At 40.4% G+C, this 210,850-nt stretch overlaps 3 protein-coding genes, 3 long non-coding RNA genes and 2 pseudogenes across 17 annotated transcripts; 5 read left to right on the forward strand and 3 right to left on the reverse strand.

The window, feature by feature from the left end:
* The first annotated feature begins 23,169 nt into the window (after positions 1-23,169).
* On the forward strand, positions 23,170-98,898 carry RALY (RALY heterogeneous nuclear ribonucleoprotein). Of its 9 annotated transcripts, none has more exons than XM_079128349.1 (11): positions 23,170-23,298; positions 53,187-53,269; positions 56,207-56,261; positions 90,649-90,913; positions 92,334-92,406; positions 92,584-92,631; positions 94,592-94,758; positions 95,435-95,548; positions 95,759-95,973; positions 97,202-97,250; positions 98,539-98,898. In XM_079128349.1, the coding sequence occupies exons 4-10, from the start codon at positions 90,658-90,660 to the stop codon at positions 97,244-97,246; spliced, it is 918 nt and encodes a 305-aa protein (XP_078984475.1). In that variant the 5' UTR covers positions 23,170-23,298; positions 53,187-53,269; positions 56,207-56,261; positions 90,649-90,657; the 3' UTR covers positions 97,247-97,250; positions 98,539-98,898. The 9 variants fall into 9 exon arrangements, with proteins under 9 accessions (XP_078984475.1, XP_078984471.1, XP_078984470.1 ...); XM_079128347.1 differs by lacking the exon at positions 23,170-23,298 and adding an exon at positions 23,759-23,880; XM_079128345.1 differs by lacking the exon at positions 56,207-56,261 and having other exon boundaries at positions 23,173-23,298.
* On the reverse strand, positions 34,612-52,176 carry LOC306648583. Its single transcript, XR_013760391.1, has 2 exons — positions 38,974-52,176; positions 34,612-38,920 (listed from the first exon to the last, which is right to left on the reverse strand). It is a non-coding gene; the product is annotated as an uncharacterized lncRNA (long non-coding RNA).
* Positions 98,899-102,065: 3,167 nt separating the features above from the next.
* LOC306654617 lies at positions 102,066-110,456 on the forward strand. Its single transcript, XR_013761998.1, has 2 exons — positions 102,066-107,429; positions 108,619-110,456. It is a non-coding gene; the product is annotated as an uncharacterized lncRNA (long non-coding RNA).
* An 814-nt stretch (positions 110,457-111,270) lies between these two features.
* On the reverse strand, positions 111,271-129,956 carry EIF2S2 (eukaryotic translation initiation factor 2 subunit beta). Of its 2 annotated transcripts, XR_013761984.1 has the most exons (10): positions 129,795-129,956; positions 124,101-124,278; positions 122,381-122,484; positions 118,511-118,646; positions 117,926-118,026; positions 116,614-116,762; positions 114,437-114,493; positions 113,895-113,980; positions 112,391-112,476; positions 111,687-111,750 (listed from the first exon to the last, which is right to left on the reverse strand). XR_013761984.1 is itself a non-coding variant. In XM_079128330.1 (9 exons), the coding sequence occupies exons 1-9, from the start codon at positions 129,807-129,809 to the stop codon at positions 111,575-111,577; spliced, it is 1,002 nt and encodes a 333-aa protein (XP_078984456.1). In that variant the 5' UTR covers positions 129,810-129,956; the 3' UTR covers positions 111,271-111,574. The 2 variants fall into 2 exon arrangements, 1 of the variants encoding a protein (XP_078984456.1); XM_079128330.1 differs by lacking the exon at positions 113,895-113,980 and having other exon boundaries at positions 111,271-111,750.
* Positions 129,957-130,009: 53 nt separating this feature from the next.
* Positions 130,010-192,026, forward strand: LOC306654612. Its single transcript, XR_013761989.1, has 4 exons — positions 130,010-130,985; positions 132,342-132,418; positions 132,657-132,779; positions 190,549-192,026. It is a non-coding gene; the product is annotated as an uncharacterized lncRNA (long non-coding RNA).
* Positions 152,591-154,220, reverse strand: LOC306653248 (dnaJ homolog subfamily C member 2-like; annotated as a pseudogene). Its single transcript has one exon. The product of its transcript is annotated as a dnaJ homolog subfamily C member 2-like (transcript).
* Positions 181,458-182,124, forward strand: LOC306653735 (large ribosomal subunit protein eL15-like; annotated as a pseudogene). The gene has a single exon. The product of its transcript is annotated as a large ribosomal subunit protein eL15-like (transcript).
* Positions 185,485-187,117, forward strand: LOC306654866 (growth arrest-specific protein 7-like). The gene is given in 2 exon segments (XM_079128821.1): positions 185,485-186,274; positions 186,277-187,117. Coding segments are annotated over 2 exon segments (1,194 nt in total). The 5' UTR covers positions 185,485-185,631; the 3' UTR covers positions 186,828-187,117.
* Positions 192,027-210,850: the final 18,824 nt, after the last annotated feature.

A 210,850-nucleotide genomic window follows, 5' to 3' on the forward strand; every position in this document is an offset into this window, starting at 1 on the left:
TTTTTGTTGTGAAGTATAATGTTAGCAGTCGGTATTTTTGTAGATGCTCTTTACAAAGTTGAAGAAGGCTGGGGTCGTGGCTCCAGCACATGTGAGGCACTGGGTTCGATCCTCAGCACCACATAAAAATAAATAAATAAAATAAAGGTATATTGTCCACTTACAAATAAAAAAAAATTTCCTTAAAAAAATTTAAAAAATGAAGTTGAAGAAGTTCCCCTATCTCACTAGTTTCCTGAGAGTTTTATCATGATCATATCAATTGATACATGGATTATATTTTCAAATGTTCAACCATCCTTTACATATCCCACTTGATTATGGGATACATCCCACTTGATTATGGTGTATGTATTATCAACGTATAATTCTTTTGATACATTCCTGGATTTGATTTGCTAGTGTAAGTTTATAAGAGTTATTTTTTTTCAGTACTGGGGATTGAACCCAAGACCTCACATTTGTTAGGCAAACATTCCACTGAGCTACATTGAGCTACATCCCCAGTCTACCAGCTATGGATTTACAGTAAGCCTGTTCCTTTCTACCCTTCAGAGTCTTCTATGCTTGTATTATGTTCAGGGTTTTTTATTTGCAAGAAAGAGGACCTAAGAGAAATAGAGCTATTGCATCTTGATGGAACTAGAAGTCCCACTTGTTCTTTTTTATGCCTGTGTACTGTTATGTGATGTATTGCAATGTATTTAATCAATTTCCTTGTGAACACTTAGATTCTAATCATTTGCCAGTATGAACAATGCCACAGTGAATAACTTTTTGCATTCCTCATTTCACATTGAATGGTATATATTGCCGTTGTAAATCCTCAGAAATAAAATTATTCTGTTAAAGAGCATATATATTTAAATTTTTTATATTTCCATATTCCTCATTCTTTTCACGTGAGAGACATGAGACTGATTTGACCTCCCCAGCATAGAGTAACATTAAGGTTTTTGTCAATTCGATAGCAAAAAGCGGTAGTTCAGCTTGTGTTTTTCTTGCTATAAATCAAATTGAGCGTTTCTTCATGTATTTTATTTTCTGTGAATCATTTGTTCTTATTCCTTGTCCGTTTTAGTATTTTTGTTTTGTTTTGTTTTGTTTTAATTCTGGGGGCTCTCTACATATTAGACTAGCCTCTTGTCTGTGATGTGAATTTCAAGAAAAATTTCCCCCAGTTTACTGTTTGTTTTTTAAATTTGCTTCTGGGTATTTTTACTATGCAGAAGGTTTTTGTTGTTTTGTTGTCATTTTTAGTCAAATATCTTTGGATTTTTGAGCCATAACTTGGTCTTTTTCACTCCCTGAAAAGATTTCTCCCTGTTTTCTTGTAATATTTTTACTTTTAAAAACATTTAATTCTTGGATCCATGTAGAAATTACAGATCTAATTTTTCTCTCATATGGCTACCCAGTTGTCCCATCGACTCTCTTCAAATAGTCTATCTTAATTCCTCTGATGTGAAATATCACCATTAACAGATAGTTATATCCCATAAATATTTTGAGTGTATTCTGTGCTTTCCAGCATGTTCAGTTGGTCATCCATCTATTCATACATCATCACAACACTATTTAAATTGTCATGGTCATGTAAATTTGAATGTTTGATAGGGTTAGTCCTTTCTCACTTTTTTTCTTTTCAGAGTTTCCCCTGTCTTTCTCCCCACTCCCCAATCTATACTGGGAATAGAACCCAGGGCCTCACATATGTTCTACCGCTGAGCTACACCCCAAGGCCTCTCTGTCCTTCTTTTGCTTGTTTGTCTCTCTTTGTAGTGCGAGGGATTGAACACAGGGTTCTGCTAGGCAACTAGCCTCAGTCACATCCCTAACCCTCCCCATTATTCTTGACTATGTATTTTTCTTATGAAATTTAAAATCAACTGGGCATGATGATGAACACTTACAATCCCAGCGACTCTGAAAGCTGAGACAGGAGAACTGCAAGTTCCAGACTAGCCTCAGGACCTTACAACCCTGAATCAAAATTAAAAAAAAAAAAAAAATCAGAAAAGGACTGGGCTCAACGGTAGAGCACCCCAGGTTCAATCAACTACCAACAAGAAAAGTTTGTTTGCCGAGCAAGATGGTGCATACCTGTAATCTCAGCAGCCGGGGAGGCTGAGGCAGGAGGATTGTGAGTTTGAAGCCAGCCTCAGTAACTTAGCAAGGCCCTAAGCAACTTAGCAAGACTGTCTCAAAATAAAAAATAAAAAAGGTCTGGGGATGTGGCTTAGTGGTAGAGCACCCTGGCTTCAATTCCCAGTACCAAAAAAAAAAAAAAAAAATCTTGTTTAATTAAAAACTATAACTCTGTTGGATTCTTAAAGGCATAAATTTTAAATATATATTAAAAAGCAACCTCAATGCTGGAGTTGTGGCTCAGTGGTAGAGCACTTGCCTAGCATGCACAAGGCACTGGGTTTGATACTCAGCACCATGTAAAAGTAAATAAAACATAAAGGCCCATTGACAACTTAAAATATATTAAAAAAAAAAAAAAAAAGAGCAACCTCAATTCTCTCTCTACTCTTTTACCTTTGTATCCTTATCTGGGATGTGTGTGTATGTGTGTGTGTGGTTTGTGTGTATCTGGTATATGTGTGTGTGTGTGTGTATATATATATATATACACACACACACTCACAAACATATATTAATATATTTATATGTGAAAATGACATCTTTGAATTATTTAGTCCTCTTATCCAGGAGCATGATATGTTTTCCTATTTGTTTAAATCGTTTATGTCCATTTAAATTTCTTTACAACTTGAATCTCTGTGTATTTTTCTGATGCTGTTATAAACAGGGCATTTTCTTCCATTATATTTTCTAGTTGGTTGCTGTTTGCACATATGAAAGCAATTGTTGTTTACTAATCCTTTACCATGTTATTCTATGGGAGTCTTATTAATTGACTTTTTTGGTATTTCCAGTTACATAATCCTTTTCTCCAAGTAGTAATAGATTTGTCTTTGCAAACTTATGCCTAATAAGACGACCTATTAAGAAGATGCCTGGCAGCCAGGTACAGTGGCCCATACCTGTAATCCCAGCAACTTGGGAGGCTGAGGTAGGAGGAGCACAAGTTTAAGACCAGTCTCTGCAAATTATGCCCTGCCTCAAAAAACGCAAACAAATAAACAAACAAACAAAAAACACAGGAAGACCATAAAAGGGTCTGCAGTTTGCAGTTCAATGGTAGAACACCCCTGATTTCAATTCCTAGTACCACAGAAAAAATTAAAAAGTGACCTCAAAACAAAACAAAACAAAAAAACGCCCAGCTCTACACAACATGAAAAAGTCACATGATACACCAGAGCCAAGAGGGGAAAAAAAAAAAAGTGACCTCAATTCCCTCCTTTTTTTTTTTTTTTTTTGGTACCAGGGATTGAACCCAGGGGTGCTTAACCACTGAGCAACATCCCCAGTCCTTTTTTTATATTTTATTTAGAGACAGGGTCTTGCTGAGTTGCTCAGGGCCCCGCTAAATTGCTGAGGCTGGCTTTGAACTCCTCCTGTCTCAGTCTCCCGTGCCGCTGGGATTACACACAGGCGCAACTTGGTCGACTTCAGTTCCCTCTCTGGTACCCTTGCTAGCTATCTGGAAAAGAGCTATTTTAATAAATTAACCATAATAAAGATACAAAGGTCAGAGACCAGCCTAAGAGGCTTGGGTGTACAGAATCCCAGTCCAAGTTTCTTTGCAGGTACGGGGCAGCCTGCTCCCTGAAGGGCCTGCAGCAGACCTCAGCAACTTCCTAGTGAATTTGCAGAGTGAAATCCACAGGCCAGAGTAAGTGAGCGGAACAGTAGGATGTAATGAAACGTAGAAACAGGGGTAGAACTCTTGCAGTACAAGAGGGGACCACACAGCTGATTTTCTACATCTGAGTATGCTGGTGCTTATATAGCACTTGATTCAGTCTTCTTGGTCCAAACTTATGCTAATTAAGACTTGGAGACTAACACTATTGGTCAATTTTTGAGTTGCAACTTTCATTCAAGTCTGTCCCACATCCATTTTCCCTGTGGCAGGTCAGGAAGTGGGAGGTTGGGGTCTTGGGATGGGGCTGTAGTGCTACACAGAGTGCGCTTCTGCAGCTGACATCCCTACTACGTGCAGGCCCCCGCTACTGCGGGGTGATCGATCAGCTTGCCCTGGCTCTGCGGGCTGCAGTGCCTCAGGCCAGCCACGCCTGCAGGTCAGGCCCCACGTGGCCATGGGCTGTGCTTGCCACCACACTCCAATCCACCCTGGCTGCCACTTCACTATTCCACTGCCGCTTCTTGACCCAGAGCAGTAGGCTCACCGTGTGGCTTGACAGCTGAGGAGCCATGTCAAAACCAGCTCTGAACTCCTGTCAAAACCCAACCATAGGGCCTGGGTGGTAGTTCAGTGGTAGAACCTTGCCTAGCATGTGTGAGGCACTGGGTTTGATTCTCAGCAACGCATAAAAATAAATAAATAAACTAAATGTCCATTGACAATGAAACAAACAAACAAAAAACTCCATAACTTGTCCTGATTGAGCTGAACCAATTTAACTAGAAATCTAATCAACACAGGAGGGGAGGAGAGGGAGGGTGGAAATACTGACTTGCCTGAAGTTTACACAGAGGTTTCTGGCTAAAGTCTTTATATGGGAACTTGCAGTATCTTTCCAATCTCAGAAGTTGGAAGAATCTACCAGAAAGAAACAAAACCTTTGCTGCAAACGTCCAAGATACGTTGCTAAATAAAATATTCCTGTAGCAAATAAATGCACCAAATGGCCTGTTTTATTTTGGAAAGCATTAATATATGCTAGTCCATGCAGGGAAAGAGAGCTCTAGAGGGATATTCATTAAGATTATGTTAATAGCAGTTATCTCGAGAGGTTGTGGTATAGGGAATATTTATTTTCTATGTTTGTGTCTAAAATATTGTTTCTTTATAATAATCAGGTATTTGCTTTTATCATCTAAAAGGGAGAGAGAGAAAGAGAACTCTAATAATACTAAAATGTTTATGAGTGAAATGATATGAGTCTGAGAGTCACTTCAAAATAATATAGGAGGAAAGGAAATGGCTGTGAGATGAAACTAGACTGGCCAAAAGTTGATAATCACTCAAGTTGAGTGATGGGCCATGGGTCTTGGTTACATGATTTCCTCTACTTTAGTGTATATTTGGAATCTTCCATAATGAAAATATTTTTTAAAAAAAGATAATTTTATAGACACAGGGTTTTTTTTTTTTTTTTTTTTTTTTTTTTTTTTTGGTAATGGGGGTGGAATCAGGAATGCTTTACCACTGAACCACATCCCCAGCCTCTTTCTTACTTTTTATATTGAGATAGGGCCTCACTAAGTTGCTGAGGCTGGTCTTGAACTTGCAATCCTCCTGTCTTAGCCTTTAAATTGCTAAGATTATAGGCCTCTGCCACCATGCCCAGCACCACATTATAGTTTTTTTAAAGTTACAGAATTTTATAATATCTCATCTGTGTGCAGTGATACTTGAATACCTATATATATTACAATACATGTGGGAAAAAATCTGGAAGGATCGAGTAATCATAACAAGCAATTTTCTGAGTATTTTAGAGTTAGTGTCAGGCAGCATCTCAAGTACAGAAATCTCTAGTCTCTTTTTTCAAAATGATATATTTAAACCTACCAGCTGCAGGTCTTTTGGAAATTTAAGTCTTCGCTAGCCCTGAAAAATTATTTGGTATACAGTTGACCTTCCATTTTCGTGGGTTCCACACTCATGGATTCAACCAACATGGATGAAAAGTATTTGGGGAAGAAAACTGCCGGTTTGAATGTGTACAGCCTTTTTTCTTTTCATTATTCTTTAAGCAATACAACAACTCTACACAGCACTTACCCTGCATTAGGTATTATAAGTAAGTTAGAGATGAGGCTTATATGGAAATATTATGGCATTTTATGTAAGGGACTTGAGCATCTGAAGATTTTGGAGTCCTGGAACCAATCCCTCATGGATACCAAGGAATGCCTGCACTTGCCATCCAAAAATGCTGTCTGGGTCTCCTCCTTTTAGACATGGGTGGGCTTTGGACTGCTTTGAGCGATAGAGTACAAGAGCAGTGATACAGCCTGAGGTCAGAGACTGGATCACAAAAGACCATGTGGCTCCTGTCCTGCTCACTGGCATTCTTGCTCATAGAGTCCTGAGCCACTGTGTAAGAATTTTGACTCCACGTGGCTGCCATGCTAGGAGGATATCCAAGCCACCTGGAGAAGCTGTCAACAGGCCTCACTGAGCCGGTCCTTTAAGTCACCCCAGGCTCCAGACATGTGAGGAAAAAAATCTCCAGATGATTCCCGCCTTCAGTCTGTCAAGTCGCCTTTGATGAGGCCCTTAAATATCTTGGAACACAAAGAAGTTATCCCTACTATGCCCTGCCTGAATTCCTGATCCTCAGAACCTGTGAGCAGAATGAAATTATCTGTGTTTTACATAACTTAAGTGGAATGATTTGTTATTTAGAAATAGATAACTGGAACTTCTGTTTTTTTTGGGTATATGAGATTATTGCATTTGGGTCTTGTGGTTTAAGTTGTTGTAAAGATCATTATTTCCCCTCTAACTTGCAGTTAATCACAGTTTAACATATAAATATTTGTAGTCTTACTTATTTATATCTTTAAATTAACCTACTCTTTTCATTTAAATATGCCTTTAAAGGGGAAAATCTCCGACTGGGCATAGTGGTGTGCGTTTGTAGTCCTAGCTATTTGGGAGGCTTAGGCAGGAGGATCCCTTCAGCCACTGAGTTCAAGGCCAACCTGGATAACATAGTTGGACTCTGTCTCAATACATAAATAAATAAGAGAACATCTTTAAATAGTTTTCTAACATATTAGAAACAATTGCTACTAAAATTTAAAATCGTCCTTTTCTACATGTCAACTAAAATTATCTTGTGGTCCACCCCTTCTAGGAATTATTGCATAAACCTTTTCTTCTGTTCACAGAGTTCTCTTACAATTTTTACATTTGAGGATACATGAGATTCCCTTTTCCATTTTATCTCTGTGGGTTACCCCAGAAATCCCACTTCTTTGAAGAAGAACTTCTTCACAACTTCCATTCCTGTGCAATGCACGCGACAGTTAGGTAACCCACGTCAGGAACTGTGAAGGGTCTGAGACTTCACTCTATTTGCAAGTTCATCAGCTAGGCTGTTCCAGGAATGCTGGCAAAAGACACAGACTCCTTGGTCAGAGACAACAAAGTACATTCCTCACAGAGAACATGTAGACAGAGCTTCAGGTTCTGGCCAATTCCCTAGGACGCGGTACAGGGGACCTTCACACACCATGAGCTGTGTCATGGGAGAAGAATACTGAGCTTGGGGAAGCTACAACTTTTACAGTAAGTCGTGCAAGCCTGATCTTTGTGTGGGGCAAGACATGACTTCATTCTTCAAGGTCACTTGCTGCAAGTATAACCCTGAGAAATGACCTGAGAAAAGGGCAGTCAGAGACTTTTTTTCCTGGCACACCCAGCAAGAACATGCAGGGAGAGCTGGGGCTGGTAGAGTGCTTGCCCAGCACGTGTGAGGCACTGGGCTCCATCCTCAGCACCACATAAAAATAAATAAATAAGATAAATGTATTGTGTCCATCTACAACTAAAAACAGTAGAATAAAATAAAAAAGAAAAAGAACATTCAGGGAGGCTCTGGGCCCATGCATATCCCTGTCAAGTCCCATAGTCCAAGCTGAAACAGTGCCTTTCCCTCCCCAGCCCCTGACAGCATAGGCTAAGATCAACTTTTATTGGTAAAATAACCCAAATGTTGCTGGGCTTCTCTAATTTGCACTTTGAGGGAAATCACACTCTTGGCTTGTGTCAATGAGTTATTGCTATTGTAATGCCACATAACAATCAAATTCAAACTCTCAGTGGCATATGACAGTAAGCATTTAGTTGAGGGCTCTGAGTTTCCAGGTTAGCTGGGTGATTCTTTTTTACTCCACAAACAGGCTGGGGTGGGTTTGCTGTATGTATCTCCTATCCTCTGCCTGGAACCAGAACACACGTACCTCTTGGAAAGGATAGAATTGCAAGAGAGCATGCCCAACTGTGCAAGCCTAGTTCAGGCCCATTGGCTTTGTGTCTGGTGAGATTTCATTGGCCAAAGCAAGTTTCATGGTCAAGTCCAAAGTTATGGGGTGAGGAAATATGCTCCATTCATGGAAGTAGAGGGCAAGAGAGGAAATTGCTCTGTCGTCAAGCTAATCTATCAAAAGCCCGCGGTTTGTCTTATCCTTTTTATTCATATGGGATCTCAATCTCTCTTTGTAAAATCTTCCCTGTATTCTCCCTTTAACCCCAAAGTTCCAAAGTAGAGCCGGGCATGGTGGTGTACACCTGTAATCCCAACAACTCATGTGGCTGAGGCAGGTGGATCATAAGTTCAAGGCCAGCCTCGACAACTTAGTGAGGTTCTCAGCAACTTAGCAAGCATTTCAAAATTAAAAAAAAGAAAGAAAGAAAGAAAAGGTCTGGTGATATGGCTCAGTGGTGAAGTACCCCTGGGTTCAATCCCCAGTATGAAAAAAGAAAAAAAGAAAGTACTAGCATAGAATTAACTCCCAAATAATGAATATTCACATGATGGGTGCCTCCCCCACCTCCCAGAATAGGGCTTTAGCACAATTTATACTCCTTTTTTCTTAATTAACCAAAAGTTTTCCCCAATAATAAAGAAGAAATAAATAATTGCCTTAGAGTTTATGTTTCTGAGCTCATCCTCTGCCCATCAGGCTGGGTCCTGCTCCTGAAGGACTTGACAATAACCCCAGTGCTTTATGCCCGGGCTTTCGCAGGCTCAGGAGACCTTCTATTTGAGAGGAGATGTGTATTGAGCAATTCCTCATAAGGAATGGCTTTGTTCTAGTTTTTATGGTTATATAAGGTTATAAAAGGTAATAAATTAATTTAGAAATGATTCAGAAAGGAGAGAGAGAGAATATGAGCCAGAACAATAGCTAAAACATCTATTTTCTTTGTTGCCTTATATAGCTAAAGAGAACAAACTTGAGGAATGAGCTTTACAAAGAGGTTATACGATAGAGCGCCTGCCTCAGGCTGTTGTGTTATGGTGATACCTTTTCCCTCTATCCCTGGACTGTGTGTGTGTGTGTGTGTGTGTGTGTGTGTGTGTGTAAAGAAGAATCAAACAATAGATATGTGTATTCCTAAGAGTCCCTGCAAGATATTCCTTACGCTCAAAGACCAGTTATTGATAACCATCTCTATATAGCCACCCTGTTCTTGTCACAGCCCCTGAAGCCTTCTCCTCTTTAGTGACCAGGGATATCTGTATTGGTCAAGGGTCTTTTGTTGGAAGTGATATAAATACAATGGCAACTAGTTAGAGCAAGAGAAGGAATTTTTTGGTTTACATAACCAAACTATTGACAATGTAAGGTGAACCGATTCCAGGGATGCCTGGATTCAAATATCCACATTCCATCAAGGTTTTTCTTTTTTCTGTAGTGCTCTTTGTTTGTTGTGACAATTCATGCCTATCACAGATGAACTTTCTTCTCAGGGAGAGGAGTATGGACTGTGGCAACTTGAGAATCACAGTCTTCTGGCTTTAGCAACTCCTGGAACATAGAGAACATTTTCCCCTTTGCTTTGGTGTAAAGAGCTACAGGGGCTATCTCTCACTGGCTTGGTTTGAGTCACATGTGCATGGGTTGTACCAACAATGTTCAAAGGTGGCAATCACTGACATGGTCACTGGGGAAATCACTGGGAACCACGAAACCACTGAATTTTTAGGAACTATAGTGCTCCTTAGGAGAATACCAGGAGGGTAGCAAGTCCTCTCCCCAGTCTTCACCTCAGGAGGCCCATTGGTACACTGGGGCGGGAGGGGTGATGTGGAAGTTCCTCCCACAATGACAATCCGTGACCTTGCTATAAAATAGCACACTATTCTGGGAGGCAGCTCCCTCTCCCACTGTCTTTGATGGCTCTCTGAGTTCAGTCCCTATGGGTCAGTGACTGGGGAAGGTTAAATGCTACCAGGGTAGCTGGCATCAGGTGTGCTCTCTGGGGCAGCATAACAGGAAACATGGTTGCCCACTGCCCCTGAACCCCTGGGATGGCTGGTTCCTGATCAGCTTTGCTGTAATTGTGACTCTCAGGCTTGGAGCATTTTGACCTTGACATGAGGGTTGGGACTCACCAGCCTGAGTTCTAGAGCTGGCTCTGCCATGCCACTAATCAACTCCCTTCTATCATTCCCTTGCTTCTTCTTCAAGCTGCCCCCAATTGCCCAGAAGCCTAGGGAGCAATGTGTTTTCTGAAGACTGGCCCTCTGTCAAAAGATAGTCACCTAACAATATGTTTATTCATTTTAAAGTAAGCTAAAATATTTAAGATATATATGTATCATATGTTATGATTAATTCACATTTGAATTAATAATTTTCATTGACCAACTAATTATGTGTGTGTGTGTGTGTGTGTGTGTGTGTGTGTGTGTGTGTGTGTGTTATGGGGAATTGAACTCAAGGCCTGGCGCTTGCTAGGGAAGCACTCTACCACTGAGCCACATCCACAGCCCTAAAAGTCTGTCTTGATTACATGGAATGAAGGGATTTCTACCATATGTGTGTATTGCATATCACCCTCTAATAGAATATATAATGGATGCAACATTTAAAAAATAGTAAATAAGTGATGTCTCAGGGTTTCCTCAGATTCACATCTTGAGACAAGAATTTTAGACCAAGTAGTTTACTTGGGGGATGAGCTGAGGCAACAGTTTGAGTGGAGAGGGAGACAGGGCTGCCAATAAATCGTGTGTGTCAAATTAATTTACCACTGTGGGTAACAGGGGCTTAATTCTCCTGGAACTCTGGAAGACAATCAGACACACTCCTGGGAGTTATCCTATACGATGGGAAAGAACACCAGTGTCAGTGTCAGCTCTTCATCTGTCATTGACTGAAGGACCTTTCTGCAGTTTAACATCTCGTCTTTCTACTTTGTCCAGTGAGTGGCCAGGTTTGTTCCTTTGGCCAGGAACAAGCCCTCAGCAGGGTCATTGCTGCGGTAAGTATCTTTAGAGTGCTGAGGAGATACAGGTGGGATATTGGTTGTCAGGGACAGAATTTTTATTCCTCTAAACCATGATTTCCTGGGGTCTCTCCAACCCCAATGCTGAATCGGGGGAGGGGAAGGTAGTTCATGTGTGGGTCCGTGTATTATCTCTGTCCTCCAGGTAGCTCTTCCAGATGATGGCATGACCTATGTGGGGACTGGCCAATACCCAGATACCAACTTGAGTGAAGAGAGGGCAGGGACACCAAAAGATAAACCTTTGGCTCAAAAGGGCCAGAGGTGGCTCAGAAGCCTGGCACATGCTCAGCAAATTCCAGCAACCCAAATAGAAAAGAAAGGAAAAGAAGAATTGCCTACATGAGTGGCACCACCTCAGACTGGAAGAGATTAAGTCATAGTCAGTCATCAGTTTTATGTTTTTCTTCGTCAGTAAAAGAAAAAAGAGGAATGAGAAAAAAATTTAGTCACTTATAGAAAATAAAGAATCTTTACTTTTTGCGTGTGTGCTTATGAGTTATAGAAGGTAAAGTTCAGTGTCCCAACAAATACGATCTCCATGAGGACAGGTGTCTTTATCTTTTTGCCATATTTGTGGCATGTAGCACTGCGCCGGGCACATAAAAGATGTGGAATAAATATATATTGAGTGAAAACATGCTTTAGGTTTCCTACCAGTGGCTCTTTCCCTCCAAGGATCCAAGTCATCTAATTTCAATTAGTTTATTACAGCTTCATCCAGAGCTGGACAGGAGGGCCAGTATTTTCTTTCAATTAAGTGCTTTTAGTGGAGAGCCAGAGGGTAAGCGGCCACTCTCTGAGCCCCACACAAGCCCAGCTGGCCTTTGCAGAAAATGGTGAGGCTGTCAGAGCACCGGCTGGTGACCGAAGGACTGGTGTGTGTCCCTTTCACTTAATGCCCTCTTAATTAGTGTAAATAACAGCTGCGCCATTCCTCACTGCTGCCACGGCGGCTGTATCTGTCTTGAAGGTTCACTGTGATCAGAATGAACAGTGCACCTCCATCCCTTATGCCTGTCTCTAGTCAGGTGACCTCGGGCAAGTCACTTTCTCTCTCTGAGTCTTGGATTCTTCATCTGGAAGGGGCAGCAGTCAATTTGAGCATGGCTTTAGCACTGCAGGGTCACACAGCTCTTCACCCACAAGGATGCCCTTGATGATGTGGCTCTGGAGTCAGCTGAATCTGGGTTCAAATCCAGACTGGTTGTGTGGCTTTAAATAATTCATGTAACCATTGGGATATGCATTCTTCTCTTTATAATTAACACACACACACACACACACACACACACACACCTCTCATACTGTACTAAGGTAGAAATCCTGAAGCCAGGATCTGTAACTTGTTAGTTGTATGACCTTGGGCAACTTAACTTCTGTTTCCTCATCTAAGAGGGAGTAATAATAGCATTTTGCTCCTGGTTTGCTGTGAGGAATAAGCAAGTTAATATATAGGAAGTATTTAGAACTGTGCCAGGTCTGGATAAGCCATGGCTACCCATCTCAGTGAATCGTTAAAACCCACCCTGGAAAGAAGTCCAACTTTCTTCTAAACACACACAGCACGGGTGGTTATGATCATGAAAGGTAACGGAGGCAAAGTAACAATAGCTGATATTTCTCAAGCACTACAGTGAACCAGATATTGTGCTGCGTGTCAGAAATGTGCTTGACAGAAAGAAGAAAAATCAAAGTAACAGCAGCACCAACACAGGAGGCTTTATTTATCTCATTTAACAAAAAGTCTGAAAGATCCAGGCTTTTTCTGTTTTGCCATTCTCATCAAGTCAGGCTTTGTTCTTGAGTTTTCAAGATGTACATCTCTTCTGTGCTCCAGGTAGAACACCGAGATGAGGGGCAGAGAATGGAGGGTAGGGGAAGAGGGAATGCAAAAGGCTGAAGAATGCCAGTCAAGTCTCCTTCTTTCTTCCTTCCCTTCCCTTCTCTTCCCTTTTTCCCTCTCCTCCTCTGCCTTCCCCTCCCTCCCTCCTTTCTTCTTTCTTTCTTTCTTTCTTTCTTTCTTTCTTTCTTTCTTTCTTTCTTTCTTTCTTTCTTTCTTTCTTTCTTTTTTGCTTTCTCTCATTCTGGGAATTGAACACAGGGATGCTTTGCCATTGAGCTACATCCCTAGCCCTTTTTATTTTGAGACAGAATTTCACTAAGTTATTGAGAGTCTCACTAAATTGCTAAGGCTGGCCTCAAACTTGTGATCCTCCTGTCTCAGTCTCCTGAGTTGATGGGATTACAGGTGTGTGCCATCGTGTCCAACTATGTTCCTTTAAACAAACAAACAAAAAACCAAAATCAAACAAACAAAAAACCTTTTCAGGTACACCAAGCAACTTCCACTTACATATCATTGGCCAGAACTATGTCACATGGCCAACCCTACCTGCTAGAGCAACTAAGAAATCAAGCCAGGGGAATGGCAAGGGAGACTGGGTACAATATGGAGGCAGCCAATTTATAGTATTTGCCCCATAATGCATTCTCCTATCTAATCCCCACTAAAGCCATGAGAGACCAGAAACATGATTTCTGTTACAGATGAGTACTCTGAGGCTGGAGAGGCAAGGAAGTAGCCTAGGGATATTCAGTTCACAGGTGGCAGAGCCAGGATTAGAACCCAGGTGTGTTTGACTGGATGGTCTGGGCCCTTCTCTATTACAAGATGAAGCAAAGATCCTACCATATGTCTGGCCCATAGTAGGTGCTTAATGGATGTTAATTCCTTTCCATTGCTGGACCTCTTATGAGGCTCCACCTGCTTTACGGGGTTGAGCCTGGGTCTCTGTACCTTTTCCCTGCAAACAGAGGGACGGGAGGGCTGAAGGTGGAATCTGAGGAAGGAATGACGATAGTCACACCCAAGCCTTCCCTGATGTTCAGGCCCTGTGATGGGGGTGGGACAGACAGAAAGAACCATGCTGTGTGTAGGACAGAGGTGGGATGGGTAGGCATCCTTTGATGCTGGCATAACCTTTGGCAGGACATTATGAAATAATGTAGTCAAAGGGTTTCAGATTAGCAACTTGAAGGCTAATGGATACACACACACACACACACACACACACACAGAGACACACGCACACACATCTATATGTATATATATTTTGTCTCACACAGTATGTTTTTAAATGCAGAAGAGTATTTTAATGTTGAAAAATTTCACTTCATAACATCCATTTCTTGCCTCACTAAGGAAAAACAAATTTGTTAATCTGGCCACACTGGGTCCAGATTCCACATGGTCATCCTTAGCTGGAGTTGGGTCATGACTCCTCCACCTTCAACAGGTGTGTGTTCACCCACCAGAGTCCTACCTGGCCTGCTTCCCTGGTCTATGCTCTCTGCCTGGTCCCTGTGACCATCTGAGCTTGTCTCCCTGGTCACTGAACAAGGGAAAGATTGGGGCTCAGTGGAGGAGGTGATTAGAGTGGTCTCAGCTCAGACAGCCACTGAAAGAGTGGCTTCAAACTAGGCCATGTGACTCCTAGCCCTGAGCTCCCACACCACTACTATTTCTGTTTCTTCGTCTGGGTGGGAGCTCCTGCAGTGTGAGACAGCAGAGGGAGCTGGCTCAGATGTGTGTGTTTGGCAGCTCTGCCTCTGCTTGGCTGGGACTCTGCTGCCTCCCTTCTTTGGGCCTCAGCTTCTAGCCCCTGTAAAATGGGGGTAATAACAATTCCATTCTCTTAGGAGTGAAAGGGCTTGAGGATTCTATGGAGCTAGGAAATATAGTTGAACTTGATTGTTGCTTGGGTTGTTTGTTGCTATGTAACACCCTGAGATTTAGCCGTTTAAAATAATAACCATTTGATTTGCTTTCAATTATTCAGGCTAGGCTGGGCTCAGGTGGACAGTGATCACTCTTGTGGCTTCATTTGGCTGGCAGGTTGATTGATGGCTAGGCTCCTGACTCCATGTAGTTTTAGGGCCTCTTCCCCCTACATGGTCTCTCCAGCAGGGTAGCTAGACTTCTTAAATAGTTGTACAGGGTTCCCAAGAATGAGCATTCCAAGAAGATAAGACCCCAGCGTGGGAGCATTTATCAAGCTCCTGCCTGCCTCCTGCCTGCTGACGGCCCACTGGCCAGTGTACGGCACACAGCCATGTCTCAAGTTCATGTGGGAGGGGACTACATAAGGAGTGTGAATGTCCAGGAGCTTGGTTCATTGAAGACCACCAAAATAACAGTTTTCTGCAATAATTTTCCTGGAGTCTGATGGTTTAAGTGGAGAGATGGGCCTTTGCCTGAAGTGTAGCATTTGATAGCTCCTGAGCCTTCCCACTTAGAACTCTCTCTCCTGATGAACCAGCCCAGACTTGATGTTTACCTTTACTTTGCAGCTTTGCTGGGCAAGACCCAGCTTTCAGAGACCAGGTTTGGATGTAGTTATTCAATTGGTATGATCGTCCATGTGTCGAGAAGGACTCGATAGAGGGCAGAGTCGTGCAGTGCCCCGATTGGTCAGACCTGGCTCAGGTGCTATCAGGATCCCTGATGGATCCAAAACCAAAAAGTTTTCAGGCTACTGGGTCAAGAAGTCCTGAGGTACAACAAATAAGAACATCTGGGTCAAACATCTGGCCATGAACTCTTAAAATAATATGAAGATGCTAGGCGTGTTAGCCCAAATCTATAATCCCAGTGACTCCAGAGACTGAGGCAGGAGGATGACAGGTCTGAGGCAGCCTTAGTGACTTAGCAAGACCCTGTCTCAAAAAATTTTAAAAAGGAGCTGGGGGTGTAGCTTCATGGTAGGGTGCCCCTAGGTTCAACACCCAGCACACACAAATGAACACAGTAAAATAGAATAAAAATAAATGTATATAAGAGAGAAGTTGACTTGGAGAGGTAGAGAATAAAAGACAGAGGGTGGTAGGTGTCACCTGAAGAAATGCACCTGGGAGACCAGGACCAAAGCAGAGTGGATTGGGAAGCCTCTGGAAATGTGTGTGTGTGTGTGTGTGTGTGTGTGTGTGAGTGGCTCTTCTGAATACTGGGAATGGGGTGGGGGTTGAAGGCTGTATGTATCTGTCATTTCCTGGACATTCAATCCTTTTTGAATAAGATACTTCAGAAATGTTTTTTCTCATTAAAACAAATGCCAAAGATGCAATCCCTTCCTCATTTATATTTCTTCTAATATGCTTCTGCTTGAGCAAGTGAACCCTTAATGTCAATTTCAATTAACGCCGCTGCATCTGATCTCTGCAGTGTGGCTCATGGATGCAATGGGGTGGGGCAGGGTGGAGGAAGGTCAGTGGGAAGTGGGAGGGGGTGCCCCTTTTGTGAGGAGGCTTGAAGGCACTGGTGAGGGAGGCACTGGGCGGGCGGGAAGATATGGAATGATTTGCTCCCTACTTAATGGAGACCATACTTTAAAGATGCGAGGCTGTCCTTTGTTTTATTTAAAAGCAAAAACAAAACAAAACAACTAATATGGAGATGCAGCAGTGAGGCAGAGAGCAAGGACTCTGAGCTGTGGAAAATGAATGAGAGATACACCTTGATTGACCTATGAGAGCTTCCCCCATAACTTCAAGCCCCCCAGCCACTAGTCACAGGGTTAGAGACAGTATGCTCCACGCCTGCTATCTGCTGTCCTGGGAGGTTCTCTGATTCTGCCATATGCATGTTCTTCCCTCCCAATCAAGATGGCTCAAAGCTGGCAGTCTCCTGTCAACACATCTGTGAATGGCCTGAGCTCAACATGGAAATGGGATGGGCCAGAGTTTGGGGTGGGGCTAGCAAAGCAAGGCTCAGGAAGGGCTAGAGATAGTCAATCTGCCAACCCTTCCTTCCTGTCATCTTCCTTTTTTCCTTTCTTCTTTTCCCTTTCCCTCTTTTCCTTTAATTCTTCCTAACTAGGGAATTTGTTCAGGAAAAAGACACAGATTTATGTCATCCGAGAGATGAGCCTCAGGAATGATTCTCTCCCCACTGAGAAGTCAGAGCTCTTGCTTTTTATCCTCTTCATCAATAACCATCATTCTAAGAGCTTACTATTTCCTAATCACCTTCTTTGTGTCAGGGGATACTGCGAACATTATTTCTAGACTTCACAATAACTTTCAAGGTAAATGTAATTTATGCCCACTTTACAGAGGACAAAACTGGGGCATACAAAGCTCGAGGAGCTTGTCCTGTGAGTAGCAGGACTGGGGTTTGAACTGAGGCCTATTCATCTGCTTTTGGACTCAGGTGTCATCAATGACTGAATACAAGGAAGGGTCAGGCTCCTGGTTAAGACTTGCGAATGGATGCACCTGAACTGAGAAACGTTTTCTACTCAGGTCCTAGACATCCACATTGATGAGGATTAAATAGAGTTTAACCTGCCCTACATCAGGAGTCAAGATGCGAGGGCCTCACCTGTTCTGCAGTTCTTTTGACGGGCAGCTTTCAGTGTAGCTGATGTGTGAGTTTCCCTCTGTAAGCTTCAGTTCTTCATCTATTGAATGGGCAAATTGCACTCTGTATCTCTAAGGCTTAGTTCAGCTCAATATAAACTGACAGCATTTATGGGGACAAGGGTACAAAAAATGGACAAGACAGGTTTCAGTCCTAGGTGAGCTGGTTATATGCTCTAATAGTTGTAAGTAAAGGACAAGCTTGGAGGGCAGAGCATCTCATTTAGACTTACTTAGCCAGACTTAGTGTGTTGGTGGGGGAGATGAGGTGGGCTTCTTGGGGGAGGCACCAATGACACATGGGCTTGAAAAAGAAATATTGGAAAATGTGGAGGTAGAGATGGGACGAGGCTTTTCCCAGCCAACATCACAGTGGGCAGAAGAATCACCTGGTTAACCCATAAATATATAAGAAGTAACAAATAATTGTTTTACACCAGTAAGTTTTAGGGTGGTTCGTTATAGAGCAATAGATAACCTCAAAGGTGTCTTATTATAGACTTTATCCTAATGGCCAGAGAATGCTGATTTTCAGAGCACAGTCTATCACAATTAGCTTGCAGACAAAATTTATTTGGCTTGTGTGGGGCGATTTGAAAATGTTTGAGCCAATATTTAAAAATTGGGAAATTTTACATGAAGATCCAGATTTGAGGGGCTGTCTTGAAAAATCCTGCATCTCACCACCTAGGTCCTATCAACAGCTGGCTAATTGCGCCTCATCTGCGAGGTGTGCACTCTCTAGTTTGCTACAGTGCTCTCCATGCCTGATTGTCCTGCTCCTAAACTGCTCTCGGACCCCCTGTGGGCATCTGAATTTTTGATCCATGTTGTTGGCATGGCAATAGGAAGCCATTAAAGGATTCTGAGTGGAGGAGGAAGGATGAGAGCTGGGCAGTAAGGAATGTATTGGTGGGGGTGACTCTGGGTAGGTAAAATAAGAATCTATTATTTAATCCAACTGGACCCACACATCCCATCTTATGGCAAATTCTCCTTCCTCTTCTCTGATTGTATGGTTCCAACTGGGCTGCTAAGGTCTGTTTATATGTCCCACCTCCCATTCACAATGATTGGTTAAAGAGTTGTAGTTGGCTTAAGCTCGTCCAATCACAGAGCCTAGCCCTCCAGTCATAGATGACTTGGTCCAGGGATGGTTACCAAAGTCCTTCCCTAAAATTTTGTACTTAGGACCAGAAGCAGAAAGCCTTGGTTGCTCTGATGAGGAGATGAGAGCCGTGAGTGGTGACAACTACTGCAGCTGAGTATCCAGTCTTGAGGAGAAAAGCTCACATGCAGAGACAAAAGACAAGAATTGGGACAAAGAGTTCTAGCAACATTCAAGTATTTGCTCCCGTCACTTTGGCTCATTTTCTGAGTCTGGTTCTCCAGTCATCTCATCAATTCTGGGAATTCTTCATATACTCCTGATAAATTTCTCTTACACTTCTGCTAGCCTGACTTCTTTTGCATGTGCAATGGAGAACCCTGGCTATACCCCAGGCTTTGAGGCAATGCTGTGGGGGCTACTCCTTACCCCAATCAGGAAGGAGCAAAAGGAGGGTTTATTCCCAAACCTCAGAGCAGGAAAGAGGAGGTGCTGTCCCCACTAGAAAGTACATTATTGGTCTGGGGAGTTATGGTTTTTATCTGGGATTTCTCCCCCTCCCCTTCCATGCCCCAAGGCTCATGTTAGGCAAAATGATAACATTGTGAGAGTCATAAACTTATCAGTTGATTAATACATCTGATGGATTAATGATTTAAATGGATTACAGGGTGGGGCATAAAGCAGGAGGGACATGGCTGGAGGAAGTAGGTCACTGGAGGCACGCATGGCCTAGGGAGCTGTATCTCTCCCCATAGGCCTTCCTGGCTCTTTCTGCTTTCTGGCTGCCATGAGTTGGTCAAAGGCAGATGAGGAAGGGATAGTGACTTTGCAAGTAATAAGCCTCTGTCTTCTTCCTTTTAACATTCTTCATCTCCACATGCTGATTCTCCTCTCCCCTTCTCCTTCATCTGTTCCTTCCTTATCTGCCTTTGTAGGACTCAGCTTGACCTGACTGATACCATCTCTGTATTTTTGTTTTTGTATTGGTGACAAGCAGAATTAATTCTAATGGTGGGGAGAGAAAGTGGTTGAATGCCTGCCTGGGGCTCAGATAGTTCTGGGTTCAAATCCTGGTTGCTATGTGTGTTGAGACACTGGCTATATTACATTTCTTCATCTGTGAAATCGGGACAAAACTGAAAATAACTTTGTGGGATTGTTGGGAGGGCTAACAATGCGGTTGAACCAGATTACTTTGAAATGTCTTTCAACCTTTATACTTTATTAAAGTACCTTCTGTGCAAACCTCTCAATGATTCCCATCTTCTATCAAGTTGAGTGTAAAAACCAGTTCCTAGTTCTAGTCTTTTACATTTAGTTTAAAAAAAAATTTTTTTTTCGTTGTAGTTGACATGATGCCTTTATATTATTTATTTATTTATTTGTATGTGGTACTGAGAATTGAACCCAGGGCCTCACATGTGCTAGGCAAGCACTTTGCCACTGAGCCACAATCCCAGCCCTCACATTTAGTTTTCTCAACTCATACCTTATTCTGCAGACACTTCTAGTTTATAGTCCTGTCTTTTTGTGCTTACTGTTCCTTCTGTCTAGAATATTCCACAGCATTCTGTAAACACAACTCCCATAAAAATGTGAGGCACTAATATTTCTACATGTTGAACCCTACCCATATGTTTTATTGGAACTGCAATTCAGGGCTCTTGTGTGTGTGTGTGTGTGCGTGCGTGTATGTGTGTTGCTAGGGATCAAATCCAGGGCCTCATGTGTGCTAGGTAAGCACTCTACCACTGAGTCACATCCCCAAACTCATCTGTTTTTTACTTAGGAAATTACAGCTCCAAATTACAAAAGCCACAAATAAACTATAAAGATGTGTTGGTTCCCGTTAAGGTTCAGAGGTGGGTCAAGCTTCAGAAACGGCTTCATTGACTCTGACTCAATTTTTCTGTAACATTTTCTTAGTCCTGTCCTCCTCCAAAACCTCCATCAGGTTTTGTCCTCTGACTGGCTTCCCTCGTGATGTATCACACTATTCAGAAAACAAATGAGTATTCTTTATTGATCAACAGCCCTGGGTCCTCAATAATTAGGTGGCAAGATAGTATAGAGATTTAGCATGCAGGTTCTAAAGTTGGACTTTATTATCTTTTAACTATATGACCTTGGGAAAGTTAACCTGTGACACAGTTTCCTTAACCCAGAGCGATTATAACAGCATCTTCTTCAAGGAGTTGTAGGAATTAAATAAGCTTGAAAAGCAGTTAGCAGACTTCCTGGCAACTAGTAAATGCCCTATACATGTTAGCTTGTGTTGCCAGTGTATTTCCTTAGAAACGTCTCCCTTCATACTGTAATCTTTAGAAATTCTTCTGGAAACACTCAGAGTCTTCCTGACATTTCTCTGTTGAATTTGTAGTTACTTATTCCACAAATACTAAAAGAGGGCCAATTGTTTTGGGCTCTGAGGAATGAGCAAAACTGACAATATCCTGTCCTTGTGGAGATCACATCATAGTTGAAGGCAGAGGTGGGAGAGAGACAATAAAGAAACACATATACAACATTTCAGGTGATAATAGTATTATGGAGAAAAATTCAGCAGGAAAGGGTAGGAGGAAGTATGGCACGGAGTACTGCTATTTATTTTTGTGATACTGGGGATTGAATCAAAGGCCTTGCACATGCCCTAGGCAAGCATTCTACCACTGAGATACACCCCAGCCCTTTTAAAATTTTGAGAATTGCCCCCGGCTGGTCTTGAATTTGTGATTCTCCTGGGTTAGTTGGGATTATAGTTGTGCACCGGTATGTCCCAGTGGGGTACTGCTATTTTAAATGTGGGCCAGAGAAAGCCTCTTAAGGTGAGTGAACCATACAAATGTCTTGGAAGAGAGAATTTGAGGCAGATACAGTAGCAAGTGCCCTTGGGCAACAGAATGCCTACATTGTTAGAAAAACAGGAAAGAGACCAAAGGGTGGCTGGAGCAGAGTAGGAGAGGGTGAGAGTAATAGGAGATAAAGTCAGAAGAGTAGCAGGTCACACAGGATCTTGTAGAACATCAACATAATCTTCAGTGCCAGTAAGTAACAGGACATCACCTGCACAGGCAAATTTTTGTAATCATGGCTGTAAACAGAGTAAAGTGACAGCCTGAGGCTGCCTGGTAGTGGGGCTGAGGGGAGGTCAAAGAATACTTCTCAGAGGAGGTAGTTTCAGAACTGAGTTCTGAAGGATGAACTGGAGTTTCTGGGCAGAAGAGGAGGAGAAATTCAAGTAGTGAAAACGCTCTCAGCAGAGAATACTGAGAGATGTGGTGTACTTCAGCAAATATGCTAAGGCTAGTGTGCAGGGGAAGAGAAAGGGAGTGGCCAGAAAGAAGGCAGAATAAGCTGGCAGGGGACAAATTTAATTGTTTATTGAACACTAGGTATGTGCTAGACATTGCACTAGGTCTGGGAACACCGTGATGAAAATTCCTAGACTTATGGAACTTACATTCTAAAGGGGGACACAGACAAAAACACATAAATACACAAACTACATAACAAAATGCCAAACTAGAAAACACCTTTAGGAGCGGTATTTAGGAAAGACCTCTGAGGAGGAAATATTTAAGCAAAGACTTGGAGAAAGAGCATTCGAGGCCTTGATCTTCAGTACCATCGTATCTCTAATTTGATTTCTCTTCCTTTTGAAGAGACCTTTTGAAGAGATGACCTTGGAGGTCATCAAACAACGGAAGGGCAGTTACTATAGTTGGTTTGACGTAGTGAGGACTCTCACTTCAAACTGCCTTGTTTTCAGGAATCTCACATCTTAGGCAGGTTCTGGGGGAAGCGACGTGAAATGACAGATCGGAAGAGGCATGGAGAGTATGGTCCGTTTTCAGCCTTCACGGAGATCTATAGCTGACAATGGTCCTTCTGTGCTCTCAGAAGACCCCTCCGGCTGTTCTGAGGAGGCTGGCGGTGGAAGAGCCTGCAACTGTTTCAAGTGTGAGGTCCCTATTGGAGCTCTGATTAGGAGTAAGCACGATCACTCTCTCATATAAAACATTTCCACAACCTCCTAAGAGGAACACAATTTTTTTTTTTTTTTTTCCAGGTAAGTGGCACCTCTTCCCTAGACCACCCTCACGGTGATCTCTCCGCCTAGTCCCAGCCTTGGCGGCGAAGAGCAACCCTCGCCCAGTGCAGGAAACTGCTTTCTTGAAAGTGAGAGGACCTGGCTCTTCTCCCTACCTCGTCTCTTCCGGATCCCTCCCGCACCGCCGCCTGCCTACCGGTTAGGGCCTCATCTCCAGGCCTCGCCCACTTCGAGCACCACCCTCTGATCCCTCCTTTAGGGCCCGCCTCCTTCCGGCTCCTCCCCAGAGTGGCCGCCCCGGACCCCTCCTCCCTGCTGTGCTTCCGGGCCCGCCTCCTCGAGGCCCGCTTCAATCTCCCCCAGCTTCTCTTCAGCCCCGCCCACACCCCCCTCCCCTCCCGCAGGCCCCGCCCCCTCCCCTGGGCACCTTCTCTTCTTAGCTCCACCTACAGCTCCTCCTCTTGTGGGGCGCTGCCTTGGCTCCTCGCTCTCCCAGGCATACACGATCTTCCGCACCTGTCTCGTACCCCTCTTTCCAAGGCATCACCACGCTTTCGCCCGCCCCGCCTTCAGCTCCACACTGGTGTAAGCAACTCTCTTCCCCCTCTAGCCCCGCCTCCCGCCTCCGTTCCTCCTCCCGGCCAGGCCCCGCCCCAGCCCCGCCTTTCTCCTCTTCCCCGCCGAAGCTCTGGACCTTTCCAAAGCCAGACTCAGAGGGTGCGGAGAGCCCTTGCGCCTGGGGAGCTGGGGTGTTTCAGGGCGGGCCTGGGGACTCCTTGTGTTTGTGTCACCGTGTCCTTCCCGGGAAACGGAAGCTAGAGGGAGGGAGCGCCCAGGGTCAGGGTCGGAGCGGCAGGCAGGGCCGAGGGAGGGAATCCCTCTGGACGCCCCCGTCTCTGCGCGTCTGAGTGGTGCGGGCCGAGGGAAGGACTCACGGCTGCGGTGCTCGCGCCGCTGTCAGTGCGGCGGGGCGCGCGAGCGGCGCGGGCGCAGGGCGGGGAGCCGGGAAAAGCTGAGGGGGCGGTAGCGGTGGCGACTCGCGTGCGTGTGTTCAGTCTCCTCGCGCGGCGGCCGGGACCGCCACCTTCCTCCCTCCCTTCCGCCTCCGAGTGCGGCGGCACCGCCTCCTTCCGCGCCGCGCGTCTTCCTCCAGACCTCTCGGCGCGGGTGAGTGGGGGCCCGCGGGCGTCTTCTTCGGGGTGCGGGGAATTGTTCCTTGTGCCTGTTCCGTCGCCCACCTCTTTAGACTCGCCGCTGCCTATTTTTAGAAACTCTTTTTTTTCGGCCGTTCGGGGAGTCCCGGGAGCCCGAGTAACTCCAGGCCCCCTCCTTCTCCCCTTCCCCCTCCCGGGCCCGCCAACCTGGGTCGCCGACCCCGGCCCACCAGCACCGGCTCCTGGCCTCTCTGGCGCCCGCCGCCCGCTTCCTTCCCGCGGGCCGGGCCTGGGCCAGGAGTTGGCGGGGTGGGCCCGCGCCTCTCGGAAGTTGGAGTCTTTTGTGCTCGCGCCCCGCCCCGCCCGGCGAGGGGAGGAGGGAGAGGAGCGGAGGCCGCGTCGGGGAGGCCTCGGGCGGGCAAGGCCCTGGCTCTGTCCCCGGCCCCGGGCTTCTTCCGGCTTTTCCGGCGGGGCAGGGTCAGCCAGCTCCCCAAGGCGCGCAAAACTGGCCCTGCTTGGTTCTTCAAGGGCCTGAGCGTCTTGGCCCCCACTTCTGCCGGTCCTGGGCACGTTGCACACCTCGGGCTCGGAGAGGAACAACAGGCCCACGAGCTGGGGCGGTATTCGCACTTCACCTATTCCCCTTGGCTGGGGAGCCTCCGTTTGCTCCTCTGTGAAATGGGGTGAAGAGAAACTAGCCTCGCAGAGTGTTCGTGTATTCAGGGAGGGAAACTAACGTGTGAGAGAAGTGTTAAATACCAACAGGTAACGTTTAATGAGACTGACTCAGGAACTTCATAAGCCTGTATCATTTAATGCTAACAATAATCTTTCAGGGCTGTCCCCATTTACAGAAACAGGCCTCAGAGAAGTTAATTTGCTCCAACTCACGGGAGCCACATAAGTGCAAAAACAGTGGTGCTATACCTGTTATTTCCTGGTGTATGTGCAATCTCTTTAAGTATAGAGGATATTTTGACCTACCGTTAAGTCACATCATTTAGACGTATAACTGGGTTTTCCCTGACGCCTGGGCCAGTATCCACTGTTCTATGGATGAAATCCCATTCTGCTCCAAGGGAAAGGAGGTGTGGATGGTTTCTTGCTGGTATTACTTTTCTAAGTTGACAGATGTAGGAGACTCCAGATCCCAGACACAACTGAAGTTCTCCAGCATTTGGTAAACAGTAAAGTCCTTCCTTCATTTTGGTCAGGGCATTTTTTCCTCTCAAATCTCACGTGTTATCTGTTTAGATTTGTGGATCCTAGTTGTGGGGAGGAGATGGGTAGAGCTCAAGTCACCTGCTTCAACTCCTTGCTTTCAAGTAGAGTTTTTATTTCTCCTATTTTCAGATAAGGCCCAGAGGGGTTAAAGTGAACTAAAATTAGCTTTGGTAAGTGTTCCAGTTTTCCAGTGTGTTTGATCCTGGTTGTGGGGAGTGCCTGAAAATTAGGCTGAGGAGTTTTTCGGCCAGATCTTGAGGAGTCTCCTGATGTTCGCGTTAGTTCTTTGCAACTGGTAGGTCTGTTATGCTCCACCCGCCCCCCTCCCCAAGTTTTTACATTTAGGAGTGATGGTATGTAGGAGTTTCTCCAACACAAAGTAGCCACAGAAGGCCAATCAGTGGTGCTATATACCTTTTATTTTATGGTGTATATAAGTCATTTCTTAGCAGAGAAGTTATTGATTTACTGTTCGGTCATATCATTTAAAGACAACTCCTTACAGACTGGTCCAACTTTCATATCTATCTTTCTCCCTTTCTACCTATTGACTGAATCTCGGGAGGGGAAGTAAGTTGTCCAAATTCATAACCTGTCTTAGGGACAGTCAGAACTAGAATCCCTAGTGGTCTCGCTCCCAGTCCAGTAGTTTTTAAATTTCTTGCATACCTTTCCACCTCTTAAATGTAAGGCACTACTTTTTAAGGCCTGAAGACCAGAAACCTGAATATGGAAATATCAAGAAAGTTGTGCTTGCAGCTGCTTTCTGTGCCATGTGTTAAAAGACCAGGTTTTGTCCAAGTGTACCAGTTATCCTAAGTTGTCACTTTTACATTATAGTTTATAGTACTGTTACCATTATCAGATTTCTAGTTGTGAGTTTGCAAAGCATAGTTTTTATCTCCATTTTAAAATTTATTTTTAATTCTTTTAGTTATAGATGGACACAGTACCTCTATTTAATTTTTTGTGGTGCTGAGTACCTCGCACATCTAGGCAAGCTCTCTACCACTGTGCCACAACCCCAGCCCTATGTCTCCTTTTAGCTGTAACAGTGGAGACATACATAGCAAGGTTAGGGCTCTTGTCTTAGATAACAGAATTAACAAATGTCAAGGACAGGACACCTCTCATGGATAGAAGATTTGAACTGGCATCATGAACTGAGCCACTCATTGTGGTCCTTTGAGCCTCAATTTCCATAGCTGTAAATTCTCATAGTGTTGTGTGTCTATGAAAAAATGGATGTCAAAGGACTTTGTTGAATAATGATAGCTAACGTTTATTGAGTATTTAACCTGTACCATAAATCACTGGACTAAGGACTTTTTGTGAAGCATGTCATTTAATCCTCAGAGCAACTTATGAATTGGGTAGTGTTATCCCTGTTAATAAATAGGCTTACAGAGGTTACATGACTTGCTAGGACTCTGTAGTCAAGCCAGGATTCAGACTGCAGACAATGTAATTTTAAAACTGGCATTCTTTAAAAGTGTGTGTGCGCGTGTGCATGTGCATACACATTTTTTTATTTTACCATTTTTAAAATGTGCTCTTCCGTGGTATTAAGTACATTCACTTTGTACAAATCATCACCACTATCCATCTCCAGAAGTTCTTACATTCCTTAGCCGAAACACTCCACCCATTAAACACTCCTATTCCCTCTTCCCACTACACTAGCCTCTGGCAACCACCATTCTACTTTCTGTCTTCAAATTTGACTACTTTAAGAAACCACATAAATGGAATCATAAACTACTTATCCTTTTGTGACTGACAACACTGGCACTCTTAATGCCTTTTTTCATTTCAGTGTTCTATAAATGCAAAATGATTCTTTTCATCTGCAGTAGTGGCATTAAGTCCTAGAGCAGGAATCCAGGCCAGGTTGTATGTCTAACCCCGTTCCCCCATGCCCCCAAGTTGAGGTCCCTTACTGCTGAAGACCTTTCTGGACTATGCTAGCTTCTTCTGAATCTTCAGAAGAGATATACCCTCAAAACAGAATTCGGATAACTCCCCACCCTTGGCCTTATTTGCACCTGCTTTTTGACCACCCAGGATCAGAAATAGCACTATCTATGACAGCAGCTTGAATCAAAAACTACTCAGAGGTCGATTAGCGGATTACCTTTATGACATACTCCTTCTCTGTGTCCCCTTCTTTCCATAAAGGCACATAAGAGGGATTAACATTTGGGTTCTTAGAGGGTATCAGTGGATTCTTACCACTTGCAGGATTAGGGCGAAGTTAGATGCTGCTAAAATTTAACCTTTCAAAATTCCCTTTGGTTTGATTGTTTCTGTGTCTGTGTTTTGAGGTGGTAAGGGTTTGTTTACGAAAGGTGGTTGGAATTTTGTCCTGATGTAAATAGGTTTGGGGTTGTGAATGCTCAGAGATGGGGACATAAGGTAAACACATGATCATGTGCTCTCTTTAAAAAGTCTGATGGCCCACATTGCCAAACCAGTGTGACCAATACGGTCAAAGTATGTTGAATTGTTTGTTAGATAGAAGGCCTTGAAGTCATTTAGAACAGCCACCTGACCAATTTGAATTGGATATTTGTTGAGATTATATATCATTGTATACCTCATTTGTTACTGGAAAGTTTTCCATTCACCGAATAATTTTAAAGCATCTACCAGGCATGATACTAAGCTTTGGGATTTGGGTACATACAGCCTAGTGGGGAAGACAGGCAAGGAAAACAGGCATGTGAGAAGTATTGTGGAAAGGACTGGCATCATGAGAGCCTGGAGAAATGATATTTAACCCAGTACTGGGGGACCAGGAAAGTTTTCCTTAGAGAAGTTGATTAAGCCTGTACCTTGAGAAAAAAATCGAAGTAAGCCAGGAAAAGAAGAGGGGAGGCAGTGTTAAGATTGTTCTGATAAAAGGAACCACAAATCCAGAGATGGTGAAGATAATAGGTGAGATTTTTGGCTATTTACTGTATTTAATAGGTACTATTCTAAACATCTAACAGGTTAATTTATTTCTGCCCATAACCACCCTAAGGGGTAGGTACATTTATTCCTATTCATGCACAGCCCCAAAGACTGCTTACATTAAGCATGGAAAAGCTTAGATTTTCTGTAGGTAATGAATGTCCTTTAGTCCCCATGTGTAAAATAGCTTGGGGAGCTCGTTGCAGAAGGGCAGTAGATAAGGTAGCTTAGATGGAGTTGGAGAGAGGGTGGTGGGAAAGGGAAGTAGGACTGAATGGGGAGGGATCAGGGGATTCTTTATTAGAAGTAGGAGTCAGGAGACCCTGCCCTGTGCTCCAGTCTTTTTGTCAGGTGGCAGATGTCCAGGTTTATTTGAATAATGAAGGCAAATAATGACTAGATGACCCCCAAGGTTCCTTCTAGCAATAACATTTTATGATTCTAGATGATGATTTAGACAATATATCTCTAGGAGCACTGTTCCTCCCTCCTCCTTTCTTAGGCAGTATTGGTGGGTAGGGGTAGGGATGGAGATAGCAACCAGGTTTTCACGTGAATGTAAAAAGCTGGTTTTGTTCAATTTTAATTTCATGTATAATAAAATGTATAATTGGAGGGGAGAAAATGATAGCAGTAAGGTCAGTCTGCTTTCCCTTGGATACTTTTTTTGGGGGGATACTAGGGATTGAATTCAGGGATTATTCAACCACTGAGCCACATCCCCAGCCCTATTTTGTATTTTATTTAGAGATAGGGTCTCACTGAGTTGCTTGGTGCCTTGCCATTGCTGAGGCTGGCTTGAACTCGAGGTCCTCTTGTCTTAGCCTCCTAAACTGCTGGGATTATGGGTGTGCGCCTCTGAACCTGGCTCCCTTGGGTACTCTTAAGGAAAGTTTCAGACTTGTGCTCAGGGTGCAGCTCTCACAGACCCTTAGGACTTGAGAAGAGAGGGTAATGGGATAAATTGGAAGTTTTTTCAGTGACCTGAGGGATTTAGTTCCTGCTAGTAACTCAGTGCGTGGGCTTGACCTTGTCCCTTTCCTTCTCTGGCCATGCTTTCTCATAAAATAATCTAGGAGGTCCCTGAAATTCTATAAAGGCTCAAAGAGTACATGTGGGAAGTGGACACAGAAAAAGGATTAGAGCTCCCTCCCTACTCACCTCCTCGTTTTTCCCATAAGTGAGCAAATAAAAATAGGAATCTGCCCAAGTATCAATGTTAATTCTTTTCTGTTTCCATAACCCTTCCTTTTTTCTCAGTCTTAGGTGTTGTCATTTCATAATAGTAAAAAATAATGGTGCTGACCTCCTGGGAGGAAGAGAAAGGATGATGTTTTTGTCCCTGGGCTCTAGTCTCCAATTCCAGAAGAGCCATTCAAGCTGTTCACTGCCCTCTGCTCTCAAAGCTGGGGTAGGGGAGGTGGGTTGTGTCTGAATACTCTGGTTCCCCAGAGGCACATGTATTAGGAGTGCTCCACTGAAGTGCAAATTTGGCTATCCTCCCAATATACCCAGTGAGTTCCTCTTGGGGGAGGGGGTGTGCATTTAATGGGCTTTTGATGCTTGCCAAGCTCATGTTAATTGTAATTATCAAATACTCTTTGGAATGTCAGTCTTCTTGTATGTAAAACAAGGGTGCTGGACTAGATAATCTTTAAAAAATTTTTTTTTAGTTGCAGATGGACACAACATCTTTATTTTATTTATTTTTATGTGGTGCTGAGGATTGAACCCAGTGCCTCACACATGCTGGGCATGTGGCTCTGCCACTGAGCTATACGCCCAACCCTGGTCTAGATAATCTTGCATGATATTTGTCATTTAGTAGTCTGTATCTTTTGTTTTTTTTGGAAGTAGTAATAATTCATCTCTGCAAGGAGAAAGGACTTTTACTTAGGTATTGAGAGTATCTCAGGGTTAAATTCCAGGTTCATGGAAGATACCTTTTAAACAGATGGATATTGCTTTTTTACAGTAGAAAAATTGCCTATGAGATAAATTAATCATATTATCTGATGAGTTTCTTTGTAAACTTGGAGCTGTGGCCCTATTGGACAAACTTGAGAGTCTTAAAACTTATAAAGTTATATTTAAATATGTATCAAACTATTTAAAATTACATCTTAAAGGAGAAAAAACACAATCAGAGTCTTACCTGGAGCAGGTCTGGAATAGCACTAGACCAGAAACTTGAATTTCCTTACAGCTTTTTTGCCTTATGAGGTAGGTTACCTGACCCTTGAAATGCCATTTGTAGAGACTAAATAGTTCTGTTTATTTTTCAAGCTAAGAATCATTGCTTTATTCCAAATAAGCACTCTCCTTTAGAAGGCCAAGTTTAGAAGCTTAATGTTGCTGGCGAGGTTTTCTTCATTCCAGAGACATTTATCTGGTATTTAGCTATCTCCTGTTTATTTGTTTTATTAAGGATTTTAGTAAGCTTAGTTAGAGGTGCTGTTTGCGTGGTTTCTCATGGTCTGTTTGTTTAGTTTCCTTAGTAATTCTCTGTGCTAGTGAAAGCAGGCCCAGCAGTAGGTTTAAAAGGGTCATTTTGGTAACTTATCATTTCTATAGGTCTGGGTTTTCTTTGTGTAAGATATGGTCATGCTGTACTGAAAAGTCAAATGTTCCCTACCTGCTTCCACAGACCATTTTAGGGCTTTTGCATTTTGTTCTTGTAGTTAGCTCTAAGCTGGCACTGAGGAATGATGCTGTCAATATCATAATGAGGGCAGTGGTGCTGTCAATATAATAATGAGGGCTGTGTATGAATCAGCTGAATATAAGAATAACTTTTCTTTAAACCTTAAAGATTTACCCTAAATTGATTTTCACACCAGATAAAATCAGTCCTTACTACAGTCAGGGTCTTGGATAGAGTTACCATGCTGAGTAGGCTACCTAGCTAGTGTGCCATGATTACTGATGCTTGGAAATACAACAGCCTGTCATCCCTAAACTCAGCCATTCTTCCAGTAATTTGGAGCACCTACTATGTGTTCTTACTATGGTGAACATAAAAATCAAACAGGACATGACTCCTGCCCTCAAATTTGTCTCAGCATTGAGAGGGAAACAGATAAATCCTAGCCCTTTTTTATCTTTGCTGCCATGGCACAGATATTTGCGTTGTGAGTTTGGACTGGAAATAGCATAATTGATTGATTTATCTCTAGGCAAGGCAACTTGTATGATTATTTGACTTCTAGTATGTAGACTTATCTTTGGTATTCTTCCCCTTTCCTTTTCTTCTCCCTGATATGATAGCCGCTTATCTTTCATTGTTAAGGTGTCCAGTTTCCAATATGTGAAGTCAAGAAGGTTAGGGTAGGGACCAACCTTGTCTTCCAGGTTTAAATGTTCATATCTGCTTATGGCCTTTCCTATTCTTATGTCAGTTCTGTGACTGGCTTCCAGAAAGATTTGGTATTGTCTAGCTGCTTATTTGGGAATGAAGAAAATTAAGTATCATACTGAATTATTTTAAATTATATTATACAGTGTTAATACAAAATAGTTCTCTATTTTGCTTGCAAGTAGAATTTTTCGAGGTGTGGTTTTTGGCATTTGACCAATTTGCAACTTACTAATGGTGGTTAAATTTTAGTTCTCAAAGCCCATTGCTACTGCCCATGCTATCCTTTTTTTGAACACGTGGCCGCTTGAAATCTTAGGAAATGGGAGTGGAGGGAATGTTGAGGATACCCTAATATTGAAAGACTCTTCTTCCCTCCTTTGTATCCTTAAAAGAGAAGTGTTATTTGGGAAACTGTTGTGTTCGTGATATCTTCCAACAATTAAGCATTGCCTGTGGGGTCTAAGAGAGAGGAAGCATGCCTGTGTCAGTTCCTGAAGGTTGTGGTTAATGTTAAATCAGTTGATCAAACTATTAGGAGCGCACTGTGTCTTTCTTGGGGCTGGGGTGTGCGGATATAAATGAGTTAGGCACACTTTGGCCTTCAAGGACCTTACAGTGTCTTTGGGGGAGATAAGATAATAACACCATGAAGATGTAGCTGGCAAATCAGTTTGTAGAGCTTTGTTTGGGTGACTAAGGTCGACCCTGGCACTAATAAGGCCAGATAAACTGGAGAAGTCATTTTCTCTCTTCTCAACCTCCATTTTCTCATCTTTATGTCGTAATACCCTTTATCTTACCTTCCTCACAATAATGTAAGGGACAGATTAGATAATGTTATTAAAAGCATATGGGAAAGCCAAATGATGAGGCCATTTGTATACGAAGAATCCATGAATCATTTGTCAGAGGGGATGGCAGGGGTTTTCATAGGTGGGGAGATCTCTGGGCTTTAGTGATAAGGAATAGTGGTTAAATCTAGTCTATAGGATTGAGAAAAAGAATAGGAAGTGGGGCTGGAGTAGGGTAGCTCAATGGTAGAGTGCTTGCCTGGAATGTGTACAGCACTGGGTTCCATCCTCAGTACACATAAAAATGAAATAAAGGTATTGTGTCCAACTACAACTAAAAATAAAAATGAAAAGAATAAGGGAGTGATTGAGCTGGGTAGGCTTTGTAGCATAAGGATAGTGACCATATGTTGTATAGGACCATCCTAATTTCTAATATTCTGTCTGGTTGTGCTTATAGATTATGAAGTGCCAGTATTTCCATTTCTGTACTGTATCTCAGAACTGCCCAGAAGCATCTCATCTTTTCTGAATTGATGTTCTTCCTTGTCTCCTCCCCCTTTTCCAGGAATTCATAGGAAATTTAGGCTGCAGAGATAAGACATTTGTGTAATGGGCACAACTTGAGCAGAGACCTAGATTAGTAGTGACAGACAGAATAGCATCTGTATTTCTGCTAATGAGAATGGGCTAAAGAGGTGTCCTTACTTTGTGGGAGGGTGAGATGCCTTCTTATGGCCTTCCAGAACAAGCACAGAAGATCTTTTTACTGTAAGGAATCCCGTTTGTATTTAAATGATCAGTATTTATAATTACATGATCTTAGGGAAGAAATTAATCCAGCAAACAGTCATACTTGCAGTATGTGGAAAGAGTTTGTTTTCATTAAAATGGAGAAGGGAGGGAAGCACCAAAACCTAAAGAGCTGTCTCTCACAGCTCACCTCTTACTAGTATATTTTGCTCAGGGAAAAATTGCCATTTCTTTGTCAGCTTTTATCCTGCTGGTGGACCCTAGCTGGGTGTTTTATTTTCTGTAGTTTTACCAAATCACTTTGAAGGCTGGTGTGAACATTGATCATGTCTTAGAACCTTTTCTCTTTGTTCTCTCAGCAAATATTAGAAAATGTACCTTAAATTACCTGTTTGGGGAAAATAAGATGGCCCTGGATGCTCCCAGAGAGCAGCACCTTCATGTTAAATAGCTCCTGATCCTGTGCCAAGTCCTAGGGTGTTTGTTAAGAGAGACTGAGGGTGCTAGAGCTGTCACTGGAGATAGTCACCAGAGGGTGTCTAGGCCCCTTGTCATGTTGGGTACTTGATTAAAAATCTGACCTGAGTTCTAAACCATCTTTTATATTAATAATAGCTACCCTGAATTGTGTGCCAACTTTGTCAAGATACCATTCTTAGTACTTGTGTTCATGCTAATTGACCTAATATTTACTGAAGGTTACTATGTGCTAAGTTCTTTATACATGTAAAATCTTACTTAATTCTCACCTCATCCCTAAGAAGTTAGTTCTGTTGGTACTTTTAGGTGCCTTTTCTAAAAATTGTGTGTATGTGTGTGTGTGTGTGTGTGTGTGTGTGTTCATACCTCTAGCTGGGGGAACTTGGTAAATACAATTTTTTCTCCAGCAGTATACTTTCCTTCCTTGTATTGAGTTACTATTTCAAGGGCACCTAGTCTTTTTTCTCTTCTGTCTGGCAAAGTTGTTATTGCTTTTATGGAAATGATGAAGGAATCTGAAGATGAGAGAATAATGATGGAGTGAAGCATGAAATGCCATCCTGCTTTAAGGGTGAGCAAACATTAAGCGTTGGTACTATCCACTTCCAATGGCATCTTATTGTAATGGAGGCAATTTTGCTTTTTTGCAATGAAAAGAAATTTTTTAGTTGTGAAATTCAGGGGAGAAGAGTCTTAAAGGTAACCTTTTTGGTGGAGCCAAGCTGCTCATACTTTATCTCACTGGGGACTCCTAAATGCTTTCTGTTCCAGATCTGTTCAGATCGTCTTACCCACTAGATCAGATCAAGAACTGGGAGCCCTTTGGGATGTGTTAGGCCTATAGTAGTTTTGTTTTGAATTGGACCCTAGCCTGGGAAGATTGGGACTGCTTCAGTGGAGATAGCCCTGGCATGTGTGCTATGAGGTGACTGATAATCAAGTTAAAGAGAGGGTTTTTGAGGAAGTAGCAGAGGCTGGAGCCTGATGCTGATCATGAACAATTTTCCTAGTCACAGGAGTGGGAATAGGTAGCTCCTAGGTGTTCTTTCAGAGAGCTTCACTCTCAAGCCACTGGGCCTTCTTATATTATGACTCTTGGTAGACAGGCTTGCCTGTGTTTAATTAGAATTTACAACCTCACATTCATTTCTTTTTTTTTCTTTCTTTTTTTTTTTTTTCCCCCCATTTACTGCTTACTTATTGTCAGACTCCTCTAGGTAGGACGCTATTCGTTCTCAAGTTTAGTCAAAGCCACACCATTTCTTATTGTCTCTTTCATAAGCCTACCCAGCACCAGTTACCCCTACTCAGTGCCAGTCGCAGTTTATTACCAGGCGAGCACTTTTTTCTTGTAACGCTTGGGCACTTCGTTTTCTTACTTGCTTAGCCTCCAAGGACCAACCCAGCTCTAGATGGAAGGAACTCTTTAGTATTAAAAGGAGTTTACCTAGTTACAGTACAGGTAATTTCTCTGGGACTAAGGGAATGATCTTTTTTTTGGTGCCACTGTTGGCTATTTGGTCAGTGTCTGGGCCTGTTTTAGAACTTAACACGGACAGCAAACTAGCCAAGACTTAGTGGACCTTGTCTTTGTCAGATTGGCTTTTTTCTCCCACTAGAGAAAGGGTCTTGCTGTATTGCTCAGGCAAATTCTCCTGGCTCAATGTCCCAAATAACTGGAATTACAGGTGTGTGCCAGTGTACCCTACTAAGTTTTTTTTTCTTTTGCTTTTCCCCTGTCCATAATACTTGCATACTGGGTGTAGGGATGGAAATTGATATGAGGTGTTAAGAAACCACAACATCTAATTAAAATCAAAACTGTTGTTTTATGTAGGAGTTAGTTCCTGGTCTTGTTTTCCCTCCATTTGCAGTGTGCAGCAGCTATTATGTATGGAAAGTAGGTGACTTTTTGAGTAAGTGACTTTTCTTACTGCCTCTTCCCTTTGACTTCTTGTAATTACTATAACATTGTCATCCCGTGGAACTCCATGGTAATTTCCATTACAACTGATCATGATTTCCCAGATAAAGAGAAAAAGCTAGCTATTAAGTGTTGGGAACTCAAAAAGTTCTTGTGATTGTTTTGAGTTTTGGTTTAAAGAACTTTGCAGCAGCAACTGCCTAACTAAACATTTTTGGGGTGGGATGGGTGTGGGGGATTGAACTCGGGGGCACTTGACAACTGAGCCACTTCCCCAGCTCTATTTTGTAGTTTTATTTAGAGACAGGGTCTCGCTGAGTTGCTGAGCACTTCGCTTTTGCCGAGACTGACTTTGAAGTTGTGATCCTCCTGCCTTAGCCTCCAGAGCCCCTCAGATTACAGGCATGTGCCACCATCCATCCGTGGCAATATATATATTTTTTTTAAACAGGAAGAAACAGATTCAGAGAGGTTAAGCAACTTGCCTAGGTTGTTTGTGAAATAAATTGTAGATCCTGTTTAGTTTCTCTTTGTGCCTCCTACTTTGTATGACTTTCCATTATGTTTTGCTGAACTCTGAGCCCCATGAGGGTAGGAACCATGTCTGTCTTGTTTAATAAATGTTTTCCCATGCCTGCTGTAGGATTTAAGTAATTTTGAGGTGAATGAGTAAACATGTGTTGTAGTTTCTCAAGGTGGTACATACAGCTCCATATTGGACGATATACGTGAAACCACAGGATAAAACATTTCTTTTTTAAAAATTATTTTTATTTTTATTTTTATTTATTTATTTTTTTTTATGCGGTGCTGGGGATTAAACCCAAGAATTTGTGCCTGTGAGGCAAGCACTCGACCAACTGAGCTATCTCCCCAGCCCTATTTTTATTGTTGATGAACCTTTTTTATTTATTTGTATGTAGTGCTGAGACTAGAACGCAATGCCTCACACTTGCTAGGCAAGCACTCTATCTCTGAGCCACAATCCCAACCCCTAAAACATATCTTCTTAAAGTGTCACTGTACTCATTATCTCAGCCCTTGTTTACTCCTGCCTTGTTTAGCACATGAAACTAAGGTCCAGAGAGTGAACTGGAATTTTCTCCTAGGACCTAAGCAAAATGATAAGCCCTGAACAGGTTGAGCAGGACCCATTTCAAACTCCAGGCCTTTGATGTTCCTGCCTCATACATTCTTTAAGGCATGGGGCAGAAGATTTTCTGGCACACGTTGGGGATAAGTGGTAAATAAAGCTGGGTTGACACCACTTATGTGGTCTTATCTTGGGGAGGAGGGTTAAGGTGGCAGTCGGTGCTCAGCCTTTCCTTGGTGTAATGGGTCTGTTAGGTTGGGTCTGTTAGGTCGCTTGACCTTATTATTTATTTTTTGTTGTTGTTTGTTTTTTTACCTAGAAAGATACAGAAGGCAGCTCAGCAACAAGAAGCCTCAGTGCTAACGACAGTCTGTCTCCTTGTGTCATTCTTGCCTCTTCTGTTTCTTTTTCTTCATGTCCTTGCTTTTTGAGCCGTTACCTTTCCTTCTGCATCCTTTCCCTCTCCCACTCTGTCCTTTGTTTTTCTTTCACTGTTGTCCTTCTTGCTGAGAAATTTCTTGTAATGCCACTGCAATAGGCAGAGCTTGAGATTGGAGTCACTTTGTATTTTTGAGGGTGCTATGTAAAGTAGGGTTAACTAAATAGGGGACACTGAGACTTCTTTAAACTGTCTTTTCTACCTTCTTTCTCAGGTTGTAAAGGATAAAAATCTAAACTCTGGCTTTGCAAGACTGATAGAGTCTGATACCACCTCTCTTTGCTGCTTTTTGTCAGCAGTGTTGTGCTTGCCAACCAGTTTCCCTGTGCTTCTGTTCTCTGAATATGCCAGTCTCTGTCGTGATTTTGTTTTGACTCTTTCCTCTTGGTCCTCTCATCTCAGTGTTCCCTTCACCTGACAAACTACTCATCTTTTCATCTCTACTTTGGGCACCTTCTCACAAGCTTTCCTGATCACTACACAAACAGAATTAATTTTAATCCTTTATGTACTTTGCTTGTTGTTCTATAGTTGCCCTTTAGTGCTGTTATCATCCTTGAACTCTTTCATTAATGAGAGGTCAAGGAACTATGTGTTGGTTGTATCTGTTTCTCTTATGTCTCTATAGTAGGCCTGGCATAATAGTGCTTGTAGAATGAATGATAGAAATGTAGGTGTACTGATAATCCATGATATAAAGTGAATGTTAAGTGCTATAGGTGAAATACAACAAAGTGTTTTGGAAGTGACTGGAGTTCTTGAGAGTTCTTGTTTGTTTTGTTTTGTTTTTGTGGTACTGGGGATTGAACTTTACCACTGAGCTATTTCCCAGCCTTTTTAAAAATACTTTGAGACAGGCTTCTAATTTGGGATCCTCCTCCCTTTCCTCCCAAGAAACTGAGACTACAGGTGTATGCTACAGCACCTGGCAACAGATAACTTTTTTGGGGGAGTGGGGGTACCGGTGATTGAACTCAGGGACACTCAACCACTGAGCCACCTCCCCAGCCCAATTTTGTATTTTATTTAGAGACAAGGTCTCAACAAGTTGCTTAGCGCCTCACTTGTGCTGAGGCTGACTTTGAAATCGTGATCCTCTTGCCTCAGCCTCCTGAGCTGCTGGGATTACAAGGGTGCACCACCGGGGCCACAAGAAATTTAACTTTGAACTGGGAGAACTTTTGGAAGTTTCTGGAGGCTTGTAGCATTGAATATATCCTTGAAGATTCTGAAATTCAGTTGGCAAAAATGTGGAAAGAACATTTGAGAGTGAGGGCATGGTTGGAATAAAATCAGTGAGGAAGTAGAGAGGTCAGGCTGCTCCTACTAATCCATGCATTCCCTCATCCACAATTCCTGCTAGAATGTGTTCTAAATCCCTGGGCTATCGTAAAGGAAATTCTCTTTATTCTTGTCATTCCAATCATTTTTCTTCCTGTTCTTTTACCTACCTTTTATGACTCTTGTCCTTTATTTTTGGTTTCTTCCCAACTATTTCTTTCATCTTCCCAATTCTCTCTCTTTAAGTACTTTATTATTTACACTTTTTTTTTTTTTTTTTTAAACCTTCTTTTTTCTTGTCTGCTTCCTAGGAAAGCCAAGCCCATGGGTGGGGATGTGAATCAACCATACAATATTTAACTACAAATAACACCTCCCCTTGTGTTAAGTAACTGAGAAGTAATTGTGGCATAATTGCTTCTCATGTGTCTCTTGTGTTTTATTGGCATTGACTTTTTTTTAACCTTCCATGATGCTGGGGATATCGTTATTTTATTTTTCAGTGGTTGTCAAAATGTCAATTTTAATGAGAAGTTTCTGCAGACAGGTCTGCCCTTGAGTGGTACGAGCCTTCAGGCAAAGCCAGCACTGGATGAGTCAGAAATGCTCCTAGATCTGTTTTCTCATGCATATGGGTACATAGACCACACAGATACATAACAGATACATATACACTTCCCATCTGTGTAGGCTTATATTCCTGAGAGAGTGAGCAAATGGAGATATTCTCTCTCTCTCTCTCTCTCTCTCTCTCTCTCTCTCTCTCTCTCTCTCTCTCTCTCTGTCTCTCTCTCTCTCTCTCTGTCACTGGTGCATACATTTCTTCTCTTCCCTATACATCCATACTATCTATTATATTTTCAAGTCTATTATATTTTCATGTATATCTCCCTCCCATATATGCACATATTTACCCACTTACACCCCCTAATCACTCTTCTACTCAGATACATGGAATTGTGTGTGCCACAAAAATATCTGTAAGCCTGTCTCGGACTTAAGATCACACTGTTCATCTCCTTACACACATGCACACACACCCACACAAATCCTCTCCTCTGCACATGCCTACACATGCACTGATTTCTCTGCCCATGCCCCAGATCCCATATACTTCATATAGTAACATCTCCCAGATAACTGCTTCCACCCAGGTGCTACTACTACCCTCTACCTTAAGTTTGTCTTTATAATAGACATGTATAACAGGTAAGTTTCAAACAGTTTTGAAAGGAAACATCTTTGCTGACAGCCAAGCTAGTGAACTGTTAGGAAGTCTGAACCAATTATAACAAATCCTTTGAACTTGGGTCACTGTGATGTTGCATAGAGGGAGGGTTGGATCAGACATTGGTGGGTTGCTTCTAAATGGTATCATTATGACCCTTGGCAGATTTGAACACAGGTCCAAACCGAATCCATTGATTTCAGAGTTCACTTCTGTTGGAAGATGATCACATGCTTAGCAAATGAGAGCCAGAGTCACTGAATGTGTTCTAAACAGCATCTTTGGGATGTAACCTACTATTTTTAACACATTTCCTGTGTCCTTCTGCTGTGTTGAGAAATATTTAGAGGAAAGAACTAGAAGATCTGCAATATTTTTCTCTACCACCTTGGACAAGTATATTTTCTGGACCTCAGCTTTCTCAACTGTAGTGTAACAAAGCCCAAGCTCATAAAGGACCCTTTAGTTCTAAATTTTCGTGCTATTCTATGAAGAGTTTAGTCTGGGACCTTTTTTTACACCCCTGGGTAGTCTGACATCTACCTCACGGGGCAGGGCATTACAGGACATTTGGACAGAGGCCAGCATAGTCAGTCTGGGCCCTGACCTCCTATAAGAGGCATTGACATATCTCCTAGGATCAATATGTGCCTGTAGTAAGACCTGGGAAATCTGGGAGGAGGCCTAAGGAGTGCTCATAACTGGGGAGAGTCTGATTATCATGAAATGGATCTGGTTACACTTGTCAACACAGCATTTTTGCTGGCATAGCCCTCTTCTGGGAATAGCAGACAGGACTGCCCTGAGCAAGTGGGAAAATGGTTAGCTTGAATTTCCTTTAATATATTTTCCTTACTTTTTTATAGACTTATACATAATATGTTAGGTACATAGTGTAGACCCCTTCCTTATGAACAGTCACTCATATAATGCCTACTAAGCATTAAATACTGGGTTAAGCCCTTTTGTATGTTTATTTCTCCCAGCCTTATTTGGAGTAGGTGGGAAAAGGAAAGTGAAGCTGAGAGAAGGCAAATGGAAATGACTTGGCTGCCCAGTGTTACATAGAGTATTCTCTGTGGTACTATACTGCAACACCACTTCCATCTGATGAATTGTTTTGTATGAGGGGGTCTCCCTTACCTTCCTTTAGACTGAAGTGGAGGTCAGGCCCTCTTCCTGGAGCCCTGCAAACACTGGAGGAAATCTTTAAAACCAGTGGTGGGACAGGTGCTGGGGGGTAGGGAGGGAAAGGTTCTCTGTTTGCTTTTGCTTTCTCATCTCCTTTCCAAGGTCCCTAAGGAATGAGCAGGCTCTAATGGGAGAGATCAATCATCATTTGGAATCAATGGGAGGGCTTTCTCCTGTGTGGAGTGCAGAATCAGGTTTCTGAATTGGCCTTGTGCAAGGATGGGGAAGGAGCTCATGATGATATTTTTAGGTATTGGAGAACCTGAATGTTTAACATGCCCAGAGACCCAATTCCTCCTATAGTTGATGAGCATCTTGTATGTGTCAGGACTTATGCTAGTGCTAAGGTTTCTTAGATGATCTCACAATCTCCCATCAAAGTTAGACAAGGATACAACACAGTATGCTTTGTGTATCTTAATAGAAGCATGTACATGGGACTCTGGGATTAGAGCTCTGAAGGAAATGTAAGAGTTAAGGGAGGAACAGATATCCCAGACTAGGGAGTAGCAAAACAAAAACATGAAACCTTAGAACTGTCCCCAGCATGTAGCAAACCATAGCAAATCGAATTGACTGCCTAGCTCTTTGCCAGATCAGACTGTAGCCATTGGATAGCGCTAAAGCAGAAGCAGCAGGTAGGAGGAGAGGTAGATTTATTAGCAGATGTCACTTGAAACTTAGAATTCTATGGGGAAGAGGGGTGGAAAGCTGGAGAGCATCAGACCTCTGTACTCTGGGCCAAGCCTACAGAGGTGTGATGGGTTCTTGGCAGGGTTAAAGTTGTTCTGGCCTGGGCAAATGGTTTGGAGTCTCTGATGACAAAATCCTGTTTGCCCCACACAGCCTGCCCCTTCTGTGTTCCAAAAAAGAAAAAAAGAAATTAATGGAATTTGTTCAAAATACCCCTGAAACGAAATTACATTTTTAACTCTAATTACCCTAATTAAACTTGACAGCCATAATCTTGGAATGGCAGATATGCTAAATACCCCATGCCTGTGACAAGCTTGCTTACCCAGATGGAATGTTGTTCTTTTCTGGGCTTAGGAGAAAAATTCTTTTGTTTGGTTGTTTTTGTTTTTCCCATCAGCAGCTTAGTCTTTGGTCCCATAGATTCACAAAGCTAGGATAGCTATATTTGTGAGCTACAGATTTACCCAGGACCCCTAATCTTTGAAAATGTCCCTTTGTACTCCTGATGATTCTTAGCATGTACCTCCGAGTTTTCTATTCAGTTGAGGTTAGACTACAGCCTTTCTCCTTCAGTGAAATTCCCTGCCTTGGGGAACCAAGGGCGTGCACTTGTTAGAAGACTATCCTGCTGGTCTAGGGCTAACTCTGGATCTATGGTTGGTTTACAACTAGTGTTAAGAATGGGACAGGAAGTCTGAAAATAACCCTCTTCTCTTCATATATCCAGTTCCTTTAGCTCTGTATAGGATAGTATCTATACTGAGTATAACTCAGTATCTTGAGAGATACCTGATTTTGGCTCCTACTTAAGTACTTTCCTGACCAGCCTCAAGGAACCTGATAGAGTGGGAGGTGGGCCCAAGCTCATTGAAGTAGACTGAAAATCTATTGATGAATCTCCTAGAACCAAAGATCCCATGTTCTAGTAATATACTATCAGATTAGAAGCCTCTTTAAGTGGGTAGACACTGGGTGCTATGTTAGGTACCGCAAGGGATACAGTTGAATAAGATATAGTCCCTGCTTCTGAGAAACAGAATTGTGGGGAGTTGGGAGGGATAGCCATAGGAATGACAAATTATGTGAGGCAGGACAAACTTCATTCAGTGAGTAGAAAGCTTGAGCGCCTACTGTGTATCATGTCCTGAAATATTGTATAGATGTATCAGACATAGTTCCTGCTTTCAAGGGCTCATATTAGAACAGGCAGGCATGTGAAAGTTCACTCTAACAGGAACATGGAGAATGTGTTAGAAAATTTTCCTGGGAACCAACCTGGGTGTCTACCAATGGATGAATGGATAAAGAAAATGTGTATGTACACAATGGAATTTCTTTTAGCCATGAAGAAAAATGAAATTGTGTCATTTGTAGGAAAATGGATGGAACTAGAGACCATCATGTTAAGTGAAACAAGTCAAACTCTGAAGGTTATGTTTTTCTCTCATGTGGAAACTAGAGAGGAAAAAGAAAGGTGGGGTGGATCTCAAAAGAATCAAGGGGAGATCAGTAGAGGAAAGGGATCAAGTGGTGAGAGGCAGGGAGGAAGGGCTGGGAATTGATATTGACCAAATTATATTGTTATATTGTATGCATGTACCAATATGTAATAACAGATCCCATCCTTACGTACAGCTGTAATGCACTGATAAGAAAATGCGTGTGGAGGGAGAAAGTTTTACCTGGGAGGGAGGGGTGATCAGGAAGAGTGAAAAAGTATACTTCTAACTGGGGTGGAGCAGGTTTGGCATTGGGCTTGTTCTTGAATAGGGAATTTTGCCAAAGGAGTGGAGAAGATCATTGAAGGTGTTAGGGAACAGCATGGCCAAAGGTAGGAGCTGCTAGGTGACAGCTTAGTGTGATTAGAGTACAATGTGCAGGGAAGGAATATGGTAGATAGAGGATGAGGTAGGTATGAGGTAGAATTTAAACTTTATCCTGTAGGCAAGAGGGATCTATAGAGGATGCAGAGTTGTGATACATTGTGTATGGTGGATTGTTATATTAGACTGGAGACAGATTACTTAGAAAAGATGTCAGCAAACTATGAGTCATGCACTGAAGGTAACCATTGCCTTTTTGTAGTTTTTACTGGTATACAACTACAAACCCAAGGAACTTATTTGTTCATTTATGGTTGCTTTGGCACTACAGTGACAGAGTTTTACTATAGAGTCTATTATAGCGCACCTACCCTAAACTACTATCTGGCTGTATACAAAAATGTTTGTTGGACTCTGTACTAGAAGATAATTATATATGTACCGTAAGACAGCATATATGTTAGAATTAGCCCTGAAATGGATTGGAGATGTCAAATGAGACTTCAGAAGAAGGAGCAACATGATTTAGCAGAGAATACCTGATCTACCTGCCTCTCAAAACTTCGTAACAGACAAATTTGTAGGAAGTCACCATTGTCACAAAAGGATACTTAATACGCAGGCAAGTCCTAATTTGCTTTTTATTACCAGTGTTACTTTGGGCCAGTCACTTACCTGCCTGGACTTTCAGGTGAATATGGTGAGTAGAATAAAGAAAAGTCCAGTCAATTGATTCTTACTCATGGAATAGAGCTCTTAGTCTTTGTTTGCTTTACCTCATCCCCAGTTTGCAAGTCTGAGTGCTTTCTAGTGGAAAAGACAGATATTCTAGAAAACCTGGAATACAGTTTGAGTTGAAAAGTTGAGGGAGGTTGGGCAGGTTTGATTCCCAAAGGAGCTGTGGGGGAGGAGCTCGTGATACTTTGAGGATATATGTCCTGCCATAACTGCTGACATTTGTTGTGGCCAGACTGAACTTATTTCTACTCTTCAACTGCCAGGATATGTATGACCCCGGCAAAACTAAAGATTGGATTTATCTCAGTCACCTTTCCCAGCCAGACTGCTGGGAAACTTGACATCCCTGTGTGCCTCTTATACCACTTCACTGAGTCCCTGTACCTTACTGCCTTTTTTCCTATAGCATTGTACATTTGCCATGTAGGATGAAACAAAGCACCAGGTGGGAGACCACAGTGGTGAATTCCAAGGTTATTTCTGCCTTTGGCTTACTGTAATCTCAACCAATTCATTTCATATTTCTGGCCCTTGTAGGTTCCAGTACAGATGACTTTGACTGCTTTTTGGAATGTTTTCACTAAGTCCCCAACTTTAGAGCACAGCCTTTTTCCTTTTATTTCTTCTCCCACAAAGGTCCCCCATCTTTTGGATCTAGGTATTAGTGTATATCTGTACACATTTACTTGAAATTCACTGCCTTTCACTGTGAAGAGAGTAGTCATATCTCTAGTTGTTTTTATTGGTGGGTTTAGGAACTTGCAGTCAGTCTGATTGCCAGAGCTGAATAGACCCTAGGAGCCAGGTCCTGCTGACCTTAATTTCAGCAAAGCATGATGTTTCCAGAATGGGCAATCTGGTTCAATACAGGCAAACACTTGCCCCTGAGTATCCAATATATATTAGAAGAAGAACCAGATACTGATCCAGGCAATTTATAAACTTTAAATTTATACCCATCCCCCTATTACCATTTTACACACATGAGAAATTTTAAAATATTATTAAGTAAACAATGACTGTTAATGCCTGACTCATTGAGGATATAAAGGGAACAGCTAGATATTCCTTGCTTCTGGGTAAGGAATCATGGGTGTTGTAAAAAGAGTCCTATAAACAGAGTGATCAAAGCGCTAATGTTACCCAGGTTGGGTGTCAGAGCCAGGGCTCAACTGCAGGTGTGTTTGCATGCTGTTTCTACTAAACCATGCTGCCTTCTTTGCAGGAAGGTGGAAGTCCTGACTGGCAGGCAATCTCTGGAGAATGGCCATTGGTGGGAGAGGCCTGGCCTTGGAGTAGTTCTAGGAGGGGCCTGAAATCTTAGGCAGCTGACCAAATGCAGGACCTCTCACATGGACCTGGGCCTGTTTGTAGAATAAAGCACCTGTTTTTTGTGCCTTCTAGAAGTTGAAGTCAGCACTGACCATATGCTGGAGTACCACAAGAGCAGAGGAAGAGTTGGTACCCAGGCTTATATGGGTAGTGGATGGGATTTAAGGCTAAGACTGTTTTAAATTTTTTTCAGCCTGGAGTCATAATTAGTCTGAAAACAATTTGAGTTGGTGAAGCCCACCTGGAATGGTAGCACTGGGGTAGTCATTGAGAGGCAAGGCAAGGGAATGTAGGAATCTGTCTTCAGGTTGAAAAAACAAACCTTGTTAAATTTTATAAGTTATTCCAGCTTAAAAATTAACCATTTTCTTCTCAACACAGCATTTGCAAATGCTGGCTCCTTTTCCTAGAGATCATATCTTCCTTTTTCTTTGACCATAGTTAGGCAGGACATGACAAGCTCTCATTTCATTCTAGTATCTTTTAGTCTCCCTGTTTCACCTTGGGCCCTTGTATTGAATCCCCTGAGAGTGCTGGGTTCAATTTTTTTTTTTTTTTTTTTAATCTGTGTGCTGAGGTGCTAGTGTTCTGTACTCCAGAGTACATTTATCCACCAGACCTGAAGTTCATTCCTAAGGATAAGTCCAGATAAATCCCTTGTGTCTATAGTCTTTATATAATTGAGCTGAATCTCAACTAAAAATCACAGATTTTTATTTTATTTTTTGGGCATAATTGTACACTTGTGATTTTAATTTTGGGAGTAAAATTGGAATCATGTCTTAGACCCTGGCCTTCCGCCTTAGACCTGGTTTCTCAGACTAAGTCTGCATCTACAGAGCTTTGTCATTGCTTTTAAATACCTGTTCCAGAGTTGATATGTGAACTTGAAACTTGCAGTTCCAGACTGTATATTGAGAGTAATTTCAAAATCATTCTATATTGTAGGGTGATGTGGAAAATACCCTGGTTGGGAGTAGGAAATTTGTTCTGGTCCTTGCCAGTGACTTCTCTCTGTGACTTTGGAAAGATCTCCCTACCCTGGTCTAACCTCTTTTTCTGTAAATTGTAGGACCTTTTCAGCTCTGGCCTCATCAGGGACAGAATGCTATCTTCAACACAGTTTCAGTTGCACAGAGCACTGTGTGGCCCTAGCTTTGGTGTGTTGGTTACTGATTATAAAGCTTTAGATTCTCTCAGCTCAAGAGGGGGAAGGGGAACCATCCAACTGTCTCATTAGCATGGAGGAAAGAAAACAGTAATTACTTGTGCCTCCCTTGATAATTCCTGCAGGGTTGGTTCTTCTAAAGGAGGAGGAGGAGGGGAGAACTGGAGATAGCTTTAGCTGAGGAAGGAGAAATGCTGTTAGTGCTCAGAATTTGCAGAGGCAAGAATGATTGTCTTGCACATCTGTTGTATTCTTTGGATGGTCCTCCAGGCAGCGTGAAGACTGGATTGAGTTTCATTTATTTCATTTATTTATGGCATGCATTATGTTCTTATATGTGGACATAAGTTGGGGCTCAAGAGTTTTAACATCTCCTGTCATTAAGAAACCAGCTGTCCTTTTGGGCCTCCTTTTGTGATATGCTGGGTATCCTGACACCTGTCTTTGTTGGGGAGTAGGGTAGTGTTTTACTGAGCCATTTTGTGACCTCGCTGCATTTTTATTATGTTGTGAGGTCATCTTTTTAACCCCCACATCAGCCAGTTGGTATATTACTCCAGACAAAAACATCAAGGTCAGGTATCCTTATGAGTGAGAGGAGTCTGGTAGACCATAGGGTTTGGTCAATTCTGGGAAAAGCAGGCCTCATAGAAGGATTGGGACACTTTTGAGACTTTTAAGAGGTTAGGGCACTTGGAACAGTGGCAAACTTGGCTCATGGGACAAGCAAGGACTGTTTGCTGTGTGTCATCTTTTACTCTACTTCTGGGCAGTTGTGAGCCTGCAAGTGCTGATTGTAGCATAAGTGGGTAAGATGCTGTGTGCAGGTGAGCCTGCCTGTGGAGCCTGGAGCTGTTAGGTTATGATTATCTCCTGTGACTGTTCACCCTTGCCTTGGTTGCCACCCAGAATCTAAGAGCTTCCCCTTCCCTGAGGAAGATGCCACTCCAGTAACACCTCTTTCAACCAATTTTCCTGACTTATTTTTAATTTCCTTCATTCCCCCGACTCCCAAGTTTTATAAATGTAGATGATGTTTTTTCTGTCAGTCTTTCCTCTTCTGTTCCCTGAAGTTCTCCCTTTTTTCTTGTCCCTGACCTTTTGCTTGATTCCTCACCTTTTTAAGTCCAAGTCCTCCTGTCTTCCTATAATTTTCTCTTTATATTCATTTCTTGACTTTCTTCCTCTAGCCTCCAGCTATAGATTCCTGGTTTCCTTGTACCCTTGTAGCACCTGTTCCTATTATTTTTAGATGGAATGCTTGAATATAATAACATGGCCCAGATGAGAAACATTTCTCTTTAGACTAACTTGGTACTTATCTGGGCCATACTAGAGTACTTCCCAAAAATGTGGACAGAGCACATACTCAGGACACAGTACATGCTGATTCTTGGAAAGCTGTCCATATCCGTGTATAAGGCGTTTTGATCAGGTATTTTGATTCAGGACAGGCCAACTTGTTAGTAACATTTCTTTAGGTTGTCATAAAATCCCCTGTAAACACTCAGTAAGGAACACCTTAGGAGGTCTCCTTGGGAGGGCCTGTTGATGAACTTGGATTCCTTCCCCCCATCTTTGCTTCAGGCATGCAAAACCTAGTACAAAATGGGAGAATTTGATGTTTCCTAAAATTTTATTATTGGCTCCTATTTTTATATTTATTTTTGGGAATAAGAAAGTGTAAGATATATAGTGAAAGACACTTTGGAGCAGATCTGGGTACCAGTAATTTCTGCTTTCCAGCTGTGTAGTTTTAGACAAGGTACTTTTATTTCTCTGAGGCTTGGTTTCCTCTTCTGTAAGATGGGGATAATTTTTGTGACATTAAAAGGTCATTAGGAATAAATGAGAGTAATTAAGGCTTTGGGCACAAGGCATTATATATAGCAGTAGGAAGTTACATTTTTTTCCTTTTCTTAGAACTTATTGCTTCGTATTTATCCTTTTGTGTTACTTGAATGGAATAACAATATTTGCCATTGAGTAGTTATTGCAGGGCGCTCCTAAAGGGCTTTCCCATAGTATGTCATTTTTTTCTTAGTGACCCATTTACAAAGCAGGAACCAAATCAAATGTAGGGAACTGAGGCACAGAGAATAAATAACTTGCTGAAGGTTATAAAGCCAGTGAGGCAGAGCTGGGATTCAAACCCAGGTGTCTCTTAATCTAGAGCATAGGCTCTTGACCACTAAGTTGATTATTTTGCCCTTCTGTCACTTTCCCTGAATAATTTGTGACTTCTTAGTTCACAAATTATTAGGTACAAGCCAGCAAAAACTGGTTCTTGGTTTATGTCTGCTTGTACCTATTGGGATTGTGTGCATATAGTTTTTGAGCTTTTTCTAGGTTTGGTTGGTACCTGTTTTGATGGAGGTATAGACAGTGACACTGCCCTAGTGCTTCCTAATTCTTTTCACTCGGCACATTCTTTTAACTGAAAAGATTATTATAGAGACCTGTTACAGAGGTCATTCCTTCCTTTGTTAGTGCTTCATATCAAACCATAGATTTCAACAGTTAACTTATTCTTGGAAGTCTTCTTTGATCCTTTAGAAGAACAGATATGATCACCCTAATTTTATAGATCTGAAAACGAGGGTCCAAGAAGGTGAAATGATTTGTTCAGTCACACAGTGATTAGAAACAGAACTGGAGCTAGATTTTAGGGTTTCTGATTCTCAGCCCAGTATCCTCTCTACTGATTTAGCAAGGAGAGATACATGTATATAATGTATAGATCAGACCTAAAAAGAGTTGAACTGTAGGTCTAGACCCAGGATTTAGACAGTTCTGAAGGGACTTTGCCAGTTCACTTGTACATATTTGAAGGATTCAACAGAAAGAAATATCTTCCTTTTAGGATTCAACAAAGCTTTTATGACATGGAACTATGGGGAAGGCTCCAGATCATGTTAGTATCTGCGTATCCCCTAGGAAGGATAGTCTTACTAGTCTGAGGTTACCTTGGTAGAGGAGGAGGCCATGACATAGAGGAAGAACCTGCTGACCTCTCCAGTCTTCAGCCTCAACCAGACTGGGGTTGGCTGGGGCAGTTAGTGAGGGCTTGGCATGGGAACCCTGAGAAGCCTAAGTGTTTTACTTCACCTGCTGATGGAATGGTCTGGGGTTTGTCCCTTCATTTAAACTTTATAAAAAGGAATTTTCTACTACTATAAAAACAAACAAGGGCTGGGGATATAGCTCAGTTCATAGAGTGCTTGCCTGTCAAGCACAAGGCCCACAAAAAAACCAAAAAACCAAAAACAAAACAAACAAAAAAAACCCAAAAAAAAACCCAAACAGAAAACAGAACAAAACTTCTGTTTTAGAACCAGAAAGAAAAAAGAAAAAGAAACCTTGTTCAAACTCTAGGCCTCAGACATTTCAGTGCTGCCCAACATTTTCTTTCTGTTTGACTCCTTCCTTACCTTTTCTCCTTTTTGCTTCCTGTTTTCTCTACTCTTGCCCAACTTCTCTTATCCTTTTTTCTCTCACTTTCCCCCTTACTGTATTTTTTTCTTCTAAAATCACACATGGATTTTCCCGTATTTTTTATTTCCCCCCTTACTCTTGAAAATAAGAAAAGGATACCTCTAACCAACAGACTAGTAGATACTTGAGATTGATAGAGATTGAGGCTGACAGAACATGGAGCTTGAGATTTTGGACCTTTCTTTTAGTCTTCAGAACAAAGATTTGTGGGGCAGGTGTTTCTCCAAACATGTGTTCCTGAAATACTTAGTATCTCCTACCTGCCAGGCTGTCACGTGATTGATTGGACTGTGTTTTATTCAGCTTTTTTGCTGCTGTGACAAAAAGGACCCAACCAGAGCAACTGTAGAAAAGGAAAAGTTTTATTTGAGGGCTCACAGTTTCAGAGATCTTAATCTATAGACTGCAGGCTGTTTCTCAGGGCTTAAGGAGAGGCAGGACATCGAGGCAGAACAGTGTGGCAGAGGGAAGCAGCTTATATGGTGATCAGGAAATCTCCACTCAACAGATACAAATATATACCCAAAGCCACGCCCCAAATTCCACCTCTTCCAGCTACACCCTACCACTTCAGTTTACCACTCAGTGATACCTATCGGGATTAAATCACTGATCAGATTAAGACTCTCACAACCCAATCATTGCTCCTGAACCTTCTTGCACTGTCTCACATGTGAGTTTTTGCGGGACACCTCACATCCAAACCATAACAGGCTGTTATATTTAATAAGTCCCTAATCCTGCCATAAGATCACAGTCTTACAGGGAATACATAGCAGTAGGCACCCCTTACCCCAAGTCAAGTAATTTGAATTTTGAGGTAGTGGAAACTTCACAGTTTCATCTGGGCCTACTTTCATGTTGCTCTGTAATGAAGTAAGGCTGACCTATATAAAGTAAGAGGAAACACATAGGCTTTGGAAAAGCCTAAGTTCACATTCCTGTCTGTTTGATCATGAATGAAACATGTAACCTCACCTATCTTCAATACTTTGGCTATAAAATGGGCATGCTGTCATCTACTTCATATTATGAGGATTAACTGCTTAACTTCTATCCATAGTGCCTGGGGCATAATGGTGTCTTTCCCTGTATCAAGGTCTAGTTTAAATCTTCACTCCTGTGAAACTTCAGAGACCTGGTCAGACTGATTTCTTTGTCCACTTTTACAATATTTGAAGTTCTTTCAATTTTAGATCTGCCCAATATTATTAGCAGTCACTTGTGGGAAGTTGAGACAGTGGAACCATAAGAGGCATAAGAATGAGAACTAATCTCAGTCTTCCTGCATTCTCCATAAGCCCTAATTCAGAACCATCTACATAGTAAGGCTATAGAGTGGTGAGAAAGTATTCAGAATAACTTCATAGATTTGCAAACTTTGAAGATTAAGAAGGATTTGAATAGGTACAAGTGAACATTAGCATGGATAAAGGTGTGGGAGCTGGAAAGCTCAGTAGAGGTGAAGGCAGATGATGACCAGATCGTGGCATACCTAGAGAGCAAGGATGAGTTGTTTTTTGAACCTTGACTTTTTTTTTAAGCAGGTGAGAGGGTCATTAGGACCATTAATTTCACAGTGTGGATGGCAGTGGATTGGAGTAGGAGGATGGGAAATACTATGACAGCCTGTCCTTGTAATGCCAGTCATTTTTAATCTTTAAGAAATATTCTAACAGCGGAGGAGATAATGTGATCCTCTTTTTTTTTTTTTTTTTTTTTTTTGGTAGCAGGGATAGACCCCAGGGCCTCACAATGTGCCATGCACTAGGCAAGCACCTTACCTCTCAGTTACACCCCCAGCCCTAATAATTCAATCCTTAAAAAGAAGTTGAGGGCTGAACTTAGTGGTAGAGTGCTTGCCTGGCATGCATGAAGCCCTGGGGGTGATTCTCACCCAGCATTTGATAGGTAGGTATGGAGGTAGATAGATTGGTAAGAAGAAAAAGAAGTTAACACAGTAGGGAATAAAGAAAAAAACATTTTGAGTATAGAACCCTAAGAGGGAAAACCAAAGCAAAACACAAGGACTTGCAGTTGTGGAAAAGGGAAAGGAAGGATTAACAGTATGAACATTTGGAGTGTTAAGAACCTGGAGAAATAGTTATACCACTTGCTAAACCTTGGAGGCTGGGAAGTAGAAGATAGTTCACCTTGTTGACATGTGGAATTGGAGGTGCTGATAGTCAGTTCCCTTACCATCTACTCCCTAGTTTGTCCTTTGACCTGGGCCTGTAGATGCCTTCAGGTCTTTGTTTTTGTCTTTACTCATGTCTTGAAGCAGTTCTCACTCCCTCTCTGAAATAAGATAATGCATATAAAGTGCTTAGCCTAGAACCTAGACTACAGCTAGAACTAGAAAACACGTTTTTTGCCACCTTCTGTTTCTGAGAAGTGTTAGTAGTGTGTGGTTAAGAGACAAGTCCTGGAGTTGAACTTCTGGGTTCAAGTTCTAGCTTTACCATATGTTAGTTGTGGGCAACTAACTTGGGCGACTTTTCTGTGCCTCATTTTCCCCATTGGTAAAATAGAGAATAAAGTAACACACTGACCTTATAAAAAATTTGGTTATAAAGATTAAATGAGTTCATACAAACCAAAGATTTACAACAGTGTTACTCTTATTTCAGAGTTGCCTGTTATCATACATAGGGGTTGCTCTATTCTTCACCATCCTCACCTGACCAAAGGAAATAGGAGGTGTGAGTGGATAAAACTTAAGTTATTCTCAGAGTGCTTGAAAGTTTGTCCCAGCTGGGGTCACATTCTTTCCTAACTATTACTGCCTTAGGGCCTTCATACTTGCTATTTGCCCTCTTTGGAATACTTTTCCCCAGAGATTTGGGTTTCTTACAGCTTACTTTATTTAGGTTTTTGTCTGATGTCATCTTTTGGAAAGGCCTTCCCTGATTTTTTTTTTTTTTTTTTTTGGTACCAGGGATTGAATTCAGGGGCACTCAACCACTGACCCATTCCCCAGCCTTCTTTTGTATTTTTTATTTAGAGATGGGGTTTCACTGAGTTGCTTAATGCCTCACTGTTGCTGAGACTGGCTTTGAACTCGCGATCCTCCTACCTCAGCCTCCCGAGCTGCCAGCATTACAGGCACCACCATGCCCAACCCCTGACTGTTTTATGTGAAATAGATTTTTACTCTTTCTCCTTGTCATTTCTTTCTTTCCTTCCTTACCCTGCTTTAATTTTTTAATAGCACTTTTCTCTGTCTGAAATGATATTTAATTACCTATCTTTAAGATGCAAAATGTAGGAGGGCAGGAACTTCAAATGCCCATACTGTCCTAATGTCTGTTCTGAACAGGACCCCTAATGGACTTCTCTCTCTGTTATAGGTGAGGACTGTTTCCAAAAGCAGTTGCTGCTAATCCTGTAACCCAAAGGAGGAAATAGCTGGCTAAGCCCAGCCTCAGTACTGGTGAGTGAGAGTACCTGGGCAACTTTGGGCAAGCTAGGGCTAAGATACAGGGTAACAAGTTTGGGGATTATTTTTACCCTTAGTGCAGATACCTTAGGTGATTACTTTCCTGCACCATGACTAAGATTGAATATTGGCATAGGTAACCGCCTGGTCTGGGAATAGCATTGAGATCACTTTCCTGGAGATGCCATGAGAATGTCTAGTATCATTTTCATTTTCTATTAGTAAGGCAAAGCAGGCTCACTTCTTTTTTTTGCCTCTGTCATCTGCTTTCTGGTGGGTATCCTGGGACCTAGCAGCTGTACCTGTTCTTCCATAAGCTCTTTTAATATGACCTCCACAACCCTCAGAGACTTTCTTGACTTCAGTATCTACCATGACCTACCTAGCCCCTAGATGAGCTTTAGGACATCCTATAATTCTCTTAGTTCTGAAAAATGTGGTAGTCAGTGATGGTGGTGATTGAGTGATACAGTAAGGCTGTATGAATGGGAAGTCAGGGAAGAAGAAGGAAGACCCACAGATGGTGAATAAGGGAAAGGAAGTCAACATATTAACTTACTTTGTTAGATTTCCTTTAATCTAGACAAAATTCCATTTTTAAAATAAGGAAATGGAGGCTTAGGAAACTGAGTAAGTTTTCAGGTTTTATGCCTGGCACCTCATAAAAACTGATTATAGTACCCAGGTCAGTCTAACTATAAGTAATACCCTCGTTTTTCCTGACTTGATAGCTTTCCTTGTGCTGCTCACCTCTAGTATCCTGGTTAGAAAATTCAAGAAGACAGACCTCCTTAAGGATTCTGTTATTTGAGGGGTTAAGAAGGGCAGTTAGGAGTTAGTTAGTGATCCCTTCTGAGCAACAGTATTTTTAGGGGGAAAGTGGTCAAAGGCTGAAAGATAGGAAAAACTTTTATGTAGGCAGACACCCAGCTAAATAGGACTGGAAGGAGAAGAAAATGTCTAACACATGGATCCTGTGAACATTTGACTGACACGGAATGGGGAGTTGGGTTGAAGTTGGAAAACTTGGGTTTTTTTAATCTATTTTTCAGTGTGAGCCCTTGGACAATTTTCATTTCCCTATTTGTAAAATTGGAGTGCCTCCCTGCCCCCACCCTTTTGTGTGTGTGAAAACCATGCAGGGCTGTGTAGAGAATCAAATGAGAAATGCCAAGTTGTGAACCATAAAGCAGCATGAATGAAACAAAAAACTGAGGAGAAATTGAGGAGAAAGCATTATAACTATCTGCAGCATCTCAGCCCCTGGCCACTCTACTCACCAAAGTAAAAGGAAAGGTTTTCCTTTAGGAGTTTCTGTTACAGAACATCTCACATATCCTTCTCTTCCTCTCTTTCTTCTGTTGACCCTACCCACAGTTCTGTCTTTCCATAAGGAAAAGGATTCCAGGGAACAGATGACAAAGCCAGGTAGCATTTACAGCTGCAGGTTAGCATATGGGTTGCAGAATGTGGCTTTAAATGCATTCATATACCCTGGCTGCAGGCCACTGCTGGCTTAGATATTAAAACAGTTTTCAAGAGTCCATCCTAGTGTGAGTCTGCACTCACTCACTGGTTTTTCTGAGATGTTGCCTTGTTTCCCTCTTGTCATCTCAGAAGAAAGCTGTTTCTGTTTTGGTCTTTGATTTCTTGCCCCCTTCCCTTCCTCACCAAATTAGTGAAAAAGGAACATATACTGTAGTTACATATCTTATTGAAAGCTATAGTCATTCTAATTTCCTGTCATCTTGCTCTTTCCCTTGATGAGTGATAAAGGCCACTCTTATTGCAATATAAAGATGGACATTTTGTTTTTCCCTCTGTCTGCCTGAAGGGGCACAAGAAGAATCTAATCCCCAACTGGTGCTCTTGGACTTCACATAGGCAACTGCAGCCTTTCTTCCTACTCTGAATTTCCAGGCTCTTGTTGACACCTCTTTTTATTTTGTTAGAGCCAAGGACAGAAACTTCTATAGGTTCTGGCCTTTCCATGGTCTGGGTAAATCTTATTTTCCTGAAACAGTTTGACTACTATTTCAAAGTATGAATGGTTTCAAACTGAATGTAGTGGCACATAATCCCAACTACTTGGGAGGCTGAGGTGGGAGAATTGTAAGTTGGAGGCCAGCCTCAGCCATTTAGTGAGATCCTTAGCAACTTAGTGAGACCCTGTCTCAAAATAAAAAATAAAAAGAACTGGAGATGTTGCTCAGTGGTAAAGTGCCCCTGGGTTCGATCCCCTGTACCAAAAAAAAAAAAGTTCAATATAAATAAGTATGGAATGTATGAAAAATGATTCTATATAAATAAATGTATAATGTGGAGGTATCCATGTAATAGTTCCATTCCTTGTAATCCATCTAACAGCCTCATTTTTCCAGAACTCAACAAAAACACAATGGAAGCAAAGCGTTGTCATCCTTAAGCCGGTGCTAATTCTTATTTTTATGTGTTGTTTATAACAAATTTAGCAGTCTGGTTTCTATCCCCCTACCCCCATAGATTAAAAGCAGCATCTTAAAAAAAAGGGAGAGGAAGTGCTATATTAATAGCTGCTGGAGGGCTGGGTTTGTGGCTCAGTGATAGAGCACTTGCCTGGCATGTGTGAGGCACTGGGTTCGATTCTCAGCACCACATATGAATGAATGGATAAAATAAAGGTCTATCAACATCTAAAAAATTATTAAAAAAAAAAAATAGCTGCTGGAGGTGAGACCTGAAAACTGTTAGTAACGAGAGGGGTGAAAGAAAATGATAAGAAAGGGAAGTTAAAACAGCAGACTGGAGGGCAGTGGTCCTATAAATATCTGTGTGCTTCTGTAACATAGGGATAGGGCTATGTAATTTCCACTAATATTTTAAGTTCCTTTTGGAAACCAGAGTTTTCAGAAATGTTACATTAATTAATTATGGCTTCTACTATATTATCAGGTAGTATGCTGAATGCTGTACATGAATTTGTTTCATTTTCATAGCAACTCGGGAGGTAGGTGGTGATATTCTTGTTTTATAAATCACTGAGATTTAGGGACCTGTACACAGTGATTAGAAAAGCTAATCTTAGAACCCAAAAGAATTTGGCTTCAGAGAACCAAGTTTTTAATGTTATCCTACATTGACTCTTTTTCCATGACCTAAAACCCTGTCCTTCTAAACCTCTTGGGCCAGGAGTTTCCAACCCTTTTTAATTCATTCTCCAATATAAAAATTTTCTTTTTGAAGATAGGTGTTCATGATTCATTTACTGGGTATTTGTTGAATTTCTACTATGAACTGAGAACCATTTTAGGTATTTGAGATGTAGCAGTGAATAAAATAGTTTTCTCTTGTGGGTAGGGAGAGTATGCAGTTTTCATCATTAAGGGTTTTTTTGTGGGTGGTTTTTATCAAGCTAAGAAAGTTCCCTCATATTTCTAATTCATTGAGTTTATATTCTAGTGGAAAAAAGTGTATAAATGAATAAATATGAAGAACAGTAAAGCTGGATAAAGGGAATAGGGAGCAACTAGATTATCAAAGAAGGCTCCCTGAGAAAAAGTCTACCCAGAAATATGCTGGAACTAAAGTAGTGAAGTATATGTGTATCTTGGGGAATAACATTCTAGCAGTTTGGAGTTTGGCTAGTTCTGAGACCCTGAAACAGGAGCATGCTTATTGTATTTTAGGAGTAAAAGGAAGCCAGTGTGACTAGAGAGTAAATGAGCAATGGGGAGAGTGGAATATTGAAAAGAAGTCACTAAGGTAGACGGGGCAAATCATGTAAGGGCTTTATTCTTAGTGAAATAGGAAGTCACTGGAGAATTTTGAGTAGAGAAGGGACATAATCAGACATCCATTTTTTTTTTTTTTAAGTCTCTGCCTGATTGGACCAGCTGGTACTTCTAGTCCTCTGTCTAATACAGTATTGAAATAGAAGTGGTCAAAACAGATAGCCTTACCTTATTTCCAGTTCAGAGGATGAGGGGAGTATTGAGTCTTTCATCATTCAGATTTTGTGTGTGTGCACGTACCTTTCACTGGGCTAAGAAAGTTTCTTGTATTTCTTAATTTATTGAGAGTTTTATTATGAATAGGTGTCGGATTTTGCAGATTGTGTGGTTTTTGTTCTTGGTTCTACTAACATGGTGTGTAAATTTTATTTTTAGTTATTAAACCAACTTTCTATTCCTAGAATAAATCCCATTTGGTTGTAGCATATAATTAATTTTATAATTGATTTTAAATTTTAAAATTAAGTTCATTTAAAATTTGCTGAGAGATACTGATCTTTAGTATCCTCCCTCCTCCCTCTCTACCTTGCCCCCATTACTGAGGATTGATCCGCAGCTCTTTTTATTTTTTCTTTTGAGACAAAGTCTTATTAAGTTTCCCAGGATGGACTTGAATTTGTGTGTTCTGCTTCAGTTTCTTGGGTTAGCTGGGATTGCAGGCATGTACCACCAGGCCAGGCTTGGTCTATATTACTCTTGTATCTATCTGGTTTGGGTATTAGGGTAATATTGGCCTTGTAGAATGAATCAAATATGTTCCCTCCTAAGTTTGTAAAGGCTTGGTATTATTTCTTCTTGAAATGTTTGATAGAATTCATCTTTGAAGCCAAGTGGACCTGGGCTTTTGGGCGGGGGGGGGGGGGGGGGGGGCGGGGGTTTAAAATTACTAAATCAGTTTTTTTTTTTTTTTTTTTTTCTCCTTAGATTTTTCTATTTAGATTTCTACTTAGATTTTCTATTTCTTTTTTTTTTTTTTAGTTACTTTTGATAATTTGTCTTTCTAGGAATTTGTCTACTTCATCTAAGTGTCTACTTAGTTGGTTTAAAATTATTCATAGTATTTCCTTAAAATTTATTAACTTCTGTAAGATCAGTAATAGTATCTCCCATTTCATTTCTGGTTTTGGTAATTTGTGTTTTCTTTCTTAATTAGCCTAGTTCTAGGTTTGTCAGTTTTGCTGATATTTTCCAAGAACCAATTTTTTTGTTTAATTTTTCTATTCTGTTTCCTTTCTTTAATCTTTATTGTTTTCTAACTTCTTGTTTTGGGTTTAATTTGCTTTTCTTTCTCTGGTTAAGGCTTAGGCTATTGATTTTTGAGCCCAAATCAAACTCTTCTTTAGGCTTGACTAGACCTGTTGGCTGTCAGATTATTCCTTGTAAAGTAATAACCTGTGGAGCCTCAAAGAGGGCCCACTTCAGAAATACTAGGGGAGACAAGTGGTCCATGGTGTGTGTCACCCACAGAGATGGGGCAAGAGCTAGACCCATAGTGCTTGGCAGCCTGAATCCTGCCTGTTCCAGGTCAGCATTGGGCAGGAAGTGGGTAGGCCTGAGCTTTATATTGAAGTTATGGGTGTGGTGGCACATGGTGAACCAGAGATCTGAGGAAAATTAACTGCTACAGAGGCTTCAGGATGACTTTGGGGGCCTTGGCTCTGTTGCATATTATGAATGATATTCTAAGTAGATATTAGGTTCCATTAAATAATAAATAAATAATAAATAATAAATAAATAAGGTTTAAAATGCAGATCCTTTTGATAACATTGAGCTGGGGGGACCTCTGAGCAATACCTGGGCTTGCTGGTTACTTAACCTGTGGTCTTTAGTTTCCTCTTCTATAAAAAATGAATAACAGTTTCTGCCCAGCCTACTGTGTAAGACACATTTCAAATAAGTGCTGTATAAAGCCATGATACTCTACTGATGTAAGGGACTATTAATGGTAGTAATTCTAGTGATGGGACTTGAAGACAGAATCTGAGCAGGTCCAGGAGCAGTAGCAGTGTATTATCATCTTTCAAGGTATAGAGATGAATATCTGATCAAAGTGGAATTACTATCTTAAAAGTCAGGAGGCCCATTGTCTGCCAGTATAATCATCATGGTTTCTAGAGAATTCTGTGAGGGGAATATGAGGGAGACTGCCAGAGCAGCTCCTATAAGAAACAGCTGTCCCTATTCACTCCACACCCAGGGAATTTGGCCACATTTTATTACTTTAGTTTGAGAAACAGCTGGCTTTCTTGAAGGTTGCTGTCACAGCAAAGCAATAAGGTCCAGCTCACTTCCTGGAAAGGAATTGCATGCCAAGAAAAAAAAAAATCTTCTATGCCCTATTGGGTCCTGAATCTCTCTATTTTCCCTATTTTCATTAAAACTAAAGGGGCTCTTTCTTGCTTTTCACTGCAAGAACAAAAGATCAGTCAAACAAGAAAGGGACTGACAGGTCCTATAGGTCAGATCAACTAGAAGGTAGTTCTGGGGATGTTTGCTATGGCAGAGAGAAATTTTAAGAATATAGCAAGAGTGGGAGAATGGGAAACCAAGGTCCATCAGCAACTGTGGTGCTAGAATCCTGATGTGAATAAGAGATAAATGAAGGGGACTTGTCTAACTGGGCAGATGCAGGGGGAAAATATATAAAGGACTCCATTAACATAAAACAAATTGCTTCTTTGGGATTATATGTGTATCTGAATCTCTGCCCTCCACCCCTGTATTCATCATCACCCACTTCCATCTCCTCAATTAGAATAACCTGTGAAGAGTTAACTGTACTGAATGTATAGGGCAAGAGACAGAAGATACCTATGGTTTAACTGGGATATGCCATATAAGTTTTGGAAAGATTATTTAACTGCATCTTCCCCACCATTGTGTATATTTTTAAAAATTTTAGACCATCTGGTGTTGGAGAAAGAGAGGGGACTTTAGAGCCAGATTTACCAAGATCTGACTCTGCTCTGACTTTTATTTCCTATGTGACTTATCTCTTTGAGCTGCAGTCCACGTCTGCAAAATGAGAACAATTCTACTTTCTGTGGATATCGTGATGCTAATATAGATTAAACACACACACACACACACACACACCCACCCCCCCCCCCCTCCGGCCAACTGGCACATGCCTATAATCCTAGTGGCTCAGGAGGCTTCAAAGCCAGCCTCAGCAACTTAGCGAGACTAAGCAACCTAGTGAGACCCTGTCTCAAAATAAAAAAATAAAAACGACTGGGGATGTGGTTTAGTGGTTAGGCACCCCTGGATTTAATCCTTTGTACCAAATAAGAACCAAAAACCTGGCCTGGATTGGTATTCAATTACCAGTGATTGAAATAAATTGTGAAACCATGTGTTTAGTGTTTGTTTGAAAAAGAATGTGGTGACTCAGACACTGAACCTTATTCTATTAACTCAACCTTGGGAAAGTATTTTAATCCTGGGCCTCAGTTTCCTCAGCTTTTTTTTTTTTTTTTCAAAATTTATTTTTTATTTTGTGGTGCTGGGAATCAAACCCATGCCCTTGTGCATACTAGGCAAACACTCCACCACTGAGCTATACATACCCCCAACCTGTTTCCTCAACTTTGCAAGGATGGAATGAAATGAAAAGTTGATCTGTAATTATTGATGTCCCTTCCCGTACTGTGCCTCCAAAGGCACACTGGTCTGTGGTCCTAAGGCGGCATCAAGAGAGGCAAAAGGAGAAGCCTCAACTTCAGTCCTGCTTAAGGGTGTAGCAGGGGCAGTTATAAAGAAGGAGCCATTGGAGAAGAGGTTGATAGTCTGCTGCAGGGGCAGTGACCTACCACTCAGCATTTGGAAAAGAAATATCAAAGTGAGGGTCAAAATGGCTTGGAAGGTTGAAGACCAAGTGGCTAGCAACTGTGAAAGAAACCATGAGCATAGGACCCAGTTTGTGCTCCATTACTACTTGGTATTTCCAGGCAAGCTGTTTCTCTTTTTGTGGCCTCCCCATCTCCATCTGTAAGGTAAGTTAGGCAGTGTTTTCTCCAAGAGCCTGTTTGGGGATAACTATGAAATTCATTGCCCACTCCTTCTGGCCCTCAAGTTGTGTTTGTGCTCCAGCTTTTGCCCTGGGTGTAGAGAATTTTATTTGTTTGAGAAGGTTTTTCAACCAGCTAGGCTTAGTCTAGTGCTAAGAGTATTTAGAATGCTTTTGAAACTCCAATTTTAAGTCACCAAGAACCATTCAGTTTTTAACACTAGAAGTGCTTTGATCCACCTGATCCAGCCCCCTCCTTTAATACTGAGAGATAATACAGCGGACTCTGAATTCCATTTCCTGCCAGTACTACCTAAATCTTTGTGAACCATAGTCCCATCAATTGAGAATTGATGGGACATAGAGAATTATTGTTCAGAAGATGAAAGAAAAAACTGAGGCCTGAGAAATTAAGCATTTTGCTCAGGTTCAGGCTCAGACCAGAGCCCAGGTTTGTGTCTCATTCCGTGTTTTTTTTCTTTAGAGCCAAGGTCAAGTGCACCCATATGTATGCAGTAGCAAAGATTGGAACTGAAAGCATGTCAGCTTTCTTAACATCTCCGCCAACAGCCTTCTCAAATCCCCTGTGGCGTGTGTCAATAACACAGCCCATACTTGTTTTAGAAACAAGTGCTCCAATAAGCACTTGTGTTTGATTTGCTTTGGCTGATACAAGATCCAGATGCTCTTAGAATAGCACAACAGATTCTCCAAATCAACTCATTCTCATTCTGATCAACTTGCAACTCTGGTGTGTTGCTAACTGGGGTTTGTCTCTAAGTCTTCCCTACCTGACATATGAATTCACATTCAGTCTGTTGTCCTAGTTCGTTCTCTCTCTCTCTCTCTCTCTCTCTCTCTCTCTCTCTCTCTCTCTCTCTCTCTCTCTCTCTCTCTCTCTCTCTCTCTCTCTCTCTCTCTCTCTCTCTCTCTCTCTCTCTCTCTCTCTCTCTCTCTCGTGCTGGGGATCGAACCCAGGGTCTACCAACTGAGCTATCTCCCCCAGGAATTTCTTCATGAACCTTCTTTAAATGATGTCTTTTGAGGCATCGAGTAAGAGGAGATATTTTTGTCTTTGAATTTTCCTCAACATCTTTTGCCATAAACTTTTGGAATTTTAGGATATCAGAGTTAAGAAATCTTAGCAGGCAGTCATCAGGTTTACCTCGGAACCTTTTAAAATTTAAACATATAACATCCAAACAGAGCTTCTCTGGTTGAAGCAACAGCAGTAGGCCTAATGGGTCAGCCTCCCCATTAGCTTCCCAAAGACAGCCCCTGAGGTATATCCCTTTAACCTGCAGAGTTCCCAGGAATATAGTTTGTAAAACACCACTGTGACCACCTTTCCTATTTTATAATTGTGAAATTGAGACCCAGTAAAAGGCAGTAATTGCCCAGGATCACACATGAACAAGTGGCAGATGTTTTGACCCTCATCCTGGAGTCCTTTCGTCTACATTGGACTTTCTGTCAATTGTGTCATTTCCTAAGTGACCATCTATGACACTTCACTGGCATCCTCTGCCTGAGTTTCAGGCTTCTCTTGCCTCTCATTTTCTTGTTCTTGTGACATAGGCAAGCCTGTGGATGTGTATACCCCTGTCAAGGCATAATTTTCATACATCAAGTTTTAATTCATTAATAGGGAAACCAGGAGAAAAAGAATAGCTGAGAAACTGGATTTAGGTTGTTAGTGGAAAAAGGATTGCTATAATAAAATTGCTAAACTAGATCCATAATTAGTTAATGTCTTACTGAAAATGTAACTTATAGAGTTAAGAAAGTGTATCTTCTTTGTTTTCTACATAACTTTGCAGAATTATAAAACATTTGAGCCCTATTAGTTTTTGAGTAAGTCAAACAAAATTCCCTTTTCCAAGTATCAGGTGGCTCTTAGATGCATAATAAAGAATGTTCCAAAAGTGACTTTAAAAGGCCACACAATCATCTTTTTGCCTTAAAGGCAAGTTTTGGATAATTTTCCTTAACATGGAGCCACTTAAACTATCAGAGCCTCTTGTATTAAATCTGGCTAGAGCTGTCCCAACCCAGGAAGATACCTGTCAGGGCACAGACCTGGCCTCTTTATGAAAGTTTATGCAGATAACACCCATCGGCAATATCTTGAGCTCTCTTTCCTCTAGCCCTACTTAGTGGCCTGTGAGTTGGTCTTTGCTAATCCTAGACTTCTTCCCCTTTCCCTGGCCAAAGAGGCCTTTTACTTGCTCATGGGTGCCCTTGGGGCCATGTTGGATGTAAAGAGTTAACAGAATTCATTTGGAAGAAGTTTATCTTGTGCAGAGACAGTTCACTGATGAGTAAAGTAGGCAACTATTTTCAGTATGTTGTTTTATCTCTAAACATATTTTGCCCATCTTTCCATCTCCACTACTACCATCAATGCCAGATCCTAATCATCTTTCTCTGGGACTGTTTTTAATTATTACTCACTCACCATGTACCTCCCATCTCTGCCCCTGAAATGCACGTCATTTCTCTTCCCTGGGTTTTGAGAGATCTTACTCCTATCACTTCTCTGCTTGTAAAGCCTGCTAAAGATCATTCCCATCTCCTCAGCATGACAAAGTTCTGCAAGACAAAGTTTCTCTCCTTTCTTTCCAGCCTCCTCTTCAGCCCCTTTCTTCTCCTGCTCTCTGTTCCACGGTGTTTCATAGGGAAACTTACACAATATGAAGAACAAGTTCCTGATCAAATCTACCAATGAAGGTTAGGAAGCATTCTTAATTGTGGGGTTATGTTAACATCAAATTTCATGAACATTTGTGCCAGTCACAGGAATAAGGTCCTGTGGGTAAGGAGGAGCCAAATATTACCATTAAGGTCTTTGGAACACACAAACAATTAAGGAAGACAGTCAGATAAAGTAAGTAGACAACAATGATGATTGGTATAATAGAAGCATGAGTAGTGTTTTAGGAACTTTGAGGAAGGGATACTAAGTATATAAGAGACTTAACTGTATGTTCCAGAGAAGGGAAAACAGTCCAGTGTAGCCAGAGTATAGGATTTCAGAAATAGGAGTGTGAAGTTACCAAAGTAAGCCAGACTTTTGAGGACCTAGTATTCCAGGTTATTGTGTTTACAATGTTTTTTACACTTAGCATATGTCTTTGAATTCATGAACTAAATGATGTACATTCATGAGTTCATGAATTAATGGTATTTGTTTACTTATGCACGTATGTAGCTGTGCATTAGGGTGTGTGTGACATTTGAAGAACCCCTGAGATAAAGCAAATCTCAAATATTGGAGCCAGAAAGAGAGGTTAAACCTAAGCTCACTCCAGGCTTGGAACTTCTGAGGTGTTCCTCAGTTCCAAGTTAAGTCATAGCATGTAAGAATCAAAAAGGACCTTAGGGCACCACTAGTTTACAAGAACATTCGTTCAATAAATGCTTGATATTGCTCTTAGAGATGTGATACAATAGTGAACAAAATAAAGACTGAGTTTTCATGGAACTTATTTTAGTGGGGGAGATAGAAAATGAAGAAATATAAACAAGGAGAAAAAAGGAGAAGAAACATTGTTTCTGGAAAACTGAGAGAAGAACAGGTCAGGTAAAAAGACCCTGAAGTAAAAGTGTGTAGAGTAACTGGAAGGCAGGCAGTGTGACTACAGCAGCATCACCAAGGGGAAAGAGACAGAAGAGGGGGGTGACTAACCAGAACAAAGCCCTAAGGTCCATTTGGGCAGTGGGGAAATGATGCCAACATGTAGCCAGGACCACAAAGCAAGTTAATAGCAAAGGCAGGATTGAGTTCTTTGTTGTTCAACCTTCCATTGCTCCCTTCTGGCTTCTTCCCAGTCTTAACTTGAATCCCATTTAATACCTTCAATTCTCATATCTCTCACTCAGCTTTCTTTCCCAGTATTTCTTTGACCCACATTTGCTTATATAACCTGGTAATAAGATTCCTGGAAGATGAGAGCTAGAGAGGTCTGCAGATATCTGTTAATATCAGTCTCTGAGAAACCCAAAGAAGGCGAATGACTCGCCCAATATCATTTGTCTAGTTATTGGCAGAATTTAATTTCCTTTCCCCAGTTCTCCTGCCCCCCAGTCTCTGGGTCATAATTTTCTGCATGCTATCTCTCTTTCCTTAGTCTCCAGCAAAAGGGAGTCAAGTTGTGACCCATTTGGTTGTCAAGGGCAGCTAGGGCTTCTTGCAATCTGCCTTTCTTTCAGCTTTTTATTTGTTTGTTTGTTTTTTTTTTTGTCATGTAAATTTACTGTCTTATTCTGGCCAGTGTCTTTGTTGAACTATATCTTCTGCAAAGATAGCATGTTGCTAATCCCCGCCCCCCATTCTTGCTACCCTCATACCTAAACTGGCAGTCTGCTCTTAACCACCAATCAGTATTCAGATCTGTCTTTGAAGTGCAGCCCCAGTTTTTTTAACCTTTTATTTTTATTTTTCCTCTTTAATTATACGTGACAGTAGAATGTATTTTGGAGTATAACTTCCCATTTTTGTGGTTGTACATGCCGAGTTAAACTGGTCGTGTATTCATATACGAACATAGGAACATTATATCTGATTCATTGTACCATCTTTCCCATAACCCCCGCCCCCCAGCCGCCTGGTCCAATCCATTGAACACCTGGGGGTGGAGCATCTGCACAACAAGAGAGAACATTTGGCCTTTGGTTTTGGTTTTTTGGGATTGGCTTATTTCACTTAGCATGATAGTCTCCAGTTCCATCCATTTACTGGCAAATGCTATAATTTGATTCTTCTTTATGCCAGCCCCAGTCTTACCTCCAAAGATGGAATATGAAAGAGGAATTAGGTTTGAAGTTAGCTCTATCTAGATTTAAATTCCAGCTCTGGCACATACTGGGACAAAGTAATCTCAAACAGGTTACTTATGTTCAGAGAGCAGTTTTCTCATCTATAAAATGGGGCTGTTAATACTTGCTTCCTGGGATCACTGGAAGGATTATTTAAGGTATTATGTGTGTGTACTTTTTAAGTATTCTGTAAAGGGAAACTGTTATTCACTCAAAGGCCCCTCCTGAAAACCCTCTCCCTTTTTTCTAATTATCTAATAGCTAAGATTTCTTGGGTGGGTTTCTCTTTGCCAGACACCATACTAAGTACTTTTAGCTTGTGACTCTATGGTAACATATTATGGCAAGGTAAAAGTTAAATTTTTTTTAAAGCACTGATTTCATTAAAAAAAATTTTTTTTTTTTAAGTTTTAGATGGACTCAATACCTTTATTTTATTTACTTATTTTTATGTGGTGCTGAGGATCAAATCCAGTGCCTCATACATGCCAAGCGAGCACTCTACCACTGAGCACAGCCCCAGCCCCACTGATTTCATTTTTTATAGATTAGTGTTATTCCTGTATTTATATAGAGACCAGGTTAGAATTTAGTATGTACCTATGTTCCAGTTGTTGCTCTGTGAATTTTTAGCTATGTAAATTGAATCGTCTTGACTTGATTCTATTGTATGTATTTTTCCCTTGAGAGTCCTAAAATTCAACCTCATAACGAGGTAGAAACTTGACTTGCTTATCTGCTTACCTTGAAAGATGTCTGTGATAACTGAGCAGTAGCAATTGGACTGGCCCTACATGACTTGAAGAGAAGAGAATGAGAGACAGAGAAAGAACTGGATGCTTGGGAGCCATTAGATTAAGGTTTGGAAATTCCTCACAAGTCAACTAAATCAAAAGATTTCTTGGGTAGGAGCTGAAAGTAGTGTTGATGGTAATTCTGTTAGAATTATCTTCTGGCGCTGGGGATTGCTGACTCCACCGAGTAGAAGGACTAGCAATACACAGCCATCTTTATTTGCATCAGGATAGACTACCTGTGTTGCCAAGTGTTAAAGATTGTTGTGGCTGCCTTCAGGCCATATTTGCCATTCAGGACATCAGCTGCTGGCCTCTGGACAAGGCAGCTGTGGCTTTGATAGAGCCAACTCTTTGGAATTGAATAGATGTTAGTTCAGAAGTTCAGATCCCTGCCTGAAAGTTACTACTTGTGTTAATTCTTTTTTTTTTTGTTACTAGGGATTGAAACCAGGGGTGCTTGATCACTAAGCCACATCCCTGGCCCTTTTTATTTTTAATTTTAGGACAGGTTCTCACTAAGTTGCTTAAAGCCTCACTAAGTTGCTGAGGCTGGCTTTGAACTTATGATCCTCCTGCTTCAGCCTCCTGAGCTGCTAGAATAATAGGCATGTACCACTGTGCCTGGCTCCCTAACCTAATTCTTAATTTTTCTCTCAGAACCTCAGTTTGCCTGTCTAAAATAATGCTGTTGCTCTCTACTTTTGAGATTGTTGTGAGAACTCAAAATACTGTAGGTAAATAAATATCACACAACACCTGAAACTTACTTTGGCAAGTTGATCTGTTGTTATCAGTGCCTTGAAGACCAATATCTCTAGGAGGAGGTGGCAGTAAAGTCAGGGCTACTCTGAGTCCTTAACCACCCCCACTTCCCACCCTTACCTTAAGAAATACCTGGGACGCCTCTTTTCCTTCCTCAAGTTCAGGCCCCAGAAATACTAAACAAAAAGGATCCTTCCAGTCCAGCTTCTATCCTACCAGGCTTTATTCTTAAGAAGGATTGTTTATCTAGCAGATATAGAGGGGGCAGGGCAGGTAACTCAGGCAACAACTGATGAACAACAGGCTTCTCTCTGTTCTCAATAAATTGGTCCTTGGGGATCCTAGCTTTGAAATTCTAATTGACATAGGAAGGAAAAGATTCATTAGGCTTTGGACTCATTAAAATGCTGTGCTACTCACCTACAATTTATTCTTGGTACTTCATCAGGAGAAATTAAGTAAACCAGTGGGCGGGTAGGCTACTGACAACAGAGCCCTATGTGCCTAGGGCTGCTAGAGGCTATAGTTATTTAGCCTTCTATTCTGTGGAACATACAGCTGGCATCAGAGGCACATAACCCCTTAACTGAATCTTAAGTCTCACCATCACCACTGGGAGGACCTTCTGAAATTATTCATGAATGATAACTCATTTTGTGAATGGTCCAAACAAAGACTGGAGTTTGTTTAAGAGCACCAAGTACATTAGTGGTGGAGTCAGAATTAGAATCAGGCCATCTGATTTCCAGATCAGGACTATTTCCACTTTTGATTTCTAGACCCAGTGTTTGATCTGTTCAACTTTCAGCAGATACGTTTGACATATTTTGTGCACCAGGATTCTGTGATAAACGAAACAGACTTTGAGTAAGAGAATACTTGACCCCAGTGTCAGAGGAGGTTCGAAAGGCCTCCAAGTCTGAGGACTGGATAAGAATTAACTCAGCCGAGCAGTAGATGAAGAATGTTAAAACTGAGGAACCAGCAGCTTATAAATGCCAGATACTTTTTCCAGGAATAGAAAGTTGAGTCTTGCTGTCATGGAGGAATTGAGGGAAAGATAAAACGTTAAAGTCAGTTCAGATCTATGAGGTTTGACTCACTTTCTCTTTAGTTATAAAGAATCCAGATCCTGGGATTAAGAGTCCTGGTTTCTAGATGTGTTTTTGCTATCAATATGTTGGTAATCATTCTGGTGATATTTATTTAACACCTTTTTTAAGGGAGCCATGCTGGACGTTGGGGGTACTAAAAATACATCAGATATGTGTAGTTCCCTCCCTCAGATTTGTCAGTATAATGAGGCAAGCAAATCAATGAAGAATCTCTATAATACATTAAAGGAATAGTTAACCTCTGCTAGAAGAAGTCAAGATTGACCAATGTGTTACTTTTAACATTTTCTCTGGGCTTTGCTATCACCCAGGTGGTAAATAGCTTTTGTCTTTTGTAGCTCAGCTGCTGATGAGAAAACAACTTTGCAATGACTCGTGTTTGCGTTTGCGTGGCCTTCTTTGGGTTATAAGACACTTCATATCATTAATTCATTGAATCTTAACTACAGTCTTATGAGTTAGGAAATTTCCCCCCAGTTTAGAGATGAGAAAATTAAGACTCAGAGGTTGAGACTTGTTCATGGTTTTACAGGTTTTTTTGATTACCAAAAGTTCGAATTAAAAAAACCAAATCCTGAGCTGTTTTGCAGTATAGTGGAACTGAACAAACTTTGAAAAGTAGGAAGATGACCTTATTGTCCCCAACCTAGGCCGCAAATTCCCCCTTCCCACGGTCATTAGAAATGTAAAGAATGTATACAGTGTGAAAAGCAGACCTAAGCTAGCTGGGAGAAAGAAAGGGAACTTATTTCTGATCTTGCCTTGCCTGGGTCCTGAATGTTTAAGACCATGTTGCTCCTGCATCTTGTGCCCTTTACAGAGTGCTATCTCAGTCATTATCTCTTTTTTTTTTTCACCGTGCACACAGAGCAGAGATAAACCTTTATTTCAAATTTTTCTTTGGATACATTATTTCCCTTTCCTCTGCTTTTTAAAAAAATCAAGATGAAATATGCATGATAAAATTTATCATCTTAATCATTTTTAAGTGTGTAGTTCAGTGGCATTCAATGCATTCACACCCTTATGCAACCATCACCACCATCCCTCTCCCAAGAGGAGAGTTTCCATTTTCCCAAAAGGAAAATATCCCCATCCTCTAGCTCCTGACAATCACACTGCTACTACTTTCTATCTCTATGAATTTCACTATTCTGGGTACCTCATATAAGTGGAATCACACAATACTCGTTCTTTCCTGTTGGACTTATTTCACCTAGCTTAATGTCCTCAATGTTCATCCATGTTGTGACATGTGTCAGAATCTCCTTCCTTTTTAAGGCTGAATGATATCCATTGTTCTACATACCACATTTTACTTACACATTCATCCTTTGATGGACATTTGGGTTGTTTTTACCTTTCGATTATTGTGAATATTGCTATCATGAAAACTAGTGTACATTATCTATTGAAGTCCCTACTTTGAATGCTTTTGGGTATATACATCCAGACGTGGAATTGCTGTTTCATGTGGTAATTCTATGTTTAATTTTTCATGAAATTGCTATGGTGTTTTTCTCTTTTGCCTTTTGAGTACTGTGGTGAGAAAATTTTGTAGTAAAAAATGTGATTTTTGTTAAATTTTTTAGCAAATACTTTTTTTAAAAATTTTTTTAAAATTTATTTTTATTGTAAACAAATGGGATACATGTTGTTTCTGTTTGTACATGGAGTAACAGCATACCATTTGCATATTCATAAATTTACATAGAGTAATGATGTTTGATTCATTCCATTATTTTTTTCCTCCCCCCCCACCCCTCCCACCTCTCTTTTCCCTCTATACAGTCCCTCCTTCCTCCATTCTTGTCCCACTCCCACCCCCCATTAAGTGTCATCATCCGCGTATCAGTGAGATCATTCCTCTTTTGGATTTTTGACATTGGCTTATCTCACTTAACATGATATTCTCCAATTTCATCCATTTGCCTGCAAATGCCATAATTTTATTATTCTTTATAGCTCAGTAATATTCCATTGTGTGTGTGTGTGTGTGTATATATATATATATCACAGTTTCTTTATCCATTCATCAATTGAAGGGCATCTAGGTTGGTTCCATAGTCTGGCTATTGTGAATTGAGCCGCTATGAACATTGATGTGGCTGTATCTCTGTAGTGTGCTGATTTTAAGTCCTTTGGGTATAGGCCGAGGAGTGGGATAGCTGGGTCAAATGGTAGGTCCATTCCAAGTTTTCTAAGGAATCTCCACACTGCTTTCCAGAGTGGCTGCACTAATTTGCAACCCTACCAGCAATGTATGAGTGTACCTTTTTCCCCACATCCTCTCCAACACCTATTGTTGCTTGTGTTCTTGATAATCGCCATTCTAATTGGGGTGAGATGGAATCTTAGTGTAGTTTTGATTTGCATTTCTCTTATTACTAAAGATGTTGAACATTTTTTCATATGTTTGTTGATTGCTTGTAGATCTTCTTCTGTGAAGTGTTTGTTCATTTCCTTAGCCCATTTGTTGATTGGGTTATTTGTATTCTTAGTGTAGAGTTTTTTGAGTTCTTTATATATTCTGGAAATTAGTGCTCTATCTGAAGTATGAGAGGCAGATATTCTCCCACTCTGTAGGCTCTCTCTTCGCATTGCTGATAGTTTCCTTTGCTGAGAGAAAGCTATTTAGTTTGAATCTATCCCAGTTATTGATTCTTGCTTTTATTTCTTGTGCTATGGGAGTCCTGTTAAGGAAGTCTGATCCTAAGCCAACAAGGTAAAGATGAGGACCTACTTTTTCTTTCTTCTATAAGATGCAGGGTCTCTGGTCTGATTTCAAGGTCCTTGATCCATTGTGAGTCATTATCTCTTTGTCTGCTCATAGTAGCTTGTGCTATAGACAGAACCTACTTTATAGATGGGCAAACAGGTTCACAAAACTTAAGCAGTCCAGAGTTAATCACTTGTTCATTCCAGAACCAGGACTACAGTCTTGGACTCTTGACACCAAACAGATGCTCTTAAATCATAGAATATATAGACTTTGATTCAGTTTCGTTCAAAACTTTTCTTGAGTATAGCACATGTGCCAGACATTTAACTATACAAGAGAACCTCTAGTTAGACTCAGACCATCTTGGTACAGTACCTTCCTTTTCTGAGAGAACAGACTTGGGTTACTTATTTCTTGGTCCCCAGCCAGGGCCCAGATTCAAGAATTCTTTGGTGGGGGTTTTGGCTTTAGTCTGTCAGAAGCTTGGGAGAGCAGATGACTCCAGCAGTGTGGACCATGAGTTAGAGCTAGAGGATGAGTTGAGAGCACTATACCCAACTACTTCTCTTTCTGTGAGTACATCCCTGCCAAAGTTTTCTGCATCCCAGAGCAAAGTGAAGCTGGCTAATTTGGCCTCATTTCCCTTCTCCAGTCCCCCTGTGCCTATTGTTTCTCCCTGAACAGATCTCATAACAAGAGCTTCTGAGATCTGCTGTTCAAAATGACCTCTTATTTCCTAGGCATGTTCTAAGATAAGGGTAAGGAGTCTGGCCCCATAGCCAGTCCAGCATCTCCTTTCTACTACTTGGGCTGGTAGGCCTCTCAGAAGGCTCCCACCCATTCTTCTGTTTTCATTCCCTGACTTTTTTTGTGTGTGGTACTGGGGATTGAACCCAGGGCCTTGTGCTTGCCAGGCAAGCACTCTACCAACTGAGCTATATCCCCAGCCCCATTCCTTGACTTCTTAAGCTGATTTTCTGCTTGGTATGACTGCCAAACAGCCTAAAGAGTAACCAATACTGAGAGAAATTGATATTTCCTATTTATCAAAAAATCCTAACTGGAAAATTTTAAGAAACATTATTTTGGGGCAGAATGACTGGGAACCCAGCAAGAACCTTATACATCATGAAAGGAAATAGCAACATTTTTTCATGATGTTTCAAATATTTCTAATATTCATATCTTTGTGCATTATAGAACCCTTTCATGCCTGTTAATGCTGTGAACCATAGAGCAACTCTGTGAGAGAAATAGTGCAAGGATTTCTGTTACCACTTGATAATTGAAGAGACTAAAGCTCAGGGAAGATTAGGGAAGGTTTGTTAACCATCTGATAATTGTGGTGGTAGAGCTCAAAACATAATCAAGATCTGAGATAAGTAGCTATAAGTTTGGAATATGGAGCTTACCACTTTCTAGCTGTGCATCCCTGGGCAAGTTAGACTCTTTGAGCCTCAGTTTCCTTCTATGTAATGTGAAAATATCAGCATCTACTGTGGTTGTCTAAAGATTAAATGATATATGGAAAACATTGTGTCATCTGTACCACTGACACAGTACAGAAGAAGTATTAGGTCACTGCAGGTTTCCCTTCTCAGTGTTTTAAGTGTATTATACTTGGAACCTTTGAAAAACAGAAAAATGAACTACACATATACCCATAATTCCTATTAACCTGAGTATGGTTTAAAGCGTCTCACTGGGTTTCAAGAAGTAGATTGGAGGGAAGTAGGAGTGTTCCTGGCATTGGCAACACACTTCTGGTGCAAATCACAGTAGGTTAGAGTTGATAGGGACCCTGGAAATCTGTCCCATTGTGTCTTTCTCAAGTCATATATTCCAGAGAAGATATGTTAATAATTTTGGGAAAAGTGAGGTTGAATAATAGTAAGTATATTTCTTTATTGCTGACTTCTCAGAGCATTACTGAGCATGTGGCTTTTGGGAGTGATTGGAAGCACTGACAGGGAATAGAGTATGCCAAATCTTCTGTTCTTATTCAACCTTGGAGCCTCTTTCCCGAGGAATTCCCCATAATATTTTGAAGAACAATGGCCTTCCGTGGAAGAGTTCGTACAAGACTGATGTTCTGCAGTTCTTCATCATCTAGGGGAGGCAGGTGAGATCTGTAACAACAGAGCTTCCAGAACCAAGCATAAAGGTCAAGGTGCCTCACTCCCTTTTGGACCACACCACTTACTCATACTCCACCAACCTTTTTTTTTTTTCTTTCTTTTTTTAAGTTGTAGATGGACACGATACCTTTGTTTCATTTTATTCATTTTATGTGATGCTGAGGATCGAACCCAGTGCCTCACAAGTATGAGACAAATGCTGTACCACTCAGCCATGATGATCCCAGCCCCACTACACCATTCTTTCTTGTCTCACTAACAAATCCTAAAATTACAGAGGTTTCTGCAAACCACTGATCAACTTGTTAGATCATTAAGCTTTCTGTTTTGATGTTTGTTCCAGTAAGCAGAAAAATGAGGAAACAGGCTTAGTGGTCGTCAAGTGTTTCCAAACAGTTGAAGGACCAGGGGGTCAGAAAATTGGCTTAGTGTTTTTAAAGGTACCTTTAACTCACAAAACTGAACTCTGTTCTTGCTGTGAGAAATTTGGATTGCATCAGTGGGAACTCTAGATCTAGGTGGGCACAGTGCAACTTCTAATAAGGACCCCTCTGACTTGACACTAGTCATTACGGGAAAGATCCCTAGAGGTGTTTGAAGAGAAATGTCAAATTTTTACTCCTCTATCATCATCTTCACTAAAGTTCAGAGGGTAGGAATATGCTGTGAGATTTCTATCCAGACCCTGGCAGAGGGAGGTCCCCTTGGCATTTAGTGGGGGCTATCCTTGCACTTTACTTAAGTCTCCTTTATATTTGCAAAGTTGTGTGGTAGACTCTTCAAGCACATCTTGTATTGAAAACAGTTCTGTGATATTGAGGTTATCTTTCACATGGCACATGAGGATATTAATGCTAGGAGACGGGTAGCTACTTATCTAAGGATCTGACAGCAAAGTGGGGATAAGCTCTTTTGTTAGATCACAGGTCCTAGTATAGGCTAACATGGAGTGGATGTCCAAATGTCCAAAAATATTTATTATTGATATTGAATAAAAATATTTATTGAAAAAATTAGTGGCCTCAGGAATGAACTTCAGGTTTTTATCTTTTTTTTTTTTTTTTTTTTTTTTGGTGGGGTTCTTTTTTTCTTTGGAACGTGGGGTTGAAACCAGGGCTTTGCAAATGCATGGCAGACACTTTGCCACTGAGCTACATCCCAGCCTGAACTTAGGTTTTTAAAAACACTTTTGTTCAGTGTTTGTTCTAGAAAATTGGCATAGTAAAACCCAGTAGCTGGGCTCATCTCTGGGTCACTAGGTTATACAGAGAGGGAGGGCTGGATTTCCCTCTGTGTGTTGATGGCTGACAAGGATAGCGTTGTCTAACTTTTACTGCTCTCTGCTTGGTGAGGACTTTGTATATCTTCCTCTCTACAGGAATCCCAGATTCAGCAGTCTGGACTGCAGACTCAACCTCTCATTGCCTCTGTTCCCTGTAGCATACTGAGTAAAGACACCAGTCACCCCTAGCTTTTACTCTCCCTACCTAGGATTCTTTCACCTCTTTTTTTAGCAGAAATTCATTAAGCATCTACTGTTGCAGCACAGTGCTAGAGACTGGAATTGCAGAGATGAATAAAATAGTCTCTGCCTTCAAGGAGTTCAGAATCTAGTGGAGGGGTGCAGATATGTGAACACAAAAGTGCAGCAGATGTTCTCACAGCAGAGTTTTGTGGAGGATATCAGAATTCTGGGGAAGGAATGGCTCGATCTCTGCCTGGGGGTAAGAAACAAAATCTTTCCTAGAAGATTTTCTTATCAATTTATTAATTTCATTTTGGTACTGGGGATTAAACTCAGGGTACTTTACCATTGAGCTATGTCCCTCACACTCCCCCCCCCCCCCCCCCCAATTTTGAGGCAGAGTTGCTAAGTTGCCCAGATTGGCCTCAAACTTGCGATCCTCCTTCCTCAGCTTTCCAAGTCCTGAGGAGCTTTCATCAGGACAGCACATCAATCAAATTTCTACTCAGAAAAAATCCTTTGGCTCCAGTCTCTGTCACCAAATCAGAAATTGAGTTCTAGTCCTGCTTTATTGGTGAAGCAGCATCTCTCAACCTTACTCACTGATAAGATTGTGATATTTGAAGCCATCTATTAAATGGGGGCAGAATAATAATGCCTTTTCATTTAGAAAATTTCTGAATAACTTGCTAATACATCACCTCATTGAATTATCTTAACAGCTTATGGGAAGGGCCTATAATATTCCCATTTTACAAATAAGAAAACTCTGACCCAGGGAGGTTCAATCATCTGCTCAGGATTATACAGCTCATAACATGGTAGAGATGAGATTTGAACCCAGTGTTTTGACTAGAGTCATTTTCTGAAAAGGAACCTAACCTGTGTATAGTGGTATACACCGACAGTCCCAGGTACTCGGGAGGCTGAGGTGCAAGGATCACTTAAGGCCTCCAATTCAAGACCAGCATGGGTAACAAAGGAAGACCCTGTCTCAGTGAAAGAAAGAGGGAGGGGAAGGGGAAGAAAGGAGAGAGAGAGAGAGAGAGAGAGGGAGAAAGGAAGAAGTTAAAAGGGGCCCTGAAAGAATCATTGAGATCTTGATAAAATTTGTTGTAACGATGAAAAGTGTGATAGAAGAGTTGTAACCGTGAAAAATGTGATGCTTAGTAATGCATCTACCACATAATCAATTAAAGGGATCATTTATGTTATAAAACATCCTTTCCTCAGGGTTGGAATGGATTGGGCCCCTGCAAAGATGTTTCTTTTTTGTTTCTCCTTAGCCTTTCCTGATTCTTTGTTTCTTTAAAAGCATGCATGGGGAAGGGGTTGTGGTGGGTGCAGTGGTACTTTTTCATCCAAATTCAGTTCAGTAGATACTCCCTTAGTACCCACTGTGGACTTTCTGAAAGGCAATGAGGATGCTGAGATGAAATAGATTGTAGTCTTGCTGTCCAGGAATTCCGTCAGCCTAAGAGAGATGACATTGAAACAGATCATTTTAATACAGTCTCCTTGGATGACTCAGCCAGCAACTCAGAACCTACTGCCCACATTTCATACCACAACTAAAAGGACGAGAATGCCTTGCTATTGCATTAACTGTTAAAATAATTATTCTCCTAATGTCCTAGTCACCATGAAGTCAGCTGTTATTAATGCAGAAAGTACTAATACCTTAGAGAAAGTCATGAGCTCCTCAAAAGAGACTTTTACTGTGCTCAACTGGAAAAGCCCATTTAATTTTTATGGTGGGAGAAGTAGAAGTGTTCTGAAACTGCTGGTAAGGCTGAGGGAGTCTTTGGCTTGAGGAACATACTGTGGGGAAGGATTTATGTTCCTCCAGGCCTCCTTCCTGGCCACCTGATATGCTCCTTAGTTATCACATAGTTTATAGCTTCTTGTACCCAGGCCCATTATTTTATTTGGCAGAATGATCAAGAAGAGGGAGATAACTTTCTGAGGCAAGACATATCTTCCAAGAGAAGCAGTGGCTAAGTGTCTGCTGAGAGTGCTAGAGGCAATGCCAGGGCTTTGTGAGTATAGGTATTTTTATATGAGCTACCTCTGGTTAATCATTCCATGATTATTATTGGAGCCCCTGCCAGGTGCCTAGCAATGTGTTAGGTGATGTGGAAAATACCCAGAAAGCCTTATATGGCTTGGTGAGAGAAAACTACTAATGCCCGAGACAAAGAGGAATTGACACTAGACAGGTTATTTTGCTCAAAAAGTTCATTTGGTGGTTTAAACTGTCAAGAGCTATAGTGACTTGTGTGTACCTCCTTACTGAGCACTGTACAGCATATGACATAGGAATGGTTATTGGTTCCTGTGATGGCCAGACTCTTGATTGGTCACAAGTTTCCCCCAATCAGACATCTTTCAGTCTTTCTGGCGTCATCTTGTAACATGCATTCTTGCATCCTAGACTGGCCAAACCATAGTACGTATCAGTATTCACTAAATAATGGAAACTGTCATGCTGCCATAACCTTGCATATGCTGTTTCATCTTTCCTAAATTTTCTCTCCCTCACCTTCATGTGAGATAACTTCATCTTGTCCCTCAAGACAAGATCTAACTTTTTTTTTAAGAATGAAGATTTTTTTTTAAAATTTTAGTTGTAGATGGACACAATACCTTTATTTTTATTTATTATGTGGTGCTGAGGCTTGAACCCAGTGCCTTACACATGCGAGGCAAGCGCTCTATCACTGATCCACAAGCCCAGCCCCAAGATCTGAACTTTTTGGTGACTGCTTTGATTTTCTCCTTTCCCTTCCCTTCTGTTTCTTAAGTGACAAAGTTCTGAGTTCCCAGTTACTCTTTTCTGGGCTCTTACCAAGATGAAACATAGGTTCTGCTTTTCCTGAGCAGATTGTTACCTGTTTACCACTGTACTTGGTATAGTGTCTAACAGTAGTAATAGGTGCTCAATAAATGATTTTTTCATAAATGAATAAATAATTAAATCTTTTAAATATGTTATCCCTCTGCCTGAGAGCCTACAGTAACTCTTTGTGGCATTCAAAACTCTATAGAGTCAATAGCTAGTAAACTTTTTCACATGTAAGTAAGAACCACAACAAGAATTTGTGGGTCTTATCTACTAATTTATCACCCTCCCCTCACATACACAGTTTGATAATACATGACTTGGTAGTTCCCATGAATGTGACATTCATTGGAGATAGCAGTGTAAATTGATATAACCCTTTTGGAAAGCAATTAGGCAGTGTATCTCAAGAACCATAAAAATGTTCATACATTTGACTGGTGATTCCACTTCTGTGAATCTGTCTTAAGGAAATAATCTAATTAAGCTTCCCCTTAGATGCTATTGTTTATAAAAGTGAGAAACTGAAAAAAGCTGAAATGACCACCAGTCTAAACTATAACAAATCCACTTAGAGAAAACTATAAGCTATTAAATAGTAGTTATATAAAATGGTACTTATTGAAAACTGCACAGCAATAAAGTCAGATATAACAGATATAATAAATGTCTTATAATATTGGAAAAAATAGGCTATCAAATTGAACAGTCCAACTATGTAACACAAGGAAAACCACTGGAAGGAAATAACAAGAGTAGTTATGTCCTATGGAGGGATCGAAGGTTTAGGTGATTTTATATGGTAATTTAAAATAATAAACATACTAAGTAATACAAGTTCTTACCCATTTTAAACTAATAAAGTAAAACTCTGAACTCGCTTTCACTTTTAAGCAAGGGATGTAATTGGTGATATTACTTATTGACAACAGAGGATGAATTTAAAGAGTGATGGTAAGAATGGAGAGGTTGGGCTACTTCTAGATATATATGAGGCCAAATCAGCAGGGCTCAGTGAATGACTCAGTGTATGGGGAAAGATATATATCTAATATAGAACATTGATTGGCTCAGGAAATTTAATGGCATGTCCAAGGTCATGTAGCTTGTAAGTGGTTGATCCTGAATTTAAACCCTGGTCTGTCTTTGTCTAAAGTCCATGCCATTTTTCTTGCAGCTGAGACTCCTCTTTCCCTTCCTCCTTTTTGTTCTGATCAGCATTGGGTGTGTGAAGCCTGTCATCTTGGGTACTAACTGGTTTCATTTTTGCTAAGTTGTAGTGGTTCATTGGTTTTCCTTACTCAGGAACTCTTCAGCTTAGGTATATTTATCACACTATATGCAAATGAACATTTTGGTCCTTAAACCCAGTCTATTAATGATGCTGCAGCTGTGGGAGTGGGAAGAGTCAGGTTGGCAACTTCAAGCAGGAGATAGTTTAAGTTGCTCCCTAAAGGAAAGATTCCCCTGCACCATACAGTGCCCCATCCCAATACTTTCTTCACATAGACTAATCCATCCCTTCAGGAGGAACCCAGTTCATACTGATTTGTTTCCTGTGTGACTTTGGGCAATTGACTTTGCCTTTGAAAAGGAGCTAGTAGCTGTGCACTAGGGCTTACTCATTTATAAAGTGAATTTAACTTACAATTACTCAGGATTGTTGTGAATGAATTTTGTAGCCTTAAGTCACAAAGGGACTTGTACACTCTTTTTAAAGGATTTAGATTTGTTCTTGGTGGTGGTGGGAAGCCACTCACAGGAGGTGGCAGGGGAATATTTGTCTGATCACATAAGAGACAGGTGCTTAAAAATAGTTGTGGAGTTGTTACCAAAGAGACAAAGACTGAGTGGCTGTGACTGTGGCATCATTCTCGGTGGTCCTTTTGCACCAAACATGTGGCACCATGGGATGATGCTTAGAGTCTATGTCAGTCAGTTTTCCATGACAATAACGAAGTACCTAAGATAATTATAAAGAGAAAAGGTTTATTTTGCTCCCAGTTTTAGACGGTCCAGTCTGTAATCAGTTTTCCCTGTTGCTTTGAGCCTGTGACAAGGCAGTACATCATGACAAAAGTGTGTGGTAGAGCAAAATCACTCACATCACAAGCCAGGGAGCAAAAAGAAAGTGGAGGAGACGAGGGTCCCACAATCCCTTTTGAGGGCACACCTTCAGTGACCTAAGGACCTCCTACTAGGCCCACCTCTCCAAGGTTCTACCATCTTCCTGTAGTGCCTTGCTGGAGACCAAGCTATTATTTAGCACATGGGGAACAGGGGACATTCTGCATTCAGGATCCAAACTGTAGCAGAGCTATAGATTATGTTTGGATCAACACACCAGGGAGAGGTTAGCTTTCCTCTACTCTTGCCTAAAAGTAGGGGAAAATATACATAGGTCAGTGCTTATGCTGTCTTTGGGATCAAACCTTGTGGAATTATCGGAGGTGGTGTTAGGTATTTTCAATGAGAGGGATTGTTGTAATGAAAAAAATATTGATTCTATATGAAGGGGTTTTAATTAACTGTCCTTACCCTAGGGGTATGGCACCTGGCTGCAGTGCCAGCTTTTGCACCATTGAGCCCCTGCTTCTAGCCTGTGACTCGGAAAACCTGCAGCAGCTTTCCATCCCAGGGAATATTTCTGCCTACATCCATGTAGCACATCTCTGGTAACAGTATGCCATCTCCTTTTATCTTCACAATAATCTGTGCTGCAAGTGGGCAGGACAGGAATTTTTATTCCTGTTTCACAGATAGGGAATCTTGACCTTCAGAGAAGTGAAGTGCCTTCCCAGGGTCACATATACAGGTAGGATTCAGACCCCAGGGCTCCACTGGCAGGGAGGAATCCAAGGCTAATAAGTTCCCAATTGCTTTTTTTTTTTAATAGTTTTTTTAGTTGTCAATGGACCTTTATTTTATTTAATTCACTTATATATGGTGCTGAGAATCAACTCAGTGCCTCACACATGCCAGGCAAGTGCTCTATCACTGAGCCACAACCCAGTCTTCCCGATTACTATTATAACTCAGGGCTAGGCCTACTGCGGGTGAGTTAGGCTTTCCTCTTTGTCTTCCTCAGAGTCACTTACTTCTTCTAATATAACATACCAAAACATGTACACTATCATGACATAGTCTTGTGTATCCTTACTCAGAATAGAGCAGCCTCAGAACATAGAGTGCCAACAGAGACATAGAATAATGAGCAAGTAGGGGTTTCTGGCACTGTGAGCCCCCGGGCACTGTTAACCAGAAGGGAAATCCAGTCTACTGTCATGCTCCTCAAGGTACATGGAGACCTTTTGTGGAACTTTTGCTTACGGTCTTCTTCCTGCTCTGCTTCTCAGCCTGTATTCCTGGGGTCTCTAATTTATTTATTCATTAAATATTTAATGAGCATCTACTTCTGTGGTCACTATTATGTTCAAGGCATGTTTCCAAATACTAGCATTTTGGTGACACACTTGAAAAGACTTATGTTCATAGTAAATAGTGCCCTTTTCTCTTATCAGTTCAGCTCTAGGTTAAAGTTACAGTAGCACTTGACTCAGAAGGAAAAATTCTTACAGGCTTCAACAACAGTAATAATAGTGACGGCAGGAGGTAGCATTTGCATACTTTCTAATGTGCCACTGTTGTGAATGCTTATGTGAATTAAACAATTTATCCTGTAACAACCCTAGTGATATGTTTTACTATCCCCATTTTTTTAGGCAAGATAACTGAAGTACAAAGATTTTAAGATATTTTCTGAAAGTCACATCACACAGCTAGTTTAGAAATAGAATAAAGGTATTTTTGGCTTCAGAGGTTACTTGCTGGACCACATTCCATGGCCTCTCACTTGAAAATAATGATTCAGGCTTTGGCCTCTGCAGAAGGCCATGTGTTCAACTGACACTCACAGGAAGTTGTATCCCTCTCTATATTGTGTCACATGACTACTCAGCTCTGATTGTATTGAAAGATACCACTTGCTCAGTTAGAGCACAAAAGTTTTGTTAACTGACAAAAATTTAACCATGCCCCCGGAAGAGTTAAGGTATATTATCATGCCTTTGAATGCTAGTTAAGAACTACTCACCTGCCCAGCTAGCCACACTGTTAGGTATACAGGACTATTTGGGAATAGATCTGTTGTCCCTCTTATTCCAGCTTCCTAGATGAAAAGAGAAGGCTGTTATACAAATAGCCATAATACAAGACTGAAGATTAGAAATACCAGAAAAGTGTTGGGTGTGGTATTGCACGCCTATAATCCCAGCAACTTGGAAGACTGAAGCAGGACTGCATGTGTGAAGTCAGCCTCAGCAACTTCATGAGACTCTATCTCAAAATAAAAAATAAAAATTGGGAAAAAAGGACTGGGGTCATAGCTCAGTGGTGAGGCACCCCTGGGTTCAATCCCTAGTACACCCCACTCGCACACCACAAAGAAAAAAGAAAACTACCAGAAAAGTTATAACATGCCTTTCTCCTTCTGGTTAGTTTCCTCATATCTTCTATTCTAGAGAAAGGTGGCCTATGAGCACCACCTTCTTCAGGAATAGGCATGCCCTCTTTTCAGATACCTAGGCTCTAAGAAGGTTATTCCAGTCCTCATTAAGCCTACATCTTCTTTCCTTGTAGGGTATAGCATGACCAACATTCCTCACTTCTGGACAAACTCACCCTTGAACTGCCTACCTTCTCTTAAGAGAGAGGAAAAAAGAGGAGGGGGAATTATTTTAGAAATTAGTCTTAACACCAAGTATAAAAAAGAAATCAAGCTAAGGGACTTGAAAGATATGAAATTAACTCTCTTCTTTGTTTTGTAGAGATTGACAGGGTAGAGCAAGAATGGCTTAGAGCCATGCCACTCAAAAATAATAGCCCACTGGACAGGTGCCAGTTCATAAACTGCTGCTAGTTCACTTTAAGGATAGAAATTGAGAGTAAGTACTTAGAAACTTTTAGAAACTTGTGTAGTAATTTGATATTTTTATTGTATTTTACCAGTATTTATCTGTAGTGAATTAGAAGTTTAAAAAACAAAACAAAAGAAACTGGTCCTTCACCACAAATAGTTTTGAGAAGCACTATTTAGTATGACGAAGTAGAAAAGAGCCTCAATTTTTTTGTCTGTAAAGTGAGATTAATAATACCTGCCTCTAAGGGTTGTTTTAGAGATTATTTGATGATAAATAATACTTTGGGCACTTACTATGTGCCTACCACTCTGCTCTGTATGCATATTATTTTATGTATTTCTCATCATAACTCTGAAGTAAGTGTTACCTTCCTCATTTTTCTGAGATTTTGTATAGGTTGTGGAGCTTGCTAGAACTCAAACCTGTAGTAAATAGGCAGGTGGGATTTGAATGGGGGAATATTACCATATTCTTTGTAAAGCGCCTAGGCTACCTCCCTACTTCTCTGTATCACCAGAAGTAGAAATCTATTTTCTAACTCCATCACTGACCCTAACTTACTTTGTTACCTTGAACAAGTCCCTTTATCTGAACCTTAATTTTCTCAACTCCCCTCCATGGCAGGAACTATATTTCATTCATCCTCGGTTTACAGCATCTAAGTTAACAGGGCCTGTCATGTAATGGGTCTTGAGCACTGAGGCCATCTCTGTGGTGGTTCTTTCAGTATCTCCTTTCTCTGAACATCCTAGATGCTTCATCCTTTGCCCTCCCTCTGGAGCATCATATTTCCCACATAATCCACCTGGCAGCATCTTATTTCCTCATGTCTCTCTCAGGCAGCCTTGAGCCTGGGTACTTTGAGACAGCCCACATGGTCCTGTGAATGTATCTAGGGAAAACCACCAGGAGTGGAGGAGCTTGTTCAAAGTCAGGGAAGTGCTCTTATTCTATTCCTATTCAGTGGGGCCTGGACCTAGGGCAGCCCTGCTGGCAGCCCTGCCAGGCCTGAGTAATGGCCACAGCCCAGAGCAGGGTTTTCCATGAGATGCATCGGGGTCTCCGGTAATTGGAACATGGCACCTTCCGACTTATAATGGATGGCAGAATGAGAGGGGCATTTGTCACTGCCTGACTTCCCTGCGGGAAAGAGGCTCATAAGTCACAGCTGACAAACCCTTTGATGACTTTTAAACTTCATTTACAGAAAAGAATAGCTATAATCAACCAACAGCAAGCAGTGACTTGTCTTGCTACGTTATCACTGTGAGGAGCCAGCCCAGAAAGGCTTGGAAAGGGGGAGTGGGCCATTCCCGGGCTCACAGCATGTGCTGATTGGCTCTTGGAGTTGAGAGTGTGCCCTCAGCAAGGCCTTGTGAATCTATGCCTAAAGGATCAGAAAACATTAGAAGATAGAAGAGGCTGTACAGGCAGGTATAGGGCTTGCCCAGCATTGAAGCCATTTTTGGGCCAAGGTTAAGATGATCAGCTCTGGACTCAAAACAGATTCATCCCAGCTCTGCCATTTCCTGGGTTGAGTAGGACTAAGCACCAAACCTTTCTTTCCTCATCTGTGAATGATCACAGCACTTATCACCACCTGTCTCATAGCAAAAGGCTTAGTATAGTTTCTGGCAGATAGTAAGTAGTAAGTGATCTTATTCTGTTCACTCATTGAACCCTCCAAGGACCTTTTGTAGGTATATGATCTAAAACCCAAGGTCATGTGACATATCTGCAAAGCCGGGAACTAGTCTTCCTGGGGTGGGGGGAGCAGTGACATTAGGAGCATTTTGTCAAGCAGTAAGAGCACAGGCTTTAAAATCAGAAAAACTTGGGGTCTTTTGATCCTAATCGTGCCACTTAATGTGAATGTGGATAAATTATTTGAGCTTTCTCGGAGCCTCAGTTTCTTTTTTCTTTGCTTTAAATATTTTTAGTTGTAGATGGACACAATACCTTTATTTTGTTTATTTAGTTTTAGTTTTTCATGTGGTGCTGGGGATCAAACCCAGTGCCTCACTTGCTCTAGGCAAGAGCTCTACCATTAAGCCACAGTCTCAGTTCCTTTATCTATAGAATGAAGGTGATACTGTTTATCTCATTAGGCTGTGATCAGGATTATGAATTATACCTCTAAAGCTTCCAACAGGTATCTGTATAAAGTTGCTGCATATTAGATTGGGTGCTTCCTTTTTGCACTCTTTTAAGAAAAGAATCAGTATGCATTTCACAAAGGAACAGGAGTTAGCAATGACAGCATTCTCCTATTTCTTTCTTCTTTTTCCAGTCCTACCCTTTTGTTCTCTTACAGGAGAAAGGAGGCGAATAGGGGGTCAAAAAGAGAAAGGGACACATTTGTACATTGTTTCTGCAGTTCTTCCTGCCTGGTGTAGCCTCTCCCTTTGTCAACATTCTGTGAGAATTCACTGGGAGATTGGTATAATTTCGCTTATGCAGTTGAGGAATCTGAGACCTGGCCAGGTTAAGGCACATGGCCAAGGTGACAGCTTTTAAGTGGTAGGGCTGGATTTGGAACTCAGTCCTGTCTGACTCCAGAACCTGTGCTGCTTTTGCTATTTTAAGTGCATATTTCTTTGTTTTAGGAAACAGTCAAAAAACAGGTTACTGGAGAGAGGGCTACTTGACAAGTACACAGGGCCTATAAGCACTGTTTCCAAGGATCTCTGTAGGGCCAGCACAGAAGAGAATATTTTAAGGAATGCTTATTGAATGAAGGAAGGGGATTGGAATTGGGTAATACTAGACATAGGTATAATCCTATATCCTTGTGTAGTGTTTTGCAGATGCATTAGCACTTTCACATTGATTAGCCTGTTTGATTCTTGAATCAGATAAGAAAGGTAATTGGAAAAGATGATGTCTGTTCTTTAGGATAATGGCAATAAGTCCCAGAGAAATTCCATGATGTGAGGTCACATAACTAAGAACAACAGAGCCAAGACTGTGAGCCTTCTAGACCTGTAAACTGCACCCTTCACATTTCCACCTATTCAGGACCCCCCCCCCGGGGGGGGGTGGCGGGGTCAAGCTGGGAGCTAAAGAGTACTCCTTAGAAAATTAGTTCTGTTTGGTCAATGGTGATCATTTGGGCAATGCTAATGAGTAGGGGCCTGGCAAATTTAATGAAATTAATAGATGTTCTGTCATCTCTGGCTGCTTGGTAACCAGGAGCCTCCAAACCAAGGAGGGCCTGGACACCGATCTGTCACATTGCTTGGCTTTCTCCAGAAATAGGCTTCCCATTACTGATAACTGTTTTCCTTCAAAACTAATCAGATGCCCCTTGGGTTATCTGAGGGCAGAGGGCTGACCGCAGGCTTCTGTGACTCTCTTCTCCATGCAAGAGAATAAAGCCAGAGTGTCAAGTAAGACTAAGACAGGTTCTAAACAGCACTGGAGGCCAAGAGCAACAGTTCCTCCTTTGAGATGAGCATTGTGGGAGGGAGTCCAATGCGGGGCAGTGTTTTAAGCCTGGGTTTGATCTGAGGGGAGGATTGGAAGCCCAGGGGAAACATGACAGAGGCAGAGGCTTAGGGCATCTATTGAAATAGTGTCATGTAGAATGTCAGACAAATCACCTAGCTACTCCTCTCACTAGGTGGTTGACCTTTAAGTAAGTCACTTAAATCTGCTGATGATCAGCTTTTTTTTTTTTTTTAATCCATAAAATAGGATGAATAAATGTCAGGATAAGGGATATTGTCCTAGTCCTTTTATGCTGCTGTAACACAATTGTGTGTTTATAAACAACAAATTTATTTCTCAGTTCTAGAGACTTAAGAAGTCTAATATCAAGGCACCAGCAAATTCACTATCTGGTGAAGTTCTGCCTAACAGTTTAGGAACAGCTGTCTTTTTGCCTTGTTCTCACATGGTAGAAAAGGCAAGGCATCTCTCTGGGGCCTCTTTTATAAGGGTACTATACCCATTCATGGGGACTTGGCCCTCAAGACATATTCACCTCACTCCCAAAGGCTCCATTCCCTTCTGCCCTTAGAGACACGTGGGTGGTTTAGAGGAAAAATAGCTATCAATGATGGGAAGCCTATTTCTGGAGAAAGCCAAGCAATTAGACAGATCAGTGTCCTGGGCCTCCTTGGTTCAGAGGCTCCTGGTTACCAGGCAGCCAGGGATGACAGAACATCTATTAATCTCTTTAAACTTGCCAGGCCCTGGCTTCTGTATGTTATCACATTAGGGATTAAATTTCAACAAAGAATTTGAGGAAGGGGGTGTGTACATTCAGAATATAGTAGACATAAACTGGCTTTGTTTGAAAATCTTGTGCAGATATAAGGAATTTTGGAAAAGGGAAAGGGCAAGAACTGACTCAGGATAAGTATTCTAACCATTGAAATCAGTACCCAAGGTGTCTCTGTACATATGCAATTTTGCCCCTTTATATTCTGTCAAACAGGATATGTTCTGTTCTGGCTTTGTTCTATTAATCAGTTAGCTGCCTCTCTTGAGTCTCTCTGAGTTATCTAAAACATCTCCTCAGAAGGCTTTGTGAGGATTAAATGAGTTGAGGTGTGTTAAGACCTCTGACACAGTGTCAGCACTTGAAATTAGAGGCTCTTTTCACTGTGATGGCTCCTTGGGGTCTCATTTACACAAAGTTTAGTGATGGAGGTGCTTTTCTACCTTTGTGAAATTCTGTCACCTTTCTGTATGCTGAGGCTTGGCTCCTGACTTCTGAAACATAGTTTCCATCTAAAATGATTTTCAACTGGGAAAATGATTAGTTTTTGCCAAATTTCTTCTGTTCTTACTAACCTGGAGAAGCCAGCCCATCCCTTTGAGTTGTAAATGGCATTTCAAAATCTTTGTCCCTGGCAGGTTTTAATTAGCTTATGGCTCCAACTTTTATGCAGCTGCTGTTTCTCCAGCAGTACAGAAAGGACGTGTACCTGGTCAGCAGCCCCTAGTTTTCTCCAACATAGTTTTTGAAATACTATGCCTTCTTCAAGCTCTTCACTGTCCTGGGGGCTGTCTCTAACCAGCCCAGAAGAAAAAATTGAATTTAAGAACTCTAGAGTTGGAATCAGGACCCCCCAGGATACTCTTGGCTTTGCTGCTCACTAGCTGTGGTATCGTGGCCAAGTGCCTTTCCTTTTGTTCCTCTGAGTGAAGGCACATGAACTCCATGCTCACTAAGTTCCTGTTTATCTGACATTGTAAAAATATCTAGGAACAAATTGGTTTTCCTTGCTCCCTTCCCCACTACCACCAAGAATAATCTTACTATCCACTGCTCATTGCTAAGCAGAGGGCCTCCATAGCTTCAGACACCTTGCTCTCAATTACACAGTTAATCTGTGTGGCAAAGTTTAACTCACAGGGTGGGAAATAGCTTATCAAGTTAAGCAGCTTTTGCTCAATAGGATATCAATATTATTTTAGGGTTCCCACTCGAAACATAGAAAGAATGAAGGAAGGATATCAAATTGAGGGTGTTTAGTTTTGTAGAGGTGGGTATTTGGGTCAGAAGAACGTGCTTGGGACCCTGTCTCACTGGTCCTGACAATTTGAGGCACATCACAATGAACCCTTCTAGTGCCCTTCTGATACATATCCGTACCACTTCCTCCCTAGTGTTTATTGAGCACTTGTTAAGCAGAGTAAGAATAAAATGGAGACCCATGTACTATGTGTCTAAACATGTGAAGGCTATATGCAAATTTTATAAACTGATACTTATATGTATAACAACCTGGAAGATTCACGTATGGATTTAAAATTGTTGAATCCTTAGGGATTTTGTACTAAACCTGACAGTCAGAGAGAACTCAGTATTGGGCCCACCTCCTTTTCATTTCATACTCCCAGCTCCATCTCTCACTTTGAGATGCCTCATGAACGAGTGTTTTTCTACATTCCCAGAGATATCTCTACATTCAGGCATAGGGAGTCTATCCAGCAGCAGCATAGCCTGCCCTCCAAGGGTTATGCAAGCTTTAAAAATGAATGGAGGGCTATTTAAAGAAAGGCTCCAGTTGGGTAATCCCCAGGTGGGCATTTCTCCTTGACCCTGCAGGTTTCTCACCTAGAGCAGCCACATGTGGAAGATAGAGAATGTGCTCCTATCTGACCTTGACCCTCACCAAGAATGAGCCCACAAGTAGCAGTATTAGTAGGATAAAGTACCTGTAGTCAAAATATTTACTAGATCTTGTAAAGGGCTTGACAGTTTGCAAAATCCTTTTATGCACATTTCCCAGACCCCAGGTGAGAAAAGACCGAGTAGGGCCAAACCTGAAAGATTGCTCATTAGTGAATGTGTGAGTGCTGAACCCTTCACAGTACCAAACACAGGTGTGCAGCAAATGCTTTCTGCTCAGTGGTGTTAGAGTCTTCTGGTAAAGGTCTGAGGAAATCCACAGCCATCGTGTCCTTGCCAGGTCAGTGGAGAGTCAGCAGTAATCAACAGATCTCCACACCATTATGTCTCTCCCTCTCTCCCTCTTCCTCATTGCTTTATGAATGTTGATGAAGGTAAATTGAGAAACAAGAGTCCGTCCTTTCCAGGTCAGTTCCCAAACTGGCACCTCCTTTATATCAGTAGTAGTGATGGCACTACCTCGCCTCCACCATCCCTGCCCCTTGCTTAAGAATGGTGCACACCTGATCCCAGTGTATTCATTTGAGTTTTCAGTAGCAAACCCACCCCTGGGCATGTTACTTCCTCAGAATGATATTCTCTGGTCCAGCCTGATTTTCTTGGTAAACAGAGCCACCTGCTGGGCAGAACACGCTCATTTCCTGACTGGGAGCATTTAGGAGAAATAAGGGGTCTCTTCTGGAGTAGGATACAAGATAACATGTTTTCCCAGCTTACAGTCTTCTCTAATTCATTGAAAAGAAACCTCTCCTCTCTGCCCAAAATGTCAGGTAATAATCTGGTAGACTGATGAGAATTTTTACACATACTGCTTGGGTGCTTTAACACCTTCTGAAATGGCCTTAGGAGAGATTGAGATGGAGTTGAAAAAACCCAGGCCAGTGCATGAAAGACAGGGCCAGGAAGTACAAAAGCCAAGGCTTAACTATAGGCCTTTCCTGCTGAAATTGAGCCTCCTCTTCTCCTGGGAGCCTGTGTAACATCTTCAGGGAGGGGATGTCTTTGGGGTTAAAATACATGCCAATTTGAATAAAAAAGTATCAAAGAGTAGGTAACTCTAAAAAAATGTATTTATTAAAAACAGTTCTCAGGTAAATATGCCATCTTACTATGGTATTTGAATTGGCTTTAGCTCTGGGAAACAAAGTGATGAAGCTCACAGAAATGAGCATTAGGGGCCAACTGACCTGGGTTTGAGTGCCTATTATTGGCAAGTTAATGATCTTACCAGAGTCTCCATTTCTGGTAAAATTGTCACCATCATCACTTGGTCCATGTCTGGATCTGACTGAGTATATGGTGTTGTTCTAGAGCAAATATTACTTGTAATTACCTTGTGGCCTCTTTGCTATGGTTTTACATTGAAGGAACGATGGGTGGGGGGACCTGGGGAACATCTTTAAGTTTAGATTCCAAATGAGATTACATTTGAGATGAGTATTAAACAAAGTGTGGGCTTAAAAGAATTGGAGTCAAGTGTACTTGTCAATCCCAACCCTACCGTTCACTGTAATGTTTGATGACCTCTGAAGGTTAGGTTCCTCCCATGTACAATATTGTGGTTCTACTTAGTCTTGTACCAAAAGAGGGAACATTTGTAAAGCATCCAGTGCAAGATCAGCAGCCATTGTGTGGTAATTCTTGGTACTATAACAAGAAAACAAGATAATAGTAACAGGGAGGCTGGATGTAGTAGGGGTAGAACTGTGTAGGAAGGCAAGGAGCAGTCTAGTTTGGTCAGGATGTGGGCCATGACCAGTCCTTGAGCCCAACCTGGGGGCCCAGCCTAACAGCTGCGCTCTCTCTCTCTCTCTCTCTCTCTCTCTCTCTCTCTCTCTCTCTCTCTCTCTCTCTCTCTCTCTCTCCAGGTGGCCATCATGTCCTTGAAGATCCAGACAAGCAATGTAACCAACAAGAATGACCCTAAGTCCATCAACTCTCGGGTCTTCATTGGAAACCTCAACACAGCTGTGGTGAAGAAGTCTGATGTGGAGACTATCTTCTCCAAGTATGGCCGTGTGGCTGGCTGTTCGGTGCACAAGGGCTATGCCTTTGTCCAGTATGCCAATGAGCGCCATGCCCGGGCAGCTGTGCTGGGAGAGAATGGGAGGGTACTGGCTGGGCAGACCCTGGGTAAGTTAAGCCTCTCTCCACAGGGCTCACTTAATAACTCAAGAGTAGTTATTGTCCTTTATTTCCCCTTTATTTATGTGTTTTGTGTTTTATGTGTTTATGCCCCTTTGCCATCCCCTACTATACTTCCATTGCTCTGAGATTTTATAACTTCAATAGTTATAAATTATATTTGTTATAAATTAAGTAATTATAAATTGATGTCTATAGGAAAGAATTTTAGAAGTCTCTGAAAAACCACTTATGTCCTGTCCCCGCTTTCTCAGTGCTTCTTAATAACAAACTTTATAATTCCAATAAAAATGCATGTTCTCCAAAGAAGGGAGCATATTGGACTAGCATAGCCTGTTATTTTGATCTGTAGATGATTCAGACTAGAACTTTTGACACTTTGAGAGCCAGGAGGAGGGATAGGAATAAAAGATCAAAGCAGGCAGGTTCCCTTGGTCTCAGTACTACATGCATGTCATATGACCATGCCGATAGTCTGTCTTGAAGTATCTAAAGTGTTAATGTGTGTGTACATACTTCTTATATTTGTATGAGAAGGGTTCGTATATATATACACACATATGTATGTATATATTCATATATATCCCCTTGTGTGTTCATGAATACTAGGTATATAGATGTGATTGAACATGTGGAAAATATGTGGACACATACCTTTATATATATATATAGGTGTAGTGTATGTGTGAAAATATACTTGAGTGTATAAACACATGCATATATTCATTTAGCAAATATTTGTTGAGATCTTATGTATTATACACTGTTGTAACCATAAAGATATTTGATAGACTGTCCATGAGAATGTGCATTGGCTCCTTTGTATATGGGCAGTTATGTGTATGTGCTGTTGGGGTCAAGTGTGAGTGTACTTGAGAATGTACATTTTATCTGTGTGACTTTTTTTTTTTTTTTTTTTTAAAGCTATAGATGGGCACAATACCTCTATTTTATTTATTTTTATGTGGTGTTAAGGATCAAACCCAGTGCCTCACACATGCTAGGCAAGCGCTCCACCACCAAGCCACAACCCCAGCCCTCTGTGTGACTCTTACCTAGATATGTGAATGTATGTTAGGGTTTGTCTGTTTGTGTTCCCATATACCTGATTTATGTGTTTATGTGAATGTACTTGAGAATGCACATGTATGATGTACACGGTGTGTATGTGATTTGTTTGTAAGTATGCATGTGTCTGAAATGTATATGAACATGTAAATAGGCATATTCATATGATATGAAAGTGATGATGTTTGAGAACTAAATATATGAAGACTTTTGTTAACTGCCTCAGTATATAATATACATCATGTAACCACATGAATACCTGTGTATGTGCTTGGCAGTGATATGTGTGTGGACACATTGCTATTAGACCAATATTTTGACTTTGCCTTCTTCCACACAGATATCAACATGGCTGGAGAACCTAAGCCCAACAGACCCAAAGGGCTAAAGAGAGCAGCATCTGCCATATACAGGTGGGGCGTTCTGTCTATCTGGGTGGGTTGGGTCCCTCTTTCCACAGAGGGAATAGATGCTGGTGGAGATGGAGTGCTGCACCTGGAGCTTGGGGAGACATTTGGAGATGAGGGCCTGTGAAGAGTAGGCTGAGTGGCCATTCCTAAGCTCTGGCCCTCTCCCCTTTGTTTCCCCAGTGGCTACAGCTTTGACTATGATTACTACCGGGACGACTTCTACGACAGGTGAGCAGGGGAGGGGCGTGCCCAGGCATGAAACAGCCAAACTAGAAGGGTCCTGAGAGATTGCTGGTGCAGCCCACTCAGTCCTCCAGTTGGGAACCAAAGTCCAGAAGTGTGGACAGGCATTTGCCCAAAGTTGCTCCACAAATCAGTGGTAAAACTGGGACTAGGGTCCAGTTCTTCAGGTGCTCAGGCCAGGGCTCCCACCATCACACCACACTGTGTCGTCACATGGTGACTACTTTTCCTCCTCCTAGTCCTGCCGTGTGACTTGAAGGGACTGTAAAACCAAGGGACATAAAAATATAACTAGTTGGAATATAAAGGCCAGTTGCAGGGAATTGGAGCCCTTGTAATTCTGCATTTTAGTCTCTACCTTTGTGAGGTGCCTAACCAGCCAGAAGGATACCCAGAGCTCAGTCTGAGTCTCTTGGCCTTATATTTATAGCCAAGAGGTAAGGAGCCATTTGGAGGTCTGAATTTTAGTCTTCTGTGGCCCACCCTCTACTCCAACCTACCCATACGCCAGCTTTGAAGCTGTGGACTCGCACTTCATTGGCACCAACCACATTCTTAAATGGAAGTTATGGTAAAGTCTAGACCAACCTCTTTTCCTCCTTGCTTCCCTCCTTACCTTCAGTTTGCCCACTCCAGGAAGAACACAACCTCTGAGTCTTTTCCCCCAATCTGTGAGTGATTTCAGGTGACACTGTGGTGTTGCAAAGTGCCGTAACCTATAAGTCAGAAGACTTAGGTGCTAATTCCAGCTCTGCCACTGAATGGATTATGGGATTTGGGGCAAATCTTCCCAGTCTGTGAAATGGGCTGTGCCAAGTGACCTCTCAGGGCCCCTCTAGTTCTGGGATTCTGTGGTTCAGTGATTCTGACCAAGGCCAGAGCCGCCCCCTCCCCTTGGGGGTAGAAATGCAGGGTTTAGAAGTGGGTCCATTTCCATAGAGTCTTCATTTCCAGCCATCACTAGGCCCTAAACAAAGGAGTCCTAAGGAATGGGGCATTAAATTGCCCAGTGGTGGCAGGTGTCATGGCTGTCCTCAGAAAAATAGTACTAAAGAATACTGTGGACCAAGGCTGCAGTTAACTGTAGAACAGTGTTAATAAAATGTAGTATAAAAGACTCCTATCCAGCCTACTCTTTCTGCCTGGTCAACAGGAAAAGAAGCCCTCCTAGAAAGAGCCAGATGATGGCATTGTTGAGGACAGGATAGTCTGGGGGTGCTGGCATCTGATTGAACTGTCCACCTTTGATATGCTGTTGAGCCCCTGACTTCTGTCTCTGAAATGGAGGAAGAAAGATACTAAGGAGGCCCAGAAACAGAAGAGAACTTGGAGTTCAGCCTCATGTCTCTGAGGCAGTGAGTCCTGAGATGGGGGTCTCATACACTGACTTTTGCTCTACCACACCTTAGTATGTGTTTTTAACCAGGTTCTCTTTATCCTCTACCCTCACAGCAGACTTGGAAAGACACTGAATTTGTGTAGCCATCCTCTTTAGGCAGGTGGAAAAACTGAGGCTTAGGCAAGCCCTCACTTCCATGCCTCTCTGTTCCTCCTGGGGATTTGTACTGCTTTGGGATTTGTAAACTCTGAGTAGAGGTTGGGGTGGCAGTTAACTGAGGAGAAGCCACGTACTGTAATATAGGGCAGATCTGGGTGTCAGAGTAATCTAGGAAATGCTTATTTCTGGAGCTATTCTGTTTTTCCCTTTTGAGTGGGATATGACCATTACCACCTGCTGCTTCTTCATCCTTAACTGGCCTGGCTGGCAGGGCAGGTGGTTATAGTAAGGATCCACATAACTGTCAGGGTCCAGAAAGCCCTTCTCTTTACTCTAGGGCTTATTGGGATTAGGTAGAGGTGTGTAGCACAGGCCTCCCAGACTCTCACCAGCCACCCCTGATAATCACAGGCTATGCTGCAGCCTCTGTCCTGTTTGCCCTCACAGGCTTTTTGACTACCGTGGCCGCCTGTCACCTGTGCCAGTACCCAGGGCAGTCCCTGTGAAGCGACCCCGGGTCACAGTCCCTTTGGTCCGTCGTGTCAAAACTACCATACCTGTCAAGCTCTTTGCTCGCTCTACAGCCATCACCACGGGCTCAGCCAAGATCAAGTGTGAGTGACTAAATTTTCTTCCTAGATGTTTTGTATATTTATCATTAGCAAAATAATAGAATCACATTTTTTTACATTGGAAAATAGATAAAGGAACAAATCTCCCACAGTTCTGCTGCTCTAACACAACCAAGTGAGTATTTTCATACATTTCTCCAAGGAAAAAGTTAACATTTTAAGAAGGGGATTGGGTTGGGCACAGAGTCCAGAGCTATGGCATGGAACTCAGTGAAGAGATGGTGTTCTTCCCTCTAGTAAAGACAAGGACAGCTGTGCATAGGCTTATTATTCCACATTCACTCTGATACTCACTCACTACAATCAGGTACCCAGAAAATCTGATTGCAAAAGACTCTCACACCTTGAAAGACAGACTCCATCCTCTAATATAAAAAGGGGACATGTTTTTGCTCAGGTGCAAAGGAGCATGCCACAGACTTGCATTCCTGTTCTTTTCCAGTCCCTTTCAAATTAAGAGGTCTAGGGGAAGACAGACAGACTGAGAAATGTGGGCTGATCTCTCTAGGGATGGCCTCCATCAGCCTTAGGAAGAGGTCTTTTCCCTGACCATGAAAAGAACCATAAAAGGGATTACCTTTCTAGTTGATAGAATGGGGCTGGGGTTTTGTTAGGGTCAAGCCCCCAGGTGACAGCCCTGTTCCCCTTCCACTCCTAGTAAAGAGCAGTGAGCTGCAGACCATCAAGACAGAGCTGACGCAGATCAAGTCCAACATCGATGCCCTTTTGGGCCGCTTGGAGCAAATTGCTGAGGAGCAAAGGGCCAATCCAGGTCAGCCTCTGAGGTTCCTCACCCAGCTCAGTGACCATGTACATAGACAGAGCTTGGGGAGTACAGTGTGCCCTGGGGTGGAGGGAGGAGAGGCTGGGGTGGCCTCCTATCCCAGAGCCCTGCAGGTCATAGGCCCCCTGGATCCACTGTGCTGAAGCAATTCTTCCAGGCTGAATTTTAGTCCCTCTTCCTCCACCCCTGTCCCTCAAGATGGCAAGAAGAAGAACGACAGCAGCAGCAGCAGCGGTGGTGGTGGTAGTGGCGGTGGTGGTGGTGGCAGTAGCAGTGGCAATAGTGGCAGCAGCAGCCGGCCACAAGCCCCCCAAGAGGACGCAGTTTCTGAGGCAGGCACGCCCCAGGGAGAAACCCAGACTCGAGATGATGGCGATGAGGAGGGCCTGCTGACACATAGCGAGGAAGAACTGGTGAGGGCCTGGCCAGGGGCATGGCTGGGAGGGGCTGGGACTAAACTTGCACTCCTGGTGGCAGGAGGGTAACAAGGGAGGGGGAACCTCTAAGCTAGCTGACCCTCCTTTCCTTCCCAGGGGTTCTAGTCCTTTGGGGAGGAAGAAAAAATGAGCCGGGAGCAGTTCCCTATTTTAGCTTTTAGTCGTAAGTCCCACTGAGGACAGGGGCACATTTCAGCTAGGCCTAATGCCCATTCTGGCCCCTGTTCTCCATGTGGGTTAGAGAAAGGGAGAATTTAGCTCAAGAGGCACATACATGGTCTTCAGAATTCCAGAACAGGACTGGGATTGCCTGGGGAAGGCACAGGGAGGTGGGTATCAGTTCTACATGAGGATTTTCCATAAGCCTTTACTGATTGAGCATGAAGCAGGCTGTCTCATAAGGGAGTGGGTTCCTATCTATAGTGGAAGGATTCAGGCTGGGGAGCCATTGACAGGGCTCTGACATTGAGTGAGAGGGTAGACCAGACTCAGGATATAATACACCTGCTGTATACTTGTTACTCATTAACTTAATGAACACTCATAAGCACCACATCCTATAGTTCTAAGTTGATTAACCTTAACAGCAGTCTTGTACTGTGTAAAGTGTTACTGTTCCCCTATTTTACCCTTGAGGAAACCGAGGCTCAGAAGAGTCAGGTAACTTCCTCAGGGCCTTGGAGTTAATAAGGCTTCAAGCCAGGCTTGGAGCCCAAACTTACTCACTCACTCAATCTGGAGCTTCTTTTTATCACTGCTGGACTCTTGCATGAGGACAGATGCCCTTCTTCATGCCTACTTGTCTTTCTTTGAACCTATCCTAATACTTCATCTTATTCTCTTGGGCTTAGTAGTCTCCATAAAGGCCCTAAAGAAACTCCAAAGATGGGGATCCCACCAAACTTCAAGGCTCTCAGCTTACTCTAATCCAAGGTCTTTCTATGCAGAGAAGTGTGCCCGTTGCCACTTCTACAGCTCCCATGACTAGTTTCTTCTCTCTCTTGGGGGCCCTCAGATTATTCTTTCAGGATCATCAGCCTTATTGACTGGTTCCATAGTCATTCCCCTTGGCTGCCCCTCCTCTTTTCTGCCTATTCTCTAGATGTGCTCTGGGCCCCAGGACCTTCTGGATGGGTAGATTCAGGACAGAACTCAGATGTTGCAGTGAGTGATATATGGTCTCTGCTTGCCTTCTCCCTCTCAGGAGCACAGCCAGGACACAGATGCGGAGGATGGGGCCTTGCAGTAAGCAGGTATGGGGGCCATGATGGGGGAGAGGGAGGGGAACAGTGAAGTACAGGATGTGCCTCTTTCCTGGAGCAGGCCTAGAAGGGTAGCACTATGTTCAGGAATGAAAGCCCCTTCACATCCAGCATCTTGCCATAACCCCGTGTGGTAGAGGCTTGGCAGGCTGAGGAAGCAGAATGTCATGCATAGCCATACCCACTCAGCAAGGATTCCCTCAGCACATTCTTAGCCATGTTGCCTGTCTCCACCCTTGAGGAACTTCTAGTCTGGTGGAGGAAGATAACAAACTATTGCCACCCAGTGTGAGCAAGATGACAATAGAGGGAAGTCTGGATGGAGGAAGAAACAGTGTGTAGCTGAGCCTGCTCATGATGGAGGGAGAAGCATTCCACACCAAGGGAACATCCTTAGCAGAGGTACAGCACTGTGACTGTCCTTGAGTGTGATGAAGCCAAGAGACTCTCATATTGCAGTCCAGTTCTGCGTAGTAGGGAGAGAGCACTGCTCATCATCACAGGGTGATGACTATGAAGCATCCTATGTACTAGGTTTAGGGACTTAGGCTTGATCCCGTTGTGGGGAGGAAATGCCGTGTGTGACAGTAACTACACCTGCTTTGTCTGATTACATCTTTAGCCCTGCAGGGTTGAGATTGTTCCAGTATAACAGATGTGGAAACTTAGTTACTGAAGGGTGTGGGGAGATACTACATATCTTACAGGATCCCAAGGTAGTAATTGATGTATCTTAACTTGAAACCCAGTGGATGTAGCCTTAAAGCCCACTTGCTGACCACTGTCCACTACCCTTCCTACAGGGAAGCTAGGTCACATCCAACTATCTGATCCATTCCCTAGGGCCATGTTCAGAATACGACAGGCTTAGGGTGAAGGGAGATCTCAAACACCAGTGCTCCCAGGGAGGTGTCTTGATAGATGAACCATTTATGTTTTAGGATACTTCCACCACAAGGGCTTCTAGAACAGTTAAGTTTAGAAAATTCCTCATGTACAGTCTTTCTTTGTGGAATTCCATTACTTGTTTTCACTAGGGAGGCTAAATTTTGTCTTGTGAAGCTAGTTCATAAATTAGGTGTAGGAGCCTAGGTGAGAAAATAGAAGCGCATAGAGGGGTCAAGACTTGCCCTTGGTTATGTGGCCAGAAAATTATGAGCTCAGAGCCAAAGTCTCTTTGTCTGCAGATAACATTCCACCCTTTCTTTTTCCCTACCCCTGTGATCAGTACCAGGGTCCCTTCCTCTCAGCCTTGGTGTCTTCTTTGTCTCTTTCTCAGCCTGACAGGAGCAGCGGCCACCAGCAGAAGGGCATCAGTGTCCCAGACCTCAAGCTGGGCACCCACCCCTGGATGCCAGCCTGTAGTGGGTGCCAGAGGAAAGCTGGCAGCAGGCACTCCTCCCCCACCCCCACATCCCAGCCAGTGCCACATCCTCTGCAGGTGGAGTTCCCAGTCTACCCGTTCCCCATGCACCTTCCCTGTCTGCACTGCCCAGACCAGAGGGCAGGGCACAGGGGTTCCCTACACTCTGCCTCCTCTCCCCAGGACAAGCCCAGGCTTGGGGTTTTTCTATAGTTTTGGAGGGGCGGGTGGTACAAGGAGGGGACCCTGACAATAAAGAGATTGGATCTAAACCTATACTAAGATGGGATGGTTTGTGTTTCTCATGACTGTATCCTGGCCTGTCTGCCTACCAGAAAGCTGGTCAGTTACACCCTTTCTGTTCTCACCTCCTTCACTCATCCCTCCCAGGGAATTTTGTCTAGGGTGTGTAATACTGATCCATCTGGGCCTTAGTTTCCTAAAATGGTGATAAGAATGGCCAGTAGGGCTGCTAGAGAGGTTTGGATGAGTACTTTTTGCTTGCTAAAGTGCCAAGCAGTTGTGAACCATTTGCTACCCAGTAGTAGATCATGGCCTCATCTCTTTCCTGTTTCTCATTAAATCTTGTCTTTCCCAGAATCTACTACCTCCTTGGCCTTCTCTATCCTGCCTTAGGATAACATGGTTTTTTTACTTGGACTTTGTCTTCTCACTAGCCTCCCAATCTCCACCTTCCCTCCTGTGCAATTTCCCACCACCTGCCATAGTGTTTTTTCTTTTTCTTTTTAAGTTTTTTTTGATAATCTTAACTGTCTTTATTTTTGATTCTCAAATTAGGCAATAATTTATTCCATAAAATAGAATAAATGTTTTCATGAGCAGAGTTGGTTACATGGACAGAAAAAAACCTGTGAAGAAAACAAAAACAAAGAACCAAAAGTTATTTTCCCCCTTTTGGTCAGGCTCTCCCTTAGGTGAGTGTGGTCAAACCTTAGGATATTCTTGCTACTTTAAGTCACCATTATTTTGGGCTTCTGATTTCAGTACATCCTCATAGGCTATAGGGTCCTCATAGTCACACATTTCTTTGTTTTCATCATTCCAACCCAAGAGAGACTTTGGCAGTCAACAGATAACTGTGTGCAAACAATTAAAATTCTTTGGGAAGGTACAACCAGGATGACTACTGTTATGACTGGAGGATAATATCAAGAGTTTGGATTATGCTCCTTAGCCAGTCTCTGAACCAAACCAATTAAATCAAATAGATCAGAGACAGGTGAGAAATCGGTTTTAACCAAGTAGTCTGTTCATTAATTTTACAATACTTAACATATTTATCTATGTGGAATGAGAAGCGTCAGCAACTGATCCCTTCCCTGTTCAACTAGGTACTATCATCTAGCATCATAGCAGTGGGTTAGGACTGGGGGTGTAGCTGAGAAAGAAAAAAAGAGGAATGGAATAAATTAAAGCAGAGAGTACTTCGTCTACAAAAGAGACCATAGTATAGTTTTGAACAAATGGTTACATTAGGGATGTAACTAAAGTTACCTGGTCCACAGGGTAAGTGGACTAAAGGATTTCTTAGAATCTGTATATATCTGGGTTTGACATGACAGATCCAACACTCCATCAGGTCACCCATAGAAACTACTGGTTGTGAAATTCTAATTACAGCATCCTGCCAAGTGAAAGAGGTAAGCATCAGCAAAGAAAAACTAAGAAAGGTAAGAGTCTTATGGTAGGGATTCTTATTCTATCAAGCTCAGGAGAAGTTGGTCACAGTATAAAGTCATCATTTTCTCATCTGGTTTGTAGTTTAAATATCCCTGGCTGTGGTCAGGCATTTTAGAGAACTGTCTGTGTGGCCCACTAGGCACTTGGGTTCCAAGTGTCGGCTTCAGGTGCCTTCACCCAACTTGTTGCCTAACTTGCTTACCTAACTTGTCCTTTGAAATTTACTTTGAGTTGTAAAGCTTCAGTTTATAGGACTTTAGAAACTGAGCAGTATTTGTTCTTAGTTGGAGAGTTATTGCCAGATATTAGAGAAAACTAGAAGAATCCAGAATCTAGTCCAGTCTATGCTAATTATAAAAACTCAAAAGTAGTGAACTGGGATACAATCTAATAACAAGTGTACTGTATATTTTTTTCTGAAACACTTCTGTCTATAACTACCCACATTTTTACTAAAGGTAATCACATTAAAATCAGCTTATTTGCATAATAGGTCCATTATATGCATAATAGACAATAAGTGATTATATGCATAAGTGTAGCCTGAAAAATCATATTCTTCTTAAATTTGTTTGGTTGGAAATTTGACAAGAAACCTCAGATTGGACTTTTAAAATACCTTGAGACTAGAAAGCCAAACCAAGACAGACTTCAGACTTACCTGTACTACCTATATCTTGAAGGTTTTGGGTCTCCCAGGACGTGATGGTTTTTACTCATTTACTATTAAAGCTGGGAACCCTTAGAGCCAAGGATTGTATGAGCATTCATAAATCTGGCACCCCAGTGACAATCAGTATTTCCATTTGTATCCTGTTATAAAAAGAATTTTTTTTGAAGTTATGCACATTACTATATTGCCACATAAAGAAGAATACTCAAATATAACTTCCATATTCTGGAGGGATCAGGGAGAAAAAGTGAATGTTTGAATTTTCATTTATAAAAGTATATTTTATGAAATTTCTATAAACTATAGTTTGAAAGAAACTTCCCTTAAATCTGGAAAGTGAACTACAAAAAGCAATGTTAAAAACTGTAAAAATCTATAATTGTTCTTCATCAGTTCGTCAGTCTTGTTTAATTCTTATTGTTTGATTGTAGTCAGCAGTTTCATAAGCCCATCAAAACTTGCATTAGAGTTCTTACCAAGTCCAAACGTAGAAATTTTTACTTGTCAGAGTTCTTTTCATCCTTTTCATGAACCTCCCTGACAAAGATATATAGCACTTTAGGATTATAGTTGCTTCTAGAAAGGCATCAGAAATGAAACAATTTAACTGTGGACAATGAAACTTAAGGCAGCCACAAGCCATGATCTGGTTAGAGTTTATCTCTCTGGCATACAGTAATTTAACATAACTGAATTGTGACTAATAGGAGATACCAAGACATGTCAGATTTCTAGGACTCTTACACAATATTTGGAGCACATATTAACAAATCCATACAACTGAAAGAAGGCTAAATGTCATTTCTTATTCAACAATGCTTCCTATGTAATTTAACAAATCAAAGTAAGCCTAATATGTCTCATTTTACTTTCCTCTGGCAATCCCAAAGTTAGTAAGTTCATAAGGTGTGATTTTAGAATTTGATATGGGGAAATCTGTCAAACATTGCAGGGCTTAAATAGGATCAAAGATTATTGTGAATTCAAGGGCACAAAGCACAATAAATTATAGAATCTTCTATTTTCTAGGTGAGTTATCTTTAAAGAAAAACTTGTAATTCTTAAGAGCAAGTAGATCAGAAAATCTTGTTAGCATAGTTTTGCATCTGGGAACTTTCTATATTAATGCCTAATTTTTACAAAAACTTGTAATTCCCTTCTAACTTAGCCAACTATATTTCACAAAAATTTCTTTTACAAGGGCTGGGATTGTCTCTCATTGGTAGAGCCCTTGCCTAGCATGTGTGAGGCACAGGGTTCAATTCTCAGCACGAATAAAATAAAGAGATCCATCAATAACTAAAAAATATTTAAAAATTTTTCTTTTACAAGACTGATCTTCCACAGACCTTCCAGAATTTCCCTCAACCATTAGTCGTTTTTCCTATACTTTTCTTCTCTCTCACACTGGAAGAATCACTGTTTCCCCCTGAAAACAACTGTCCTGGTATGTGGAGTTGTGTCCCATCTTATTTTTAGTTACCATCTATCAGAAATGTAATCCTTAGCAAATTATGAACCAGTGCTTTCTAGAAATTCCACAATTTCTACTTAATCCTGACAATTTTTAAATATAGAACAGGACACATTTACTAAAAGACCCAAATATATTTAGCTTCCTTATACTATATAAAAACCAGATGCCAAAAATATAAACTTCAAACTTATGCTTAATAATTTGTTTTAACTTTATTGAGAAATGACCCAGAACTTAATTTCATTTTAAGGTTTCAAGTTACCAAAAAAAAAAGAAAAGAAACCATGAAGAATTCAGATATAAATGTTTATGCCATTTACATTTACCTAATTTACTGTTGTTATATTTGAATTGCTTTGGAAAACAAAACTAGCCATTGTCTTTACTATTTTTTGTTCTAACCAAAGCAGATCCTGAGCACCCACTTGGAACATAGGACAGTTACTAAGGGCAAGGCCCATCTGGGGTGTTGGCTCACACACCAGGTACAGAGGCTAGGTAACTGTGAACACAATGCCTAGAGGCTCCAACCCTTCCCAGCTGAGCCTGGCTCCACTCTGAGGCTGGTAGTTCAGGTGCCATAGAAACATTCTTGTCTCCAAGCTTCACCACGGCCACCTGTCCAGACCTCAGGGGCTTAAAGGCAAAGACATAAGCTCAAAGCAAGATGAAAACAAGTCCACAGGGGAACACAGCAGCTGGTCTTCACAGTCTCAGCTCATCAACAGGTCAGGCAAATATCAAAAATATTGCAGAGGAGCAGAGACTTAAAAAAACAAAAGATTAAGTCAACATGTTTTCCTTTTCCTCTCCTCTCTCAACAACTGATATCCATCAAGCACCTCATTCTCATTGTACTTGTCTGCTCCTAGGCTGGACCCATAGCCTCATACATCTATACATGTGTATTCATATATACACACGTATATGCTTGTAGTCTGATTAATGGATTAAGTGCTTAACTTTTCCTTAAGTCAGTTAAATAGGGTTGTTTCACGTATTTTGATCTATCGTGTGTACATATGGATAACAATGATATACAAAAACAGACTCTACAGCTTTTAAGCATGCTAGGCAAGTGCTGTACCGCTGAGCTACAGCCTGAGGCCAGCATTCTTCAATTGCCTATTCTGATATTGTTTCCTCCTTGAGACAGCCAGTTTTTTAATCACTTGTCCCCCATCACTCCAAACAAATGTTAGCAAGACAACCCTAAATTTGAGTTTCAAAGTAGTCCTGTTAATTTAACTTGTTTCTTTATTAGATTATTGACTTCAGGGTGTAACTCATTTGCAAATAGGGCAAAAGAAGTATTTTCTGTGCCTGCTTGACCTGAGGACTTGAACTCTGTTTTTTACCTAGGTTTCTTCATCCTCGGGGTAACAGAGCAAAAAAGTTGGTAGTTTTTTAGTTGCTTAAGCTTTTCATAGGGTCTTTGGTTAAAGTCTTTTTAAGTGGCGATAAAAAATTTGAGGGGTTGAGGAAGTAGCTCAGTGGTAAAGCATATACTCAGCACATGGGGGGTAATAGTTTTGTTTGAAATCTTTTTAGAAATTTCTGTGCATCAATTTAAAGTGACCCCTTAATAAGGTTTTGCCAGTTTTGTAAGCATTTTGTACCTTCCAGGGTCAGATACCTAACACATGTGAAAATGGGCATAGTGGGAAGGCAGGAGTACTCAGATGCTTAGCAATTAGGCATCCCACTTTTATTTTGGATCTTTGACTTCTCAGAGATAAAAGTCTAACCCGGTTAGGATGTGTTTGGTGGCAAGTGCTCTAATGGTGGCAAACTGCCCATAAATTGTGGCTTTGGCTCTAGAGCCCCTCACAACTTAACCAATGATCTTTCCCAGTTCAGTGTGTAAGAAAAGGATAGAATCCAAGTAACTGCAGATTCTGAGCAGTTGCTCATGCCCCCTACAGTATAGCTGTCACTGATAGTTACCTTAAAGACTAACTTTGACTCAACTACCACAAACCAAAAGTGAAGAGCGCTCTCACTATGCAAGGTAATCCAGGTACCCCAAATGGCAAAAAGATTGTGGAACTAAATACAAAAGCAGAGTCCGGCCCAAGAGAGATTGACTTCGACCTTCAGTGCTCTGTGAGGAAGATAGGAGACCTCAATCGAGTCAGTAGCACTTCTTTAGCTATGTTCTTCAAGGGGTCTCAGGAGTTAGCAGCAGTCTCGTTTAGGTTCCTTCACGGAATAACCAAATCATGTTATTTCTGAAACAAGTTCATTCCCTATGTAAAAGCTTTCACTGACTGACTTGTCATCAGGACAAAAATCCCAGTTCCTGAATGCGATGTGTGATCCTGCTTGCTCTGGCCTCTTTGTCAGCACCTCTTTCCTGCCCTCCATGCAACCCATCCACTCTAGCCTCACAGTATATCCAAGTGCTTCATGCTCTAGACAGTTTTGGTAGCAAGGAATAGAGCCCCCACTGGTTACCTCAAGTCAAGAGATGGGGCCCCTGTCGTGGGCCAGTCTAGACGTTTGCTCTGTTCTAATACCTGGCCAAGTTTCTTCAAACTTCTGCTTCACAGATTATGTACAGTTCATCATGCCCTAATATATCCAATTTCCCTTTTATTTCCCACACGGAATTAATTTTTCCCCTCTTCAGGTTCCCAAAAGAATTAACTGCCTCAGCAGATCCTTTTGAGTTTAGTCATAGGTTATAGGCACCTACCTGTCCAGTGAAGTGGGTGATAAAGGACTGGGGTTGTGGCTCAGTGGTAAGAGCGCATGCCTAGCATGCGTGAGGAACTAGGTTCATTCCTCAGCACCATGTAAAAATAATAAATGGTTAAAAAAAAGTTAAAGAAAAAAATCAGAAATTGAGTCAGAAACAAAAAAAAAAAAAGTGGGTGATACAGATGTGGCCCTCTAGACTGTTCTCATTAGTATGAGGCAGCAGAGGGCAGCACCAGAGATGTATTTTATTCTGCACTGCACTCCATCTAGCTCCTCATTCCTACTGCCTTACCTGGGACATGTCTACTCACCATTAAGCTGCTGCTCAAGGATCATCACTTCTGAGTCTCCCAGATCAACCCATTGCTCTTCAAGAACTACATTTTCCCTTTCCTGAGAAGCCTTCCCCAACTCAGGAAACTTGGGTCCATCATCAGAAAGGGGGTGGCCTTGGTTCTTCCTTTCCATCTTTACATGTTCCTCAAGATTTGCCAGGCTGCTGAAATTCTTGTTGAAAATTTCTATCACCAGTTCTGTAGCATAGCTTCCACCAAAGCTTTCATCTGGACCTTAGCTGTAGGTTCTGGTGGAGGATGAGGCTGGGTTGGGACAGTGCTCAGGCCCTCCTGAGTATAAAATACCCCAGGGAGGGCTGGGATTGTGGCTCAGTGGTAGAGCTTGTCTGTGAGGCACTGGGTTTGATACTCAGCACCGCATATAAATAAATGAATAAAAATAAAGTCTACCAACATCTTTAAAAAAAGGGAAGTCTGTTGTCTTGTATGTCCAACATCTACTTTTGTATTGTTTTTTAAACCTTTATTTATTTTTATGTGGTGTTGAGAACCAAACCTAGTTCCTCACACATGCTAGGCAAGCTCTACCACTTGAGCTATGACCCCAACCTCTCATACTCTTAATTATATACATATATATATATATATATATATTCTTAAATATATATATTCTTACTCCTTGGCTCTGCGTGTAAGCATTTCCTGGGTGCTCCACTAAGTTCTTTACATAGTTCACATATTTCCTTTTACAACATCCCCCAGGGATAGAGATACTCATCCCATGTAGTAGTTGGGAAGTTGACTGTCCAAGCTCATATAGAGGAGGCATGACGTATAAATCCCCACTCTCATCCTAAGTGACTCTTTAAAATAAATACTGCTTTTGATTTCTGTGACACACTTTCCTGGTTCTTCTCCACTGTGCTTCCTGTGTTCTTTCTTGAGTGCCTCCTGTCAGCCCTTCCCCACCCACTTTTGTGGATGACATAACCCATGGCTTCAGACTCACTGTCTCCACCTTTCATTTTTGCAGGGTGTTGGGTGGGGTTACTGAGGATTGAACTCAGGGGCACTCAACCACTGAGCTACATCCCCAGCCCTATTTTGTATTTTATTTGGAGACAGTCTCAGTTGCTTAGCACCTTACCATTGTTGACACTGGCTTTGAACTCATTATCCTCCTATCTCATTCTCCCAAACTGCTGGGATTACAGGCATGCAGCACCGCGCCCAGCTCTCCACCTCTTAATTCCAGTCTTCCCCATGGACCATCAGACAGCTGCACTTGGGTATCCATAAGGACCTCATTTGAGTTCTGCCCTGTCCAGCTTTTTCTTCATGAATCCCCATCTTGGGGAATGGTACTACTTTCTACCTATTGTTCATGCCAACTTCCTTTACTTCTTGCTCTCCCAACGGTTAATTCTTCCATGATATGTCTTGGTTGTAACCCTGTTCACCCCACTGCCTTATGTAAGATTCATTTCATATCTTACTTTTACTTTTGCAATAATCTTCTAATTTCCCCTTCTCTAGCTCAGTACCTCCCCTTCCAAAATCTGCCCCCTAATCTCGAGCCACATGGAACTCTTGGGGACTTGAGCTCTCTGGCTTCTGTGCCTCTAGACATGCTGTTGCCTCTACCTCAAATGCTCATGTCTTCCCCCACTGGATAACCCCCAGTACCCTTCATAGATCAGCTCAGAAATCACCTGCTCAGACATATTCCTGACCTGAATTAGAACTGTCCCTCCTGGGTGCTACTTTCCTCATAACTAATAGACAATTTACTCTATCATTCCCACTAGACTAAGTTTCTAGAGGACAGGGACTATCTTCTACTACAGGTACTTAGAGGACACTTATGAACAGCTCTGCTGATAGGCAGCACTGCAGAATGGTCAGGAGCATACCTGGAAGTACATCTGGCACTACCATTTACTAGCTGTGACCTTGGGTGAGTTGCTTAACCTAACCCCATTTCCTTATCTGGAAATAATAATAGAAGGGTTGCTGTGAAGAGTGAGTGAGTTAATATAAAGCACCTAGAACAGGGCCTGGCAAACAGTAAGGATTCGGGGCAGTGTTAGCCACTTATTGGTATGTAATAGTAGCCCAGATTCTGGGCCATACAAGCATCTGTCATGGTGCTGTGGTACACTTGAAAATTTTGGTATCAATTCTCAGAGACCAAAATAGTTGATACATAATTTGTTGCCACCGATGGCATAATTAGATTTGGTCAGTTTCCCATTGGATATTTTGGCTTCAATTTGGCTTCTGACACATTTAAAAGTACATGAAATCTACAGCTGGCAAATACAGTTTTTAAAAATGCCCATTAAAATGTCATTTTTATGAGGAGGATGAGGCTGGAGGATCACCAAGTTCAAAGCCAGCCTCAGCAACTCAGTAAGGTACTAAGCAACTTATGCTTACTCATAAGTTATGCTTACTTACTATCTCAAAAAGATATAAAGGGCCAGGGATGTGGGTTCACTCCTTGGTATCAAAAAAGTCATTTTAATATGAATATTCATTTTCCCTTAGAATAGCTGGTTCTCCAATGGCTTCAAATGTATTCATAAAACAAGCCAACTTTAAATGAAAGGGCAGTCATTTTATGAAGTTTTTGGAGTATCTTATGTTGTCGAGGGAATGCTTGAAAGGATAGTTACAAAGGCCCCAACGCAGGTATTTATTTGATTCTTTATTCTTTCATTAATGTGACAAAGCTCCAAGGACTAAGACTTTGTTGCAAATCCTTGCAAAATTTGGTGTCCCTTTGGCTGAGGGTGGAGAGTTCATTTGGATCACTGTGACAGGCAACCATCCCAAGATCAGTCATTAAGCCCATTTTCACCATAAAACAGCAGCAGTGTCTATAGTCCTCAGGATTTAGTGTGAAAAGCACACACTCAGCAGGGCCAACTGGTACCAGCCTTTGGGAAAAGGGTTACAAGTGCTACCAGCCATTTATGTCTCCTGCCCTCTGACCCTGAAATTCCACCCTGGGAATTTAGCCTAAGTAAAATGCCCAACAGAAAGAAAGTAATTCTATATGCCAGGCAGACCTGGGTTAATTAAGCACTTTACATATACTGTAAACTTTTACGCCTTTGAGATAGGCATTCTCCATTTTACAGGATGAGAATACAAGATGTAATCAATGGCTGAAGAGGACTGCCATTCTGGACTGTTCAAAACCCACACTTAACAGTATTACTAAGAATTACCAAGCACCCACCATTAAAGTATTGATTTTAAAAACTATGGCATAGCATGGTTGGACTATAATGAAGTCTTAAAAATTATGAAGACTGTACTAACTTGGGAAAGAAGATCTTGACACTAAATGGTTGTATGGTGGTAGCACAGTATGAATCTTAAATCATCTCAACTCAAAGAAAACACCACAAGCTACAAGGCCTAACTCCTAAAAACATGTTATAGGGTTGGGGATATAGCTCAGTGGCAAAGAGCTTGCTTGGCATGCATAGGGCCCCCAGCACAGTCAGTCAATATACATTACAAAATTGAAATATTCTCCACAAATGTGACATTTTATCCCTGTTAGAGCAAGGGAGCTAAATGGGGGATACAGAGCAGGGGCCTCAGACACTACCCAGCAGCATTGTCTTTAGGTTATTCTCCCAACATTTTTTTCCTGCAGAACATTTATCCTCCAAGAGATTTGGCAGGGAAAGGCAGAGTGGCTGTCTGCACATTTTGTACTTCTTTTAAACCCATTCAAGTGTTTATGTAATATCTACAATGATTTTTAAAAAGTCATTTTTATGTGGTGCTGAGGATTGAACCCAGTGCCTCATACATGTTAGGCAAGCGCTCTGCCACTGAGCTACAGCCTCAGCCCCCAAAATCTACAGCTTTTTTGGGCACTGCTTTGCTGTCAGCACTGGGTACACATAAGTGAATAAAACAAAAATCTCTTGCAGTCAAAACTTAATTTCATGGTGGACCAGGGGGTAGTATCTTGTCCACAGGAGACTGGGACCTGAAATGTAAAATGAACCCAGTGGATGCCCTGGGAAAGCTTTAAGCTTTTATGTAAGTGGGAATGAGGGGTATGGAATTAACAGGATGTTCCAAAGAGTAGAGTTACAACCACATGTTTATATGCAGATGAAAATGTGTATCAGCACATAAAAGTTTCCTTATACAATTATGAAACTATTTATTCTCAGGCTTTTCTTTACCACAGTACCCCTTTTCCTTTTTCTTAACACTGTTTCTAAGTTAATTTGAGTTGTAATTCATGGTCTGGTCTCAGAAGTAAAACATAACTCTTGATCAGAAACCCTTGAATGCCTGTTTTCTTCATTTAGTGGCAAGGTTCCTTTCAACTGAGCTCAGGGTAGTAAGAAGTAGTAGAGATGTAAGAGGCTGATGCTACTTGTGTATGGGTAATCTAGGGCAACCCAGCATTTCCAGTATAGCCAATTTTAACCAAACAGTATCTCAACTGGAGGATCTTAAAAGGGGCAGAATCTATCATGAGAATCTGTTTTGAGAACTGGAGTTGAAATCACCATAACTGTTTATGAATCTGTCATCAAACTCCCACGCCTTCCCTTAAGAGGTCCCACTAAGTAAAGAAATGAATAAAACACACATACATACACACAAAAGCAAAGGAGCGCTAATTATACAAGAGGCACTGATCCTTGCTTTATTCATGTAGTAATATCCAACATTGGGAATTGTGTGGGTATAGATACAAGAAAAAGGAAAATGGGGTCATAAACAATAGTTGGGTTCATCATGGCAGTGATGACAGCTCAACCAGTGTGTGGGCCCTTCAGGACCTACTTGGTTGAGGGAAGGTTCCCTCTATCACTACATAGCCAAGGTACTTTGGTAACACCTGGCCTATACTTTAAAATTAAGGGTCACAGTGATTAAAAACATATGGTCAAGACACTCAGGGCCAAGTGACTGCTCTTGGGCTACTTAGTATGAACAGCCTGGCAACAAGAAAGCGAGTACTGTGTATGCCTTATCCTAGCAGGTTGGGGCAAGGCAGATCACAGTAGAGACCCAGGAGACAGCCTTCTCCCTGTGCATCAATGGAAAAACCCTTCCAGCTAAGTCTTCAGGAGGCAGAACTGGAGGTACCAGAAACACCACACAAGCAGCAGCATCTCTTGGTTTCTCATGGTCACATTCAAAAATTACTTGAGTACAGAAAATAGAAAAGCTTTTATGGTTGGCCCTTTTCAGACCCAGGACACTAAGTGGGGGATGGAAGGGAGAAGTTTCCTCTAGCATCACCATTTGGACTCAAGAGTTCTCTATGTTGCATATACCACATCACTTCCTTGCCAACATAGATACCAAGCTAATATTAATGTGCCAGTTACAAGACACACAGGCCATGAAGGAAGAAAATTCTGAGGGAGGGTACCTAGCACCTTATATTTCCCTCATGTGGTAAAGTTGGAGGATGACCTGGCAGCGAGGTAGCAGCAACAATCCTCACATAAGGAAAAGAATTCGAATTTTACAGTCATTCCCTGGACATTGAAAATAAGGAGTTATTTGTCTCAGATCTCATGCTCCAACCACCCTCTCCATGGGAAGCCATGTCACTTTAGCCATGTGTCTCGAAGGACGCTGAGAAGGAAAATGGCTCCTCAGCTGAAGAGCCTGCCAAAATCCAGTTTCTCAGGACAAAGATACAGAGCTCACCAGAGCCCAGGCACAAACTTTTGTTTTTGTTGAATTCACCAAGCACATTTTTTTTTTTAATAGAAAAGAAAACTGAAGGACAAACCAAATTGAAAGAATCACTGTTATAATAACTTTAATTTATCTTGCATTTTACAGAAGTCTATGAACGATTTTAAAAAAGCACCTCCTTACCCCATCATGTTTTTCTGACAGTTGTTAAAGTAGGCAATGAGTATGTCAACAGCTTGAGCATCGGCATCCTGCAAGGATTTCAGATCAACCAACCACTCACCAAAGAACTTGGCAGCTTTTCTATCTTGTTTTTAATACAATAGTATATCCACTCTGATGGTAAACCTGTCCAGCCAAATCTCCACAACACACTTTGCAAAATCAGTGGTGATTAGCAAATTAGTTAGCTTTGGCACGGAGCTGTGCTCGCTTGCCCGTGACAGCCTGGAAGCCGGTTTTGATACTGGCAACAGAGCATCGAGAATGACAAGTTTCACACTGTAAGAAATAGAGTCGGGTGTCCTTCTGCAAGATTGTGTCCGGTGATCGGCATGTGTGGCAAGTGACGTATTCCTCTGCAGGAAAAGCAACACATAGTATTACCTGGTACCCTGAGGCAGAGATTTCTCTTCTCTAAAATGCATCCACATTGGACTCACTAAGCCAGGCACAGACAACAATTTACCTCTGTACCCAGACAGGGAAGCTTAACTGAACTTCAGCTATTGGGGGGAATCAGAAAAAACAAGTTGTCTGCTCTAACGTCCTGGGCACTACAAAATGGGTTGGAACAACAACAACAACAAAAAAGGATTCTAAACGCCCCAGGATGAAGCTGAGTTTGACAGCTGCTGCTTAGTGGTTCTTTCTACAGTACAGACCCCAAAGGGAACTTATTAGCCTTTCTACATGGAAACAGGTATTTTAAGTGATTAGTAAGGTCACAAAAGGGGGCCAAGCACGGCCTGAATCACAGGCATATTTCTCTGATTTGGCCTTCAGCTCCAGAATCAACCAGCAGGCTACTTGGCCTTCTTAGGAAATCCAAGTCCTTTTTCCCTGTGCCCTTGTCCAACCTTCTCTTCACAATCATTTTCCCCCTGATCTTTTTAAGGACTGCTTTTCCAGACTCATTACAAACAATGGCTCTCCCCAAAACACAACAGCCTGATAAGAAGTTTAGAGTGATGTGATGAAATTAAGTTACACACTTACTGATATATCTTCTCAAGACATTTTCTATTTGTTTCTGTTGGAATCTTCCTTTGATTACAAGTTGGTTATTACCATCTATAGAACCACTGTGAAATAAAACAAAAGTATCTTTATTATTTTGTTTTTCCCTCAAGAACCAAATTCCAGCATCATTATATTTGATCAATTTAAAATATATCCAGGGTTAGGGATGTAGCTCACTTAATATAGCACCTGCCTATCTATCATGTGCAAGGCCCTGGGTTCAATCCCCAGCACCACACACACACAGAAATAAGGTGTATGTGCTATACTGTTTTCTCAAATTTTATTTTTAATTGTCATCAATGTTTGATGATCTACCCTAGTTAGTTAAATCTAACTTCAACCAATTATATCTTCAGTGACAACAATCATATTTATAAATGATTTTAATTCTTCAACAAACTGAATCATTAATTGCATTTGTGAGCCCATTCATCAAACAAAGGAAAACAAACTTTTACTGAATATATAGCACATGCAAAGCAAGTGAGGGAGCTATAAACATAAAAATATGAAAGGGATTACATGTATCTTTAAAAATCCTAAGTAGCATGTGGTGGTATGCAGCTGTGATCCCAGTTATTTAGGAGGCTGAAGCAGGATCACTATATATATAGCTCAGTTGGCAGAGTGCTTGCCTCACATGCACAAGGCCCTGTGTTCAATCCCCAGCACCACCAAAAAAGAAAAAAAAAAATTACAAATCAAGTAAAATAATTCAGTTATAAATTTAATTCTATTTGTTCTGTATCATATCATAAAACCGACTTTTACGAGAGCCTCTCCTGTGATTCTTCTTTAACTATAAGGGTTTAATATCATGCTCCATGGACTGTAATCCTTAATTTCCAGGCTATGGTAACTCCAATGTAAGCTTTTTTTTTTTTTTTTTTTTTTTGGATGCACTATTAGAAAGAAATGGAATTTTCTCAAGCCCTAAGATATTAACACTTGTACTTTTGCTATAACCTATCCCACCTCTACAAAAGCTGCTGAGTATTCTGAGTAGAAAAAAATTAAGATTTCTTTTCTGCTTTATGCTTAAAAATAAACAATACTGTGTCAAATTTATTTAAAAACCACAATAACAGAGCTTGCATATCTATCACGGTCAAGTAAATTAGTTCTTAACCCCACAGCAAATACAGCAAATTCTAATTGTGATTTTTAAAAGAGGAAAAGCACAGAACACCTTATTTATCTCTGTACTGCCAGTGAGGCACAGGCAATTAAGTCCTTGAAGAACTCAAGCTCCAGAAGGTAAGGTCTGAGTTTGCATCTTGACTGTGCCACTAACGAAAGACCACTTCACTAAATCTGTTTCCGAATCTGAGCACAGGGGTATTTTCTTCATAGAAACACTGTAAACACTGAAACAGTAACCAAAAAGCACTACACACAACAGGTGCTCCATGCATGTTATCATAACTGAAACCTACATTATCTATTTTGAAAGGGACTTTTAGCTTCCTGCACTTACAGTAATTAAACTCATCAGCCTGGGCTCCATGAGATTCTGGTCTCTGAATGGGGATGGATGGGCTCAGTGCCTTCAACAGGTAAACCCTACAGACAGGGAAGTAGCTACTGAATCTCAAATCCTTGCTTCAGTGGTTTCTCCTATACCACTCATCGCCTTACAAGTTTTATTTCTTCAATACCCTGTTGTCAATTTAGAAAAAAGTTCTGACTTAAGAAAATGGGTTCCTCTGAAATTAACATGTGCTCCACAAAAAGACCCCAAGAGTTCCAATTAGTGACAGGGAATTCTAAACATGGCAGTACCTGTGCTTTCACTTTGGTACATCAGCGGGCCTGATCAAATGAGCCACTGTCATCTCTACCCTGTTCTTTAAACAGCCAAGTTCTCCCATCAAAATGAAGTGGTTTCACTTCTCTACTGGTCTAAAAGTTCCGGATAATCAGGTAAATGTTATTTCTGAGCACAATACATATCCTTTTTAAGTAGAGATGTTGTTACAAAATGTCTGGTAGTACATAAATGTGAATACAGTTTCTTACCTTGTACCCAATTCTGCCAATAAAAATGCAAGGAGATGTTTGGGCTGACGATGTAATCTAGAAAGAAAGCAAGCACATGAATTTAGCTTTCATGGAAATCTAACTAAACTTCTAAAAAGCCATCCTGTTCAGTATTTCAATTTGTGATTACTCAGCTTTCAGTTGAATTTCAGGACACAATTCATTTCAACTTTGAAATGAAGATATATACTATATGATACTACTTTTTAAAAAATAGTTCAATGCTTATAAAACAGTATTACATACTATTTATGAATACATACATATATAAAAACATGGATAAGAAAGGTAAACAACATTTTTGAGGATACTATCTTCCTTGGGAAGAAAGGAATCAGAACATTACACAAAGGTGGCCTTAACTGTAAAACCTTTCTTGAAGATGTAAAAAGATCTGAAGCAAATGTATCAAAAGGTGGTTAATATACAACAAACCTAGGTGATAGATACATAGATGTTTGTTATGCTAACTCCTATTTCCTGTTTGGAATTGTTCTTTAAAAAAAAAAAAGGGAGCTCAGCTCGCAGAGCGCTTGCCTTGCGTGCACACGGACCTGGGTTCGAATCCCCAGCACCTCAGAAAACAACGTGTTGGTTTCAAAACAATAAAAAGAAACTACACACATAGGTATGTCAGGGTAGCACAACAGCACAAAAATAAACTGCTTAAATATTTACCAATATGAAATATTTATATCATAAATATATATAATACATTTATCCAATGGTGTACTATCCTGCTTTTAGAACAAAATAGGGCTCTTTTTCCTAAAGTACACACATAAATGGCAGAGCAAAGCAATTCACTATTTTCACCTTTTAAATCTATACACTCTGACATCATTTAAATGTATTCTAATAAGCAGACACTATAACAATTTTTTAAAGGAATATTTCCCCAAAATGTAATGGGTGAGAGTGGTGAAAACTTAATAAAACAGGTGAGCTTCTATATTGCTAGTGGGAGTACAAATACTTAAAAGCTTACCAGAGGGACTAGGGATGTAGCTCAGTTGGTAGAGTGCTTGCCTCAAAAGCACTAGGCCCTGGGTTCAATCCCCAGCACTGAAAGCTTGCTGAAATGCAATTTGCCAATGTTTGCCATTAAAATATCCATTTTTTTTTTAAATTTAGGAATTTCACTTTAGGAATTTTTGACCTAAGACTCTATTCTGAGCTACTGTAAAAACACATGTCTAAAGATATCCCTGAACATCTTTGTTCCCTGACACTTTGCCTCCAACAATATAAATCTGAGAGCAACCAAGTCCAATTGAAGAACTGAGAATATTTTGTGTAGATATTTAAAACACAGGAAGGCTATTCAATGATATGAGCAAAAGTTTTAAAACTACTGGAAAAAACAGGTTAAAAATCAGTATGACACCAATTTATTTAAACATGTGCATTAAACATAAAAAATATTAAACTATGGTTATCCATCTCAGTGGTAAACTTTGATTTTTCATTTTCTTCATCATATATTTTTAATAAGCACATAGAACTGTTGTTATTAGCAAAGAAGTCTAAAAAGTAATACCTATAAGTAAAAAAAAACACGTGGTTATCTTTTTTCTGCAGCAAGCATGTGTCTCTTATGTAGGATTAAGGTCAATGAAAGGAACCTACCAGGAAAGGCATAGTTGAGGAGCTCTGGGAAAAACAAGGCCCAAATGTCACCTGCGACACTGTCACAGAATGTGATGGTAATAAAGTAGGAAACTATCAACTGGTTCCAGGCAAAGACCATCCAAGGAAGAGGCACACCATATTCAACCACTTTTCCCAGAGCTCACTACTAGCTTAACAAGCCCAGCCCCACCTGACTGATGAGCCTAAACACCCTAGGACTTCCTAGACTCCTGTCTGAGAACTAATTCAGGCCCCTCACTCTTCATTCCATCTATTTTGGATCCATTCTCATAGACCAGTATGAACAGATTTCTCTCATCTCAGAATGCCACCACAAAAATGAGCCCCAAGACCTGTGAATTGAAACTTGAAAGACCTGAATTGTGATGTCCCTCAACCCCCACACCTGTGCATTTTCTTTTTTTTTAACCTGCAATAAAACCCACTGTAAGGACATTTAACATCCTTAAAAATCCACTGAAAATCTGGTGTTTGGATAGAGAATCTCCATTAAACCGACTTACAGTTTACAGATATCTGTAAAGTTGACAAAAGAAGTTTTCTTGGTTCCTACTCGGACAACCTGTGGAGGTTTCATAACAAATTTTCTTTTCTCTCCAGCAACCATATCTGGATTCTTTTCCCTCATGATGTTGAACACTCGATTCAGTAGCTATAGGTATAAAGTGGTATTCAAGCACATTCTTAGTAATAGCAGGGGTATAAAATTCACACTTGAGTCATTGCTTTAAAGGAGCATATATCATTACTTTTTTATGTGTGCACCCCCCCGTTTATTAAGGTATAATTGATAAATAATAAAATTGTACATACTTACAGTATACAATGTATGATTTGATATACAATATATATATATATATATATATATTGTGAAATGATTACCAGTCAAGTTAGTTAAAATATTCCTCACCTCATTTACCACTCACTCTCTAGGGTAAGAACACTTAGAATCTACTCTTAGCAAAATCTCAAGTAAAGACCACAATATGATTAATTAAAGTCATCATGCTATACATTAGATCTCAAGACGTTATTCATCTTATAATTAAAAAGGTATTTACCCCTTTGACCAACATCTCTCCATTTCATCCACTCTCCAACCCTAGCAACCATCAGTCTACTCGATTTCTATGAGTTTGATACATCGCTACATGTTCTGAAAGCTCCCTAAAGGCAGGAACTCATCACCAAACAGGATCTGGCCCATTACAGATGCTCGGTGATTTCATTACAGATGGTTAGTGATTCCTTCCTTATCCAAAGTTACATTAATGCCTGTAACTAATTCTGTTATTTTTAAAGTATATGATCTGTGCAAGAATCAAGCAACTCCAAACTACCCTGGTCCCAAATTAGTCATTCTGATTCCCAGAGTGCTCCATACCTCAGAAGTCCAAAAGTAGATGGGAATAGGAGTATTACAATGACTGCCACTCTAGGCAGGCTGCCCCACAGGTGGGCAACAGGAAATACTATCAACTGGCTGTCTGACCTCTCTGCCTCTGTTTACCTTCAACCTATATCTCAAAGACCCTTCCAATTCGAGGAATATTTACCTTGTTTTTCTTTGTGTGTGTGGTTTTGGGGATTGAATCTGGGCACTCTACCACTAAACTATATCCTAGCTCTTTTCCCTTTTATTTTTGAGACAGGGTCTTGTTCATTTGCTAAGTATGGCCTCAAACTTGTGATCCTCCTGCCTCAGCTTCTCAAGTCACTGAGATTACAGGTATGCACCACTGTGACCAGCTACCTTGCTTTTCTTTGAGTTCTAGTGAACAGCTTAGCCCCTTCTCACAACAGAATTTGTCTTACCTCCTCATAGGTGTAGTCTCTCTCTGAGCCTGCCCAAGCAGGACCTGTCTGGTTACTGAATGAGATTCCATCATCTTTTTTGCTATCTTCATCTTCTAAAGCTATAGATAACAAAGACTGTAAGAATGGGGGTGGGTCCTGTTATACCAACAAAGTCGGGGAGGGAGCTTCAAAGACATTTGCGGTCCCTTTCACTAAGGCATTCATGACAGCCTTAAACTTAAAGAGACCAAGAATCACAAACAACCCCCTTTCCCTTAAGGCAGGGATGTTATGAAATACATAAGACCCTTAATAGATACATTAATGTTAACACGCAGTGAAATGTTTCTTGACTTAACAAATACAACAAAATAATTGCTAGGATAATTAGAAGAAAAAGAGTTTAACTTTGAAAGCACTTAAGAAACTTCTCAATCTATGAAAACCCATCTGCTGACTATATGAAAGTTCTCTAAAAACTCTATAGCATTTAAAAACTAATAAAACTGTGCTTTAAAAGAAAGTCCCCTGTCCCCAATCAAGGAGACTGAGAGCCAAGCATCAAGTAACCTAGAAAAGAGATGCTGCGATCCCAATTATTACCTTCATCTTTCTCTAGTATTTCATCCTCATCTGGGAACTTGACATTCTTCTTTTTCTTCTTTTTATTGCCAAGCATAATATCAAGATCATCCTCTGGCTCAGCTGGCTCTTGAACATCACTTTCAATCTTAAGATCCTAAGAAATTGAGTAAAGTCTCAACATTTTGATACTAGGACAATTGTTTTTATTAAAATGACATTGGCCTAGCATCATTTTAGAGTAAAAACAAAGCAAATATTCAGAGCTAAAGTTACAGATAAGAAATAGCTCTCACAGGTGGGGCAAACTGGCTCAGAGATTCTTTGTCATTTAAACCATAAATTTCTCAAGATACTTTTGTGGGATCTTTCCTCCCTTTTTTATTCTTCAGAACCATTTGGTTCTGATAAAAAATTAAAGAAAATTCTTTAATCTTTTGACAATCTTTAGTGGTTTAGTGGAAAAGGACTGAGTAGTATTTTAAATAAGTTTCTGACTGAATGTGATACAGTTAGTGGGTATTTCTCCTGCAGAAACCAAATATATGATGTTTTTCCACAATTCTCTAATTGTCAACTAGACATCCTCCAATTAAATTCTGATACTATTTGGAGTTACTGTCAGACTCCAGTCAGTTTCATGGTTCTCACACCAGATGCCAATAACAAGTATCAAGTCCCTGAGTTACCCTCACTGACCTGTCTATAAATTCAGAGGTTCCTACAACCCCCTCCCCAAAATTCAATAATTTGCTAAAACGACTCACAGAACTCAAGAAAAGTGCTTTACTTACCAGTTTTATTACAAGGGATACAACCAAAACATAGCCAAATGGAAGCAATGTGTAGGGAAAGATGTGGGGGGATGGGGACATGACAGGGTGTCAAGGAAGGCATGTGTGTCTCTATGCATGTCACACTCCCAGCACTTCAATGAGGTCACCAGTCTGGAAGCTCTCTGAACTCCATCATTTAAAGTTTCATTTACCAATGCATGATTTACTAAATCACTGGCCAGTGGTAAGTGGCAACTGGACTCAATCTCTAGACCTTTCATACTCAGAAGTGTCAGAGGTCAATGAATGTTCCAATCCTCTAATCATGGCTCGATCTTCCTGATGATCAGCCCCTATCTGAAGCTATCTAGGGACCTCCCAGTCATCCGTCTTCTCATTAGTATATGAAAGACATTATTTTGAAGACTGCTAAGAGTTTTAGGAGTTGTATGCCAGGAACCAGGGACAGAGATAAATATTTCTTTTATTACACCACTTCAGCTTGGCAACAGGTTGGAAAGGTCCTTGAGCATCACTTCTATAGATGACATCATGAAAGAGGGAAAGGTAGACTCCATGGGGAATTAAGATCACATGATGAATGGGTGCAGACAAGATACAGCTTGAGCCCAAGATTAGCTGCTATAGGCATGGATGGAAACAGGTCATGTTAAAGTCTAGAGGTGAATCAAAGACCTCAGAAGAACAGAAAAGGCCTGCCTCAGTTTCTAGCCTTCTAATTGCTCCCTCTTCTCACCTCTTCTTACCCAGCTCCCTATTCCAAGAATACTGTCAACATTACAACACAATTCTATTTTTTGTGTACCTATACTCTGTGATAATGATTATGGCAATTTCAAAAACCTTAGCAGAAAAGTTGGAATAGATGGGAGTAAACAAAACTCAGACTTGGAATCCCAAGTCCAGCTATGTAGTCTTGGTATCACACTAATCAGTCCATGGTATTAGCTAGATATCACAAAACAAGAAACTACATTTTGACCTAGTCTCTAAGATTGTCAGTAAATGAGAAATGTAGAAATGCTGAATACAAATTAGCACACTAGCTAGCTCTTAGTTCTATGCTCTTATTTACTTAATCCCAATAAGATCTACCTCCAGGGGACTGGGGTTATAGCTCAGTGGTAGAGCATTTGCCTCACATGTGGGAGGCACTGGTTTCAATCCTTAGCACCACATAAAAATAAAGGTATTGTGTCCATATACAACTAAAAAAAATAAAAAATCTACCTCTAAACTGAGGCCAAGAAACTGTAAGAGGCAGACACAAGCAAAAAATGGTTTTCAAGGTGGTTCAAAAGTCCTGGGATGGTCAGAAAATTCAGGTGGGAGGGTAACCCACGACCTCAAAAACACTTCAGCTTCAAGATGATGTCTATGCCTTTCTTGCTTAATGACCAAGGTACCTGTAACATCTTCCTAAGGTTATGACTTCAATAACAAATAAAAAAGTATTCAAGCACTTAATAAAAGTGGAGCTTATTAGTGACTCAAGAACAAAAGCTTCTCGAAGAATCAACTAACAAATATGCCCATTCGTGTCCCAAGGGCATTTCATGACTAGAAGGAATAAACTGCTTTAACAGCCCATGATGCATTTTGTCCTTCCATCTGTAATGACCCAGTTGTTTATTAAAGTTGGACACGTTACTGGCATGAATAACAAAATATAATCCATACAGAACACAAGTAAAGAAAAAAAGAATCAATTAACAAAACTTTGTTAATTTCTGTGGCACATTTCTATGTTTCATCTTATTATCCAGGATACTAAAACCCAATTTGTTCAGTACAATCAGAGCATTTCTTTCTCGATTTCCCTATAGTAATAGGAAGAAATGAGACTCCCCAAACAGGGAAAGAAAAAGACAAACCCAAGTAAAAACCATCTTGTTCTAACAGATTCTAAATCATCCCTGAACTAAAATGTACCTGAAAATAGAAAAAAATCTTATTACCAACAATGCCTGATTCACTGTAAACACTAATACACATTTGCTTAATTGCCATCAAAATTAAGACATTATTTCCAAAACCCAATGGAATATGATATAAATTTAAAGCAAATTATTTATTAAAGAAAATTCTCAGTAGAGGGCACAAAATGGGATTCTTGGTATACCTTTATGTGCACATGTTCTTACGTTTCTCTATGAATATATACACACACATTAAAACTCCTATATGCTGAGTTTTATAAAATAGATGTGTGGACTCCGCTAAAGTGATTTCTTCACAAGTTCTTTAAAGTGGTAGTGCTAGCGGGGGAAGAACAGGCTTTCAAGCTCCTTCCTCATTTATTTATCCACCCTCTTATTCACTTACATATTCACCTATGTATCTGCTTCCTGTTCAAAAATTTTTTGACATATTTGTACTAGAAATCAATCTAGTAGCAGCAAAACAATTACAGGGTCTCAAGTCCCTACAAAATCAGAGAACTCCAGAGAAGTAGCTTGAGTGTTCCGATTTGCCTACAGGACACTATTAGCTACTAGCCACCACAGCCGAGAACTATTCTTTGCTGCTACCAAGAGTTTAACAAAAGAAATCACAGGAATATTTGCTCCATAAGATTTCTCACTTATAGAAATATCTCTCTTCATCCAAACAATCTCAGTATGGTTAAAGACAGGCACATTTTATGATCATCTCAATAGCACACAATATAATAGTAAAACCTAAATTTATATTCCTTCAATTACAATCCTTAAAACATGTAGTCATGCTGGGCAGAGTGGCACACACCTGTAATTCTAGCAACTCAGGAGATTGAGGCAATTGGAAGAGAGCCTCAGCAACTTAGCATAGCCCTAAAGGAACTTAGTGAGATCCTGTCTCAAAAGTTAAAAAAACAAAAACAAAACAAATCAAAAGCCTGGGAATGTAGCTTGATGGTCAAGTGCCTCTGGGTTAAAATCTCAGTATCCAAAAACAAAAAAATCAGAGACAAGAAAATGACCTTAACAGTGGTGATTAAGTGCTTAACAACTATAAAGCAAAGCTGCTAAGAGATAAGACAGTGGGAGAGAAATAGCCATTTAGCAACCTTTCAAGAGGTCAAATTTTACCTTCAACAAGAAAGCAATACTACCTTTACACCTTCTTCAGCTTCATCAATATCAAATATCTTTTTTGTTTTTTTCTTCTTTTTCTTTTGATTAAAGAAGTTCAAGTCATCTAGATCATCAGAAGCATCTATAAAAGACAGATCGAGGATTATCAATTATTAATGGCTAACAGAAGGCAAAGCATCAAATTATGAGTCATACATTCCAACTATTAACATAGTCACCAGAAAAGAGAGATCAGGTATATAAATTAGTATTGTAGACCTTCCACAAAAGTAAAGGTCATGATACTGAAAAGTACAATGACAGGTCAACTCGAAGCTTTCTAGAAAAAAAAAAAAAATCTGGTTAAGTGAATATGTTAAAAATATTTATTTAGTAATCTGACCATATCATTCTTCATTGTTTCCAAAACAAAGTCAGAGCTCTAACACAATGTCCAAGTCTCTCCACCTTTATTTCTTCACTTCTGCCTACTCCTGTCCCCCACATTCTAACTTCAACCCCTGGCTCCAGGCTGAACTTCTTCCAATTCCTAGCACAGTGTACGTGTAGTTTCACCTTCAAGCATTCCCATGAGCCCTCACACATAGCTCTGTGTTCCATCTCACCATCTTGGTTAGAAGTTACTTCTATCAAGAAGCCTTCTTGGGGCTGGGAAGATAACTCAGTTGGTAGACTGCTCGCCTCACAAGCATAAGACCCTGGGTTCGATCCCCAGCACCACAAAAAAAAAAAAAAAAGCCTTCTCTACGTCTGTAACTGGATTAGGTATTCTCAGGATACTAGGGCATACTGAAGTAATTACTACAAGCTTGCTTACCTATCTCCCTTCTATATACCAAGAGGATAAACCTTGTTCAACTAAATCCTAGTGCCCACCTCAACATTTCATTGAACCAATCAATCACCAAAAGGTCTTACATAAATTATTTTGCATTTCATTAAAATAAGGCTATATGACAAATACGAATAGTGATGAAACTCTACCATTAATGAGCAATAATGGGTAGTGTTCATTATTAATGAGCAATAATGGGTAGTGTTCATTTAGTTTTCTATTTGCTCTGCCATGATGTGTACTAAGACTATTTTAGGATCCCTCTGCTACAAAGTTTTTCAAGGAACTATTTATAAATTCATTTTATCTTATTATAACATAAATGACTTTCTAAGTTTGTTTCAAACATGTACAAGATAGCACATGGTATTTGCTCAATGAATATCAGTTCTCTCTACGTCAGCAGTCTTATGTTTGATACAAATTATATTTACTGAATCATTTATTTCTAATAGTCAAATTGTTTCTATGTTAGGGTACTAAAATGAGTGAAAAAATAAAGCTAGTACCTAACCCCAAACATTTTAGACATACGAGCCTCTCATATGCATTTTCAGATTTGCTAATATAAAAAACTACTTGTCATGGTTCTATTCCTTTCTGCCCACACTCGAATATAACCATCACTAAAGCTAGAGAAGAGACCCGACAGGTTACACTGGAAAACCAGCCCCAGAACGATGAGGTGCCCTCATCTTTGCACTTGCGAATTCAGTGGGAATTTCCCTGCAACAAACCCATCATGTATCTGGGTAAGTAAGGCTCAATACTCAGACTGCTAATAGCCTTAACTTCACTGGCACAGCCTTAACAGGCTATGAGGTCACCACGTACACAAAAAATCTAAACCATAAAAGGAACCTAGGCTCCTAGCACAATAGTGACTGACATCAACCACTCACCTTTTTTCCTACTGTCTTCTTCATCAGCTTCCACATCTTTATCTTCAGTTGGTTCTGGTTCCACTTCTTTTGTTTCAGAGGGCTGAGTTTCTTCTGTCTGGGCATCCCCTTCCTCATCTAACATAAAGGGCTTCTTCTTCTTCTTTTTCTTCTTACTCATTGTAGGATCAAAAATCATCTGTTTAACAAACAATAAAGAAGAAAAAGATCAAATGATTATTTTTTAATGATGCTTTATCTTCAAAAGGCAAACTCTAAAAGGTAAAAGGATTTTATGAAAAAAGTAAAACTGTCCATCCAACCTTCCTTGTATTATTAAACTTGGAGTGCAGGGAGAGGGAATGTCTGAAACATGCGCACATGTCTTTCAATCTATAAGTTATCACAAGATAGAGCAACTTCACTTTTAGTTTCATAAGCAAATTTAGACATCCTGAATGAATCATGGAATTCTGGGAAGGAACCTTAGCAACAACCTGTTAAGAAAACCCTCACTTATAGATGAGAAAACCAATGCCTATGAAGGTTTAGAATATTTTATTTAAGGCTGATGAAATGGAGTTGCTATATCTGGAGACTTGAAACTTGATCTGATTTTTTTTTTAAATTTATTCTGAAGTTCAGACAAACCTTAAATTTTAAGAAATTCCATCAGCAAATCAGTAAATCTCTGAGTAAGAGAAATTTTCTATAGAAGCTTTTCCTCTGCTTTTTGTTTGTGGAATGTGAAAATTTCTCTTATTTTTATCTAAATGTTCACTATAGAGTAAGTGAAAGAGTAATTTCTAACTTATAGACTGCACTGATTACTTGAAAAATTATTTTAGATGTAATAGTTTACACATACAGGGCAGACACCTGACAGAGCAGAAAGAGCAAAGTCTCTAAGTTAAATAGAATTTGATTCAAATCCAAGTATTTTTTTTCCCTGAGTTCCTTACCAATCTTTGCCCACATTCTATCATGCTTAAATTTGGCATTTTTTCCACTGACCTGCGGTGTTGTGAACTGTGTAGTGATCAGAAGCACAGGTCTAGAGCACAACTGCCTGGATTCAAATCTAGACTCTGGCTCATACCTGTGTAATCCCATGCCTCATATGTACAATGGAGAGAAGCTGAACTAAAACCAAACCTGACAAGGTTATTGCAAGGATCAAACAAGCAAATAAACATAAAATCTTCACATTATAATTTACATGCTTTACAGTTCACAAAACATGGTATCTGATTCCTATCACTGAAACACCCTCAACTCAGGTGATTTAATTCTCCAGACATATCATGAAGCTCTCAAAAAATTCCCAAAACTGGTTCTAATTAATTGAAATTTCTTTATGTCCCAAGCGCATTAAGGAAATTAAGCTATAGTCTATAATAAGGTGGAGGAGGTAGCTATTTTCCTCATCTAGCAGAATTATCTGCAAGGCATTCTGAAAATTTTTAGTTTCATTTCAAAGTTATTCTCTTGGATCCAATTGTGTAAATGAATAATTCTGAAATGCAGTCAGTCTCAAGGACATTAACTGAGAAACTTAAAGAAGCAGGACAGAAGAGTCAGGCATCCCCTTACTCCTCATAAAGGACTTCTTCTAACCTACTAGTGGGCATTGTGTCATCCTATGTGGAATACTGCAATCTGTTACAGGGAGGTAGCTACAGTTTATCCTCATTCTTGAAACAGGGAGACTTAGCAAATGGACAGGCAGCACTCCAGGCACTATAAATTTGGTTCTGGCAAAGTTTATAACTGATTCATTGCATTTTTTTCATGCTTCAGGTTCCCTGGAATATTAACTGCCTTTTAACTATTATTATTCAGTAAGACAGACCAAAGATAAGAGGGATCCTAAAACCTCACAACAGCCTTCTTACCCCAGGAAAAAAATTCTACAGGTAAACATACTACCGTCTTGTAGAAGGTAATAAACACTTGGGACTCATATGCTGAAATAATTAACATCTCTCTCAATTACTGTCTCTGGATACTTAATACTTATGTACTGAACACACTAAATGCCTCATTTTACTCACAACCATGCAAAGTAGTTTACAAATAAGGAAACCAGGGATTCTGATGCAGCACCCCAAGTGGAACTCCCCAAAATATAAGGCCATGTCAGTTTTGACTAAGATCATGGCTTAAGACTTTTATATCTGATTTTAAAATTATTAATTGAGGCGCTGGGTTTGTGGCTCAGTGGTAGAACGCTTGCCTAGCATGTGTGAGGCACTGGGTTGGATCCTCAGCACCACATAAAAATAAATAAACAAAATAAAGGTATTGTGTCCACCTACAACTAAAAAAAAATTTTTTTTTAAATTATTAATTGATTACAATCCACATTTTGTTTATGAGACTAGTTTGGGTTTGAGAAGCAAATGGTTGCTGATAATGAACCAATAATTTGACTACAGCAAAGCTTTCAAAAGCATAAAATTTCCATTTTCAACTTATCTTGTTGGGTTGGAAAAGGCAAGGAAAGAGGATACCAGCTAAAATTACCCTGACAACAGCCTGAAATGTTTCATCAAATTTCCTCCTGCGTACCTTACAAAGAAATCAACTTTTTGTCCACACTACACCCAAAAGGCACATATAGGCACAAATGAAATTACAAAGCAAGGTATTGATCTGAAGTTCCTTTCAAGACTGTAATGCTAATAGTGTTTTCATCTCCAGGTGACAGATTCTGGGAAATTTTTACTTCTTTATATTCTTCTGTGTTTTATAAACTTCATTTGCACAACACACATTCTATTTTTAATCAGATTTTTTTTTCTTTTAATTTAAAGCTCCTTTTGGAAAAAACCTTACCATATTGTGAAAACCTGATGTTCTGACACCTTGTGACTAGTGTCTAGTATTAAGCAAGTCTTAGATATTGACAGTGCTTAAAAAAAAGAAAAAAGAAAGTCTACGCTGGCATGGTGGTGCACACCTACAATCCCAGCAACTTGGAAGGCTGAGGCAGGAGGACTCCAAGTTCAAAGCCAACCTCAGCAATTTAGTGAGGTCCTAAGCAACTTAGCAAGTCCCTGCCTCAAAATAAAAAGGGCTAGGGATATGGCTTGGTTCAATCCCTGGTAACAAAAAAAAAAAGGGGGGGGGGGGGGAGCAGGGGATGTGTTAGGTGATTCAGAGATATTGGGTCCTGACAAGAATGATAGTGGCAGCTACAGAAAAGCTGTATTTGGTTCTTTTTTTTTTTTTTTTTTGGGTGCTGGGGATCGAACCCAGGGCCTAGTGCTTACAAGGCAAGCACTCTACCGACTGAGCTATCTCCCCAGCCCCCGTGGTTCTTGATAATAATGATCAGATTAATTCTGGCCATTTTAAGTTGGTGATGTGTAATATATCTAAATGGGACTAGGCTCTTGCTTTTTAAAGGTTTATAGTTCTAGGTTAAAAAGGATCATGTTTTGTTGACCTTTTTGGCTTAATTACAGGTTTAAAAAAAAAAAGTGCAGTTTATGGCAATTATATTTCAATGAGCCATTTAAAGTAAAAAGAAACCACTTTTCAATAGTAGGATTTTTAATCCTCTATCCTAGCTACCAGTCAGAATAACACTCACTCTGGAAAGTTACTGATAGTTTATAAGTCATTTCTAAGTGCATGTCTTCATTTGGTCCTCACAAATCTGTAGTCAGAAGGAACTTCTAATACTTACCTTGTCAATAACACTATATGAACCAGAACCTACACCCCATTCTTCATACCTCCCTCTACCAGTTTACTTCCACCTGACAGAGTAAAATCAAAGGCCAAAGTTCTAGTCTCACTAACTTAGTGCATGACCTAAGGCAAGTTAACCTCCTTGGGCCTACTTTCCTATCTATAAAATGAAGTAGTGCTGGTAAGTCTAAAAAGTGCCAAGCTGCATATACTATACTGGCTTCCAAAGTTCACTGCTGGAATGCCGGTTCTGCATCTATGCTTAATAAAATCTTGTTCATCCTTCAGTTATGTATTCACATTCCACTTCTTTCAAAACCTGATCCTATTACCAAAATGGTCCTTCCAGCCCCCCTAAATTGTTATGTTGATGGTCTTATATCTACTACCAGCAAGTTTCTACCTTTCATTACAGCTGTCTATTATCTCTCTGCTACCTGGCATATATCCCTTACGACAGTGTGAGTACTTAATCACTGAAACCATACACAGAATTCCCCACAGCACCTTGCTCTACATAAGTACATTTGCTAAACATAAAAATTTGAAAAAGGAGTAGAAATAACACAAGTGTGAAACACTACCTCTCAGAACTTTTCTAATACAGCAACTGAGAACCATGTTTACCATGACCTCCAAGCCATAACCATCTACCTCCTTCACACTGTTTCTCTAAGCCAGAAGAGATTCCTATCACCTAGATGAAAATGGCATTGCATAGATCTGGAATTCGACTACTGGCTCAGTCACTCAGAATTTGATCAGTGGGCATCATACAACTCCATGAACCTCAGTTTTCTAATCTGTAAAATGGGCAAAACAGGACCAATTTTACAGTTATTGTAAGACTCAAATGATTATGGAGTCCCCTTTAGAATTCCTTAACTTGAAAGTATTCCATGAACTTGCCACTACCTTTTTTCAAGTCTTCATTGCTTAACTCTAACCAAACTGGAGAATACTCCACTTTGTGTGAGCACTCTTACTTGCTACTTGCCTTCTCTGCCATTACCTTGCCCTGTAGATCAAGCTTTCCCACTGCTTGAGAAAACTAAGTAAGCATCGTTCAGGGTCTACTCAAAAGCCAACACTAGTTTACAGAACCTCGAATTCTTCCTCATTATCCCTTCCAAGGCCCTCTAGACCAAATAAATTACAAATTCTTCATAAGTTTTTTTTGTTGTTGTTGTTGTTGTTGTTTTTTGGCGGGGGTGTAGTTTTGGTAGGGGCACTCTATCTCCAGTGTTAAGCAACACCGACTGGGAGTTCTTTTAACATCAATTTCATTTTAAGTTCATTTGACTTTACAAGAACTAGGATAAACCTGGAGGTGGGGGAGGATCTGAAGAAATCTGCTGAGATCCAGTTACGACAGTAGAAAAGGACTCAGTGAGCCTCGCAGCCCGGACCTCTCGCTCCGGTCGCGGTGAGCCCTGTTAAAGGAAGCTCAGGGACACTCGCCCGGAAACTTTCCGAGAAAGCTGCTCACTTTTGGAAGCCGAAGGGTCTTTTCCTCGAGTCCTAACTTCCTTATCCCTTCGTCTTTTTAAGAGTAATGCTCGAGAGGAAAACAAGGGCGGGATGCCTGCCCGGAAAAGCTAGACTACAAAGTTTTTAACCAGGGTGTTCCACCGGAGCCGAGGGAGGTTCCTCGAGGCGCCCTGCGAGGCGAGCTGAGCAGTGTCCAGCGGAAACGAGTGCAGGAGTCGCCAGCCCCGATCCCATTCAGTCGGGGCATCAAGCCCCTTCAGGACCGGCGCCCCAACGCGTGCTCTCCACTCCCGGAACGCCGGCCCCAGGCACAGGCCGACCCCGGCGCTGGGGCCCTGAGGAGAGTGGGCGCGGGCAAGCCTGCGGATCCGGGGTCCTCGCCGGCTCCACCGCTCTGGGCTGCCTAGGCCCGGGTGCTCCACATGGCGGCGGCCGGCCGCTAGGCCGCAGGCCGGGTTTCCCACACTGGGGCGGGTTAGCTTCCTGCCTTAGTCCTTAGCCCTAGCGCCGGGCTCAGGCCCTCACCTCGTCCCCGGACATGGCTGCGGTTCGAGTGGGCTCGGCACGAACGAGAAGTCAGACGGGTCAGCCCCTGGCTTCGGCGGCAGCGCTGCTCCTGCCGACACCTCTCCCAGCACCGCACTAGCCTCTTGCATCAGCGAAAGGGAACGACACCCCGCCCTCCTCCCAAACGTTGGAAGTGCGCCTGCGCAGAGCTCGCCGAGGCGCAGGCGCGCGGAAGAGCCCATCCTGCGCGCTTCGTGTGGCGCGAGTAACCAGGCGACGCTGCTTCGCGGGCATGCCGGGACTTGTAGTTCTCATGGAAGAGGCAGCCGCCCTGCCATCTGTGCGCCAAGCCCGAGCGATCCCAGCCCAGAGGTTCAGTTTCTTGTCGTGACTATTGCCTGAGCCTTTCCGAGAGTTCTGTGTTCCTTGTAGAGAGCTGTGCTGGCCTGCTCGTAGCGTGAATTTGGGGCCATTTCCCCTGGGTTAGGCAGGTGCTGGTTTCCCCTGTCCCTGAGGTATTCTAGTATTTGAGGAATTCTAAGTTGGAACTGGAAACGCGCGCTTCACTAAAAGGTTTTACTTCGCGAGAAATTTAACGTGTTAACTTTTTACCTGGGAGGCAGGAAACCGAAAGGCTTCTCCCCGTCTCTCCAGAGGTAGACTGAGGAAAGGCGAGTCCCCTGGGAGAAGCGAGAGAAGTCTGTCAGGAAACCTCAACACAGCCATGCCTCGCTTAGGGACGGGTCTGTTGGGAAGTGTGTGCTGAGGCCGTTTCCTCTTGGTTGAACATCAGACCACACCAGCGAAAGCGCGACAGTGTCCCTAGGCGATGCAATCGTGGGACCACCAGCGTGGGCTCTGTCCGTCACTGGCGGAAACTTGGTTAGGTGGCGCGTGACGTACTTGTTTCAGAAGTCTCTGCTTGGCTGCACAGGAGGCGTCATGCGGCTCCCTGTGGGACATAATAGCTAAGCAACATTTAGGGCGATCTCGCTAATGTCAGCGCTTTCCCTCAAAGACCACCAAGAATACCTCTGTGGCCGGACAGATTTGACTTATTGACTCCTTGCAAAGAGGGAGGCACCTATAGGAAACAGCAGGACATCTCAGGGAGAGTGTTGGAAAGAATTTAGAGTTTGGGCTTCTTGGGTAATTTGTGGGAGAGTTCAAGGAAGCAGGGCTTCTCTTGGAATTGGGTGTTATCAGAAGGTGGGTGTAATTCTTTGGATATTTTTATAAAATTCTTACATAAAAAGGGAGACGATCTGACTGGTGAAGCTCTAATTGGTGAAGAAGCAAACTCCTTCATATGAGAGATGATAGGGGAATATTTAGTCATTTTTTTGTGATTGAAACAAGGCTCTTTTTTGTTTGTATTCAAATATGGTTACAGAGTGTTTTTGTTTTTGTTTTTGTTTTGATCCACTGTGATCATGGAGTAGCCTTATCTGATGTTGGTGTTTTGTGAAACTGTTTAACTCAACAGGTCAGCATATGCAAGGTATGGTGCCAGCCTAGGCCCCCACTATCAGGGACTACTTTTCTCCTCACTATGCCCCATACTATGTAATATATGATCTCTGCTTTAGTCCTCAAAACAACTGGTGTTTAATAATCCACAAATATTTAGTACTCCCTATTGGATACTTCTTTCTAATCTAAGCATAACTGGTTCTTGACTCCAAGGAGCTTACTAGCTTAGTGAAATGGGTATTTTATTAGACCCTTTTTCCAGATGAGGACACTGCTTTTGTTGCCTTGAATAATTAAAGTCATATATAGTCAGCAAAACAGGAAACCTGGGAATCCAAGACCAGACAATCTGATGCTGGTGACTGTCCCTTTTTCACTTTGAGAATCTAAGTTCTTAAGGACCCTAAATTGCTGCCATCAAATCTCAGTTATCATCTTCAGCTACTGATATCTGTACATATCAGGGTTTCTCAACAGCAGTGCTATTGATATTTTGGACCAACAATTCTATATTATGGAGTGGTGATCTGCACTGTAGGATATTTGACTGCATCCATGGCCTGTATTCATAGATTCTAATAGGACCCTCCCTCTAATCATGAAAACCAAAAAAATACTTTCACACATTGCCAAATGTACCCTGAAGGACAAAGTCACCCCTGGTTGAGAAGCACTGGTATATGCCATTTATCTCTTTCTGGGTCTTTTGAAATAAAACAAACATTTCGGGCCTAACAGTCCCAAATAACTTTGAATGGGGAGGCCTTGAAGAGGAGAGAAGGACACTGTGTACTAAGTTTTTGAAAAGTCTGTTCTACTAGGAAAATGAACACAGAGAAAGGGGGAAAAAATCAAGTGGGAAAAAAAAAAACAGGGAGAACTGAGAAGAGATAAAGATGGAGAAAAGGAATGTAAAAGGAATTTACCCTTAACATCACTCAGTTCATAGTAGCAAAGTTAGTTCACACTAGCAAAAACACTAAGAAAGTCCTACTGAAGCTTTATTGTACTTCTACTCCCTATTTGGAAAATGCTGGTATGCTTAGCAAAGAGTCTTAATTGCTTTGTGAAAGTATTTCTTTTCCTTTACAGCATGGTACCAGCTATAACCTCCTTGAACTGGCTACTTGAAAGAAGTCTTCCTTCAGAGATATCATGCTTCTTCCAAGGTAGTAGTTTGTGTTCCTGGAAAAGTCAAGATTGCCTAGTAAGCTGGCCAGAGTCACAAAGCAATGATAGCTAAGTTTTTTCAGGTTTTCTAAGAAATAGAGTCTACTTAGCATTAACACAAGTAATCACTTATATTTTTATAACATCTTTCATCGGAATCTCTGCAAGGCGTATGATGTTTCTTAATTTTCATCTCATACCTGTGAAGGAAATCATTGTGATTTTTCTGTTTTATAGATACAGAAGCAAAATTATGGAGTCCACAAAAAATACTGAGAAATCTGGAAATAGCCTACAGGGATCTTCACTCTGGATCATTCTTTCTGTTTAGCACCACCCCAGATCTTCAACTACCTAATAGTAAGCTAAAGATGATATTCCTTCAATTGTATGCTAAATTATGTGTCTTCATTGGCTTTAAAATATTCTATAGTCTCTTCGTTTAACCCATAAAATAGCAAGCCTGTACAGACTGTGACTTAAAGTTAAGTAGTGACAGTACTTGAACTAGTACCCAGATCTAATGATTCTTGGTCTAATACTCTTTTTACTTGGTAAACAAGGCCATACTTCATGGATAATATTTAGCTTACAGAAAAAAATAATTAAGATAGAAATTCTAATAAACATCCAGATCTAAAATTCTAATAAAACTAGATCTACTCAACCCTTTTTGAGTTTTTCATTACATGGGGTCTTAAAAAGTTAGCTTTAGTGAGGAAAAGAAAGTCATAGTAGTTATTAATGAAAAGCATCTAATAACTCCAAAATTAAATTTATCTTTGGGTTGATGTAGTTGACTTCAGAAGGTGTAATGAGGCTTTCCCTAAAGAAGTCTTGCTTAGGGTTATCCTTTGAGAACTAGATTAATAGGAATAAATTCTTAATTATTAAATTAATGATATATAAAAATGACTTAAAATTGTCTTTAAGTGTGTCACTGAGGAGATTTATGAATCACCAATTCTAAGAAAGTTGCCCAGGAAATACTATATTTTATGGCATCCTTATGTTAACAATTCCCAAATTTATATTTCCAATCCAGACCTCTCTGAGTTCTAGTCTCACATATCCAAATGCCTACTTTACATTTGCTTGTCTTACAGAGATTTAAAAAGAATTTTATTATTTCCCACATTTAATTTTCTTCATATCAGTTAATGGCAATGTTCTCTACTCAGTTACATATATCAGAAACCCAGGAGTTACCCTAATTCATTCCTTTCCTCTACCTTTGTCTTCCAATTCATTATCAAGTATTAATAAATCTGAAATACAAACAACTTCTCTCTGTCTCCACTCACTAGCCTAATCCAAGCAATTGTCATATTTTTCCTGAATACTGTAATATTTTCCTCTTGTCCCTTCACAACACTTACCACATTGTTTAATTTATTGATCTGCTATTTGCTTGTGATTTTCTTAATCTTATTTTACTACTAGAATGTATAGAAATTCTTTGAGAGTAGGTACAGAATATGTCTTATCCACTCTAATAGTCCCAGCACCTAGCAGAGGACCTAGCTCATCATAGACAATTAACACATATTTGAGAATATCTGTTGAATTAATCTATGAAAATCTAGTAGTCCAGAATTATGATTCTTATTATGAAATAGTTGAAGTTGAAGCTTTTATTTAATCATACATGGCAAAATTGACCTAAGCTACCATAATTAAAATTAATTGTATTACAGTATGTTTTGGAATTAAAACTGGACACCTGAAATTCAGAAAGAGGAGAAACATGGATTTGGCCATGTTTTACATCTAGCATGTTAAAGATAGAGAAATTATGAATCCAAAGAACACTGTTAAGTTAGTCATTAGAGAGGTACACTTATTCTAGAGCATAGATCATTTCTTATGCTTTACCTGTGGCCTGAAATAAATAGACCTTCATATCACACAACCTCATTTTTTCTGATGATTTACCAAATAGTATTTTGTTTTCTTGGCACCTTCATTCTGTGAAGGAAAAGATTTAGACATCAAACAAATATTCTAGTCTGGAAAATTACTGGAAAAATGTATTTCACATTGGACTGTAACTGTGAGGATAGAAAATTGTTCATCAGTTATATCTTAGCTTTTTAGAACAATGCTTAGCACAAAGTAGATTATAAGTATTTGCTGAATGAATGAATGAATGTGTATTAGTAAATTAAGATTATATATATTTGTACCACAGTTTCTCTTGCATTTTTTTTATTGTGAGTCTATCCTCAAGTATGTTTTCTATACTACACGCATTAAGAAAATCAGATTTCTAATTTTGGAGACCAAATATGAGATCCTGAACTCTGATATTCTACCAAAAGTTCCTTGAGATTATTTGGTTAGCCAGTTAACCTCCTCCTCTGACATCTTGTAATTCCAGTTCATCCTCCATGTAGCCCATAAAGTTTCTTAAAGAAAAACAAATCTAATTATGCTGTTCTCTGGATTAAAAAAAATCAATTAATTCTGTTACCTTCAGAATAATAGCTAGCCCAAGTCTCTCTCCAGCTCCCTTCACGATTTTACTACATACCTTTCTTACCATCCCCCATTCATACATGCTAAGTTCTAGTTGCAGTATATCCCTTAATATTTCAGGAACATGTGCTCTTTAATTTTTTCCATACTATTTCCCCTGGCTAGATTGTCCTTCCCTCCTTTTTCCATCTGATGAACTCCTTTCATCCTTTAAAATAAAAAAAGGCTTTGATTTCCTACTTGTTTTCTCTCTACTACTCTATCACAATCCTTACCATATCATAGTGTAGCAGTCTTTGAGATCATGGAGGGCAGAATCTGTGTCTTACTCAACTTTCTCTGCTTTCCCAACACCTGGCACATGTTTGTGAATGCTAAAACCCATATGAGGTGAGAGATATGAGTAATAATAACTAACTTGCCAACAGTCTTAGCTTCTTGAGCACAGCCTCCTTCCAAAGGGAGAATGGGAAGTTTTCCAGCTATATTCTGTTTGGAATAATAGAGTGTTAACACAGTCAGGAAAGAAATGTGTTTTACATATTCCCTTTATGATTCACTGGAAAAGAAGGTAATGACATTCTTTGTGACAGATCAGCAGGCTCTCAAAGGAGTGATTCATTGTACCTTATATATACTTAATACCTTGGATTGTCACTGTTTTTAAAAATGTTTTGTATTCTCACTATCAATTGCCAATCCTTTCCCCTGGCTCTTGAAAGACATTGTGATATCAACACCTAACACAGTGCCTAATATTTATTAGGAGCTCAATAAATGTCTGTTGAAAGAATTATGAATTAATAACTAAAATAAAAATGAAACTTTTCCTCTCTCCTGTTATAATTTAAGCCTTCCCTTTTAAAATGTTTTTACATACCAATTCCTCTTTATAACCTTTTCCTTTTGCAGGGGAGGTCCAGGAATTGAACTCCGGGGCACTTGGCCACTGAGCCACATCCCCAACTCTATTTTGCATTTTATTTAGAGACAGGGTCTCACTGAGTTGCTTAGTGCCTCAATTTTGCTGAGGCTGGCTTTGAACTAGTGATCCTTCTGCCTCAGCCTTCTGAGCCACTGGAATGATAGGCATGCACCACTGCACCTGTATAGCCTTTTCCTTTAAAAAATATTTTTATTGGTGTGTAATAATTATACAGAATAATGAATTTCATTGTGGCATGTTTGCATATGCACATACCATAACTTGATCAATTTCATTTCCCAGAACCTTCTCTTGCTCTCCCCTCCTCTGTCTCCCTGATTCCCTTCCTCTCTTACTGGTCTCCTTTCTACTTTCATGAGATCCCTTTTTTTTCTCTCTAGCTTTTATGTTTTATGTTTTTATGTTTTTAAAATTTCTCAGATTAGAACTGGGTTTGTGGCTCAGTGGTAGAGTGATTAGCATGGCTACCATAAAAACAAAAGCAAAACACCCACACACCAAAATACGACAAGTGTTAGTAAGAATGTGAAGAAACTGGAACCTTTGTGCTCAGTTGGTAGGAATGTAAAATGGTACAACCATTGTGAAAAACAGTGTGGTAGTTCCTCAAAAAACTTTAAATACAATAACCATATGATCCAACAATTCTACTTTTGGGTATATATTCCAGAGAATTGAAAACTGAGTATTAAAGAGGTATTTGTACACCCAAGTTTATAGCAGCATTATTCACAATAGCCAAGAAGTAGAAACAATTCAAGTGCCCATCACCAAATGGCTAAGCAAAATGTGGAATATACATACAGTGGAATATCATTTAGACTTAAAAAAGAAGGAAATTATGACATATGTTACTATATAGATAAACCTTGAGGACATTATGCTAAGCGAAATAAGCCAGTCATAAAATGACAATACTATATTATCTCACTTATATGAGGTACCTATAATAGTAAAATTCATAGAAACAGAAAGTAGAATGATGGTAGCAGGGGTGAGAGGAATTGTTGTTTCATGGGCCTAGAATTTCAGCCTTGCAAGATTAAAATAATTCTGGAAGTTAGTTGCACAGCAATGTAAATGTAACACAACTCAACTGTACACAACTTAAAAATGGTTAAAAATGGCATGATACATGTATTTTTCCACAATTTTTTTAAAAGGATACTGAACAGGGCATCCAAAGGCCACAATTGGAGTTCTCTATTGTTCCCTGGTAACTAGTGAATCCTGAGCAAGTTCCTTCTTTACTCAGTGTCCCTGTTCCTTCATCTTTTCAGGACAATAAAGCCTGCCAGTTCTGGGTGTATGTGAAACTCATATAAAAAACAAAACAATTCTTAAGACAGCATTTTGATTGATACTTTTCCCAGTATTCCGGAGTTCCTAGTCTCTTGATATTCATTACTAGTTTCGCGTCTTATTTCATAACAAAACGTTCTTGAAGATGCCTCAGCAATAGCTTGTTACCACCTCAAAGGATTTGTATGCTGAACCCTTTCAATTTGAGCTGTTCACCTTATAATTCAGCTCTAGGAAAGCGGCAAATAAACATCTTTTATGAAGCCTATTAATGATGTAAGATGCTAATTATCCATGCAGTTTAGCATTAACTGAGGAAATACAGCTCAGGATTTTCTTGTTAATATAAGAATGCTAGTCCAGAATTAGGGGGCTAAAGGAAGAAATAATATCTGTTGGGTACCAGTTAAGAGTCAGACCCATAGCACTACCTCATTTGGTATTCATAGCAGTCTTGTCAGGTTAATAATATTTTACCCATTTTAAAAAAGGAAAAAATAAAGCTTAGAAAGACAAAGTCACCAAACCAGGACCACATAATGAATGACAGACTGAACTCAAGTCCAGATCTGTATGACTCTGATATCCATACTCTTTCTACTATGTTTTACTGCTTCTCAAAATATATTTGACTACACATATGTACTATGTAACATCTATGATAAATGATATACATTTGATGTATATTTGTACATTTATATCAATTATCTTTCTACATCAAACAAGTAAAAGAGATCATGTAGAGATGATTATTATCTCTTTGCACATGAAGAAACAAGTGGTCAGAAAATTTAACATCATGTAACCAATAAATAATAACAGAACTTGGACAGAGATACTGCAGTTCTCAGACTCTTGGTTTTTCAGCCTCATGGGAATTTTTCTCTGCATTTTCTGATTCGGACCTTGTTAATTTTTTTGGAGCAAAGAGTGAGCATATTACACTCTGGCTATGCCTGAACAGATTAAACACATAAGTTTATGCCTATTCACACCCCCAAATCACTAAAATGACAGGGAGTTAATATTTTTAAAGTTACTAGCCTACAAGGACAAAGAAAGTAAAAAAGAAGATAATAGCCAATGGAGGATAGCACCACATTTTTAGAAAATAGAAAGCCATAGTTAAACTGAGAAAACTGAGTTCTAAATGTTTTCAAAGGGATATACCAAGAATATGCTAAGAAGAAACAAGCAGATTCATGTTGTAGAATATTAGAATGTCAGGAATTGGAGGAAGCAGATGCTGTATTTTGCTCTAAGCAAAATAAGCAGATAGCAAGGATTATATTCCCCAGGTAGGATATCAGAGATAATTTTAGGAACTTAAAATTGAATAATCCCAGAGGGAACTTCTATAGATACTAATAGTTGAGGGTTCCCTAAAAAGTACCTGGGTCCCCACTTTATTATCCTACAAGGAAACTCACCAAGTGACAGATTCTTCTGTTAATACAGAGCTTGCAAGTAACTATTTGGTGACTCACTCTTAAATATGAAGGGAGAGCAAAGGAGTACCAGATACTTAATATATACCTTCACCAAGAAAAATAACATCAAATAGAAATGGCAAAGAAAAAAGAAACTCAAGGAGACAGACAAGCATCTATTTTAGACAATAAGCATCCTCTGAGAGATAGTAGAAAATAATGCATCCATAAGGCAAAGGCAAGATGCTCCAGAAAGAAACAGAATAAGTAATAGCTCTGGGAAATTACAAATGTAGTAGCAAAGATAAATAATTCATACGTCTTAATATATAAATTTGAGAAAATCTCTCAGAAAATAGAACAAAAGAACAGAAATAGAAAATGAGAAGATAACGAGAGGGTCAATCCATAAGGTCCAACATTAAATTAATCAGAGTTCTAGAAACTGGGAAGAAATGGAGGGAAGGAAATTATTAAAGAAACAGTTACCAGGCTGGGGATATAGCTCAGTTGGTAGAGTGCTTGCCTTGTAAGCACAAGGCCCTGGGTTCAATCCCCAGCACCGGAAAAAAAAAAAAAAAAGAAACAGCTAAGAACATGTCTGACAACTGAAGAACATGAGTTTCCAGACTATCACAGCCTGCTGAGTACCCATAACAATGAAGGAAAAAAGGCAACAACAAATACTACGATACATCATTATAAAATGGTAAAACACAAGGGATAAAGAGAAGATTTAAAAATCTTGGTGGTTAGAGGGAAGGAAGGATCAGGGAAAAGCAAATCGATTAACTGAAAAAAATAGTGGTTAATAGTAGTTGCATATTTCCACCAGTAATACTGGTGGCTAGAAGATAATGAAGCAATGCTTTCCAAAATTGAGGGAAAATTATTTTCAACACAGAACTCTGCTAAGCTATGAGGGATGAATAAAGATCTTTTCAGGCATGCAGTGATCAAAAATGTGCCTCCCTCACATGCACATAACTTCTCTCCAGAAACTACTAAAGGATGTGATCTACTAAAATAAGGTTTTAAAAGATGTAGGTTTTAGGGAACAGATCAGTGTAGGAAAGAAGCAAAAGGAAGTTCCAACATAACTAGCAAGGGACAGATGGAGTGCTCCAGGGGACAGGGAGGGAGGGGTTTCCAGTGAACCTGATAGAATACCTGTCATATTTGTGTTGAAAATAGTTTAGGCATTTTTATTTCTGTTGGAAAATCGGGAAGAATTAGTGATAATGACATATGAAATTTGGCAAACAAAAAACTGAGGCAGTTATTCATTTCAGGAACAAAAACAATTATATAAGAAAGGAAATGTAATCATAATAATGACTAATTGAGCCAGAAGTAAACCATACTGGTAAAGTCATCACAAAATTAACAGGAAACATTGATTTAATTAAAAATATTATTATATAACAATATTGGGTGACTATGGGGGAGGGACTGTAAGGTATTGATTGAATCCTTATCTTTTATATTAGGTCTTATTTAACATTTGTAAATCAATAGAGCAATATGAATGTTTTTATTGGGTAAATGTTCATAAAAATTGAAGAAAGTGAAAGTGGAGTGTGTTTCAGGTTTGGTGGAGATCACTGCTTTTGTTCCTCTCTTTTAAATTTTGTGCACACATTTTTGTGGGTTAGGTTGTATGGATATAGGTATGATAAATGTATTCCCGCTATTTTTTGTTATGAACCTGATAGTGATAGTGCCATGAGCCTTTTCTTTTCTTGTCTTCTCTTTCCTTTCCTTCCTTCCTCTCCGCCTCCTCTTCCTCCTCCTCCTTCTCCTCCTCCTCCTCCTCCTCTTCCCTATTTTAACCATGTGACTTTTTAAAGTATTTACAACAGACCTGGGATGTAGCTCAGTGGTAGAGAGGTTACCTAGCATATGAAAGGCCATGGGTTCACTCCCCAGTACTGCCAAAAAAAAAAAAAAAAAAAAAAAAAAAAAAAAAGATATGTACAAGAAAGAGAAGAATATCATAAGTATCCGTCAGACCTATAATAAAAAAAAATGATATATATTTCCTTTAAAGAGAGATTGAGGCAGAATATTAGAAATTTACAAATACAGATATGCAAGAACAATAAAACCATAATTATGCCTTCTTCTTTTTTTTAGAAATCTCATTTAGTTTGGGGTGTCACAGGTGCTGCCATCCCCCTAAAATGAGAAAAACAAAATATAATGCTAGAGTGCTGCTGTTTTCTCAGTTTTAATCATTCTTATTGACTGAATGGGGCGGCAGGTGAAGGGTTGGAGAGAGAATTAAATAAATGTCATGGATAGTCTGAAATTTCAGTGAGATGTTTTCCTCAAGGTAGTGTCATGAGATGGTCTTACATTTGAAATTACAATCAATTTAGGTGTAGGTTCCTTTCTACCTCTATTGACTCTGTGACCTTTGCTGTATTGTCTCTGGTCTTCCCATTTCTTCTGTTTACACCAGGAGCTAAATTGCCATTACTAATGTCCAAAAAGAACTCCTATATGCTAAATCCCTCTCAATAGGAAATATGCCACAATGCACTTAATTAGGGATGATTGTTTCCTCTATTAAACTACAAGAACTTTAAAAATACCAATTATATCTTTGCCTCTGAAAATTCCCACATATCATAGTATTATTCCTGCTGTCCGTTTCTCACAGGCACCAAGTAAATGTTTCCAGAGATTTACTGATTGGTATTTTGAGGAGAGTGTTTGCCATTAAATTTTCTCCTTTTGGAAACAATACTAAGTTCTATATGCTCCAGAAAAATTATGTTTTCATTGTTAAATTGATGATTAAAGTTGGAACTAAACAATAAAAAACAAAAGTCTATTTTATCTCAAAGAGAAAATGTCTTAATGATTTGTATTTTTATAGAAAGATTTTTATTTAAAGTATAGGTAGTAAATTTGGAGCATAAAGTGCCCCTCAGATTTGGAAAACTTGATTCTTATTCTTACTTTTATCCATGTTATTATGAAATTTGCAGTAGAATTTGTGATCCATCTAAATAAGATTATAGCATGGAAGGTTGAAGCCTGCTCAGGGGGACATAAGAGATTTTGTGATTTTGATAAATGTGAACAGTGTAAAACAATGTGTTCAACAAGACCTAAAATGTTAGAACTGCAGATCACCCTTGGAAATTTAAAATACACTTTACTACAATAAAAATGCCCTCTATAAAGGGAGTCTTAAATTTAAAAAACTTATTTTAGTCATTTAATGTTTTAGAACACTACAATTTATCAACTGAGGCGATATTACTATAGCTAATATTTATCAAGTGCTTCCTTTTTAAACATCTTGCTAAGCTCTTTAATACATTCATCATCTTATTTTCCTATCATAATCAACCCCATAAATAAGGCATTATAATTATCTCTGCATTACAAATAGAAAAATGGGCTCAAAAAGATTAAGTAATGTCATACTCCAGATGTAATTTGAGTAGCTAATAGATACTACACCTTATTTAAAATATGACTTTTCTCTTCTTCTCCCCCTTCCCCTCCTCCCTCTCTCTCTTCTCCCCCTCCCCCTTCTCCTCCTTCTCCTTCCCTTCTCCTTCTTCTTTTTTGCAGTGTGAGAAATTAAAACCAGGGCTTCATGTGTGCCAGACAAGCACTCTACCACTGAGCCTCATCCCTAGCCCTTGTTTCTTTTCACTGCAGCTATAACACCAGTTATTTCTCTGAAAAAAAAAAAAAAGTTTGGTTTGGTTCTGCTACCATTTTAGCTACATTTCCCATCTTTGTTTTTAAAAATCTATTGTGTAGATACAAATTATATGACTTTCTCAAATTGTTGATAAAACTATTGAAGTGGTATGGCCAAGTGTGGCCCATTAATATAGGTCTTTGTCTAGGTTCTTAGACATCCCATCAACAACTATGCAGGCAACTACAAATTCATTTCATTTTACTTCTCAAGTGGCACCCATTTCTGTTTTGTAGCTCTGTTGTTACCATGGGAGACCGTCAAATATGAACCTGAAATCAGGATACATCCTATGAAAGGAGGATGTACTTCATCTATTTACCAGTCAAATTCATAAAGGAAATTTAAGTCATTTGATATGGCTTGTTTTAGTTAACTCATACCCATTTCTCTATTTCATGTTTCTCCAAGTATTTCCAAACCATGGTTTAAATTTAGAATATTGCACAAAATCTAAGTCACTAACTGGACTATTGTTTCCAGAAATCACTATTTTCTTAAATGTAAAACTTTGGATCATCTTTAGTTATCTCTAGACTCTATCTCTTTGGTTTTTTACAGATTCCTGGAAATAAACCCAAAATTTCACTAGTAACATCTTTACCCTGGGATAAAATTCTAAACTATAAAAAGTAGGTGGGTACCTTTGAAATGACCAATGGCTCTTTTACTATCTTATTTCATAAATTGTGTTTCAATTTCTCTGTAATGGAGTTGTACTCACTCCAGTTTAAGATTGTTCTTGGTAGAGGCTTGAGACTTCTGGCTATTTTTATTCTTCCATATGTATAATTGATACCGCCATTTACCGGTGACGAGTTCTGCTCCTTCTAATGTTGAAGATTGAACACTAGAGAAGCACGCCAAGGCAAGCATGTTAAGCAGGTTTTATTTAAAGCTAATAATACAGACTTCTCCCGGCAGGGAGAAGGGGGCCATGGCTGATGTTCAAAAGTCCCAAGAAGTGAGCGCACCCTACATCTTTTATAGGTTAAATTCTCTTTTGTTCTCCAGTTCTCTCCTCCCCTTATCTCTCTTTCCTGCCTACGTGACTAGGCCTGGTTTTGCATTAAGTGCAAAGCCATGGGCAGGGGGAGGGCCAAGGTGATTCAGGCAGGCAAGGGCCCAGGGGGCATTAATTAGCAGTTCCTGGCTTGCAGTCCTTGATAAAGGCAGGTAAATTTGGTAATCAATGGGTTCCGGAGATCCTTGACATTCCATTCATTCCAGGGGCAGTTTCCAACTTCCAGAGGCAGATGATTTTATGGCCTCCATTTCCTCGATTTGACCCGATCCCCTATTTCTACACTAACTACCTGTTCCCAATTCTGGCTTCATAATCACTTCTTATCTGCTTTATCTCCAGCTTCCTCTAAGTATTTCTTCACAGGTTCCTACTTTCCCAACATATAGTATTACTTGTATTAGATAACTCTTCTAAACAAAAGATACTTTGAATTGCCTTCTTCTTTTAGAGAAATCTTCCCTTTTCCTTTCCCAAGGTCCCTGTTACCCATATAACCTCCGAAGGAAATAGTCTTTTTCTCTGCCAATTTTTGCTACTTTATTTATACATTCTTTATATTATTTGCCATGCTGTCTTTAACATCGTAGTTATCCATATTCATTTTCTGTTTACTAGAGTCCAAGTCCCTTGGGGACAAGAACCAGTCATACACATAATTGTATACTCCATTTAGTTTGGTGTCTTGCTTAGAGGAAATAGTTAATGAATGTTTGTTGAGTGAATAAATGGTCACATGAATAAATGGAGTCCTATCTCTAGTGGTGTGTTGGAACCTGCACTTCCTGGCTTCTGAGTGCTGATGGTTAAATTCTCAGGAAATTTTGCTAGCGGACTGTTCAACTACTGAAAACTGACCTTGGTAGAAATATTTGAGCCATTGTTTTGTTTTACAATAAAACAGAAGTAGCTCCCCCACCCAGACAATTTATCATTAAACAGTCGCCAGCATACCACTCTAATACTAGAAAATTGTGTATAACTTTGGTATTAAAATTAAACCCAACATTAAAAAAATGAGAAGACTTTCTATGTCATGTATTCTAAATTCAACATTTTACAGACAAATGAAGCAGTTTGCTCATGTCATGCATGTAGGTAGTGGTAAAGCAGGGACTAGATTCCAGCTCTTAAATTTTCTAGTCATTCCTACTTTTTATACCACCACCTTGTCTTAATTTTATGTTGTTTTATCATTGCTCTGTTCCTTGGTATTGCTCCAAAGAAGGCCATAAGTATTTTTCCAACCATAGTAATTATTAGGGGGTGTGAGTGAACAGAACACAACTTTCTCTAACCTTTTTTTTTCTTTGTAGACTAATAAAACTAAATGCAGTTGTTTATAAATGAACACAGTTGTTTCTGACGAAAGGCAGACCTTATTCCAGAGCGTTACATGCTAAAAAAGTTTTGCCTTGAATATTTATCAGTTTTAAAAAACACATATTTAATAGTTTTATTGAATAAATGGAGAATGCATTTCATACAAATGCTGTATGTGAAACTTAGGAATAGGTTTGTGACTTTATGGCATGTTCCCGAAGAGTGAGAATTCCAAGCAAAAAGAATATTGTCTCTTCAATATTGTCTCTGCCCAGTAAAACTTTTCTTGAGGGTCTTCCCCATCTCCTAAAATTCTAACCATTAGTTGAATTATCTGGGATCAAGGTTTTTGTTAACATGCACAAATTTTACACAAAAAGGAATACCCAAAATAACATTATCACAACCTTAAAGGAATAAAGTAGGACAAGTTCCTCTTAATTTTGGAAGAATAGGTGTGATTGAGACCCAAAAGAGTGTGGAAATTTCCAGGACAGGTAGGACAAGTCTATCTGTGGTAATTTGTCATAACTTATAAGCAGTGACAACTAGAGGATGGCATGAAAACATCAGTCATGATCAATAGATTAATTGGAGACTTTGGTGAAATCTTGAAATAGGATTAACTTCTGACAGTAAAATTAGTAAGAAACAACCTATACTGCTCAGACCTGGCTTGGATTATCATGTATAGAAATTCACAGATAAAAAGGAACACTTTCATGGGAAAGAATAGCAACTAGAAATCAACATTTAATAAATATTATCAGGTATTAATTAAGTACAGGATAGTTTTCTTGACACTGGGGTATGTTAATGGACAAAATAAAAGATGACTACCTTTAGAGAACATACATTTTACAAGGTTAGACAGACAATAAGCATAATAACTACTGAATAAGCTTTTTAGGAGATGAAAATTGTTCTCAATAAAAAGAAAAGATAGAATGGGTGAAGGCAATCATGTCAGGAACTTCAGGAAAAGTTGAAGGATAGAAGCTCATTAGCTTAGAAAAAGAGAAGACCAAATGATGGTGGTAGGCAGCAGATCTTAGAATTGTCTTAAACTATCTGGAAGCCAGATCAGAAAAGTTTTGAGACCTATGCTATGTTGGCTCTGTAAGGCCCCCCAAAAAGGAAACCCCAACTCTGTCCCATGGATGGACGGCAACCCCAATCAACCACAGGAGGCGTCACTTGATGCAAACCGCAAGAGGTGTTTATTCCAGCGCGCTGGGACCCAACTCCAGGAGTCGAGTCCCTAGCAGAAAATCTTGTAGGTTTATAAAGGCAGAAACCACACATCGGGAGGAGTCACACATGAAAGGGGGAAAAGGGGGGACAAAGCTGCCGGGAAATTTCAAAGGGGGGTCTGGGTTTGCTGATAACATACAACATGTTTCACAATGTTTTACAATAGGGCGTAGATTCTGGTCAATAGTTTCTGGTAATCATTCTGTTTGATCACTATCTGGCTATCTGGCTCAATTTACCCTTTTATTCTCTGGGGCTGTTTCTTGGAACAGCTTTAAGGGCTTTGTTCCCATTCCTGGGAGGGTGACCTTAGGGAGTTGAGATGACTGGGAGGGTGACCTTAGGGAGTTAAGATAACTGGGAGGGTGACCTCAGACATCTTAAAAAAATGTCCATTCTTTCAGCTCCAAGAACAGAAGTGCTGGGTAAATGTTTTCAAAGAATCCAGACTGAATATTTCCCCATAATCTGAACAGTACAAGGATGAAATGGGGGGCTGGAGTTGTGGCTCAGTGGTAGAGCGCTTGCCTGGCATGTGTGAGGCCCTGGGTTCAATCCTCAGCACTGCATATAAATAAATAAATAAAATAAAAGATCCATTGACAACTAAGAAATATTTTTTTAAACAAAGGATGGAACAGGCTACCCTAATTGGGAATATATTCTTCATCAGTTGGTATTTCAGAGGCCACACGTTTGACAAGAATATTGAACTTGGAATTCCTATAGGATAATTATGTTAAATGATCTTTAAGATCTCTTTCAACTTGGGACTCTCTGATTCTGCAACATTTTTGGTTTGTTTGTTAGTTATTTTGCTCAGAAGAAGCTGTCATGCAAAAATACCCCACTTTATCATTCCTTTCACCAATTGGTCCTGAGTCTTTGTCTGAAAAGTGAAAGTACGATGAAAGATTCAGACCAACAGGATCTCCTTTTTCACTTGATTGAAGTTTTGTGCAATTAAGAATCAGAGGGGAAATGCGGAGGGGAAAAAAATGAAGAAGAATTCAATACTCCAGTAACCTTACATTTTCAGGTGAATCTATGTTCTTCAAATTCTGACTCTGCTACTCAATTATACAAAAACAGGAACTTTATTTTTTTAACCCCTAAACCATTCCCCTCTCTTTCCCTATCAAAGGTAAGAGGCCTTCATTCTCACTTTCTAGTATTTCCCCTAATACCTCTTTCCCTTTTGCTGCCAATTCAAGTATTCAAAGAGATATTTTAGGATAAACCACTGTTCCAGTTTACAGGGATTACAAACTTTCATTTGATCCCAAGCACAGTCTCTGGCCTGTTGCTTATTCAGAATTTTCTAAATGGAAATGTACACTGTTTTTCTTGTTTAAAGTAATAACGGCTCATAAATAATGAAATAATACACTGAAATAAAAAATGAAAGTTCTCCAGAATTTCATTATATATATACAAATACACACTTTTTTATTTTGTATGAAACTGGCATAATAAGTTATACTAATAAATTGTCACTTATGTTAATACCAAAAGATCTATCTTATTATTTATAAGAATTGCATAATAAAAGGAGGCCAGAAAGTTGGGGAAAACAGGCATGTAACACCTAACAGTTGATTGCTTTGACAAGAGTACACATTATGTAGTGTAGTTACCTAATTCTCTTTTTTTGTGATATTAATAGTTACTGGTACTCATTGCCTACATTCATTGATTCATTAGGGGGTACAAACTGGTGGTTATCTAACCCTTTCTTTTTTATTTATTTTCTAAAATACGTCTATAAAACAATATTTCTTTTATCTGCTATTTGCTCATCCAAAGCTAGAATTTATAAAGGGAAGGTAGGATAAATGCTTAATTCTTTCTCTTTATTTGCCAATTTTTAAGATAATTAACTCCCTATGATCATCCAAATGTGACCAACTAGGTTTTTTAAAAAGTATTTCATTGCTAGAGGCATCTTAATACCTTATTTAAATTATACTAGAGAGCTACAGTAACAAAACCAGTGTGGCATGGGTATAAAAACAGGCACACGGAGTCAGGTATGATGGTACATACCTGTAATCCAGCGACAGGAGGCTGAGGAAGGAAGATCACAAATTTGAGACCAGCCTCAGAAACCTAGCAAGACCCTCGGCAACTTCATGAGACCCTATCTTGAAAGAAAAAACAAGCTGGGTACAGTGGTGTATGCCTGTAATTCCAGCAACTCATGAAACTGAGGCAAGAAGATTGCAAATTTAAGGCCAGCCTCAGCAACTCAGTGAGGCCTTTAGCAACTTAACAAGATCCTGTCTCAAAATAAAAAACAAAAAGGACTAGGGGCTGAGGATGTAGCTCAGTGATAAAGAACCTGTCTAGCATGTGTGAGGCCCTGGAATCAATCTCCCACACCACCAAAACAAACAAACTAAAACAAAGGACTAGAGCGCCCCCTGGGTTCAATTCTCAGTATAAACGAACAAAAATCAGACACATAGATTAATGGAATAGAGGAGAAGAGAGGAGGACAAATCCATATAATATAGTCATCTGATCCTTGACAGAGGCACCAAAAACTTACACTGGAGAAAAGACAGGCATTTTAACAAATACTGCTGGGAAAATTGGATATCCATATGTAGAAGAATGAAACTGGATCCCTATCTCTCAATCTGCACAAAAATCAACTCAAAATGGATAAAAGACCTAGGAACTAGATGAGGAACTTTGCAACTATCAGAAGCAAATGTAATATCAATACTTCCAACGTATAGCCACAGGCAACAAATCCCTCAATAGGACTCCCGAAGCTCAGGAAATAACATGAAGAATCAACATATTGCCAGTTGGGGTGGTGCATACCTGTAATCCCTGTGGCTCAGTAGACGGAGACCAGAGGATCACAAGTTCAAAGCCAGCCTCAGCAACTTAGTGAGGCTCTAAGCAACTTAACGAGATCTTGTCTCTAAATAAAATATATTTTAAAAGGGCTGGGGATGTGGCTCAGGGGTTGAGTGTCCCTGGGTTCAATTCCCAGTACCAAAAAAAAAAAAAAAGAATCAACAAATGGGATGACATCAAATTTAAAAACTTCTACACAGCTAAGGAGACAACTAAAAGTGTGAAGAGAAAGCCTACAGAATAGGAGGAGAACGTCTGCCAGCTAGTCTTCCAATAGACGATTAATATCCAGAATATATAAAGAACTCAACCACCAAAAAACAAATAACCCAATCAATAAGTGGACAAATGAACTAAACAGACCCTTCTCAAAATACAAATGGCCAATGAACATGAACAAAATGTTCACTACTTTTAGTAATCAGAGGAATGCAAATAAAAACTACACTGAGATTTCATCTCATTCCAGTTAGAATGGCAGTCATCAAGAATAGAAATATAATAAATACTGGTGAAGATGTGGGGGAAAGGAACTGCTATGCACTGTGGGATTGTAAATTAGTACCACTACAATAGAAGTCAGCATGAAGGTTCCTCAAAAAACTAGGAATGGAATTACCATGGACCCAGTTATTCCATTCCTTGATATTTATCAAAAAGAATTAAAGTCAGCATACTATAGGGATAGCCAAATTATGGAACCAGCCTAGGTGTCCATCAACAGATGAATGGATAAAGAAAATGTGGTATATGTACAAAACGGAATTTTACTCAGCCATAAAGAACAGAATTATGTCATTTGCATATGAATGGACCATGAGAGCATTATGTTTAGTGAAATAAGCCAGATTCAGAGAGTAAAGGGTCATATATTTTTCTCTCCCATATGTGGAAGCTAGAGAGAAAAAAGAACAAAAGGGAAGGAGTTAGGGAAAATGGAAGGGAGACCTCTAGAGTAGAAGTGACCAGGAGAAGAGGAAAGGGGAAGTACTAGGGAAAGAAATTGATTAAAATTATGTAATGTGCATGTACAAATATGTAACAATGAAATCCACTATTATGTACGGTTATAGTGCACCTATTAAAAATCTTTAAAAATTAGAATAAAATAAAATTTAAAATTTTGTTATGAGGTCAAGGATTTAAGCATACTTGAGGGATTTTAATCCATTGCCATTATTATTTCTATCAATACTCCAGTTGTCCCAGTTGAAGAAGTTCATTGAGAACTTCTTTATGCAGTTTCCAGAGTTTTTGTTTGTTTGTTTGGGGTTTTTGTGGTTTGTTTGTTTGTTTTTGTACCAGAGATTGAACCCAGGGACACTGAGTCACATCCCAAGCCCTTTTTTGTGTTTTAGAGACAGGGTCTCACTGAGTTGCTTAAGGCCTCACTGAGTTGCTGAGGCTGGCTTTGAAGATGTGACCCTCCTGCCTCAGCCTCCAGGGCCACTGGGAATATAGGCGTGTGCCCCTGCACTAGCCCCACAGTTTGTTGTTGTTTTGTTTTGTTTTTTACATGATCCTAGAAGCATCTGATTGCATCCTTTTTGGACGGTGTGACCAAAGGTTATAGGTTCATCTCCTACTTTTTCTGTCCCAGATCTATAAACAGTTCCTGTGCTGACTCACTTTTTGTGGAATTTTTGCTGTGCTTACTTTTTTTTTTTTTTCTTTTCATGGTCCAGGAAATTGAATGTAGGGGCACTCTACTACTGAGCTATATCTGTGTCCCACCCCATTTTTTATTTTTCTTAAGAAAAGGTTGTCAAGGCTAGCCTCAAACTTGTGATCTTCCAACCTCGGCTACCTGAGTCTCCGGGATAACAGACATGCACTACTATACCGGACAAATTTTTCATTTTTAAGTTATATTTTATGATGGCTAAGAGCACATCTTGGTATGGTTTTTAACAGAAATGCAGAATGAAAATCCCCAAGGTAATGTGGGCTGGGAAAAGAGAATGAAAAAGAAGACCATGCACTGACAGCCTTTATCTCCCAAGACAAATGTTTTCCAGATGCTGGCTGCAGACAGGGAAGAGGTGTTTTATCACCTCTAGAGTAAATCCTCTCCAGACACTGCCTGCAGACACCGACCCAAAAAAGCTCAAGTGCCTAAGAGTGCCTAAGAAAACTGATGTGCTCACTAGACCACCCCTCAAAATAACCTGTATAAACTCAGCTCCTTTCTTCATTCAGTGGCTCTCTTTCCACCAGAAAGGTGGGTCCAATGGCACCATTTCATCCCTGCATCCCCTGTTCTGTTGTGAAATTGTTCCTGAATAAACAGCTGAGATGACTGGTGAGGTTTGCATCCTGCCTGGCCTTCAAGTGTTAACGGTTTTATCTGTCTGAATTTTGTGTGACCTGGGTTGAGGCTGCTTTCTTCTAATATTTGCTCTTGTTAAATGCCTCCATGTAAGACCACTTTCTATGTAAAAATTTTGACTTGAAGGTTCTAAAAGCCTGTAAATATGATCTTCAAACTTATCTGAGGTTAACAAATACTTGAGAAAGACCTTTTTATGCAGAGCAAGGCTAAAGCAGACATATGTCCTTGTTATTTTTCTATGATGATGGAAAACTCTAGTTTATTTTTTCACCAAAGGTTCAAGTTCTTCCTGGGCATCTGAAGAACTTCCTGCCTCATTGGCTGTCCCTGTATATCTATCCAAACACCAGATTCTTGATTAGTTAATAATGTCCTCCACTTCCCTATCTATTCAATTTGTGTTTCTCCTCCAGTTTTAGGTACCTGGGTATTTTCTGACTCTGAACAAAGTCAGACAGACGGGCAGAAATATCCTGAACTTTTACTTTCTTAAGAGCATAATGTGCATTTAAAATAATGTTTATGGTGTTTTAGGGGCTTTCTAGCAGAGGGTTTCAGAAAATCTAAATGGAAATGCTACTGGAAACAGAATGCCAAACATTTCTGTATTTATTAAACTCTTTTCTTTTCTCATCTCCTCACAGTCCATGGGGAGAAAACGTATAATGAAGATGTGAGGGCCTCTCCAGTCAACATAGACTTACTTGGAGTCTAAAAAGTCAAAACAGTGTAGCATAACTTTCCTCGTTAAGATTCTGCTTAATTTTTGAGAATTTTGTTAACATTTGGTTTTGTTTAATTTTACCCTTTTTCTCCTAAATGTGCATTATACGGGCTCTAATGGCTTCTTAAACATCAAACAGCTCTTGGAAGTAAAAATGTGATGAATTGAGTGTGAATGAAGCAAACAAGGATTAAATTTTCATTGAAATACATATGGACTTAATAATTAGCAGGAAAGCTCTTCATAATAAAATAATTTAATTAGGGTATTGTTTGAGAAAGGGGAAACATCACTGGATTGTACTCACTCAGATTTTAACTTTTCTCTGAAACAATGATGTCACAGCCAGATAATAATATCCAAACAGGAGGTGAAAAATGCTGGCACAGTTTCTGCTGTGCAGTAAGCAATTAAGTAGTTTTTGCTCAATCTCTGTTCCCACATGTTTCACACACCGCTAAGCCTACATCTGGGGAAGAGACTTCTTTTACACATGCCCTCAGGAGTTCGCCGTGTTTAGTAGAGGAGTCGATGTGCATAGAAATAGAAACAATGGCTGTTCAGGGTCTAACACAGAAAAGAAGGGGTTAGTACATAGTGTGTACAGGAATCTAGAAAGGCAGCAGGGATGGCGGTTCGGGCTGCGGCCTAAAGGAAGAGCTGCTTGCCTGGTGGACTGTGGTGGCAGAGGGAGCAACACACGTGGAGACTCAGAGCCAGAGGACAGCTTGGGATTTTTTTTTTTTTTTTTTTAGTATTTTAGTATTTTCAGTTTTATTATAAAAATGCACACAATAAAGATTGTCATTATGTCATTTCTTGACTGTACTTGCATTTAACACTTGCTCTTGAGCAGCTTTCTTTGCTTTTACCATCTCGACGAGTTCCTTATATCGTTTCATGCAGTCCTTCTTTGTTCTGCCAGGAACTGCTTCTGCTATTTTTTCCCATCTCTCAGGTGTATTTACTGGGTATGTTTTCAAAGCTTGTTCCAAAAGCTTCTGTTCTTCTGTCGTCCAAGGGGTAAAATCTGTGCATGGACCTTCAAATCGTTCTGAAGGTGTTGCATTATCTGCTTAAGGTACCACTCCATGTTCTTTCTTAAATTTATCAAAAGCTTTTTTGTTTATGTCATCTTTTTGATGAGGGTCAAGTTTCTGGAGACTCTTTGCTTTACCAATAACATCTTTGGCAGTTCTTTTCATGCCAGAAGAGGAATGTATGTTCATATAATTAGCAATAACTTCCCATCTTGAATTTGTCCCAGCAGGGAAGAGATTCACAGCTTTAATTAGCAATTGCAGATCATCTTCTGACCAATTTTTACTGCTACTTCCACCTCCACCAGTTGATTTCTCTGCATTCTTCGATGCTTGTCGCATACGAGCCTCAGCTTCCTCGTTTTCTTTTTCTAATTTGTTCATTTATTTCTTCTATCTGTTTTTCCAGAGCAGCCTTTCCTACTTCTTTTGTAGATGATGTGAGTGTTTCATTCAAGCACTGTAAGCTTGCTAGTTCAAGACGATCACAAAGTTTTTCCACTTCTTCCATCATTTTTCTTCTTGTTCCTTCCGTTTTGCTTCTGCTTTTGCTTTCTTTTCTGCTTCTTTCTTGGCTTTTTCTTCTTCCTTAAATTTTTTTATCCTTGGATCACAGCTATAAGCATTGTCAACTAATGTTCTTATTCTGTTCATTTCTTCTTTTTTTCTTTGTGCCCTTATTGCTCTGTTCTGTTTTTCAATCCATCTTCTCTCATCACGACATTCTGCTTTTTCTTTTTCTTCTTCATCTAAATATGAAAATTCTCTCCAAGAATCAAAATTATACCAGAAAGAATAAAATGCATCTACATCTTCAAATGATGAATTCATATCACCGAGTTTAGGGATTTTTTTTTATTTGACCACCTGGAATTCCTTTCAAACACTGGGGAAAACACTTCAAAGAAATTATCCTTTGCTTCACTTTTAGAAGGAACTGAGTTATCAAAAGTAGGATCTACACTGTTAAATGTTCGTCTTTTCACTGGATCAGATAACATTTCATAAGCTTTAGTTATACAAGTGAAGTAATCATTGTCTCCTTCTTTTATTGGTTCACCTGCTGCTTTCCGTTTGTCTGGGTGATGTTTTAAGACCATTGCTTTATGAGCTGCTTTGATCTGTCTCTGTGTAGCTTTGTATCTTACATGGCCAAGTCCAAGAACTGCATAATGATCTTGGTTCTTCCAGTCTTTTGGATCGAGTGTTTTCAGCATGGGAAACTCTTCCAACTGCAATTCCTCATCTTCTGATTCCTCTGATAACTCTTTCTTATCCTCCAGTTCCAGAGGTCAGAGCGTGGGTGCTGGCGGTGCCCTGGCCGTCCGCGGCGCTCGGCAGGAGCAGCATGATGGCGCTAAGGCTAGCCCCCCCGCGCAGCGGCTCACGTCCCCTCCAGCTCTACCTCCACGTCCGAGCCTCGCGCCTAGGCTCTACGACGCCCAGGAACCGGCGCATGGACACGAGCAGTAAGCACTTCCGGGATGGGTCTTTCGTGGTGTGGAGGCCCATCCCACCCCCACCCATCCGCGCCGACGTGTGCCACAGCTTGGGATTTTTAAGGAAGTTCCTTTCACGTGGGATGCCACCGTACAGGAGAGGAGGACGCATTAAAGATGGGGCGGAAGGGCCTATTGGAGTCCCAGCTAAGGAGGGCTCTGGGGCTTTGTCCTGAAAGGTCGGTGTTGTGACTGTCATCACAGTGTCTCAGCACTTACTTTACATAGATATATCGTAAGATTGAAGCATAATTTACATACGATAAAATGCACCCATTTCAAGTACATGTCTTGGTGACACTTTTTTTTTTTTTCTTTTTTTGGTACTGGGAATACTGGGAATTGAACCCAGGGGCATTTAACCACTGAATCACATCCCCAGTCCCCCCATTTTTAATTTATTTTGAAACAGGGTTTCGCTCAAGTTGCTTAGGGCCTCTCTAAGTTCCTGAGGCTGGCTTTGAACTTGTGATCTTCCTGCCTTAGCTACCTGAGTCACTGGGATTACCTGATGACACTTATTAATGGACATCTGAGTCATTCTCAATTTCTGACTTTTATAAAGCTACTATGGACATTTGTGTACTAGTCTGTATCAACATTGACTGTAACGTGTGTTGTAGCTAATAAATCTGGGAAGAGCCTACCACCCCACCACCACTAGCCAAAAAATAGAGTGTGTGGCTGGCAGTGAGGGGAGGGTAGTAGGAAGCTTTGCCTCAAACCTAGACAAAGGGTTCCTCACTCCCCTGGCAAAAGTAGTTGGCCTTAGGAGCAGTCATGTGACCCAAGAAGATTAAGAAAGAAATATTTTCCACTTGGGTTGCTAGAATGGGCTGTGTAAGCCTGACGCTGCTGTACCTTTCTACCCTGGTTGCCTAAGGAAGCCCTTCTGGGGTGGAGAAACAAGAACCACGCAGAGGAAAAACAGAGTGGAGAGAGAGAATGAGACCCCCTGCCTCCTCCAGGAAGTAGACTCAAACTTGACCACATCCACGCTGAGATCAAACTTGACCACATCCACGCTGAGATGGAACTGGGACTCTGAGGAGCCCGTGAAGAAGAAACTGGAGGATGGAGGAGAGGACATAGTGGAGACAGCTGAAAGTCACGCATCACATTCTCAGGGTCCTGACTTCCGAGGGACAGCCCTTTCTTAACTCTGAGATTAGACAAGGGCGCTGCCAGGCTGAGGCCCTGACAAAGGATGAAACTGGCCCTTCACCTATGGAGAGAGACCACAAAGACAGAATGGTTTCCCTTGCCACTTTTGTCTCCACCTACCCTTAGTTGAGCTCAAGAGATACACACTGATGTCTGCCTGTTACTACACCAGTGCGATAGAGTCTGAGGGTACAAAGGCGAATAACTCAGTCTGTCCTTCCAGGACCTCACACATGAATGGAGGAGGGGTACCTCCCGCAGCCTGGCTTCTCGTAGGCATTGGGAACTTGTATTAGTCTTCTAGGGCTGCCATCACAATGTAGCACAGACCAGGTATCTTAAACAATGGAACTATTTTCTCATAGTGTTGAGGCCAGAAGTCTAAAATCAAGTTGTCTGGAGGTTTGGTTTCTTCTAAGGCCTCACTCCTTGGCTTGCAAATGGCTATGTTCCCCCTGTATCTTCCTCTGTAGGTGTCTGTGTCTACATTTTTTTTTTTTCTTAAGACAGCAGTCAGATTGAAGTAGGGCTCACCCTAATGGTCTCATTTTAGCTTAATTACCCCTTTAAAGACCCTACCTCCAAATACTGTTAAAGATACAAGGTTAGGACCTTGGCATATGAATTTGGGGGGCACAATTCAGATCAAAACAGAAACCACTAAAGGATTTTAAGTAGGGAAGTGCATGAATAGATTCTATACCTCAGAAATATTACTGGTAATAATATGAAGGAGGGACTGAAGGAGGCCAAGACAAGAGACCTGAAGCCCTTACTCAAGGTTTTTGGAATAATCCAGGCAAGATATTGTTGGAAAACAGTCTATCTCCTGTCACATCACAATCAACACAGAAGACTTTTGTGACTGTAAATGAGACAAACATCATTACCCTATGTACATGGATGATTACACAAATGGTGTGACTCTACTTTGTGTACAACCAGAGAAATGAAGTTGTACCCCATTTGTGTACAATGAATCAAAGTAATAAAAAAGAAAAAAAGCATAAGGTTTTCTCTCAGGCAAGCAATCAATTCCGAAGCATGGGATATCAGTTGTATGTCCTCTTATTCAATTCAGTTCTGATGCTATCGATGTGGAGACAGCATTTGATCCCACAGGTTGAGGGTAAGGACTCAGTTTCAAGAGTACCCTCCAAACCCCCAGGCAAACTTATACACATCTAAATGGTACTTGGGAGCCCTAGGCTGTTTTATCTTTGGTTCTGACTAGTTAGCTATAAATGGGGATCCTACAAATCCCTCCTAGAGTTCCATTAATTTGCTTGAGCAGCGCAAAGAATTCAAGGAAATATTTAGGTTTACTAGTATATTTTAAAGAATGTTATAAAGGATACAGATGAAGACATGGCTAGTGACGGTATGGGAGAAGGTGCATAGAGCTTCTATGATGTCTCTAAGCATGCCACTTTCCAAGAACTTCCACGTGTTCAGCTCTATGGAAGTGCTGTAAACCCTGTCCTTTTGGAATTTTACAGACATTTCATTACATAGGCATGATTGCTAATAGACTGAATGGGGAAACCCAGCAAAGCCTATCTATTCAGATTATTTATGGCCGCTCTGTGTCGTGAATAATCTGAATAGTCCAGAGGATGACAAAAGAGCCCTTTGAAATGAGGAGGATCTTATAACCTACTATCAGACAAGTTAGATGAGAGAATTTCATTATGACCAACTAAAGGCAGAAAGGTGGGAGATTAGAGTTTCTGTCACTCTAAGCTGGAAAAGAAATTCTAGCTTCTACATCCTGTCTTTTAAAGGAACTTGCAAACTAAAACCATGGACAAAAACCTGTGTGTGTGTGTGTGTGTGTGTGTGTGTGTGTGTGTGTGTGTGAAACTCAGTTTCCTGGTGTATAAAATTGGGATGAAAATATTATTTATCTCACAAGTTTTTTGAAGGAATAAAATGAGATTATTCATGAAAAGTGTTTTTAAAAGCTGTACACTTGTTATGTATTGTACTTGGTATTCCCAAAAGATACTTTTAAGTCTTTAGGTGGGCCTAAAAGGCAGATATTCTTTACAGAGCATACTAGTGGCTACGATTCATTCAGTTGCCTACTGTGAGCCCTGGCTGTGAGTGCTTGAGTACCCGTTTCTTCTAGAAGGGGATCCCCAGATCACAGGAGTTGATAGAGTAGTAATTACATGAATACATGAGAAGAACAAGACTCCTTTCTGGACTATTTGAATCTGATTACCAGGAAAGGGAAGAAAAAAAAAAGAGGCTTGATTTCAGTAAATGCTAGAATTTGGGGGCATGTTTAATTAATTTCATTAAAACAAGGAGAAGAAAACAAAAAGACAAAAGCACTGAAAAAAAGTAATGAGAGAAAGCCATAAGAGGTAATATGAAAACAAAAGGCAAAATCAGGAAAGAGACTAGAAAAGTGAAAACAAAAGCTTTCCCCAAATGTTTCTTATTCCAAATTGTATTCAAGTCTCATTCTTAAGTACAAGAACCTCAAGGGAGAGGAGAAAAGCTCTTCTTTTTAATATAATTTAGGTTTATGCCTGGTCAGCGTTAACTCATTATTCCTAATATTGTTGTTTGCAAGAAATGATTCCAGGAAATTTGAACTTGAGGCTGTCATTACACATAATAATTCATATTTTTATGAATTATATACCTCATTCAGATCCCTCAGATGTGGTATTGCCAAGGAAATGACTTTTAAACTGAAACCTGAAGAATGAGTAAGAGTCCTGAAAACAATGAGGAAGAATAGTCCAGGCAGAGGAAATGACATGTTTATAGCCTTGAGTCAGGAACGAGTTCAGTTGTGGAGTTCATCAAAGCAGATTCATGTGGTTCATTAAAGCAGCTCATAAGTCAATGTAGGCAAAATTCAGTAAAAAGATCCTTCTCTTGCCTCTCATATCCTCATAGTTCATCCTAGTTTCTAAATGTCTTAGATATGGTGAAGGCTGAAGCAATTGCCAGTTCAAATAGCTACCCATGAGGCCAGGCCTAACTTCTAAGGGGTGAGGGCAAAGAGATTTAGGGGCAATAAACTGAACTTCAGGATCTAGTATATGTCTTCAGAGGTGGACTGCCTAAACTGCAATTGTCTGGATTTTTTTTTTTTTTTTAACACACCACCATTGTTTTTTACTATGCAAATTATTCTGGAGATTTGGTGACCTGATTCCTGTGCCCCCTACTTCTGTGTCCCCTACTGCCATCATCACCTCTGTGGCAAATTCCAGGTCAGACACCTTAGAGCCAATTTAGACTCTTCTGTCATTTGTCAAAAACACTAAGTTCTTACTAAAGAAAGAAATTGAAGAAGACCTTACAAGATGGAATGATCTCCCTTGTTCTTGGATAGGCAGAATTAATATTGTTAAAATGGCCATACAACCAAAAGCATTATACAGATTTAATGCAATTCCAATTAAAATCCCAATGACATTCATCATAGAAATAGAAAAAGCAATTATGAAATTCATTTGGAAAAATAAGAGACCCAGAATAGCCAAAGCAATCCTTAGCAAGAAGAGTGAAGCAGGAAGCATCACAATACCAGAACTTAAACTATACTGCAGAGCTGTAGTAACAAAAATAGCATGGTATTGGCACTAAAATAGACATGAGGACCAATGGTACAGAATAGAGGACACAGAGACAAACCCACATAAATATAGTTATCTCACACTAGACAAAGGGGCACAAAAAACATACATTGGAGAAAAGATAGCCTCTTCAACAAATGGTGCTGGGAAAACTGGAAATCCATATGCAGCAAAATGAAATTGAATTCCTATCTCTCACCCTGCACAAAACTCAACTCAAAGTAGATCAAGGACCTAGGAATTAGACCAGGGACCCTGAGTCCAATAGAAGAAAAAGCAGGCCTAAATCTTCATTATGTTGGTTTAGGACCTGATTTCCTTAACATAACACCTAAAGCACAAGAAGTAAAATCAAGAATCAATAAATGGGTTGGATTCAAACTAAAAAGCTTCTCCTCAGCAAAGGAAACAATCAATAACGTGAAGAGAGAGCCTACAGAATGGGAGAAAATCTTTACCACACACGCATCAGATAGAGCACTAAGCTCCAGGATATATAAAGAACTCAAAAAACTTAACACCAAAAAACCAAATAACCCAATCAATAAATGGGCTAAGGAACTGAGCAGACACTTCACAGAAGAAACACAATTGATCAACAGATATGAAAAAATATTCAACAGCTCTAGCAATTAGAGAAATGCAAATCAAAACTACTCTAAGATTTCATCTCACTCCAGGCAGAATGGCAATTATCAAGAACACAAGCAATAATAAGTGTTGGTGAGGATGTGGGGAAAACATACACTCATTCATTGCTGGTGGGAATGCAAATTGGTGCAACCACTCTGGAAAGCTGAATGGAGATTCCTTAGAAAATTTGGAATCGAACCACCATTTGTCCCAGCTAGCCCACTCCTCGGTCTATACCCAAAGGACTTAAAATCAGCACAGTGATGCAGCCACATCAATGTTTATAGCAGCTCAATTCACAATAGCTAAACTGTGGAACCAATCTAGAGGCCCTTCAACAGATTAATGGATAAAGAAACTGTGGTATATATACCTAACTGAATATTACTCAGTCTTAAAGAAGAATGAAATTATGGCATTTGCAGGTAAATGGATGGAGTTGGAGAATATCATGCTAAGCAAAGTAAGCCAAGAGTCCTTGCCTTGTAGAGTCAACATATTCACAAAAGGATGGTAAAGGTTCAACTGAAAATATATTAAGTCAGAGTAAGACAGGAAAAAAATTTACACAGCAAATTAGATAAGTTCCTAGGATGCCTTGAGCTAAATTATTCCATCTGAAATTAGGCTGGGAAACTAGTGGGCAACAAGTTATTCATCACTGGTATAGCATAGGGTAGTAAAGGAAAATAGGTTGGAGAAGTGAAGACCTATCATGGAAAGCCTTGAATATCAGCATAATGGGTTTTAAACACAATTTAAAATTCCCATTTCAGTGTCTCTTGAACCTCAACTATTAAGAAACCATTTTGAAACCTGTCTGAGAATAAGTGCAAACTACTTGTCCCTTGCCTGTTGTACAGCCTGATCATTTGCTCATACCCTCTCAGTCATTTTCAAAGGTAACTTTACAAGTTTTTCTATGAGTGACTTGTCATAGCAACTAGGATGCACAGAGATACAATATTTAGATGTTCTTATTGTCTCTTCCACAGAAGTATTTGGACAACTATATCAGATAAAACAAAATACCTGCAGTTCAACTGTCTTAACTTAGACAGACTAAACTACTTACCACCCATACACAAATCTGTATAATTTGGGGAAAGAAGGTCATTTTAGCCCTACAAAAGAGGTTGTGGTAGAGAGAATAGAACTTTACCACTTATTTCTAATTTTGTTGGCCAAAACTGCATGAGTGCATGCGTCAGAGGAACTCAGCATGATTGTCCCAGAACGTGACAGCAGGGCTGCACTTCATCATTCTGGGCCACTCACATCTGGGAATTCCCACTGGAAAAGTGTCTTTGTGCCATCTGCCTTCTTTCTCACAGACATCTGCTCTGGAGGGAACATGTGGCTGGAGTGAAGTTTCTGAGCAAGTGGGGAAGGCCTTGAAACAGAACACATCAAAGTATGGACATAGTCCTTTCATCTGATGTATTGGAGTCTAAAGATTTAAACTTTGTCCTTTCTGGAAGCTGGCAGCAGTTTTCCCCCCTTATAGAAAAGTTGGAGCTCTTTAAAGGAATGTAAGGGATATAGAAATTCTGCCCCCCCCCCCCCATCTCTCTCTCTCTCTCTCTCTCTCTCTCTCTCTCTTTTTCGGTACTGAGGAATGAACTCAGGGGCCCTTAACCACTGAGCCACACCCCTAGCTCCTTTTTTATATTTTATTTAGAAACAGAGTCTTGCTGAGTTGCTTAGGCATCACTAAATTGCTGAGGCTGGCTTTGAACTCATGATCCTTCTGCTTCAGCCTCCTGAGGGAATTATAGGTGTGTGCCACTGCACCAGGCTAGAAATTCTCTTTGACAAACATCTGAGCAAACAGCTGGTCTTCCAGGTCAGGCTGGCATTTGTCCACTGTTCTTGTGCCTCCTCTGAGGAAACTCTGAGCTATGGACAGCTTCCTCCTTCTTCCTGTAGCCAAGTCAAAGCCAAGTCAAGGATAACAACAGTCCCATAACAAAAGACCAATAGAAATCTTGTTGTTGTTGTTTTTTTCCTTGCTTTCTAAGCTGTCTTGTCTTTCCCTCCTCAGACATGCTGAAATCTGACTACTTGAGGATTATGTGTAATGGGGAAATTGGGATCTTCTGCTTTTAAACCCTTTAAGAAATGTACTGGAGACAACTAGTTGCTCCTTACTATTACACAAAGAAAGCTGTCTCTGGAAGGGTATGCTGAGTTAATGGATATATTCATCATATTTGAAGAATAGCTTATTTGTCTCATACTCATCCTTACATAAAAAAGTCCAAATTAAGGAAGAATATTCTCGTATGTATCAATGGACAATATCACTGCTAAATTATCAAAAAGATGACCTTAGGAGTATTGTTTGACTAGAAAAACTTTTCAAATGTGTGAGAAAAATCTTTCCCCAAGATTCTCTGATTTATATATTCAGGATTCTCTATCACAAAATTCTTCACATCACAGTGAATATAATTCAAATTTCTCAGCACTGCATATCTGACCCTTTTCTCTTTCTCCAACCTCAACAGCCTTCTGTCCCACATCTGCCCAATCCTCCAGTCACATGGAACCCCTGTGGAAAGAGCTGTGCCATCTCTGCCTCTGGGCCTTTATTTGTGCTGCTGCCCCTGTCTGGGAAACCCTTCTCCCTGGTCTATTAAGCTGTGTCTCCCACTCTCTGCAAGCTCCTGGAAGGCAGGGACTGACTATGTTGTCTACCATCCTGATAACTAGCTCAAGGCAGCCTTTCTAGTGAATGAAAAAAATCACTTAAAAATATCCTTAATTAATAACCGCCAACAGTCTAGTCATTTGGTTGTCATGCACTAATGCAACTGAATGGAAGAGAAACCATCTTTCCAGAAGCCAGAGAAGTTTCTTTTCAGTAGCAGGTGTTCTTGGGTTTTGATACGTTTATCATTGACTTTATTTAATTTGTAGAGTTTCCTGAAAAATTTCAACCAACGATTATATTTTAAAAGAAATCTATTAAATAGTATCATTTAGCACCAACAACACTCACTAATCAACCTGAGATCTGCTCTTTTCTGGATGTTATAATTATGTGACACTTTCTTTTAAGAATGAGCATCAAACATGTCCTCATTTCCATAAAGAAGATAGGTACACTTTTGTGCATTTGGTGTTCTGTAAGCCTCTTGTATTTGATTTTTCATTTCATTCTTCAGGTTTGGGAAATTTTCTGATATTATTTCCTTGAATAGGTTGATCATTCCTTTGGTTTGTTTCTCTGTGCCTTCCTCAATCCCAAAAATTCTTAAATTTGGTCTTTTCATGATGTCCCATAGTTCTTGGAGATTCTGTTCATGATTTCTTACCATCTTCTCTTTTTGGGCAACTTTATTTTCAAGATTAAATATTTTGTCTTCATTGTTTGAGGTTCTGTCTTCCAAGTGGTCTAGTCTTTTGGTGATGCTTTCCATTGAGTTTTTTATTTGGTTTATTGTTTCCTTCATTTCAAGGATTTCCGTTTGGCTTTTTTTTTTTTTTATAATATCTTTCTCTTTGTTGAAATGATCTTTTGCTTCCTGCAGGTGCTCTTTCAGCTTATTGGTATTATCATTCATTGTCTGCATTTGCTCTCTTATCTCATGCTTTGCTTCACAAATCATCGTAATCATGTATAATCTGAAGTCCTTTTCTGACATTTCTTCTAACATACTGTCATTGGATTCTATTACTATAGAATCTAGATTTGTTTGGATCATTTTCTTCCCTTGTTTTTTCATGTTGTTCATGTATCTTCCCCTCTAGCAGTGCAGATCTGGGGTATTGCAGATTTCCCCCTATAGGCTTAGAGTGGCCCTACCGGTTTCCAAAACCCTTTCTTTAAGGGGAGATCAATATATAATTATATAATATATAATAATAGCAGTGCCCAATTCAGACAGTATGCAATCCTAGACCAAATAGCCCCTATGAGGACAATAACAAAATTGTCATAATAAACAGAATGAGTTCAAATATTATCTTCAGTAAAACAAACAAATTTGCAATAAGGTCTGCAGTTTCAAATGGAGGACAAAGAGGATGCAGAGGGATGTAGAATGTGGCTGTTAATGGGATAAGAAAAGAATATACAGAAGTTCTAGATAATAGAAAGGGTGAGAGTGTAATCAAAAGAAATTGGATGTTAGCATGCAACAAAGGGAGAAAGAGACTCTGAGGGAACAGATAAACAAAAGGAAAAGAGAGCAAGAAAAGTAAAGAAATAAAAACTTAAATTTTTTCAATAAGGAGAAAGAAGAAAATCTACAGTATAACAGTCATATAGTAATGAAACCTCCCAGAGTTCAGTAGCCTGATGCATGAGAGGTACCTGACAATGAGCTTCAAGCCTCCAGCAGGCATCTCAGGATAGGTTTTGCCCCACCTAAAGATCGGAGCTATGGCTTCCAGGATTATCCAAGATGGCTGCTCTGGCTTCGAAATGTGTTGGCAAATGGGGAGCTGCAGCTCAGGGTGTGGCCGTGGTCAGCTGGAGGTCCTGGAGGCGGGATGCGGTTGGTCAGGCAGGGGTCCTGGAGGTCAGGTGTGTTTGGTGTGGTTGTGGGATCCTGGAGGCCGGTTGCAATCAGTCAGTCTGGGGTCCCGGTGATAGGGGCAGTCAGTTGGTCTGGGGGTTCTGGTGGCAGGGAGCAGTCAGTCGATGTGAGGGCCCCAGAGGCAGGGAGTGATCGGTTGGGCTGAGGGATCCTGGAGATGGAGCTCAGTCAGTCCGGCCAGGGGTCCTACGGGGCCTGGTTGTTGTCTCAAAATGGCGGCAGCCACGTGTAATCAAACCTGTAGGTACTGTCACAGTGAACTTCCAGGCAACAGCAGGCAGCTGGTGCTCCATTGGTGGTCGGCAATCAGTTTGCTGACTGTTGTCGGACGGTCGGGAGGTGACCCTCGTGCATTGGGTGATGGATAGGTGTAAGGCAGGCGATGGACAGGCGAGAGGCAGCCAAATGGCGGATGATAGGCGCGGACAGTGAGCAATCAAGAAACAGATATCCTTTGCTTGTAACCGGAGTTATGAGCGACAAGGAATGCAACCTCCCTCTAGTCCGCCATCTTGGATCTGACCATAGGTATACTTTTTATCAATGCTATAAAGGAAAATCAATCAAGAGTGTACATATACTGCTGGCAGACTATTAGGAATATTATTACACATGTTCAGGACTATCCACAATGGGTATCTTGGTCTGTATGCAGAGACCAGTGGCCCATTCACTGCCAATGGGCTTGTGGAACATGCCCATGTGAAAGAGAAAGCACAGATTAGAGCTTTATAAAGAAATTCAGTGAATGTTTAAGACCACCTGTGGTAAGTAGCATTAGGACTTCATTAACTGTCATTGAGACTGACTGGGTAATCAATCATAAAAGTTATTAATTTCTTGAACCCACAAGTATAGCTTTATTTTGGGAACACATATGAGCTAGTGCCAATTTCATTTTTAAATTTATTCAAAAATATTCACCAAGTACCCATAGTAAATTGGAATCTCTGAATAGGACAGAGGCCTGGAAATGTAAATATTTTACACATTTGCATGATGGGAAATTTTAGACCTAAACAAGAGTAGAACAGTAGAATGAATCTTTCTACTGTTTCAGACCTTTTCTGTAGGTCCATATAACTTCTTTGTGAATCTGAACCTAAAAGAGAAACAGTCCACCAACAAGTAGATATTTTTGGGACTTGTGTTTTTAAGATTCCACTGTCTCATCTGTATTCATTCTTTCAATCAAATCTCAATAGTTATGCCAATGTAGTATCATTTAAGTTCACAAAGAAGACAGATAAAGCCCCCACCCCCAGCCATGGGGATATTATTAGCTATTTTTCATCAAAAAGAAAGGAGAAAATGACCCCTAGTAGGTAATTGTTAACATACCAAGTCCCCAACAAAAAGGAGAACTAAAAACACCCTCTTAGGTCATGTCCCTGTACTACTGATCTTACATGGATAAATATGCCTAACGAAGACGGTGCTGGCACGTTTCTCTCCAGGCCTGCCCCCTGCCCTGTCTCTCAGAGTATGGACTTCTTCTTTCTCTCAATGAATTCAATCTCTACCTCCTTTGATTTCTCCTTAAATTCCATTCTGTGACTACATCCCAGCCTGATTGGACCTCCTCAGGACACTTGTCCTGGTGAAATGACCACATATACTTTTAGTATATAAAGAGATTCTATGGTTCTTTCTCTGTTTTATAAAATGCAAACACAGCAAAAATTCTTACGGCGAGGAGCTCATTAGATTCTGAATTGGAGGGCTGCATCAATCTCTTTTTCAGTTACTGGCCATGTGTAGTTCTAGAAATATTTTTGACCACTTACTGTGCCCAGCTTATGCTGCAAGGTGTAAGCTGCCATTGCAGACAGACCCAAAACACAGTGACTGAAACAAGACAGGTGTGCATTTCTCCCTCTCAGGACCTGGGAGTGGGGACGAGGCATTGCAGCAAGGAAAATGGATATTGACGGAGGAACCATTAGCCATGTCTGCTCTATCAACTTTGTACCAGGCTTTGTGGTGAGCCCAGGGGCAGATCCAGGTTTTGTCTGCCCTGAACCTTATACAAATTTGAAGGCTGTCTTTAAGAGAATATAGAATTATAAATACAAAATTAAGTATGGGGACCTGAGCAAGTGAAGGTCACTAAAACCAAATTTTACTTAACTTTGCAGCAAATGCAACTCCAAGTATGCTCCTACTTTCCAGGCCAGATTTGCTCAAAACAGACAAGGAGAGACCTGAGTGAGCTGGTCTATGAATAGTCTGTTATACTAAGAGCTCTGGACAGTCATGAAGAAAGTCAAGCCAGACTCCAGGATGGGTAGGACTAGAAGAGGCAGAATGAAGAGAAGAGGATCAGCACATGTCAAGTCCTGAAGGCAGGAATAAGCAGAGCATTTGGGAAATGTGAGGACTTGGACTGGAACTAGTCTTGATGTTGGGGAACAATGGAAGATGAGGCAGAGACAAAGGATGAAAGATCCTGAGGGGGAGAGGGGTGTGGGGGACCACTGGGGACTGAATTAGAGCAAATTATATCCCATGCTTTTATAATTATAACTAAAAAGAACCATTTTTTTAAAAAAAGAGAAAAATGGAAAAAGAAAGGAAGGTCCTGCTGGGATGCCAACGTGAGGCATTGGATTTGACCAGATAGACTGGGTCAGACAGCTGCACCAGCACAAGCAGGCCAACTTTGGGCTGCTTTTTGGTCTTGTTAGCAAGGGATTTTTGGGGTACAGCCATGCCCACTCTTTCACATAGTGTGGTGGCTGCTTTCCTGAGAGCAAAGCTGAGTAGTTGCCGCACAGACCTTATGGCCCTCCAATTCTTTACAGAAAGTTTGCTGATCCCTGGGATACAGTCATGACTTGAGGAAAGTGGGATTTTAGAGAATCCTATCAGCTTAATCTAACACTGTAAACCAACAACGAGTCAAGATTGAAAGTTTCAGAAAATTTCACACATAGATGATAAGAATCTTAGGGCAAAATATAGGGAATATAAAGTCCTCTAACAAAGCAAAGAAATAAACTTTTTTGGACATCACTTTGAAAACTCGCCTATTTACAGTTTCTTCAATAAAGCTCCAAGGTATGTTTAAATGATGTTAATTGAAATATTTTCCTAGTTTGCAGAGAATGTGCCAGAAGGGATAATTTAGGTTGAAATGTATCTCATCTTCTTGCTTTAGCAGCTCTTGAGTCATAATTTGCTTTTCTCTGGAGTTCTTTTGTTTTCAAATCTTTCGCAAACCAATTGGGGCCAATTATCTTTCACACAATTAAGATCAAATAGTTGGTGCCAAGCAGCTCTTGAATGCAGCTGTTTCTCCTTAATCTTGGGTATTTTAAAGAATGCTATTTTTGCCTCCTAACTAAAGCTCTCTCATACTATGGTGTGTGCAGGGCACTTGAAAATTAAAATTTCCAACAAACATTTTGCAGGATTTCAACATTTTTGAGCATTGTCCTCCTTACTGTACTTACTGCACAGGCGCACCCTCAGACTCAAGAAAGTATTGGTTTGTACTTATTTTTATTTTATCATGAATGCAAGCAGAAGAAACAAGTAAGATCATATATACCTAGGGAGTTTTACCCAACAAAGAAGAATGGAATGTGATATTTCAGATGATGACAAAACATTCCTCCTTATTAATATTCATACCCCCAAATATCACATCTTCATAATCAATTCATATTCATTGAAATATTACAACATGCTTGGCAGTGCAGATACAGGTACAAGACCTGCTTCTTGTCCTCTTTAGTCTATAACAGCAATCTTAAACTTTTTGGCATCAGGACATCTTTACTCTGCAAAAGTTGAGGATCCCAAGCAGCTCTTTTTTTATGTGAGTTTTAGCTATTGATACTACATTAAAAATTGAGGATAAGAAAATGTGTAACTATTCATTCCCATTTTTTTCAAAACAGCAATTGATGGCTCAGTTGCACATGATTTTGAATTCCAGCTACTTGGAAGACTGAGGCAGGATTACAAGTGTGAAGCTAACTCGAGTAATTTTGCAAGATGCTGTCTGAAAATAAAAAATAAAAAGGACTGGGGATGTAGCTCAGATATAAGGCATCCCAGGATCAACCCCAATACCAATAATAAAATGAAATAAAATAAAATAGCAATAATATGCTTATTACAAAGAAAAAAATTATGGGACTATTCAGCGAGTTCATAAATTTTGTAAGATACAAGACACGCAAAAATCCATTGTATTTCTACCTACTGGCTGGATAATGGGGACATCAAAATTTAAAGTACCAATGCAATACAATTATGGATTCTCAGGGCACAAAAAGGAATTACTTAGATGTAAATCTAACAAACCATGAACAGGACTTATATGCTGAGAACTACAAACACTCATTAAAGATCTAAACAGATGTAGAGAAAAATACATTCATGAATTAGAAGATTTGGTAAAATATCAATTCTCAGTATATGTAGTTTATTTTAATTCATATAAAAATATCACAAGTTTTTCATAGTAGAAATTGATAAGCTTATTCTAAAGCTTATATAGAAAGATAAAGTTTCTAGAAAGACTAATACAATTTTGAAAAAAGAGTAAAATGAGAGGAATCAGTCTACCTAATTTTTAGTCGTATTTTCCAGCAAAAGTAATCAAGAGTGTGAAAGTTTCTGAAAATAAAAATGAAAACAAAATCTTAAGGCTCATTCTCAGGCGCCTATCATCCGCCATTTGGCTGCCTCTCGCCTGTCCATCGCCTGCCTTACACCTATCCATCACCCAATGCACGAGGGTCACCTCCCGACCGTCCGACAACAGTCAGCAAACTGATTGCCGACCACCAATGGAGCACCAGCTGCCTGCTGTTGCCTGGAAGTTCACTGTGACAGTACCTACAGGTTTGATTACACGTGGCTGCCGCCATTTTGAGACAACAACCAGGCCCCGTAGGACCCCTGGCCGGACTGACTGAGCTCCATCTCCAGGATCCCTCAGCCCAACCGATCACTCCCTGCCTCTGGGGCCCTCACATCGACTGACTGCTCCCTGCCACCAGAACCCCCAGACCAACTGACTGCCCCTATCACCGGGACCCCAGACTGACTGATTGCAACCGGCCTCCAGGACCCCACAACCACACCAAACACACCTGACCTCCAGGACCCCTGCCTGACCAACCGCATCCCGCCTCCAGGACCTCCAGCTGACCACGGCCACACCCTGAGCTGCAGCTCCCCATTTGCCAACACATTTCGAAGCCAGAGCAGCCATCTTGGATAATCCTGGAAGCCATAGCTCCGATCTTTAGGTGGGGCAAAACCTATCCTGAGATGCCTGCTGGAGGCTTGAAGCTCATTGTCAGGTACCTCTCATGCATCAGGCTACTGAACTCTGGGAGGTTTCATTACTATATGACTGTTATACTGTAGATTTTCTTCTTTCTCCTTATTGAAAAAATTTAAGTTTTTATTTCTTTACTTTTCTTGCTCTCTTTTCCTTTTGTTTATCTGTTCCCTCAGAGTCTCTTTCTCCCTTTGTTGCATGCTAACATCCAATTTCTTTTGATTACACTCTCACCCTTTCTATTATCTAGAACTTCTGTATATTCTTTTCTTATCCCATTAACAGCCACATTCTACATCCCTCTGCATCCTCTTTGTCCTCCATTTGAAACTGCAGACCTTATTGCAAATTTGTTTGTTTTACTGAAGATAATATTTGAACTCATTCTGTTTATTATGACAATTTTGTTATTGTCCTCATAGGGGCTATTTGGTCTAGGATTGCATACTGTCTGAATTGGGCACTGCTATTATTATATATTATATAATTATATATTGATCTCCCCTTAAAGAAAGGGTTTTGGAAACCGGTAGGGCCACTCTAAGCCTATAGGGGGAAATCTGCAATACCCCAGATCTGCACTGCTAGAGGGGAAGATACATGAACAACATGAAAAAACAAGGGAAGAAAATGATCCAAACAAATCTAGATTCTATAGTAATAGAATCCAATGACAGTATGTTAGAAGAAATGTCAGAAAAGGACTTCAGATTATACATGATTACGATGATTTGTGAAGCAAAGCATGAGATAAGAGAGCAAATGCAGACAATGAATGATAATACCAATAAGCTGAAAGAGCACCTGCAGGAAGCAAAAGATCATTTCAACAAAGAGAAAGATATTATAAAAAAAAAAAAAAAGCCAAACGGAAATCCTTGAAATGAAGGAAACAATAAACCAAATAAAAAACTCAATGGAAAGCATCACCAAAAGACTAGACCACTTGGAAGACAGAACCTCAAACAATGAAGACAAAATATTTAATCTTGAAAATAAAGTTGCCCAAAAAGAGAAGATGGTAAGAAATCATGAACAGAATCTCCAAGAACTATGGGACATCATGAAAAGACCAAATTTAAGAATTTTTGGGATTGAGGAAGGCACAGAGAAACAAACCAAAGGAATGATCAACCTATTCAAGGAAATAATATCAGAAAATTTCCCAAACCTGAAGAATGAAATGAAAAATCAAATACAAGAGGCTTACAGAACATTGAATGCACAAAATCACAACAGATCTACACCAAGGCACATTATAATGAAAATGCCTAACATTCAAAATAAACATAGGATTTTGAAGGCCGCGAGAGAAAAGCAGCAGATTACATATAGGGGGAGACCAATACAGATAGCAGCCGACTCCTCAACCCAGACTCTAAAAGCTAGAAGGGCCTGGACCAACATATTTCAAGCTCTGAAAGAACATGGTTGCCAACCAAGAATCCTATACCCAGCAAAACTAACCTTCAGATTTGAAGATGAAATAAAATCCCTCCATGGTAAACAAAAGTTAAAAGAATTTACAAATATAAAGCCTGCAGTACAGAATGTTCTCAACAAAATATTCCATGAGGAGGAAATGAAAAACAACAATGGAGGTCAGCAAAGGGAGGAACTACCTTAGAGAAAAACCACTCAAAGGAGAAACCAAGCCAACTTAAAAACCAAAAATAAGCCAAATGACTGGGAATACAAATCATATATCAATAATAACCCTGAATGTTAATGGACTAAACTCATCAATCAAAAGACACAGACTGGCAGAATGAATTAAAAAGAAAGATCCAACAATATGCTGCCTTCAAGAGACTCATCTCATAGAAAAAGACATCCACAGACTAAAGGTGAAAGGATGGGAAAAAACCTACCACGCACATGGACCCAGTAAAAAAGCGGGGGTTTCCATCCTTATATCAGATAAAGTGGACTTTAAGCCAAAGTTAGTCAGAAGGGATAAAGAAGGACATTTCATACTGCTTAAGGGAACCATAAATCAGGAAGACATAACGATAGTAAATATTTATGCCCCAAACAATGGTGCATCCCTGTACATCAAACAAATCCTTCTCAATTTCCGGAATCACATAGACCACAACACAATAATTCTGGGAGAATTTAACGCACCGTTGTCACCACTAGATAGATCTTCCAAACAAAAACCAACCAAAGAATCCATAGAACTCAATAACACAATCAATAACCTAGACTTAATAGACATATATAGAATATTCCATCCATCAATGAGTGGATTCACTTTCTTCTCAGAAGCACATGGAACCTTCTCGAAAATAGACCATATGTTATGCCACAAAGCAGCCCTTAGAAAATGCAAAAAAATAGAGATACTGCCTTGTGTTCTATCAGATCATAATGGACTGAGAATAGAAATCAATGACAAAATAAAAAAGAGAAATTTTCCAACACCTGGAGACTAAATAATATGCTATTGAATGAAACATGGATAACAAAAAACATCAGGGAGGAGATAAAAAAATTCTTAGAGGTCAATGAGAATGACGGTACAACATATCAAAATCTCTGGGACACTATGAAAGTGGTACTGAGAGGAAAATTCATTGCATGGAGCCCAGAAAAGAATGAAAAGTCAACAACTAAATGATCTAACATTACAGCTCAAAGCCCTAGAAAAAGAGGAACAGAATAACAGCAAAAGTAGTAGAAGACAGGAAATAATTAAAATCAGAACTGAAATCAATGAAATTGAAACAAAAGAAACAATTCAAAATATTGACAAAACAAAAAGTTGGTTCTTTGAGAAAGTAAACAAAATAGACAAACCCTTAGCCACACTAACAAAGAGAAGGAGAGAGAAGACTCAAATTACTAAAATTCGTGATGAAAAAGGAAATATCACGACAGACACCACTGAGATACAGAACATAATGAGAAGCTACTTTGAAAAATTGTATTCCAACAAAATAGAAACTACTGAAGACATTGACAAATTTCTAGAGACATATGCTCCTCCCAAACTGAACCAGGAGGACATACACAATTTAAACAGATCAATATCAGGCAATGAAATAGAAGAAGCCATTAAAAATCTACCATCCAAGAAAAGCCCAGGACCAGACAGATTCTCAGCTGAGTTCTACAAGACCTTCAAAGAAGAACACATTCCAATACTTCTCAAAGTATTCCAGGAAATAGAAAAGGAGGGTACCATACCAAACTCATTCTATGAAGCTAATATCACCCTCATAAGCAAACCAGGAAAAGACACATCAAGGAAAGAAAATTTTAGACCAATATCCTTGATGAATATAGATGCAAAGATCCTTAACAAAATATTGGCAAACCGTATCCAAAAACATATTAAGAAAATCATGCACCATGATCAAGTGGGGTTCATCCCTGGAATGCAAGAATGGTTTAACATCCGTAAATCAATAAACGTAATCCATCATGTCAATAGACTTAAGGATAAGAATCATATGGTTATATCAATTGACACAGAAAAAGCGTTTGACAAAATACAACACCCCTTCATGCTCAAAACACTAGAAAAAATACGGATAGTAGGAACATACCTGAACATTGTAAAGGCTACTTATGCTAAGCCCATGGCCAACATCATTCTAAATGGAGAAAAACTGAAACCATTCCCTTTAAAAACAGGAACAAGACAGGGATGTCCTCTTTCACCTCTTCTATTCAAAATTGCCCTTGAAATTCTAGCCAGAGCAATTAGACAGACTAAAGAAATTAAAGGGATACAAATAGGAAAAGAGGAAATTAAGCTGTCACTATTTGCTGATGACATGATTCTATAGAGGATACAAAAAACTCCTCCAGAAAACTTTTAGACCTCATCAATGAATTCAGCAAAATAGCAGGCTATAAAATCAACACGCATAAATCTAAAGCATTTTTTTATGCAAGTGATGAAACAGCTGAAAGGGAAATGAGGAAAACAACTCCATTTGCAATAGCCTCAAAAAAAAAAAAAAAAAAAAAACTTGGGAATCAATCTAACCAAAGAGGTAAAAGATCTCTACAATGAAAACTACAAAACATTGAAGAAAGAAATTGAGGAAGACTTTAGAAGATGGAAAGATCTCCCATGTTCTTGGATAGGCAGAATTAATATTGTCAAAATGGCCATACTACCAAAAGTGCTATACAGATTCAATGCAATTCCAATTAAAATCCCAATGATGTGCCTTACAGAAATAGAGCAAGCAATCATGAAATTCACCTGGAAGAATAAGAAACCCAGAATAGCTAAAGCAATCCTTAGCAGGAAGAATGAAACAGGGGGTATTGCAATACCAGAACTTCAACTATACTACAAAGCAATAGTAACAAAAACAGCATGGTATTGGCACCAAAATAGACAGGTAGATCAATGGTACAGAATAGAGGACACAGACACAAACCCAAATAAATACAATTTTCTCATATTAGACAAAGGGGCCAAAAATATGCAATGGAGAAAAGATAGCCTGTTCAACAAATGGTGCTGGGATAACTGGAAATCCATATGCAACAGAATGAAACTAAATCCCTATCTCTCACCCTGCACAAAACTCAATTCACAATGGATCAAGGACCTTGAAATCAGACCAGAGACCCTGCATCTTACAGAAGAAAAAGTAGGTCCAAATCTTCACCTTGTTGGCTTAGGATCAGACTTCCTTAACAGGACTCCCATAGCACAAGAAATAAAAGCAAGAATCAATAACTGGGATAGATTCAAACTAAATAGCTTTCTCTCAGCAAAGGAAACTATCAGCAATGCAAAGAGAGAGCCTACAGAGTGGGAGAATATCTTTGCCACTCATACTTCAGATAGAGCACTAATTTCCAGAATATATAAAGAACTCAAAAAACTCTACACAAAGAATACAAATAACTCAATCAACAAATGGGCTAAGGATATGAACAGATGCTTCACAGAAGAAGATCTACAAGCAATCAACAAACATATGGAAAAATGTTCACCATCTTTAGTAATAAGAGAAATGCAAATCAAAACTACACTAAGATTCCATCTCACCCCAATTAGAATGGTGATTATCAAGAATACAAGCAACAATAGGTGTTGGAGAGGATGTGGGGAAAAGGTACACTCATACATTGCTGGTGGGGCTACAAATTAGTGCAGCCACTCTGGAAAGCAGTGTGGAGATTCCTTAGAAAACTTGGAATGGAACCACCCTTTGACCAAGCTATCCCACTCCTCAGCCTATACCCAAAGGACTTAAAATCAGCATACTACAGAGATACAGCCACATCAATGTTCATAGCTGCTCAATTCACAATAGCCAGACTGTGGAACCAACCTAGACGTCCTTCAATTGATGAATGGATAAAGAAACTGTGGTATATTTATATACAATGGAATATTACTCAGCGATAAATAAAATTATGGCATTTGCAGGCAAATGGATGAAATTGGAGCATATCATGCTAAGTGAGTAAGCCAATCTCAAAAATCCAAAAGACGAATGATCTCACTGATAAGCGGATGATGACACATAATAGGGGGGGTGGGAGGGGGGCGAGAAGGGAGGAAGGAGAGACTGTATAGAGGGAAAAGAGGGGTGGGAGGGGTGGAGTGAAGGAAAAAATAACAGAATGAATCAAACATCATTAACCTATGTAAATGTATGGTTATGGAAATGGTATGGTGTTACTCCATGTACAAACAGAAACAACATGTATCCCATCTGTTTACAATAAAAATAAATTAAAAAAAAAGAAGCAAAACAAAACAAAAAAAATCTTAAGACACACTATACATAGGGAAATAAAGGTAACTGATAACAACATAAAGTAGGAAACAATTCAATGACATTGTAAAAGTGTAAAAAGAAAAGAGGCAAGCCCAGAATTCTATATGCAGTAAAAATGTTTTTCAAAATTAAGGTCCAATGATGACATTCAGAGAAAAATAAAATCTGGGTTAGTTTGTTTCCTACAGACATGCAGAATAAGAAATATTAAAGGACGTTCTGTTACTAGACAAGAACTTGGATCTGTAATATGAATTAAGAGCACTGGAAATGGTTAATATAAACATTTTACTCTCACAAGTCAATTTCTTTTAAAATAGTTGACTACTCAAGAAAAATATAATAAAAGTGTACTGTGGGATTTATAATTTATATAAAGTAAAAAGCAGTGGTCAGAACTTTTTGAAAGAATTGAAAGTCCAGAAATAAACCCATACATCCTTAATCACCTGCTTTTTGACGAGGAGACCAGGATTATTGAATGGGGAAAGAGTAATCTCTTCAACAATGGCATCAGGACAAGTGGATATATAAGTGCAAAAGAACGAAGTTGAACTGCTACCTCACATCCTATACAAGAAAACTCAAAATGAACTAAAGAATTAAATACATAAGTTTAAATTATAATACTCTTGGAACGAAGCAGACTAAAATTCGTGTTATCTTACATTAGACAATGGTTTCTTGCAAATGACACCAAAATCATAAGCAATTAAAGAAAACTCTGTAAATTGAACTTCAAAATTAAAATCCTTTTGTGCTTCAAAGGATTTTCACTATAAAGAACATGAAAAGACACTTTCTTTATCTGGGAGAAAATATAAATCATATAGCTAATAAAGTTCTAATATCCAGCATACACAAAGAACTCTTACTACTTGACAATATTAAGGCAAAAATCCCAATTTTCAAAATGAACAAAGGATTTGAATAGATATTTCTCCAAAGAGCGTATGCAGTTGGGCAATAAACACATGAAAAGATGCTTAACATTACTGGTCATTATAAAAATGAAAATCACTACTACAATGAGATACAACTTCACACCCTATAGGATGGCTATAACAAATTTTTAAAAGGACAGTAACAAGTGCTAACAAGGATGTGAAGAAATTGGAACCCTTATACATTGCTTATAGGAATGTAGTATTGTGCAGCTACTGTGGAAAAGTAGTTCAACAATTCCTAAAAAAGTAAAATTTAGAATTACCACGTAACTCAGCATTTCCACTCCCAGGTATACACTCAAGAGCACTGAAAAATAAATCCACACAAAACTTATTCATAGCAATATTATTCATAGCAGAGAAAAACAGGAAACAACCTAAATGTCCATCAACGATGAGTGGGTAAACAAAATGTATTATTTACGTGTGACTGAATACTATTTAGACCACATAGTGAATGATTTCATTTATATGAAATGCCCAGAATAGGTGAATCCATAAAGACAGAAAGTAGGACTAGACTGTGGGTAGGAGGTAGGTGAATGTTGGTAGGGGACTTCTTCTGGGGGGATTATAGTAGGCTTTAGGAATTAGATAGTGTTGATGGTTGTGCCGCACAGTGAATATATTAAAAACCACTGAAGTATAAACTTTAAAACAGTGAATTTTAGGTGATAGGGGTTATATCTCAAAATATTCTAAAAAAGCAAATAAAGATGATATACTTGAATCTAACTATATCAGTGATTATATAAAATAGAAATGGTCTGGCTTTGCTTAAAAAGGTGCTGATTCCCTGGCTACCCGCAAAACAAAAAACAAACAACAAAAACCAGAAGGGTGAAATGAATGTACTCAAAGTCATATCCCCAGCATGGCCTGAAGTCAGAGAAGCCTGAAACTTCAAGACAGCTATAAGAAGAGAAAAATCACCAAAGTCTAACATGTCATTTCCAGTACTCCCACCACACCCCTGCTCTGCTGTCAGATTCTGTGGGGAGCAGACAAATGAGAAACCCTGAGGGAAGAGAGAGGAGCAGACCTATTGATGGGGCCAAGGCGTGGTCTAAATCCACTGTGAGGGGCTGGGGTTGTGGCTCTGTGGCGGAGTGCTTGCCTAGCACATGTGAGGCCCTGGGTTCAATCCTCAGCACCACATAAAATAAATAAATAAAATAAAGGTATTGTGTTCATCTAGAACTTTTAAAAATGTGATTAAAAGAAAGATCTAATAAATTGGATTTCCTCAAATTAACTTCAAAAATAAATAAAACCACTTTAAGAATAACACCTACTAAGAAAATTTTTTTAAAAAATCCAGATAAAGCAGATTGAGGAAATAAATTGAAAGCAGAGGTAACTTAAAGAGAAAACCTTTAAAATGCATAGTTTTGGAGGAAAAGGGACAAGGATGAGTCAAGGACGACCAGTAAAGTGTGGACTTTTTAATACAGGGGAATGGGACATTGGATGGATGTTAGGAAAAAAGTAAATTAGATGCATACCTAGTGGCACTGATATGGATAGACTCCACATGGATTAGAGATCTAGGTGTACAGAGTAAAATCCTTTATTAGGAAAAAACTTGAATCAGTTCTACTATAATAAGATCCAGAACAAAAAAATAAATGATTGATAAATTTTACTATTTTTAAAGTTTTTCATGGCCAGAAAAAAATATTTCATAAAGCCATAAAGTAACTGATATACTGGGTGAAAATATTTGCAACATGTACCATAGACAAAGGGCTGATCTCCCTAGAGTATAAAGAATTCTTAAAACTTGAGTAGAGGAGCTGGAGACATAGCTAGTAGCAGAGCACTTGCCTTTCATGTGAGAGGCCCTTGGTTCTAGCCCCAGCACTCCAAAGGAAGAAAAATGAGTACAAAGGATTAAAAACCTCGAAATTGGGAAATGGATTAGACTTCAAATACATGCAAAAAGATATAAAATTTGGCAAAAATGGAAAGTTTGACAATGCATTCTCATAGTAGGGCTATAGGAAACTGGTACTTTCATACAATACTGTCAGAAATGCAAATTAGTACAACCCCTTTGAAGAGAAATTTGGCAATGCCTAACAAAACCACATATGCACTTACCTTCATTTTTTTTTTAAACTTGATTGGAAATAACACGTTTGAGTTAAACCTTTTTTTAATTTTTAAACTTTCTACTTTAAGCATTTAATATCTTTTATGGACTCAGTGGCCAAAGGTGGGGATATCTACTCAGTCAAGGGAGGCACCTTGTCAGAAATGAAATCCAGAACCGTGTCCGCGGCGACAGGACCAGCCCCTGGAGCCTGGAGAGCAGGGACCAGGTTTCCTTGCATGCTGGCACCTCGGCCTGCATGTGGGGGCCCTTAGAGGATGCTTCCTGAGTTATCTTCGTTAGTTAGAAACAAGACACTAAAATCCTTTTATCTGCATCCCCTTCACCCCTCTGTCCCCCTTCTTTCCTGCATGTCCAAGTCTCCATTTAGCCAAACTCAGGCTGCGGGTGGAGCTCAGTGGGGGAGCACTTGCCTGGCCTGTGCAAGGCCCCAGGTCCATCGCCCGGGATGCAATAACAGCAAAACAGGACAGAGAGCAGAGGATGGCCCAGGAAGACTCCGCAGCGGAGAAGAGCAGAGTTTCAAGGCTAAAATTTTAATTCCAGACCATCCTTTTTAAAGCAGAAAATGTTTAAGGGAACATATCTGTTTGGGGCTTGAGATCTCCAAGAAATGGCTTTGCCCTGGCTAGGTGTCCTTCCTCCCCTTGTCCCTGGCGCCTCAGCAGCAGGGTGAGAAAAGCAGGAAGCCAGAGAGCTTGGATGGGTTGAGAAAAGGCTTCGATCATGGAGGCCCAGAGGCTGCTACCAAATGGCTTTGCCCCTGCTTTCAGCTTGGAAGACAGACCCCTGGTCCCCATGCAGTCACAGACAAGCCTGTCCTCCTTTCAGTTCACAAAGGGATCTGTGCTTCTTTGGGCCAGGATGGCAGGTGAATCACAGAAAGGGACCTGGTTTGGAGTCCAGTCATTGTAACTCCAGCTGTGTGACTTTGGACAAATACTGATTATTTTTGAGTTGGAAATTTTCATGTGCAAATGGACAAAAAAAATGCCTCCCAGGGTTTTGGGGAAAACTAAATCTTATATGGGCTAATTTATGTGAAAGCAGAGTACAGAGTACCTGATACTAGCAGAGGTTGAGACACAGAAGGAAGAAAAGATGGTGGTGGAGGAAGAATCTGCCAGAACTTCTCCAGAGCTATTTGAAGGAGTGTTTTTATAGTGGAATAAATGACCTGTGTGACCTGGGCCAGTCCTCTTACCCTGTTGCCCCTTGATTTCAAAAGGGATTTCTGACCCCAAGAGAGAGAGAGACTTCTTGATCTTGTTACCTTCATTTTTTACAGTTTTATTGAAATATTTTTCATATATCATAAATTGACTGATTTGTAGCCCTAGTCATGTAAGCATCACCACAATTTAATTTTAGAACATTTCCACACCCCAGAGAGAAATTCCTAGGCATCAGTAGTTATTTCCCATTCCTGCCCACCCTCACCCCACCAGTCAACCACTTATGTATTTATTTTCTCTCTTTGGATTTGCCCCTTTTTTTTTTTTTTTTTTTTTTTTTTTTTTTTTGGTACCAGGTATTAAACCCAGGGGTGCTTTACCACTGAGTCACATTCTCACCTCAATCCTTTTTTATATTTTACTTAGAGACGGTCTCACTGAGTTGCTTAGGGCCTCACAAAGTTGCTGAGGCTAGCTTTGAACTCAGGATCTTCCTGCCTCAGCCACTGGGATTACAGGTGCTATCTTTTGACACAGCCATCCTAAGAATCTCCAACAGTATGAAAACACATATCAATGCAATTATTAATTGTCAGGATTGCTTGTGTTTATAAAATGGGGATAAAATCTAAGTGTCCATAAATAGGAAGTGTGGGTACCTAAACCAAGGTACAGAACACAATGTGTTCCACTACAACACGGATTCAGGGTGATCTCTGTTAACAGATACGGAGTGACTTTCACGATATTCTGTTTGGTGCAAATAAAGTATAAAAGAGTTTCATGGACTGAATTTCATGTCCTCAAACTTTATAGTAGGTTGGAGTCATAATCCCCAGTACCTTTGAATATGACTGTATTTGCAGACGTATGTTTTAAAGAGACAATTAAAGGTTACTTGAGTCCTGTTGGGGTAGGACTTACCAATCTGACTGGAGCCCTTATGAGAAGAGGAAATTTGGACACACAGAGAGACAGCAGGAATGTGTGCACAGAGGAAAAATCACATGAGCACACAAAGAAAAGGCAAATGTCGGTAAGACAAGGAGAGGTCTGAGAAGCAAACAAACCTGTGGACAACTTGCAGTCTCTAGAATATGAGAAAATAAATTTGTTATTTTAGTCACCTGGTTTAGAGTATTTTACCATGGTAGCCCTAGTAAACTCATATAGTATTATCATTTTATGCAAAAAACGAAGGATATATAATATATACATACATTTGCTTATTTGTGCAAAGGACATACAGGGAGGATAAATCAGAAATTATTGAAAAGGTTACCTACTGGGGAAGGTAAAAAGAATAAGGGATGAAATATGAATTATTTCCAGAGTTCTTGCCAAAAGTTAATAACTTTAATTTAATCATGCAAAAACCTCAACAAACCCAAATTCAGAGAACTTCTACAAAATATGTGTCTGTCACTCTTCACAAGAGTCAAGTCATAAAACATAAAAACTGGAGGTACTGTTGCAGTTTGAAGGGACTAAGTAGTCATGACAATTCATTGCAATGTGGGATCCTAAGAATGAGTCTTGCACGAGAAAAAGGACATTAGTGGGGAAAATTATAAAATTCAATGTAAATTCATTAATAATATCATATCAACGTAAATTTCCTGGTTTTGAGCTTCGTGCTGTGGTTATGTAAGATGTTAACATCAAAGAAAGAGAGAGGAAAGGTGTACAGAGACTAGTATCTTGCAGTTTTTCTCTAAAATTGTTGTAAAATACAATCTTTTTAAAAAGTATAGTAGTGGTGTAGTAGGCAGAATTCAAAGTGGCCGGGTGGGGGAGAAAGGCTCCTTCCTGTCTGGCGGCAGCCATCAGGTGAGCCAAGATGGGCGCATACAAGTACATCCAGGAGCTCTGGAGGAAGAAGCAGTCGGATGTGGTGCGCTTTCTTCTGAGGGTTTGCTGCTGGCAGTACTGCTAGCTCTCTGGGCTCCACAGGGCTCCCCGCCCCGCCCGGCCGCATAAAGCGCGGCAGACTGGGATACAAGGTCAAGCAAGTTCACGTCATATACAGGATTCCTGTGCGCTGCGGTGGCAGCAAACGCCCAGTTCCTACGGGTGCGACGTATGGCAAGCCTGTCCATCATGGTGTTAACCAGCTAAAGTTTGCTCAAAGCCTTAAGTATGTTGCTGAGGAGGGAGCTGAACGCCACTGTGGTGCTAAGAGAGCTCTGAGTATTACTGAGTTGGCCAAGATTCCACATACAAATTCTTTGAGGTTATCCTCCTTGATCCATTCCAGAAAGCTATCAGAAGAAATCCCGACACCCAATGGATCACCAAACCAGTCCACAAGCACAGGGAGATGCGCGGTCTAACATCTCCCTGATGTTAACATCTGCAGGCTGTTTAAGAGTCGTGGCCTTGGAAAGGGCCACAAGTTCCACTGCCCTATTGGTGGTTCTCACCCTGAAGTTTGGAGAAGGCCCAATACTCTCCGACTCCACTGTTACCGCCAACGTAAGTATGATGTTTGTAAAGTTCATACTTAATAAATGATTTAGGACAGACATGTTTGCTAAAAGGTGTTGTTTGTTAAAACTAGTCTGCAGATTATTTCATAAATGCTTTATCAAATTATGGAAGTTAAAGTGCAATAATGTTTGAAGACAATAAATGATGATGTATCTTGTTTCTAATAAGATAAATTTCTGTCTTGCTTTATCTTATTAGGGAGTTATATGTCAGTGTTTAAAATATGCTATGTGGTATAATAGGTATCAAATAAATTTTTTAAAAGAGGAGAAAAAAGTGACCCTGTGAGTTTAGCCCCAGAGGGGTTTTGCAGATGTAATTAAGATTATCAATCAATTGATACTGAAATAGGAATTTTGTTTAGGGGAATCTAACCCAATCAAATGGACTATTTAAAAGAAGAGAATTTTCTCCCTCTGGTGGCAAAAGTCAGAGAGATTCAAAGTGCCAGGGAGATTTGATGGGAAGGAGATTCTGCGCTGACCTGGGATTCTATTACTACCATATTGTGAGAGAGTCACAGGAAGATTCATGCACACAGCCTCTAGGTGGTGAGGGGAGCCACCAGCTAGCAGCCAGCAAGGAAATAAGAAGAAATCCTTAGCAGTCCCACGGTGTTCACCTATAATTCCAGTGACTGGGGAGGTTGAGACAGGAGGATTGATAGTTCAAAGCTAGCATCAGCAATGGCGAGGTACTAAGCAACTCAGACTCTGTGTCTAAATAAAATACAAAATAGGGTTGGGAATGTGACTCAGTGGTCAAGTGCCCCTGAGTTCAATCCCTAGTACCAACCAACCAACCAACAAACAAAAAACCTATATCAGTGAACTTGGCTGCAGCATAATAGACTTCTGACTGACAGAACTGAGTTAATAAGCACCTTAATACTTTGTAATTTGTTACACAATGTAACTAATATAAATATCACTGGATGAAAAAAATAGACACGCATATAAAAGGACATAGGATTAAAACAATATCCTATACTGACAGCAACCAGGATCCATAAGACAGCTGAAAGTTAGCCAGGGAGGTGACACACTCCTGTAATTCCAGCAGCTCTGGAGGCTGAGGCAGGAGGATCACAAGTTCAAAACCAGCCTCAGCAATTTAGCAAGTCCCTAAGCAACTTAATGAGATCCTGTCTCAAAATAAAAAACAAAAAGACTTGGAATGTGGAAAGTACCCCTTAACACACACACACACACACACACACACACACACACACACACTAGAGCTGAAAGTTAATGGCTCCACTCATTTGTCATTACATTTGACAAAGTGAAATTCGGGATAAAGGAGCATCAAAAAGTTAAGTGGACTATTTCTTGATAAAAAGGTCTATTCATCCAAAAGGCATAGCAGTTCTGTGTATGCATATAATAACAAAGTTTCAAACAATTAAATAAAAACTGGCAGATGAAAAGAAAAAATAGACAAATACACAATTATAGTAGGAGATCTCAGCACCTTTCTTTTAGCAGTTGGTAGAACAAATAGTCATAGAATCAGTAAGGAAGTCTTGAATGACACAATGTAAGCTAAATGGACCTGACTGCCATTTATTGGGCTCTCCACCCCAAACAGAAAAAAATACGCACTGTCCAAGTACATCTGGACTATTCATTAGTTTAGACCTCATACTCGACTATAAGAAGCTTAGTACATTTTATAGGTTGAATAATATAGAGTATGCTATATTGCCTATTGTAAGCACATGAGAAATTAGGAACCACTAATGAAAAGTTACATGGCAAAATCTCCAAAAATTTTGAAAATAGGGCAAACATATCTCTTACATGTCTTATATCCAGGGGTCCAAGAGAAATCAGTAAGGAAATGAGAAAATATTTTCAAATGAATAAAAATTAAAACCACATGGATTTTATAACTCTAAAGTAGAATATAGAAATTTTGAGAAAATCTGGAAATAAAAGATAGTTCTTTGGAAATTTTAATAAAACTGATAACTTCTAGCTAGCCTGATTAAGGAATAAAAAAATAACAGAAAGTACTAATAGTAAAATTAGAGGTTATCACTTACAGACTTTATGGAAAATATAATAACCAAAATTAAAAAATCCCTGGCAGATTTGATAATAGAATAGAGATAGCAGATGAAAGAGTCTATGAATTTGAAGATAGAATGATAGAAATTATTCAATCTGAATGACAGAGAAAAATTATTTTTCAAATGAGCAGAGCATAAGGACACAACTCTTATGCCATTGGAGTTTCAGAGGGAAAGGAGCAAGAGTACAGAACGGAAAACTTATTTAAAGAAATAATGTCTGAGAACTTCACAGAGTTGATGAGTCCAAGAAATTCAGAAAACACCAAACAAAATAAACCAACAGACATCCATGATACAACACTTCATAATCAGTTTGCTGAAAACCGAATACAAAGAAAAATTACTGAAAGTAGACAGAGTAAAAATGTCATATTACTTGTCGGAAACCAATTTGACCAAAAGGAAATGAAACAACACTTTTATCATGTTAAAAAAAATTAACCCAGAATTCTATATCTAATGAAAATGCCCATGATAATTGAGCATGAAATAAAGATAGTTCTCAGATGAAGATAAAGTAAAGGAGTGTATTTCCTGTGGACCTGCTCTAAAAGAAATCTAGAGAAAGTTCTTCAGGGAGAAGGAAAATGATACCAGAAGGTAACTAGAAACATCAGGAATCAAGGAGGAGCAACAAAAAGGGAAAGTATCTGGGTAAATATAATGGACCATTTTTCTTCTCTGAGTTCTTTAAAATGTTTGATGATTAAAAACTAAAGTTATAAGCTGGGCGTGGTGTTGTTACTTGGGAGGCTGAGCGGGGAGGATCACTTGCAATATTAGGAGACCCCGTCTCAAAAAAAAGTTATAATATTGTCTGATGAGGTTTTCTATGTGTGTAAATGTAAAATATAAGACAACTACATCATAAGAGGGGAAGGTAAAGGGAATAATATAGTGGTGGCATTTCTACATTCCCCTTGAATAGTAAAATAAGGACTTTAAGTAAACCCAAAGTTTGTGCATGTATGCTGTAATTCCTTTAGCAGTCATTTAGAAAAGTAACTAAACAAAATGAGCAGTAAAAAAAAAAATGAGACAGAAAACTGAAAGAATTCAAATAATTCAAAGAGGACAGGAAAGGACAACAAGAAACAAAAGAAGGAAAAAAATAGAAAATAAATAATAAAATGACAACTCTAAATCCTAACATTATTAAACACATCTATTAAAATACAGAAGATGTGAGCTCTTCGGTCATCTGCCATCCAGGAGCCATCTTGGGACTGCTGCGTGGCGGAGCCTTCGAAACCCAAACCCAGATTTTTGAGGTACTGGAAACCTTTAGGGACACTATAAATCTACAGGGTAGAAACTGTACTGCCTCAGATCCCCACGACTAAATGGGAAGACACACAAACAAAATGGAAAAAAAAAAGGGAATAAAGCACTCCAAACAAACCAGGATGCTCCAATTATAGACTCCATTGACAAACCAGTGGAAGAAATGTCAGAGGAGTTCAGAATATACTTAGTAAAACTGCTTCACGACTTTAAGGAGGATATCAAGAGTGAAATCAGAGCTATGTTTCAGGAGATGGAAGATATCTTAAAGAAAGAGATAAAGATCCTGAGAAGAAATCTAGAAGAAATCTTTGAAATGAAAGACTCAATAAACCAAAATAAAAATTCAATGGAAAGTAGCACCAACAGAGGAGACCACTTGGAAGACAGAACTTCAGGCAATGAGGACAAAATATATAATTTTGAAAATAAAGGTGACCACACAGAGAAGATCATAAATTGCGTGACATTCCCTCACCCAGTCACAATGCCTGAACAGCAGTTGCTGAAGCCAACTGAGTGGAGCTACTGTGACTACTTCTGGGCTGATAAGAAAGACCCCCAAGGCAATGGCGCCGGGGCGGGGTTCGAACTGCTGCTCCAAAAGCAACTGAAGGGCAAACAAATGCAGAAAGAAATGTCTGAATTCATCCGAGAGAGGATAAAGATTGAAGAAGAATATGCAAAGAACTTGACTAAGCTCTCTCAGAACTCGTTGGCTGCACAAGAGGAAGGCTCCCTGGGAGAAGCATGGGCTCAGGTGAAGAAGAGCCTGGCAGATGAAGCAGAAGTTCATCTCAAGTTCTCACCAAGCTTCACAGTGAGGTAGAGAAGCCCCTAATGAACTTTCGTGAGAACTTCAAGAAAGACATGAAAAAGTGTGACCACCATATCGCTGACCTCCGCAAGCAACTCGCCAGCCGCTGTGCATCAGTGGAGAAGGCCCAGAAAGCCCTCACAGAGCGGCAGAGAGACCTGGAGGTGAAGACCCAGCAGCTGGAGATCAAGCTGAGCAACAAGACGGAGGAGGACATCAAGAAGGCACGGAGGAAGTCCACACAGGCTGGTGATGACCTCATGCGATGTGTGGACCTCTACAACCAGGCCCAGTCCAAGTGGTTTGAAGAGATGGTGACCACCACTTTGGAGCTGGAGTGGCTGGAAGTGGAGAGGGTGGAGATGATCCGGCAACATTTGTGCCAGTACACACAGCTGCGGCACGAGACGGACACGTTCAACCAAAGCACAGTTGAGCCTGTGGACCAACTGCTTCGAAAAGTAGACCCGGCCAAAGATAGAGAGCTGTGGGTCAGAGAGCACAAAACGGGCACCATTCGCCCTGTGGACATGGAGATCTAGACACGCCTGTGTGGCCCTGGGGGTCCTGCCCAGGAGAGGGGCTGGGTGTCCCATGGAGAGGAGATGGTGTCTCCTGCTGGGTAAAGCTGCCCTCCCACCCACTCTCCTGTCCACTGAGGAGAGAGGAGAGAGCTGGCGATTCCAGAAGGGTGATCTGGATGGCCCAGCTGGGGGATCCCAAATATTCCCAGGCCAAGAAGACAGACCTGCAACCCTGCCCTTGTCTCCAAGACTGAAGCCCCCAAACCCCATGCCATGCTTGTTGCTCTGAGAACAAACTGAGGCTGGAACTTTGTGGTCCCTGCTGAGTTCCATAGGGGTGGCCGTCACACACTTGTGCCCTTGGGTGCCCGAAGGCCCATCCTCCAACTGGTCCCTTTATCTCCTTAGGGGCTTTGGAAGATCAGGGGAGGGTCACCTCTGCCTCCAAGCCAATGTCAGGATCAGACTCATGAACAGAAGGCACCATCAGCTCAGCCTGCACCTAGAGTCCTTTACAGCCCTCTATTTTTCTCATTGTATTCTGGGAGCCCAAATCTAGCTTTTCTTGGCCACTTTTCATCCCCATGAGTCTTGGGAAGGCCTATTTTCTGTCTTCCCAGGCCAACCCTGCCTAGAGAGGTCAGGATGGAACTACCTCATTCAGCAAATTAGCCCCAAGTCAGAGCATTGAATCATGGTTCCTATCAGACCAGGCATCGTCTCTGAAGTCTCTGGAAATCCCAATCCATCCATTCCTCAGCTGCTTTCTCAAGGCAGTCCCCACTCTGCCACCCCTGCGCAGTCTCACTAGAGGGAGCTTTCCAAAGTTCTCAGCCAGCAAGGCCTCCTTCAGTTCTGTGCATGTCCAAAGGCTTTGAGGAATGGAGATACCAGCTCACCTCAGAAACCAGATGGGGTCTGTCTGCCATGGCGTCCTGTCCAACACTGGGCTACCCTGACCACCACTCTCCCGGGCTGCCCACCATGGGCTTAATGGGGCTGGGTCAGTCCCATATTGAGAGACAGATTAGGGCAAGTCCCTTTGTCATTCCGCATATGGCTCCATCTGCTTATACATGATAGGGTTTGGACTGCTGTCCCTTGTATGGGCACTACAGACTTTCCTGGCCATAGGAGTTCTTTGCTATCCAGGTGTGTCCCGCCACGTGGGCCTCCAGCTACTCTGAACTTTCCAGAGCCCTATGCTAAGCCCTCCCTTGGTGCCAGCACCTCCTTTCCCTCTGTCCATCTTCCCTGGAGAAGTGTGGGCCCAGTGTGATTCGGGAAGATTTTCAACACTGCCCTGGGTTCAGCCCGTCACTTCCTTCCTCTACTACAGCAAACATGATCACCACGTTAACCTAGAGAATCAGCCTGAAGGAACTGGGAGAAGAAATTGACATAGTGAGCAAGGAACAAATTCTAGCCAGAAACTCATGCTCTGAGGGTCCATCTTTCTTCATCTTTCCATCAGTGGCTTTGGATTGACCCTTCCATCTCCCATGGGGGCAGAATCCTATGAGCACGATTCACTGATCTTTCCCTCAGTTTTACATGCTAATAGTGGATAACATTAATCTTGAATCTTTTGGCATCTCTTCCATTAAATTGGAATTGCTTTCTCATAGTTTATATTAGAAAGATATTCAATATACTAAAGCAAACCAGAAAAAAAAAATACAGAAGATGTTAGAATGGATTTTTTAAAAAAATATGAGCGACATAGCAGGTAGGTGTAGTGGCGCATGCTTGTGACCCCAACTACTCAGGAGGCTGAGGCAGGAGGATTGCAAGTTCAAAACCAGCCTCATCAACTTAGTGACACCCTGTCTCAAAATAAAATAACAATAATAAAGATATAGCTAGGCTAAATGTAAAAGTATGGAGAAAGATACAATGTGAAAATGCTTATCCAAAGAAAGCTCAGTGGCTATATTCATGTCAGAAAAAGTAGATTTCAGAGCAAAGAAAATAACTAATTGTAAATAGGAAATTGTATAATTATAAAAGCATCAACTCATCAAGAATATGTCATAATTTTAAACACCAGAAGAGTACATGAAACAAAAACTTATTGAATTGAAAGGAAAATTCATGGAAAATCCACAAGGATAGTTGGAATAACACTCCTATCTCAATAATTTATACAACTATGACACAGAAAGTCAGTGAGCATAGAGAACTCAACAAAATGGATCTGAGATCTATAAGACAGTTCATTCAACAACTGCAAAATATACATTTTTTTCCCAAGCACACATGGAATGTTCACCAAAGTAGACCATACACTGGGTTATATAATTAACCTTAACAAATTCAGAAGACTTTAAATTATGAAAAGTATTTTCTTCAATCATAATGGAATAGACTGGAATCAAAACAGAAAGATTGGGCTGCAGATATAGCTCAGTTGGTAGAGTGCTTGCCTTGCATGCACAAGGTCCTGGGTTTAATCCCCAGAAAAAGAGAAGAGAAAACAGAAAGATTTCAGGATAATATCCAAACATTTTGGATATTAAACAACATACTTCTAAATGGTCAAAATGTCAAATAGTAAATCTCAAGTGAAATTATGATTTTTTTTCTGGGCAGGTACTGGGGATTGAGCCAGGGGCACTCTATCACTGAACTAATCAGCATTTTATTTTTAATTTTGAGACAAGTTCTCACTAAGTTGCCCAGGCTAGCCTCACGTATGATCCTCCTGCTTCAGTTCTGGAGTAGCTAGGATTGCAGGCATGTACCAGCATGCCTTGTGAAATTATGAACTATTTGGGATTGGGCAAAAATAACAATAAAACAACTCAAAAATTTTAGAATGCAATTAAGGCAGTGCTTAGATGGAAATTTATAACATCAAATGCTTATATTAGAAAAGTCTCAATAATTTAATCTGGTACCTTAAGAAACTAGACAAATGTACTCTACTGTCTTATATATCTGAAAAGAATAAATAAAATTTTGAAAAAGAAACTAGACAAGTAGAAACAAACTAAACCTTAGTCAAAAAAAAAAAAAAAAGGAAGGAAATAATAACTATTAGAGCAGGAATCAATGAAATTAAAATCAGGGTGGAGAAGAAAACACTTAGGAAATTAAAAGCTAGTTCTTTAAAAATATTTTTAAAATTAGATAAACCTCTAGAAAAACTGAAAATAAAAGGAGAGAAAAGATACAAATTGCCAATATTAGTGAAGTTATTACTATAGACCCCACAGACATTTAAGGGGTAATAAGGAAAGACTATGAACTATTCTATCCACATAAGTTCAGCAACTTAGAAGAAATGGAACAATTCTTTGAAAATCACAGACTACCAAAATTTACTAAAGATGAAATAAATAACCTCGATTGTCCTATTACTTTTAAAGGATTTGAATTCATATTTGACAAACCTATCAAAAAAGGAATCTCCAGTCCCCAGTGGCTTCACAGTTCACATACTATACTATTTCATTTAAAGACATCCTCAAAAAGACAAAACTCTGATATAAAACAATAGTGATAGGTTACAGAATGAGTGGTTGCAAGGAGTTAGGTAGGAATAGGGGTGAAATTGGAAGTATAACCACAAAGAGATAGCTCAAGACATTTTTTGAATTGATGGAACTGGTTTGTGTCCTGTTTTGATGGTGATTATACAAATCTACATGCATTGAAATGAACTGTACACAAAAACGTCGATTTTACTCTATGTTCACTTAAATTTTTTTTTTTTTTTTTTTTTTTTTTTTTATAGAACCAGGACTCCTTGAGAAGATGGTCATTCCAGAACTGGAGTGCAGGAGGTACAAAATGAGATTGGAACACCTTATGCTATAAAGTAAGGAATTACTCAGAATTATGATGGGTACACATCTCGATAGCAAAGCAACAGGCTTGAGGGAGCTCCTACTCTGAGTATATCTGGGACGATTTTAGCACCAAAATAATTAAGGACAGTAATAAATTAGAAATCATTAAAATTAGAAAGCCATGAATTCCCACTCATATAAATAAACCAGTGGAAGAGAAGGAAGGACAGTTGTGTACAGTAGAATGCCTGATGGTCACTGGTAAATGAGGAAAGAATGCTGATATTGTAAAATCACTTTGCGACCATCATAACAAAGATTAGTTCAGGCAAGAATATCAATGACTGCTAAATAAGGGTGGTTTCGATGAGATGCAAGATATTTGCAAGGAACCTAGAGTGTATCTCCTAGATGGTTTATTGATTGCCAGGAGAAAACTAGTAACTCCAAAGTGGAAAAATCAGACCACTTGAACAGATGATCACAATCAACATCTCTAATAAGAGGCATATGGATATTGTGTGCCTCTAGATATTAAACCTTGAGGAGAACATAAAGAATTTACATAATATTCTAACCAATGTATAACATTAATCTAATTGAGGAAACATCAGACAAACCTTAAATGAGGAATGTTCAATTTTTTTTAATGGTAACATTATAAAAGAAAAAGAAATCCTGTAGAAATGTTCTAGATTAAGAGATACCAAAGAGATAATCTAATGAGTGATTGCACACAGGATCCTGTGCTAGAATGGGAGAAAACCCATAATGGACATCATTGGACAATTAATGAAATTAGAGTATGGACAATAGATTAAAATATTATGTTAATGTTAGATTTTCTGATGTTAGTCAGCAACTTGTAATAAGATAATAGGATGTTCTTATTCTTAGGAAATACACAGTGTGTGTTTAGGCCGTGATGCTTGCAGCTACTCTCAAATTAATCAGAAAAACAATCTTCATGTAACTAGAAAAAAACAGTTCTAAAATTAATTTGGAAGAATAAAAGACCCAGCAAAGCCAAAACAATCTTGAGTAAGAAGAGTGATGCTGGAAGCATCCCAATACTTGATCTCAAATTATACTACAGAGCTATAGTAACACAAACAGCATGGTACTGACATCAAAATAGACAGAAAGATCAATGGAACAGAAGAGAAGACACAGAGAAAAACCCACATAGTTACACTCATTGAGAGTTGACAAAGGTGCCAAAAACAAATGTTGGAGAAAAGATAGCCATTTCAACAAATGGTGCTGGGGAAATTGGATATCCATTTGTAGGAGAAGGAAACTAGAGCCCTATCTCTCACAAAAGTCAAATCAAAGTGGATGAGAGACTTCAGAATTAGACCAGAAACTGCTAGAAGAAAACAGGGTGATGAACACTCCAACATATTGGTATAGGAACTGACTTCCTTAACAGGACCCCAAAAGCTCAAGAAATAAAACCAACAATCAATAAGTGGGACAGCATCAAAAAAATAGCTTCTGCACAGCAAAGGAAATGATGAAGAGTGTGAAGAGAGAGCCTACAAAATGGGAGAAAATCTTTGTCGGTTACTTCTCTGACAGAGGATTAATATCCAGAAAATAAAAAGAACTCAAAAAATTTTACATAAAAAAAAATACAATCAAGAAATGGGCAAAAGATTGAAACAGACGTTTCTCAAAAGGCCAACAAATATATGAAAAAGTGTTCAACATCTCTAGCAATCATGGAAATGGAAATCAAAACTACACTGAGATTTCATCTCACTCCAGTCAGAATGGCAGTTATCAAGAATACAAATAATAGGGGCTGGGGAGATAGCTCAGTCGGTAGAGTGCTTGCCTTGTAAGCATAAGGCCTTGGGTTGGATCCCCAGCACCCAAAAAAAAAAAAAAAAAGAAGAATACAAATAATAATAAATGCTGACGAGGATGTGAAGAAAAGTGTACATTCATACATTGTTGGTGGGACTGCAAATTAGTAAAACCACTCTGGAAATCAGTATGGGAATTCCTCAAAAAACAAGGAAGGAAACCACTACATGACTCAGATATCCCATTCCTTCGTATATATCCTAAAGATTTAAAGTCAGCATGCCGTAGTGATACAGCCACATCAATAGTAGCACAACTCACAATGGCCAAGATATGAAGTCAGTCCAGGTGCCTGTCAATACATGAATGCATTAAGAAAATGTGGCATGTATACATAATGGAGTTTTACTCAGACTTCAAGATGAAATTATGGCATTTGCTGGTAAATGAATGAAACTGGAGAACATCATGTTAAGTGAAATAAGCCAGACTCATAAAATATGTGAAAGCAAGAACAAAATAAGGGGGGAAAAAAGTTGGATATCATGAAGACAGAAGGAAGATCGATGACATTGAAGAAGGAGATTGAGGGGGGAAGAAGGTGGAACAGGAAAGGGGAGAAAATGAAAACCAAATTTGACAAAATTACACTATGTTTCTGTATAAATATACCACAGTGAATTCCACTTTAATGTATATGTTTAAAGCATCAACTAAAAATAAATAAGTAAATGAGTGGCAGGTAGATCAGTAGAGTAGAGGAAAGGGAATAGGGGGAGGGAGGATGGAAAGGAAAACGGGGACAGAAACTGAAATGGAGTAAATTAAATTACATGCTTATATGAGTATGTGAAAATGAACCGCACCATTACGTACAATTATAGTGCCTTAATAAAAGAAAACAAAAAACTATGTGTCCAAGTGTTTTTGCAGAGAGAGGACAAATGATAAAGCAAATGGGGTTAAATGTTAACAGAAGGTAAAGGAAATTCAGATGATTTTTGTACGCTTTATTTTTTCAAGTTTTTCGTGAATGTGAAATTAATTCTAAGTAAATATATTTTTTTAAAAATCTAGTCTTCAGGGCTGGGGATATAGCTCAGTTGGCAGAGTGCTTGCCTTGTAAGCTCAAGGACCTGGGTTCAATCCCAGCCCTGCAAAAGTAAATAAATAAATAAACATAAAAAACAAAAATCTAGTCTTCAGAAGATACTGAAAAGAAAATGAATAAATAAACCTTAATGTAGAAAATATGTTCATGGTATACATATATGACAAAGGATCGGTATATAAACAACTCCTACTGAATAATAAAAAGACAAGTCCAATTTTTTAAAAGATTTTTTAGTGTAGGTGGACACAATACCTTTGTTTTATTTATTTATTCTTACATGGTGCTGAGGCTTGAACCCAGTGCCTTACGTGTGCTGGGCGCACTTCTACGACTGAGCCACAACCCCAGCTCAACAAGTCCAATTTTTAAATGGCCTAAGCTGAGGCTAAGGAAAGAGGATTCCTTGAACCCAGGAGATCGAGGCCAGCCTAGGCAACACAGAACTGATCTCAGGAACAAAAAACAAAAGAATGGGCTAAACCTTGGGACAGACTCTTCCTAAAGGAAGGTATACGAATGACCAAAAAACATAAGAAAAACTTAAATATCATATGCGTCAAAGATATACAAATTAAATCACAATGAGATATCATTTTACATCTACCAAAATACCTCCATAAAAACTCATGCACACCAAAAAACTGCCATTAGCAAGTGTTGGTAAGGATAGGAAAATTCTCATATACAGCTGATGCCAATATAAAATGCTTTGACCACTTTGGAAAACTGGCAGGCAGAGCAATTCTCAAAACTTATTACACTATACACATGTGGTCTCTGTATTGCCTTACCTGTAAATCACACCTCCATTTTAGAAAGAAAGAAAAGGAAAAAGATGGGATTATGTTTCAGCCCTGTTTAAAACTCTGAACTTCCTGTCCTTAAGACCCCAGCTCTTTACCACCGCTTCCAGGGGCCTCTGGGAGCTGGCCTCACCTCTTTCCCAGCACATCCCCTGCCCTCCTCATTCACTGTGCTGGAGTCACACTGGTCTTTCCTGTGTTCCCCAAACATGCCAGGCCCCTTCCTGCCTCAAGACCCTGCTATTGCTGTTTCCTCTGTTTACAGCCCTCTTTCCCAGCTTGTTGCACGCTTGGCTTGTCTCATTCTTAAGTCTTATCTCCACCATCATGTCCTCAAAGGGCACTCTCCTGAACACCCTGTCTCAAGTAAGCCCACTCCAATAACTCTTTGACATCATCCTATGCGTTACCTTTTTGTCATTCGTACTCTATGTTATGATTTTGGTGGTTGTTTTGTTGTTCATTTCCTATTGAATCTTCCTCCATTTTCCATTTTTTTCCTTTAATACTGCATACATATGGTCTAGAAAAGAGCCTGCCAGATAAAAAGTACTTAATAAATACTTGTTGACCGAATGAATAAATGGTCCTCTGAGAGTAGAGGGTAGAAGGCAAGTCCTGAGTGAATATGGAAAACATAACTGAGGAACGTACTCCGTTAGTCCAATTTATCCACAGAGGCATCCCAGAATTTCTTGGAAGATCTGGTGGTACATCCACCGGGGGGAAATTACTGAGGGGGAAAAACACCATAGATTTCAAGTGCTAGGATTTGAGACCTGGGTGCTTAGCACGTCAGAGGTCCTGGTTCAATCCCAGCACCAAAAACGTCAGTGAGTAAACTGTTAAAGATTTAAATTAATTTTATAATAGAAATGAATTGCAAAGATAATTTTGTGAAAATCTGGCAGATAGAAATAGAACTTAGAAGATGTTGACAGTGGGCTCAGACTTGAAGGTGAATGTCCTGGGTAATAACAAAATGTTACCTTGCTCCAGACACAATCACTGAGGGACCAAGAGTCACTTGGAATTAATAATATTGCAGAAGTCAGGCTGGGTGCAGTGGCACATGTCTGTCAATCACAGCTACTGGGGAGGCTGAGGCACGAGGGTCACCAATTTGAGGCGAGCCTCAGCACCTTAGCCAGACGCTGTTCCACAATTAGAAGTGAGGAGGGATGGGAATGTAGCCCAGTGGTAGAGCGCCCTGGGTTCAATGCCCAATACCTCAAAACTAACAAACAAAAACGAATATTGCAGAAGTCAGGAATCATGATAAGCAGGAATATCTCGTATGTGTATCAGTCACTTGATCCTCCTAGGTACTTGATGAACAAGCAAAGCTCCCATGAAAGAGCCTCTGAATCCCACCCAGAAAGCTTGCCTGCCCACTTTGATGGAAGTGTGAGAAGTGAATGGAACTTTCCAACATGGGAGGCATAAAATAAAAGAGCTGATATGTCGAAATGAGCAAAAGAAGCCACAAGTAAAAGATACAGACACAGAGAAAGCCCCCAGACAAGCACACTTAGCTTGGGGTGTTAGAAGTTGGGTTGGTGGTTCTCCTTGGGAGGAGAAGGGACTTGGAGGGGGAATGAGGGGCTTCTGGGCGCCGGTCATGTCCTGTCTCTAGACTTACCTTCTGGTGTTCTGAGTGTGTTCACAGGGTGAAAATCCATCCAGCCAAACACTTCTCTGTACGTGTCTTTTCTTTTGCTAAAAACTCGACTTAAAAGACAAGTGTGTCCAGAGTACTTAGGAGTCAGGGAAAAGGGAGAAGATGGTTAAAAAGAAATTAAGCCATCAAGTAAAAAAGTCAGCTTGTCCCAAAGCACAGGCTCTGCGTCAGTTCCCTCTTCCCAGGTAAGGCAGATCTTCAGGCTGTGCTCTTATCCACAAGAGTCCCTGCCAGGAGAGGGGGCCAGTCTTTGGTATTCCAGTTGATGCCAAGGAAGAGGAGAGCCCTGGGCAGGTCAGTGAGTAGATGAAAGCCTCACGGGCAGTTAGAGGTGGGCACAGGGCTATCTGCCACCACTCTTTCTGACTTTCGGAAGCAGAGAGCCCGCTCACACTCCTCACCCTCCCATCTGTTCAGCAAGCTCAGATGTGGTTGAGAATGCTTCCGATTGACTGCCTTTGCTCCACGCTCATTCTCTCAAAACCACCCGAATGCAGAAAGAAAGTCTGTAAGGCCAGGTTTGGGGATCAGTCCAGCAGGCAATTCATGGCAGGATCCCACCTGTGTAGAGGTCATGCAAGGGGCTATGGGACCCTCCCCGCAAGCAAGCCCACATTCCTCTTCCTTTTCCTCCAGAGAGCTGCCCTGTGAGCAAAATGCAGACCTCTGGAGGCTTTGGGGACGGCTTTAGCCCAAGGGTCAGCTCGACAGGTTTTTAACTGGATACAGACTCTAGCCGAACAATCCTTCCCGATTCCTGCCAAAATCTGAATAAGCCTTCCCAACCCAACTCGAGTCAGTTTTCGCCCAAGTCCCAACCCATGTCTTTGTAGACGTTTCCCTCTGAATTATGTCCTTTCTTTCATCAGCGGTGTCACCGACCACAGCCCCACTCTCAGACATCGGATCTTTTCCATCCCACTTTCTCTTTTTCTGCTCTAAGACTCGCTCTCCCCTTGGTCACCAGTGCCCTGGCTCTGCTTCCTTCCCTCTTTTGCCCAAATCTGAACGCTGGCTCCCTTGCTCCCTCAAGCCCACTGCAGCGGCTGCCAGGTTGCCCGGGACCTGAAGGTGCACCCATATGCAGAAGCGCTGGGAAGAGAGAAGCACTGGTGCTTTTCCTTGCCCGGCAAGTCTGGCGTTCTTTTAGCTTTCTCGGCCCCTTTTGAAGATTGCATTCCAAGTCAAAGCTACTCACAGAAAAATGAGGGTTCTGCCCTGGACATTAGAACAGACTTTTTCAAGTAATTGTCTCAATTTGGCTACACATTTCCTTATGTCTTTGAATTTACATGAGCTCCGAAGCAATAAGACCTGGTATTTGTTTCCTGGACACGTACAATTCCATTTTTCAAAGCTTCAGCCTGATAGAGGCTGAAACATAATACCCCAACCTGCAGTTTACCTCTTTAGAGGTAAAGGTCGGGACTCCTTCCTTCATCTGTCTGACAGGATGTTGAGGTAATCAAATCAAAAAGCTATAATGGGTTCCCATTTCTGGTAATTGCCTTTGCATGGGGCTGTCCTGCTGAGGGTAGTGCCCAAAGCAAAGCCATCATTGTTAGTGCCTTATCCTTAATGGGATCCCTGTGCCTTAAGGCGAAGATACACAGACATACTCCGTACCTTCCATGTGAGTCACATCCTTTTCCTTCATGTTTACAGAGCAGCTTGAACCAAGGAGCCATCTCCTCCTCAGGGCTCAGCCTGGTTGGGAGATCTCTAACAGAATGCCTGGCCTCCCTGGGTCTGCCTTCTGCTCATCGGAGTTGTCAGCTTAGGGCACCCTCCGTGCGGGATCCTCTCCTTTCTAGGTAGAAAGTAGGGCTCTGCATGCAGCCAGGGTGAAGGGGACATCCTGGCATCTTTTCTTTCCTGGTGCCATCTGGGCTACTTGTCTACCAGGTATGAGCAGTGGCCAGCTGCCCTTACTGCAATTTAGGTGCTTAAACATTGTGGAAAATTCTGTACCCAAATAAGAAAGTGTGATTCTGAAGCAGAATTGCAGAATGTGTCAGGCCAAAATCATCTAAATATCTCAGCTCAAGAAAGTTCTTTTATAGAAGAAATAAATGAAAATAAAATAATATAGGAGTAGGAGGGAGAATCAAAGGAGGAAGAAGAGAAGAGGAGAGAAAGAAAGTAATTGAGCCCTGGGCACATGACTATAGCATAGTTCTTTGTATTTTACTGTAATACCTGAGAATGCTAAAGAAATTTCTTCTTCCCCCAATAGGTGTGGCTCTACTCTATTCAGGGCCCTATGCTGGGAATTGCCAGTAGTTGCTTTCCAATCTAAAGAAAGGCTCTGAAAGTGGGAGAAAATCTTCGCCAATCATACTTCAGATAGAGCACTAATTTCCAGAATATATAAAGAACTCAAAAAAAACTCTACACCAAGAATGCAAATAATCCAAATACAAATGGGCTAAGGAAATGAATAGACACTTCACAGAAGAAGATCTACAAGCAATCAACAAACATATGAAAAAATGTTCAACATCTCTAGTAATAAGAGAAATGCAAATCAAAACCACCATAAGATTCCATCTCACCCCAATTAGAATGGCGATTATCAAGAATACAAGCAACAATAGGTGTTGGAGAGGATGTGGGGAAAAAGGTACACTCATACATTGCTGGTGGGACTGCAATTTAGTGCAGCCACTCTGGAAAGCAGTGTGGAGATTCCTTAGAAAATTTGGAATGGACCTACCATTTGACCCAGCTATCCCACTCCTCGGCCTATACCCAAAGGACTTAAAATCAGCACACTACAGGGATACAGCCACATCAATGTTCATAGCGGCTCAATTCACAATAGCCAGACTATGGAACCAACCTAGATGCCCTTCAATTGATGAATGGATAAAGAAACTGTGGTATATATATACAATGGAATATTACTCAGCTATAAAGAATAATAAAATTATGGCATTTGCAGGCAAATGGATGAAATTGGAGAATATCATGTTAAGTGAGATAAGCCAATCTCAAAAATCCAAAAGAGGAATGATCTCACTGATAAGCGGATGATGACACTTAATGGGAGGTGTGAGGGGGACAAGAATGGAGGAAGGAGGGACTGTATAGAGGGAAAAGAGAGGTGGGAGGGTTGGGGGGAAGGAAAAAATAACGGAATGAATCAAACATTATTACTCTATGTAAATATATGAATATGCAAATGGTATGCTGTTACTCCATGTACAAACTGAAACAACATGTATCCCATTTGTTTACAATAAAAATAAATTAGAAAAAAAAGAATACAAGCAACAACAGGTGCTGGGGAGGATGTGGAGAGAAAGGTACACTCATACATTGCTGGTGGGGCTGCTAATTAGTGCAGCCACTCTGGAAAGCAGTGTGGAGATTCCTTAGAAAACTTGGAATGGAACCACCCTTTGACCCAGCTATCCCACTCCTTGGCCTATACCCAAAGGACTTAAAATTAGCATACTACAGAGATACAGCCACATCAATGTTCATAGTTGCTCAATTCACAATAGCCAGATTGTGGAACCAACCTAGATGTCCTTCAATTGATGAATGGATAAAGAAACTGTGGTGTATATATACAATGGAATATTACTCAGCCATAAAGAATGATAAAATTATGGCATTTGCAGGCAAATGGAGGAAATTGGAGAATATCATGCTAAGTGAGATAAGCCAATCTCAAAAAACCAAAGGACGAATGATATTGCTAATAAGTGGATGATGACACATAATGGGGGGTGGGAGGAGTTAGTGTTAGGGTTAGAGTTAGGGTTAGGGAGGGGGGCAAGAATAGAGGAAGGAAGGACTGTATAGAGGGAAAAGAGGGGTGGGAGGGGTCGGGGGAAGGGAAAAAATAACAGAATGAATCAAACAACATTACCCTATGTAAATTTATGATTACACAAATGGTATGCCTTTACTCCATGTACAGAGAAACAACATGTATCCCATTTGTTTACAATAAAAAAAGGAAAAAAATCTGCAAAAAAAAAAATATGATCAAAGTCAATTTATCCATATTTCACTTAATTTTTCTGCATTAATTGGAAAATAACTTTGGTAAATACTATTGTTTTTCTTAACTTGGTCAATTAGGGAATCTATTGAATCAAATTAGTGTTAATTAATATTAAAGCACAGCTATTGTAGCATGAGAATTAACTGCTTTGAACATTTGGTTTGATTATAAAAGGTCACCTTAAAACAAAACAAAAAAAAAAAAAAAAAAGAAAGGCTCTGAAATCAAGATGTAGTGTTCAGATTGATGGTCCTTAGAATGAATCTGAGGATCTCCTGGTCTGAGGATCTCCTGGTCTGTGGAGATTCTTCCAATCCTTCCGTGGGCTGGGTCAAAATGCAATGCACACAAGTGCGTTGGTTGGTTTTGTTCGCTTCCTTTCCCCTTGAAACATTTTCCACTGCGGATTTGAGTCAAAATTTAAAAGCACCGAAACAAACATTCATGAAGGGAGTTATGAATAATCAGAGGGGATTCAACAAAACATCTCAAAGATGTTTTGGTTTGGTTTTGTTTTCTTGCTTGTTTATTTAATCTGCTAAATAGGTGAGACTCTTGCTCTGTTCAAATAGTCGAAGGACTGAGAATTTTGAAACTCACCCATCCAAATGAAAAGGTGTATCTTTTTGAGAGGAGGAAAGTAAGATCCTTTCTGACCTTGGCTTCCTTGGCTTCCCACTTCCCAGTATCATTTGTTCCTGGTTCTGTGTCTCAGCACTGCTTTCTAGCTTGATGCCCAGAAGCAGCTTTTCTCTCTCTCTCTCTCTCTCTCTCTCTCTCTGCTGCCAGTGCTATCTTTCCTCAGGTTTCTCTTGCAGGGAGCAGGAGCTCAGGTGTGGGATGAAGGGTTTGTGAAGCTGCAACTTAGGAAGATCTGTTTTTCTTCATCTAGTCCCACATAGCACAACAAAGCTGCCCAGACGTTCAGGCTGCTCAGTTACCACAAGATATTCAGCTATTTGATGGACTAATTTACACAGTTTTAGTTTCCTAGAATTGATGGGCTCCCTACGCCCCAACTATATAGTTCGAAAGCAGTGCACTTGCAGACCTCCAATTGGATTTTGCTAAAGTGATTGTGATGCCATTGATCAATCTACTAATCCTGCAGTGTGTACAAAGTGCTCTCTAGTCACCCTGTATCACTCATATGCTGTTAGCCTCTTGATCCTTTGATAAAGGCCCGTATGGTAAGGAAAGAAGCAGTGTTCTTCCCATTTTGCTGAAAGTAGGAAGATACCTCATTCACTCTAAGTTTGATTGGAAAGAGAAGAAGGAGAAGAGGAAAGCCAATCCCAACATCTGGATGGAATTTTTTACACACTTCTTGGCACCTCCTAGTTCCTGAAAGTTGTAGTTACTGATTCCCTCTTCCAAGTCTGCAGAGGCTCAAGGACTCACACTGTCTGAGAACGATGCTGTGCTGCCGGTTGCTTCAAGTTCGTTTAAATAGGTTATTTTGTTTTGTTTGGAACTGGGGATTGAACCCAGGGGCCCTAAACACTGAGGAACATCCCCAGTCCCTTTTATTTTTATATAGTATTTCACTAAGTTGCTTAGGACCTCACTAAGTTGCTGTGAGGCTGGCCTTGAACTTGTGATCCTCTTGCCTCAGCCTCCTGAGTCTCTGGGAATCCAGGCATACACTACCATGCTCCATTTTAAATAAGCTGTTAAGATGCTGTTGCCTTGTCCAAACCTCTGCCATGGGAAGTTGGGGCCACAAATGCCATGTAAATATGCTCACTTACTTCAGTGTGCACACCCGGTGGGAAGGTATTTGTCACGTGTGGATAAACTGGAAATTCTCCGCTATATCACATGCCCTCTCAGCCCTAGAGTCTGCCTCACACAGGTAGAGCTCATGAACCCTTTGGGAGAAGATCTATGTTTGGTTCCTGTTATGCTGGAGGTTTCTGGACACATAAGGATTTAACAGAAAGAATCAGAGAGATTCAGAACACCTGTTTTCAGATCCAGGCGACACATACCTGCTGTGCGATTTCAGCTGGCTTTTCTGCCTTCTCTGAGCCTCAGTTGCTTTGTGGATAAATAACCTCAATGCAGAAATGGCAATGTGAGTCGAGTTAGTTGTATCTGGTAGGGCTCAATGCACATTGAGCTGCATCTGAACCTAGGGGAGCACTTTGTGGCTAAGGAGATCTCTACCTCAAAAGAGGAAGATTTCACATTTATAATGTGAGGCTAGGGAAGGAGTTCAATAATTTTCAAATCCCTTGTCTTTCTGTAACTTTCTGGAGGATTGTTGCTCTTAAGATGGAATGTACTGGGTGTGGTGGCCCACGCCAGTAATCCAGTGACTTGAGAGGCTGAGGCAGAAGGATCACAAGTTCAAAGCCAGCCTCATCGAGTTAGTGAGGCCCTAGACAATTCAGTGAGACCCTGCCTCTAAATAAAATACAAAATAGGGCTGGGGATGTGGCTCAGCGGTTGAGTGCTCCTGAGCTTAGTCCCTGGTAACCCCCACCTAAAAAAAAAAAAAAAAAAAAAAAGGGTAAGGGCAGTAAGATAGTCAGTGTTCTTACCTTAATTCTGGTCACAGCAGAGCTAGATAAGTTTGAGCAAGCTTTTTAATCTTATTTTTTCTTAGACCTAATGGCAATAATCATACTCTACTTTTCAAAAGCATAGTATTATTGTAAATCTTTTTTAAAAATGGAGTCTTCCAGATGTGGTGGGAGAAGCATGTATTCCCAGTGACTTCAAAGTTTGAGGCAGGATGATCACTTAGGCCCAGGAATTAGAAGATAACCTGAAAACCTTGATCTGCTAATAAAAAGGTGGGGGAGGGGAATTCTATAAAATATATAAAAGTATAATTTATTGTTAACCTGGTCAAAAACTTCAAACAATCCTGCTAACCTAATACACTCTGGGAGGCTATCTTAGTCTGTTTTGGTTGCGACAGCAATACCTGAAAATGGGTAATTTATAAAGAAAAGAGGTTTATTTTGACTTTTGGGTCTTAAGTCCAAGAGCATTGCCCCAGCATCTGCTCAGCTTCTGGGGAAGGCCTCATGGCAGAATGCTAAAAGTGGAAGAGAATGTACGAGGAAAGAGCATGTGTGCAAGAGTTGAGGGGAGGTAGCAGCTTGCTCTTATAATGATACCTGCTCTTAGGAGAACTACAGTAATCCCTTCATGACCCAAGTTTCCCTTTAAAGGCCCCAGCAGCTCTCTACCCCTGGTCTCTCTGGGGACCAGACCTTAACACAAGTTTTGGTGGAGATAAACCACAGACAAATCATAGCAACAGCTGTGAATTTTAGATAAACAAAAACATTTAAAATTTAATTTAATCCTGTTTTTGTGGTTCACAAGAATGAAGTATAATTTGCAATGCCCTCACTGAACTTACCCAAAGAACCGGGCCCTTGGATTCAGTGTGTTGTCCCTGAAGGGTAAAGAGAAATACTATCAGGAGTTGAGCAAAGGTTAGCTCCAGATTTTTTCTTTCTTTTGATAGTACTGTGGATTGAATCTAGGGCTTTGTGCATGCTAGGCAAGTGCCCATTAGCTCCAACTTTTGTAAGCCACCTGAGAGTAAGTGCATTGTTAAAGTTTCTAAAACCAGGGTCAGGTCTTTTTTGGATAGATTTGAGAGGCCCAACAACTTCAGGAGTCTTACCCCCATTATGATCATAGTAAGTCAGGGGATGTAGGAGGAAGGCGAGGTGTCATGTTGATCTTGGCTCTTACAATAACCCATTCTTGCAATTTTGGGAAGCTCAAGACAAAGTCCCATGCACAAATTGCTGATTAAACACAACCTTGTAAATATTTACTTTCATCAGCACCCTAAAAGAGTAACCTTCTTTATTAGACTTTCTGTTTTCCTTCTCATCCTAGATAATACCTATATAAGAAAGTGAGGGAAGCCCGTATTTATGTTTTATTTTGCTTTTGCAGTGCTGGGATTGAACTCAGAGCCTCATACCTACTGTCCCAGCAGCACTTCTTCCCCAACTTCCTGCAAACCATCCCTGCTGGCATATCAGTAAGGAAGGTAACGCTCTGGGACTAACACAAATTCTGACATTTAAAGTCCCCAAGCAGATCCAAATCCACGTTTCCCAAACTAGGCTCATATCGTCTAGGCTTTTAAAAGGGGTCTTTCACATGAGTTTCTTTTTAATGCTTGTGGGTTCTACCTCAGCAGCACCTTGGATTCCCTCTTAAAGAAACTTTATCTATTTAGATACACAGCAAACAAGTAGATGAAGGGCTGCTTGTTTAATATTTCTAAGATGTAGGGTATGTCTGTTGGTTAGAAAAATGAGTAAATAAGGACAGTTATCACTTGGGTGGCATCTGGTCAGAAAGTTTTCAGGGGATCCTGATATTTCAATGACTAAGTATTCTTGTTCTTTTAACCAGTTTTGTTTGAACCTTTCACTGTTCTGGGTCTGAGAGGAGTCCAGCTAGGTGGAGAATCCAAGAGGAGTCCACGAGCAGGAGGTCTGCCCCACTTGTGAGTACTGGGCTGTCAGGATTAGGGTAGGCACATCTCTTTCACTCCTAAGAGCTTGTCCCTTGGCTGGCCCTTCTTTCTCATACTTCCCAGGACCCTGTGATCTTCACTGCACAGCAAATCATATGGTTTTGATTCTGGGTTCTTGGTTTACGGAGAGCTTTTTATGTCTCCAGTGGCAGGAAGCCCTCTAGCCTCTTTAAGTAGCTCTTCTGTCGTCTAAGAGAGGAGGCCAGCTCTTTTAGACTCCCTCACCAGCTGGGCATGAGAACCTGTTGGAGGACAATGTGAAGTATGGAGAAAGGGTAATGAGAGTGACTGTAGGGCGAGATACCCTGGATTCACAGAGGTGAACTCCAGGTTTAAGCACTTATAGGTTTGATCCAGAGTAGGGACTTTTTCCCCTCTGTACTGTTGGGGTATCTCACACAAATATCCATGAGAGACACATCTCTGAGTTCAAGCAAAGGTTTATTGACAAAGAAAATCTACCAGGCTGCCCTCCTGCAAGGCGCAGCAGCCTGCTGGATAAAACTTCTTAACTATATAGCCATGTACAACGGAGTAGTTAAAAAATAACCCATCTGGTCCTGTGACTGTTATTTGGCATCTTTGCTGTGGTTTCAGTAGTTAAGGACTCTTTGGGGACAGGCCTAATAGGAAGGTCATGCCTGGGTGGGCAGGTTCTATTTTCAAAATGGAGTTACTTTGGCCTAAGGACCTAACATGTACTACCTCTGAATTTCCATCTGAGTCTTCCTGTGAGATAGAGGGAAGTATCCTCTGATATAAGTTACCACACAAATCTTCTAATTTAATAGATTGAAGCTCCAGTCTCTTGAATGACTGGGGTTAGAAAAATATCAGATGAGCTTTAATGAAGTTCACTGGAAGAAAGTTCTGTATTTTGAGGGTAAGAAGGTGAAAACCAGGGGAAGTCAATTACTTCTCAGAAGGGATCAAAGCTAATCCTGGGTGAAAGGGGTGAAGGAAAAACTTAAAAACTTAAAGCAATTATTTTATTTGGCCGTATAATGTCTTATAGTTTTCAGCCACTTGTTCTTGTTTCAGAACCTGTGTAGACTTCCTGATCGCTCTGCTTGGAAGACTTTCCAAACAAATCCCATTATGACTGACTCCTTCTTGTCCTTCAGATTTCAAGTATCTCCTGCTTAGAGAGGACGTGTCTAACCAACCTATCTCAAGTTATACCCACTTCACTCTCTATGCTGTTACCCTATTTTCTTGTAGAACTCTTCACTATCTGAAATTATCTTCTTTACTTGTTTGGGACTAGTTCTTTAACCGTAATGTAGGTTCAGCCTCTTCAATGTCTAGTGTAGAGCCTGAAGAACAACAGGTGCTTGAGAAACATGTACTGAATGAGGAGAATAATGAATGGAGGAGTAGGGCGGGAGAGCTAGCCCAGGAAAGCTAGGTAAAATTGGAATTGTATGCATATGGCCAGAAAGAATAGAAATGATCGAGAGAGCTGGGCATGGTGGCACACACCTGTAATCCCAGCTAGTTGGGAGGCTGAGACAGGAAGATGACAAGTTTGAGGCCAGCTTGGGCAACTTAGCAAGACCCTGTCTCAAAGTAAATTTTTTTTTAAAAAGGGATAGGGATGTGACAGTGGTCCAATCTACGTTTGAACATAGCCCTTGCTCTCTGCCACTGAGGCTTATCTTAAAACAGTCATGTTTTTTCATCTTCTCCCTCTCCTAAATTAACAAGTGAATCACAATCCCCCTACAGGGAACACCTGGAATGTAGCCTTTGAATAAAAAGCCCTTGGTTCTCCCAGATGGGCAGAATCACAGCCTCTGGAATGGGAGTCGCCTGTGCTTCTTCTTTGCTAGCAAAACCACAAAAATTCTTTTGCCATTTTCTCAAAACCATGTTCTCATTATTAAATTGGCATCAGGGGTAAGAACTGAGCTTTCAGTAACAGGGATATAGCCAAGTGGTAAAGCACTTGCTTGGCGTGTCAAGGGCCTGCTTTCAATCCCTAGCACTCCAAAGAGAAAAGAAAGACAAAGAAATAATCAGGAGAGGAATTTGGGCCAGTAACCAAAATCTCCTGAGAAGTAGAAATAAAAAAATTAAAAAAGAACGACCACATTTTGCCTGATGTCTCGCAGTTTTCATCATATTCAACAAGGGTTTAAGTACTTTGGTAGTCCTGCATTAAGAGCTGGGATTCAGAGTTGAATGAAGTCACAGCCTGAAAAGGATAGGAAGGGGAAGTAAACTCAGGAGTTGCTCTTTCCGGGGGTTTTTAAGTCATTCACTGAGTTCACCATCTTACAGGGAGACACATATAGCAACATGAAAATGGGATAAGGACTATCAGGGGTATAAATGAACTTCAAGGAGGTGAACATGTCCAGGGAAACTACAGAGGACATGAAATTTGACTTGAGCCTTGAAGATGAGTAAAGAGCTCATCACACAAGGAGGGAAAAATAAAAGTGTATTGCAAGCAAGGTGACAGACTGAGAAAAGGCCTGGAGGAATTGAAGGGTTATGGAAAATAATATTCCTACAAGACAGCCCCACGGGAAAAGCTGGAAAGACCATGTGGCTGGGGAGGAGAGAGGGAAATTAGCCAAACATCAAACCTCTCCCAGTAAATCCTTTCCCAGTAACAATGGGTCCCAGGGAAAAAGAGCAAACTTTCATACATTCCAGGTCATGCCCAGCATCTCCACCAAAAGTAAATATTCATCCCTTCCCAGCCACAGTGGGTCCTGAAGGGAGGAAGCAAACACTGAAACAGCAGGCCTGGGCTTTTGCCCTTTCCTACTGCCAATGCGTCCCGGAAGGAGAAAAGCAACTAGTGAAGCTCTGGGTAACAATGGGTCCCGGAGGAAGAAGATATAGGCAGTGAAGACCAAGTTCTGAGCTTTTCCCAGTGACAGTGAGTTTGGGACTTCTTACAACTTTTTTTCTGACTGCCCAGACTGACACATTCTGCCTCAGTCTCCACTGATTAATTCACCCTCATTGTAAACTACAAAACTAAAACCCCTTCTGTAACCAGTGGCCATTTTTGTACCCAGAAAATGAGCCCTTCCAGTGTCTGATTGATCGACTCTCCTGTGGAATACAGAAAGCTTGCTGATCCGTTTGAGGTCTGCTTCCATCCCTGTTATTTATATTTTCATTATGGTGCCGAAACCACGTTGGTTATTTTTGCTTACGGGAAGGAAACCGCTCATTATGCCTGGAAGACAGCAAGAAGACCAAATTGTTGATCATGACAAAGCACAGCGTGCATGGGGAAGTGGATGGATACAAGGCGAGAAACATGGGTGGAATTAAGTGGTGAAGGCCTGGCCCCATTATGGGCTATGTTAAAAAATGTGGACTTAGGTCAGCATAACCTAGGTTTTATCATAAAATTCTTGGATCCCCATGTAACCCCTAATGAATGGTGGTATGTGAACAAATTTTCTCCATCTATGACAAAAACCAATCAAAGGACTCGACCTGACGTCTAGAAGTATGAAGGTATCTTACAGATGTGGCCTTAATACAGTCCAGCTAAGAGACGGAAAAGTACTGGTCCAGGATGCTGGGATCTCAGCCCTCACTCAGAGCCAGAGAGCCAGTGAAAGAGACCTACAAAACTCTCAGGGAAAAAGGGAGCTCAGGAATCTGACCTGTCACAATCTTCCTTATCTTCCCAAATTCCCCTGCCTGCCCAAAGTAAGCCCACCAAAAGTAACTGATAACTCCTCCCGTGACCTGGCCCTGCTAAACCCTATAAGACTCTACCGCCATTTTCCCCTTGAAAATGGGCCCCTCCATTGCTTATTAAAGCATTGCTGATCCATTGAGGTCTGTCTCCCTTTCTTTTTCTTTTTGTATTTTCTTTCATTTGCTTTCAGCCAGGCCAGGATACTCTCCACATCCCACGAACCACAAAGGTTCTAGGTATCCCTGACATGGGCCAGCACCCATGGACAGACTAGGATGAAATGAATGGCATACATCTTGAGTGCAAAATTCAAGGGGGTGCCAAAATCTCAATAATTAAAATTAATTATATTTTCATGAAATATTAAAAATAATTTATGCAAAGGAAATCAGCTATCAAAGGAGTTCTCTTCTACTTTTCTATTAACCAGCTTGTTATTCAGTGGTTAGATGGGGTTCTGGAATAACTTTATCCTGGATTCTTCAAATCTCAGGTCAGGGAATGGGAAGACCTGAACTAGGCCAGCCCTCAGGAATTGGAATCTGAGATTACTAATAGGGCCCTCCCCAGGGACCCCATACAGAAGAAGGGGGAACCCAAGTTTGCTGTTTAATTCTAACCCAAAGTAGCCTCCAATGTGAGGCTGGAGCAGTGTCAGTGTGGATTTCTACCCGCTGTCCAGTGTCCTTCCTCTTCTTGGAGAGTCCCCATACTTCCCAACAAGGCCTTAGATAAAGTACTGTTTCAGTGTTTGATAGGATAACTTGCCTGGGGAACTGACTGTCTTATTCCTGTGGTGTCAGACATTTCTGCTCTTCATTAAAGAATGGATCATTCCTCTTTTTCATATTCCTCATCTCCAAAGAATAACCAGGGCCTTTTGTTTTGGAGAACAGGCCTTCTTTCATCTCAGAGAGAGAAAAACAGAAATCAGTAGAGATTTGTTTTTAAATCAGTCTGTGCTCTTAGAGGTGATAAAGTTGTTTTGACTGAAAGAAAGAAGGACTGTCAGGATTAAAGGAGGGCTGGAGAGAACATTTCCCGAGCCTGACTTTGAGGTGATGGTGCTGAGGAGCACTGTGGCCTCCCAGCATGACTGGGTCCTGCTCCAGCTCTTTGCAGACCCCTGGGACTGTGGGGGTTTGAATGGGAATATGTGCTTGGGAGGAGAGCAAAGGACTGCCATTGGGAGCATCAGCAGAGGTCTCCATGATCCAGCTAGGTCAAGAGAAAGGGTCTTGGTAGAAACCCATCCTCATGGGCAAAGAGCACCAAGAATGGCAGGCACCAACTGAGAGATGTCTTCTCCCAAATACCTGTAAGCTCTTGAAAAGAGCCCAAAATTAAATTTTTTTCACCCAATTGTTAGATAAGAACCAAGGGTATTTAATTTAGAAAACTAAAAAATTTTGGCATTTCCACAACCTATCAAGGATCAAAGTTATACCTGTTAACAGTATTTAAGACCAGTCTCAACTCTTTCCTTTAAAGTGTTCATGCTTCCTGGATCAAAGAAGCCTCCAGCTTTATTTGTTTAACCCTGCCTGTCAGGAGTTGGGGGCTGGAAGTGTTCCAGGATACATGCATATGGATGTGCAGTGATATGTGTGCTGTTCTGTGAGTGAGCCTTGGCCTGGGGCACTCAATTCCAGTCCCTCCCTCATCAATTCAGTGGAAGCCTGAGTTAAAGAAACATCAACCTGAAGAAAGAAGAAAAGAAGCTGGACAGAAGTGGCACACAGAACTGGGATTGCTCAGGAATGGGGTTCGCCAAGCCCTGTGGCAGAACCCATCCAGAAGTCCGCACTGCCCCCAGGTGGCCACATAGGAGCTCTGCTCTGCACTTGGTGTAGGGACAGGACAGCGTGAGGTGTGGGATATCTCTTCCACAAGGAGCTCTTTGGAGACCCAGTAGTAGGCAAACCAGGGGAGAAGCCAAGTCCCATCACTACCAAGTTGGTCCCTGAAATACTTACATAATGTCTTTTTACAATGTCACTATGACTTTGCTGGCATAAATTTAAAATAGATTCATAGAAACAGATTCAGTTCAATAACTAAAATGCTCAGGGAATTGAGGCAAGAGAATGCTAGATAACTGAAGTTTAGCAAAAATAAATTTTCACCTTTGAAGAAATTTTTAAGTTTAGACGATTTTTTTGACAGTCAGCCATTCAATTATTAGAGGCTTCATTTATGCCATGGACTAAGAAACAGAATATAATGCTATTGTAATGTAATTATAAGAAATAACAAATATTCCATTTTTTTTTTTTTTTTTTTTTAAATTTCCTTTTACTTTTATTTTTTATTTATTTTTTTTTATTGTAAACAAATGGGATACATGTTGCCTCTCCATCATTCCATCTTAAGAGCAACTATCCTCCAGAATTCCAAAAAGCCAAGGGAACTGGGGAACTATTGACTTCTTCCCTGCGCTCACATATATCACTTTTGAGGCAGAGTTCTTTACCACAAAGTGCTCCCCTAGATTCAGATGCAGTTCATGTGCATTGAGCCCCACCAGATACCATTAACTCAACTCATATTGTGGTAATTCCATTGAGGAAATTATTTAGCCACATTATTGACAAAGTAACTGAGGATTAGTGAAGACAGAT

Source organism: Sciurus vulgaris, assembly GCF_902686455.1.
Source record: "Sciurus vulgaris genome assembly, chromosome: 2".
NCBI classification, from domain to species: Eukaryota; Metazoa; Chordata; class Mammalia; order Rodentia; family Sciuridae; genus Sciurus; species Sciurus vulgaris.

What these genes read in the sequence shown, in the direction of transcription:
- RALY (XM_079128349.1), top strand. Translation starts at nt 90,658, where the DNA reads ATGTCCTTGAAGATCCAGACAAGCAATGTAACCAACAAGAATGACCCT. An exon ending in CGGGACGACTTCTACGACAG is followed by an intron (nt 92,632 to 94,591) that starts GTGAGCAGGGGA and finishes TTGCCCTCACAG; the next exon opens with GCTTTTTGACTACCGTGGCC. An exon ending in GGGCTCAGCCAAGATCAAGT is followed by an intron (nt 94,759 to 95,434) that starts GTGAGTGACTAA and finishes TTCCACTCCTAG; the next exon opens with TAAAGAGCAGTGAGCTGCAG.
- EIF2S2 (XM_079128330.1), bottom strand. An exon ending in AGAAGACAGTAGGAAAAAAG is followed by an intron (nt 122,485 to 124,100) that starts GTGAGTGGTTGA and finishes TGTCTTTTATAG; the next exon opens with ATGCTTCTGATGATCTAGAT. An exon ending in AAGCTGAAGAAGGTGTAAAG is followed by an intron (nt 118,647 to 122,380) that starts GTAGTATTGCTT and finishes TCAATTTCTTAG; the next exon opens with GATCTTAAGATTGAAAGTGA.